This window comes from Melanerpes formicivorus, unplaced genomic scaffold (assembly GCF_026170545.1).
Source record: "Melanerpes formicivorus ecotype bairdi unplaced genomic scaffold, bMelFor1.0.p_v2 SCAF_11, whole genome shotgun sequence".
Classification (NCBI taxonomy): Eukaryota; Metazoa; Chordata; class Aves; order Piciformes; family Picidae; genus Melanerpes; species Melanerpes formicivorus.
The window spans coordinates 21,833,074-22,121,431 of record NW_027142363.1 but is presented as its reverse complement, the minus strand read 5'-3'; positions in this window follow the sequence as shown (position 1 = coordinate 22,121,431).

The window sequence follows — 288,358 nt, the reverse complement described above, 5'->3', positions numbered from 1 at the left end:
AGTTATAAAATAAATCTCTCCTGTGTTTTCACTGTGCATTGTGGTGATAAAAATCCATGAAGCCATACTTCTGATGGGATTGGGAAAAAGCACTTCTAAATTATGTTTCAGCTGTTTAATTTTCTAGTAGCAGTAGGGGGCTGGATCTTTCAAAGAACATTTGGATACATCATCAGATCTAGCTAATGGCAGTTATCCACCAGGGATGTCATTCTGCCCCTGTACTCGGCACTGGTTAGGCCACACCTTGAGTACTGTGTCCAGTTCTGGGCCCCTCAGTTCAAGAAAGATATTGACTTGCTGGAACATGTCCAGAGAAGAGCAACAAAGCTGGTGAGGGGTTTGGAGCACAAGCCCTATGAGGAGAGGCTGAGGGAGCTGGGGTTGCTTAGCCTGGAGAAGAGGAGGCTCAGGGGAGACACCCTGTATTCCCAGGAAATATTATGAGTCTCCTCAAAACCGAAAAGCCATGGTATTGAACCTAAGCAAGACTGTGTCAGATCAATAAGTATGGGCAATAACACCTCTGAGCGAGTCATTCATTTTAATTATCTTTTTAAAGAAATCTTTCTAACTTCTATGGTAATGCTACATACCTTAAAAGATTAAAAATCTGTTTATTGAATTTTTGTGTGCTTAGTTCAGGAAAATATGTGGGCAATTCAGTCTTAAAGCTGTTACCAACTCAGTGGTCAGGAGATATCACGAAGATACATTTGCCTTAAATCTATACCCTGCCTCTCTTGGTTTTTAGTTATTCAAAATCCTCAGTGTGCTGGAGCTGAACCACATTGTTAAGGTACTCAGGAAGCTTGATTAGGAGACAAGAAGAATGGCTACAAGCAAAAGAGCTGAGGCATGACTGTTCAACGGGATACATAACAAGAGGACACAGTCTTAAGCTGTGCCAGGGAAGGTTTAGGCTGGATGTTAGGAAGAAAATCTTCACAGAAAGAGAAATTGGCCATTGGAATGTGCTGCCCAGGGAGGTGGTGGAGTCACCATCACTGGAAGTGTTTAAAAAGAGATGGATGAGGCATTTGGTGCCATGGTTTAGTTGATTAGATGTTATTGGATGATAAGTTGGACTTGATGATCTCCAAGGTGTTTTCCAGCTTGGTTAATTTTGTATTCTGCACATAATGTGGTTTTACTCCAGCAGGCAGCTCAGCCCCTCAGAGCCACTCATTCACTCCATGCTGGTGAGGTGGGTCAGAGAATTGAAAGGGTACAAGTGAGAAAACTTGTGGGTTGAGAGAAAGTCAGCTCAATAGGCAAAATAAAAGCTGCTCACACAAGCAAAATAAAATAAAGATTTCACACACTACTTACCCTTGGCAGGCAAGTAGTAATTTTGGGGAAAGCAGATTTTCATCACACATATTGGTGACTTAGGAAGACAAATGACACAGCAGCATGAGAAACAAAAAAGGCCTTCACGTTGTGTAAGCACTGCTCAGCAACAGATAAAACATCCCTGGGTTACAAACAGTGGGGATTTTTGTCACAGATCCAAAATGTAGCAACATATAAGCTACTATAGAGAAAATTAACTCTGTTCCAGACAAACTCAGTACAATCAAGTATGCAGGCACATGTAAATCTAGAAGGGAAATCTGCAGACTGACAGGCAGATCTATACCCATCTCCCCTCAAAAAACAAGACAGGCTTTGATTTTTGTTTTTATATTTACCAGCAGATATTCGAAACAGAAAAAAAATAATCCCTGGCCAGCAAGAAAATGTCTATCTCATGTAAGATACTTAAGCCACAAAGCCATAAGAAGGCCTATATGCAAAGGATGCTTTAGGTAGTGTTTCCATCCCAGACAGGAAGACATATAAATGTATGTGAATGGACAGATGTAGGAATGAAAAAACAATAAAAATTGGTAGATTCAGATTCGATGTTAGGAAGAAATTCTTCACCATGAGGGCGGTGAGACACTGGAACAGGTTGCCCAGGGAGGTGGTTGAAGTCTCATCCCTGGTGGTTTTAAGCCAGGCTGGATGTGGCTCTGAGCAACCTGATGTAGTGTGAGGTGTCCCTGTCCATGGCAGAGGGGGTTGGAACTATACGATCTTTGAGGTCCCTTCCAACCCTAACAATTCTATGATCCTATATCTCTAAATGTACACTGTAGCTTCACTTAATGACAAGACAAAGACTCAAAACCTAGAGGAGATTGTGGTGAACATTTATAACATTTCAGTGGAACTTTATGAAGGTTTTTTCCCCCCTTTTTAGTGCAAAACCCCCTATTGAATAGACTAAGCCAAGGGAGAATGGCTTAGATTTGCTAACACAAGAAATGTTGCCATGGTAGTCCCTTTTCTTTGTACAGAAACTGCTGTGAAAACTAAAGAGGTAATTGAACTGCAATTTTTGTTCTGTTGACAACTCCCTATTTTTTTATTTCTGTTTTTCTCTTTGGAAACAAAGAAAACTTCTACTGCATAACCTTATTACACAAAGCATAATGATTGTTTTGAGACCACACAGAGCATGTTTCAAGAAATTTTGTACAGAGAGTTGGCTATCTAGGTGGGAAGCTAGCCAGGAAGAAAGACAATTGTAGTCTGCCAGGTGGGAAGCAGGGTAACTGGACAGCCCTGACAGCCATGAGGTCCAGTGAGATGGGCAGGCTGCCCATTTACCCATCATGATGCCAGCTGGCATGCAAAAAGTAGGAGGGAAACCTCTCTGACTGCCTACTGTTCATCCAAAAAGAAGAGGAACCAGCTTTTTGGTACAGAAAGCATTATTTTTGTGGAACCAGAGTCCTCAGCTGGGAATTGCTTTGGAAATTGCTCAACTGGTTCTTTTGATGGCCAGGAGAAGCTTGGTGTAAGGCAGCAGCACCAGGAGGGTTGCTCTGCAAAAGAGTGAGCCATGGCTTCCCTTTTCACAGGCAAGGCAGTGTCCTCACCATCAGAAAGTCATTCCTTGAGGTCTGAGCAGAACCAGTGTGGTGTCAGTAACAGGATCCACTGATGATCCCACACAAGATAAGGTAATCCACATAGTCCAGGTGGGGTCAGAGTCAGCACAAATCTACCTGTGACAAAGGATGCCAGAGGCAGATCTCAGGATCATTCCAGGCAGATAAGGGAGAACAGGGCACAGAGCTGGGCAGAGGCACATCAACAACATAGCTCAGGCCAGAACTTGCTGCTCATTCTAGGACTTACTTGCATCTTCCCAGAATAAATGGACAGAGGATACATAAATAGGGCTCAATGCTTACATTGACTGGTCTTTACATCTTCCAGTTTTGCTGGATGAGAAGAGTATGCTTGAAATTGAATATTTCACTGAATCAAAGCCTGGAAAGTTCCCTTGGCTTCAGCATGCATAACTGGGATTTTGATCTGCAGTGAAATTTGTCTTGCAAAAACAAAATTCTAAACACTTTATTGCAGAGGTGCATCAAGATTCTCTCCCTTCCCTTTGTTTCTTTCTACTTCTCTATTTATATTTTTATTTTATCAAGTAGAAGTTATTTTTACCTTTTTAGTATCTTTAGCCTGTTCTCCATTAAATTTGCCATCTAATTTGTGGAGGTAAAAGGATGATGCAGTTCCTTTCAAAATTACTATTTACACAATACAGTGATGTTTATTGCATTGTGTTATTCATTCATGCCTTGAAGAACTTATGGGCTGATTTTCAGACTTATGGACAGGCCTAAACATTCAGTTAAGTAAGTTCCTGAGGGAGCTTCCACATGCACCTATCTGGCTGATATCTCATGAAATCTCACTGTGCATCTAAATACTGAGAAAAAAATCTGGCTGCTCCAAATATGAGTAATCCTTCAGTAGTTTTCACTCCTAAGTAGTATGATGTGACAGAATTCATTGCCACATCAAAGCCAAGGTGGGATCTAAATGTCAGTCCTGTGGCACTCCTACAGATAGGGAAATTGGATACTGTCCCATTCCTAATTCCTGGAAATCATCTCACTTCAGTGCTTGGTTAATCAGAACTAGCATTGTAACTGGTGTATATGGCAAAGATTTTGCAGCAAGGGGGCTGCTCTGTTGGAAGAGGGTGGGGTCTGATGCTTCCCACTGGCTCCAATGGACACACCACAGTCCATCAGCAAAGCTTGAAAAACATATTTAAGGGCAGAAATTACTGGACATGCAGATGAGGAAGAATAAAAATAGAATAAGAAAAATTAGTGTGACTACCAAGGTCAGAGAAGTAGGAAGAAATACTCTAGGCACTGGAGCTGGTATTCCCTTGCAGCCTATGAAGGGATTCCACAGTGTAGCAGATGGATGTTTCCTGAAGGAACTGCAGCCTGTGGGGAGCCTACACTGGAGCAGATATTTTTTTCCTGAAGGACTTCAGCCTGTGGGAGAGCTCATACTGGAAAAAGGGAAAGCATGAGAGGGAAGGAGCATCGCAGAGAAAATGCTATGTGCTGTCATCTCTGCATGCATCCCTCCCTGTGCTATTCAAGGACAGTGCAGAGGAGTTCAAAAGGAATGACTGAAGATGAGTTTTAAAACATTGTTTTAATGCTTGTCTTTGCTTCTCACTTCTCAAATCTATTTTAATTGGCAGTAAATTAAATGAATGTTTTGACTACAACATTAACTGTTAAGAAATCTCCAATCAGTATCTCAAACCATGAGCTTTTTGTCCTATTTTCTCCCCCTCTCCCACTGAGGAGGGGGAGTGAGTGAGCAGCTGGGTAGACATTTGGTCCTTTGCCAGGGCTAACCCACTGCAAACAGGAAAATCACATTTAGCTAATTTCATCTCTCTAGGAGAAGTAAAAAAGCTCCCTCAGGGACTTGGTGACATTATTTGGATCCTCTTCTTTTTCCAGGTCTGTAAATAGTGCTTCTTCAGAATTTAGTGTTGCAAAATTAAATATATCTTCCTACTTTTTGATAAATTTGTAGTACATTATTTATACTCCTACCTACAACATAACAAAAAAAAAAAAAATCACTTTCTCTGAGTCTGCTGTAAAACCCATTAACACTGGGATTAACTGTGCCAGTGCATCCAAAACACCTAGACTGGACATGAGGAAGAAATTTTTTATGATGAGACCAGTAAGACACTGGGACAGGTTGCTCAGAGAAGCAGTGGATGCCCCATTGCTGGAAGTGTTCAAGGCCAGGTTGGGTGGGGTTGAGTAACCTGATCTAGTGGAAGCTGTCCCTACCCATGGCAGAGAGGTAGAACTAGGCTCCCTTCTGACCCAAACCATTCCAGTGTCCAGTTCTGGGCCCCTCAGTTTAAGAAGGACATTGAAACACTTGAACGTGTCCAGAGAAGGGCAACAAGGCTGGGGAGAGGCCTTGAACACAAGCCCTATGTGGAGAGGCTGAGTGAGCTGGAATTGTTTAGCCTGGAGAAGAGGAGGCTCAGGGGTGACCTGATTGCTCTCTACAACTACCTGAAAGGTGGTTGTAGCCAGGAAGGGGTTGGCCTCTTCTCCCAGGCAACCAGCACCAGAACAAGGGGACACAGTCGCAAGCTGCGCCAGGGGAGGTTTAGACTTGAAGTGAAGAGGAAGTTCTTCACCGAGCGAGTCATTCGGCATTGGAATGGGCTGCCCAGGGAGGTGGTGGAGTCATCAACCCTGGAGGCATTCAAGAGGAGATTGGACATGGCACTTGGTGCCATGGTCTAGTTATGGGGTCTGTGTTGATAGGTTGGACTAGATGATCCTCGAGGTCCTTTCCAACCTAAGTTATACTGTGATACTGTGATACTGTGATACAATTCTACGATATCTAGCTAAACAAAACTGTAGTTTGTGCCTTCTTCAAAAAAAAAAGTATTTTCCTAAAATCAGAGTAAAAGTGATGGTGAAAATATGACTTTAAAAATTATCTTTTCTCCTAAAACCCTACGAAGACATTACATTGTTCTAACAGCTCTAATATTGCAAAACATGTAATCATACTTAAAACACCCGAACCACACAGCTTTCTTGTGCATGTTTCATCAGTAACAGAAATGAACAAGACATTATCTGAGTTTCACCTTGATTAAAGGAAAATAAGCATTATATTGAGTGATGAGAAAGGGAAAAATAGTGGGATTAAACTATTAATTATGATTAGCTAAATATTGTTTGACCTCTGAATCCCATTGCTAATATCCCCTGTCTCAAAGCATTTTTAGAGAAGTGGCTTATCTTGATTTTTAAGATGATTTAATGAAGCATCTCATTTTTTACACTGATTCTTGTTTTTATAACTAGGATCCAGATGAGCTATAAAATCACCAGAAAGCTTCAAGAACACAATAACAATGTTATCATTGTTATTACACTGTATTTGCTTTAATTGAGAAATGATTGCTTTGAGTGGTATCCATCAGGAGACTCTTCAAAAGCATTTTGCCTGCCAAATCAAGGCTGCTGTCCAGCCTCCTGCTGTAAGAGTGCAAACATCTGCTCTCAAAGAAGTCAGTGTCAGCATTTACTTCAAGTTCAGAAAGGCTGGATGAAAGTATGCTGTATGTTTTACAAAACCTAAGAGCAACATTAAAAGCATCTGTCCTGTTAAAAATCAGTAAGCATGTTGCCACAAGTTTCTTCACTCTGTACTTTCAACTCAAATTCTTCAGACCACTGAAAAGATGCTTTGATAGTAGAGACACATGCATTTATTTAAAATAAAACCAAATTAACAAAATAAACCTGAAAACTCCATTAAAATTACAATTCCAGTTCAGATTCATAGATTCATGGAATGGTTTGGGTTGGAAGGGAACTTAAAGATCATCTAGTTTCAAGCCCAACTGCCACGGGCAGGGACACCTTTCACTAGCCCAGGCTGCTCAAGGCCTCATCTAAAATGGCCTTGAACACCTCCAGGGAGGGGACACTCACTGCCTCCCTGGGAAACCTGTTTCTTTGTCTCACTACTCTCACTGTAAAGAATTTCTTCCTAATACCTAGTTTAAATCTACCTTCCTCAAGCTTCAGTCCATTCCCTCTTATCCTATCACTACAAGCCCTTGTAAAAAGTCCCTTTCCGGCTTTCTTGCTTCAGGGCCATAGAAGGCTGCTATAAGTTCTCCCCAATGACTATTTTTCTCAAGGCTGAACAGCCCCAATTTCCACAGCCTGTCCCTGCAGGGGAGGTTCTCCATTCCTCTGATCATTTTGGGGGTCCTTCTCTGAAACCACTTCAGCAGCTCCGTGTCGTTCATGCTGAGCACAGCAGAATTGGAGAGAGTTCCAGAGATCCAGGGATCTCATGAAGGCAGAGTAGAGGGGCTCCTGCTGGCCACACTTCTTTTGCTGGAGCCCAGGACACTGGTGGCCTTCTGGTCTGCAAGCACACATTGTTTGGTCACATTCAGCTTATCATCAGCTGACATCCCCAAGTCCTTCTCTTTCATTTATTATGAAAAGTATATGGGAAGATAGTGTTTGAGAAGATATTTACAAATGTGTAGAAGGGCTTGATTTTGTTGTTCATATATCAGCTGAAAGGAGTTTGTATGTGTCTTAGCTTTGCAAAATCTCCAAGGGCACTGCTGGGATCTATTGATCCAGAGTGTTCAAGATGACAGTGGAAGAGTTCAGGGTTATGCACTGAGCCAGAACAATCCTCGCTATCAATACAGGCTGGGGGATGAGGTGACAGAAAGCAGTCCTGAAGAAAAGGATTTGGGGGTGCTGATGGATGAGTAGCTGGACATGAGCAGGCAGTGTGAGCTTGCAGCCCAGAAGGCCAGTCACATCCTGGGCTACATCAATAGATGTGTTGGCAGCAGATCCAGACAGGTGATTCTGCCACTTTGCTCTGCTCTGGTGAGACCTCACCTGGAGGACTGTGTGCAGGTCTGGAGCCCTCAGTATAGGAAGGACATGGACCTGATGAAGCGGGTCCAGAGGAGGGCCATGAAAATGATCAGGGGGTTGGAACACCTCTGCTACAAGGACAGGCTGAGGGAGCTGGGAATGTTCAGCCAGGAGAAGAGGAGGCTCTGGGGAGACCTAAGAGCAGCCTTCCAGTACCTGAAGGGGGCCTCCAAGAAGGATGGAGAGAGACTGCTGCAACAACATGAGGGGCAATGGCTTCAAATTACAGAAGAGCAGATTTAGATTGGATGTTAGGAACAAGTTCTTTACTATGAGGGTGGTGGAACAATGGAGCAGGTTGCCCAGGGAGGTGACTGGGGCCCCTTCCCTGGAGATATTCAAGGTGAGGCCCAACGAGGCCCTGGGCAACCTGATTTAGTTGAGGATGTCCATGCTGACTGTGGGAGGGGGTTTGGACTAGATGTCCTTTAGAGGTCCCTTCTGGCCTGGACCATTCTATGATTCCATAATTCTATGATCTGTCCTAGTAAATGGGTTTCATGCTGTATTTGATAAGGAAAATGTCTCATGTTTCCAAGACATTGGAATGGGAGATCTTAAAGGTCTTTTCCAACCTAAATGGTGCTGTGACTCCAAAAGGGTCATAAGTAAATCATTATGACTATATCCAAACTTGTATTCTATGCCTTGCCACATCTAAAATATATGTGTGTGTGATCAGATGTCTCTGGAAACTAAAACACAGGAGGCTGGTTTGGGCTAGATTCTCTCTCCTGCATAGCTGGGCCATGTCCAGTGGTCTTTCAGAGCAAAAAAGATTTGGGAGTGCTCCTGGACCTAATGTTTACATACCTGAATTGTAAAATACCACCACTCTCACAGCTGCATGAATAAAGCACCAATGTAATTGTATATGCAGAGAGAGCAATTTCAAAGTGCTTGATAAACCTGTGAAATAAAAAAAGAATTATTAAAAAATCAATTTTTCTAGACATTTGCCACCAGGGAGTATAATTTTCACAATCAAGTACTTTCAGGCTGCCTCCTGGTGCCAATGCCATTTGAAAAGAGAAAGTTGTTACAGCAGTAAGCTTTACTTCATTTTCCCCCGTTCCAAAGCACTGTTGAAGAAACACGGGATCTTTGCATTGATTTCAATGAGTTGTAACGTGCCACCTGTTAGGTAATGATTAGCAATTCCTAAAGTTGTCAGGAAATCAATTTGCATGTAAATCATATTAAGTGTGATGTATGGCTGCCTTATTCAGGTATTTTGTTTAAAAGAAAGAGAAATTTAGAAACATTACTCTTTTTTTGTTGTTCTTCTTTGAAATCCTATAGTCTCCTGATGCTAAAAATAATAATAATTACAAGTCCTTGCAGCTTTAGCTCTGCCAGTGTGTTTTCATCACAGTACTTGCTACTAAAGCAAATTCCCTCTAGTTTTTAGGTATTTAGAGGGAGGTGATTCTCTCCTTCTATTCCACTCTGGTGAGACCCCAACTGGAGTAATGTGTCCACTTCTGGAGCACCTATTACAGGAAGGATCTGGATATGCTGAAACATGTCCAGAGAAGGGCCACGAGGATGAGTAGAAGGCTGGGCCACCTCTCCTATGAGGACAGACTGAGGGAGTGGGGGCTGTTCAGTCTGGAGAAAAGAAGGTTCCAAGGAGACCTAATTGTGGCTTGCCAGTATCTGAAAGGGGGCCTATAAGAAAGCTGGGGAGGGACTTCTTAGGATGTCAAGTATTGATAGGACTAGGGGGAATGGAATAAAACTAGAAATGGGTAGATTCAGACTGGATGTTAGGAAGAAGTTTTTTACCATAAGGGTGGTAGGACACTGGAACAGGTTGCCCAGGGAGGTGGTGGAAGCCTCATCCCTGGATGTTTTTAAGACCAGGCTGGATGTGGCTCTGAGCAATCTGATGTAGTGTGAGGTGTCCCTGCCCAAGGCAGGGGGTTGGAAATAGATGATCCTTAAACAGCAGCAGAATAAACAGAATCAGGGAAATATTGTTGCTAAACACAGTCAAGCACATGGATTGAGATAACTGGACTGGGGAAAGTGCTTCAACATATAAACAAGATGACACTGAAGGGCAATCCAATGAATATTCATAGTATCATAGTATCATTCAGGGTTGGAAGGGACCACAAGGATCATCTAGTTCCAACCCGCCTGCCATGGGCAGGGACACACCACACTAGATCAGGCTGGACAGAGACTCATCCAGCCTGCTCTTAAATACCCCCAGGGACGGGGCCTCCACCACCTCCCTGGACAACCCATTCCAGGGTTTCACCACTCTCATGGGGAAGAACCTCCTCCTCACATCTAGCCTGAATCTCCCCACCTCCAGCTTCATTCCATTCCCCCTAGTCCTATCACTACCTGAGATCTTGAGAAGTCCTTCCCCAGCCTTCCTGTAGGCCCCCTTCAGATACTGGAAGGCCACAATTAGGTCACCTCGGAGCCTTCTCTTCTGCAGACTGAACAGCCCCAACTCCTTCAGTCTGTCCTCATAGGAGAGGTGCTCCAGCCCTCTGATCATCCTTGTGGCCCTTCTCTGGACACACTCCAGCACCTCCACATCCCTCTTGTAATAGGGGCTCCAGAACTGGACACAGTACTCCAGGTGGGGTCTCACCAGGGCTGAGTAGAGGGGGAGGATCACCTCCCTCGACCTGCTAGCCACACTTCTCCTGATGCAGCCCAGGATCTGATTGGCATTGCGGGCTGCAAGTGCACGTTGAGAGCTCATGTTGAGTTTTTTGTCCACCAGCACCCCCAAGTATTCCCCTTATAGAGAAAAAAAATCATAGAATAGATAAGAGTAGAGCTATGACAATTTGATGGCCACATGATGTGAACATAGACTTATTTTTTAAACATTTATGACATTTTGGTTTAGATGAGACATTGTGTGTGACCTCTAAGCAGTCAACTGCTAAGCAGCAATAGTATTAACATTTCATAAAAGCACTCAGAATCCTCTGTCCCAGTGAAGAAATGAAGGTGTGGACATGCATCACTATAATTATTTTGGGGGATTTGTTGATGTTTAGGCCTAAATTCTCAATCAGTTTACTTTATTTTCAATTATTTTAATTTCTAAAGTTTCCTTCCTTTTTTTATTCTTAATTTCTTTTCTGCTTACCTTAATCTTTCTAGTGTGGTCTGATACACAGTCCATTGGACAAGAATGTTTTTCCAATTTATTTATTTGATTCTTAGTCAGAACCTTATATCTGCCAACCTCTTTACTCTTACTTTTATTTAGCCTGACCTAATTTTTTCGAGGTCTCCATTTTAGTGTCCATTTCCTTCAACTGATGATTTTGTTACCCTCTACCTGATCTTCAAAAACACATCCTCCACACAGTTTCCTGTTTCAAAGATACTTGAAAACATTCCTCTCCTCTTTCTGGGCATGCTGTGCTTCTGCTTCTTTCTTGCCTTTCTTCTTTGATTCATCATTCATCTTCAAATGTATAGGTTTAAAATTCTGCCATTTATACAAAGGAATGAGGCAAAGATTAATGTCTGGAGGCTTTTCAGCTAAAGGTTTCATTTCTGGACCCATCACAGAGTTGTGTGAATCAGGGTAAACCATTTCATGTCTCTGTCCATTTTCTTCTTCTCACTGCCAGGAAGAACAGTTTCTGTCTTTCTTATATGACTTTTGAGGCAATAAACAGATGTAGAATGATAATACAGTAGAAAGCCAGAGTAGTAGAGCTAGGTAGAAATTTTAAATGGATCAGAAGCTTGTGACCTATGTGCATTATATGTATGGTCTCAGGAGAGCAAAGCAAGGCATATTTGCTATCTAGTGTGTCACAGACTAGAAGACTGGAAGACCAACTGCTGTATTTCAGAGGATGCAAATAGTGGATGTTCATTCTTCTTCACTAAGATATTAATAATCATAGTATCATAGAATCAACCAGTTTGGAAGAGACCCCAGAGATCATCAAGTCCAACCTCTTATCTAATACCTGATGCCTCTTGACAACTAAACCATGGCTTCAAGTGCCACATCCAAGCCTTTTTTGAACACCTCCAGGGATGCGGACTCCACCACCTCCCTGGGCAGCACATTCCAAAGGCAAATTACTCTTTCTGTGAAGAATTTTCTCCTCACCTCAAGCCTAAACTTCCCCTGGTGCAGATTGAGACTGTGTCCTCTTGTTCTGTTGCTGGTTGGCTGTCTACAACCTCCTTTCAGGTAGTTGTAGACAGCAATAAGGTCTCCCCCGAGCCTCCTCTTCTCCAGGCTAAACACTCCCAGCTCCCTCAGCCTCTTCTCATAGGGCTTGTGCTCTAGACCTCTCACCAGCCTCATTGTCCTTCTCTGGACACATTCAAGTGTCTCAATGTCCTTCTTAAATAGAGGAGCCCAGAACTGAACTCATTCTTCTTCATTCAAGATATTAATAAAACTCGTTTTCAAACTTCTACAGAACTTCAGGACAATCATTAATTATTCCAACCATGTCAGATGTGGAGATGAACCTATAGAAATATTTACTCTAAGATTATCTACAGTTTGTTCTTTCTTTTGTATTCCAGGGGAATAAGAGATTAAAATTCATTAAATAGTTGCCAAGGAAATAGAGGTTTTTACAGATAATCCTCTTACGCAATCCAACACTTGAGTTAAAAATAAAGTGCCATAAGTAAAGTGCATAGAGGTTCTATGAAAATGCAGATTTCCAATTAGGTCCAGTTGTTGTGTGAACAATTTGGTCATTAGAAAAGAGCAAGTGAAAAAAAAAAAGAGAAAAAGTCTTCAGAAGGGTTTTTGTACAGCAAAAAAGTAATGGTAAACACTGGAAACCTGCAAAACAGTTGAAGAGAGAGATAAAATAAAAAAGTAAAAGGGATTTGGTGGTCTTGGACGCCTGAAAGGAAAAAAAAGGTGTTTATCTGTGAGGAATAAAAATGATAAATACCTCTGTTGGTTTCAGGAAGCAGGCTTATAGTTATTTGAGGTCATTTGCCACAGGAAATAGCAGAATACTAGGAGCAAGGAAATAAACTGATTCTGTTATTTTTCTTCAAACAGGCATAACAAAATAGGAACACTGTAGCTTACAGTACAATCAGAGATGATGGGGTCATTTTCACACAACAGTAGAGGCAATGCTCTAGCAGAGCCCCAAAAGTACTCAAACAATAGCATGGGGAAATTTAAACTGAAGTTACACTGTGATTGTAGTTATCCATTGCTTCTGAATCTTTTGAATTCCACTCTATAGATGTAGCTTGGAAGAACACAAAGTGAATTAAGCATCTTAAATGATGTAGAAGTTAATGGTGGACTTCCTAAGGAGAGTGGACAATAGCATTGTCTCCTTGCAAAGACTTCTTCCTAGATGTGTGTGTTTGATATTACTTTAGTGGGACCCAGATCTATTTAATTCATGCTAAAATCTGGTAGCAGAAATGCCTTCCCACAGCTGCCTCAGGAGTACAGTATGCCGAGCAAATTAAAGACTCATTTTTGTACTGTAAATACCTAAGCAATAAATTCTAGTTACTTCAAAGACAGTAAGTTTCAGTAAGCCCAATGAGGAGAGGCTGAGGGAGCTGGGATTGTTTAGCCTGGAGAAGAGGAGGCTCAGGGGTGACCTCATTGCCCTCTACAACTACCTGAGGGGTGGTTGTGGCCAGGAAGGGGTTGGTCTCTTCTCCAGGCAACCAGCACCAGAACAAGAGGACACAGTCTCAAGCTGCGCCACGGGAGGTTTAGACTCGAGGTGAGGAGGAAGTTCTTCACCGAGCGAGTCATTTGTCATTGGAACGGGCTGCCCAGGGAGATGGTGGAGTCACCATCCCTGGAGGTGTTCAAGAGGAGATTGGACGTGGCACTTGGTGCCATGGTCTAGTCATGGGGTCTGTGTTGATAGGTTGGACTCGATGATCCTCAAGGTCCTTTCCAACCTAAGTTATACTGTGATACTGTGATACTGTGAAGTTATCTATGGGACAGCAATGTGCCCTTGTGGTCAAGAAGGCTACTGGTAGCCTGAGGTGCATTAGTAAAAGTGTGTCCAGCAGTTCTAGGGAGGTTCTCTTGCCCCTCTACTTTGCCATGGCGAGACCACACCTGGAATACTGTATCCAGTTTTGGGCTCCCTAATTCAAGAAAGATAGGGATTTGCTGGAGAGAGTCCAACAGAGAGGGTGATTAAGGTACTTGAACATCTCTCCTGTGAAGAAAGATTGAGAGACCTGGGACTATTTAGTCTGGAGAAGAGAAGGGTGAGAGGGGATCTTATTAATGTCTATAAATATATATGAGGAATGATTGTCAAGAGGAAGTGGACAGGCTCTTTTCAGCAGCATCCAGTAGTAGGACAAGGAACCAGCACGAGAACAAGGGGACACAGTCTCAACCTGCGCCAGGGGAGGTTTAGACTCGAGGTGAGGAGGAAATTCTCCACCGAGCGAGTCATTCGTCATTGGAACAGGTTGCCCAGGGAGGTGGTTGAGTCATCGTCCCTGGAGGTGTTCAAGAGGAGATTGGACGTGGCAGTTGGTGCCATGGTCTAGTCATGGGGTCTGTGTTGATAGGTTGGACTCGATGACCCTCGAGGTCCTTTCCAACCTAAGTTATACTGTGATACTGTGATAATTAATATAAGCTACAATGCAGGAAGTTTCACCTCAATGTGAGGAGAAACTTCTTTACAGTGAAGGTGACGGAGCACTGGAACAGGCTGCCCAGAGAGGTTGTGGATTCTCCTTTTCTGGAGACTCGAAGCCAACCTGGACATGTTCCTGTTTGGCCTGCCCTAGGTGATCCTGCTTTGGCAGGGGGGTTGGACCCAATGATCTCTGGAGGTCCCTTCCTACTCCTAACATTCTGTGATTCTGCATGATTCTGTGTTTTGAATTAAATAAATAAATATAAACTCATCTAGATCACAATGGTAGTAGCCGACCCGTATTTCTTCATACAGTTAAAAAGTGCACAGTAAAATGTAAATGAGAAGGTAAATTCAAACTTTCTTACTTAATTTTCATTACCTCTTAAAAGAGAATCTATCAGCCCTATAGAACAATTAAAGATGGTTTTTTTTTTATCCCCTTATGCTTTTATTTCACTGTGTTGGTTAATGGTTATCAGCTCCACTAATTGGAGAAAATGGATAGGATCTCAGAAGTAATTTCACATTGCAGTTCTGTAGTCACAAACTAGTTTCCAAGGCAGAGACAGAATAGTTTTTGACACCTAGGGAAGGTGGTGAAGGAGGTGCAAAAAAAAATACCAAAACTCTTCCAGAGACTAATAATGCAATATTGCAATACCAATGTCCTTGGAACACATCATCATCAAAAAGACAATAAGTAATAAAACAGAGAGAGAAAGAGATCTGATTTAATGTAAAATTAAGGTTCAATAAAAAACAAGCAAAATTTTGGGCTACCTTTATAATTCTTCACTTAGATGAATATATATAATTTCAATATCAGGAACTTGAGGTGTCAATCAAGGGAAAAAATGCAAATATAATAAATTGTAAGTGGGATTATTTACTTCACAAATTGAAATAGATATAAGACATTTCTGGATTAAAGCCTCAGACTGGTGCATCACTAGTTGAGCTTCTTTCTCTCTTGTCATGTATATATAGAGTTGAAAAGCTTGGGGGGATGGGGGGGAAAGATGAGCTGTTTTTGTTAGAACATAGATGTTCATAATGTCCTTTTGGTTAGAACACAGATATTCACAATGTCCTTCCAAAAGATGATATACACACTAAGTCTAGATAATTAAATAAAAAGGGACAGAGCTTTCACATTAGAGATACTGCCAGTAGCAAAGACTTTTAAATCTGTTTTCATTGCTTCTGTATGTTGAGTATGATACTTAAGTTGAAATTTTGGTAAAACTAGAAGAGAATCAGGAAATTTAAGGTAGAATGGAACTTGAATTAATTCTCTATCTTGTTTTAAGAGTGACATGGCTGAAACAGGTAGTCATACTTTATATGTATACCTCCAGAACAGGGCCACAAGGATGATTAGAGGGCTGGAGCACCTCTACTAGGGAAACAGACTGACGGAGTTGGAGCTGTTCAGTCTGGAGAAGAGAAATCTCCGAGGAGACCTAGTTGTGGCCTTCCAGTATCAGAAGGGGGCCTACAAGAAAGCTAGGGAGAGACTTTTTAGGGTGTCAGGTAATGATAGCACTAGGGGGAATGGAAAAAAAAACACCTAGAAATGGGTAGATTCTGGTTGGATGTTAGAAAGAACTTGTTCCCCATGAGGATGGTGAGACAGTGGAACAGGTTGCCCCAGGAGATGGTAGAAGCCTCATACCTGGAGGTTTTTTAAGACCAGTCTGGATGTGGCTCTGAGCAGCCTAATTTAGTGTGAGGTGTCCCTGCCCATGGAAGGTTGGAGCTAGATGATCCTTGATGTCCCTTCCAACCCTAACAATTCTATGATTCTGTGATGAACTCTGCAACATGTGTTTTGAGGAAAAATATTGAGGTAGTGGGAAGAGCGGATATATTTAAAGCTAGAGTGAAACTAATGAAACGGTAAAAGAAAAATGTTGTGTTCTATGCATTAGCAAGGTATAAAGATTACTACACTCCCTTTAATAAAACTGAGGTACTATATATATAAAGTTCTAGTCAAATTAAGGCCCTGTGTATGATCCTTAAACTCACATTTACAAGATGGACTTAACCTTTTAAAACTTCTGGAGAGAGTAGAAGGCCAAACAGCAACCATAAGCCAATATATAGGTTGCCTAAGTCTTTCCTTCTCTAATCCTGTCACTGGACATACACTGGTTTTCATAATAATATAGTTAGACTAAAATGATTACATTTTTGGTCTCTGTTTGTACAAGTGTGACAGAATATTAACCAGAGCCAATCCTAATATATCTCAACATTTACCATATCAAAGGCCTGCATATATTTATACACCAGGGGATCAATTGGAGTCTTAAGGGTCTTTCTGAAAGTTTCCCCTTGAACTACCTTATACTGACAAGATATAGCCAGTTTGATTTAATAGTGAGCACACAGCTACCTGTAGTTTGGCTAAATCTTTTTAAAATTGTTAAAAATAAAAATCAAACTTAAGCTTTGTCAGGTTTAATACTGCATACTTTGTTATTCTTGTTTGCTAAACTTGAGCCTTAAGCAACCTAATCCCTTTGAGGCATATTCAGTGCATGAAGATCTGAATTTATTAATGAACCACTGCTTAGTAGGATGACATCAAGTTGGGTGTCAATCTGTTAGAGGGTAGGAGAGCTCTGCAGAGGGACCTTTACAGGCTGGACAGATGGGCAGAGTCCAATGGCATGAGATTTAACACGACATGCAGTGCTACAGGCTGGGGTTGGAGTGGCTGGAGAGCAGCTAGGGAGAAAGGGACCTGGGCATGCTGGTTGACTGTAGGCTGAACATGAACCAGCAGTGTGCCCAGGTGGTCAAGAAGGCCAATGGTATCTGGGCTTGTATCAGAAATAATGTGCCCAGCAGGAGCAAGGAGGTCATTGTGCTCCTGTACTCAGCACTGGTTAGGCCACACCTTGAGTCCTGTGTCCAGTTCTGGGCTCCTCAATTCAAGAAAGATGTTGAGATGCTGGAACAAGTCCAAAGAAGGGCAACAAGGCTGGTGAGGGGTCTGGAGTACAAGCCTTATGAGGAGAGGCTGAGAGAGCTGGGGGTGTTTATCCTAGTGAAGAGAAGGCTCAGGGGAGACCTTATTGCCAACTACAACTATCTGAAAGGAGGTTGTAGCCAGGTGGGGGTTGGTCTCATCTCCCAGCCGACCAGCAACAGAACAAGAGGACACAGTATCAAGCTGTGCAGGGGGAAGTTTAGGCTTGATCTTAGAAAGAAGTTCTTCACAGGAAGAGAGATTGCCTATTGGAATGGGCTGCCCGGGGAGCTGATGGGGTCAGTGTCCCTGGAGGTGTTTAAGGAAAGATTGGATGAGGCATTTGTGTGCCATGGTCTAGTTGACTAGTTAGAGTTGGGTGACAGGTTGGACTTGGAGGTCTCTTCCAGCCTGGTTGATTCTGTAAAATTCACTGTGACCTGGAATGCAGTCATATAGGAGAAGGAATATTCCTGAATAATGCTTTGACAATAGGAAAGTGAAATGTTGCCAGACTGAAACAGGTAGCCGTTCCAAAAATTCCAGAACTCAGGTTTTTAGGAACAATGGGAGCACTGGGGAGAACTGAGGAATTTAAAGATAGAGTGGTGAAATGATGCAATGATGAAATGAAAAAAAAGAAAAAGTTCACGGAGTCACATACTCAGACAATAGAAATCTTCAAGACAGAAGCAACCTTTACCTAAGGAGTTGAAATTTTCAGCCCAGCAGCTTCTTCACTGCACTTTGAACCCAGCATGGCAGTTTCATGGTCACACCTAGGATGCCAAAGGGTTTTTCTGCTCAATAGTTACATTGCTCACAGTACTGGGGGCAGGGTGGCAGGTCAGCTTTTGCAACTACCAGGTGGAGGTTTTCCTCCCAGGCCCAGACCACTTCCAGTCTTCAGGACAAGACTCACGTATCACTAACAGTGTTATGGGATGGAAAAGGAATGATATGAGATTTCAACTCAACATAAGGTCTGAGTATGATCAAGATGTGTATGCAGGTGATATAAACTGGAAAGTACTTACAAATCCCAGAGCAAAAACTTAACTAAGGATTTATTGGAGTATTATTGAAACTCCCAAAGAGCAGATATTGTATTGAGTAGCTCTCATTGTACAGACTACAGAATTTTTTCACTACAGGTACTATACATTGCTCACAGGTCAGACAAGCTCACCTTACCGAACAGAATCTGCTTAACTTTCAAGAGCAGCTGGGATATTGCTTTCCAACAAAAAGAGAGATTTAGAGTGTGAGGGTTTCCTGTCAAGATGCTGGAAAATGTAACTGATTTAGATTGCCTGAAGCTAGACCAGAGCTGAACAGTCTGCAGGAATCTTTAGGGGAGACATCATGATCTTGATCTTTTTCAGACTGATGTTCAATGTAGCTTAGCTCTGACTATAGTTTTCCCATGTTTCCCACAAGAGTTTGACATTCATCAAGTCACTTAAGAGTGTAAACTAAAGCAGTTCCCAAGCTGTGTTTGGTACAAACAGTTTATGTGTACAAGGAAGCTAAACCTGTGGAGCAGGAGAGGCAGAATTGCATTCCAAGAGAAGAGGTGAAAAAATTAAAAGCAATCCCTGAATTCTGTTTCAACATTGAAAGGATGTATCATGCTACAGCTTGAGTAGGTCTGCAAAAGAGCATAGATCACAGATAAGGAAATGATTTCTCTTTGCTTTTATTGCAATAGCTTCATAAGAGGTAAACAGGGGTTGTTAAGTACAGTGCTTACATATTTAAATCTCCATTAGCAGCAGTAATATTTCTCTGCTGCCCCATCCAAATAATAATTTTTAAAAATTAGCTCTCTTTAGGTAATCATGACCATATTGCAGCATTTTCTGTATAACAAGGTAAATAATGACCTGACTGTAGGAATCCTGTCTACAAATCCTGGGTGCAAATCACCTTGTGATTGTATCATGAACTGAGATGTGCCCCAACAAAGGATAACAATTACTCACTGGACTGCAGCTGGCCTGACAACAATGGCCCGAGGCCACTGTTATTGATACCTTTGGGAATATGCATAAGACAAGATCAGCTCCACCCATCAGGTACCCTGGAAAGGGAGGATGGTGAGACAATGGGTTCACCACCTGGCCCCTGATGTGTATTGGGTGTGTGGGCAGGTAAATGAAAAAGGAGGAGGCAGAGGCCTGCCCTCCCCCACCCCCCCTTCCTCCAGACCCCTGTCCAAACACACAGGAATACACAGGAAGATTTTCTGGTGCACAATACCTGGACACATACCTAAGGACTGAAAAACTGTATAAAAAGACTTGAGGGATACTGGCAAGATAGAAGCAAGAAGGTGACACCACACACTGAAAACATCACGGGGCAACACAACAGATCTTGGACTCTGAAAACCCTCTCTCCACCTCTGACCATTGGTAATATAACCCCTTTCCTGCTTTCTCCCTCTTCTCCCTATATCTATTTCTTCTCTCTCTCTCTATTTTCTCTCTCTCCCCTTCTGATCCATCCACTTTATTTGTGTAATAAATAGTCTAGCTGTTGATATTTTGGCCTTGTTTGTGGCTCTAATTTCTTAACACGGGAATATTCAAAAGAACCGAGTCTCTTTTCCTCTCTGGACCGAGGCACTGGCTCATATACTATGGAATTGGGTGCTCTTACGGCCTCACTCAGACATACTTCTGTGCCATAAGTATTTTGCTGTCTGACTTTAACCAGAACAAAACAAATAAACAAAAGCATTATCTTTGCTGACAAAGAATCAGACTAAAACTGCTAGTTGTTCCACTTTTGATAATGTATTGGTGGTTCAAACAATAATCTACTGACCAGAATGACATGCCTGAGAAAAGACTTTTACATTGCTATCATGCTTACAGTCATTTCTGCTAGCTGGCTAGAAATCTCAGAAGCAGGTCACTCAAACATTTTCTATCTTTAGCCCATATCTTGAGGTAAACTACAGCAATTACTCAGTCACCCAATGACCCCTCCCCAGTAGAGAAGAGGAATCAAGAAATGGGGGGAGGACAGGAAATGAAAACAGACTTAGTGAAATAGTCAAATATACTAATATCCATACAAAGTATACAAAGTCATACTCAGACCAGCAAAAATGCAGCAGTGACAACATCCAAGAAACCAGTCCTCAAGAGCAGGAAAGGGATAAAAACAAACCCAAACAAAAGACATCCCAGAAGATCTTCACAGAATCACAGAATGTTAGAGCTTCAAAGGGACCTCCAGAGATCGAGTCCAACTCCCCTGTCAAAAGCAGGTTCACCTAGGGCAGTCTGCACAGGAATGCATCCAGATGGGTTTTGAAAGTCTCCGCAGAAGGAGACTCCACAGGTTCTCTGGGCAGCCTGTTCCAGTGATCCATCAACCTCACTGTAAAGAAGTTTCTCCTCATATTGAGGTGAAACCTTCTATGTTTAAGTTTGTATCCATTGTTCCTTGGCTTATTACTGCACACCACTGAAAAGACATTGCCCCCCTCCACTGGACACCCACCCCTTAGATATTTATAGACATTGATCAGATCCTCTCTTAGTCTTCTCTAGTCTGAACAGCATCAGGTCTCAATCTCTCTTCACAGGGGCGATGCTCAAGTTCTCTAATAATTTCTCATGGCTCTCTGTTAGGCTCTCTCTAGCAGATCTTCATGGACTTCCAAAACCAGCAAAATAGCAACAGTTATGCAGCTCTTCCCAGTCTGTCTTTCCAACATGAACTCCAACCTGCTTTGTGAACATCATTCATGGAAAAGAAAAAGATGTTTCTTGTGACAGTTCAGCCATTGTCTTATCTTCTTAAATCTTGACCAAGTAGCAGGTTCAAAATTATAGAAGAATTGCATGAGACAGTAATATAAAGTTCTTGTCAGAACATTATCAGAACATGATAATCAGTTCTACAAGGTCAGAAAGAGAGAATACTAAATATCTTGTATTCCCTGTGCTGGAAAGTATGAGACAAGTCAACAGATTGAAAATTTAAAACCCCAAATAGTTTAGGTTTGCAAATATTCTTATTTTCAGGCAAAAATCAAACAAATAACTAAAACAAAACCAGTAATACACTGATCAAAGTCCTGAATTTTTAACCATTGTCTAAGGGTAATTGTAAACCACTCCAATATTGATGCATTATGATGCAAAACATTTCATTGATAATAAAACAACACTGATGAATAAAATTAAGAGGATCCCAAGACAATATCTCATTCTAGTTCTCTTAAAAATCATCTTGTCAAAGAGACCACTGTGCTATCTTAACAATCCTGGCTTATTTATAGTGCTTCTGACAGATCCATACCATACTGGAACACAATATTCTCTGCAAGGAAACAGTCAGGAGATAAGGCATTGTTGCAGCAGCCTGGCTATATGCAGTTACAGTTCAGGGGGAAGACAGGTAGCACTGTCAAAGTTCTGCAAACATTCTGGGAAGCTTGGTTTAGTATCAAAGTCTTAATAAAGTATGACCTTGATTGGAGAGGCAGGCAATTTGTGAGAGACTTTTGATATGAATGATTGCTCAGCAGTACTTTGAAAAGATCCACCCGTGCTGATCACACTGTGCTTAAAAGCTGTAGAGCAAAAAGAAGGTCCTTATATTCGATCAGTAAGATCCTTATACTTCTGTAATAGAGATACTGCACAACATGCTGCTATTTTTTTTACCATTTGGGATTTAGAGGTTATTCTTGGCTATAATCTGCAATTCATATTAATCCTGCAGTTTCTCAAGGAAGCACTGATTTTGTGCTCAGATTTTTATTGGGTTTTAGTGGATAAGCATTAATCACCAATGGAATGCCTATTAGATTTGTTTGGATTCCTAGGGGTGAGTTTGCAAAAGCTGAAAGAAGAATCAGCAATGTGCTATGCTACATCTATCTTTTTCTAATGTAGTAGGGCTTGATTAGCCATTGAGAACAGATTTTTAAACACTTGAGCAAGATCTTCCTTCACTGTCATAAAATTTCGTGTTTGGGTACTCTAAGTGGCAATTGGAGAAATTTATGAGCTTCTCCAATAAAACGTTTACTGGGGTGTCCTTTCATAAAATTTCCTAGAAATCCTATAAAAACATACTTGTCACATGCCACTGTACTCTTTCAATCCAAATTCAAAGTATATATTTCATCCATTACTAGTCTGCTCTGAACTAGCCTTCAACGTTTTAAATATCTGGTTTTGCTTGCTGTGTGTTTTCAGCTGGAAAATGGCTGAAGTTGTAAAAACAAGACAATACAAAAGAATAAAATATATTGTGGTAGTTTAGGCTGGGTGCCTCCTGTTGCTACCACACAAGATATTCCTTTGGTGCCCCGAGTGTCCAGCCCAGTGGGAGTACTGTGTCCAGTTCTGGAGCCCCTATTACAGGAAGGATCTGGAGGTGCTGGAAGGTGTCCAGAGAAGGGCCACGAGGATGATCAGATAGCTGGAGCACCTCTCCTATGAGGACAGACTGAGGGAGTTGGGGCTGTTCAGTCTGGAGAAGAGAAGGCTCCGAGGTGACCTCATTGTGGCCTTCCAGTGTCTGAAGGGGGCCTACAAGAAAGCTGGAGAGGGACCTTTTAGGGTGTCAGGGAGTGATAGGACTAGAGGTAATAGAACAAAACTAGAAGTGGGTAGATCAGACTGGATGTTAGGAAGAAGTTCTTCCCCATGAGGGTGGTGAGACACTGGAACAGGCTGCCCAGAGAGGTGGTAGAATCCTCATCCCTGGAGGTTTTTATGGCCAGGCTGGATGTCCAAACCTGGACAGCCTGGGCACTATGCAAGTGGTTAGCTTAAGGCAGGAGGTCACAGCAGAGAGTCCCATACAGCAGCAGGCTACTGCCTCTGAGCTTCCAACAGAGACTGCAGTGATTATCACATCAGCTGTGTTTGGCCCTGAGGTCATTTATTTGTCCTGTACTATTGACTTTAAATGCTGGCAGGATTTGGGGCTGGACTGAAAACACACAGGGCAGCCACCAAGCTCAGCAGAGACTGCTTTGGGTGGGAAGAGACCTTTCAAGGTCATCCAGTCCAAGCCCCTGCAGTCTCCAGGGACATCCCCAACCAGAGCAGGTTGCTCACAGCCCCAGACAATCTGACCTGCAATGGTGCCAGGCATGGGGCAGCTCCGTGGGCAGCCTGGGCTAGACTCTGCCCATCATCAGTGTCAAACATTTCTCTCTTCTCTCCAGTCTGAATCTCCCTCTTGGAGTTCAAACCATCACCCCTTGTCCTGTCCCAACAAGCCCTGCTCAGAATTCTGTCCCCAGCTTTCTGCTCAGCCTCTTCGAACACTGAAATCCCACCAGAAGGTCTCCCTGGAGCCTTCTCTTCTCCAGGCTGCACAACCCCAACTCTCTCAGCCTGGCCTCGCAGCAGAGGGCTTCCAGCCCTGCCAGCACTACTGTGGCCTCCTCTGGCCCTACTCCAACAACTCCATGTCTCTCACTCCTCTCCATACCCAAGCTTCTAGTCTGGGAGCCACCAGCAGCAGACACCAAGCAGGTGCTGTTTAGCAGCAGGTGAGCAAGATCTTAGAGCTCAGAATCAAAGAGAGACCTCAAAGCAAGCCCTCAAAAGACACAAAAAGCTTTTGCTGAGCCACCTTCTGCTGCTATTGGGTGCTGCCATCATCCCCACCCACAACCCTTTGGGCTGAGGAGCTGGAAATCCCTAAATCCCTTCTGCCAGCTAGTGTCCAGCCAGTGTGGGGCCCCCAGAGAGGCCCCAGGCCCTGGCACATGGCTGCCAGGTCTGCCCCGGGGGGACCTTTACTGTGTGGCTCTGAGCAACCTGATGTGGTGTGAGGTGTCCCTGCTCATGGCAGAAGAGGGTTGGAACTAGATGATCCTTGAGGTCCCTTCTCATCCTTAGAATTCCATGATTCTATAATACTATATCTTCTATACAAACTAACTGCATGGCCAGTTCTCCCCTTTTCTCCCTCTGTCTGCTCCTGGTGCAGGTCTTAATCTCTTGCTTGGTATTGCAGGGGAGGTTTTCAGCCTTCAGCAGCCTGGATAAGTTTTGCTGCAATTTTGGCTTAAGTTGGACAAGAAAAGGAAGCATGGGGGGAGGCACTGAAGCTTGGTTTTTGGTCTGGTTGTTGGGAAGATTTTGGCCTAGTCAGGTTTTGGGGAAAAAAAAAAATCTCAGATGGAGAACTGGTCTGATGCTGAATATAAATTTGTGTATTTTGTATTTTTATATACATCTGTGAATAGTATTAAAATTGCCAATTCTGTGAGAGTGTTTTCATTTTACTCCTTTAGGAGGGGTAAAATAGCTTTCTGTCTGCTCAAACCAAGACAATAACACATTCTCTTGAAGGTCACAGAGCACACTATCCACATGAAGCTTCTGGGAATAGCAGTGAACAATTTACACAGAGAGAAAAGGCACATCAGGAAGATTTGAGATGAAGAGAAGGTGTCATTTCACTGCACTGTAAAAGTCTGTGCACCCATGTCATGAGTTATATGTGCACTTCTGGCCTGAATAAGAAGGATGTAGCAGAAAAGTTACAGAAGAATGTAATGAAGATTATGAAGGGAGTGAAGAAGTTTTATTATATAGAGGTCCCCAATCAATTAAAATTAATATTGTACATGGAAATAGCTCATAAAATAAAAATATGAAAATTTTGCACCCAATTAGAGATGCAGCAGAAAAATAATGAGAATAACAAGAAGGATGTAGCAGAAAAATTACAGAAGAATGTCACGAAACCATGAAGGGAGTAAAGAAGCTTTACTACATAGAGGTCCTATGGTGTGTTGCAAACCACCACAGGTCCCCAGAGAATTAGAATTAATATTATTCATGGAAATAGCACATAAAATAAACATATAAAAATTTTGCACCTAAGTAGTAAACACTTAATAAAACCTGTAGGAATTCTAATTAAAGAAGTTAAAAGGATTTCTTTACAGATCACTACCTGATCTGTAAAGATCTTCTGCAACTTACTGCTGCAAAACAGTTGGGAAGCAAACACAGCAGCAGCAGATTCAAAAAGGTTAAATCATGGTCTAGAGTTCCATAAGTGAAAAATAAAAGGAAAAAAAAAAAAAAACAAACAAAAAAAAAGGCTGATATTTACCCTCTAGTATCTTTAATGCAATAATTGTTGAAGTGGAATGAAATAAAACAGCTGGCAAGATCTGAGTATCTTCCCTATCACCATCACGAACTGATAAAACTGGAATTAATGAATCATTTCAGCTAAGTTTATTCCTACTGTTGGATCACAGAAGCTTTAATAAGTTTGGTTGCTTTATTTATATATATATATATATAATCTTTATAAACACAGCTAAGAGAATAGAATCTAGATTTGTTAGCTTAAGAAGGATGTCTGTTTGTCCAACAGAGAGAACTTTTACAATATCTATATCATACAGTTTAGATTTTAAGATAGGTGGTTTTCACTCTTTTTGTTTTAATCTGGTTCTTTGGCTGAAGGCTTTGGTAAAAAGATTGAATCCTTCTGCAGAATTAATATTCCCACCCCCCATTAATTAATTAATTAACTTTGTGAAGTTGAGACAATGGCAAGGAATTCATCTCAGATATCTTCCACTACTCAGTGTTAATGAAGGTTGAACCCAGGCTCAGTACCAATGTGATTTAAAATTCATTCTGTACTCTCAGGTGTAAAGGAACCAAGAGTTGCTAAGGTTATTTTTAAGGTGTTGTTGTCTTCCATTTGTAGTCTCTAGTGCCCAGCAAAAAGCAAGTCACTTTGTCACAATAATGCAAATGTCATCAGACTGTCTTGCTTTTTCATAGGCTTCAAAAAACCCTTTTGACAACATCACATCTCATATAAATAGCTGTAATAGTCCCTGTGCAAATGAAAACTAGAAATATGCTGAATGTTGCAATCCTCTAAGCTTTAGTTTTCTCTGTAGTTCTCAAACATTAACGCTTCCTGCATCCTCTTCTTGAAATATTAACTATCAGGCACTGATCCTAATTTTTTATCTAATCGGGACACAGAAACTGTGTCTGTGGTGAGTGGTTTACCACAAAGTTCTGTCAGTAGATTTCAACTATTGATTAGTAAAAGAAGTCTTCACTTTCCTGAGTTTGTTAACAATCTATAGGATAAATAACAATATGTCTGCAATTGCCATTAATGGAAGAATGATGAGGACGAACTTCATTTGCAACAGACTTACTGGCTTGCAAATACTTCATAAATAAAAGACAAGCCTGACTCAATGAACAGCTCCTAATGAGTATTTCAAACTTTATTGACACCAAGAAGTGAAGTAATAACTGCTATGAGGTAGTAATGTTGTTTTAGATGTATGGTTTAAAGATGTAACAGCCTCCTTGTGATCCTTGCTCAGCAAACTCTCCTCGCTAAATCAAGACCACTCTGTGAGTTTAGAAGGCATATTGTCTGGTTTTAAAATACAGGCAATCAAAAGCATGAAGTGCAGGTGCCAGCTCTTTTGTATTTGAAGATCCACACAGGCCAAATAAAAATAGATGTGTGATTTCCATATGTATCAAAATATTTGCACTTGTATCAATTGTCAAGATGAATTTTACAGAATACAGAATTAACCAGCTTGGAAAAGTCCTCAGAGTTCATCAGGTCCAACCTATCACCTAACACCAACTAATCAGCTAAACCATGGCACTAAGTGCCTCATCCAGTCCCTTTTTCAACTTTTCCAGGGATGGTGACTCTACCACCTCCCTGGGCATCACATTCCAATGGCCAATCACTCTTTCTGTGAAAAACTTTCACCTCACCTCCAGCCTAAACTTCCCCTGGTGCAGCTTGAGACTGTGTCCTCTTGTTCTGGTGCTGGGTGCCTGGGAGAAGAGACTAACTCCCTCCTAGCTACAACCACCCTTCAGGTAGTTGTAGAGAGCAATAAGGTCTCCCCTGAGCCTCCTCTTCTCCAGGCTAAACAACCCCAGCTCCCTCAGCCTCTCCTCATAAGGCTTGTGCTCCAGACCCCTCACCAACTTTGTAGCCCTTCTCTGGACACATTCCAGCAAGTCAACATCCTTCCTAAACTGAGGACCCCAGAACTGGACACAGTACTCAAGGTGTGTCCTAACCAGTGTTACAAGAGACATAATAACTAATTGGTTTGTAGCCTAATTTCTAGATATTTGATGGTTTGTGTTACTCATGTAGGAAATAATCATATTTAGTCACTAAAGATGCCTGCTTTCCCCAGAAATATTTATATAAGGATTCTTTAGGCAATAAATGCATTAGCTCTCTTACTTACAATAATTTGTGACTTTGTTTAAATTTACCTCTTGAAAAAAAAGAGTCATGACAATTAAAATGAGAATTTTTTTCCATTTTTGATAAGAAACTATTAAATTCATGATGTCCCTTATATAATAACCAGGTAGAACTTTATTGAAGATAAAGAGGCAGTTGCCTCTTTTCTTTTGTTGACATCTATTTTACTATTCAAAGCTTCTTTAGATTGTTTTATCTTTATTATCTTGTGTTACCTGTGTTATCTTGTAAATTTCACATTTGTACAGCCCCCTTTCAGTATGGTAGTTAGTAATTTTTTGTGCACTAACTAAAAACTCTTATCAGTAAGAGTCATTTTAGACACAGTGAAGTTAATGTACCTGGTAAAGTGTAGCTGGCTGGGATTCTGCTTCGTAATTCCACAAGAGTCATAGTCTGCTGAAAGATGTGGTTATAACAATAGCAACAAGATCATATATTTTATTGAACATTTATTTTCTGTATTACAGCTCATGTTCAACAAATTCCTTTGCCCTTGGCCAGACCAGTCAAGACAGCTCTTGTAAAAGGAACAGATCATAAACTTTATCTTTGAAAAATGTGTCTGTTATTGAGACTCAACAGGGTATGAAAATAGGCCTCAGGAGTGATTAAAATCTACATTGGTTCTCATTGGCTTAGGGTATGATACCATTGACCATTGTTTCAGTTTGATTTCTCCATTGACAGCTGAGGAATAGTTTTCAACTATTCTTCCTTCCCCTACTACAGTCTGTAGCACAGGACAGTGTTTATTTGCCTAATCATTCTTATCAGACTGGGGGGGGAAGCCAAGATTATTTATTTGTTTAGTTAGTTAGTTGGTTGTTTATTTTAACTGGGTTGTCAGAGAAGCACTGAATTTTTATGCCAAGGAGGACTTCAACTGTTGGACTAACTAAGGTCACTAAAGGTACATGCAAGAAGGGAGAGATGTAAGGAACAAGACAGAAAAGAGAAATGATTTCCAGGAAAGAAAAATATTATGAAAAGAAGTCAGCTGCTTTGCTACACTTGAATATTTATTCTGCAGATATCTCATAGTGACTATTTAAGACAAGAATAGACTGGTGGTTTAGACAATGGTGTTACAGCAAACTTTCCTCTGAAAACAGGTATATGGGTAGAAAGACAAGCGACAGAACAGATTGTGATGGAGTCTGCATTAGTCCACAGAAGTACAATAGGTTTTATGTTCCAGAGCATGACAAGAGAAGAAGGAAGGACACAGTACTTGGGAAGATACAGTCTCAGAATCAGAATGTGTTAAGATCCCTGAGTACAGCAGGCTGCTGAGTGGACAGAGGAGACATTATGAAAAATTGTGTCCAGAGTAGATTGAAGCCAAAAATCATTTCTTACCATTAATAACTTCTAGGATGAAGTTGAAAAACAGAAGCATTCACTATCATAGAATCATGGAATTGTCAGGGTTGGAAGGAACCTCAGGGATCGTCCAGTTCCAACTCCCCTGCCATGGACAGGAACACCTCACACTACATCAGGTTGCTCACAGCCACATCCAGCCTGGCCTTAAAAACTTCCAGGGATGAGGCTTCTACCACCTCCCTGGGCAACCTGTGCCAGTGTCTCACCATCCTCATGCTGAAGAACTTCTTCCTAACATCCAAACTGAATCCACCTATTTCTATTTTTTTTCCATTCCCCCTAGACCTACCATTCCCTGACACCCTAAAAGGTCCTGTCCAGCTTTCTTGTAGCCCCCTTCAGATACTGGACGGCAACAGTTAGGTCTCCTCAGAGCATTCTCTTCTCCAGACTGAATAGCCCCAACTCCCTCACTCTGTCTCCATAGGAGGGGAGCTCGAGCCCTCTGATCATCCTCGTGGCCCTTCTGTGGACACGTTCCAGCACATCATGATCCTTCCTGTAATAGGGGCTCCAGAACTGGACACAGTGTTCCAGGTGAGGTCTTAGCAGGGCAAGTGTAGAGGGAGAGAATCACCTCCCGCAACCTGCTGGTTATGCATCACATGACTTAGGTCTTAATTATGATCTCAAAATCAGTCTAAATTTGTAACATATCCATTTATTCATGCTCTTGTCTTTATTTCTTTTATGCTGTAAGCCTGAAGAACACAATGAGAAATTTTGTACACTCTGTCATGGGAGATCAGAGTTAAGATTTAAGAGAGCTTATTAATGGCCTCTATTCAATGTTTTCTTCTTCTGAACACAACATCAAATAAGTTGTCAATGATGCAGCATGAATTATACATTGCAAGAAACAAGTTCATGAATAGTTCTAAGTCTTAATTAATTTTTCTTTACTTAGTCACCTGCAAAAAGGATCGTGTCTGTCTTACAAATAAGAAAATCTTACATTTGTTGGGCACTTCATTAATGAATAATTCAGCAAGTCTTAAAACTGAATAACAAAACAATCTGGAGCAGTCAATATTCAAGACAGGTGTTTTATTGTGGCATATCAGGTAATAATAGAACTAGTGGGAATGGAACAAAAACAGAAGTGGGTAGATTCAGATTGGATGTTAGGAAGAAGTTCTTCCCCTGAGGGTGGTGAGACACTGGGACACATTGCCCAGGGGGGTGGTAGGAACCCCATCCCTGGAGGTTTTTAAGGCCAGGCTGAATGTGGCTGTGAGCAACCTGATCTAGTGTGAGATGTCCCTGCCCATGGCAGGGGGGTTGGAACTAGATGATCCTTGAGGTCCCTTCCAACCCTAACAATTCTGTGATTCTATGATTCTGTTACAAGAAACATCTTTTCATTTACAATCATGCTTGCTATCACTCTGTGCTGAGTAGCACTCAGAAGAGTAGTGAGGCTTCGCTATGTATAAACTCTGAAGTTAGTGCAGCTGAGAAAACCAGGATGAAAACTTTTGTTCATGCACTGTACAAACACAAAAGCTTTAGGGGAGTGAAAAAGGATAAAAAATTTCAGAGGCCTCAGTTTTGTTTTAGGTCCTGAAAGAAAGATAGATAAAAAGCTATCTGAAAATCATAGAATCATCATAGAATCAATAAAGTTGGAAAAGACCTCAAAGATCACCAAGTCCAACCTTTCACCCAAGACCTCATGACTACTAGACCATGGACACCAAGTGCCATGTCCAATCCCCCCTTGAACACCTCCATGGAAGGTGTATTTTGTGTTTCACATGTAAATAAATAAATGTTTTTGTTTGATTTGAGAGTATTTGTGGGGGTGGACAAGATGTGTTTGTTGTTAAAAGGACAATGGCATTATTTTCTGCCTCTCCATCCAGACCTTTTATTAACCCCCAAATAGAGAACTGAAGTACCAATAAGAAATCACTGGTGGCAAATTCACTGGTATTTAAAAGGAAAAACTGAAGGCAGAGTAGGGCAGCTCTTTGAGGTCTCAACTGATCTTGCATAGTTTCCTTGTCCTCAGTACAACATACTTGAAATCTTTCAGCAATAAAATAGACATGAAACTTGGTGAGAAAGAAACACATCTTCACAATAAATTGTAACAGTTCCTGAACTAAATAAGATGACAATTCACATGGTTTCAATATCAAAAAGCTCATTTAAGATTATGCTTTTATAAAGGAATTTTAGGTAGATTTGAGTTTATTTGTGAAAGCATGGGTCTGTTGTCTTTCCTGTATCTACTCGCCTCTCCTTGTGCATGGTGTATAATTATTTCTTTGTGGCATCTTAACAGAATTGCAATAGTGATTATTCATCCCAAATATTTCCTTCAACAATAGCTTATAAACATTTAGCTTTTAAAATAATTGGTTTCAGCATTGGAAACTGTTAGGGAATATAAATGTCATGACTCTGTAGAACTAAATGTCCACGATCTCTACAAGAGAATAAGAAATAATTTTATCTGACATTTGTCTTAAAACCCCAACAATTATATCAGTAAGGAATAATTTTCTACTAGCAATGAATAGAAAACAAGATCCGTTTGAACTCCAATAGAATAATCAATACTTTAAAGTTAAGTATCATGCCATTTACTATTATAAAAAAAGTTATGATTTTAAAGCATGTTTTAAAAAATATTTTCTCTGAAATGTATATGTTTGCATAATGTGACATTGCTACACATTCACATATAAAGAATGTTTCATATTTTTAACTTCATTCTCTACAACTACCTGAAGGGAGGCTGGATCAAGGAGGGGGAAGCCTCTTTGGTATCAAGCAACAGGGCCAGAGGAAATGGCTTCAAACTACACCAGGGGAGGTTCAGGCTGGATGCTAGGAGATACTTCTTTACAGAAGGAGTTATTAAACTTTGAAATGGTCTGCCTAGGGCAGTGGTGGAATCACTGGAGGTGTTTAATTAGCAGCATGTGGACCTGGCACTTAGGGACATGGTTTAATATTGACTCTTCAGTGATGGGCTGAGGTCTGGACTGGATGATCTTTGAGATCTCTTCCAACCAGATATATTCTGTGATTAAGGCCCAGTTGTAAATCATAGAAATCATTAAAACTGATAGTGTCATGCTGTCATATATAATGACGGCATGAAATAAGTCATGTGTGCAATGAATGTCTGCAGTCCTGTACTGCCTGTAAAATTGGTACAACTGTCTGTGCAGGAGGAGTTAGCAGAACAAACAAACCTACCCACTGTTAGTGTAGCTGATACAGAATTACTACCAGGAGCAAAAGTAGCAGAGCAAGAAAGGCACAGATCTTGGGGCTAAATCAAGAAAATCCACAGAACATTTTCCTCCATCCCTGGACTCTTATTTTTCATTAACAAGAGCTATTTCCAGTGATGCAATTTTAAGATGAAATTTTGACTCAGGAGCAAGATAGCATATTTCTTCTCCCATTTACTCCATTCATTTTTCTTTAGATGCTTTTTGGTCCTTTCTCATATGCAATGGATATTAAAATGAAGGAATATTTTCTGTTACTTTCACTGGAAATAAAATGAGTACATTAGTGTAGGTAAGCCAGCTATTCTGTCTCACTTAGAATGAAATTAATTTTAATGTGGAAAAAATATAAACTTCATGTATGAGACAGAAAGATTCTTGGATCTGACAGTGTGACATTATGCCTTTCTTATTTTTGTGGATTCCAGTAGTTAAAGTGAGTTTCATCACAGGAATCTATTTTTTCAGAAATGACTTTACATTTCTAAGACATAAAGAAGAATATGACATCTGCTTAGCCAATATACTGAAAACATGAAGGTCAAAAGCCAGGTATTGAACAAAATCACTGCCTGTACAAATTGTTAGAGGTCATGCCCAATACCAGAATTCTCCATGTGATGTTATAGGGCTTCATTAAATCAAAATACAAAATTCTTCAGACTTACCTGACTTTATTTCCCACTCAGGCTGCTTGATCATTATTATTCCTTAAGTATTTTTGACAAACAGTAAAAATCATGTGCTGATACTCATTTCCTTAATGTTCTGCTTCATGACACAGCTATTTTGATGGTATTCTTCTCATGACCACAGAATCATAGAATCATAGAATTGTTGGGGTTGGAAGGGACCTCAAGGATCATCTTGTTCCAATCCCCCCTGCCAGGGCCAGGGCCCCTTTACACTAGATCAGGTTGCTCAGAGCCACATTCAGCCTGGCCTTCAAAACCTCCAGGGATGAGGCTTCTATCATCTCCCTGGGCAACCTGTCCCAGTGTCTCACCACCCTCATGGTGAAGAACTTCTTCCTAGCATCCAATCTGAATCTACTAATGTCTAATTTTGCTCCATTTACCCTAGTCCTATGATATCCTTTATTAGAATAAACCTTTATTAGAATAAACCAAACCAGGTTGGAAGAGACCTTCAAGATCATTGCGTCCAACCCATCAACCAATCCAACCCACCCAAACAGCTAACACATGACACCAAGCACCCCATCAAGTCTCCTTCTGAACACCTTCAATGACGGCGACTCCACCACCTCCCCAGGCAACCCATTCCATAGCACAATCACTCTTTCTGTATAGAACTTCTTCCTAACATCCAACCTGAACCTCCCGTGGCGCAGCCTGAGACTGTGTCCTCTTGTTCTGGTACTGGGTGCCTGGGAGAAGAGACCATCATCAGCCTGTCTACAACCTCCCTTCAGGTAGTTGTAGAGAGTGATAAGGTCACCCCTGAGTCTCCTCTTCTCCAGGCTAAGCAGCCCCAGCTCCCTCAGCCTCTCCTCATAGGGCTTGTGTTCCAAACCCCTCACCAACTTTGTTGCTCTTTGTTGCCCTTTTGCCTTTCCAATATGCACATCTGAGGAAGAAAAATCTACTGTTCTATTTTCAGCTCCTAACTTCTTGAGCAAAACAGTATCTGTGCATGTCATTTAGAGCTCTCTTGGGAGATTTATTTGCTACCACTCTTCATGCACTCAGAACAATCATTATTTGGCAAATGTTGCAACAATACTATGTAGTGCCAAATGACAGGACTTAGTGGAGGTGTAAGTTGTTGGTGAGGTTTATGAAGTATCCAAATGAAGTTGCTCTAAATGTTATGAATGCTGTCACACTTCTATATTCTTCCAGAAGTAATACCTAAAACACAAAGAAATATCAGAAGAACAGTGAACTGCATCCAAAGAACATTGCTTTTATTTACCCCACAATTTGTAGATCAGTTGTCTACATACTTGTGGTAGCTTTAGGCTATGCCTTTACATTTTTTTTTTTTACAGATTTAGAGCAGAAAAGTAGAAAAACAAAAGATAATTCTAAACAATTTCATTGGAAATTATCTCCTATAAGACTGCTTGTACTGAAACATTCTGGGGGCTTCTCTTCTCTGCTTGCTTCACTCAGGAGAGATTAATCCACTTCTGCTGACCTTGGCTGCATTGTTTTGGTTAAGTCTAACATCTACTTTTTCTCTGCTCCTTTCTCCCTTTTGGACAGGGGGTGTGGGGGAGCAGAGGGATAGTTTCCCTGGTCTTTTTCTCTGAGGGGGCTTCATGTTGTTTGTTAATTGTAAATATCTGTCAACATCGTAAATCCTGTATACTTTATGCATATTCATTGCATTCCATTGTAGATTGTACTTTTGCTTGTAAATACAACTTTTATTTGCTTCCAACTGAGTTAGTCTGGCAAAGTTAACATTGGGGGGAAATCTCAACCTACCACAATACCGTACAATAAGGAATATTACCTGTGTCAAGTCTCAGAGTGCAAACAAATCCTTCTATTTTACCTAAGTGGTGCCAAATTAAAAGCAGACAATACAGCAGAAATATTAACCTGTAATATTCCATCATATGCAGAGGAAATCTGGCTAGCCAACTGCAAGCAACACACATTAAAGTAGGACAAGGAAAAATAAGACAGTGTGGAAATTAAATCCAGATTGAGCATTTAAGACTGCAAGATATATGCAAAAGGAAAAGGATCAAGAAGCTTTTGTGCATAGCTTATGGTACAGTATAGCTGTGCATAGCTTCTGCTCCAAGAATAATGATGTCTTACAATGCCTTATTCCTGTTGAGGGGTTTCATAACTGTTAACTCCCTTTTCAACCAAAGAGGCTGTTAAGGAATGTGTGCAGGTAATTAATCCTGACCTGCTACTCCACCAACAAGATAACTATATGAGAAAAGTCAGCATACTACAGACAATGTACTTGTATGTGCACTGACCTGTGGTATCAGCTACCAAGAGATGGCACTGCACATGAAGACATGGAAGTTAGTTTATCAAAGTGGTAACCAAGAAGGAAAAGTGAAGGATGAACTGTGGAGCAAGGCATTAAAGCTGTTGTTCTGACCACACTCCCAAGTGACTTGCTGACACCCTTGGCCAGGGGCTCTTGGGTTCTTTCCCTACAGCTGGGAAAGAAGAACCCAAAGGGCCAGGACTGGACAGAGGCAATGGCAACAACTGGCTTAGCTCTTCAGTCCCTTTGGTATCATAGGGAGTAAAAGCAATAAACACATTCTGAACAGCTAAAACATCCCACAACACTGTATATCTGTGCACACAGCATCCTGAAGACTCCTATATTTCAAAAGGGCCTATCTGAAGTCTAAGGTTGACAAAAAACAATGTAATTGTGCTAGTATGGCCACAACCTGAGTCAAACTTGCTCTGTTGTGAAGAGCAACAGACTACAAAAGCAAAAGTCCACTACACAGAAGCAAGACTGTCAAAGTCGCAACTCAATGAGAGTAAATCTTACAAAGAAGTGCCTCTCAGCAGCGACACATAAGTTGCACCCATCTGATAGGATCAAACACAATACTTCTCTCACACAAGAACACAAATTTCCTCTATAAGTAGCTTTTATAATCTTTTAATTTGTGTGGATAAGTGATTCTATTGCTTAAGTCAAAGTGCAATTGAAAATAAATGAAATTATTATGTGAGAGTTTTCTCCTGAAAGGTCAACAGAAGTTCTTCATAGTTTCAGGACAGGTATTACCATCTGTCATCAGTTTTACTTTGATGTTATGATGGGCAAATGATTTTTATGTAGCTACACAATTCTGCCCTGTTCAGAGCAGTTAAGAAACTACTCATATTACTTATAAGATCTATCTTGAGTATGAAAGGGAAATATGAATCAGTCATAATCATAAAGGGTTTGTCAGGCTCAGCTAGAGTGTTTTTATGGCAGTATTTCATAATCTAAGCTCACAGAAGTGTTATTCATGGCCTCTAACTCTCCAAGATAAAAATATGAAGGTAAATAGGGACAAATGCATCAAACTCTAATCAGACAATTGATTATGAGGGGTAAGGTTTTACAGATATTGTTGGGGGAAAAAACACAACAAAATCATTAACCAGAGCAAAAAGAATACTGCTAAGTAATTCAGTGCATTGGAAGACTAATCAAATAATGATATATGTAAATAACACGAGATCAGAGATTTTCCTGTCCTACAATACCTTAATTGAGCTGCAGTGTAAATCTGAGTCGGTGGAGGAAAGTGACAAGTTCCTACTGTTCACAGCAGAGGATAATCACTGAAAGAGGTGTTAGCAAATTGCACTATTAACACCCTCCTGTAAATATCTCTGCTAATGCAGGTCTCAGTTACTTCTATTCAACAGAAATTTGCCCCCCAATAACTTCCATTATTTTAAAGTATAGGTGTGCCTATTTGGAGCGTAAAACACTGGCACCTGTAGTAACATGGCTCAGTGCAACCTCCCACCTTCCTCTCCTGGGTGAGACAAGAAGAAAGAGGATTCTGCAGGCAGGTAAGATAACAGAAAAACCTTGTGAGTTGAGATAGGGAAAAACAAACAAACAAACCAAAACAAACCGGAACAGAATGAAAACCACAACCAGATGTAATGAAATCATGCAAAATAATACAAAGAAAAATAATGGTATATGTAGCAGGCAGAGGAACAGAAACGAAATCCCAGAACAGGAAACTTTGCAAGATGCTCTGCCCTGTAGTCAACAGTGGTTAGGCCACACCTTGAGTATTGTGTCAAGTTCTGGATCCCTCAGTTCAAGGAAGATGTTGAGATGCTGGAACGTGTCTGGAGAAGAGCAACAAAGCCAGGGAGTGGTTTGGAGCACAAGCCCTATGAGGAGAGGCTGAGGGAGCTGGGATTGTTTAGCCTGGAGAAGAGGAGGCTCAGGGGAGACCTTATTGCTCTCTACAACTACTTGAAGGGTGGTTGTAGCTAGGAGGGGGTTAGTCTCTTCTCCCAGGCACCCAGCACCAGAACAAGAGGACACAGTCTCAAGCTACACCAGGGGTTTAGGCTGGATATTAGGAAGAAATTATTCACAGAGAGAGTGATTGGCCATTGGAAGGGGCTGCCCAGGGAGGTGGTGGCATCACCATCCCTGGTAGTGTTTAAAAAAGGACTGGATGAGGCACTTGGTGCCATGGTTTAGTTGATTAGATGGTGTTTGGTGATAGGTTGGATTTGATTACCTCAAAGGTCTTTTCCAACTTGGTTAATTCTGTATTCTGTATACACTGCTGGATAAACTCCTCTGTCCCTCCTCATTGGACTAGCCTGCTAAACCCAATGCAGGGCTAAACATATCCCAACAAACATATATTTAAATGAGTTGGGTTTTTTTTCATTTAATTATTACCCAGATATAGTTTTCAATTTTATATATCTTATGGATTTTATATATTTTGTATAAAACCACATGTTTTAAAATTAGAACCTGTTTTTCATATCTGAGAATGCTATGCATACTATATCTCAGGAGTCTCAAACCCTTTAAGCAAAAGGAAAATTTAACAAATAAGGATTCTATGTTACAAAAGATGCATTAAAAAAAAATCTCAGTCAGGATAAAGTAATGAGCAAATTCAGGATTTGCTTATTCTCATCCCTAATAAGTGAGAGAAAGATGCCTGCCGAGAATATAAATAAGGCAAATCAAATACCTCAAGATGTATCTGAAGAAAGTTTTGTCTTATCAGATAATTAACTTGGGTTTTGTGATGAGAATTCTAATGCACTCATTTGTAATGCAGATAGCAATAATAAAGATAAAGTGACTCTGTTGGAAAGATGGGTCCCATTCTTTGCTAAAGCCTAATCAGAAATTAAAGTGAGAGAAAAAATAATTAATGAAAAGTCTTATAACTTATAACTTAATAACAGAAGCCTACAACCTTAAAAGTAAACTTTGATAATATCAATAGTGAGGTGCTAAGAAACAAACAGGAAAGGTTAACTATTTGGACTCAAACTTATTTCTCCAAGTCAGAAGCAAAGTAATACATTTAGAATGTGATCTGCACATTTTTGTAAGAGAACCTTCTGCACAAATACATATTCAACCTCATTTATTTTTTCATACAAGATAAATTTATAGAACTACTGTTTCTGTCCAACATCTCTCATTATTTCTCTGAAATCTGTCATGGGTGAATCATCAGACAAAGATGAATTAAAAACAGATGTTAGCCTTCTTTGCTGAGGGGGAAGGGGGAAGGGAAAGGGAAAGGGAAAGGGAAAGGGAAAGGGAAAGGGAAAGGGAAAGGGAAAGGGAAAGGGAAAGGGAAAGGGAAAGGGGAAGGGGAAGGGGAAGGGGAAGGGGAAGGGGAAGGGGAGGGAGAAGGGGAAGGGGAAGGGGAAGGGGAAGGGAAAAGGGAAGGGAAAGGGGAAGGGAAAGGGGGAGAAAGGAAAATTCTCCAAGTAATCAACCAATAAATTGGCAAGGATCTCCCCAGTTCATCATCCTCATTTTTGCATACTCCTCATTGCAGAAGGTATTCTGATTAATGTCTTGCACAGTATCAATATGGTTTCATCAAGACTGCTTTATACTTTTTTCAGGAACAGATGTTGTACACATCAGTTAGCTGTTTAGCTTTCTGCATGTACATTATCAGCAAATGCCTATTGGCTACCCATATGACTATTATGTACTAGAATTATCTGTTAAGGTTTATTCGTTCCCAAGAATAAGATTATAAGATAAATCACTTTCCCTCAAAGCTCACTGTGCTAGTTCTGATCAGAAGTCAGTCCTGCAGTCATCCCATTGACCAAATTCCACAAAAGGGACCTCATTCATCATCTTTTCTTTCCTAAGTGCATCATTTGAGCAGGTGTATACCTTTACAACAAAGAGATCACAGTCTTAGCTTTGACTGGAGTTAAGCCAATAACTCTAATGTGCCTTTCATTTGCATCAGAATGAGATAACTTCAAATGTCTCAGGCATTATTTTACAGATACAGAAAAGTAAAAGTCCATATTGCTGGCTGTCTAGCCAGGAACTGTTTTTCTTTAAATATTGCTCATGCCTGCCTTGATACACCTCTGAATGGCATTCTCTAAGCACATAATTTTTAGGCATAAAAAAATAATTCAAACAAGTACTAATTTGAAGTAAATGATCTTAGAATTAATCCTAAAATGAATATAACCCTAAAATGGCTGTATTGGAAATCACTTGCATTGCTCTTGAAAGTAATTATTATTATGTGGCATAAATTTTCTCCATTTATCTAGTAGATTTGAAATACTACCAAGGATGCTTATTCATCACAGAATCACAGAAATATTCAGGTTGGAAAAGACCCTCAGGATCACCAAGTCCAACCATTAACCCTATTCTACAAGGTTCACCCCTAAACCATGTCCCCAAGCACAACACCCAAATGACCTTTAAACACATCCAGGATTGGTGACTCAACCACCTCCCTGGGCAGCACATTCCAAGGCCTGACCACTCTTTCCATGAAAAAAAATTTCCTAATATCCAATCTAAACCTACCCAGTCACAGCTTGAGGCCATTCCCTCTTGATCTATCACTGTGAGAAGAGGCCAGCACCAGCCTCTCTACAACATCCTTTCAGATAGCTGTAGACAGTGATGAGGTCTTTCCTTAGCCTCCTCTTTTTCAAGCTAAACAGCCCCAGCTCCTTTAGTCATTCTGCATAAAAATTATACCTCAGGCCCTTCCCCAGCTTCATTGGCCTCGTCTGAACTCCAGAGATATTTTGCATATTGCTTCCTGTTTAAACAGGCATGGTTATAAGCAATTTGAACTGCTGGCTATGAAATATTTCTGTCAGCTGAATTCAGTCCCAAATGTTTTCAAGGCGTTTCAGAAATAGCAAAGCACTAGCTAGGGTTCATCCCCATGAGAAATTCCAACAAATATTCGGGGAGGAGCTCTCAAACATACCCACAGCTTTACTATTTATTTTTCTGATATTATTGGCATATTTTAAAAGTCATTTTACATTCACAATTGCATGCTTTCTTTTTCAAATAGCAATGTGAAAAATACTGTTCTTTTCCACGTGTCGGTGAGTGTTTCTTCGGCATTGAATGTAGTATCACGTATTTTATTTAAGGGAGATATGTATAGTGCAGACAGTAGAGATCAATCTTAAATAAAGGAAAGGGCTATTTTGGAGACAAAGTTTATCATACTTAAACTAGTTCTACATTGCAAAAGTAAAAAGGGACTGGATGAGGCACTTAGTGCCATGGTTTAGTTGATTAGATGGTGTTGGATGATGCATTGGACACAATGATCTCAAAGGATTTTTTCAATCTGTTTAATCCTGTATTTCTGTATTTGGACCTTATAATTGTTTCCCCTTTTACATCAAATGGTGATTGATTTACATGCTACCAGTCTCTACTCAATCTGTGAAAAATTTTCCTAGGCACAGCCTAAAACTGCCACAGACAACATATGATGAGGAACGTTGTCCCCTACTTTCGGTGAAGTCAGGAATCACTTCATGCATACACACCTTGTCTTCATACTACTGCAATACAATCTGCTGCTTTGTAAAGATCATCCCTACCTACAGGCAAAATTAAATCATTAGAAGAGATAGATGCAATTGCAGCACCTGATTATGGCCGGCATAAGTCCTTCTTCTATCAGAGGTGGTTTCAACATAAGTGCAGAATTCTTTTGTTGTTTTGAGAGCTGAAAAATTATAAAATTATTTGACTAGAGCAGTGGCAGTCTTACAAGGTTGAAACAAACAATTTCAAACATAACAATGATCATAGAATCATAGAATGGTTTGGGTTGGAAAGAACCTCCAAAGGCCATCTAGTCCAAACCCCCTGCCATCACTGCCCTTCCAAGATGCATTAGCAGAAGCTGGTCAGCAGTATTTTGCAATTAAATGCTTTTATTCACCTTTTCAAGAATGACTTTCTGAGTAGTTGAAATGCCTTGTCCAGTCACAAGCCTGTTCTAAGAATTCAGGGAATAAATCTGCGAAATACTCAGTTCAATGTGGTCTTTAGTGTTGGATTTCATTCATCCTATTTTCTGTAACATCCCTTCAGCACCAGCCATTTCCAAGAACAAAGGAGCTATAGTGAGGGGTACTAGGTGCTGGAATCATGGAATCATAGGATAGATCATGGGTTGAAAGGAAGCTCCGAAGGTCCCAATCTTAGCTTTTGAATAGACAGGACATTATTAAGTTACACAGTTATCATGATTCCCAAACCCTACCAGTGAGGCAGAGAATGTTCTTTGATCAATCTAGTAATGGGAATATAGCCTGAATATTAAGTGTGTATTTGCGCTTTCAGCTGAAGCCTGCATTTCACTGCAAGAAGAAGAGGGTCATCTCATAAGAATGCCATGATTCAAGCATTTACCTCTTTCTTTTCAGTGACATGATACTGGAACATGTTCCTTTCTTAGTACAGCCTGGCCTATTATGAACAAACAGTGTGTAATATCCATGTTCATGAGTTGGTACTGAATGAGGTTAATTAATGGTTCTTCTTACATAGATGTCTGGAATTAAAACAACAGCCTCAAACCCTACAATTAGCAGTGGCAAGTAACCTAGCATTTTTCCAACTTCTCCCCTAATTTTGATCATTATCCACTGTACATTTGATTTCTTGCCATTTTCTTTGACCTCTTCATAGCAGAGATGAAAGCTTCATATTCAAGGTAAGAGAAGCATTATGTAGTCTCCTTACCATCAGGGATATACCACAGTACCTTTTCATTGTCAAAGAGTTTGTAGGCTTCTGTCCTACCAAGACACAGGCTATTAGAAGTCTTTCTATGTTGCAGATGATGTATTTTAATCTAGTAGTCCTGAGAGTCATACCTGTCAAATGAACTGCTATTAAGAGGGAGTGCCTGAGTTGGCATAACATCAGCCTCTGTCCAGCTGTGGCTTCAAAATTATTTAATGAAGAAAGGGAACAATGCATTTTAATCACAAGTCTAAGACTGCACATTCAGCTTAGGAGTGAGACATTTCATAGCTTGTAATTTCTAAATGAACCATCCTTGAAAATGTGAGAAATCAGGAAATTCTTTTGTGTTGTATTTGGTGCAGTTATTGTCTCTATTGGTATAAAATCTTCTGAGATTTGAACTGGAGATCTCTAATTGAAATCTGAACAGCTACCAACTTTGGAAGCTTAAGACTGGCAAAGTGACTGTTGTGCTGGATTCAGTGCCTCACTCTGCACTGGGTTAGGAACTGGCTGGATGGCTGAGCCCAGAAAGTGGTGAGGAATGGTATCACTTCCAGCTGGCAGACAATCATTAGTGGTGTCCCCCAGGGGATCAGTGTTGGGCCCAATGCTGTTCAATATCTTTATTGATGATCTGGATGAGTAAGTTTGCAGATGACATCAAGTTGGGAGCAGGTATCTATTAGAGGGTAGGAGAGCTCTGCAGAGGGACCTTGGCAGCCTAGATAGATGAGTGGAGTCCAACATGATAGCATTTAACAAGTCCAAGTGCTGGGTGCTGCACTTTGGCCACAACAACCCCATGCAGTGCTACAGGCTGGGGTCAGAGTGGCTGGAGAGTGGCCAGGCAGAAAGGGACCTGGGGGGTACTGGTTGACTGTAGGCTGAACATGAGCCAGCAGTATGCCCAGGTGGTCAAGAAGGCCAACGGTATCCTGGCCTGTATCAGAGATAATGTGGCCAGCAGGAGTAGCGAGGTCCTTGTGCCCCTGTACTCAGCACTGGTTAGGCCACACCTTGGGTACTGTGTCCAGTTCTGGGCTCCTCAGTTTAAGAAGGACATTGAGACACTTGAACATGTCCAGAGAAGGGCAACAAGGCTGATCTGGAGCACAAGCCTTATGAGAGAAGACTGAGGGAGACCTTATTGCTCTCTACAACTACCTGAAAGGAGACTGTAGACAGGTGGCGGGATGATATCTTCTCCCAGACAGCCAGTGGTGGACCAAGAGGACACAGTCTCGAGCTGCACCAGGGGATGTTTAGGCTTAAGATGAGGAGAAAGTTCTTCACAGAAAGAGTAATTGGCCCAGAAGGTGTTCAAAAAATAATTGGACACGGCACTTAAAGCCATGGCTTAATTGTCTTGAGGTATTAGGTCTTAGGTAATAGGTTGGACTTGATAATCTCTGAGGTGTTTTCCAACCTGCTTGATTCTATGACTACCAGAGGCATTCTTAAGTTCTTACATACCTTGCCCTAGAACTTAACTATGATTCTATGATTTCAGGGATCTTGTGTGGTGTTTAAACTCCTGATATTCTTTAAATTGTTTCTTTAAAGCAAAAGAGCACCTCAATATTGTTGTAAGTGATGGATGAGGAAGGGAGGAAGTCAAGAGCTGCTGGAGGGAAGAGAAGCAGCAGAACTGATATTTCCACAGCTGCCACTTTAAATATGATAGCACTAACACACAATGTTTCTAGGCAAAAAGGTATCACATTTTTAACATATAAATATGAGAAGTAGTGCTAGAAGGATCCGCAGGTCTTTGCCAATCTGTGAGCTAGTAGGATTTTATATTGCCCTTTTTCTGGATTAATGTGCAAGCAGTGAAGGTAGTGCTTTCAGGCCCCTAATTATCCCCTGCAGGGCATGTGGCAAGGCAAATCAGGATCCTTCTGTCAATATTTGGAACCTGCAAATTATTCAGAGGACATTCATACAGTATACGTAGCTAAAACAGAAGTAAAATTGAGCAATGGATCCATTCAATGGATCCAGGTCATGCAGTCAGACAGCAGAGTTCATTTTCACTCTCTGAAATCCACTACAGTAAAAAACCTAAATGTTACACTAGTTCTTCTCACCTCTGCAGGGAGATGAAATAATACATGGAACTGATATTTGTCCACTGAAGTCCATTTAGGCTTTTTCAGTAGAGGACAAGGAGGGAGAATACCTTCCTGTCAATCATAGAATGAAAGCATTATGCTGTGCTGTACAGAAGTACAGGAGTACAGAAAGTACTCCTAGGTGTTTAGAGCTCACAAAAGATACATCATGAATTGCCATCTGAAGGCTTGCCAGAAATACATACAAATGCACATATAAACTAAATTATACCAGCACAGTTCCTTCTTCTTTAGCTAAGGTCTGCACTCTGCACCAAAAGGTTTTGATTCAGGGAATTGTCATGTGTATTTCAGGCATGCTACGCAGTGGATATCACAGAAAAGATCCTCAGATCCTTCTCACAGTGAAAAAAAAATGGCTTAGTCCCAGCTGTTGTATTCATTCCTAACATGGAGTAACTGTGTGTAAGAATGGAAGGTTATTAAGGCCTGCCTGGAGTTGTTTGTGGTTGTGCTTGAATGAATTGGCTAGGCAGGCTCCTGGCAGTCATGGCAAAGGACTTGACCTTGCGCATACTCAACTTTTCCATCAGGAATCTCAGATTTACTGAGCAGACATAGAAATGTCTGCTTCATTGTAGCTTCATTGGTTCTTGCTGCTTTTTCTTTCTGGCAGGTGTCAGGTATAGCCTTGAGACATGTGGACATAACAGTTTGGGTTATGGTTTAATGGCCATGGTGGTCTTGAACTGATGGTTGGACTTGATAATCTTAGAGGTATTTTCCAACCAAAACAATTCTGTTATTCTGTGAACCTGTTGCCTGCTGCAGAAGTTCAGTAGATAGTCCCTGGAAATCTCTGTGCAGCCTCACCTTCCTGTGTGACTTTGAGTCATTTGGCTTGACCTCATGATGAGCTGGACTCCAGAGCTCCCACATCTTTGCTATGCAGGTTAAATTGTGTACCATATGCAGAATCATTGATGGAGTTCTCAAGTATACACTGTGCCTCTTTAACAGATTGTCACAAATGCAGACACCCAAGAGCTAGCAGTTTATTTCAGGCTACCCATATGCATGAGGAAAGTTATTGACAGAGCATTACTCATGCATTACTGACAGGGGACCTTCATCTTCAAATAGTAATGAAACATGAGTCATTCTGATTCAGATCTATGGAATCAGAGTCATTCATTTGTCTATGAAAAATGTCTATGCATACGTGGGAAAACAGCCATTATAATTAGAACTTTAAAAATTGCAGGTGTAAATTTCATTTGTTATAAACATGGATATTTCCATCTCCAGAATGATTAACTGCCTATCCCCATCCTAAATTAAGCACATAAACACTGTTAGCTTATCAGCCATATGGTACATCTTCACACATAATCTTTCCCAGCTTAAAGACAACCCTGAGTACATTTATTTGGAAGCCAAATAAGCATCCAGGTTTTTGTCACTTTATGTAGGAAGAATAACTAAAGCTAGTGTTCAGTTGATCCTTAGTTCATTGATAATGCATGCATCTCTCATGTTAATTGAAGAAAATTTTGAATTACTGACATATCTCTGTCCTAGGGTTTCTTAAATTAGGTGTGTCCTCCAGTTTGCCATGTGAACTCCTAGAATAACCCTATTCAAGTCAGTGGAATCATAGAATCATAGAGCATTAGAGATTGGAAAGGACCTCCAGAGAGGTCCAGCCCCCTGCCAAAAGCAGAATCACCTAAGGTAGTCTATACAGGAATTCATCCAGGCAGGTTTTGAAAGTCTCCAGAGGAGACTCTACAACCTCTCTGGGCAACCTGCTCTAGTGCTCCATTACCCTCACTGTAAGGAAGTTTCTCCTCATGCTGAGGTGAAATCTTCTATGTTCAAGTTTGTATCCATTGTTCCTTGTCATACTACTGTGCACCACCCAAAAGAGATTGGCCCCCTCCACTTGACACCCACCCCTCAGATATTCATAGGTATTGATGAGATTCCCTCTCAGCCTTCTCTTTTCAAAACTAAACAGCCCCAGATCTCTCAGTCTCTCTTCATAGGGGAGATGTGCATAAAGACATATGAGCAATGGATTTGTGATGGCCAAATGCTTCTAGTTTAAGAGAGGAACTGAAAAGTTTTCTGAAAGATGAGGGTTTGTAATTGAAGGATAGGACAGAGGAGTGTTCATTAGAAACATAAAAATCTAACTCTCTGAAGACATTGAAGATAAGCTTTTTATGATATCCTAAATTTGGTGAGTACATTTATCTTTGTAAGAAAACTTCATAAAGAAGTGTCCCTTCCCTTATCAACCAAGTGGCCCATCTTCTGATCCGCATCTCTCATATTTAGAGACAAGGATGTCATGTGAGACAGGTATATAGCATCAGTTACTCTTCCCTTATCCAGAAAATATAGAGACAGAATGTTTACAAATGCCTGTGGTGATAGGATGAGGGGCAATGGCTTCAAACTAGGGAAGAGCGTAATTAGATTGGATGTTAGGAACAGGTTCTTTACTATGAGGGTGGTGGAACAGTGAAACAGGTTGCCCAGGGAGGAGGTTGGGAACCCAATCCCGGAGACATTCAAGGTGAGGCTTGACAGGGCTCTGGGCAAACTGATCTAGTTGAGGATGCCACTGACTGCAGAGGGAGTTGGACTGGATGACTTTTGGAGGTCCTTTCCAGCCTGGACCATTCTGTGATTCCATAATTCTATGATTCACAGAGTCACAGAATCAACCAGATTGGAAAAGACCTTCAAGATCATGGAATTCACCCTGTCACCCAACATCATCTAATCAACTAAACCATGGCACCAAGTGTCTTATCCAGTCTCTTTTTAAACACTTCCAGGGATGGTGATGCCACCACCTCCCGGGGCAGCCCATTCCACAGGCCAATCGCTCTTTCCGTGAATAATTTTCTTCCTAACATCCCACCTAAACCTCCCCTGGCACAGCTTGAGACTGTGTCCTCTTGTTCTGGTCCTGGTTGCCTGGGAGAAGAGACCAACCCCCACCTGGCTACAACCTCCCTTCAGGTAATTATAGTTGGCAATAAGGTGTCCCTGAGTGTCCTCTTCTCCAGGCTGAAAACCACCAGCTCCCTCAGCCTCTCCTCACAGGGCTTGTGCTCCAAACCCCTCACCAGCTTTGTTGCCCTTTTCTGGACATATGCCAGCATCTCAACATCTCTCTAACTGAGTGGCCCACAACTGGACACAGTACTCAAGGTGTGGCCTGACCAGTACTGAGTCCAGGGGCAGAATGACTTCCCTGTTCCTGTTGGCTGCATTATTCCTGATACAGGCCAGGATGCCATTGGCCTTGGCCACCTGGACATGCTGCTGGCCCATGTTCAGCCTACAGTCAACCAGTATCCCCAGATCCCTTTCTGCCTGGCCACTCTCCAGCCACTTCATGAGCCATTTACTGTTTAGATGAATCTCATGAAAAGAAATCCTGATATTTCAAGGAAAAATAACAAACCATCCAGTTTTGCAATAAAAAGTAAAAAACTTATTTTCCTAGTCATGAACTGCAGAGGAGTTTTGAATCTTTCTTGAAACAAACACACATACCTGAATCTCACTTCTGGAGACTCTTTTCCAGACTCACCAGCTTCTGTGTGCCGTATCAGCATGGCCTCTTGCATTATCCTCCATTTTCTCTGCAGGACATAGCATCCCTTTACACTGCAGCTTCCATCATATGCCTATCTGCATTTCTACCTCATAACTTTATTATAATCATAGAATCATAGAATTGTTAGGGTTGGAAGGGACCTCAAGGATCATCTAGTTCCAATCCCCCTGCCATAGCCAGGGACACCTCACACTACATCAGGTTGCTCAGAGACACATCCAGCCTGGCCTTAAAAACTTCCAGGGATGAGGTTTCCACCACCTCCCTGGGCAACCTGTTCCAGTTTCTCACCACCCTCATGGTGAAGAACTTCTTCCTAACATCCAATCAGAATCTACCCACTTCTAATTTTGCTCCATTCCTTCTAGTTCTAACAACTGACACCCTAACAAGTCCCTCACCAGTTTTCTTGTAACTTCTCTTCAGATACTGGAAGGCCACAGTAAGGTCTCCTCAAAGCCTTCTCCTTTCCAGACTGCACAGTTCCAACTCCTTCAGTCTGTCCTCATAGGAGAGGAGCTCCAGTCCTCTGATCATCCTCATGGCCCTTCTCTGGACATGTTCCAGCACTTCCAGATCCTTCCTGTAATAGGGGCTCCAAGACTGGACACAGTATTCCAGGTGGGGTCTCACCAGAGTGGAGTATATGGGGAGAATCAACTCCCTTAACCCCATTATATGGGGCTGGGGAAGAAAAAAAGAAGAAAAGAAAAAGGGAATACCTCCATATTCTCTAGGAAAAATGAAAAACAAAGAGCATTAAAACTGTGCACCACAGCTCAGAGTTGTGTCATACCTCTCCACACACATTATTAATGATTATGAATGTTATATATCTACTGACCAGACAATTTAATTTTAAGTACAAGATAAAACTCACACCAGAAGATGTTCTTTGTTGACCAACATGCAGCCTCCTGTTTCTCTGTCCATCTGTTTGGTGTAACCTGCTGATCTCTAATCACAGAATCACCAAGGTTAAAAGAGACCTCAAAGACCACCAAGTCCAACCCATCACCACAGACCTCATGACTAAACTATGGCACCAGTTTCTGTCTCTAGAAACAAATTCAGTTTGCTTTGTCCAAGCTGTAACTGGTGTGGTAAAACACACGACAGTTTTGTTGTTCAGAACATGCATCTGTGACTTGGTGTATGCATATAGTAAATCATTTCACCGAAGAGGTGCTATGTTTGCATGGCACTCTAGAATACATTTGCACTGAATATTTTCACAAAACAATGTGTTTGGGTTTTTTTTCTTGTACTGTACAAAGAAATTCTTCAGCTAGTTTTCATCACCCTCCAGTCCTTGAAAAAATTCTGCAAATTCACTCAAGGGAAAAAAAAGGAAGGACATATTATTTTATTTTACTCTGTCTGTCATTTATCAATCAGGACTGGATTATCAGGGCATATTTTGTCTTTTCATACATATTTTTTTTAATGTTTCTACTCTTGTCATGGCTTTCAGAAGAATTACTCCTAATGAATAATAAATGATATTCCCTTGAATTTTACTATCCCTCTTTTCTCCACTAAGCACAGTTAAAAGTGAATGTATCTGTGGACATATCTTGATGCATACATTCAGCAGATCAACACAGCAGCTTTGAAGGGAATCTTGTCATATAACTGCTGTAGCTACAAGACTTTGTGTGGAGATTATTTTGAAGTTTACAGATCTGAAAAAGAAATTCACATTCAGGTCTTCCCAAAATTTCCAAGTGTTGTCTATGACTTTGCAATGGAGATAGTAACAGTAAATTTATACACCAGATAATATTCCCCAATAATATTCAATATCATTCCTACATCTGGGCAAGATTGTTTTGATTTGAGGTCTAGCTCATAGAGTGTTTATTTCTGTTGTTTTTTTAATTTCATATGTACTCTAATAATGTAATTTCCATATGTACTCTAAATATAGAGCTTTGGTGAAACAATAAAACCATTTTTCCCCACTGACAATAACAGAAATTCAGACAACTGGATGCAATATAAAGTGACTACATTCAGATGAACAACATTTCATCAAATGGTAAAATGTGGGCTTGATGCATGGACAAGTCAGTGGATAGAATATTGGCTTGATGGCCACATCCAAAGGGTGGCTGTCAATGGGTCCATGTCCAAGTGGAGCCTGGTGACAAGTGGAGTCCCTCAGGGATCAGTATTAGGATCAGTCTTGTTTAACATCTTTGTTGGCAACATGGACAGTGGCATTGAGTGCGTCCTCAGCAGGTTTGCTGACAGCACCAATATATGTGGTGTAGCTGACAGGCTGGAGGGAAGGGATCATCCAGACAGACCTTGACAAGCTGCAGAGCTGGGCCCATGACAACCTCATGTGGTTCAACAAGACCAAGGGCAAGGTCCTGAATCTGGGTTGGGGTAATCCCAAGCACTGATGTAGACTGGGCAGTGACTGGTTTGAGAGCAGCCCTGAAGAAAAGGACTTGGGGGTGCTGGTGGGTGAGAAACTCAACGTGAGCCACCTATGTGCACTTGCAGCCCAGAAAGCCAAACATATCCTGGGCTGCATGAAGAGAAGGATAGCCAGCAAGTCAAGGGAGGTGATTCTCCCCCTCTACTCAGCTCTGGTGAGACCTGGATTACTGCATCCATTCTGGAGCCTCTATTACACAAAAGATCTGGAGGTGCTGAAACATGTCCAGAGAAGGGCCACGCGGATGACCAGAAGGCTGGAGCTCCTCTCCTAGGGAGACAGACTGAAAGAGTGGGGGCTTTTCAGTCTGGAGATGAGAAGGCTCTGAGGAGACCTTACTGTGCCTTTCTAGTATCTTAAGTGGGCCTACAAAAAAGTTGGGGAGAGACATTTTAGGGTGTTATGTAGTGATAGGACTAGGGGGAATGGAGCAAAATTAGAAGTGGATAGATTCAGATTGGATGTTAGGAAGAAGTTCTTCCCTATGGGGGTGGTGAGACTCTGGAACAGGTTGCCCAGGGAGGTGGTAGAAACCTCGTCCCTGGAGGTTTTTAAGGCCAGACTGGATGGGACTGTGAGCAGGGGGGTTGGAACTAGATGATCCTTGGGGTCCCTTCCAACCCTGACAATTCTCCGATTCTGTGATATTCCTTAAGTCTCTGGGAAAATCCTGCCTTTTATTAGTGGGGCAATTTACTGCTTTTGTATCTATGTTTTCCAAATACTATTTCTCAACATATTTGTAACTATTGTTATATTGTGAAGATAGTGGAACAGAATCATAGCATGATCCTTGAGGTCCCTTCCAACTCTGACAGGTCTATGATTTTTTGATTCTAAATGGCTTGGACTCCTGATGATGCATAGCTGCATTGTGGATCAGGATCCTGAGATCTGACCCATCAGCTTCTGTGGCATGAGAACCCTCTGCAAAAATAAATAAATAATAATTGGCATTAATTCACTTTACTCAAACAGAGAAAACAAAAGCACATAGCAAATCTATGTGTATATTTTTAACCTTTTGCAAGTATATGACAAATGCTGTTGATACGTCACAGACAAAGCAACACATCCAACACCTGCTGCTCTGGGTGCTTCAACTAATTGCTCTGTTAGCAGGCTGCTGCTGACTTCAAAGCCTGCTGATTATGCAGCTAGTGATTGGGAGGCTCAGCAGAAGAAGGAGCATAGTGGGGGAATAAGCAATTAACAAATGCTTTCACTATCACCAAAGAGGGTGAAAGCAGCATCTGAAGATCACAGTATCACAGTATAACTTAGGTTGGAAAGGACCTCGAGGATCATCGAGTCCAACCTATCAACACAGACCCCAGATTATCTTGCATTACAATGATTTTTACATGTCTTCTACTGGTGCTGTTCTTACAATGCTTTTGTGAGTTTGTTTCTTGGGTTGGGTTTTTCCTTTGTTTCTTGTGTTGTTTTTTTTCTTTGTTTCTTGGGTTTGGGGTTGCTTTTTTAGCAGCCAGTGAAAAGTTAACTCTCATTGTCTTTTGTTAAAGTCACAGATAGATGTGTTAAAGTTGGTTTTCAGCTCTCTCCTAACATTCAAGAAATATCTTAAAACTCTGCTCAGTCTTTGCATTTGTGTGTTTTTTTTAACCTGATCAAGTTGTAATAGGGCAACTGGTGAGGCCAGAATAAATTTCTAAGTCAGTTATATGGCCACAAATTGACATGCCTAAAAGTGACGGTTATTTGGGAGGGAAAACAAAACAAAATAAACCCCAACCACCTAATAAAAAGCTTTAAGTACTTTAGAAAAGTCTTAGGCCTGTCTCCTTGCAAGGACAGACAACTCCTGATCTGAAATACTATCATAGATTCCAAAATTTAAAAACCAAAGAACAGACTTAGGGCATTGCCAATCAAATAGTTTTTATGCAAAGGAATTGAAACACTAGATTTTGACTTCTCCATAGCACCTGGTAAATGTGAGGCTATACCAGAGAAGTGTTTCAGGTCTTTTCACTTGATCTTCCCTTGACTGGAAATCTGGGGAAAGTGTGAAAGCAAATATTTAATCATCTCAGATTATTCTCAAGTCACTGCTTTCTAGACTATTATCCTCTTTATGCAGTAACCTGTATTACTGCTGTATGGTACGTGTTTCTTCTTCTCTGCTTAAGGAAACTGAAGCTTGCTTTGCCCTCAGTCCTGTCTTTCTGAAGAACAGCTGCCAAACTTTGACAAACTTCTGAATGCTTAAACAGTTACTTAATTCATACTCCACTGAAGAAGCAGCAAACTATGAACACAGAATCACAGAGTGCTAGGCGTTGGAATGGACCTCCAGAGATCATCAAATCCAGCAATGATAAGAATGATAAGGGATGACAGGATTGAGGTTATGGAAAGAGCCTTTCCTAGCTTTCCCTCATAGAAACTGGGTCACAGCTCTAAAGGCAGTGGTGTCATCTATGCTGTCTTTGTCTCTTGTCCAATTGCTATAAGTTTAGATTCCTGGAAAAATCTCCAAAGGTAGTAGGAGCATTTCAGTGGAAGAGATGGAGACAGTGATAACCATACAATTCAACAACTGAGCTCTTGTCCACATAAGAGATAACGTGTTCAGCAAGTCCTTGTCCAGTTGAAATGTTTCTATGAGGACAGTTCCAGATATGGTCATTTATCAGAAGATATTGGTATGTTAGGAAAGTTTCCTATTCTATTATTTCTATATTATTATTTCTATATCATTTCTATACTTTCAGTAACAAAACTTTGACAATAGGATTTTCCTTTTGTTATGACTGGAGATATCTTCAAAACTGTACTTTATCAAAGATGGAGCAGAATACAAGACCATGTAGTGTCAGCAAGTAGAGAAAAGAAGGTGGGGGGGAAAGGGAGCAGGAGAAAATGGTCAGAAGAAAAATTTCAGAAGAAATCTATATTGCAAATAGTCACTCCTTGAGGAAAATGGACCCCATTATGTTAAACAATTGCAGTTCAAGTATCCATGAAAGAATTATGTTAAAGCAATGAAGGAGTTACATAAATTTTCCATTAGGGAACATTCCATTTGTTTGTCTTCCGTGTCTTAGGATCAAAACTGTCAAATAGGAAATACGGAGATGAATAAACTGGTTTTGAGACAGTAGCACAAAGGATTGTAGGGTATATTTCCAATGCTGTCAGCTCACAAAATGGATGTTAAGAACCATGCTTTTAATTGCCAGTTTTGAAACAATGGAATTATCAATGGTTAATGAAAGTGTCTAAATACTGTGGCTCAGTATAAATTTGCTGCACAAAATCAAAGGCAGAACAATCAGTTATCACCAAATGTTATGGAAGCTATGATATGCAATGTGCTGATATTCTCCCCCCCCCCCCCCCCCAAAAGACTCAAAATGCAAATTCAAGGAATAATTGATTCTTTCTTTCCAATTAGTCTTGACCTTATGATCTAGTGTTAAAGCATGGTTGTGCAGTAAGACTCTTTTCACTAACATGCACTATCTATTCATGGACAGAAAATGTTTAGGAAATGTAGATTTGTGCAAAGGCACTTCATGTAGGATCATCTAAAATCACAGAATGCTTGAGATTGGAAGATATCTCTGGAAATCATCTAACCCCACTTCTCAATGAGGGCAACCTAGAGCCAGTTGGCCACAACCCTTTGTCCAGAGAGCTTTAGAATATCCCCAAAGATTGTCCCTGGAGGTGTTTATCAGCATGTAGACCTGGCGCTAAGTGACATGGTTCAGTGTTGATCCTTCAGTGCTGGATCGAAAATTGGACCAGATGATCTTGGAGGTTTCTTCCAAACAGATGTTTTCTGTGATTGAGATTCCACAGCTTCCCTGGGCAATCTGTGTCAGTATCATAGAATCATAAAATCAAATAATATTGGAAAAGACCTCAAAGATCATCAAGTCCAACCTGTCACCCAAGACCTCATGACTACATTGACTGTTACCCTTACAGTACAAAAGTATTTCCTGATATTCAGAAAGAGACTTGTGTCTTTAATCTTGTACCCATCATTTCTTTTGTGCCTCTTTTAAATATTCAAATACAATACTTTGGTATGGCATCAAAGGAAGAAAAATTGCCCCAAATTACAGTAGCTTGCAAAAGCTCTCTTTAAAACAAGTACTAATTATTCTTTATATACAATGTTTCTGCCATTTTCATAGAATCACTGAATTGTTAAGGTTGGAAGGGACCTCAAGGATCATCCAGTTCCAACCCTTCTGCCATGGGCAGGGACACCTCACACTAGATCAGGTTGCTCAGAGTCCCATCCAGCCTGGCCTTAAAAACCTCCAAGGATGGGGCTTCAAATACCTCCCTGGGCAATCTGTTCCAGTGTATCACCACCCTCATGGGGAAGAACTTCTTCCTAACTTCCAATCTTAATCTACCCATTTCTACTTTTTTCCCATTCTCCCTAGTCCTATCTTTACCTGACACTCTAAAAAGTCCCTCCCCACCTTTCTTGTAGGCCCATCAGCTTTTAAAGTTTTTCAGTTGCAGATTATGGAACTGATAATTAAAATCTGACCATCATCACATAATGTTTGCATCAAATTATATTTTAAAGTCAGATCAAAATACTATGGATTCCAAGCATATTCCAAGCATAATTCTTGATGTTGGATGAGACAAATGGGGTTTCAGTGTGTCTTTAATATAACTCCATTGGTGTCAATAGTTACAGAAAGGATAAATTTAATTCATTTAACCAGATTACCTAAATTAAACAGAAATTAGCCAAAATAACCCAAAAAAATCCCACAAGCCAAACCAACAAAAAAACAAAAAAAAACAAACCATAAAAAACCAAACAAACCCCCCAAACCAATTTACATTAGCAGCTCTGTGCAAAGTAGACACTTGAGGTCAATAAGGCGGGATGTTAGGAATAGGCTGGATGTTAGGAAGAGGTTCATCACAGAAAGAGTGATTGGCCATTGAAATGTGCTGCCCAGGGAGGTGGTGGTGTCACCATCACTGGAGGCATTTAAAAAGAGCCTGGATGAGGCACTTAGTGCCATGGTTTAATTGATTAGATAGTGTTGGATGACAGATTGGACTCGATGATCTCAAAGGTATCTTCCAACCTGGTTCATTCTAATTCTAATTCTAATTCTAATTCTAATTCTAATTCTAATTCTAATTCTAATTCTAATTCTAATTCTAATTCTATAATGCTCCCCAAATAAATGCATACCTGACAAATCTGAACTTTGTTTAAAATAATTTTCTTGGATTTGAGCCACGAGCTGCCCAGAGCAAAAGGACAGAATATATATTTTACTCATTTCCAAGGAGTAAAATATCAAATGCTCCATACTGGACTGAAAGCCTAATTGGAAATTCTATTTACAAATATATACAAAAAACATCCACCATTTCAATGGCTGGCATCCAAGGAGGCCTCTGTCTGTTCTTTTGCCTTCGATCTCAGTTCATGTGTTCCTGAATGCAGTTCCAGAATCAAGCTCCTGAATGTGGTTCCTAGCTGCTACTGAGTTCAGACTGGGATTTCCCCAGTGCCTGCCCACAGCATCAGTGGTGATGGTGAGATGGTTGCCATTGGAGGGACTGGCTTTAATATTTATATATTTATTTTAAATAGTTATATATTTATTTTTAACAGTTATATATTTAATGTTTTATACATATATTTATGTATTTAATGTTATTGTTACTCTTTTATTAAAGCTCTCCTAGTTTTCTTTCCTAATCCATAAATCTCCCTCCATTATTCCCTTTCTCTTCCCCTATGTAAAGGGTGAGGGATTAATAGGGAGCCTCTGCCATTTGTCTAACAGCCAGCCCAGCCCTAACCCTTGACAATTATAGATAACATGAACATGATAGACAGTTAAAATCCTTTCCTCACATAAACAGACACATTTTTTTCTGACAGAGACTGGAGCTGGTAGCTGCATGCGTTACCTGTTGTCCTTGTGGCAGTGCCAGCAGTGCCAGAAGTGCTGTAACAGGAAACAGAGTCTATGTCTCTCTTTCAATTACATTAGACACATCTGATGTCATTTTGGTCCCTCAATAAACCTTCTGCAAGTAGATACATGTTATACACAGCAGACTTGTTCTTTTGTGTTTTATACATTGTGCCCTTCAATCAGATGAAATAATATTTGTTTCTGATTCTTCTCCCTTTTTATTTCTCATCATTTCCCTGTATTTTCCTCTGCCATGCTTGACAACATTTGTGGATACCTTGGACAGAGGTCAAAAGCAAGAAGAAATATTTATAGCTGAAAACACATCAGAATTTCAGCAAATCCCACACAGAGAACTTCCCAAGAAGGTTTGTGACACAGTTTGTCCAGATCTAGAAAATGCAGTGACCTTTTGAGGAGCCATGTTTAACAAATATCCCAAGATGCCTCCAGAAGAACCTCCTGAAATCTTTTGTTATCCTCATCACCTGATTCCTTTGGATGTTCTTGTTTGGTGGGGTCAGAGGAAGCACAAGCTGGAGGGAACCTTTTGAGCCCTACAGAAGGACCAAAGGTGAAGGAGTACAGTTTATGTAGAAAAGCCCTTCCTTGAGGAAGGAATACAAAACTTGCTCTTAATAACTTGCTGTGCCCACACCACAGGATTATGAAAACAATGTCAGGAGTGATGCTGTACCATAATGAGCTGCAAACTTGTTTTTATCTGTAGGGATCTGTTGTACAGAAGTAAGGCCTCCTTCCACCAGGCAGCATATATAATGCTGGTGAGCACTAATAGTCTGATTATCTTATATCCTGGTAATGGGTGGATGTCCAGGGCTCTCATGGAGGTAACTGAGTAGGCAAAATCTTTGATTTTGGATTTGAACATAAAATTCATGAGTCTGAGTTCACAGTTGTAAGAGACTGTAGTTTTCATGCCTCTGTATCTCCCCTAAAGAAATCTGTTTTTCATTGTCTATAATTCCATGTTTTATTTTTCTGGGAGAACTACAAACATTAGTTTATAAGAGGACTCTGCAAAACTCTCAGTCTTCAAGCAAATAGGCTGATTGACAGAGAAATTGTGTCACTTAAGATGATATCAGAAGTGCCTTTACTTGGCTTTGAATGTAACACAAATGTCATGTTCCTTGCAACAATCATATCAAGTTCCTTTCATAAGAAAGTATAGCTAACATAAATCACAGGATGACAGGATGTCAGGGGTTGGAAGAGACCCAAAAAGATCATTGAATCCAACCCCCCTGCTAGAGCAGGACCATACCATCTAGCTCAGGTCCCAACGGAACACATCCAGATGGGCCTTGAAAGTCTCCAGAGAAGGAGACTCCACAACCTCTCTGGGGAGCCTGTTCCAGTGGTCTGTGACTCTTACAGTAAAGAAGTTCCCCTTTGTGTTGAGGTGTAACCTCCTGTGCTGCAGCTTGTATCCACTGCTCCTTGTCCACACTAAACAAGTGGAGCTAATCTGTGCGGCTTGAGTAAGAAACATAACCCATAAAATAGATTTGCTTACTTGGTACACCTGATACGTGTACATAAATATCCTCAGGTTTTCTGCATTGAAAGACCATTCTTTTTTCTACTCTGGTTCATACTGAATCATTTAGAGGAAGTTAGCTGCAAAAGAGACTCAGAACTTGGTCTGCTCAGGAAATTAAGGATCATAGAATTATGGAATAATCTAGGATGGAAGGGATCTAAAAGGTCATCTAGTCCAACCCCCCTTGCAGTCAGCAGGGGCACCCTCAACTAGATCAGGTTTCCCAGAGCCCTGTTGATCCTTACCTTGAATATCTCCAGGAATGGGGCCTCAATCACCTCCCTGGGCAACCTGTTCCAGTGTTTCACTACCCTCATGGTAAGGAACTTTTTCCTAACATTCAAGGTTTTCAGACTCTGAGAGAAAAAAAGAAAAAAGGTATTTATTTTCTGTAAAACACATAGTACATGTCCCATAGCAGCTGGTGATGTCAATAACACCTTTCTGGTTAACCAATCCACAAGGTTTAGGTTGATTTAACTATTTTTAATTAAAAGTCTGCATGTGATTAAAGAGTTTTATAAAGTCTTAATTATTATGCAGAAACCTGCTATGCAGGTTTAATGAAAAGTGACTTAGAGTGTTTCAAATGGGGAAGGACAGGATGGATTTTGCAGGTACTAGAATGTTCAAAGGATGTTTTAATGGACATGGGAGGTAGGTTCAGGGCATCAGGGTATTTCAAAATGAACAACATACAGTAATACAATTGTCAGGGTTGGAAGGGACCTCAAGGAGCATCTAGTTCCAACCCCCCTGCCATGGGCAGGGACACCTCACATTAAAGCATGTTGCTCACAGCCACATCCAGCCTGGCCTTCAAAACCTCCAGGGATGAGGCTTCTACCACCTCCCTGGACAACCTGTTCCAGTGTCTCACCACCCTCATGGTGAAGAATTTCTTCCCAACATCAAATCTGAATCTACCCATTTCTACTTTTCTTTTTCTATTCTCCCTAGTCCTATCACTCCCTGACACCCTAAAATGTCCCTCCCCAGCTTTCTTGTAGGCCCCCTTAAGATACTGGAAGAGCACAATAAGGTCTCTTTAGAGTCCCCTCTTCTCCAGACTGAATAGCCTCAACTCTCTCAATCTGTCTTCATGGGAGATGTGCTCCAGCTCTCTGATTATCCATTCTATATAAAGAACCATCATTGGTTCAGCTTTTTGCAGTCTCCCCAGGCTCTGGATGATCCAAAATGCAGTTCGCTTTATGCTCACAGACTGGTTGCAAAGAAGTGTTAGGTTGAACAAGTTCACAATAAGGATGTAGATGGCATGGCACAACAGTTTATATACATTACTGATATTTCTGCTCTCATCTTGTGAAAGCACAGGAAAACTGCTCTGAATGAAGTATAGGTTCACAATATCCCATCTGGGCTTTTAATGATTTTTTAATGATAGTTTGAATTCTGCTGCACAGTCAAAGGTGATACCTACTACTGAAGACAAATGAGAACACTGGTGAGCCTGCTGCTGGAGAGCCTGCCTTTAGTGGTGACAAATGGTAGAAATGACCTGTGCTGTGCTGTTATGACAAGGCACTGCATCATCCCTGAATTATTTTGTCAACTTTGAAGGGGATGCATGCTGTCTGTCATCCAGAATCAATCTTGTGTGATGCTAAAAAATGAGTCTGCTGACAACAAAATGCAGTGTCTCAAACAAACAAATAAACAAACAAACAAACCCAACAAAACAAAACAATGAGGTAGATAATAAAGATCCAGATCTTGCAACACAAAACTATTTGAAGGTCTGGAAGAGGGAGCCTTCAGGACAGGAATATTTAGCCATTAGAGTAATAGAAAGAGGATGGATTTTGATGGTAGCTAGCAAAGGTGTTTTCTGTGATGCTTTTATAACTTACTTCTCTTCATAAGGTTGAAGTGGTAAATCCTACCCTGTTTCTATATCATTTGAATAGTGAATGAATAAAACAATACAGTCTTTTAGTTCTCTAATTCTAATAAAACGCTTTTGAGGAGTCTCAACAATCCTATCCTCAAATAATTTTTCTGGTGTATTTAGACTTTGGCTGAGCTGGAGTTGATTCTTCTCAGAGCATCTTTCTAGTGCTGTGTTGTGCAGTCCTGTAGCTGGCTGTTCAGTTTAAGAAGGACATCGAAACACTTGAACGTGTCCAGAGAAGGACAACAAGGCTGGGGAGAGGCCTTGAACACAAGCCCTAAGAGGAGAGGCTGAGGGAGCTGGAATTGTTTAGCCTGGAGAAGAGGAGGCTCAGGGGTGACCTAATTGCCCTCTACAACTACCTGAAAGGTGGTTGTAGCCAGGAAGGGGTTAGTCTCTTCTCCCAGGCAACCAGCACCAGAACAAAGGAACACAGTCTCAAGCTGCGCCAGGGGAGGTTCAGACTCGAGGTGAGGAGGAAGTTCTTCACCGAGCGAGTCATTTGTCATTGGAATGTGCTGCCCGGGGAGGTGGTGGAGTCACCATCCCTGGAGGCATTCAAGGGGAGATTGGACATGGCACTTGGTGCCATGGTCTAGTCATGGGGTCTGTGTTGATAGGTTGGACTCGATGATCCTCGAGGTCTCTTCCAACCTTAGTGATACTGTGATAACACACCAGTGTTTTGACTACTGCTGAACATTTCCCTGCCTCAAGAGTATGCTGAGGGGTGGGCAAGATCTTGGGAGGGGACACAGCCAGGCTAGCTGCTTCTACCTTATTTCTTGGTTTTGTTATGTATTTCCTTCTCCCTTGTCCATCCAAAAAGGGGATTGATAGAGCAGCTTTGGGTCAGGCAGGGCCAAACCACCACACACTTCCTGATAGTCTCTCTGCAAAGTCTGTTAAAATCTTGTAATTGAGAGATGCGTACAAATGTCTTAAGCAAGGAATGTAGTAATTAGAGTACAGAATAGAAACATGATTCAAGAGAGATGTTAAGGAAGAGGAGGGAGAAAATTATTGGAGTATTGAATCACTGGGTGATATCCCAAGAAAAAGCAACAAGAAAATAAGTCTTTAAAAAGGCAAAAAATTATACTTATTTGGCCTAAAGATAGAAAAGAGCAGTCAAATTTAACAAGGGAGGAATATATTTCAGAAACATTTTAGTTTATAATATATTATGTATTCAATTATTTTTGCCTTGCATTTTACAGAATACAGAATTAACCAGGTTGGAAAAGACCTTTGAGATCATTGAGTCAAACCTATCACCCAACACCATCTAATCAACTAAACCATGGCACTAAGTGCTTCATCCAGGCTCTTTTTAAACACTTCCAGTGATGGTGACTCTACCACCTCCCTAGGCAACATATTCCAACGGCCAATCTATCTTTCTGTGATGAATTTCTTCCTAACATCCAGCCTAAGCCTCCTCTGGCACAGCTTGAGACTGTGTCCTCTTGTTCTGTTTCAAGTTGCCTGGCAGAAGAGATCAACCTCCTCCTGGCTACAACCTCCCTTCAGGTAGTTGTAGACAGCAATAAGGTCTCCCCTGAGCCTCCTCTTCTCCAGGTTAAAAATGATAAACCTCTCCCTTAATAAGTGATAAACCTCTCTCTAAATATTCTGACACCTAGCTCTCACACCACACCTCTGTGCATGCCAAAGACATTTTTCAATGGCCAATTCCTTGAATGTCTGTCACTTTAAAGGTTGTTGTGCTTCCAAGAACCGTAAAATATCTACCACTAAATGGTAAACACTTCAGTGTAAATAGAGTCATAAATTGTAAAGTTATGGAAAGACATATTTCTTTTCAAGGGTGCTGCCAAGTTTGTTTGGCAAGGAGGGAGGTAGTATGCAGGAAGTAGCTGAGACTGCATGGAAAGTGAGCATCACTCTGAGCCCCCATGGGGCAGAGGTAAGTGGGTGTGCTAGGTTGTGCCCAGCCCAGGAGGGCTGCTCCAGACTCCTAAACACTTAATCTAAAGAGAATCCATCTTGCATCCAGAGAATCCTTTACCAGCTGCATCTGGTTTTGCATATATTTTTATTTACCCTTTTTCCTTATACCTTTGTAACCTTCCTTTTACTCAAATGCCTTTCATATTTTGTGAAACCTACCTTTTTTACTTCCAAGACAATTCAAGGCTGTTTCTTTCATAATTTTACCATTCTTATCTCCTCCTGCCTAAATTTTTTGGTTGGTTGTTTTTTTTCCCTAACAGGAATGAAAAAAGGGAGAGGGAAGATAACTTGAATCTGTTACATTTTGGGCTTTGTAGCTAGCAGGAAAGCTTAAAACACACCAGCAGTTTATTTTCTCTGTCTTACACAGACACAAGATCAGAGCAAAGTGTAGAAACATCTGTTCTGTGTATAATCTTAGGCAGGGAGAAAACAGATTTTAAAAGGGGTTAGGATCTGTTCCTTAATTTTATAAAAATAAAGTGCCAAATTAGAATAAGAAAGTTTGCAAACAATGTGGAATGGCTCAGTAAGTTAGTCTGAGAAATATGAACAGGGTACAATACTAATGAGTATTTACCTGTGTTTGGGTTCATAGAATCATAGAATTGTTAGGGTTGGAAGGGACCTCAAGGAGCATCTAGTTCCAAGTCCCCTGCCATGGGCAGGGACACCTCACACTAGAGAAGGCTGCTCACAGCCACATTCAGCCTGGCCTTAAAAACCTCCAAGGATGAGGCTTCCACCACTTACCTGGGCAACCTGTGCCAGTGTCTCAGCACCCTGAAGGTGAAGAACTTCTTCCTACATCCAATCTGAACCTACCCATTTCTAGTTTATTTCCATTCCTCCCAGTCCTATCACTCCCTGCTACCCTAAAAAGTCCCTATCCAGCTTTCTTGTAGGCCCCCTTCAGATACTGGAAGGCCACAATAAGGTCTCCTTGGAGCCTCTGTAATCATATCCCTCTCTAATCGGTTGACAAATAATTTAACAAAAATCAATCAGTTTTCCTGTAAGGAACTGTAACAATTCTTCTGCAGAGTACCTGATCATCTAAAAGAATAGTCATTAGGGTGGATCAGGCTTATTTTTCAAGCTGGTAATTCAGTACAGGGAGAATATAAGTCACTTGCATTTTAGAAGACATTCTACACTATTATGCTATTAGTAATTTTCTGCTTTAAGTCCTGGGATGTTCTGTCTCATTTTGATCAGGAAATTCCATATGGAGGTAAAATCCAATTGCTAAACCTGACATATTATTGCAAATGTACCAAGTAGTGGCTTCAAGAAAACAACATTTATATTACCCAAGAGGTGCCTCACTGAAAATACTTGATTGCTTCTCATGGAGACAGTTATCCTTCTTTCCTCTTGGTTACTTTGTGGAGCAAAGTAATTCTGTTAATTTGGTTAGAAAGTATGTTTTCCACTCTGATTTAAATAAATTACAGTAATGATAAGGCTACTCTTCTTCCCTCAAATAAAACTGTGGCATGGTTAATAAAGGAGAAACAGCCTGTTTCTTCCACTCTGTGCCCCAGTGAAAAGGTTGGGTCTAATATGAAAATTTCCCTACCTTTGTAAGATGATGAAATAAGTCATAGTCACAGGAAAATGTTGTGAAGGAAAGCAACAAGGGAAATATTATCCATCCTGAAGAATCTAAGTGATCACTCAAGATAACACTGCCAGGATTGCTGGTGCCCAGAGAGAAAGAAAAGCTAACTGCAGCACAACAGGGACTAGAAAATAGAAATAACTCACAGAACCAGAGAGCAAGGGGCCTGTGAAAGTCATTCAAAGGTGAGAAGCAATCACATCAGAACAAACCAGAGTTGACCTCTCTAGAGCAGTCAGCATTTCTGTCACAGAGGATAATAATAAAAAATGTTAAATAGATAAATAACATAGTCCCATCTAACCCTACTACACCAGCCCCACTTGTCATTGCCATAGTGCATGCTCCCTAGTCATAACATATTACTTAGCAGTCTCATAATCATAAGAGCACTGTCCCAGCCTATGGACCTGGCAAAGTCTTGCTGAGGATGCCTAAATCATGTTACCTTCCCCAGACGGTACCTCTGCATCCTAAAGTCATTGAATACCTTATCAAAGAGGCTCAGGTTGCAATTCCGCTTCATTTTCTTCTGTTGATGGAGTTCCAGCTCACTCATCTGTATTTTGCTCAGCCAGGCAGCATAACATTAGAAAATGTAATTTCCTTTTCTCTTTTCCTCATTTTAGAGGGAATTCTTCCAAGAAATGAAACAAAGGGGGGGAACAAAAAAACCCCACCCAATACAAAGACAAAACACAAGAAAAACAAAACCAAAACAACCACAAAAAAAGCAACACCCAAGAAATTAAAAGAAAACAAAGCAACCACAAAAAAACCCACACCAAAAAAAAAGCAAACAACCCACCCTAAAATACCCTTGAAGAGGCACCAATTTTAGTTGCATAGTGTAGGATCTTACTCATTTCCAGGAAAACTATGAAGGGAGTGAGAGTTTGGGTAGTTTAAATCAAGATAATATTTTTGTGTGTGTCAGTGTAGATTCATAAATTCATATTACATTTCCTAAAATGTGCAGCTGTTGAACATAATCTTAGCCACTATTTAACATTTGTCTGTTTCTAAAGACTGTGCTTCTGACAGCCTCTGTATTGAGCTGCAGGGATAATTATGCATTAGACCTCCTTTTCACTAAATAAATGGACTGGTGCAGATGTTTAGGTTCAGCATCCTTGCTTGTTGCCCTTGGAAAGATCTGCTGTCAGGGAAAGAGCCAATTGCCTCCTCCTCTTCCCACAGATCATTAGAAAATCTAAAAGAAAAACAATAACTAAGGTTCCTCCATAAGTGCTTCCTATTTTATGTGAGAGAGAAAAAGACTTTAATTTTATGTGCTAGCTATGCATTGCTTTTAGTTTGTTCGCTTCACCAGACAACTACAAGAAAGTTGGTGAGGGACTTTTTAGGGTGTCAGCTAATTATAGGACTAGGGGGAATGGAAAAAAAATAGAAATGGGTAGATCCAGATTGGGTGTTAGGAAGAAGTTCTTCCCCATGAGGGTGGTGAGACATTGGAACAGGTTGCCCAGGGAGGTGGTGGAAGCCTCATCCCTGGAGGTTTTTAAGGCCAGACTGGATGTGGCTCTGAGCAACCTGATCTAATGTGAGGTATCCCTGCCCATGGCAGGGGAGTTGAACTAGCTCCTGAGGTCCCTTCCAACTCTAATTATTCTATGATTCTGAATGCAGATTATGCAGCTATTTCTACCAAGAAGCTGAAGGCAGTTAAAGCTTCTTTCTCCATCATCTATCTCATAGCTCACACAGAAGAGAGTGAATTTCTGTAAATTAGCAGATGTTTTCTTTCATGTCTGGACGTATTAAAATGAAACCTAGATTTACTGATATTTAACTTGTCTTACAAATTGAATTTTCTTTTTACTCCATAGCAATGCACACTAATTTTCTCCCATCTCTATCGTGGAACCCTCCTAACTTTCCTCTTTGGAGCAACCCTACAATTTTCTAAAAATAATTTCCCTGCAGTTAACAGTTTTTCACTGGCATTTTCACTCTGATCTTGAAGCATCTACATTTTAAAAGGAAGGACTACGTGGTATAAATATGCAATTTACCTCATACTCCCTGTATGATACAACACTCTCTAATTCTTCCACTGCATAGAAATTGATTCCTAACTATTAATTCTGCTTTTCTTCCCAAGTGTTATAGTCTGAAGTTAGGTGGCTTAGCTTAGAGTCCTAACTATAAACAAAGAACAGAAACTCTCTGGACAGCTTTGAGTACAGAGTGAAGAAAATTTGCCATTGGATACAAAAGAAAATAATGATAGATCTGTATAATCCTATTGGTTTTAAAGGCATAGCCTAAAACTACCACAATTTGCCAATGAGGATAAATGTAGCTGCATAAACATTTCCGTCTCTTTTTTGTGGCTTATTTCTGTGATGTATTCTTTTGCACTGCTCCCTTAGCTCTTTCCTGACCTTCTGCCAGTGCAGATTGTGTCTGTGAGGTACTGGGAAAGGGAAAAATGGGGAGAGGGAGAGAGGAGATTGTGAGCAGCCCCCTGGACTGTCTGGAGGGGTCTGAGGACAATTCAAGTGGGTCCTTGTGTTGCTCATTAATTGTCAATGTGTGTGTTTATATTTTGTACATATTCCTTGCATTTTTTATATCTAGATTTTGCTTGCTTTGTAAATACAGCTTCATCCTGCTTCCAAACCAACTGAGCTAGTCTGGTGATTTATTTTGGGGGTGATTCTCCAACTGGGGGGGGAGGGGGGGGAGCTGGGGGTGTTTGTGTCAACCCACTACACTCAGGTAAATCAAAATACTCCATAATTAGGAGGACTGGAATGATTCCCTCTAAGCCTTCTCTCCAGTTCCTGAATCAACATGCCATATATATTAGGGCTTTACCAGATGCTAAACGTGTGTGTGTGTTTGTGTGCAGCTGGTGAGTAGTGATTAATGATGATCATGATGATTACAGTCCTTGGTATTCTGAGGATTCTCACCTCCCTCTCAGATCTAGAATAGATAATAAATGCAGTACACAGCTGCACACTGCAATTTAGATGTCTTCTGCCTGCAGTTCTGTGATCTGATTATCAAAGACAGATGTCTCTAAGTCCTGCAGACTTCTGAGTGAAATGTAGGTGCTCAGAAAATATTTTACACATAGAATCATAGAGTGATCTGGGCCAGAAGGGACTTTCAGTGGTCATCTAGTGTGACTTCCCTGCAGTCAGAAGGGACATCCCCAACTAGATCAAGTTGCCCAAGACCTCATTGAGCTGCACCTTGAATATCTCCAGGGAAGGGGCCTCAACCTCCTCCCTGGGCAACCTGTTCCAGTTTTCCACCACCACCATTTTCATTATATGCTTCTCCCACTCTGCACTTTTACAATATTATTCTTGCTATTATTATTATTGTTATTTTACAATTATGAATTATTCTAGATTATCACTTCATTAGACAAATTGCACAGGGCAGGGTTGAATAGGTCTGCTAAAACTCTCTACAGACAGACAAAAAACCATAAACTGTGTGAAAATATTTCCACCTGAAAATATCAGGTGGAAAAGATAAGTTCACACTGCTTCATGTAACTAAGAGAATGAAACCTATCTCCTATGCCCATTAAAGCATCACCCAGTACAAAAAAAACCAAACCTGAAACATGGATGCAACTTCCTTCTCTACAGAAATTTAATTTCCTGCATAAAATAAATTGTAAAAGCCTTTATTTAGCTCAACTCTTTACCAACTGTCTTATTAAAATAGATCAAGGTAAACAGAAGAGGAGACAAAAATATGTTTTTTTTCTTTTTTGTCAAATTTCCTATTCCTTAAAATTCATCCAGTGGAGCTGAGTTTCAGACATCTGACAGCTTAGTACTTGCCACCCTCTGTGTTAGGCAAAGCAATGGTTACTCAAAGACAGACTGCTCTCCACTAAAATGACTCCTGCAGAAATGGGTTTAAGTAACCATCTACAGTCTCCTCTCTGGGAGTTCAAAGAATTTTACTCTTCCTCTACATGAATAGACCATGCACACACATATTTAGAAGCAAAAAGGCAAAGTAAGGTTTCTAAGTATATTTTAACACTTGGATTATAGGGGTAATGACTTGTTCTCTTTCTTCTGATGCCTGGGTTCTTTTTATAACATCAGCTTAGATCAGCAGTAGCAGATATAAGGGCCTTTGCATGCTGCCTTTGCAATAGATGAGATTTGGAGCCATGTTGTTTGGTATTTTCCACATAAAGTGTGGTTTGTATGTACTTTCTCTATGGCACTGAAGCAGTATACAGGTAATCCTGTCTTCAAGAAAGCTTTGCCACACTCAAGAAGCCTGACAGGCTAGTGCTCTAAAGCCACTAGACTGCTGTGGTGGGTTGAAATTTCCCCTTCCCCCCCCCCCCCCCCAATATTAAATTTGCCAGACCAGCTCAGTTGAAAGCAAATGAAAGCTGTATTTACAAGCAGAACTACAATCTACAATGGAATACAATGAATATGTACAAAATATGCAGGATTTACAATATTTACAGGTATTTGCAATTAACAAACAGTGCAGGAACCCCCTGCTCAAAGACTAGGGGAACCTACTAACTTCTTTCTCCCTGCCTCCCCCTTATCCCCTGTACAAAAGGGAGAAAAGACAGAAGCAGAGAAGTTAATACCAAAACAATGCAGCCGAGGTCAAGCAGAAGTAAGTTAGTATCTCTCCCAGAACAAAGAAGCGAGAAGAGAGGAAAGATTGTTTTGGTACAACTAGTTTGAGTCCCTTATCTCTTCCAATGGGATTGTTTAGAATTATCTTTATTTTCCTTTTTATGCCCAATAGTTATTTATTTACATTTTTACTATTTTCCATTCAAGATCTGTGAAAAGTTTTAAAGGCATAGCCTAAAACTAACACATCTGCAGAATGCCATGACAACTGCTGAAAACAGAGGGTAGATTCTGCTGTCTGCCTTAACTCCCCTGTAATGGTAGAAGGGAAAGCCTTGGTATTTAGAGTTTTACTGATTAAAACTTAACAAATAATGACCTTCTTTACCAGTTTGAAACACCAGCTCCACAACACCAGCACCATCATCTTCTCTAAAAGCTTGATGTGAGAATGAAACCCCATAGATAATATGTCCATTAACTATCTGTACATTATCATCTTGACTCAGCAAAGTCTGTCACTGTTTACTGCAAGATACCTTGCTTATGTTTGTAGGTAAGGGCAGTGTGCTGGTTATTATAACTGATGAATCTGCTCTTTCACCACTAATATGATATGATGAAAGAAAAATCACTACAGGTTACACTTCAATAAGGTGAGGTAACAGAAGGACTTTAATATTGAGAGCATTTTTTGTTTCCTTTCTACATCAGTCACATCCCACTACTTATTTGGAACGAAACTAAACTAACTTTTGAAATTCATATCACAGTATCACAGAATCACCAAGGTTGGAAGAGACCTCAAAGATCACTGAGTCCAACCTGTCACACTACAATGTTACACAGTTCTGTGGATTCCTATCTAAATTAATGTAACATATCAAAATCAATAAAAATGTGGACTTTTATTTCACCTTTCTTCACATTTTATATAGGAAAATATCTTAAAGGAGTTAATCATTTTCCTTGACCTTTTATTTTATATGCAAGACCCAATTTGCCCTATAGGTTACAAGCTTTCAAGGGATCAAAGACCCTTGGATTTAGTACTTGAGAGACCCCTCTTAGGCTCTACAGTTGCCACATGCTGTATCTTCAGGCTTTGAAGGAAATGTTCTCACTTTTCCAACAGACTGAACTGGCTGATTGGATCAATAGAAATGGAGTGTCCTGTAATAGCTTAAATGAAATATAATTTGTTCATTCAATCATAGAGACAAAAGTCACAGAGAAAGAAGGATCATTATTTTTTTTTTTTGGGGGGGGAACATTAAAAGTTAATTAAATTGATGCTTTTATTGTTATATGTGAACATATTCTTTGACCAAAGTGGAAAATAACGAAGGAGCAATATGTAATTGTCAAGAAGGAAGTCATAAGAATAAAAGCCTTCATTTGTAGCAAGCTATGTTGAACAGAATGATTAAATACCCGTGAGCTGTGGGAATGCAGGTGAAAGGAATATGTGAAATACAACTACACAGAGATCAGGTTTCCTTGTAGCTACAATAAACATTGAAGCTTTCCTTGGAGTGATTATAATTTCCAAATACAATCTGCAGCTTTCCTACTTCAAGAGTAGCCCTGCAGAAAAGGACTTGGGGGTACTGGTGAATAAGAAGATGGACACGTGCCAGCAACGTGCACTTGCAGCCCAGAAGGCAAATCACATCCTGGGCTGCATCAAAAGAAGTGTGGCCGGTATGTCAAGAGAGGTGATTCCGTCACTCTACCTACAAGAGCAGGTCCAGTGGAGGGCCACAAAGACAATCAGAGGGCTGTAACAACTCTCCTACAAAGACAGGCTGAGAGAGTTTGGGTTGTTCAGCCTGGAGAAGAGAAGGCTCTGGGGAGACCTTATAGCAGCATTTCAATATCTGAAGGTGGCCTACAAGAAAGCTGGAGAGGGACTATTTACAAGGGCATGCAACAATAAGTCAAGGGACAATGGTTTTAAACTAGAGCATGGTAGATATAGGTTGGACATTAAGAGGAAGTGCTTTATTATGAGGGTAATGAAATAGTGGGACAGGTTACTCAAGAAAGGTGGCAAAGTCAAATTTGATGGGCCCCTGAACAACCTGATATAGTTAAAGATGTCGCCCTGCTTACTGTAGGGGCGTTGGAGAAGATGACCTTCGAGGGTCCCTTCCAAGCCAATGCATTCTATGATTCTATGATGCTTTCTTTTCTCCATAAAAGTCACAATAACCTTAAGAATTTATTCATGCTTTTAGACATTTTATTATTTTAAAATCATATCCCTTCCATTTAGTGCATCTCATGGGAATGTTGAGTGTTACAGTTGTACAACACTGTGAAATAAGATGGCATATTTACTCATCTACAGCAGGAAATTAACTCTACTCTGAACAGATGAAACTTGGAATTGTAGAATATATATCCACAATAAAAAGCAAATATGATGCTAAGCTATCCAAACATCCATGATAAGCAACAAATCCTTCAGAAATGCTCTAGATACTGAAAGAATTCTAGGGTTCATAGTTACCTCAGAATTAGTACCAGAGAAATGGCAAGTGCTACTAAGAAGGTAATAAGGGTTTGAGGGGAGAAAAATAAGATTATTGATAGAATTTTAATCTAATATTTACAGAGAAAATCCAACAAAGTTAAAGATCTTATTCCCTCCACGTTGTCTTCAGCATGATATTTTGTTCAAGGTAATGATCATTTATTAAAGGCATAGACAATGAATATATCTCCTCCTATAAACACATAGGACTGACCTTCCAATCTGCTATATCAATTTTATTCTGTTTTAAATCCACCCCTTTCAGTGGAGCTACATTGATCCACTGGTATTGTATCACAGTATTATATCACTAAGCTTAGTTGTTCTCCTAAATTAGACCATGCTGAATTGTTTGTCCCTCTTCAACACAGACTACATTTTGAATATCCATTTGTTATTCTATCTTGTTTGATCTACTGGTTACATGGGCAGGGACATGGGGAGTAGGAAACTAATCTGCATAGGATACAGGATACAGAATTAACCAGTTTAGAAAAGACCTTTGAGATCATTGAGTCCAACCTCTCACCCAACACCACCTAATCAATTCAACCATGGCACTAAATGCCTCATCCAGTCTCTTTTTAAACACATGGCTACTATTATATTTTATTCATAATGAATCCAGTCTACCTTTACAGAATCACAAAATAGTTGAAGCTGGAAGGGACCTCTGGTCCAGCTCCCCCTGTTAAGGAGCTTCACCAAGAGAAAGTTGTCCAGATAGCATCTGAATATCTCCAAGCATGGAGACTCCGCAACCTCCCTGGATTGCCTGCTTTAGGTCACTGCGAAAGATGTTACAAATATCACAACAAACACTTGGGTAACCTGTACCCTTTGGTAACTGCTTTTCTGATTGAGTTTTGGTGTCAAGAAGACAATAGGTTGAAAAAAAATAATATCCAAGTGACCCATAAGGAGTTTAAATCACCTGAAATTCACCATTTACAACTCATTAGACACCAGCCTCCTCAATTTTCATTTTCCAGTGAGAAAGCACAAATAAAACAGATAGATAAACATCTTATTGAATCAGAATTTTTCCATTTCCATTCTGTTAAAGTGACTCAGATCTGATATTTTATGATTTTTGTTTTCCCAAATGAAAAAGGTTGAGGAGCAGTCAAAACAGTGCATGAGAAGATCTGTTTTTCCAAAACAAAAATCAGTTCTTTGCTTTACTTTTAGAATTCCAAAGGCACAACTAATCAGCTATCATAACTATGAAAGCAAACGAAGAGCATTTCAAAATATCTTTTATAGTTAAATTACTTGTAATTTCATTAACATTCCTCTCTACTTTTCTTTCCCCTTTCTTTTGTTTCTTCTTATGAAGAGTGTAGCATCTGAGCAAAGGCATGGTCCTGGAAATAACAAACTCTTCCCTTGTCTTCAGCTGAAAACAGGCTGAAGGTGAAGAAAATGTTATAATTATGAGAAATAACATAGCTTTAGATTGTATTTTTCATTTAAAAGACCATCTAGTATCTTCAAAAGAAACCTAGGTAAGCCATCAGGCAAATCTTATCAAACCATGTTAACGTCTGTTGTTGGGGCGCTAACTGAAACTGTGTAATGGCTGGTTCTGTCTCCCTAGATTTCTTGACTGGTCTTAACTTTGACATAAATCTGGGTCAAGATTCACACTTACAAGGAGCTGTTGTAAGGCTTCTGAAATATAAATTCTGCTAGTTACAAACTCAGCTTGGCTGTTTATGCATTAAGTTAGTTGACACTGAGCAGTTCTGTTCCATGGTAGTCTAGGTCATCTGGGGCAAATTGACTCCTGGTTAGTGAGGATCTTGAATGTGTGGGAAAGGACAGGACCTTATCCCCCCTGCACATGGCCTGCTAGATCCACCTGTCCTTACAGGATAGGTGCCAAGTTTCAGATTCTCAGACAGCAATCATAGTCATAGAATTCTTAGGGTTGGAAGTGACCTCAAGGATCATCTAGATTCAAAGCCCCTGCCATGGGCAGGGACACCTCACACTAGATCAGGTTGCTCAGAGCCACATCCAGCCTGGCATTAAAAACCTCCAGGGATGGAGCTTCTACCACCTCCCTGGGCAACCTGTTCCAGTGCCTCACCAAATGATCTTTGTTATCATGCTGTCTATGGTAGCAGGTATTAAGAATATCTTTTGTTAGACCAACTTACACAGCTGGGAAAAGCCTTTGAAGTGTGCAATCACTTATGTCTACACCAGTATTTGCACCTATTTACTTTTTTTCCTGACTACTTGACTCAATCTTTTATCTTTATGGTCTTGTTTCCTGAATAATGTGCTATTATCACAAAGAACAGTAATAAGTCTTTTTAGTGCCTGGAACAGGAAAGGACAGGCTGGGGACATCACAGCTTTGGAGCTAGACTGTTGCTGAATTTAGCGTGAGGTGTGAGCCAACAGCAGATGCCTTTCTACAGAGAGATCTTTTTTATTGATAGGAATGGGAGCTCAGTTCACCCTTACTTCTCACTTCTGAGTTTAAAAGTGGCTGAGGAATCCCCCTGTTCATTGGACATGAGTGCCTCAGCTCTGACACTGCCCAGAGTTTTGCCTCCTAGTAGCTTACCAAGTACCTCTGATATCAGGACATGCTGGTGGCTCTAGCTATCAGTTAGCTTCTGCCTTTCACAAAAATAAAAACTTTCTTTTCGGGGTAGGATAATTTTTCTGCTACTCTGGATTAAATGGGTGCTGGTCAGCTTCCTGTTAGGGTGCAGTGGGTGAGGGCTCTCTGACGAGACTGCGGAGTGTCCATGGGAGAGAATAATTCAGGGCCCTTGTGTCTGGTTAGGCTTGGTGTCCCCCAAAAAAGAAGACACAGAGCTGACCTCCAGTGTGTAGATTGTCCAGCTCAGTGTGTGGACACAGGCAATAGCATATTTCTACCCATAAATCCTGCACCCTTACAAATCTGGCTGCAAAGTTATAGTCTTTCTCTTTCTTCCCTCTGCTCCCGTGGGAGAGAGATGCTCTCTTATCTGTTAGTGATCAGGGAGCATCAGAGTCCTCTTTGGCCTCAGTAATTTTTTTTTCCCTGCACAATCTTGGCCTGTTCAGGCCTAATGCCAGGGTGAAAAGTAGGGGAGCAGTTCAGAATCAAAATTCAGTGATATTTCTCAAGCCCAAGAAAGAAAAACTGAATTTTAGAAATACCCCAGAATAATTACTTTACAGTTTGGAAATTTAGGAATGAAACATATTTTATGAAGCATTACAGTTGGTTGGTACTTTAGGTAAATGAACAAAATACTAATTTTAACTTTTAATGAAAAGTAGCAGTGGAATATTTCCTATTGACTGAGTTAAGACCAAAAAAAGTCTGATGTCTGAGCAAAACAGCCCTTTATGAACTAGTATTAACAGACTGTGAATGACCCTCTAAATACCATAGTATATACATGGAATCATAGAATCATAAAATTGTTAGTGTTGGAAGGGACCTCAAGGATCACCTAGTTCCAACCCCCTGCAATGGGCAGGGACACCTCACACTAGATCAGGCTACTCAGAGCCACATCCAGCCTGGCCTTAAAAACCTCCAGGGTTGAGGCTTCTACTGTCTCCCTGGGCAACCTGTTCCAGGGTCTCACTACCCTCATAGTGAAGAATTTCTTCCTCACATCCAGTCTGAAACTACCCACTTATAATTTTGCTCCATGCTCCCTAGTCCTATCATTATCTGACATCCTAAAAAGTCCCTCCCCAGCTTTCTTGTAGGCCCCCTTCAGGTACTGGAAGGCCACATTAAGGTCTCCGCAGAGCCTTCTCATCTCCAGACTGAACAGCCCCAACTCTTTCAGTCTGTCTCCACAGGAGAGGTGCTCCAGCCCTCTGATCATCTTTGTGGCCGTTCTCTGGACACATTACAGCTTGTCCAGATCTTTCTTGTAATAGGGGCTCCAGAACTGGATGCAATACTCCACGAGAAAAGTTTATTCTTTCTGTTGTGGACCACAGTTATGTGAGACGATGCTACTGACTTAATAAAATGCAGGTTTTGGTATCAGCAAATTACAACAGCAACTGATTCTTATTCTGTTCAGAAGTCACCTTATATTTGGCTGTAACAGTAATGAGATATTCAGAGACAACCTCTTTAAATTTCTTCAGGCAGCACTAGCAAATAGAACCTGTTCAAGTGTAGCACAAAACTGAAAGCATATTTGAAGGATACTCTAAGAGGTGATTCAGCTCTAAAGAAAGTAGCTAGAAAATTTCCCCTGATTTCAGCAGAAGCTGCCTGCCTTTATAAGATTCTGTTTGTTGACAAAAATTAAGTCTCATATTTGTTGTTTAGTTTAAAAAAAAAAAGCACATTTAATATTTTTAAGCTTCAACAAGATTAATCTTAAGGCCGAGCTCTTACAGCTCTATAGATCTGCTTTAAAACCCTGTTATCAGTTCGTGGACAGGTGGGAATCAGCAGGGAGCATGTGTTTGGAAGTAAATTTTTGCTTCTTAAGTGAAGAATTTTCAACATGTGGGAATGGCTACAGATCATAACAGCTGTTCAGATATGATAGTGCAGATATATATTTGAAGAGTACTCAATACTCTATATTTATCTGAGAAATGTCTCACCTCCAATTTTAATCACTAGATAAGATTTAGAACTCATGGTCTTGGATTAGGGGATCCATGTCATACACAAAGGGTATTGTGCTCAGAGGTAAGAGGAAGAATAGTTGAAGAATGGATCATTGCAGGAAATGAATTTTGAAATACAAATAACTAGTAAAAAGAATCAAACAATTTGTAAAGGCAAATCTTTTGATGGATGATTTCAATAGAAATAAACTATTTGTAAAGTATTGTAAGAGGAATCACTTCATTGTTTTGATTTACACAGTAGTTTACCTCAGGCTTGATATCAACAGAGCAGGGTAGACAATAAAATACAATAATGGAATAGGAATCGCATGCCAGTAATCATTATTTCTTCATCAATTTTGTACTAAGAAAAAGATGAATGGTGCCATATCCTGAGGAAACATTCAAACACTAGTTAACTTAAAGCTTGTACTTCTTGAGTTCAAATATGTTTCCTAAGAACAGCTGAGTATCTTATGATTTTACACCTTGTTCTTTTTGGGGTAGATTGAGGAAAATGGACATGACATCAGAATGTTCTTTCAACACTTCTAATTATTCACCCGATGACCTTGGCTCAGTTGGTAGTGCATAAGACCCTTAATGGGAAGGTCATGAGTTCAAGCCTGCAGTGGGCAGTAGTGTCCTCCCTACCCTAGTCATGAGGTCTGTGGTGACAGGTTGGACTTGATGATCTTTGAGGTCTCTTCCAACCTTAGTGATACTGAAATACTGAAATACTGAAATACTGAAACAGGAGAGATGCCTGAGCATTGCAGGAAAGCCAGTGTCACTCCAATCTTTGAAATGGGGGAAGAAGGAAGATCCAGGGGACAGCTCACTCTAGAGATGTGGTAGTTTTAAGCTATGCCTTTAAAAAATTTTCACAGATCTTGAACAGAAAGTAGTAGAATGCCAATAAATCACTATTGGGCATAAGAAGGAAAATAAAGATGATTCCAAACAATCCCACTGGAAGTGATAAGGGACTAAAACTGGTTGTACCAAACCAATCTTTCCTCTATTCTCCATTCTTTACTCTGGAGAGATACTAACTCACTTATGGTTGACCTTGGCTGCATTATTTTGGTATTAACTCCTCTGCTCCTTTCTTTTCTCCCTTTTGTACAGGGGTATCAGGGAGAGGTAAGGAGGGAGAAGCTAGTAGCTTCCCCTGGTCTTTGACCAGGGGGGTTCTTGTGCTGTTTATTCATTGTAAACACCTGTAAATATTGTAAATCCTGTATATTTTGTACATATTCATTGCATTCCACTGTGGATTGTAGTTCTGCTTGTAAATACAGCTTTCATTTGTTTCCAGCTGAGCTGGTCTGGCAAATTTAATACTGGGGGAGGGAATTTTCAACCCACCACAAGAGGTCATCTCTAAGCATGTGGAGGAAAAGATTATCAAGACTAATCAGCATGGATTTCCAAAGGGGAAATCATGCTTGAGCAATCTGATGGCCTCCTATGATAGTGTGACCAGCTGGGTAGAGGAGGGGAGAGCAGAGGGTATTGTCTGCCAAGACCTGGCAAGGCTTTTGACACTGTCTCCTGTATCCTATCCTCATAGGTAAGCTTAAGAAGTGTCAGTTAGATGACTGGTAAATGATGTAGATTGAGAACTGGATGTTTGACAGAGCACAGACAGTTGTGATCAATGGTGCAGGGTCTAGTCTGGAACCTGTGGCTAGTGGTGTTCCCCAGTGTGGTGTTCCCCAGGGGTCAGTGCTCAGTCCAGTCTTGTTCAACATATTCGTCAACAACCTCAATGAAGAAACAGAGTGTACTCTCAGCAAGTTTGTGGATGATACAAAACTGGGAGGAGTGGCTCACAGACCAGAAGGCTTCACTGCCATTCAGTGAGACCTGGACAGGCTGGAGAGTTGGGCAGAGGTGATCCTCATGAAGTTCAATGAAGACAAGGGTAGTGTCCTGCATCTGGGGAGGAATAACTCCATACATCAGTATAGGTTAGGAGCTGACCTGCTGGAAAGCAACTTTGCAGAAAAGCTTTGCTGGTGGGCAAGCTCACCATGAGCCAGCATTGTGCCCTCATGTCCAAGAAGGCCAATGGTATGCGGGGGATGCATAAAGGAGAGTGTGATCAGCAGGTCTACTCTGCCCTGCTGAGACAGAACCGGGAGTATTGTGTCCAGTTCTGGGTTCACAAGTTCAAGAGGGACAGGGAACTACTGAAGAGAATCCAACGGAAGGTCACACGTGTCATGAGGGGGCTGGAGCATCTCTGTTATACGGAGGCACTGAGAAACCTGGAAAAAAGCAGACCAGAATATTTAAAGGGAGGTCATGAGGATCAGGCTGCACTTTTTTCAGTGGTGCCCAGTAATAAGACAAGGGGCAATGGGAACAGATTAGAACACAGGAGGTTTCAACTGAACTTCAGGAGGAAGTTCTTTATTTTGCAGTTGACAGAGCACTGGAACAGGCTGCCCAGAGATACTGTAGAGTCTCCTTCTCTGAAGACTTTCAAAACCCACCTGGACATGCTCCTGTGCAACCTGTTCTACATGTACCTACATTAGTAGGGCAGTTAGATTAGATGATCTCCCGAGGTCCCTTCCAACCCCTACCATTCTGTGATTATGTGAGACCATCATGTACATGACACAGTTGCTCCCATTTACTTTTAAAAACTAATGCATAGATTTCATCCTGGATTGGTGTTCTAGAACCACATTTCTAAAGTTGAAATTGTTCCTAGTCCATTGCAAATTTAGTGCAAAAGCCTGTCAGGGTTTTTAGGTTTGAGATATTTGTGATGAATCTTAGAATGCAATTAAATTTCCAGAAATTCTGTGAGGAGAGCTTGCAACATCAGATTAATTCTTTTTCATTCTCAGAGATTAAGAAAAGTGTAGTTTCTCTTTTAGAGGTTATTGACCTCTGTTTGATTCTAATCTGTCATCCATTTCCAGGGCTCTTGAATTCATTTTTATATGACAAGCTAACCTAAAAGAGAGTAACAGTGCATTAAAATGAAGAAATAGAGGTGTTGTGCGAGACTAAAAGCTTGTCTCTCCTGGTGTGACTCAACAAAGATAAAATCACTTGTTGCTTGCCCAGACAATAGCTGATATGTGTTGGGCAGAGCCACTGGAACGGATCTTGGAAGGTGCAAAGATAACATCGATCACTGGACCACAGCTGGCCTCACAACAATGGACCGAGGCCACCTTCGGGAATATGCTTAAAACAAGATAATCTCCACCCATCAAGTACCCTGGAAAGGGAGGATGGTGAGACAATGGATTCACCACCTGTTTTCTGATGTGTAATGAGTGTGAGGGCAGGTAGATGGGGAAGGAGGAGGCGGAGGGCCCCCCCTCCATCCAGACATCTGCCCAAACACACAGAAATGCACAGAAAGATTCCCTGGGGAACGATACCTGGATACTTACCTAAGGATGATTTCCTGGCCCCAGATTTCCTGAGGGACAATACTTGGACACATAGCTAAGGACTAAAAAGCTGTATAAAAGACTTGAGCAACTACTGGCTCAGCAAAAGAAAAATGGAGAACCAAAAACACAGAATAAAAACGGAGATGAAGGAAAATACAGAAGAAGGACCATGCCACTGAGAAGGAAAGCACGAGAGAAGGAAAAGCCCAGGACAATGCTGCTCTGAAGAAAAGAGGCCATGGAGCCTGGAAGAAGCAGACTGAACCTTCTCTCCATGTCCTAAAATCCACCTGCTGCAACTCATGGAGCTGAAGAGGCTGCCCAGTGGACCACCTCTCTTCTACAGCCAATGCCTCAGCACCCTTTTTCTACAGACCCAACATCTCCTGCGGCACCTTTCCTCCACAGACTCAAACTGCCTTGGGGGGGTGAGGGGTGTGGTAATATAATCCCTTTCCTACTTTCTCCTTCTTCTCCCTATTCCTTCTCTTTCTCCCTCTCTATTTTCTCTCTCTCTGTTTCTGATCCATCCACTTTATTTATGTAATAAATAGTCTAGTTGTCGGTATTTTGGCCTTGTTTGTGCCTCTCATTTCACAACACAGGAATATTCGAGAGAACTGAGTCTCTTTCCCTCTCCGGACTGAGTCAGGTGTGCCTGAAAAGTTCAGAGTCATTAAAATATAACACTTCTTCTTTTTCAGGACCACACTGAGGTGATGAAATGAATTAGTTTTAATTAAATCAATGAGAATGGCAGCTCTCTAAATAAGCTAAGCAATGCATGAGCTATGCAAAAGTCTTACTAAAAGGATTTCATGTCCCCAGTGATTTGTGGTTTAGTCTGCGCAGTATTTTTGCCTGGTGCAGTTTTCCCTTGACAGCTCCCCAACACATTTTTGATCCAAAATGAAAAGACACAGAAAGAACAAATCTCTGCTGATTCAGACAGTTTTGTGTTAATCAAGTGATAGTTTTTGCTGTGCTGATAACAAAGTCCTCACCAGTCTCCTTACGTAGACCTCACTACATAGGTCTGAGCATATAGAAAGTGTCACTGAAAACAGTGAGACTATTTATTTAAAGTTCTCATTCCCATTCAAGTGGTGTCTTTGGACTTTATATTAGTCCTATGGCAAAGAAAAGAGTAAAGGGGTGATTGTCCTGGGTTAACACAGCTTGCTTTCACAAACCCCCCATCTCTCCCCACACAGACAGGAAGGAAAAGGATCCAGGAGGCAGATAGTTGAGATAAAGACAATTTACTAATCTATTGCTGGGATGTCAGATTACCTCAAAGAAGACAGAAAATGCCACTGTGTGCAGCAGCAGGGGAACAGACAATATACACAGAACAAAACAGAACAGGGAACTTTAGAATACACTTTAAATTCCATAAACCCTGGCCAACCCCTTCCTGTTATGCAGTGAGCATGATGTTAGCATGGTGTGGAATATACCATCCAGCTTGCACTAAGCCATTACAAGTGGATGAGAAGCTGAACATGAGCAGACAGTGTGTGCTTGCAGCCCAGGAGGCAAATGGCAGGTGATTTTTCCACCCTGCTCTGCTCTGGTGGGCCCTCACCTGGAGTACTTCACCCAGCTCTGGAGCCCTCAATATAGGAAGGGCATGGACCTGATGGAGCAGGTCCAGAGGAGGGTCACAAAAATGATCAGGGGGTTGAAACACCTCTGCTACAAGGACAGGGGTTGTTCAGCCTGGAGAAGAGAAGGCTCTGGGGAGACCTAAGAGCAGCCTTCCAGTACCAGAAGGGGCCTGCAAAAAGGATGGAGAGAGATTGTTTACAAAGGCCTGTGGTGATAGGATGAGGGGCAATAGCTTCAAACTGAAGAAAAGCAGATTTAGATTGGATGTTAGGAACAGATTCTTTACTGTGAGGGTGATCGAACACCAGAACAGGTTGCCTTGGAATGTGGTTGAGTCCCTATCCCTGGTGAGGCTGGATAGGGCTCTAGGTGACCTGATCTAGTTGGGGATGCCCCTGCTGACTGCAAGGGGGGTTGGACTAGATGACCATCCAACCCAGACCATTCTATGATTCTGCATAGGAGGTAGCACAGTCCCCTGTCCCTCATTCCTTCCAGTGCAACCAAGAAAAGCTGCCCAAGGAACACCTTTTAACTCGTTTGTCTTTGGTCAAAATATGGACACACCCAAATTTTTATCCAACTAAAAATAGCTTTGCTTAGACAGGACAATATGTGGGTTTGATACTTCAGTTAAATTTTAAAAAAAAAAAAAAAAAGTGAATATCAAATCTTTCTTCTTTCATTCTCTGTCTTGTTTTGCCTTCAGTTTCTAAACCAGTAATGGGAAAATAATTAAATTTACATCTAAAGAGACTACGCCTGTAATACACTGCTAATAATATTCAAAAGAATAATCCTTAGCCTTAGAAACACAAACCCCAAAGAACAATTTGGTAATAGAAAGTGTGGGTTTTAATGTGGCTTTCTGGAAGACTTGGCTTTTGTTCATTCTATAAATTAAACAACAGGTAACCAGGTTGCAAGAGGATATTTTGTAACAAGATTAACAAGAGACTGAGGCAGCTCTTCAGTTTGCATGGGCTGTCTAGTATATGTGTTGAGGATTAGCAGTCAAGTCCCTCATGCAGCAATAGATAGGGGACCAAAAGACCTTCAGGCTTAAGGAAGCACCACCAAACCATCTTAATTTCACAGGATCACAGGATGTTAGGAGTTGAAAAGGACCTCCAGAGATCACTGGGTCCAACCCCCCTGCCAGAGCAGGACCATATAATCTAGCTCAGGTCACAGAGGAACACATCCAGACAGGGCTTGAAAGTCTCTAGAGAAGAAGACTCCACAACCTCTCTGGGCAGCCTGTTCCAGTGCTCTGTGACCCTCACAGTGAAGAAGTTCTTCCTCATGTTGAGGTGGAACCTCCTGTGCTGTAGTTTGTACCCATTGCCCTTTGTCTTATCCCAGGGCGCAACTGAGCAGAGCCTGTTCCCTTCCTCTTGACACCCAGCCCTCAGATATTTATTAACATTTTTCAAATCCCTTCTCAGTCTTCTCCTCTCCAGACTAAACATCTCCAGGTCTCTCACCAGGCAGTGCTCCAGTCCCTTCAGCATCCTTGCAGCCCCCCCTTGGACTCTCTCCAGCAGATCCCTGTCCCTCTTGAATGGGGGAGCCCAGAACTTGATGCAATATTCCAGGTGAGGTCTCACCAGGGCAGAGTAGAGGGACAGGAGAACCTCCCTTGATCTCCCCAATTCACTGTTCCTCTTTGCAGTCCTGTCTCTAACTGCACTCAGAATTACTGGTAGTATTTACCATGCCTCCAGCTAGAACTGCAGCTGACAGATTGCTGTCAGCACACCACATGCATTATGCACTAAATGAAATGTTTTTTGACTGCTGCCCTATTTTCCTCCCTTAAGTCCACAGTTTTATCCTGTTTGACCCCTTCAAACTCCTCTGGGCTGAACACAAAAGCACAATAGCACACACAGCAGGTAGATGTCACAAAATTCCTGCTTCAGTGCTGCTATAATAGCTATTCATTACTAGCCTTTGTTTCTTAAATTCACAAGCTTAATTTTTTTTTTTTTTTTGAAGTGTCAGCAGCTACAACAGTTCCTTATGGAGAGAAAAAAAAACATTAATTGCTACACACAAAAAATAGAAAAGAAAAAAAAAGGAAAATAAAAAGGACACTACCAACAACAAAACAAAGACAAAAATAAAGACAAAAAGACAAAAACAACAGAGGGGAAAAAAAAAACACCACAAACAAAAATCCCAATCAACCAAACAAGCAAAACCCACAACCCAAAAAACCACAAACAAAACAAACCCAACAAACTCAACCCTCTGACATTTTCAAGTGGTCCAAGCATCACTGCAAATAGTGGAAATAGGTCAGCTGATATTAAACTCCCATAGTTACCCAAAATTGTATATTATACATTGAATCTTAATTTAAAATGAACACAAAGCCATCAGGGAGCCAGTAGCAGAATAATTAACAGTGACACTGCTGATCTCAGTAACAATGCTAATGCTGTAGGGTAGCCCAGGGAATAGATGCATTCTAGTGACCAGCAAGTTCTCCATGGGACAGAAACGTGCCCTAGTGGCCAAGAGAGCCAATGGTATCCTGAGGTGCATCAAGAAAAGTGTGGCAAACGTGTCTAGGGAGGTTCTTCTCCACCTCTACTCTGCCCTGCTGAGACCACACCTGAAATACCATGTCCAGTTTTGGGCTCCCCAGTTCAAGAGAGACAGAGAACTGCTGGAGAGAGTCCAACGGAAAGCCATGAGGATGATTAGGGGACTTGAGCATCTCCCCCGTGAAGAAAGACTGAGAGTCCTGAGGCTGTTTAGTCTGGAGAAGAGAAGGCTGAGAGGGGACCTCATCAGTGTCTATAAATATCTGAGGGGTGGATGTCAAGTGGAGGGGGCCAAGCTCTTTTCAGTGGTGCACAGTAGTAAGACAAGAAACAACAGGTTCAAGCTTGGACATAGAAGATTTCACCTCAAAATGAGGAGAAACTTCTTTATAGTGAGGGAGACAGAGCCCTGGAGCAGGCTGCCCAGAGAGGTTGTGGAGTCTGCTTCTCTGGAGACTTTCAAAACCCACCTGGATGCTTTCCTGCACAGACTACCCTAAGTCATCCTGCTTTTGGCAGGAGAGTTGAACCTAATGATCTCTGGCAGTCTCTTCCATCCTCTAATGTACTGTAATACTGTGATACTGTGATGTGTCTTGGCCAAATGTGTCTTCTCACTCAGCAACACAGAACATTCTGGGGACATCACAATTGCATAGCAACCCATAATGAAATCAGGTGTTCAGATGAAATTTGACTCTGAACTAGGCTATTCTGCAAGCAAGTTTCTCTCCTTAAAGCTTACACATTTAATCATTTTCTCCAGTGCAGTTCTTTTCATAACTGAAATTATTATATTAAACAACATATCTCTTAATTTCCAAAATATGTAGGAAACAGGAGATATTATTCTACACTTAAACTCTCCAGAATAAAATGCTGACTGAAGAAAAGCAGAGTGAATGCAAACATGAAAACAAGGAAGGTTTCTTAAGTAGGCATTGGAAGAATGCCTAATAAGCATATAACATAAATGGGCAAAATATTAATTCTGAGAGTATGCTTAATAAAGTCTTCCCTTTACAGTGTATCTTTAAGGAAGTCTTTCAAACTAAAATTATGCTTTTTATAGTAAATAACAGCTGGTAAAAAAAAATGAAAACAAAACAGGACAAAATGATACAAAACAAAAGAACCCTTTCATTCTTGAATAATGAAGCATAGTGGCCAGCCCTTAGGAAAGACTAGATGAAAATCTTATGAATTGAATTTTCAGCACAGCACAGAAAATTTTTCAAGCCCAAGGCCTTCCAAAACATGCTGTAGCAACTGAGATACAGGAATTTGGTTCGATCCTTGCTTGGAAAATGTGTCAGGTGAGTTTATGGATTAAGTGGAAACAACCACGTTCTGAATAAAGACAACAAAAGTGTTCAGGATATCACAGGATCACAGAATGTTATGGTTTGGAAGGGATCTCTGAAGATCATTGAGTCCAGTTCCCCTGCCAGAGCAGGACCATACAATCTAGCACAGGTTGCATGGGAACACATCAAGACAGGGCTTGAAAATCTCCAGAGAAGGAGACTCCACAACCTCTCTGGGCAGCCTGTTCCAGTGCTCTGTGATCCTCACAGTGAAGAAGTTCTTCCTCATGTTGAGGTGGAACCTCCTGTGCTGTAGTTTATATCCATTGCCCCTTGTCTTATTCCAGGGTGCAACTGAGCAGAGCCTGTCCCCTTCCTCTTGACACCCAGCCCTCAGATATTTATTAACATTTTTCAAATCCCCTCTCAGTCTTCCCTAGACTAAACAGCCCCAGATCTCTCAACCTCTCCTCATAGGGCAGTGCTCCACTCCCTTCAACATCCTTGCAGCCCCCCCTTGGACTCCCTCCAGCAGATCCCTGTCCCTCTTGAACTGGGAAGCCCAGAACTTGATGCAATATTCCATATGAGGTCTCACCAGGGCAGAGTAGAGGGGGATGAGAACCTCCCTTGATCTGCTGGACGCACTCTTAATGCATTTTAGATAAGTGTTATCTATGATAAGATGAGATATGAATTTAAAAAAGGGTCAGAGGATTTAAATTGTCAATAAAGAGCACTCCTCCTGTCTCCTGTGCTTTAGGTGATATGACAGAATTGTGGTATCGGTGACTGCAGACCTAAGAATTTTACAGCACTGGCTGGTCAGTTTGAATGAATAAGAAATAAAATATAGATGTAAAACTTTCAGGCATTCAGGTTTAGGTTTTAGTCAGTTTTGCAATTATTGTACATCAGCTATAAGCAAGCTCTGGAAAAAGTTTGGGTTTGTTTTCCTGGTAGATCGGTAATTATCAGGGAAAAAAAAATTCATTAATTTGTCAGGAATTATCCACATTAAGGTTAACTATGCTTTCACATAATTATAGAATTATTAGGGTTGGAAGGGACCTCAAGGACAATTCAGTTCCAACCTCCCTGCCATGGGCAGGGACACCTCACACTACATCAGGTTGCTCAGAGTCACACCCAGCCTGGCCTTAAAAACCTCCAGGGATGATGCTTCTACCACCTCCCTGGGCAACCTGTTCCAGTGTCTCACCATTCTCAGGGGAAGAACTTCTTCCTAACATCCAATATGAATTTACCCACTTCTTGTTTTGCCCCATTCCCCTTAGTCCTATTACTCACTGACACCCTAAAAGGTCCCTGCCCAGCTTTCTTGTAGGTCCCCTTCAGATACTGGAAGGCCACAATAAGGTCTCCTCGGAGCCTTCTCCAGTCTGAATAGCCCCAACTCCCTCAGTCTGTCCTCACAGGAGAGGAGCTCCAGCCCTCTTATCATCCTTGTGGCCCTTCTTTGGACACATTCCAGCATGTCCATATCTTTCTTGTATTAGGGGCACCAGAACTGGACAGATTACTTCTGCAGCCTGCTTGCCTTTTTCATACCTGGTACCATCAATCTTGTAGACTACATTGAAGCTGGAGGTATGTTTGTGGTCAGGTATTGCTGCTGCAGCATGGGAATTAAAGTATTATTGAGGTAGCAAACTGTAATTTTAGATTTACTGCATAATATTGTGTCATGGTTGCAATTAGTAAATTACAACAGAGTCCCTATGGGAATCACATATTGGAGCCCTGTGATTACTCAGTTTGTTCACTCATGATTAATATTATTACACTAAACATAAAAGGAAATGATTAATGATTTATCCACAAATTGCTTAATACATCTGCTAATTAGGATAGAAGAAAGTAAGTTCATACATGTGCTTGGAAACTAGTTTACATTTATCAGAGAAAGTAAACCAATGCTGATTAGTTTTCTAGTGAAATGGAGCAAAAATAATTGTCCTGCCAGGAATATTAAATACATATTGATTATATGTCACATTATTTCAAATGCATTTGTCAAAATACTTACATATAAGTAAAATAAAAGTATGAATGTATCCTCACTCAGCTCTTGGCCATTGCAGCCTAAGACACTGTCTGGTGGTTCACAGGATTGGAAGGGACCTCTGGAGATCATCGAGTCCAACCCCTGCTCAGTATCAGAGACTTTCCTCAGTTTCAAAGCCTGCTTGTGCTACATGATTCTTAAAGGACAAAAGCCAATTCCAACCAGGGAGCACAAACACCCATTTGGCCAACCACTAGGGCACAGAAAAGAAGAAATAAGACAGAAATAAGCTGACCATGCAAGTGAACGCAAGAAGGAAGATTAATCTTTTATTTACCTCTGTTTCCTAAATATCAAATTGTTAGCAGAGAAGAGGATTATTAAACAGCACAGCTTCTCAAAGTGTCTTCATATTCTCTTTTTTAAGATGGCATTTTAATTTGGAATTTGTATTCAGAATACCCCAGTGATGCTGCTTGTAGATAGGAGGAGGAACAGGTAAAAATCTGTGTGTAACTGGGGATCTATATTCCCAGAATGGATGGATTGTCTTCTGAAATATCAGCATATAAATAGAAACCAAGCAATGCAGATGCATTAAATAGTGCACATGGGGAAAACAAAACAAAACAAAACAAAACAAAACAAAACAAAACAAAACAAAACAAAACACAAACCAACCAATAACAATATAGAATAATGGAATTGTTAGGGTTGGAAGGGACCTCAAGGACCATCTAGTTCCAACCCCCCTGCCATAGGCAGGGACACCTCACACTACATCAGGTTACCCAGGGTCACATCCAGCCTGGCCTTAAAAACTTCCAGGGATGAAGGCTTCTACCACTTCCCAGGACAACCTGTTCCAGTGTCTCACCACCCTCAAAGTGCAGAACTTCTTCCTAACATCCAATCTGAATCTACCCATTTCTATTTTTTTTTTCAATTCCCCCTAGTCCTATCATTACCTGACACCCTAAAAAGTCCCTCCCCAGCTTTCCTGTAGCCTCCTTCAGATACTGGAAAGTCACAATTAGGTCTCCTTGGAGCCTTCTCCAGACTGAACAGCCCCAACTACCTCAGTCTGTCTCCATAGGAGAGGTGTTCCAGCCCTCTGATCATCCTTGTGGCCCTTCTCTGGACCTGTTCCAGTTCCAGTACCTCCAGATCCTTCCTGGAATAGGGGCTCCAGAACTGGATGCAGTACTCTGGTTATATATTAACTGTACATCTTACATTTAAAAAGAAGACAAATATCAGGCTTGTAAAAGAGCACTGAAAAGAGCATACAGAGTTAACTGTATTAATAAAACCCCAAACCAAATAATGTTAGATAATTAGAAGTATATAAAATCTTTTCCCATTTCAAGGTCAAAATAAGCTTGGAAGCTAATTAAAGAAGACAATTTCTTTTTGTGCTGACAGTGTCATCCAGCAAGCATTTTCACTGAAAACTTATCCATGCCTTGGCCAGCCTTTCTTACTGATAACCTGAAATGCCACCTATGATTTAATTACTTGCCTAGACAATTTCAGTGATCTTCCATAAGTAAAACATTTTGCTTGTAGTCTGACAAATGTAGTGGTTTGGCAGCACACAGAATGTGGAATTTGCTTCAAGAAGTCAATTGCCACACTACACAGAATTTGGAAGTAAAATGAAATTATTATTTTTTAAAGCATTATTTAAATTATTATTTACATTGTATAAAAACAGTTAAATTTTTATTAAAAACAAACCAACAAACACTAAATATGTATTTTTATAAAAAGGTATGAAAGGTGATAAACATACACAAAAATAAATCTGCACATAAAACAGACAACAGTCCAGCTACCCCCCTGGACACAAAGAGCCCACACTCCCCTGGACAAAGCCCAAAGGGCTGTGTACAAATGATTATCACAAATTATTATCTCGCTCTCCTCCCAGCCAGTGTTCTTACTGGCAACCCAAACAAGAACCCAGTAGGACAGACAAGGCAAGGTCGGAAGTAGAGAAAGACAGGGGGAAAGGAGCAAGAGAAGCAAAGAGAGACCAAGATGTACTCCAAAATCATATAGAAATTTGCAGATCAATGAAATGGAATAAATTTGTCTTTTCTATTTCGTTCAGCCCCTTGAAGAGTCCATCGCTTTGGACTCAAATCCTCTGAAAAACTTTATTTACAATTAGGACACTGGTCCTTTAACCTGTGACAAGCAAAAACCAGAATCTTCGTGTCATTTAAATGCGGATATTTTGAAGAAATTTATTCTCTCCTCAGTGTTGCTGGTCTTTGTGTAAATAACTTGAATGATAGTATCATAGAATCATAAAACAGTACATGCCAGAAGGGACCTCCAAAGGTCATCCAGTCCAACCTCCCCACAGTCAGCAGCGACATCCCCAACTAGATCAGGTTGCCCAGGGCCATCATCCATATCTGAGTTACAACTACTTAAAAAAAAAACAAAACCCAAAATAATGAAAGCTACTATCATTATAGTACCAAAATCCTGACCATTTAGTCTCTCAAGAGCAATGAAGTGACAATAAGGGCAAAGAAAAATTATTCTGGAGAACCCTAAGCAATAATACCAAAAGTTTTATTTATTAGGAAAGTAAATAGCATCAACTTCTGGGCTCAGAAGTTATAATGTCAAGTTCTGGGGTCCTCAGTTTAAGAAGGATATTGAGACACTTGAACATGTCCAGAGAAGGGCAATGAGGCTGCTGAGAGGCCTTGAGCACAAGCCCTATGAGGAGAGGATGAGGGAGTTGGGGGTGTAACCTGGAGAAGAGGAGGCTCAGGGGAGACCTTATTGCTTTCTATAACTACCAGCATCAGAACAAGAGGACACAGTCTCAAGCTGCAGCAGGGGAAGTTTAGGCTTGTGGTGAGGAGAAAGTCCTTCACAGAAAAATTGGCCATTGGAACGTGCTGCCCAGGGAGGTTGTGGATTCACTGTCCCTGGAGGTGTTCAAAAAAGGATTGGATGTGGAACTTGAAACCATGGTTTAGTTATCATGAGGTGTTAGGTATTAGGTAATAAGTTGGATTTAATGATCTCTGAGGTCTCTTCAAACCTGGTTGATTCTGTGATTCTATGAATAATGTATATACGAAAATTTAATCACTGAAGTCTGGTTAGTCTTATGGATCCTGAAAATACTATGTGTGTAAAAAAAAGAAAGAAGAAGAAGTAAAAAGGAAAAACAATCCTTAATTACTATCAAGTCTCACCTAGTAGCTATAATTTCAGAAAAAGATGTTGGATGAAAAATATTATTTGCCTGGCACTGATAGACTTTATAATAATACTTTTCAATGTATATAGAATCTCTAGCTGTGTACTTCATTAAACCACGTGCCTGTGTGAACAGGAACATAATTTATTTCTGCCAAGGTGTGCTGGTTAAGTGTAGAATTATTTCTATGGAGAATTCAGTTATTTTTAATTCTCCTTGCCTAAGCAGCCATTAATAGGCCTGAATTAAAGGGAGGATGATATGAGGAAAGGGAAGGACTTTGTAGGAACTGTTCATTCTACTCAAGCAATCAAAAGAAAAAGAAAAGAAGAAAACTAAAGCAATATAATTTGAGCAGATGCAGCATTGCAGAAGGCTTGGAGACTCTTACTCCTTACTCATTTGGCCAATTGCACCACCTCAGCATTTTGGTTGTTTTCTGCAGCTACTAGAAAGCAGCATTATGTTTTTAAAGCAATCGGTACTCCAGAATAGTCTGTTATCTGCAAGGCATATGAAGTCCTCAATAGACTATATGGTTATCCTTATAAATATATCTCATTATACCTATACAGTTTAACCTTGCAAGTAAGCCCATACTCTGTTACCTCTGTGTGGTAGTTTTAGGCTGTGCCTTTAAAAATGTTCACAGATCTTGAACAGAAAAGTGGTGAAATGTAAATAAATAACTATTGGGTGTAATAAGAAAAATAATGATAGTTCTAAACTATCCCATTGGAGAGTTATCTACCATAACAATTAGTTTGGCAGGTAATTTCTTCCCACTTCCTCAGGCTGGGAGATACTGGCTTTGTTCTAATATCTCTCTGCTCCTTTCTCTTGTCCCTTTTGCGTACAGAGGGTCAAAGTGGGGCAGGGAGGGAGAAGCTATTAGCAGCTCCTCTGGTCTTAAGCCAGGGGGCTCCTTGTGCTGTTTATTAATTATAAATAGCTGTAAACATTGTATATTTGTACATATTCATTGCATTCCATTGTAGATTATCGGTTTTGTTTGTAAATACAGCTTTCATTTGCTTCCAACTGAGCTGGTCTGACAAATTTAATGTTGGGGGTGGGGGGGAATTTTCAACCCACCACACTCTGGACAAGACATATCCAGAAAACTGTATAAAAAAAACACAACTAAATTATCCAATAGTTTTATAAATAAATACTGGGGTGTTAGCTGCCTAGAATTTTTTCAAGCTCTCTCTGTACTCCAGGCTTGGAGCTGTGATGCTGATCCTGCACCTGTCTGCGGCACTGCAGATGGCTGATGTAGCACAGGCTATCGACTTCAAAGCAAGAAGGAGGAGGAGAACCATATTGCTTGTGTGAGGTGAACACATGTTTCCAAAATGCTGATTATTTGTTCCCTAAAATACAATAAAGGCTTGTGCATTTGCAACTGGGATTCATCTGCATGCATCATTAAAGTCCTAATGCACACCTTTGTCGAAGGAGAGAAACCTGGTCAGAAATTACACACTTTCAGTTGTACACAAAGTGACCTGCAGTGCTGTTCAATAGTACATTCAGCTTGTTTCAGTAAATTGATAGAATTAGATGCAGGAGGAAAAACAGTATGTAGAGCCACTTAAATATTGACTCCGATATAGATTTATTTTTTATGGCAATGAAACTGCACCCTGAATGTCATGGCTTAATCACAGCCAGCTACTAAGCACCACACAGCCACTCATTCACTTCCCTGTGGTGGAATGGAGATGAGAATCAAAAGGTTAAAAGTGGGAACTCAAGGTCTATACAGACAGTTCAATACATAAAGCTAAAGCCACACACATAAGCAAAGCAAACCATGCAATTAATTCACTTCCCCTCAGTAGGAATGGCAAGAAAGAGGGATCCACCATGACTAACAGTTACTTGCGAAAACAAACATCATCACACCAAACCTCCCTCACTTGTTTATTTTCATATTACAAGAAGGATCTGGACGTGCTGGAATGTGTCCAGAGAAGGGCCATGAGGAATATCAGAGGACTGGAGTGCCTCTCCTATGAGGACAGACTGAAAGAGATGGTAAACTTATTGTGGCCTTCCTCTGCCCCTTCATTACCTCCCACTTGTTCACACACCACTACACATCCCCGGGTTTATCAGTCCAGGGATCTTTCTACCACTACATCCCCTTCCAGGGCTGCTGCAGTCTGGATGGGTAGAGATGACCATAGAATCATAGAATTGTTAGGGTTGAAAGGGACCTCACAGATCATCTAGGTCCAACCCCCCTGCCAGGGGCAGGGACACCTCACACTAGATCAGGTTGCTCAGAGCCACATCCAGCCTCGCCTTAAAAACCTCCAGGGATGAGGCTTCTATCCTCTCCCTGGGCAACCTGTTCCAGTGTCTCACCGCCCTCATGGGGAAGAACTTCTTCCTAACATCCAGTCTCAATCTACCCTTCTCTATTTTTTTTCCATTCACCTTAGTCTTTGTTGGGACATAATGTAATCACAAGGTGATTTGTATCCAGACAGGATTCCCACAGCTACATCCTGCAGAACTTCACAGGCAGGGGTTCGTCTCTTCTCCCAGGCAATCTGTGACAGAATGAGAGGACACAGTCTCAAGATGTGCCAGGGGAGGTTTAGGCTGGATGTTGGGAAGAAATTCTTCACAGAAAGAGAGATTGGCCATTGGAATGTGCTGGCCAGCGAGGTGGTGGAGTCACCATCACTGGAAATGTTTAAAAAGAGAATGGATGAGGCACTTAGTGCCATGGTTTAATTGATTAATGGTGTTGGGTGATAGGTTGGACTCAACAATCTCAAAGGTCTTTTCCAACCTGGTTAATTCTGTGATTCTGTGATATGTTCCTAAGTGCAGAATTTCAAGCCAGTTAAGATAACATTATTAGGAGTTTGAAATCATCCCAATGAATCTGAAGAATATATTAATTTTTTATTATTGTTATTTTAGGTTAAACCCTATCTTGAAAAGTTTTGGTTCTTAGGAGATAAAATCTAGGCTATAGACACATATTCACACACACACATATAAAAAAGACAAGCATACTTTACTTTGAAAGGTACTTTTCTAGATTTTTATCTTTAAAGGACTCTGCTAGGTATTTTCTTCCACTATTTTGTGGAACATTCTTCACATCACAATTTAGACAGCTTCTCATACAAATATCTCTCTCCCTACTGTTTGCAGCACAATACAATCTTATTTTTTTTCTTGTGGGTATCAAACAGAAGGTAGGCTAATAAAAGGTACAGGAACAAGCAGAGTTGTGACACCCCATGAGTAAGACACTGAAGTCAGCTTCATTTGTCAAATAGTTGATGTAGCAGCTAAATAAAAACCTCTTAGTGAAACCTGAAACATTCAATTTCTTTATACATGCAAACTAGGTTCAGCTCCTTTGTGTTCATTCCCTCTCTTCAGAATGCTTACAGCTCTCAGTAATGTCTACTGACATAAAGTCTTAGGGTCAGCATCAAATCCCATTAAAATAATCTGAAAGACTCCTTTTGAGTTCAATGGGTTTAAAATCAGACTCTTATTAGACTCACCTTGTAGAGTAATAAATATTCATAGGTGGATGAAAGAACAGAAAATCTCTCCAGTTTTGAGTCCAGCAGGAATATCATTTGCTTGGTGAAGGATAATCCCCTTGCTGACCATGAAAGACTCATGGGCCAGGCTGTAAATTCAACCTTTGAGGATATGCAGGATTTGAACAGGTGAATAATGTAACAAATAAACAGAACCATTTGAGTGCATGCTGCGGTTTCCAATGGAACCTCTGCATGGTACTTAGCTTTCTTATTCTGTCTTCAATATAATTGGAATTCTTGTGAATAATAGCATACATTTAAAAAAATACAACTCACTACTAAAAGGCATATATTGGAACAGCATCAATGATCAAAATAAAGCAGCCAGCCTGTGACAGAACAAGAGAACACAGTCTCAAGCTGCCCCAGGGGAGGTTTTGGCTGGATGTTAGGAAGAAATTCTTCACAGAGAGATTGGCCATTGGAATGTGCTGCCCAGGGAGTTGGTAGAATAGAATAGAATAGAATAGAATAGAATAGAATAGAATAGAATAGAATAGACCAGACCAGACCAGACCAGACCAGGTTGCAAGAGACCTTCGAGATCATTGAGTCCAACCTATCACCCAACACCATCTGATCAATTAAACCATGGCACCAAGCACCCCATCCAGTCTCCTCCTGAACACCTCCAGTGATGGCAACCCCACCACCTCCTCGGGCAGCACATTCCAATGGGCAATCACTCTCTCTATGAAGAATTTCTTCCTAACATGCAGCCTAAACGTCCCCTGGTACAGCTTGAGACTGTGTCCTCTTGTTCTGGTGCTGGTTGCCTGGGAGAAGAGACCAACCCCCACCTGGCTCCAACTACCTGAGGTAGTTATAGTTGGCAATAAGGCCTCCCCTGAGCCTCCTCCTCTCCAGGCTAAGCAACCCCAGCTCCCTCAGTCTCTCCTCACAGGGCTTGCTCTCCAAACCCCTCACCATCACTGGAGGTATCTAAAAAGAGACTGGATGGGTCACTTAATGCCATGCTTTAGTTCATTAGATGGTGTTGGGCGATAGGCTTCACTTGATGGTCTCAGAGGTCTTTTCCAACCTGATGAATTATTAGAATAAACCTTTATTAGAATAAACCAAACCAGGTTGGAAGAGACCTTCAAGATCATCGTGTCCAACCCATCAACCAATCCAACCCACCCAAACAGCTAACCCATGGCACCAAGCACCCCGTCAAGTCTCCTTCTGAACACCTTCAATGACGGCGACTCCACCACCTCCCCGGGCAACCCGTTCCATAGCGCAATCACTCTTTCTGTATAGAACTTCTTCCTAACATCCAACCTGAACCTCCCCTGGCGCAGCTTGAGACTGTGTCCTCTTGTTCTGGTACTGGGTGCCTGGGAGAAGAGACCATCATCAGCCTGTCTACAACCTCCCTTCAGGTAGTTGTAGAGAGTGATAAGGTCACCCCTAAGTCTCCTCTTCTCCAGGCTAAGCAGCCCCAGCTCCCTCAGCCTCTCCTCATAGGGCTTGTGTTCCAAACCCCTCACCAACTTTGTTGCTCTTCTCTGGACTCGTTCCAGCAAGTCAACATCCTTCCTAAACTGAGGGGCCCAGAACTGGACACAGTACTCGAGGTGTGGCCTAACCAGTGCAGTGTACAGGGGCAGAATGACCTCCCTGCTCCTGCTGGCCACACTGTTCTTGATGCAGGCCAGGATGCCATTGGCCCTCTTGGCTGCCTGGGCACACTGCAGGCTCATGTTAAGCCTACCATCAACCAGCACCCCCAGGTCCCTCTCTGCCTGGCTGCTCTCTAGCCACTCTGACCCCAGCCTGTAGCACTGCATGGGGTTGTTGTGGCCAATGTGCAGAACCCGGCATTTGGATGTGTTAAATCTCATGCCGTTGGATTCTGCCCATCTGTCCAGCCTGTCCAGGTCTCTCTGCAGAGCCTCTCTACCCTCCAGCAGATCAACTCTTGCCCCCAGCTTGGTGTCGTCAGCAAATTTACTGATGATGGACTCAATGCCCTCATCCAGATCATCAATAAAGATGTTAAAGAGCACAGGGCCCAGCACTGATCCTTGGGGCACACCACTAGTGACTGGTTGCCAGCTGGATGTGGCACCATTCACCACCACTCTCTGGGCTCGGCCCTCCAGCCAGTTCCTAACCCATCGCAGTGTGCTCCCGTCCAAGCCATGGGCTGACAGCTTGGCCAGCAGTTTGCTATGGGGGACGGTGTCAAAGGCCTTGCTGAGGTCCAGGTAGACTACATCCACAGGCCTCCCCACATCCACCAGGCGGGTCACCTGATCATAGAAGGAGATCAGGTTGGTCAGGCAGGACCTGCCCTTCCTAAATCCATGCTGGCTAGGCCTGATCCCTTGGCCATCCTGTAAGTGTTGTGTTATTGAACTCAGGATGACCTGTTCCATGATCTTGCCTGGCACTGAGGTCAGGCTGACAGGCCTGTAATTCCCTGGCTCATCCAACCGGCCCTTCTTATGGATGGGCACCACGTTGGCCAGCTTCCAGTCCTCTGGGACCTCGCCAGTGAGCCAGGACTGCTGGAAAATGATGGAGAGTGGCTTGGCCAGCTCATCTGCCAGCTCTCTCAGCACCCTAGGATGAATCCCATCTGGTCCCATGGACTTGTGGGGATCCAAGCTGCTAAGGAGAGTTCCAACTACCGCCTCATGGAACATAGGGAAACTGTGCAGCTCCCTGGCTCCTTCTGCCAGCTCTGCAGGCCAGCTGTCAGGAAGACGTTCTGTCCTTCTAGTAAAAATTGAGGCAAAGAAGGTGTTAAGTATCTCTGCCTTTTCCTTATCCTTGGTTACAATGTTCCCCTCCGTATCCACCAAGGAGTGGAGGTTTTCCTTCCCCTTCCTCTTACTATTAATGTATTTATAGAAGGACTTTTTGTTGTCCTTCACAGTAGAGGCCAGTTTAAGTTCCAAGTGTGCTTTTGCCTCCCTAATTCTCTTCCTACAAGACCTAGCAACATCCTTAAACATTCTGTGGGTTGCCTCCCCTCGCTTCCAAAGGTGATACACCCTCTTTTTTTCCCTCAGTTCCATTAAAAGTTCATGAACCATCCAGGCTGGCCGTCTGCCCCGGCGGCTCATCTTCTGGCACATTGGCACAGCCTGTCCCTGAGCCTTCAACAATTCTTCATTGAAGTAGGTCCAGCTCTCCTGGACCCCTTTGTTTTTAAGGACTTTATCCCAAGGAACCCTCTGAATTAGTTCCTTGAGTAACCCAAAGTCTGCCCTCCGGAAGTCCAGAGTGGAGGTCTTCTTGCCGCCCCTCTTGGCTTGACCAAAAACCGAGAATTCAATTATCTCGTGGTCACTGGACCCCAAACACCCTCCAACCACCACATCACCCACCAGCCCTTCCCTGTTGGTGAAGAGGAGGTCAAGCATAGCCTTGCCCCTGGTAGGCTCTCGCAGCACCTGGGATAAGAAGCTGTCCTCCATGCATTCTAAAAACCTTCTAGACTGTCTCCTCTCTGCCGTGTTGAGTTCCCAGCAGATGTCAGGCAGGTTGAAGTCACCCATGAGAACAAGGTCCGGAGATCTTGAGACAGCCCTAAGCTGCCTATAGAATGCTTCGTCAACATCTTCCTCCTGGTTGGGTGGTCTATAACAGACTCCAACCAGGGTGTCTGCCCTGCTGGTCTTCCCTCTAATTCTTATCCACAAGCATTCAACCCGATCATCCCTAATCTCCATCTCAATGGCATCTAGTGTCTTTCTGATGTACAGGGCCACCCCTCCACCCCTTCTTCCTCGCCTGTCTCTCCTGAAGAGCTTGTAACCGTCAATTGCAGCGCTCCAGTCGTGTGAGTCGTCCCACCACGTCTCTGTGATGGCAACTATATCATAATTTTCCTGCTGCATCAAGGCTTCCAGCTCCTCCTGTTTGTTACCCATGCTTCGTGCATTAGTGTACATGCACTTCAGCTGGGCTGCTGGTTTCACCTCCAACTCTAGCTTGTCGCCCCCAGACTCTTGTCTGAGAGGACTCTCTTCAGCCCCTTCCCCCTTCGAAACTAGTTTAAAGCCCTGTCTATGAGACCCGCCAATTCCCTACCCAGGATTTTTTTATCTTTGGGGGACAGTCCGTTCTCATATACAGTGATCTTTCCCCTTCTCTGGGACATGTATGTATTCTGTAAATTGTTTCTACGTAGAATCAGAGGCTCATTTTATAATTTCCTTATAGAAAATATTTTGGTTTTTTTTTTTTTTAAATTAGGCAATATACTGTTTATTTCAGAATATTTTATAATCTGGTTCAGCCTCATGTCATATAATAAAGTTTACTGACAAAAGTGAATTGAATATTCTGGGTTGTACATAATAAGATTCAAAGACTGGTTAGTCTGAGTGGAGACTTGGCTGGAAAACCTGAGCAGTTGTCTTAATACATGGACTTTTCATTATGCAGAGTGCTTGACACAAGGAAAGGCAGAGAATATGAAAGAAGTGGAGAGTAAAACATGATAAGCTGTTAAGAAAACAGGAAATTCTGATGAAAGAAGACTTTTTACCTCTGGTGTAACCATAGGAAAAAGGTACAGAATTTGCAGGGCTTTCACCATAGCATTTAAACAGCACTTCAAAATAGGATGATGCTCTATTTCTAAAGTGCCATCCCAACAGAACAACAGCATGCTATAATGGCATCCTTTATTTATGCAGAAAGAATACATTGCACTATTTTCTTCCATCACTCACGTCACAGTCCCATCTGGAAAGAAAGAATCTATCCAATAGGCTTCATTTAGGTCTGAAATATCCACCTTTGTAGATTAGCATGGTGGACCAAGCCTTTACATATAAGCTTCTGTTGTGATTTAAGCACAGTACATCGCTCTGCCCCACACAACTACTCCCTCACTCCCAACCCAATGGTAGGAGAACCAAACCTGGAGAAGAGGAGGCTCAGGGGAGAACTTATTGCTCTATACAGCTACCTGAAGGGTGGTTGTAGCCAGGTGGGGGTTGGTCTCTTCTCCCAGGCAACCAGCACCAGAACAATAGGACACAGTCTCAAGCTGCACCAGGGGACGTTTAAGCTTGAGGTGAGGAGAAAGTTCTTCCCAGAGACAGTTGTTAGCCATTGGAATGGGCTGCCCGAGGAGGTGGTGGAGTCCCCATCCCTGGAGGTGTTCAAGTTGGGATTTGATGTGGCACTTGGTGCCACCATTTAGTAGTCATGAGGTCTTGGGTGGCAGGTTGGACTTGATGATCTTTGCGGTCTCTTCCAACCTTATTGACTCTATGATTCCATGATTCTATGATTTTATGATTCTATAATAAGGACTGAAGTGGGAATACAGCTTGGTTGATGTAAAAGGGAGTTTAATAGCTGCACTTGCAAATATAGGAAAAATTAAATAATTCACTATTTCCCAGCAACAGGCAGGTGTTTAAAGCCATCTCCAGGAAAGCAGGGCTCCATCACACATAACATTATGGAGTGTGGGTACAACTGCCTTGGTAGAAACACAGAAGCCTGGCAGACACCCAGCAAGGGGCTGAGGCTTGCTCAAAGCAGAAAAAGATCATCTTTCTGCCTTCCACATATTAACTGTCCCCTCCATGCCCAAGTTCTTACCCTGCTTTTGTGTGGTTGGGTGGGCTTGGCTTTCCAACTACTTAGCTATGACTGCAATGCATCCTCAATGTAGGGGATAAATGGAGCCCAGCTACAGAGATACTTTGAGATGGTTCCCCTCAAGGGAAGCAGGCTTGCAGTCAGGTATTCTCCCCTTATGATGGGACACCATCTAAGGATTCTTCTGGGATTGATGAGTCCTCACTCCCTCGTTCATGAGTGTTTATTTTGGGTACTTTTGAGTGGGAGGTTTCCCTTTTATAGTGACTGTGCACACATTTTAGTTCATCTTTCTAAAGAAAATATTCCTTAAAGCTTAAGGTTAATGCTTAGATGGTTATATAGTGGTACGTTCCTGACCAACATCTGAATTTGTGTTGGAAGGAGTGCTGAGTAATTTTGCTTACAATAAATTTACATTTTAAGTAGATATTTCCTGTCTGTTTTGTGGGTACCTCTTCAACACAGGGGTATTTCACGATGAAGTTAATTCTATCAGAGAATTAATATTTGCTTATCCAGGATAGTTTCATGTGGTCAAATGTTTCTTTGCACATGCCATTAAAGGACTAAGAAAACATGCATAGCTAAACTGTGAAAGTTTATATGGGAAAGAAATTTTGGGTTTGATGGAAAGAAAAGCTTTAAGCATACTAAAAAGACATCTCTTTGGCCACCTTTGAAAGCCAACAAAGACATCTTGATGGTTTAGAGGAATGCAGAAATGTAACAAAATATCCAAAATACTCTGTTATTTATTAATGGAATTCGATGCTGACCCTAAGACTTTATGTCAGTAGGCTTCACTGAGAGCTGTAAGCATTCTGAAGAGAATCCTGTGGCGTTCTTTAACTATTCAAGCAGTAGTTCATAGAATCACAGAATCAAATAGGTTGGAAAAGACCTCAGATATCATCAAGTCCAACCTATTACATAATACCCAACACTTCCTGACAACTAAACCATGGCTTCAAGTGCCACATCAAACCCCTTCTTGAACACCTCCAGGGATGGGGACTCCACCACCTCCCTGGGCAGCCCATTCCAATGGCCAATTACTTTTTCTGGGAAGAACTTTCTCCTCACCTCAAGCCTAAACTTCCCCTGGTGCAGCTTGAGACTGTGTCCTCTTGTTCTGATGCTGGTTGCCTGGGAGAAGAGACCAGCCCCCATTTGGCTACAACCACTCTTCAGGTAGTTGTAGAGGGCAATAAGGTCTCCCCTGAGCCTCCTCTTCCCCAGGCTAAGCAACCCCAGCTCCCTCAGCCTCTCCTTATAGGGCTGTGCTCCAGACCCCTCCCCAGATTTGTTGCCCTTCTCTGGACACCTTCCAGCATCTCAACATCTTTCTTGAATTGAGAAGCCCAGAACTGGACACGGTACTCAAGGTGTGGCCTAACCAGCGCTGAGTACAGGGCAGAATGTCTTCCCTGCTCCTGCTGGCCACAGTATTTCTGATACAGGCCAGGATGCCAGCAGTTTCTTTGAAACAAATAATAAATATGTTTTGTCCAGTGATTAAGTGTGTATAAAACCTAAGAATAATGTAAACCTCTGACAAGTGTTAGCTGTGTTTGCTTTCTTTTGTTTTGTTTTAGTTTTCTTCAGAAAATATTCTATAAATCCCAGTGTATTAGGTGACATGCAAAAATTACTGAGAAAGCTCTTTTCCTAACTTGGCCTGAACCATGCTTTCCAATGAGTTTCAAGGTCATCTTTTCTTTTTCTCTGGCATTCACCCAAAGAAACTGAAAAAGAAATTAATTTAAAATTATCTCCTATGCAATGAATTAATAGAATGATAAGGTGACACTGGTAAAGAATTATGTGGTGTGATTTGGTGCTTAATCTTCTGTGGCCATATTGCTACAATGTAAAGCCATGCTGGAACCAGCTCAATGACCTCATTTCTATATCTGACATATTTTCCTCTTGATCTAGAATTGGGTTTATGTTGCTTCTTCACCTGAAGAACAGAAATTTGTTGCTGCCTTTCAAGCTGTCTTTTCAACAAGAGACATAGCTCATCAGGTTGTCTAGGGAGGTTGTGGGTGCCCCCTTCCTGGAGGTGTTCAAGGCCAGGTTGGATGAGGCCTTGAGCAACCTGGTTTAGTGGGAGGTGACCCTGCCTATGACGGGGGGTTGGAACTGGATGATCTTTAAGGTCACTTTCACCCCAAACCACTATATGAATCAAGTCACAGGCAGTGTGGATCTGCAGGCACAACCTGAGTGAACTCTGGTTTCAAAAATGAGATTCAAATTTATGGTATCCCCCTGTTAGTCTAATTACAGCAGATTCATCTCTGTTTGGTCAAAGGTATTCCTCACACACTCACAGGTCATCTATTTCAAAACATTCATTAATAGAAGAGGCATGGTTCTTGCAGAATTAAATAGATAAAATACAAAAATTAAAGCAAATATTCTAATCATTATGTAGGGGAAGAGTGTTTATAAACCTACCTTCATGATTCTCTTTGTCTTTAGATTGTATATGAGCTCAGCACACTATAAAGAAGACAGAGTGAACAGAGCCCATCAGTAATTGCAAATTCTATCAACCTTGTTAAAGAAAATGGAAGGACAAAACTGCATTGCTGCAAAATTCTAAAGCAATCAGGGAACAGAATTGAGCTGTCACAGATGACAACCATAAATCCACCCAAGCTGAAGCAGATGGAGCTACCTCAGTATTGGATCCAGCCTACCAGTTAACAAATAATTATATTTAATATTCACAGATTAGAGGAAATAAACATTGGTTTATATATCTGACAAAAAACTTCAGTAATGATTAATAAGAAAGAGAAGAAATGTTGTCCCTACAATATGGCATGCAGCTTACAATTCAAACCAAAGGGATACTCCAAAAATGAAAAGGAACTGTGGAGATGCCCTTGACATGATAAAAATTCATTTCAATCAGAAAACAATTAGTTAATGTGAAAAAAAGCTACTTTCACATGAGATTACTTTCAGGGATATGATTACTTGTAGTTTAAACTGTTTTGTTCAAATATCGGCCCTTTCCCAACACTTCAAGAGGTACTGGAATATCTCTAATAAACAGCAGGAGGAAAATACACAACAGGAGAAACTACCCACCACATTTCTCAGGTGAGACCTCATCCAGCTCTGGAGACCTCAATACAGGAAGGACATAGACCTCATGGAGCAGATCCAGAGGAGGGCCACAAAAATGATCAGGGGGGTAGAGCACCTCTGCTATAAGGACAGGCTGAGGGAGCTGGGGTTGCTCACCCCAGAGAAAAGAAGGCTCTGGGGAGACCTAATAGCAGCCTTCCAGTACCTGAAGGGGGCCTACAAGAAGGATGGAGAGAGACTGTTTACAGAGGCCTGCGGTGATAGGACAAGGGTCAATGGCTTCAAACTGGAGAAGAGCAGATTTAGATTGGATGTTAGGAACAGTTTCTTTACTATGAGGGTGGTGGAATTTTGGAACAGGTTGCCTTGGGAGGTGGTGGGATCCCCGTGCCTGGAGATATCCAAGGTGAGGCTGGACAGGGCTCTGGGCAACCTGATCTAGTTGAGGATGCCCCTGCTGACTGCAGAGGGGGTCAGACTAGATGATCTTTTAGATCTCTTCCAATCCAGACTATTGCATGATTCTATAACCCTCACGGAGGAAAGGAAGGATCATGACATGAAAATCCATAGAAATTTCTCCAGCTCTTTGTAATGCACTTTAATAACTTTTTGAATAGTAATAAGGTTAAAAAAATAATAACAACAATATTAGCCACTGATGATTTGTGACAGTTTGAGTTGTTATGTACTTTCCCCAGTGAACTCATGAAGAAAATATCTTTACTTCCCTCTAGAGTTCTTATGAGTGTATGGATACCAAATTAGGAGTGAAATAAAGATTAAGAATGTCATCAAGATAAACTCAGAAGCAAAGTGCAGTTGTGGTGCTTCACGAGAAATGAAAGGATATTCCATAACTGAGGCTGAGTACTGTGTTATAGGAATCAATACTTGCTGCCTTAAAGAAAGGTGTCAAATGCATTACAGTTAATTGCACACCAATAAACATGGCAGAAAATTATTGTGTCTCTGCAAGTTAATAAGTTGTCTCCTCAAATATGAGACATTATTAGGTTTCTCAAAGTACATAATTCTCTAAACCAATTTATGCTCACAAAAGCAATCGATACTCATTTAGTCAATTTTAAAATCCACCTGCATTTCTTGCTCCTTTCTGAGGCAATGAGTCACTCAGCTTCACCAGGTTGCGCCTGAAGTAGTGCTTCTTTCTTCATTTAGTGCTGTCCGTTCTCAGCCTTCATTTTAGTTCCAGTTTAATTTGTATCATCCTTTCTTTGCTACCACTCAATGTGTAAATCGGTGTTTTTCTTTCCTCCAAGCATAGAGGACTTGTAAGTTGTTGTTCCAAAAATACAAGGACTGTGGCCAAGGGCATCTTCACGGCCTGGTGGTTTGCAGTTCCTAACAAATTCCCATGTACACTGAGCTGTGAGCTCCTCTCACAAAGCAAAATTCTCTGAGAAGCAGTCTCCCTCTGCATTATTAATTCAATGGGAGCTGTGAGCCAGGAGAAGTTGCTTCTGTGACAGGACAGTTCTGTTAGCTAGAGAGCAGAATCACACCTAGCCACTCTAGGTCACCTTGAAAAGCAAGTAAAACATTGGCAAAAGTCACTTTACTCACCAGAAATCCTCTGAAAGTGGCACCGTGTAATTCCTCCTTATCAGAGTTAAACAATTCTTGGGTTTCATTAATCTCATATTAGTACAAATTTAGGCTGACTTCCGTTCTCTGCTCTTCAGATACTGTTCCCAGCTCAGCATGTTTCTCATTGAGCAGTTTTATTCTGTGGTATTACACTTTGATTTCTATTATTTGAATATGGATTTGAAGGGCTAGAAATAGTAAAAGCTTATTGATCTCACATCTATTTGTATTCAGAGATGTGAATCACACAATAATCTTGATGGAAGAATTAATTTCAGTGGCTCACTTTTCTTTGTGGGTTTGTTGTTTTTTTGGTTTTGGGTGGTATTTTTTTATTTCATTTAAAAAGTAGAAACCCAAGCAGTATGCCCAGAGCACATTTTAACTTAAATATTTTTTTTCTCGGCAAGAAGACACAAGATGCAAGATGACATGATGGGTCCATGTCCAAATGGAGGCCAGTAATGAGTGGAGTCCCTCAGGGATCAGTACTGGGACCAGTCTTGTTCAACATCTCTGTTGGTGACATGGACAGTGGCAGAGTGCACCCTCAGCAGGTTTGCTGACAACACCTAGCTGTGTGGTGCAGCAGACAGGCAGGAGGGAAGGGATCCATCCAGAGGGACCTGGACAGGCTGGAGAGGTGGGCCCATGACAACCTCATGAGGTTCAACAAGACCAAATGCAAGGTCATGCATCTGGGTTGGGGCAATCCCAGGCACTGATATCAGCTGGGCGGTGACTGGCTTGTGAACAGTCCTGAAGGAAAGGACTTGGGGGTGCTGGTGGATGAGAAGCTCATCATGAGCCAGCAGTGTGCACTTGCAGCCCAGAAAGCAAATCACATCCTGGGCTGCATCAAGAGAAGCATTGCCAGCAGATGCTGGAGCAGGTCCAGTGGAGGGCCACAAAAATGATCGGGGGGTTGGAGCACCTCTGCTACAAGGACAGATTGAAGGAACTGGGGGTGTTCAGCCTGGAGAAGGTGCTGGAAAGACCAAATAACAACCTTCCATTAGCTGAAGGGGGCCTACAAGAAGGATGGAGAGAGACTGTTTACAAAGGCCTGCAGTGATAGGATGTGACTGTTTGAGACTGTGCCTTTAAGAAAGGGACAGTGCTGGGACACTCTGGCTCAATATTTTGTAAACAAAGACAGGTCTAAATGAATTTTATTGGTAGATTGGTAGGACACACCTTTAAGTTTTAGTGCAGTTGGAATTTTCCTCAGTTCCTTTCCTTCTCCCTTTCCAGCTTGTCTGCTTCTGGGCACCTAGCCAGAGTTCTGACAAATGCCTGGAGTGATAGGATGAGGGGCAATGGTTTCAAACTAGAGAAGAGTAGATTTAGACTGGATATTAGGAACAAGCTCTTTACCATGCAGGTTGTAGAATACTGGAACAGGTTGCCCAGGGAAGTAGTTGAGGCCCCATCCCTGGAGATATGTAGGGTGAGGCTGGACAGGGCAACCTGATCTAGCTGGGGATGTCCCTGCTGACTGCAGAGGGGATTGGACTAGATGACCTTGGGAGGTCCCTTCCGACCCAGACCATTCTATGGATCTATGATTTTATGTTATCTGCTACAAATTCTTCAGATGGAAAATTAACATATAGTCATTCTCCTGAAGGGATAGCATTCCATATAGTGATACATAGAAAAATAAGCAATGAATAGATACATTTCCAATGTAAGATAGAATGTTGCATACTGGCTTATTCACAAACTCAGTATGTATCAGGCATGACACTTATAGATAGCTTTGTTGCACCTGTTGAAGATATGTTCAACTGCTCTCAGGACACGATTGCTCCTCCACTATCAGTAGAGAGTGTAGTTAGATTGTAGTGATAAAATGGGGAGAAGTTGAATTAATCTGGGCTATTAAGAGCACTAGGAAGGTATGATCAAAGAGTGGGCAGAGTCTGTAAAGGTAAAAGCACATCTCAAATGCTTAGCAGAACCAGCTATGGTCAGTCACTCACTCTCTCCATCTCCCTTTCTCTTTTTCTCTCTTTCTCCCAGTGATAATAGACCAGGAGCTGCTGGGAAGAGGTTTTTCAATACCATGCTGCCATCATGCCATCATGGCAGGGGGGTTGTAACTAGATGATCCTTGAGGTCCCTTCCAACCCTAACAAATCTATGATTGCAGTATAGGAGGCTTGCTGTTTCCATTTTGGGGTGTTGGTCTTTTCCTCTGGGCTAGCTGCAGGCATGGGATGTGAGGGGTCATTTTCTGGCTGGCCTCTGCTGTTGGTTCTGCTTTTGCTGTGATTTACTGTGAAATAGAATAAGGTAATTGTCCATTGTATCATTTCATTAAACTCTCTTTATCACAGCCCAGGGATTTGTGTGTTCTTTTCCCTCCTGATCTTTGGACCTTGCTTGTGAGAGCAGGCTATCTGGATAACTTGAATGATCCCAAGAGTCTTAAATATTTGACTACATTTATTTCCAGCTTCCTGTTAGTTATTTTTAATCAATAACAGAATAGAGGTGTAATTTCTGAGAATAAGAGAGTTCATAGTGTGCCACTGGAGACAGTAGCATGTCTCAGGCAAAGTATAGATTGATTACACCATGTTATCATCTTTAAGTAAAAGCATGGAAAGCTGACATGAGATGCAATCAATAGATAATTAATTTAAGAGCAATAGAGATGCAATCAATATCATGTTACAGAGGATAGGTCTTATCTAACAAATCTCATTTCATTTTTTTATGAGATTACAAGGTTGATTGACAACAGTAACCACTGGTGTAATATAGTTAGATGGTCTAAAGGCTATTTTAAAAGGTTATTTAAAGTTGTACAGACTTAAACAAAATAAATTAAAAAATCAGAACATTATTTCTACAATCCCTGAAAAAGAAATTAAGAACTAACTGGCAGACTGTTAAAAAGTAGTGCTCAGGAGGACTCAGTAAATTGGATATACCTAAGGAGCTTCACTAAATGTTAACATGCTGAACTACTGATGTAAAGGAAGTTTTTAAAATAATTAATTGAGACATAATTTATGGGGAAGGACACAATACTGATCAGCAATGTGTATATGATGCAGCAACAACACAGATCAGTTAAGAATATGTGGTGGGTTGAAATTTCGCCCCCCGCCCCAACATTAACTTTGCCAGGCCAGTCCAGTTGGAGGCAAATGAAAGCTGTATTTACAAGCACAACTACAATCTACAATGGAGTGCAATGAATATGTACAAAATATACAGGATTTACAATATTTACAGGTATTTGCAATTAACAAACAGCACAAGAACTCCCCTGGTCAATGACTACTAGCTTCTCCTTCCCTGCCTCCCCAGACTCCCCTGCACATAAACAGGGGAAAAGGAGCAGAGGGATATTAATACCAAAACAATGCAGCAAAGGCCAAGCAGAAGCAAGTTAGTATCTCTCCAGAGCCAGGAAGTGAGAAGATCTGCTGGAGAGGAGAAGGACCAGGGAGTTCTGGTGGATAACAAGTTATACATGGGACAGCAATGTGCCCTTGTGGCCAAAAAGGCCAATGGGATCCTGGGGTGTATTAAGAAGAGTGTGTCCAGCAGATCAAGACAGGTTCTCCTCCCCCTCTACTTTGCCCTGATGAGACCTCACCTCGAGTACTGTGTTCAGTTTTGGGCTCCCCAGTTTAAGAGGGACAGGGATCTGCTGGAGAGGGTCCAGTAGCGGTCTATAAGGATGATTAGGGGAGTGGAACAATGCCTGATGAGGAGAGGCTGAGGGATCTGGGGCTTTTTGTCTGGAAAAGAGAATGTTTATAAATATCTGAGGGCTGGGTATCAGGATGGAGGGGACAGGCTCTGCTCACTTGCTCCCTGTGATAGGACAAGGAGCAATGGAAGTAAGCTGCAGCACAGGAGGTTCCACCTCAACACAAGGGGGAACTTCTTTACTGTAAGGGTCACAGAGCACTGGAACAGGCTCCCCAGGGGGGTTGTGAAGTCTCCTTCTCCAGAGACTTTCAAGCCCTGTCTCGATGTGTTCCTATGTGACCTGTGTATTAGATTGCATGGTCCTGCTGTTCTGGCTGAGGGACTGGATTTGATGATCTTTTTGGGTCCCTTCCAACCCTGACATCCTGTGATCCTGTGATATCAGAATAGAACAACTTGAAGCAAAAGTCTGGCCACGTAATCCAATCAATCACTTTGACATTTGAGAATAAGAGACAATTCACTACATTTGGTTTAAGAAATCTTTCTACACTGGTCCTTCTCTAAGTAAAACTTGTACACCACAGCATATATTTCCAGAATTATTCTGTTCTTTTACCAGCATGTTGAGGAATTGGGGGAGTTTCAACTCTGACTTGCAAAGTAACAAAGACTTTGCACTTAGCAGTGCGCTAAAAAGAAGGGGCAAACACTGCTGCTGTCATGAAAATTGAACTTTGCTTCTATTCTCTTGGATGTCCCCACTTCTGGAGTGTGATAAAGACACTGGCAAGCGTGTTACAGAAATTTTGCTCAGCCTCTGTGGAGGAGGCAAAAAATGGATCCACTCACTACAGCAATAAATTGACAGCCTTCATGAGCAATGCATTGTTTAGAGAGTAAATCTCATGTGAACTGCAGTTCCTTCCTGAAAAGAATGGGTTGGACTGTAAAGGCTAAGTTCTTGTAGTCACATCATTTTAGCTATTACTTAATATTCCAGTTGCATTTCTTGGAGAGAATGCCCATTAGTGGATGATACATGGTCATATTTCTTTTCATTAATACCTTTGAGCAAAGAGAAAATTAATTTCTTAAAAGTATTCCAAAGCCCATGAAACTTCCATTTTGTGGTTATGGAACAGCTGCAGTGCAAATTCTACCTTTAAATAAGAACAGGCTCGTGAGACTTTACTTAGCTATACCTATAGGAAAAAAATACAGTCTTCTAGAGGAAGAATTACAGAACTCTGTGAAACTGACATTTCTATATGCTGACAGAATGACCAGTTCCTCTTGTTTGTGGGATGCTTATTTCCTGCCTCAACGTTAGAGAGGAAAATCAAATAATCGATAACCCAACATCTAAAGTGCTAGTAATTGTTACCATTACCAAGTGGCATATTTGTCTTATGTCTTCTAATATCAGAAATCCTTTTGAGTTGTTACTCTTTCTGAATACTTCATTATACATATTTGATTTGGCTGCTGCATGCATTAATATTAATTGAATGTCACATCCAGTTACACTAGCAAGTAAACAGAAGCCTTTGTTAAGTGTAATTTAAGCTGAAGTCTATTTTTTTTAAGTGGTGAAACATGCATTTATTTACTGTACCAAGGTTAAGTTAAATTAAATTATTATTATTATTTCCTGTTAATGTTCATGTAACTTAATCTCTCCTTGCCCACATTCTCAATGACAAAACATAATGAAAATTTGGCCAGGTGATAATAGGTGGAGTGACTTCAGTAAGATTTGGTAATGAGGTGGCTGATGAGGTTTCATGCAAGGGATGTTTCATTGAAACTGCATTAACAGATGATTAGCAAGCTTAAATTAAGAGGCAAAGAGAACAAACAATATGATCCGAGCAGGTGGTAAAGAATAAATATTAAGGAAGGAGCTAAAAAAAATGTAATAAAGCTTAATGCTGAAATACTTCCTCACTACTTAGAGAGGAATAATTCAGACCCTTTCTTAAGTACTATAGGGGAGGTAAACATGAATATCAACTAGCTGTAGAAATGGCAACACTTCAGGGGATAAAAGTATTCTAGCTAAAACACTAAAGACCTTAGGTCATAGAAATGAGGTGCAGAGCAAAGTATATTGAGTGCTAAAATTGCACTAGTTTGTGATAATACTAAGAACATGATAAAATCATTGCTGTCTTTGTATTGGTACAGTAAAATCCACCTCAGTGGAAATGAGGACTTGCTGAGGAGCAACTGTGCAAATGGAATTTGCAAGGACAAGACAATGATGTTCTAAACAAGCACAATAGATAGGGAGCAACCTTGATAAGGAAGCAAACTGGCCTGAAGCAGGCCACCCTAAGGTATCACAAAGGATGAAAACAACAAACTGAATAAAGCCAGTACTGAATTTCAGCTAAAGAACATGATGTAAGACCCCAGGAAATAATATGAATATGCAGGACTGTTCCAGGAAATCTGAGGTATATGCATGTGCTTAAGATAAAAAGCTGCTACACAGCGGTATGCAATTTCTGAGACAAGAGACTCCTTACACCCAAGCTTGCACAACTTTACAACCAAGAATTCTTGTCTTCTCCAACTTAAAACTGGAGTCCCAGAGGATTTCCTTATATAGCCAAACTTTATGCTATCAGCATAGAGAATAAAAGGTAGGCTAAGCAAAAGGACTGTTACAGTTTAAAGGGCAAACTTTAGCCTGGTCCCTGGCCTTGCCAGGGGTATCTTTGTTTTTACTGTGTGAGGTAACAGGAAGGAGGGAGGGAGAGGGGGAAGCAGGTGAATGGATCCTCTGGATTCATCCAGGTGGGTCTGAGGAGTTTCTGTGTGGTTTGTAAATTGTAAATATATATATATATTTTACACATCTTGTTTCTTTTGTACATATTCATTGCATTTCATACTTCTAGATTTTAGTTTTCTCATAAATACAGCTTCATTAGTTGGGGGTAATTTCAACCCACCACAAGGATTGAAAACATAAATGAATTTTCTTCAAAAATATGTGATAATTTGGTTTTCCTGTGGTTGTCTCTAAGACAATTGTTTTTACATGAACCTGGAAAGGAGAATGTGAAAACATATAAAAATTACATGGTTTTCGATTACTGTTTGCATATTTATTGTTCCTTTCCCAATTTTTATTCTTGCTTCTCAGTTATCCAGTGAGGTTATCATACTGTACATAGAATCATAAGATTGTCAGCGTTGGAAGTGACCTCAAGGATCATCTAGTTCCAAGCCCCCTTCCATGGGCAAGGACACCTCACACTAGCTCAGGCTGCTCAGAGCCACATCCAGCCTGACCTTTCTGTGCGGTTACAGAGACAAAACTATGGCAGCCATAAGGTATTGATTGTAAATTATGAATACTCAGAGAAGAAATTGCAAGAAGCAGGTAAAGGAATCACAGGGCTAAAAAACTTCTTTGCGTAAGTCATGACTCATGATTATAAATAAATACAATCACTAAAAAAATCTACTTGTGATTAACATAAGGATGGGAAACTAGTTTGTGATCAGCTTTCCTATATGACAATAAAGTAATTTATAACATCAGTTATTTTAAAAGTCACGTGTGGTTCCTGGTTTAGGAGTTGGACTTGATGATCTTCGGAGGTCCCTTCCAACCTCTAACACCCTGCGATCCTATGAATCTCATTATTTCTCTACTATTTCTGATATTATCCTGTCAATAATATTCACAATCCCAATTAATGTCTTCCTTTTAGTATTTATATTTAGTCTTATTATTTTCTGGTGGAAGGGAGCATAGCCAGGACAGATGACCTGAACTAGGCAAAGGGATATTCATTACAATAAGATATTATGCTCAGCATATAAACTGAGGGGATCACCCCTGGCCAGGAAGGGTAGATCACTGCTTGGTCATCAGCCAGTGGATGGTGAGCAACAGCATTCTGTGTCACTTGTCCTTTCTTGGTTCTTATTTATCTCACTATTTTTAAAATATTACTTGCTATAGCAATAATAATAATAATAATAATAATAATAATAATAATAATAATAATAATAATAATAATAATAATAATAGAATATAGCAATAATATAATAATAAATAATAATGTTATAATGATGCTGTTCTTGTTATTATTATTTTGTTGTTACATTTTATTTAACTTTTGTTATTTAATGTATTTTATCTCATTCTACAAGTTTTGCTCCTTTATTCCCAATTCTCCTTCCAGTTTCTTCACAACTTTTCCTACACTTGGTAACCTGAATCTTCATCTGCTGATATGATTTTGCATTTTGCCCTCAGTATGGACTTGCTTGACAATCCTGGCTGATCATGGGTACTCATCTCACTCATCCTGTAAAATGGCAGCCCTTGTTGGTATGCCTGCACTGCCTGTGCCTGATCCACTGTCACTGTCCCCTGCTGGGCAGAGCAGCCCAGCCAGGGCACTAAGGGTCTTACAGGTTTTGTCAGTGTTCAGCTGCACCCAGGATTATAATTTTGTGTGATAGCCTTAATGAGCATAGAAGGTGAAGACCTTATCTGGAGATATTCCAGATTGTTTTTTAACTGCTGTGTGTGAACTTTTCACTGCATAGGGATCACAGAATATTAGGGGCCAGAAAGTACCTTGAAAGATCATCCAGTCCACCCCCCACCTCCCCACCAGAGCAGGATCACCTATACCGGATCACTCTGGAATGCATGCAGACAGGTTTTAAATATCTCCAGAGGGGGAGACTCCACAACCCCACTGGGCAGCCTGTTCCAGTGTTCTGTCACCTTCACAGTGAAAAAAAGCTTCCACCCATTGCCCCTTGTCCTGTCATTGGGCATCACCAAGAAGAGCCTGACGCCACAGGAAGATCCACAAAATAGTGGAGATGAGTGAAGACTGCTGCCACTATCTAATCTTTTCATTTCTTACAAAAGCACTTCAAAGAGCAAACTTAAAAAGTGTCCCCTTGCCCTTCCCCTTGCCCCCTTGTAAAAGAGGTTTCAGAGCAGGTTACAACCACAGGATTTAGATCCTGAAGTGCCTAAACTGTCTATTGCAAAGGAATTTAAAACTGCTGTAGATTTGCAAACTCCTTTTTCCAGAACTTAGTATTTCCAGGGCACACACTCATGCTCCCTCTGTGGGATTTCTCCTGCTGGACAAAGTAATCATAGCAACATGGTTTCAGCAAGAGATATGGAGCCCACCCCTCACCCACTGTTGTGGACGAGGGCCAGGTTTTGCCAGAAAGGAAATCAGCTTGCACACTGCTAGATGAGTGCTGTCACCACTGCCACCAGCAGAAAATAACAACTTAATCTAGTGAGACAGCCAGCACTGGTGGTGTTGGGAGAATGTTAGGTGTGTAATAGGAATGCTAAATCCTTAGAGGCTTAAGCTGAAAAATACCTGTGTTCTGGACCCCCACTGTAATTTTAAGTGGATTTTGGTATTTAGACAGTCAGCTTAGTTCTAAGCCAGAAGTTATTTGCCAAGTCCCTCTTAAAAATATTCTCTTAGGAAACTTCTCCAGATTCTGGGAGATGGAGCTCTGATTTTGTAGTTCTAGAAATCACTGAGTGAAATGAGATTATTGCTGTCAACTGCAGTATTTCCAGAGTGTTGTAAGCACTGTTTCTCTTCCACCTACAATCCCATTTGCCACTCTGTTGTAGTAGTTCTTTAAGGTTCCTCTTTCCTCACCTCTACCAATTGCTCTCACCAAGATGAAAGTTTCTCAAGTGTGTAGGTAGGTGGATATATCTGTTTATAAAATCCTGAAAGCTATTCTTTGCAGCTGACAAATAGTATTTAAGGAATGCCTCACAACTCTTATTCATGTAACTTTCTACCTTGATAGTGTTTACAAAATGTCAATCATTTCAAGATTCTAATAACACATTCAACATTCAGTCCTTTCAGAAAAGCTTTTCAGAGTGAAGGTCATTAAGATTATTGCTCCCCTTTGACCTAAATTATTTGAGTTTAGACACTTGCTGTAGAATTGTAGATTAAACCCTCATTATAGTAGCATATAACTTGCTTTTCTAAACCCCAGTATAATAAAAAGTAAGAAAATAATCAAGCAGTTCAAAGCATTAGTTTAATGAGTAAATTCTCTTTTCATAATAGAAGCCTCATCAAATTGGCTTGTGACACCTAGTTGAAAGGCAGCAATTCCTATGGTAACTGTTAAAATAAGTTTGAGAGATTTTTTCTTTTTTGTTCCCTTGTAAAGATGTGTGTGGTGGGTTGAAATATTCCACACATCCCCCAACATTAACTTTGCCAGACCAGCTCAGGTGGAAGCAAATGAAAGCTGTATTTACAGGCACAACTACAATCTACAATGGAATGCAATGAATATGTACAAAATATACAGGATTTATAACATTTACACACATTTACAATTAATAAACAGCACAAGGACCCCCCTGCTCAAAGATCAGGGGAAGCTTCTAGCTTCTCCTTCCCTGCCTATCTAGACCCCCCTGTACAAAAGGGAGAAGAGAAAGGAGCAGAGAAAGTTGCTTGTTAGACTTAACCAAAGGTCAAGCAGAAGAAAGTGAGTATCTCTCCAGAGCCATGAAGTGAGAAGAAATTGTTTTGGTACAACCTGTTTAAGTTCCTTATCTCTCCAATGGGATTGTTTAGAATTAGTTTGCTTTCCCTTTTTATACCCAATAGTGATTTATTTACATTTTACTACTTTTCTGCTCAAGATCTGTGAAAAATGTTAAAGTCATAGGCTAAAACTACCACAACGTGGTAGAAGCAAATAAATAAACTGCTTCAAAGCAGAGACAGTTTGATGCTGGTAATCTTCAATGAAGATCCTTTTTCTCTCCACCTTTCTCTAACAGGCTTCAAAGGTCTAATTTCTGCAGAATTTTATGGCATTAATTCATACTTTATCAGTTTTGCAAGTGAAGAGGCTGTAACGTAAGAGACATGAAAACAGAATAGCATGTTTTAATCTTAGCGAATCAAATAGCAGAGTACAGACAAGGATGATATAAATTATTTTTAATTTCTTCTCAAACAGCCAAGACCAAGGAAAATTTTACTAGGTATAGATTTTGATATCTTGAGCAGCAGAGCTGCTTGAAAACAGGATATAGTCTCTAATGTCAATTTCCAGAGTAAGTGTTGCTACTGTAACATTTGAAGCATTTGCAAACATTTATTTTGAAGCTCTAAACTTCAGATACTTCTTAGAACACGTTCTGTTGCAATACTCCTTCAGTTCTTCACTTATGTAGTGGTGTGATGGTTTAATCCACCCGCACCTACATAAAGCACAGCTAAACTCAGCCAGAGAAGTGAATGAAAAGCTGTATTTTACAAGCAATAATGAAATTTAATGAATATATATAAAATATACAGTATTTACAATATCATACAAGAATTTACAAGACATAACACCAACATAGATCCTCCCAAGGAGAATCCCCCCTCAGGTTCCCCTCAAACTTCTTCTCCCCCTCCTCCCCTTTCCCCTAGTAGTTAATTAGGTGAAAAAGGAAAAAGAGAGAGAAAAGGAGGGAAATTCATTAGCAAAAAGCAGTTATTAAGAAAGTTAGTTATTCTCATCTCATCAGTTTCAGTCCAAGGTCAGTTGCATGCAGCCTGGCCAAGAAACAAAAGTCAGAACAGACTGTCACTGAAGCTGAAGTGAGTGAGAGCAAGAATGTTAGAGATATTTGCTATGGTATATCTCACATCTGACCAATGAAATTCGTTTAGGATTAATCTTTGTTTTCCTTTTTACACCTAAATGTTCAGCTAGAGAATTCTGTAGCTGTCCTTTTCCTAAAGGCACAGCTTAACCTGTCACAACTTGGCATAGGTAGCTAGTAGGCTTTTGTTGGTTTCTGCAGAGTCTTGCCATGATGTTTTTTTGAAGCAAAGACTGCAGGGAATACACTTACCTGTATGGAAAATATTAATAATGGAGTTACTCCGGGGGTTGAGGGTGCTGCAGTCTGATCTTTGAATTCTCTTGATAGTGAGTTGCAACTCATGCACTAAGTGCCTGCTTACTCACTGGAACCTTTGAAAATAAAGCAAAAGAAATGTCTTTTGTGATTACAAAACCAGTGCTTGAGGTGGTGCATTAATGTGTAAAGCTCTTCCTCTAGCACTTGTCATCAAAGTGCATGATTCAGACTATCTGTGCAGTTGTCCTGTGCAAATTCTGAGATCTGGTTTGATTCTGTTGACTTAGTCTTAAATACATATGATAATTCAGAGAGCCAGATGCAGAGCATTTTGTTCTCCAGTTACCCTCTTACAGAATCAATAAAATAAGTATACAAGTATGTATATTAAGCAGTTCACTAATTTATGGAATTTAATTAAATATTTTGATGGTCATAATCTCTGGGACTGTCATCTTCTGCAAATTAACCTGCATTGCTCTGTTTTCTCATCAAGGCTATAATTAAAGGATTAACATTAGCTGATTCTTCAATTATCCTTAAATAGAGTCCTATATCTAATTTCCAGAACACATATACTGCACCAATATTCCAGATCACTGTAAGTAATACAGTAATAACCTGTTCGCTCTGTCAAGACCATCACCATCTTTTTCCTTTCTAATTTAGAGTTTTAGTAATAGTTATATAATTTTTTTGGTGTTTGAATCAAAACAAACAACAAAAATGAATTAGATAAAACAGTGAATTATTAGGTAACAGCAATTAGGCAGCTCTATGTAGTATGACACCATAAAGTAATTTTATTCATAGAATCATAGGATTGTTTTGGTTGGAAGAGACCGCAAGGATCATCTAGTTCCAACCCCCCTGCCAATGGCAGGGCCTATTGTTTCTATCAAGTGTAACTATCTGCAAGTTTCTCTCATGTATAGAATGACTGGCCTTTTTATAGTATTCTTTTATGAGTTCATACTCCCTGTGGGGGCATAAGTATTGTAGGTTGGATTTGCCCACCCAATAAATCAGAGATTCACCTCCAGATATTCTGGGAGATTTACTCCCAGAATAAATCTTTCATACTAACTCAGGAGTTTGTAAGCAAAATGAAGCTATATTTACCAAAACAAACAAACAAAACAACAATAAAAAACCCTAAATATTAAAGTATAAAATGCAATAACAATACACTGGACATATTTACATATATTCACATCATCTCTTTTGAGATCCCTTCCAGCCCCTAACATTCTGCGATTCTTTGGTCTACTCTAGCCTTCCCTATATACTCATTGATGACCTGGATGAGGGCACAGAGAGCACTGTCAGCAAGTTTGCTGACAACACCAAGCTGGATGGAGTGGCTGACACACCAGAAGGTTGTGCTGCCATTCAGCAAGATTTGGACAGGCTGGAGAGCTGGGCAGGGAGAAATGTGATGGAGTTCAACAAGGGCAAGTGTAGAGTCTTGCACCTGGGAAGGGATGGACCTGCTGGAGAGCAGTGAAGGTGAAAGGGACTTGGGGTTCCTGGTGGATGGAAGGATGGCCATGAGCCAGCAATGTGCTCTTGTGGCCAGGAAGGCCAATGCCATTCTGGGGTGGATTAGAAGGGATGTGACCAGTAGGTAGAGAGAGGTTCTCCTCCCCCTCTACTCTGCACTGGTAAGGCTGCATCTGGAATATTGTGTCCAGTTCTGGGCCCCTCAGTTCAAGGAAGACAGTGAGCTACTTGAAAGAGTCCAGCGCAGAGCCATGAGGATGATTAAGGGAGTGGAACATCTTCTGTACGAGGAGAGACTGAGGGAGCTGAGGGCTCTTTAGCTTAGAGAAGAGGAGACTGGGAAGTGACCTCATCAATGTTTATAAATATGTGTAGGGTGAGTGCTGAGAGGATGGAGCCAGGCTCTTCTTGGTGGTGCACAATGACAGGACAAGGGGCAATGGGTGGAAGTTGAGGCATTTTTTCACTGTGAGGGTGACACAGTACAGGCTGCCCAGGAAGGTTGTGGAGTCTCCCTCTCTGGAGATATTCAGAATTTGCCTCGATGTGTTCCTGTGTGATATGGTATCGGTGATCCTGCTCTGGCAGGGGGGTTGTACTGGATGATCTTTCCAGGTCCCTTCCAGCCCCTGTGATTCTGTGATTGTGTGATTTTCAGTTGTTAAGAGAATGATTGATTTCCACATAAATATATAGAGTAGGATTTCCCAAACTTCCTAACAGTGCACTGATTTCTGTATAAAATAACAGACATGCTTTGTGGCTTTCTGCTATTTTGGTTGGGTGGTTTTAGGGAAGTGGGGGGTGCATTTTTAAAATTTATTTACTGTTTAGTGGGGGGGGTTGTTTGTTTCTTCTTCTTTTCTACTATTTACCTTTTATTCAACACTGATTTTTATATAGTTCTTGTTCTTCAGGGATGAGTATGTAGTTAGCTACCCAGAGGACAGTACTGAATAACAGAAGTCTCCTGGTACCAGAGCAACTTTCTGCAAGATAATCATGGACAAATACATCTTCTGGCACTGGCTATGAAGCTTCTGGCATTTCCTTAGCCTGTTGCAAGCTGGTTGCTACTGCATCCTTCTTTCAACTGCCTCCACTACTTCTATAAATGTTTTATGAATGTATTCCTGTCTAAAGAAGTCAGGTTAGCTTTATGCATTTTAATGAGTACGCTTTGCTAAACTGGCTCCTTTCATCTGAACTAAGGCTTAGGAGTGTTCATATCTCTGCAGGCAAACCTGAGAGCAAAACTATTTCTTTGGAGGGCACAAATGCAAAGGTAAAAGATATGTCGCTAGCCTTGTATTATGCCTCCTCCACATGATCTTCTGTTCTGACATATCCATTGTAAGTCATTTCTCTCAGGCTACCTTTTAGGGTTCTGTTACATTCTGACTCCCCCTGCTTCCAGACATACTTATTTAAATTAAATTCTTTCAACTTTTCCTCCACTCTTCTTTCTTCCTGCTATGTCTCCTGTGCCCTTCAGCTTTGAGTGACTTCCAGTTGCTCACAGGTGTCCCATCTATGATTCACCTTGTTACTGTTCCATTCTGTATCACTAATCATGGAGACACTCAAAGGCCCCAACACTTCCAGCATACCCTGCTATATAACAAAGCTGTGCTTTAATGCCAATATTCTGTGTTCATTGCACCATAGTATGTTTAGGTAGCAGTGAAAACAGTAAATCATACGGAAATAACACTCATAAATCAGTTTCTCAGGCAGATATTAAAAAGGTAGGATGTGAATTAAAAATATATGTCTAAACTTCATCTGTGTATGTGTGTTTTCCGACTGAGATAAGATTAATGCACTTTTCTATTCAGGATAAATTAAATTTACAGATCAGATAAAAATACTTTCAGCCAAACACTGCAGTGGTCTTTCTTGTGCTGTGAGGTAGAATCAATTAATATTAATGTGGATTCTATTGGGACTGCTTGTTACATATGCATAATACAGAACCAACCAGGTTGGAAGAGACCTCCAAGATCATCAAGTCCAACCGATCACCCAACACCATCTAATCGACTAAACCATGGCACTAAGTGCCTCATCCAGTCTCTTTTTAAACACCTTCAGGGACATTTCCTTGGGCAACCCATTCCAATGGCCAGTCCCTATTTCTGTGAAGAACTTCTTCCTAAGATTAAGTCTAAACTTCGCCCTGCACAGCTTCAGACTGTGTCCTCTTGTTCTGTTGCTGGTTGCCTTGTAAAAGAGACCAATCCCCACCTGCCTACAACCTCCTTTCAGGTAGTTGAGGTGGGTAGTTGAGGTGGATGAGTTCAGGCATTTCAGGCAGTTCAGGCAGTTCAGGTGGGCTGGATGATAGGTTGGATGCGATGATCTTGAAGGTCTATTCTATTCTATTCTATTCTATTCTATTCTATTCTATTCTATTCTATTCTATTCTACTTGTAGAGAGCGATAAGTTCTCCCCTGAGCCTCCTCTTCTCCAGGCTAAACAACCCCAGCTTCTTCAGCCTCTCCTCATAGGGCTTGTGCTTAAGACCCCTCCCCAGCTTTGTTGACATTCAAGCATCTCAACATCTTTCTTAAACTGAAGGGCCCATAATAAAACACAGTACTCAAGGTGTGGCCTAACCAGTGCTGAGTACAGGGGCAGAATGTCTTCCCTGCTCTTGCTGGCCACACCATTCCTGATACAGGCCAGCATGCCTGTTGCTGTGGTTTAAGACAGCCACTCTCACAAGCAAACCACACATACACACAGATTGTGAGGGAAAATAATACAAAAATCCATGTGTTGAGATAAGGAAGCTTTAATGAAAATAATACAATGTACAATACTGGGCAAAGGAACAAATAAGCACAGTTAGCAAAGAAAATCAGCAAAAAAAGCCAGCAAGTGGAAATAGGCAGGATCCAAGCCAGTGGCCAGCAAAGCAGAAGAGGCCCACACCTCCCCAAAAAAAGAAACCAGAAGCCAGAAACAGGAAGCCTCTCAAGTCCCATAATATTTTGCTCCTGCCACTACTTTCATACTGAAGCTGGCACATACCTAAAATGTTGATTTCCCCAGCTGTCACAGTGTCTCTTTTACTGCCATTAAACACACAAAGGAATTATGGCAGCAAGTACTCAAATCAGTTTGTGATTTCAGTTTGAAATTTGTCCCTGAGGCTGTGCTGCACAAGAAGGTTCTCTGTCCCTGCAATATGGCCACTTACAGTTTTCATTGTCAGCAGCCCAAACTTACAGACACAATAGTGAAAATTATTGGAATGGTAAAATATGCAAAAATATGATTCAGGATGAGATAAGCAGATGCACTCCTTCAAGTCTGGCACACCATATCCCTGTAACTAGTCTGATCATTTGTATATACACTGAGTCTATTGCTGTCTACAACTACGTGAAGGGAGGTGGTAGCCAGGTGGGGGTCGGTCTCTTCTGCCAGGCAACCTGTGACAGAACAAGAGGACACAGCCTCAAGCTGCACCAGGGGAGGTTTAGGCTGGATGTTAGGAAGAAATTCTTCACAGAAAGAGAGATTGTCCATTGGAATGTGCTGCCCAGGGAGAAGGTGGAGTCACCATCACTGTGTTTAAAAAGAGCCTGGATGAGGCACTTGGTGCCATGGTTTAGTTGATTAGATGGTGTTGGGCGATAGGTTGGACTCAAAGATCTCAAAGGATTTTTCCGACCTGCTTAATTCTGCAATTCTAAAAGCACTTTCATAAAGCCTAAAAATGACAGGAAATGAGAAACAATATCAGTAAGAGCCTGAGGAGCTAATTCTGGAACAGGCTATTCTACTATCTACTCTATTATCTATTCTATTATTCCCACTAATTGAGGATGTATTGACATATATGCATATTTTTTTACATTTACTGGTTTATATTTCCCTTTTTAATAGTAGCTTTACTATTTTTCTTCTATTTGTCAGTAAGTTGCAGGTATTTCTGTTTGGTGGTGATAAGCATACTTTTGAGTAATGCTCACATGTTTTCCTGATTCCATTATACCAGGCTCTCAACAAGAATTATTGTATGGCTACATCTTATATTTCCTGGTTATTCAGAACTGTCAAACTACCTTTTTAATATCTCTTTAGAAATATATTTCATAGAATCACAGAATCAACCAGGTTGGAAAAGACCTCAGAGATCATCAAGTCCAACCTATTACCTAATACCTAACACCTCGTGACAACGAAACCATGGCTTCAAGTGCCACATCCAATCCCTTTTTGAACACCTTCAGGGACAGGGACTCCACCATCTCCCTGGGCAGCACATTCCAATAGCATATTAGTCTTTCTGGGAAGAACTTTCTCCTCACCTTGAGCCCAAACTTCCCCTGGTGCAGCTTGAGACTGTGTCCTCATGTTCTGGTGCTGATTGCCTGTGAGAAAAGACCAACCCCGACCTGTCTATAACCTCCTTTCAGGTAACTGTAGAGAGCAGTAAGGTCTCCCCTGAGCCTCCTCTTCTCCAGGCTACACATCCCCAGCTCCCTCAGCATCTTCTTATATGGCTTGTGCTCCAGGCCTCTCACCAGCCTCGTTGACCTTCTCTGGACACATTCAAGTGTCTCAATGTCCTTCTTTAATTGAGGAGCCCAGAACTGGACACAGTACTCTAGGTGTGACCTAACCAGTGCTGAGTACAGGGCAGAATGACTTCCCTGCTCCTGCTGGCCACACTATTTCTGATTCAGGCCAGGATGCCATTTGCCTTCTTGGCCACCTGGGCACACTGCTGGCTTATGTTCAGCCAGCTCTCAACCAGTAGCCCCAGGTCCCTTTCTGCCTGGCTGTTCTTCGGCCACTCTGAGCCCAGCCTGTAGTGCTGCATGGGGTTGCTGTGTCCAAAGTGCAGCACCCTGCACTTGGACTTGTTAAATGTCATCCTGTTGGACTCTGCCCATCTGTCCAGCCTGTCAAGGTCCCTCTGCAGAGCCCTTCAACCCTCTAACAGATCGACACCTGCTCCCAGCTTGGTGTCATCTGCAAACTTACTGATGATGGACTCAATCCCCTCATCCAAATCATCAACAAAGATGCACCTTACACATGAATTCTGCATCAAAAAGCCTGTGCAAAACACTTGGAACCTCTAGCTGGTGAGAAATGTGCCCCTGAAACAGGTGGTGATGGTACTTAGAGAGGAATATTATCTGAGTTTTCTGTAGATTTCTTTTCTCACTAGTAGCTACAACACAATAAGGCAACAAAATGATAATGCCAGACAGGACATGATTTTCTTGCAACTTATTTACTGTAAGTGACTGCAGTTCTGTGACTCTTCTGGCTACACACAAGTAAACTGCATGCCAGTAGACAACCAGCTCCATATATGTAAGAGGAATTTCACCTCCAGTATGAATAAGAAGAGAACAAACTGTACAGCAGTAGCTACAGCATGTACCTTTGCAGCAGTGTTAATGGTGAACATAATCTTAGTACTCCTGGAGAATTCATAGTAAAATTAAAATATTTTTTAATGGCTAAGTGGACTGCTGTGTCATGGCTTCCATCTTCCATGTAGGATAATGATAACAGAGCACACATTTTCAGTCATTGCCTCTTCAAGGAACATTTCATTCAGGTTGAATCAGTCAAGAGTGTGGGCGATGCATTTCCTGCCTTACTACCCTGGAGCTCTTCCTGGGAGACAATCATGCAAAAGGGATTGAGTATTCATCTAGTTTAATAACTCTTAATCCCCCTGGGGGAACAGAGTATAGGAGGAAAGGGATCAGCTAATTATCATTAATTGTATTAGCTGTGAGAGAGTGATTAACATAATTAAGACAGCCTCATGACTGGGAGCTCTATGGCAGGAAAGTGTTCTTGGATGTAGCAGGTGAAAAACAGAATTAAAAGAAGCACGGGCTTCTTTGGCATGTTTCTAGCTGATCCTGCTTGGGTTTTCACCCAGCGGGTTGAGAGGAGGGTCCTTAGCATCCAGGATCCCACATCTGATTGAGTCGCCAACACTGGATGTGTTTAAAGGTTGTTTGGATGTGGTGCTTGGGGATATGGTTTGGGGGTGAGCTTTGTAGAGTAGGGTTATCAGCTGGACTTGGTGATCCTGAGGGTCTTTTGCAACCTGAATGTTTCTGTGATTTTTGTAGTATGAGCTAGACAACATAGTTAAAAATCCTAAAAGGATTAGGTCCTGTTTATCCTGGAGAAGAGGAGGCTCAAGGGAGACCTTATTGCTGTCTACAGCTGCCTGAAAGGAGGTTGTAGCCATGTGAGGGTTGGTCTCTTCTCCCAGGCAACCTGCGACAGAATGAGAAGACACAGTTTCAAACTGCACCAGGAGGGGTTTAGGCTGGATGTGAGGAAAAAATTTTTCACAGAAAGAGAGATTGTCCATTGGAATGTGCTGCCCAGGGAGGTGGTGGAGTCACCATCACTGTGTTTAAAAAGAGCCTGGATGAGGCACTTAGTGCCATGGTTTAGTTGATTAGATGGTGTTGGATGATAGGTTGGATTTGATGATCTCAAAGGTCTTTTCCAACCCGGTTAATCACTGGAGGTGTTTAGGAAGAGACTGGATGGCATGCTCAGTGCCATGGCTTAGTTGATTACATGGTATTGGATGATAGGTTGGATTCGATGACCTCAAAGGTCTCTTTCAACCTGGTCTGGTCAGGTCTGGTCTGGTCTATTCTATTCTATTCTATTCTATTCTATTCTATTCTATTCTATTCTATTCTATTCTATTCTATTCTATTCCATTCCATTCCATTCCATTCCATTCCATTCCATTCCATTCCATTCTAACATGTGCCAGAAAAAGTGCACAAGATTGTTGCAAACAAGCAAGGACTGTGAGTGAAGCAGGCTTTACAGAGATGGAAGATTGCAGGTTAATGTACTGGAAAGTTTGCAGCATATGAGTAATGTGAAAGAGGTAAGCATACACGAGTTGCTTGGAAACAGAGTCTGCAGGCTAGGAAACAGGTATTGGGTGGAGAGTGAATATAAACAGGGGTTTGACAGGTGGCTTTGCTTGGCATTGCTGCTGCTAGGGAGTGGATTTTATCCTCTTTTTTTTTTTTTCCTTTTCCTCCTCCAGGATTGAATCTGAGCATACATTATGAAAGCCAAATGTATTTCATGGGACAATTTGTGGCAAGATGGGAGGCTACTTGTCCTCCATCCTTTTCCTGGGGTCTTTCATGATAGTAATATCATGCCATTTTAAACTTGGGAGGCCTGTAAAGGTGCATTCATAGAAATACAGAACCAGAGCAGGGTAATAATAGGGCAGTAATCCTCAGCAGTGAATTTCATGGCACTTGGGAAATTAAGAGCCATGTAAGGAGATTCATAAAAATTAGTTAAGAATTTTTCCCATTTTTTGCATTTTTCCTAATGCAGTGAAGGAATTCCTCACTTAAAAATAAGAAGAAGAGGCAAAACTGTGTGAGAAAGACATGCTTCAGTATTTCCCATAGCTAACAGAAGTCTCCTGGGTTGAACTTCTAGGACTATGTGTATGTTTTCCCTTTGTGTGCTGGTCTGAAACGCTTTTAAGTGAGTTTTTATCTTAGCTATAATACAAAGCAGTCTGAGTTGTTTCTCTTTTTCATAAAGGGAGGTAGCCCATGTTGCACGGCATAACTAAGAGTTCAACCTGGTCTTCATTTTTGATTGATTTCTGTAAATGAACAGCTTTGTCACAGAAAAATTACTTTCATTTTGCCTCACCTAATTCTTATGCCATAACCCTGGTTTTCTTCCATGAAAAATAAAAAACAAAAAACAAACAAACAAACAAAAAACCAAACAAACAAACAAACAAAAAAACCACAAAAAAAACCCAAAAGGCTCAGGGTAACAGGATTACAGGTTCACAGGATGCCTGAGGTTGGAAAGGACCTAAAGAGACCATCGAGTCCAGCACCCCTGCCACAGCAGGACCATACAATCTAGCTCAGGTCACAGAGGAACACATCCAGATGGGCCTTGAAAGTCTCCAGAGAAGGAGATTCCACAACCTCTCAGGCAACCCTGTTCCAGTGGTCTGTGAGTCTTACAGTAAAGATGTTTCCCTTCGTGTTGAGGTGGAACCTCCTGTGCTGCAGCTTACATCTGTTGCTCCTTGACCTATCACAGGGAGCAAACAAACAGCCTATCCCCTCCCTCCTGACACCAGCCCTCAGATATTTATAAACATTTATTAAATATCCTCTAAGTCTTCTCCAGACTAAAAAGCCCCAGGTCCCTCAGCCTCTCCTCATCAGGTAGTGCTCCAGTCCCCTAATCATCTTTGTAGCCCTCCACTGGACCCTGCCCCTCTTAAACTGGGGAGCTCAGTATAATTAGGAATATCTCTGCTCCTACTCTGGTAGCTGAAAGGCAATGTAACACAGAGGTGTATTTAAGCTTCTTGCACAGAATGTTGTTTTCTGGGCTGCCAGTATTCCAGAGTTGTGACAAAATCATTCAGCCACTCCCAGAACTTTTGTCCCTCTCTGGCCTTACAAATACCACAGGGGAAAAAAAATTAAGCAGCACAGTTTACAGAGTGAAAAACATCCTTACTATCACAGAAAAATCTATTGATAGTGATCATAATAAATCCAGGCAGGTCTTGAATATTTCCAGAGATGGGGACTCCACAACCTCATCCCCCCACCCAGATCAGCCTGTTCCAGTGCTCTGTCACCCTCACAGTGAAGTAATTATTTCTCCCATTTCCATGGAACTTCCTATGCCTCTGCTTCCACCCATTGCCCCTTGTCCTGTCATTGAGCATCACCAAGAAGAGACGAGAGAGATTTATTCTTTGCTGTTGTTGTATCTGACAAAGACCTTTTCCTTAATAAAATTTTCTTATTCACTATCAATTGGTCATCTCTGTCCTTCAGCTGTGTTACTGTACCAATCTACATCAGCTGTGGTTTGGAAAAACTCATATCATAATATTTTTCCCATTTTAGTTTACAGAACTCCTATTAAATCAAGGGGAAGTTTCTCCTCATTCCACCAATAATAATAATAATAAAATAAATCATAGCTCTGAGCAGTTTTTAAAGTTCACTTATTTGCCTTTCTTTAGTAAAGAACTTAGGCTGAGTAAGCTGGGGTTGTTCAGCCTAGAGAAGAGAAGACTCTGGGGGGACTTTAGAGCTGCCTTCCAACACCTGAAGGGAACACAGAAGGTGGCATGGGGAAGGGACTTTCCATAAGAGTGTCTGGCAATAGGACAGGGAAAATGGGTTGAAGCTGAGAGAGCACAGGTATAGAGCAGTTCTTAGGAAGAAATTCTTCAGTACAATGCTGGTGAGACTGAAATATGTTGCACAGGGAGGTCAAGGGGGTGAAGAGCTGAGTCTAGTTGTGAGGCATCAATGCCCCATGGCTGGGAGGTTGGGGTAGATCATCTCTAAGGTCTCTTCCAACCTAAGTCATTGTATGATTCTGTGATTTGTAATGGGCTGTAAACAGAATTCAAGCTCACCTTTCTCAAATTTGTTACTTCCATCAGTGTATTTATCAGGAGGAAACTATCAACTTTGTTGTCCCTCATGCTACACATGACACTTTTAGATTTTTTTTCCTTCATTGAATAAAAAATAAAGGAAGCTGGAGAGAGAGGTACTGCAAGGAGAGAGGCTAGTCCTGTCATTTACCACCTGAAAAATAAATCAAGATAGAAAACAAAGTCTCATTCTCTGGAGATATTGAAAATCCACCTGGATGCATTCCTGTGTGATCTGGCATAGGTGATCCTGCTCTGGCAGAGGGGGTGGACTGGATGATCTTTCAAGGTCCCTTCTAACCCCTAACATCTGTGAGTCTGTGAAATTGTTGGAAAAAAAATCAACATTTTAAAGACGAGTTACTCCTAAAAGTGTTTAAATGTTCTTCCTGTAATCTTAAACCAACCAAGGCTGTTGATTTTTAGAAACTGGTAACTGTGAAAAGCTATATTTTTATGTTTCTTGTGTCAATAGAGAGAATTGTATTGAGGATTTACATGATGATTTGCTCTTTGATATGAACTTTGAAGTGAACACTTGTGTAATTGTGCCTGACTGATGTGTGTGGGAAGAGAAGGAGGGCTAGTTGGAAAGACAGAGAACGTGAGGTAGCATAACTCTAAGGAAAGAAAATGTCTATTCCCTACATGTTAACATAAATCTGCATTGAGTTGTTGAAATAGGTCTACTGCTGGGACTTCTCAGGATCTCAGGTAGTGATAGGACTAGGGGGAATGGAATGAAGCTGGAGGTGGGGAGATTCAGGCTAGATGTGAGGAGGAGGTTCTTCACCATGAGAGTGGTGAAACCCTGGAATGGGTTGTCCAGGGAGGTGGTTGAGGCCCCGTCCCTGGAGATGTTTAAGACCAGGCTGGCTGAGGCTCTGGCCAGCCTGATCTAGTGTGGGGTGTCCCTGCCCATGGCAGAGGGGTTGGAACTAGATGATCCTTGTGGTCCCTTCCAACCCTGAATGATACTATGATACTTTTTAGTGGCCAGTGAAGCTTTTTGTGTGCTGCTTGCTACCATACTGCAGTGGGAAGTTTAGTCAATTATTTAAGAGGCTTCCATTTCCAGTTGTAAGGATACTCTTCTCAGTCACTGCACAGCATGCTTTCTATCAGTAAGCTCTGGAGTTTCACAGGACACTGTGTTTGGGTCAAGTAGGCAGCACAACAGATCTGTAGTCTTCCACAGGAAATGCCATACAGCCAAAGGGCTGCATACTATCAGAGACAAGGCAAAGAGTCCCCATCTCATACAAAATCTCCTGAGCATTCAGGAACAGACGATTGTCAGATAGAACAGATTACTATTTGCTCGGACAAACCAAGGTATTTCAGTGCAAATTACTCAACCTTAAACTGAGACATAAACAAAAGATATTCTTGTCCAGTGTTATGGCAAGGGAAAACACAGAACACACAAAGAATGGTCTCAGTCATTTGCCCATGTAATTTTTGGTAGATTTTCATTTTCTATTGGAAAAGACAGAGAATGAAAATTTCTTAATTGCTGTCCTCTGACCTTTGCAAAACACTGCTTTCCTGAATTCTCACTTATTCATGAAGCTCTGCTTCTCCTATAGTTTTTTTACAGGAGAAGGGAGGAATTTTTTAGTCTTGGATTGGTATTTAGCTCTATATCCTTCCTCCCTTTGCCAGAAGAAGAATATATATATTTTTACATGGTAGATTACAAAGTAAGTTATATTTTTAACTAATGATTAGATGGCAAAACTAGGAGATGATTCTGTGAGGATAAGTTCTACAATCCAAGTCACTCTGAATGGAGAAGCAGCAGCAACCTCAGGCAAGACATAAAGATTCTCTGTAATTACCTATGTCATGCTACACATCTAAACTGGGTGCAGAACTTGTCTCCCCTTTTTTCTGTCTTGTTGTATCTTTCCTGACTCCAATTAGGAAAGCTTGTCTGGTAAGGAAATGAGGAAGTGTTGCTAATCTTCAGACCAAAGCATTTCAAATTGAAAAATGAGGAAGCAAGGGAGAAGCAGACAGGAAGGCTGCTAAACAGTGTTTTGTCTGAAGTATGTCCTGGTCCTCATTCTGGCACATCCTTGAGAAAGAAGCTTTGCCCTGGAGTGGTCTCTGCAATCCTAGTCCACTCAACTCTCCCTGTTGATAGGTGTCCTGGGGCTGCTGCAGGAATGGAGTTTAGGATGCCAGGAAAGAGTACAGCCATATGCGTTGTTCCAGCTGCATCAGCCACACTCAGGGAGACAGAAGCTTTGTAAGGAAAGCACTGCCCATATCATAGGTACAGTCTCAAAATGCTATTGAAGCTAACAAGGGAGTCAACCAAGTAACTGATCCTACTTTGGCACAGGGGTTGGATTCAGTAATCTCTGGAGGTCCCTTCCAACCTCTAACATTCTGTGATTCTGTGAACTGATGGCCACTGCACAAGGAAGGGTTATTGCTCTCTGCTGTAGCTACACAGACTAGGGAAACTACAAGCTAGAGAAACAGGGAAGAAGGTAAGCCAAAGGCATGCTGAAACCATTGACCATTGGATATCAAGCAATACTTGGATATTCCTAGGGCAAGAGAGCATGTACAGGTCTATACTTTTATTATATCAAAGTTCTGCATGTTTCTTGATGCCAATATAAACAAACTGTTCTCTGTCACAAATCTCTGTAGAAGTGCCTCAACTATTGCAAATTTCAGGGGATGTGGCAAGTAAATGCTCAAAGCCTTGGAAAACCACCACAGGCCCTAACACCAGAACTGCTCTTTAGAAAAGAAGAAGAAAAAAAATTGTCTAAGCAACAGGAACACAGAAAAAGCTGAAGTACCACTGCCTTAAAATACTAAAAGTGCACTGGCCCAGCATTAACACCAGGTCTAAGCACAAAGGATGTATTTTAGTAAATTGTTCCTTGCCTATTTGAACTATAGAGTTGAATTTATTTAAGTGCACTGTTCAAGAATTCCTAATACCAACATGTCCTAAGCATGTAAAGATCCTTGACTGTGTTCAGTTACCATGCACTTTTGCACCAGCTTCATAAAAGGTCGTATACAGATTGTATGAACATGCTATAAGCTTACTAGTCCTGTCACTATGAAGCAATTCATCAGCACCACAAACACTACTGGAAATCTATCTAATAATAAAATACCAGCAAAATCTTCCAAATCTCACTGAAGACTCTGGTCAACCTGCCATAAAACATCTCTGGCACCCAGGGCTCCACGGCACTTTACTTTTCGATCTGAATTTGCAACAATCTCCTGGCAGAAAGTTTAACCACAGAGAAAGAGAGCAAGCTTTGAAATTTCCTCACTGCCATTGGGAAAGCTTATTATAAAATGTAATTGATAGATGTAAGCATATGCTTTACTCTGGTACAATATGCTGTGCATTGCTATTATTCAACACAGTAATAATTTAACTGATGCCACTATAATTACTGTAGCAGATTCCATACCGTATGCTTCCTTCAGAATTTTTAGAACTAGATTCCTCAGTCAGCTATAAATAGTCCAGAAAAGGCTTTTGCTTTATGCATTTGATCATGTGAACAAATTGCAGTCCTTCTACTTGAGATACACAAATAGGCTCCAGGGAGACCTAATTGTGGCCTTCCAGTATCTGAAGGGGGCCTACAAGAAAGCTGGGCAGGGACTTTTTAGGGTGTCAGGGGAATGGAAAAAAACTTAGAAATGAGTAGATTCAGATTGGATGTTAGGAAGAAGTTCTTCCCCATGAGGGTGGTGAGACACTGGAACAGGTTGCCCAGGGAGGTGGTGGAAGCCCCACCTCTGGAGGTTTTTAAGGCCAGGATGGATGTGGCTCTGAGCAACCTGCTCTAGTGTGAGGTGTCCCTGCCCATGGCAGGCAGGTTGGAACTAAATGATCCTTGAGGTCCCTTCCAACATTAATAGCAAGAGGAAGGGAAAGGACAACCTCCACTCCTTGATTGGCATGGAGGGAAATGCTGTATCAAGGGATGAGGAAAAGGCAGAGATACTTAACACCTTCTTTGCCTCAATTTTTACTAGAAGGGTAGAACATCTTCCTGACAGCTGGCCTGCAGAGCTGGCAGAAGGAGCCAGGGAGCTGCACAGTTTCCCTATGTTCCATGAAGAGGTGGTTGGAACTCTCCTTAGCAGCTTGGATCCCCACAAGTCCATGGGACCAGATGGGATTCATCCTAGGGTGCTGAGAGAGCTGGCAGATGAGCTGGCCAAGCCACTCTCCATCATTTTCCAGCAGTCCTGGCTCACTGCGGAGGTCCCAGAGGACTGGAAGCTGGCCAACGTGGTGCCCATCCATAAGAAGGGCTGGTTGGATGAGCCAGGGAATTATAGGCCTGTCAGCCTGACCTCAGTGCCAGGCAAGATCATGGAACAGGTCATCCTGAGTGCAATAACACAGCACTTACAGGATGGCCAAGGGATCAGGCCTAGCCAGCATGGATTTAGGAAGGGCAGGTCCTGCCTGACCAACCTGATCTCCTTCTATGATCAGGTGACCCGCCTGGTGGATGTGGGGAGGCCTGTGGATGTGGTCTACCTGGACCTCAGCAAGGCCTTTGACACCATCCCCCATAGCAAACTGCTGGCCAAGCTGTCAGCCCATGGCTTGGACGGGAGCACACTGCGATGGGTTAGGAACTGGATGGAGGGCCAAGCCCAGAGAGTGGTGGTGAATGGTGCCACATCCAGCTGGCAGCCAGTCACTAGTGGTGTGCCCCAAGGATCAGTGCTGGGCCCTGTGCTCTTTAACATCTTTATTGATGATCTGGATGAGGGCATTGAGTCCATCATCAGTAAATTTGCTGATGACACCAAGCTGGGGGCAGGTGTTGATCTGCTGGAGGGTAGAGAGGCTCTGCAGAGGGACCTCAACAGGCTGGACAGATGGGCAGAGTCCAACAGCATGAGATTTAACACATCCAAATGCCGGGTTCTGCACATTGGCCACAACAACCCCATGCAGAGCTACAGGCTGGGGTCAGAGTGGCTGGAGAGCAGCCAGGCAGAGAGGGACCTGGGAGTACTGGTCGATGGCAGGCTGAACATGAGCCTGCAGTGTGCCCAGGCAGCCAAGAGGGCCAATGGCATCCTGGCCTGCATCAGGAACAGTGTGGCCAGCAGGAGCAGGGAGGTCATTCTGCCCCTGTATACTGCACTGGTTAGGCCACACCTCAAGTACTGTGTCCAGTTCTGGGCCCCTCAGTTTAGGAAGGAGGTTGACTTGCTGGAACGAGTCCAGAGAAGAGCAACAAAGTTGGTGAGGGGTTTGGAACACAAGCCCTATGAGGAAAGACTGAGGGAGCTGGGGTTGCTCAGCCTGGAGAAGAGAAGACTCAGGGGTGACCTTATCACTCTCTACAACTACCTGAAGGGAGATTGTAGACAGGTGGATGATGGTCTCTTCTCCCAGGCAGCCAGTACCAGAACAAGAGGACACAGTCTCAGGCTGCACCAGGGGAGGTTCGGGTTGGATGTTAGGAAGAAGTTCTATACAGAAAGAGTGATTACCCATTGGAATGTGCTGCCCAGGGAGGTGGTGGAGTCGCCGTCATTGGAGGTGTTCAGGAGGAGACTTGATGGGGTACTTGGTGCCATGGGTTAGCTGTTTGGGTGGGTTGGATTGGTTGATGGGTTGGGCGCGATGATCTTGAAGGTCTCTTCCAACCTGGTTTGGTTTATTCTAAATAAATAAATGAAAGTTTATTCTAAACCATAACAATTCTATGATTCTATACATGTCCAAATTTTAACCAATTACAATACCCCTTATCTCACTAGATTATTAGAGCTAGGGAATTATTGTATAGTATCAGTAAAGGAGCTGCCATCCATGCATCTAGTTAGAAATCAACTTTCATGTTGGAATTAATTTTTAGAATGAAAATTAAAACCTGATAGTCTTCAGTGCTGCTGAAATATGGGATTCTGTTACCTGTACTTTAGCCATACATTTTCTCAGAAGAAACTGTCAGATAAATCTCATCTGATAAGGTAAACCTAAGTTTTGTGTTGTTTAAACACATTCTGCTTTTTACTAGATGGACACAACACACAGTATCTTCTTTAACCTGGAACCACCACCCTCTAAACAAAGGATTTCTTCCTAGATAAGTGAAAAAAATCTGAACATGAGCTAGCAGTGTGCCCAGGTGGCATGGGAGGCCAATGGCATCTTGGCTTGTATCAGGAATAATGTGGCCAGCAGGACTAGGGATGCAATTCTGCCCTGTACTTGGCACTGGCGTGGCGTCAACATGAGTACTGTGAGCACTTCTGGGCCCCTCACTTCTGGAAGGATATTGAGGTGCTGGAGGGGGTCCAGAGGAGAGCAATGAGACTGGTGAAGGGACTACAGGGAAAGTCTGATGAGGAACGGCTGAGATTCAGGGGGACACTTTATCACACAACTACCTGAAGGGAAATTGTAGTCAGGTGGGGGCCAGGCTACTCTGCCAGGCAACTTGTGACAAAAAAAGAGGGCATGGCCTGAAGTTGTGGCATGGGAGGCTTAGGTTGGATGTTAGGAAGCACTTTCTCATGGAAAGAGGAATTAGGCACTGGAATGGACTGCCCAGGGAGGTATGGAGTTGCTGTCCCTGGAGGTATTTAAGGAAAGATTGGATGTGGCACTTAGTGACATGGTCTGGTCAGTGTGGTAGTGTCAAGTCATAGGCTGGACTTGATGATCTCAGAGGTCTATTCCAGCCTCAATAATTCTGTGATTCATAAAGAGTGCCACTGTCAAAAGCATAACAGGCACAACTTGCTTAGATAGGTAATTTACCATTGCACACTATTTTTTAGTCAGATGTTCTATAGCAGGTAAGGATTGTTTACTTCAGATTTAATATCCTCCATTAAAAATAAGAAGAAAGGAGTTACAGACTGCAATATTTAATATTAAGAAAAACTGAGATTATTAATATTAAACAATTTCATTTACTTGTAAAGAAACAATGGTAATTTAAGTATAAAGGATGGCTGAAATGGGTAGTTCTCCCTGACTATGCACTAAAGGACAAAATTGGTCTTTTTAAAGATTGTATTTGTAGTCACTGAAACTTGTTAGAATAGCATCTTGTCTCAAAACTATATCAAAGCTTCTGCAATATTACACAAAAGAAAGGCAGATGGAAGTAACATGTTGAAGACTTTTCAAGGTATTAAAAGAAGTCTCAGGTACTGGAATGTTTCTTGCATGAAGTTTTGTTCTTTCACTAATGTAGAGAGGATTTTTCTTCCCATGAATGGTAAATCAAAGAGTGAGAATATGGGTTAAAAGAAGAGCACTAACAGCTCTTTTACAGACTTTAAACCAAATAAAATCAGTGGTGGTGATGTGTAATATTTGTGATATGTCAATAGTTGTGAAGTACTTCAGTAGTTTAAACACTTTTCTATGTCATAAAGCAAGTTGTTACCTAATATTAGGAAAGGGCGCCTATTTATAGTATGTTTTCTACTTCTTTTTCAATAGGCAAATAAAATCTTTCTTTGTATATGCTTCCACCTTTTGGATGTTTGAGTCAAAGAAGAATAGTACTAAACACTGAAACTCTTACCTTCAATTAATAAATTTAGGTCAGCTTTGGATGGTGGAAGGGGAAGAGAAAATGTAAAACATATTTTTCCACATGAAGGGGCTACCAAATCACTTGAATGCATCCTTTTGAGATTTACAGAACATTTACAAATATTGAGCTTTTAGGGTTTTCACATGAAAATTCAATGTTATTTTCAGACAACAATTATTTTGGCAATAAGACATCATTTTTACAGAAACACAAGGTAATATAAAGATGGAAATTTCATAGAGTTTAAATGAAAGGCCAATGGGATCCTGGGGTGCATTAAGAAGAGTGTGTCCAGCGGATCGAGGCAGGTTCTCCTACCCCTCTGCTCTGCTCTGGTGAGACCTCATCTCGAGTACTGTATTCAGTTTTGGGCTCCCCAGTTTAAGAGGGACAGGGATCTGCTGGAGAGGGTCCAGCAGAGCGATACAACGATGATTACGGGACTGGAGCAATGCCTAATGAGGAGAGGCTGAGGGATCTGGGGCTTTTTAGTCCAGAAAAGAGAAGACTTAGAGGGGATTTAATAAATGTTTATAAATATCTGAGGGCTGGGTGTCAAGAGGGAGGGGACAGGCTCTGCTCATTTGCTCCCTGTGAGAGGACAAGGAGCAATGAATGTAAGCGGCAGCACAGGAGATTCCACCTCAACACAAGGGGGAACTTCTTTACTGTAAGAGTCACAGAGCACTGTAACAGGCTCCCCAGAGAGGCTGTGGAGTCTCCTTCTCTGAAGACTTTCGAGCCCTATCTAGATTTGTTCCTCTATGACCTGAGCTAGATTGTATGGTCCTGCTGTGGCAAGGGGGTTGGACTCGATGATCTCTTTGGGTCCCTTCCAACCTCTGACATCCTGTGATCCTGTGAACTAAGTTGCTTATTCAATTCTAGATGGTTTGTTTAAGCAAAGAACTCAAATCAGATTTCTCCGCATTACACTGAACTGTATTTTTGAAATGCTAAGTGGTTTAAAATCTTGCACACATTGCACCCCAAAGGAACAACAACAGTTAATAAGTGACACTGTTGACATATGTCATATCCTGGCTGCTCAAAAAAAAAATACCAGTTGCTTTTTCCATCTACATTTTCCAAGCCTTTCACCTACCTGGACCGACAGCACAACAGACGTTGTTCAGTTCTGATTTCACAAATAAGGTTTCCTTTCACAACCAGCAAACTAGATTAAATCTGTAGTAATCTCATTTATCTCTCAGTGTCCAAATTATTTTTGTTCATTTTAATAAAAAAAGAAGAAGAAAAAGAAAGAAAAACTTTTCTGATAAGCAAAGAATTGTTCAAGCAATGGAGATGCTACCACAATTCATATTTACATGTTTAAACATCACAAAACTGAAAAGGGCAACAGATCTGCTGGAGGATCTGAAGAACAAATTTTATGAGGAACAGCTGAGGGAACTGGGATTGTTCAGTCTGGAGACAAGGAGGCTGAGGGAAGAGCTCATTGCGCTCTAAAACTACCTGAAAGGAGGAGGGGGTCAGTTTCTTCTCTCCAGTATCAGGTGACAAGATGAGAGGTAATGGTCTGAGATTGTGCCAGGGGAGGTTCAGATTGGAAATAAGGAAATATTTCTTTACAGATAGAGGGGTCAAGCACTGGAATAGGTTACCCAGAGAAGAGGTAGAGTCACTGTCCTGGAAAGTAATCAAGCAATATGTGGTCATGACACTTTGGGATGTGGTTTGGTGGGCCCTGGTGGTGTAGTTGATGGTTGGACTCAATGATCTTAGAGGTCTTTTCCAACCAAAACAATTGATTCCATGATTCTATTCTAAAGAACATTCAATTATGTGATTTGGAAAGCAACTTTATCCATAACATGATAGTCTTATTTATTAATGATACCCTTATTTATCCATAATATGATATTCTTATGTATTAATGATGCTCTTTATTTATCCATAACATGATACTCTTATTTATTATTTATTAATGGCATTAAATGGTGGTCTTGTGAAAACATGACATTCTTATTAAAAAATTGCCAGGGAAAATATGAAGCATAAATGAAAAATATTATCGGAATTAATATAATTTCTTTTCTCCGAATACTGGTATATTTATTAAAATCTAAATATTTCCCATGACACTCACACATCCCCACCATCTGCTCCCAGATTCATTACTATTTAGCACCCTCTCCCCTGTTTGATCCATTTGAACATTTTCCAGCATTAACTTCTCCCTAAAGGGGAGACTGGGGTGTAATTGCAACTTAACACTTGGAGTAAGGATTAAGGTCTGATGAAAGGAGTTTGTGATGAACTACTTGTGCTAAAAAGATTCGTAGAATCATATCTAAGGTAGATGAATGAATAGGAAAGTCAGATCTGAAGTTGAAGTTGGTATGGTTTTCAAATTATTAAGCAAGCAGACAAAAAATGTGAAGAAATCCAAGAACATTTTTTTCTGAGGAACTTAAAGAAACATGAAGAAAGGATGAAAAGCTCTGTGTATTGCTCAGTGAAAGGGAAGTGGACAATGGAAATGCATTCACAAGGGATGGGGCATTGACATGCATCAGGAAGCATGAAATACTGAATACTGTGTGAAGTTCATAGAGGACATGGAAATAGCAGCAGTAAGTATTACAGGAATAAAAGCAAACCATCTAAAAAGGCTATGCTTCTGTACCTCCATTCATAGTTTATGAATCTCAGACAAATAATGTACAAAAGCTGATTACTTAATTGTGCTTAATTATGTGAGTATCTATGAGGCAGTGGACTATGACTTACTTGAAAAAGTGTCTTGACAAAAAAAGAACATGGAAAGGAATGAAAAGCAGAGATAAGATTAAAGGTACAGGGGGAAAAAAGCAATTAAAATGGCAAATAGGAAAAGACAGATGATGTTTAAGAAACTGTGGAGCATTTGAAGGTGATGGTTTGAGCAAAGGGAAGTAGGACAGGGTCTTGGATTTGAAAGCAGCAAAAATATTTAGGAGGTTTGAGACAGATGATTCAAATGCAAGAAGAAAGCCTGTAAGAGGTGTAATTAGTATGGGGCAATCTAGGAGAAACTTGAATCTAGTCTGGTGTTTATGGTTCATGCACAGAATCACAGAATGCTAGTGATTGGAAGAGATCATCCAGTCCAACTACCCTGCAAAGCAGGACCACTTAAGCACAGGTCACACAGGAATGTGTCCAGACAGGTTTTGAAGATCTCCAGAGGAGACTCCGCAACCTCTCTGGGCAGCCTGTTCCAGTACTCTATCACCCTCACAGTAAAAATGTTTTTTCTCATGTTGAGATGGAATTTCCTGAAAGTGAGCTTATGTCCATTGCTCCTTCCCCACTGTCCCTTATCCTATTACTGGGTATCACTGGGCTCAATGATCTCCAGAGGTCTCTTCAAAACCTCCATCATTCCATGATTGCTGATCAGGAGGTGTCTGTACTCCACATCACTTCAAACCTTTTCTTCCCATCCCAATTCATCTTTCCTACCCTTTCCCAACTGGTGCAAGAGCAGCAGGGAAAAATACTCTGAAGACTGGAAAAATTTCAGCAGCCTCACGATTAGCACTTTTCTCTGGCAAGAAGATGAAAGGCAACTGAAGTTGAAAAGGTATAGGATGTGTTAGATGCAGAATAGCCAGTGCTAATTGCAACAGAAAGGTCAAGGCAGCATCCTGCAAGTAGAAGTGCATGGATCAGTCTGAGAAAACTGATAGAATATGGTTTTTCAACTCAGAGATCTTCAGAAGTGAGCTGCTGGAAAAACACTGGGGCTGCCAGCAGCCTGGAGAAGCTCCTGCTTACACAGCTGCCTTCCTGCAGCCAAGGTGCCCCTGGGGACAGAGTTAAGAAAGCTGACTCATCTTCTTCTTGCAGTTGGCACGGACAGAAGTTGCATGTTTCCTGACAGCATTGGCAGAGCACTTGGTTGGTCTCCACGGGACTCCCTGGACATCTATGGGAACCTGCAGTGCAGACCTCAGCAGACTCCCTATGTACAACAGAATCAGTACCATATACAGGGTGAGGCACCACACTCATGCCTCTAACAGTCCTATGGAGCCATATATAAGCAATCACACCAACAAAAATCAACACACCAACAAAATCAAAATAACTTGCTTGGCTTGTAGGGTTACTCTGCTATGAAAATACCATCATTTCACCCCTCAAAGTTATCTTTTGTATTTTGTTATGAAGAGCAATAATTTGTCAACAGGTTCCCTAAACCCTTTAAAGGAAGCCTGCATGTAATAATGTATTCTTATCAAATTTGCTCCTTGAAAATAATTTTCTAATCCATTTTCAGTCATACTGACACTGTTTTTATGCACAAAGTAGAAATGCAGTTAAAAAGCAGTCTATGTTTTATTGCTTTGAAGTTAATTATCCTGCCCTGCTAGTTAGACTAAATAACAGTGCCATCTGCTGAAAGGCAGTAGTGACTTGCAGGAAGAGTTTACGATTGTACCTTACTAAATGGAAGCATAAAGATAGAGATCAGAGAGGGAGAAATTGATAAAAGGAAAGAGAAAATAAAAGCAACCTGAAGGGGCAAATTTGCAGAGGTATAGGGAAAGATCTTCAGTAAAAGGAGCATGGAAAAAAAATATTTTAAAGTAATAATAAAACAGTGTACTGAGGCAGATCAAGTTCCCTGGTTTTAAAATCACTGACTTGAGGTTTAAAATAATATGCTAGCTTAGATTCATAGAAATGGCCTGTCCTATCAATGTTCTACATAATTCATCACCCCAATGGCAGTGATCTGCTCATGTCAATAATATTCAGCATCAGTCTTGCAAAAAAAAAAAAAGTATTAAAAATTCATGTTAAAGTCTTTTAATCAATTGAGAATAATAGTAATTAATTCAGTGTAGTTGGCACTTGTATATCTATCTATCTGTCTATCTATCTATCTATCTATCTATCCATCTATCTATCTCTATATCTATATTTTAAAATCTGCTTATACATTCCAAGCAGTTTCTGGGCTTCTCACACAAGATATTTTTATTCTTACAAGATTTTGGGAACTACAGGCAATGAAACAAATATCCAGACATTAGAAAGACAGTTTGGAGTGAAAGAAGGATATGATAGCATAGAATCATATGTTGCTAAAACTTCTTCCTGTTAGCTCAACTCTAATTTTCTGATTTTTTTTGTATAGGAAACTAGGAATTTGTATCCTTTCCATTCTTCACTGGAAGATGGATAAGAAAAGGAAGTGAAAGGAACCTTGCCACAAATTCCTTCTGATTTTTATTGTATTCATAGAATCACAGAATTGTTAGGGTTGGAAGGGACCTCAAGGATCATCTAGTTCCAACTACCCTGCCATGGGCAGGGACCCTTCACACTAGATCAGGTTGCTCACAGCCATATCCAGACTGGCCTTAAAAACCTCTAGGGATGAGGCTTCCACCAACTCCCTGGGCAACCTGTTCCAGTGTCTCACCACCCTCATGGTGAAGAACTTCTTCCTAACATCCAATCTGAATCTACTCATTTCTATTTTTTTCCATTCCCCCAAGTCCTATCATTACCTGACCCCCTAAAAAGTCCCTCCCCAGCTTTCTTATAGGCCCCTTTAAGATACTGGATACTATTATCTGGGGGTGCTTTGGGAAATTTCCCCTAGACTTCGTCCTTGTATGACTACAAGTACGATATGGACTTCTGAGCATGAAAAACCAGATGGCTGTTGTAAGGAATTCAGTCAGCCTTTCTGAATCCCAAGATGTGACATGTTACATTTTATTTCCTTCAAGGAAATACAACTTTAATAAAGACATTAAAATGGAAAGTGCTATGTTTTTAGTGTTATTTAAACATCTAGGTGGTAGCACTTCTTGGAGATCTAAACACACTTTCATTAGTTTAGCAAGAGTGCAAAAATTTATCATGTAGAAGTTGAAGTGGCTTTTTATGTTTACTATTGTGATTTCAATTAACTGTAAACATGTCAACTCACAGATCTTCATTATCTTTAGTACTCTTATGTGGGTTTTCTTTTTACCCAGAAGAATGACAGTCTTTATTTTCCGATTTTTAAAGAAACAAAATATTTGCTATCAAGTCTTAACACACAATAGCAAAATTGTGCTAAAAATGTGGTTTACCAGAGAAAGCCCTTTACCTCTTGGATGCCTTGTTTGTTAAAGTCCTAGTGTTTGATTTTAGGTTCATTCTTCCTCCATTGATTCTGATGGAAAATTTGAAAATCACAGAATCATAGAATGTTAGGGTTTGGAAGTGACCTCAAAACATCATTCAATTCAACCCCCCTGCCAGAGTAATACCACCTATACCAAATCACACAGGAACACCTCCAGGTGGATTTTGAATATCTCCAGAAAGGAGCAGCTTTTTCCAGTGTTCCATCACCCTCACAGTGAAAAAAATGTTTCCTCATGTTTCCGTGAAACTTCCTATGCCTCAACTTCCACCCATTGCCCCTTGTCCTGTCATTGGGCATCACCAAGCAGAGCCTGGCTCCATCCTCTTAGCACTCATGCTTTACATATTCATGAACATGAATGAGGTCACCCCTCAGTCTCCTCTTCTCCAAGCTGAAGAGCCCCAGCTCCCTAAGTCTCTCCTCATAAGGAAGATGTTCCACTACCTTAATAATTTTTGTAGCTCTGTGCTGGACTCTTTCAAGCAGTTCCCTGTCCTTATTGAACTGAGGTGTCCAGAACTGGACCCAGAATTGGATGAAGAAGGTGAAGCCATGTAAAAAGCTTCCCAACATCTTTACTGGTTTAAATCTTGTGTAGGAAAAAAGGAACTAAAAAGAAGCTTGACAATTTCACATGATAAACCAGATAATTCTATGCATGTTTTCCAGATGTTTCAGATCTAAGATTAGGCAACTAGGACTTCCTGAGCAGCAAACACAAGAAGGGATGAAAAAATTGTATCTAGAGCAGTGGATTAGAGCTGTGAGAAAATCAAAAACTGAAAAAATACACCTCCTTGGCTGCTATTTTCATAGATATAAAGTTATTTGTATCCACAGCAATCTAAAGAGTGCAAGACAGTGTTGGTGGGAAGCAACATTATTTTTGCAATTTTTTTGTCCTTGTATTCCACCATATGTTGTATTCCCAGAAGCATGTCTGGTAAAGCTAGAGGAAGGTGAACTCTAATTAAATATATCAACTGTCCCTGACAAACATGGTCACTTCTGATTATGAAAACTCAACACAACAGTTAGAACTAGCTAGAAATTTTATTTGGAACTGCCTCTAATGTAATACTGAAGGAGAAGTTCAATCTCTCTCCTTTCTTTTGCCCTACCACCTCCAAAAATGTGTTTTCCTTAAAGCGCTTGTTTGTGCTTGCTGAATATTAGTTACACAGTGGACTGTGAAAATTTGCTTGAAGCTTCAGCTAGCCATGCCCTCCCCTGCCACCTGCAGTTCAGCAATCCATCTTTTACTATTGAAGATGACCTCCAGTCCCTGCAGGAGAAATCATAGATCTGCATGGAAGTGACAAACTATTCCACAAAAGAAATGCTTTCAAACTTTTGAGCATGCATGCATTTCAAGCTTCACAATTACTTCAGTTCTTTTGTTCTCAATGGTCTTAAACAAGAGTAGAATTTGTAGTTGTGAGAACCTCAGAAGTGAATATTTCTTTGTGGTTGTATATCAGTAGGGAAGGTGACATTTTCTCAGAGAAATTCCAGGTTGAATGCAGGGATGTTGTAGAGGTTAATGGCTAATCTTAAACTCCTGTTGTCATCAGCAGTTTGACTCCACAGTTCATTACTACTGCCTTAGTCTGTCACTGATGCTTTTCTTCTTTCCTCTATGTTTAGGAGTCAATTAAAGAGCCAGACAGAGCACTGGAAGGATGTCAGTGCGAAAGGATTTAGACAGTATGAGTTGTGAGGCTATGTGTTGTGAAGTAGTAGGCAGAATGTTCTTTATCGAGACACCACCTTTTTACTGTGTGTTGATTTTAATCCCTGCTCTTTTTCCAAATAATTAAATAAACAAACAAATGAATAAATAAATAACTTTATTTACTTTTGTTTCCTGGTCTTGTAAGGCAAAAAACTATTACATTGGGAAGTTCAAATTGATGCTGCCCTTTCCCCCTTCATTGTCTGATGAGCCCTGATGAATAAACACTGAAATACTTTGGGGTTTTCTTGCCAAAATAAAATACTGCATTTTGGAGTAGACATGAAAAGTGAAGAAAATGAAGAAGGGCTGGAGTCACAAAACTGCTGTAGGTGTCAGTGTTTATGGTTGAATAACAAAGAGGCTGGGCATCCTATCAGGATGTGAGGAGCACTGTTCATTTGTTTTTTCCAGAGTAAACTTTAACCCACTGATTCTTAATTCCTAAGGACTCACCAAGATATAATCACTAAATTATAAGCTAATTCAGTATTTTTTCTTGATGCTCTTCTAATTTTGCAAATAAAACAGTAAATATATTCCAGAACAGATGTCATACTCAGGTGCACCACTTTCAGCAAGCCACTATTAACATTTAAGTAAATTTATGGGAAGTTAAATAGCCCATGGAGAATGTATGAAAGGACATAGTTTCAGATTATTCAATAATGGCTAATTATTGTGCCTTTCTCTCCACAGCCCACCCCATCAAATAAAGAAAAAACCCCAACCAACCAAAAAAGAAACCACAAGACCCCACAACACAGAAATACTACTCTGTGCTACCATTAAATCACTAACTCAAGAGATGGCAGGGATTTCAGTCCCTCTGCTAATGAATATTCAGAAGAGAAAATAGCATTGAGACTAAGAGAAGTCCACGTGGACTACTGTAATTACAGATCTTAAAGCCCTTATTAAAGACTTCAAACACAAACTGAAAATCCTTCAAGCAGAGAAAGGGAATTTAAATTGGGTCTCTCTAAATATTTTCACTTAGTAAAATGGAGGAACTCCTACAGGTGTTATTTCTTGCATGTTGTTGTGTGACATGCCAAAGTGTACATAGTTTTCCAGTTTAAATTCTGAGGCCACCTCAGGAAGCAGATAATTTCCAGATGGAAAAATACAAACAAACAAATGAACAAGTGGATTTTACAAACTTCAATAACTAAAATAATTTACCAGATGGGAAAAAAAACCCCAAAAAACAGTGAGTTTTACAAACTTCAATAAGCAAAATAATTTACTAGCTTTAGGGTAAGATTCTAGGACCAAAATCATAGCATTATAGAATCATTGGTTGAAAAAGACCCTTAAGGTTGAGTCCAGCTATTAACCTTGCACTGTCAAGTCCACTACTAAACCATGTCCCTAAGCACCATATCTGCACGTTTTTAGAATACATTCATGGATTGTGACTTCACCACTTCCTTGGGCAGCCTGTTCCAATGCTTGACAACCATTTTATGAAATAATTTTTCCAAAAATCCAATCTAAACCTCCCCTGGTACAATTTCAGGCCATTTTATCTCTTCTTTCAGCTGATACTACAGAAAAGAGACCAATCCCCACCTAACTAAATGTAGAGAGCAATGAAATCTTCAGCCTCATCTTCTGTAAAATAAACAATCCCAGGTGTCTCAGCTGTTTCTTGTAAGATTTGTGCTCTAGACAGATTTGTGCTGTGCCCAGGGGGGTGGTGGAGTTGCCATCACTTGAGGTGTTTAGGAGGAGACTTGATGGATTGCTTGGTGCCATGGTTTAGTTGATTAGATGGTGTTGGATGATGAGTTGGACACGATGATCTTGAAGGTCTCTTCCAACCTGGTCTAGTCTATTCTATTCTATTCTATTCTATTCTATTCTATTCTATTCTATTCTATTCTATTCTATTCTATTCTATTCTATACCCTTCACCTTCTTCATTACTCTTCTCTGGACATGCTCCAGCACCTCAATGTCTTTCTTCTAATGAGGGCCCCAAAACTGACCACGGTACTCCAGATGTGGCCTCAGCAGTGACAATTACATGGATCCAGCCTTTCCAGGTCCCTCTGTAGGGTCTTTCTACCCTCAAGCAGATAAAATCTTCTGTCTAGCTTAGTGTTATCTGCAAACTTACAGAGAGTGCACACAATCCCCTTATCCAGATTATTGTAAAGATATTGAAGAGAATTGGTCTCAATACTGAGCCCTGGGGAACTCCATTTGTGACTGGCCACCAACTGGATTTAACTCCATCAGGAGTGCTAGGTATTCCATTCAGTAGAACACTAGGGTATATACTTATGTGCACATGAGTTATACAGTTATTCACACCACATTGTGTCTTGGAGTTTGTAATCTTCAGAATCACTTTGATCTGTAGATTTAAACTGGACATGAGCAGATAGTGTGAGCTTGCATCCCAGAAGGTCAATGGCATCCTAGGCTGCAGCAAAAGAAGTGTGGCCAGCAGTCTGAGTGAGATGATTCTGCCACTTTGCTCTGGCGAGACCTCACCTGGAGTACTGCGTACAGGTCTGGAGCCCTCAATACAGGAAGGACATGGACCTGATGAAGCAGGTTCAGAGGAGGGTCACGAAAATTATCAGGGAATTGGAACACCTCTGCCATGAAGGCAGGCTGAAGGAGCTGGGGTTGCTCAGCCTGGAGAAGAGAGAGCTCTGGAGAGACCCAATAGTGGCCTTCCAGTATTTGAAGGAGGACTACAAAAAGGATGGAGGGAGACTGTTTACAAAGGCCTGCAGTGACAGGACAAGGGTTCAAACTAGAGAAGAGTAGATTTAGATTGGATGTTAGGAACAAATCTTTACCATGAGGGTAGTGAAACACTGGAACAGGTTGCCCAGGGTGGAGGTTAGGGCCCCATCCCTGGAGGTATTCAAAGTGAGGCTCAACATGACTCTGGGCATCCTGATCTAGTTGAGGATGTCCTTGCTTACTGCAAAGGGGGTTGGACTAGATGACCTTTGTAGGTCCCTTCCAACCCAAACCATTCTGTGATTCTGTGATTTCTAGACTGCTTTTAAAGCAGTTCTTTAACTAAGGTTCACAACATGCATGTGAGCTGGGAAAGGCTTTTCCCAGCTGCTATCACAAGGATTGTACTCTTGCCCTGTGTGCAGGAGCTTGACAGCAGTCTCCAGACAGCCTGCTAACAGTGTTGCATAGTGATTTAGTGTTGCCAGGAAAAAGGCAGCTCTACAAACGTCAGAAAAGTTATGCCATGAGGCAAAGTTAAATTGAATATTTCAGTGAAGTGTCTGGGAGGAGTGAGGAGGGAAGTCTGAGATTACACCCCTTCACTGTGCGGCTATATTATGGCACATTTCCATGATCTTAAGCAACAGTGATCCTTATAATAGTTTTCAAAACCAGCCTTTGTCAGTATTTCTTCTCTGGGCCTCATACTGTGATGCAGGTTCAGAACTGGCTTCAAGGGAAAAGTTTCACACATGGATTTGCAAGCTTAATTTCTTCACTCTCTTGATCCACTGTACTATTGCTCCACTCACATACAAACCAGGCTTCTCCTCTTTTATTTTTGAGTCCTGCCAGCTCTGCTAACCTATGCTTGGGTGACTTCCCTCCACTTTCATAGTCCAGCAGCAATTCAACATTTGTCCACCTGGCAATGCACCAAAATATCTGCTCCTGGCAGTCAGACAAGTCATGCTGGTTCAGCACTTCCACTTGCTCATTTGGCACTGCTTTTTTCATCAAGAGAAAAAGATTGCTCTTATGTCCTGTCCTGCAAGCCATGACCTCTGTGTGCCTGTGTTTATCACAGGAGAATGTTTCTCCAAAGAATCAGTTTCCATAGCAATTCCTCAACTATCTGCCATTGAACTAGCAGATCTATTAGTGAAGTAGAATAAATCCTCCCATTCCTCAAAAATATGAAATTAATATTCCCTGTCTCAAACCCTGTAACAAATCATGTAACAAATTCCTGAATGAAGGCTGAGTCTCTGTCTGACATGATGAGGTTGAGGAGCAGAACAGAAAAGCTGAGGAGGCATTTTCAGCTACAAAAGAGATGGATTGAAATGAATGCACGACAAATTCCAATTAATGAAATTATTTTTGTTACATTTGTTAAAGACCATAAGTGTTTTCATTTTGAAAGAATTAACAGTCAGTAAAGTGCAACATATTGGCCCTGATTCCTTTAAAAATAGTTATTGGTGCAGTTTCAGGACTTTATAAGGCATATGCATCTTTTTTTCAGAAGGCATGTTGACATCACAAGCTAATCATTATTATGCTATACCTAAGGTACATTCAGCACCTGCATATTCCAGCATCCACAATATTCCTTTATAAATTTCTTGCACAGCTCCTATCACATATTGGGATACCTGTTCTCTTTGTGAAGCATATCCTCCTGTCTCTGGGTTTGATTTCCTGACATTGGTGAATAACTGACCTGGTATTCTGCATTTCATATTTTCTTCTTAGTTAACATTTTGCTTTCTTTCACTGAGAGGACAGGCTGGGGGAACTGGGATTATTCAGCCTGCAGAAGACTCTGGGAAGGTCTAATAACAGCCTTCCAGTACCTGAAGGAGGCTACAAGAAGAATGGAGAGATAATTTTTACAAAGGCATGGAGTGATAGGATGAGGGGCAATGGCTTCAAACTAGTGAAGAGTAGATGTAGATTGAATGTTAGGAACAAGTTCTTTACTGTGAGAGTAGTGAAACACTGGAACAGGTTGCCTGGGGAGGTGGTTGGGGCTCCATCCCTGGAGATGTTCAAAGTGAGGCTCAACAGGGCTTCAGGCAACCTGATCTAGCTGAGGATGTCCCTGCAGAGTGTATTCGACTAGATGATCTTTGGAGGTTTCTTCCAACCCAGACCGTTCTGTGATTCTATGCATTATGGCATTATAGGTGACAATATGGCATTAGGAGCCATGTTTTCAACTAAATGACAACAAAAATTTGATCTAATCCTGCAATCCAAAACCCAAAGGTTTTTTACCTGAGAAGGCTTGTGTACTATTTGTTTAACAAAACATGTTAGATTGCATAAGAAAGCCTCATTTAGTATTACTTGAAGTATGCTTCAATCTTACTCATTTGTACATTCTATAATTATTTTTATTTCAATTATTAAATCTCTTTACCTCACCAATTCTCCCCCTCAATTCCCAGGGCTGGGAAGGGTGAGAAAGCTGTTAAGTCATGTTTTGCTGCCAGCTAGGTTCAAATTGTGACAGGTAGGGTATTTTGCTTTGTTGTTGTTATTTTGTTGGTTGGTTTTGGTTTTGGTATTAGTTTTCATTTCTCCTGTGAGCCAGCAATATACTTGTTGGACCCCAGACCTAAGATAACTCACCTGAGGAGGAATAATTCAGCACAAGTGTCAGTCTCATCTGGTTTTTGAAAATACATAGCTGATGTACCTTTCTGACCTGCAAAAGACAGAATCATAGAATCACAGAATTGTTAGGATTGGAAGGGACCTCAAGGTTCATCCAGTTCCAACCCCCCTGCCATGGGCAGGGACACCTCACACTACAGCAGGTTGCTCAGAGCCACATCCAGCCTGGCCTTAAAAACGTCCATGCATGAGGCTTTTACCACCTCCCTGGGCAACCTGTTCCAGTGTCTCACCATCCTCATGGTGAAGAACTTCTTCCTAACATCCAATCTGAATCTACCCATTTCTACTTTTTTTTTCCATTCCCCCTAGTCCTATCACTCCCTGACACCCTAAAAAGTCCCTCCCCAACTTTCTCATAGGCCCCCTTAAGATAAATCTTAAATCTATAATCTACATTTAAGAACCTCTCACATTCTTAATCTGATCTCAGTTTGATGCATGCACATTTCCTTACCCACTTCTCCACTTTCACTACTCCCCTCTTTTTGTTGGTCCTTTCACCCTGACATAATTTAACTTTGCCATTAAAAAACAAAACAAAACAGAACACTAAAGGTCTGCATGAGGAAATGGGATTGGAATAAGGATTATCCACTTCACAGCCAAAATAAGGATTTATAATTTTTATGGATTCAACCTCATTTATTAAAATATATAGTCCTAATTAATTCTCTCAAAGAGAATAATGCCTGGGTTTAGCAGAGGTCAGCTGGGAAGAAAATCTACTAGCAGGCAGTGCGAATCAATTGGAAAAACTGCTGCACTGTGGAACCTGGTGGTGTTTGCTGTTGGAATGACAGATAAAACACACAATATAACAACCAATTCAGACTCTACATTCTCGTGTCCCCAAGGAAACCTTTGAATTTTGCATGCAGGTAACAGGCAGAGATTCAAACATAAGGAGTCCCCAAAGGTGACAGCTTGTCAGTGAATCTAGAAGTCTCACTCTATTTTATAACAACTGAGAAAAAAATACCTTTTCCTAGTAGTCCTCTCCTCTCCTCTCCGAACCTCTCCGAACCTCTCCTAACCTCTCCTCTCCAAACCTCTCCAGACCTCTCCTCTCTGAACCTCTCCTCTCCAAACCTCTCCTCTCCGAACCTCGCCTCGCCTCTACTCGCCAAACCTCGTTGAACCTCTCCAAACTGAACATCTCCGAACCGAACCTCCCTTCCCCTCCCCTCCAAAAAAACAGAGCCTAGTTTCAGCTTGTTTCTTTCTTCACTCACACTTGTATTCTACCTGATGGATAGTCTATCATACGTACACAGTGGACAGAAGGTATGCTGCTGTTGCATGGCTACAAGTTTTCAAACTGGATTTTTTCCACTAGTAATTTTGTAGTAGTTTCAGGCTGTGCCTAGAAAATTTTCCACAGATCTTGAACAGAAAGTGGTGGAATTTAAATAAATTGCCATTGGATGTAAAAAGGAAAAGAATGATAAGTTCTAAGCAGTCCCAATGGACAAATAAGAAACATAAAACTTAGATCTGTAAACTAACTTTCTCTCCCCTCAGCTTCCTTGCTCTGGGAGACACTAACTTGTGCTTCTGCTGGGTTTTTCTGACCTTGGCTGTGTTCTTGTTGTGGCTAAGTACCAACAAACAGCTCTCTGATCTTTCTCTTGTCCCTTGTGTGCAGGTAGATGGAGGGAAGGGAGCAGGGAGTGTGGAAGCTATTATTAGCCCCCCCGGTTTTGTCCAGGGGGGTTCTTGCGCTGTTTATAAATTGTAAATACTTGTAAATATATGGTGTTGGATAGTGGGTTGGACATGATGATCTTGAAGGTCTCTTCCAACCTGGTCTATTCTATTTCTATTCTTTCTTTTCTATTCTATTCTATTCTATTCTATTCTATTCTATTCTATTCTATTCTATTCTATTCTATTCTATTCTATTCTAAATATTGTATATTTTGTACATATTGATTGCATTTCATTTTAGATTGCAGTCGTGCTTGTAAATAGAACTTCATTTGCTTCCAACTGGGCTAGGTTGGCAATTTTATGCTGAGGGGAATTTTCAACCCACCACAATTTGGAACCATGTCATGAGACTAAACCAATTAGATGTTAGGAAGTTGGATGTTGGGAAGAAATTCTTCAGAGAAAGAGAGATTGGCCATTGGAATGTGCTGCCCAGGGAGGTGGTGGAGTCACCGTCACTGGAAGTGTTTAAAAAGAGAGTGGATGAGGCACTTAGTGATTAGATGGTGTTGGGTGATAGACTGGACTTGATGATCTCAAAGGTCTTTTCCAACCTGGAAAATTCTATATTCAGTTTGATTTGGATTGTTCTTCAATTTGATCTAATCTGTTGTCATGGATTGAGGTGAACCTTCTGCTCTCGTTCATACCATTCTGCAGTCATGCCAGCTTCAAAATGTGACAGTGCTAACTGGAACAAAATATTATGGGGCTTGAAGTTCAGTTCCTGTTCTGGTTGCTGTTTACAGATTCCAGGTTCTTGGGTGTTGTCTCTTTTCTGCAGGCATGGTGGTGTAATGAGAGGGGGTCAGGTAGCTGCTGGGTCTGGCTTTCTGTTTTATACTGTTTGGGTTTTTCCCCTGTGTATTTCACTGCACTACTTCTGCAAATAGGTTAAGATAAGGTAATCATGCATTGTAGTATTAGACGAATTAGATTATTAGCTAAGATAACAAGTCATTGTGTTCATGATATCTCATGCTATAGTAAACTCTTCTCTTTATCTCAACCCTGACTTTTGTATGTTGCTCTTCCCCCCACTTTTATGTTGGGGAAGCAGGCAGGTTAGCCCTTGTGCTAACCCATTTCACCGGTCAAAACATGTCTAGGTATACAAAATAAAAAAAAAAAATAATAATCACTAAAATAAAACCAAGAATTGTAGGATCTTAGAATCATGGAATGGTAGGGGTTGGAAGGGACCTCTGGAGATCATCTAGTCCAACCACCCTGCTAACACCTATGCCTAGGTATGCCTAGATCAGGTTGTACAGGAATGCATCCAGGTGGGTTTTGAAAAGCTCCAGAGAAGGAGACTCTACAACCTCTCTGGGCAGCTTGTTCCAGTTCTGCATCACCCTCAAAGTTTCTCCTGAAGTTCTCCTAAAACCTCCGGTGTTCTAGTTTGTATGGTTTCCTCCTTGTCACCAGTGAGAAGAATTTAGCTCCAGTCTCATTACCTCCACCCTTGATTATTTATATGCATTTATAAGATCTCTTCTTGGTCTTCTCTTATCCAGGCAAAAGAATCCCAGATCTCTCAAACTCTCACAAAAGAAAACAGCTCAAGTGGATGATTAGGAATTAATGAGGTGCAAAATCCATTCTTTGTTAATTATTTCAGCTTGGCAGAGAAAACAAAAAAGTTGAATACAGATTTGCTACAGATTTGGTATGGATTTGATGTTTTCATTCTGGTCACTGGAGCTGTGATGCAAAACCACATTCAAAATCTGACTACCAGGTCAGATTTTAATGCATAAAGAGTATCTTGCTGGCACTCCCTAATCAGATCTGAGCTAACAGATTGCATTTGTATTCACGAAGGCTCAGATATTGTTTTCTTAATTCTTTCATTTTTTTTCATGATGAAATAACTTTACTTTTTTCCTTTTCTACCAGCTACGTATATGTAAAAAAATATTTAATGCCTGTGAAGAAATTGCTTTCTCTGTGACCTAACAGTAGTAACTTTACTAAGGGTGATTGAAGTGCTGGCTTCTTAAAGCATGCTGTTCTCAGAATTATTCTAGGACTTCACTCTCACCATGTTAGGGAGTGACTCCAGTGCTTTGAACAATGAATACTTGATTATGGGTGAGTGTTAAGGAATATATTAATTTATTAATTATATGGGAAATATTAATAAAATTACTAACAACATTTTATTAATATGAAAAGTGCCCAAATGCATTAAATCGGTTTGCTGTATGGTTGGAATCATAGAATTGTTAAGGTTGGAAGGGACCTCAAGGACCAAGCCCCCCGCTATGGGCAGGGACACCTCACACTAGAGCAGGTTGCTCAGAGCCACATCCAGTCTGGCCTTAAAAACCTCCAGGGATGGGGCTTCTACCACCTCCTTGGGCAACCTGTTCCAGTGTCTCACCATCCTCATGGGTAAGAACTTCCTCCTAACATCCAATCTGAATCTAACCATTTCTAGGTTTTTTTTTTTTCCATTTCCCCTAGTCCTATCACTACCTGACACCCTAAAAAGTCCCTCCCCAGCTTTCTTGTAGGCCCCCTTTAGGACACTGAAAGGCCTTCTCAGAGCCTTCTCTTCTTCAGACTGAACAGCCCCAACCCCTTCAGTCTGTCCTCATAGGAGAGGAGTTCCAGCTCTCTGATCATCCTCGTGGCCCTTCTCTGGATACATTCCAGGACATCCAGATCCTTCCTGTAATAGGGGCGCCAGAACTGGACATAGTACTCCAGGTGGGATATATATTTACAATGGGAATGTACAGTATTTAGGCAACTATAACAATTCTAATAATTTTATGCAAACTGGGAGGAATGTCATAAAGAGAATCAATCCCCAGGAGCAAAATGGAACTTGACCACACGGGGGGACACTCAACAAGAACCATTAAGCTGAAGAGGCAATAAATTAATTACTCACACCTGGTCCCACCCAAGTGAGGAGTGCTGCTGCTGTGTATAGTTGTTGAGGATTTGCGGTTCTCTCATGTGCCAGGCACAGCAGATTGCCAGCAGGAATACCACACAGTGCTAGTATAGTTTCAGCAGGATGGTGGGGTGATTATGATGCTTCTCGTGACAGGCACTTGTTTTGTCCTAGGGAAACTGAGGCACAGCAAAATTCTAGTTGCAAGGCGAATTAGGCTTGGCTTGGCTCCATCTCCTAAGCTCATTGCTTCTCTCATAGCTTGCAGTGTGTGTGCACTCATGGCTATATCCCAGGCTTTGGACTGGGCGACTCAAGGTGATGCAACTCAAGGCAACTTCAAGCTGACAAGTCCAAGCAGGTTCAGGCAAGGCAAGGCTTAATCAAGGCAAAGGCAACTAGAAATCAGTGTGTGTATATACCTTGTCCTAGATTCAGTTAGGCCAATAGGGCAACTGAAGCCAGCATAGTTACCCAATGAGAAGGGGTTCTGCCAGGCTGTGGCCATAAAAGACAGAAACATAGGCCTGATCAGGCAGGACCTGTGGCCAGTACACGTGCCATTACCCCAGAAGGAGAGCTCTTTACCAGACACACATGGTCCTGTCCCCTTTGTTCCTTTTCCCACGTTACCCTGACTTTCTGCAGGAAGGAGGAGGGAGCAGAGGACCATGTCTAGACACATGAGGGTCTGTCTGGGTTTGTGCTGGGGCTGATTTGCCCCTACCATGACAGTGAGTTCAGAAGTACATATAGAAAAAGAAAAACAAAAAGAAAAGTAAAAAAGGAGTACCATGTCTTTTATAGCAGACACACTATGAACAGCCTGCCCCCAGGCAACCAGCACCAGAACAAGAGGACACAGTCTCAAGCTGTGCCAGGGGAAGTTTAGGCTCATGGTGAGGAGAAAGTTCTTCACTGAGAGAGTTGTTAGCCATTGCAATGGGCTGCCCAGGGAGGTGGTGGAGTCACCATCCCTGGAGGTGTTCAAGAAGGGATTGGACGTGGCACTTGGTGCCATGGTTTAGTCATGAGGTCTTGGGTGACAGGTTGGACTTGATGATCTTTGAGGTCTCTTCCAGCCTTGGTGATTCTGTGATTGCATGATTTTCTAAACACTTCTTGTGCAGTTCATGTGAAATATGTAGTTGGATAAATATCTCATCCTGTCATTTTTATAGGAGTAATAATTGCTTCTTCCCATTTGTATGTATCAGCATTTGTGTTGATTCAAGCAAATTTCCATGAGCTTTGATTGACATTTGCCCCAATAAAATAAATCTTCTATTTTTAATATCATTGATGTAACCACTACAGTAGTGTAATGGACATCAAATATGCTTTCTGTTCAGATTACATCTGAGGTAAGCAAGCTATCCATGCTAGAGATTTTAATTGTGTAGCTTTCCATGCTAGAATTCAGCAGAAGGAAGAGAAACAGTATCTTTGAATATTTGCATTAATTTGCTGGGATTATTTTGTTTTTAAAGGTGGAATTTAGAATGAGGCTACAATTAAGTTCTTTCACTGTCTCTTGACATGCCACTTGATTATCCAAACAATATGAAAATCAATAGCATATCTTTTAGAATTTGTTGAAAGGACTCTATAATTATTTCTCCATAACTGTAATTTCCAATGAAGAGTTGCACAGATGCATTCTCCTAATGAATTTCAATATTTATGCCTCTTTTTAGCGCTGTGAATCATAAAGGCCCACTGGCTCTCTCTTTAGGCAAGTTATACACCAAATAATTTTAATGGATCAGGAAGAACCTGGGAGTACTGGTGGACAAGTTATCCATGGGTCAGCAATGTGCCCTTGTGGGCAAGAAGGCCAATGGTGTCCTGGGGTGCATTAAGAGGAGTGTGTCCAGCAGATGGAAGGAGGTTCTCCTCCCATTCTACTCTGCCCTAGTGAGACCTCACCTGGAATATTATATCCAGTTCTGGGCTCCCCAGTTCAAGAGGGACAGGGATCTATTTGAGAGAGACCAATGGATGGCCACAAGGATGATGAAGGTCTTGGAGCACTGCCTTATGAGGAGAGGCTGAGAGACCTGGGGCTGTTAAGTCTGCAGAGGAGAAGACTGAGAGGGGATCTAATCAATGTCTATAAATATCTCAGGGATTTGTGTCAGGAAGAAAGGGACACCCTGTGATAGGACAAGGAGCAATCGATGTAAACTACAGCACAGGAAGTTCCATTTCAACTTGAGGAAGAACTTTTTTACTGTAACGATCACAGTGCACTGGAACAGGCTCCCCAGAGAGGCTGAGGAGTCTCCTTCTCTGGAGATTTTCAAGCCCTGTCTGGATGTCTTCCTGTGACCTGCACTAGATTCTGTGTTCCTGTTCTGGCTGGGGGGGTTGGACCTGAAGATCTCCAGAGGTCCCTTCCAACCCCTAACATTCTGTGATCCTGTGACAACATAGAAAATGAAGGTTTCTGATACCATATACCATTTGTAGATTTTAGAGGGCTTCTGTATAAGCAGAAAGGGCTTCACAGCTGCTGGAATCTATTTCAGCGAAGTACTTGTGCTGAGGAAATCAACTGCTTATCAATAAATTGCCAACGTAATAACATTTGGGAAAAAAAAGAGGATGGAAAGGACAGGTTTAATTCTTGAGTATTGATTTATATTTTTATTATGAGTGCTATATCTTTACAGTTAAAAGGATGGCTTAGGCTACAGGGGTTTGCAAGAGGCTTAAAAGTTAAATAATCGTTAGTCAGAGTTGAATTCACATTGATTCCTTCATCCCTGGTGGAAGAAGCTCTCCACTAGAGATAAGAATGCAAGCTCACAGTAAGACAATTTGGTTAAGGAATTCACAGATATTAATTTCCATAAACCAAAGCTTTATTCCATTTTTTTTTCCTATGCTGTTCTTAGTTCATCTGCCTATTGATAAACTCATTTCAAAGTAATGCATTTCTGAGCATGGGAGTATATTCCAAGTATCTCTTTCCCGAGTTTTCAATATACTCCTCCCTTTGACTGTTAGTTTTCAAATAAAAGCTCTGTGATCATGGATATTGAACAGAAGCAATCCCATTGTTAGCACAGTAGTACTTAGTGGTATTTTCAAAGTTTCTCCTTCCTCCTTGCAGTTACAAGAGACCCATCGGATCTTTATTCAGCTGCAGAGTATTCTGTCGCTGTAGAAGCAAGAGGGTAGTAAATTGCCTGATTTTGGGTGGTTAAGGAATGCTTTGTTCTACCCTGGGATCAAGAGCATCAGTGTATATTTCAGAACAAGAGCTCAGGTATAACTTTGTCCTTTTCTCAAAGGTTTCCCCTTCCCTGTCTTCTGGGATTTTCTAAACACCTTATTATTATAACTTTCCATGCTTCTCCCGTATTTATTCTCCTGCATTGATTGCACTCAAAATACCTGACTGAAGTCATAGAATCATAGAATGATCTGGGTTGGAAGGGACCACTGACATCTCTTGGCCACTTATTCCACTTTCACATCAGAGTGAAACAGACATGAGTTGCCTTGAAGAGAATCACTGGTAATGTTTTTGCCCCCTTATCACCTTTGGTCTAAGATCTATACTCATGCAAATTTTAAGAGCTATCAGATACTGCCACATCTCAGTTTTCAAGGAATGATCATCAAAAACTAAGTAGAAGTGTATCCTCTGTTTTAAAAACAACCCCCCAATTCGCTAACCCAACCAAAATTGATGGCATATTCCTTGTCTTTGCAGAGTCCCTGAGTAATAGACAAATGACAAGGGCCTGTGGTGATAGGATGAGGGGCAACGGCTTCAAACTAGAGAAGAGCAGATTTAGATTGGATGTTAGGAATAGGTTCTTTACTGTGAAGGCGGTAGAACACTGCAACAGGTTTCCCAGGAAAGTGGTTGGGGCCCCATCCCTGGAGATATTCAAAGTGAGGCTCAACAAGGCTCTGGGCAACCTGATCTGGTAAAAGATGCCCCTTCTGACTACAGAGGGGTTGGACTAGATGACTTTCAGAGGCCCCTTCCAATCCAGACCATTCTATGATTCTATGACCTTTTATCAACACTTTTTAAACACTTCTAGTCCCATATTTTGTAGTATCATAGTATCACAGTATCAGTCAGGGTTGGAAGGGACCACAAGGATCATCTAGTTCCATCCCCCTGCCATGGGCAGGGACACCCCACACTAGATCAGGCTGGACAGAGCCTCATCCAGCCTGGTCTTAAACACCTCCAGGAAGGGCGTCCCAACCACCTCCCTGGACAACCCATTCCAGGGCTTCACCACTCTCATGGTGAAGAACCTCCTCCTCACATCCAGCCTGATATTTGTTAATACTAGATATTTTTTAACTAAAGTTAGTGGAATACTACATTAAGAATAATGCCCATACATTTAGCCAGCTTCATAAAGACAGGTGGAATTGTGAGAGAAAGAGGTTACTTAAGGTAAGTAGCAGATTTAAGTAATTTTCATAAAGAAACTGGAAAAAACTTCAGTGGCTTACTTCCAGAGCTTCAACTAAGCTCTTGATTTAGGTATAACAAAACATCACTGATGCAGTATGAATCTTGGATTTAAGTAATCTACTGGGATACCTTTTAATTTGATTGTTAATCCTAATTGCACAAGCCACTGGCTAGAAAGTTGAAATAAATAGGAGAAAAGGACAAATTTTGAGGTGGGGCCAAGAAAGGGGAGGAGCTATAGGGGAATGTTGAATTAAAATTATATTTAGGACATTAATAATTATTTTTGAAGAGAGAAAGAGAAAAATGCTTTCTAAGACTTGAGTGATGTATGTCCAAAACATTGTGAATTAAAGAAAATAAAGGTCATTCCAAATGACTGATCGTGTTTTCAGCTTCTAGGGAATTGATTTCAACACTAATTTGGTATTATCAATGGTCCAGTGAAAGACAATAACATTTCCTCTTAGTACTTGAAAGCAATGAGCCTGATTCTAATTGTTTACAAGTTCTGCAGCAGAAAAATTTCTTTGGTTGTCTCAGATCTAAATGACATCGGTGAAGATACTGTATGACACTTCATGGTGTTTAAAAATATGTAATGTTCCAAAAGGTTGTGTTTGTGTACAACAGTACTGTAAAAATTGCCACATCTGCATCAAATTGATATATCTGACAATGCATAGTAATATTTTCAAGTTTCTCCTTATCATTTGTATTATAGCACATTATTAGAGAACACTTCTTTAAGCACTAGAGAAAGACTGTTAGCTTTGATGAAAAATTACTTAGAATCATTGAATGATTTGGGTTGGAATCATAGAATCACAGAATTGTTAGGGTTGGAAGGGACCTCAAGGATCATCTACATCTAACCCCCCTGCCATGTGCAGGGACACCTGACACTAGATCAGGTTGCTCAGAGCCACATCCAGCCTGGCCTTAAAAACCTCCAGGCATAAGGCTTCCACCACCTCCCTGGGCACCCTGTTCCAGTGTCTCACCACCTTGATGGTGAAGAACTTCTTCCTTACATCCAATCTGATTCTATACATTTTACTTTTATTTCCACTCTCCCTATTCCTATCACTCCCTGACACCCTAAAAAGACCCTTCCCAGCTTTCTTGTAAGCCTCCTTCAGATACTGGAAAGCCACAATTAGGAGTCCTTGGAACCTTCTCTTCTCCAGACGGGATAGCCCCAACTCCCTCAGTCTGTCCTCATAGGAAGGGACCTCCAAAGATCATCTAGTCCAACCCCTGCATTGAGCAGGGACATCTTGAAATCTTGAATCAGACATTACAGAAATATTTAGATTTAGAAAAATAAAATTAAATGTGTCAATCCTATTTTCCATTAAATTGACAAACACACTGACTGCGAAATTAACCACAGAAGCCTCAAGAGTCAGGCAGCTTCAGAGTCTGGTGAAATGGTGGGCAGGCAGTGCTCTAAGAAAATCATGAAATCAATGCTCTCTGACCTTTTCAAGCTGAAGATTTTATTTTTTTAAAAGTGTGGAGTTTTTGATGTCTGGTCCAAGATTTTTCTTTACTGCAGTGTAAGAAAATCCAGCTATTGAAAACAAGCCCATCTGCAGTGTATCTCATATGCTAGATCCCCTTACTTCACTATTAAACATTCTCAGCCAGAAAAAAAAGACACAAGTTGAAGGGAGATTCTGTTTCCAATTTCCTTACAGAATGTAAGGGCCTGGAAGGGACCCTGAAAGATCATACAGTCCAACCCCCCTGACCGAGCAGGATCGCCTATACCAGATCAAACAGGAACACATTCAAGTAGGTCTTGAATATCTCCAAAGAGGGAGGTTCCACGACCACCCAGGGCAGCCTGTTCCAGTGTTCTGTCCTACTCACAGTGAAAAAAATGTTTCTTCATGTTTCCATGGAACTTCCTATGCCTCAACTTCCACCCAGTGCCCCTTGTCTTGTCATTGGGCATCACCAAGCAGAGCCTGGCTCCATCCCCTTTGCACTCACCCTTCACATCTTTATAAACATGAATGAGGTCACCCCTCAGGCTCCTCCTCTTGAAACTGAATAGCCCCAGCTCCCTCAGTCTTTCCTCATAAGAAAGATGTTCCACTCCCTCAATCATTTTTGTGGCTCTGTGCTGGACTTTCGAGCAGTTCCCTGAGGTCCTTCCTGAACTGAGAGGCCCGGAAATGGACACGATACTCCAGATGTGGCCTCACCAGGGCAGAAAAGAGGGGGAGGAGAAGTACCTTGTTTGGCTCCAACACAGACCTTAACTCCCAGGTTAGAATCCATATGGACAGTGCACGCTTGAAAGTCAAGACATAAGTTGATGTGCTTATGTTACTATTTAATGAAGTTATTTGTTTATAGCTGCATTTTTTCCCTATTGCTTTTTTGTTTGTTGGTTTAGGGTGGTTTTTTATTTGTTTGGGGTTTTTTTTTGGTGCGTAAGTGTAACATCTGGCTATTTAAAATTAACTTCCCCATCTTTTGTGTAAATTACTGAATAGCCATTCTGGGATAAATCTGTAATTAAGAATGACCTTTAATATGAAACAGGAAAAGGAGAAAACTACAGTAGTGATGAAAGAAGAATCCCAGATCACCTTGGGTCTAACAGTACTTGCAAGTGAATAGAGGAACAGGCATTTTGGTCACGATTTCAGTGTAATTCACATTCAGCTCATCACCTATTCATCTTAAGAGCACTAAGGACTGAAAATCTCTGGTGACACAATGGAAAATTAGCACTAACCTCAGAGATTGAGTTTTGTGACTCTGAGGAAGATGAGGAAAATCAGATAGATCCAATTCTCTTCCTAAAGGGAGCTATATTCATATAAATAGAGTACATTCACCATGATCTAGGATTCATACCTTGACTCTTACTTTATAACTGCTAAGCATCATCTACTTTAAGGCAAAATGGAAAATTAAGAGCCTTCCCATGTGGATCATGAGAAGGCTCCAAGGAGACCTATTTGTGGCATACCAGTATCTTAAGGAGGACTACAAGAAAGATGGGGAGGGACACTTTAGGGTGTCAGGTAATGATAGAACTAAGGGGGATTGGAAAAAAATGGAAATGGGTAGATTCAGATTGAATGTTAGGAAGAAGTTGTTCCCCATGAGGGTGGTGAGACACTGGAACAGGTTGCCCAGGGAGGTGGTAGAAGCCTCATACCTGGAGGTTTTTAAGGGCAGGCTGGATGTGGCTCTGGGAAACCTGATCTAGTGTGAGGTGTCCCTGCCCCTGGCAGGGGAGTTGGACCTAGATGATGCTTGAGGTCCCTTCCAGCCCTGACGATTCTATGATTCTATAATCCTCTTTACTTCAGTTGTTTCCTTCATGTCCAGCATTTTGTAGTTCAATATTCTGTGGAAATTATTAATTCTTCAGGTGACTAAATAATAAAAAAACCCTGTTGTCATCCACTTCCTCAAGTGACTTTTCATATAGCAGAGTTTAGTTTTCCTCACTAGTCTTTATGAAAGCATAAACTTATGCAACTGCTGCAAAACTAAGATAGTTTCTAATTGGCCATTGGAATGTGCTGCCCAGGGAGGTGGTGGAGTCCCCGTCCCTGAAGATTTTCAAAAAAGGATTCGATGTGGCACTTAAAGCCTTGGTTTAGTTGTCAGGAGGTGTTAGGTATTAGGTAATAGGTTGGACTTGATGATCTCTGAGGTCTTTTCAACCTGGTTGATTCTATGATTTTGTGAAACAAGTGGGCCTGTGTTTTGCATCTACTCTTCCTTTTCTTTCTCTCATTTGATTTCTTCTACACTTATTTAATAAAAATGAAGAATATCATGAACGAGTTTGAGAGCCTGACTTTCCACTTGAAAAACTGAGTTGACACTTAGCCAATGCAAACTGGATCTTTTACAGTTAGAAGAAATCTGTGTGACCCTGGGCAATGTGCTGGTTTTCTTGTTTGTATTCTTATATGTACAGTGATGAAATATACTTTCTTTTATAGAATTAGAAGCTCTTGGAAACAGTACTGAGTAAAAATAACTTGCACCATATGCTTTGCAGCTTGTGCATGTGTCTGAACCACAGGAATACTTGAAGGAGTTTACAGAAAATTTCATGCAGGGAGTGAGAAAAAAAAATAAATATGTGCAGCATGTTAAAAATCATAAAATCATAGAATGGTCCAGGTTGGAATGGACCTCTAAAGGTCATCCAGTCCAACCTCCCTGCAGTCAACAGGGACACTCCCAACTAGATCAGGCTGCCCAGGGCCTCTTTGAGCCTCCCCCTGAATATCTCCAGGGAAGGGGCCCAAACCAGCTCCCTGCTCAACCTGTTCCAGTGTTCCACCACCATAGTGAAGAACTTCTTCCTGATATCCAACATAAATCTGCCCTCTCCTAGTTTGAAGCCATTGCCCCTTGTCACCACAGGGATTTGTAAACAGTCTCTCCCCATCCATCCTGTAGGCCCCCTTCAGGTACTGGAAGACTGCTGTTAGGTCTGCCTGGCACCTCCTCTTCTCCAGGTTGAAAAATTAAGTACAACAATTTATTTCTGTTATTTCCATCTCAGCAAAGGTAGGGAATGAACACTCAAGTGGCAGCAAATATGCAGGGGTTAAGGATAGTTTAGTAACCATGGGAGCACCTGAGAACAGTCAGGTAGGAATTAGGATTTAGAATCATAGAATCATAGAATTGTTAGGGTTGGAAGGGACCTCAAGGATTATCTAATTCCAACCTCCCTGCCTTGGGCAGGGACACTTGATCAGGTTGCTCAGAGCTACATCCAGTCTGGGCCTTCATTTCTCCCTTCAAAAAGGTGGTGAGATCATTAGACCAACTGAAGTGCATCCACTAACACATGCAACATGGCAAACAAACAGGAGGGACTGGAAGCCATTGTATATCAGAAAACTATGATATAGCGGCCACCACAGAAATGTGGTGGGCTATTTCATGTGACTGGAGTGATGCAGTCAATGGCTACAAACTCTTCAGAAGGGTTAGGCAAGGAAGGAGAGGTGGTAGTGGGGCTCTGTATGTCAGGGAGTATTTTGGCTGTCTTGAGTTTAATGGTGGTGATGATAGGGCTGAGTGTTTATGGGTAAGAATCAGAGGGAAGCCAAACAAGACAGATATCCTGGTGGGAGTCAGCTACAGACAAGCCAAACAGGATGAAGAGACTGATAATAAATTACTATAGGCATCTGGGAGAAATTTTATGATTTCTTGACCTTAATTTCTCTGATGTCTGCTGAAAATGTAACACAGCAGAGAGGGAATAGTCTCAGACGTTCCTAGAGTGCAGAGGAAAACTTCCAGACATGGCTGGTGATGGAGCCAACTAGGTAAGGTGCCCTGTTTTACCTGCTGGTGGTGAGCAGAGAATGACTTGTGCACAATGTAACAGCTGGGGACCATGTTGGGCTCAGCAGTCACAAAATTGTGGAGTTCTCAGCTCTTGGAGAAGTAAAGAGGGGTTTCAGTTTCAGCAGAACTGCCCCATGGGATTTCTGAAGGGCAGAATTTGACTTGTTTAGAGACTGCTTGACAGAGTTCCTTGGGAGACAGTCCCGAAGGGCAAAGGAGTGTGGGAAGGCTGGACAGTCTTCATGGAGGAAGTCTTAAAGTTTCAGGAACAGGCTGTGCCTATATGCTGAAAGATGGGTTGGTGGGGAAGAAGATTGGCCTGAGTAGAGACATTTGGTTGCATCTTATGGAAAAAAGTAGAGGTTATGGTCATTGGAAGAAGAGACAGGCCACTCAAGAAGAAAATGAGGTTGTTGGGAAACTCTGCAAAGAGAAAATTAGAAGGGGTTGATAGTCAACTGAACATGAGTCAGCAGTGTGCCCAGGTGGCCAAGAAAGCAAATGGCATCCTGGCTTGTATCAGAAACACTGTGGCCAGAAGGAATAAGGATCATCCCCCTATGTTCAGTAATGGTGAGGTCACACCTTGAGTATTGTGTTCAGTTCTGAGCCCCTCTCTATAAGAAGAAAACTGAGGTGCTGGAGCATATCCAGAGAAGGGCAAGAAGGCTGGTGAAGGGTCTGGAACACATAGCCTACAAGGAGCACCTGAGGGAGAAGGGGTTGTTCAGTCTGGAGCAGAGGAGGCTGTCTGGAGACCTCATTGCTCTCTGCAGCTACCTGAAGGGAGGTCGGAGCAAGGAGGTGGCAGCCTCTTCTCCTTGGTCGCAATTGACAGGACCAGAGGAAATGGTTACAAGCTATGCCAGGGAACATTCAGGCTGGATGTTAGGAAATATTTCTTCACTGAAAGGGTTGTCAAACATTGGAATGGTCTGCCCAGGGCAGTGGTGGGGTCACCATCCCTGGGGATGTTCAAGCAGTGTGTGAACTGCTTAGTTGACATAGTATTGGCCCCTCAGTGCTGGGTCGAGGGTTGGGCTGGATGATCTTGGGGGTCTCTTTCAACCAGATATATTCTGTAGATCTGTGATAGTGTAATAATGTGAACAAAACAAGAGACTTTAGATCTATGATGACCAATGGGAAGGGGGGGAAACCTTAAGCTACTTAAGAAAAATAAAACAAGAAGATATTGACATTAGCAAACCTACCATTGTGACAACCTCAAAATATACACTACTAGAGAAATATTGTAGATATATTACATATTTACTTATATCTATACTAACTTTGTACTTTTTTTTTTCTAGTCCTGTATCAAAAAGAATCCATAAATGGCATCCATCCAGGATTATGCCATATATGACACAATGTGTTGCCAAACTAAACTTCTCCATAGAGTTTCAGAAATTAAGTTGCAGAAACAAACATACATGGAAAAAAAATGTACTGGAGACTTACATTCCTTCTTCTTCTTTGCTGTGGTCATGATTCATATCTCAAATAGCAAATTTTACAAGTCTAGACAGAGAAAGAAGGAGCATCTTGCTTCTGCCATGAAGAATCATCTTTTCAGGGGACAATCTGTCTTTTTTGTCACGGAAAACCTTGGAAAGTTTTTCAAATGAAGTAAGTTAATATGAGTTGGTATGCACACACACAAAACCCTGGACAACAGTTGTTTATTTTCTCAAGTTTTTAAAATTTAAGATGTTGACTTGCTGGAATGTGTCCAGAGAAGGGCAACAAAGCTTGTGAGGGGCTTGGGGCACAAGCCCTATGAGGAGAGGCTGAAGCAGCTGAGGGTGCTTAGCCTGGAGAAAAGGAGGCTCAGGAGAGACCTTATTGCTCTCTACAACTACCTGCAGGGAGGTTGTGGACAGGTGAGGGTTGGTCTCTCCTCCCAGACAACCAGCACCAGAACAAGAGGACACAGTCTCAAGCTGTGCCATGGGAGGTTTAGACTGAATGTTACTAAGAAATTCTTCATAGAGAGACTGATTGGCCATTGGAATGGGCTGCCCAGGGAGGTGGTGGAGTCACCATCACTGGGGGTGTTTAGAGGGAGACTTGATGAGGTGCTTGGTGCCATGTTTAGTCGATTAGATCGTGTTGGATGATAGGTTGGACTCAATGATCTCAAAGATCTCATCCAACCTGGTTAATTCTGTTCTGTTCTATTCTATTCTATTCTATTCTATTCTATTCTATTCTATTCTATTCTATTCTATTCTATTTTTCCCACCCAAGTATAGTTTGAGGTAGGTTTTTTTTACTGTTGTTTCCTCTGCATAACTTGAGAGAGAACATGATAAAAGTGATACTTTTGGAGCACTTAACCATGTAAAAGAATAGCTTGTGAGCACTTTAGGAAAAACAAATATTAAAATATATTTATGGATTGAAGTGTTGCAATAAAAGAGCTGGGGAAAAAATATTTATTTTAATTGCTCACTCAATTTCTCTTTTAGAGTGTAAAATGTATTTTATGCCTATGTGGTTCCTCACTTAGTTTAAATGTTTTCTTCATTCCCCCATGCCCCCACTCCCCCATTCCCCCCAGAAGCTTGTGAATTTGTCGTGTGCAGCTTTCTTGGAGTGGCAGAAAAGATCATAGGATTTGGAAATGAATGAAAGATCTCTTCATCTCCACTTTGAAAATGGTCTCTCAGGGACCGTAGCGGGAAGCATGGGCAAACTGAAAAAGACCCAAGTGGTAGCCTGAACATGGCTGATGAACAGAGAAATGAGGATTTTACTTGTGGGAAAAAAAATTGTCTGAGAGGAGCCAAGTTACAGAAGTCAGAAAAATACTTCCAGTGTGAGCCAGAGACCTTATCTTGGTGTCTCTCCCATAATGACAGCTTTTGTGAGATGTTTGCAAGTCTGCAGTCACATGCTGCCAGACTGTGAGCAGGGCTGTGCATGCTGGCTTCTGGCTTGTGTATTACAGCTCCATATGTGGATGCTTGAGATCTGCAAGCTTCCCAGTCTACCTCTGCATCTGTCTTCTGCATTGCAAGAAAATCTTTATTAGGGACTACTAGAAGTTATTAGATTGAGTAGTATTACGTGTATTTAAAAAATACTTTCTTTCTTGGGAATAGGGACATAGGAATTCATGCATTTCTGACCCATGTAGGGATCTCCCAGTGATATTGTGATGCTTCTATATAGACTGTGCTGGCCAAAGCTATGTGGTGCAGTAATAAGGCTGATTATATCAAACCTGTGTCAAAGAAATGATCAAAATCAAAATCAAAATCTGGCCTCAGAGGTGCACTTTTTCTTCATAAATTAATTTGGCTTTGCTATAATAGAATCATAGAATCACAGAATTGTTCAGAGATGGAAGAGACCTCAAGGATCATCTAGTTCCAACCCCCTGTCTTGGGCAGAGACACCTCACACTAGATCAGGCTCCTCAGAGCCACATCCAGCCTGGCCTTAAAAACTTTACACAAAACCTCTGGTCAAGTTGATTTATAGATACACTTAAGGGTTCTGTAGCCATTCAAGGACACATGATCCTCAGGATCCATGTGATCAGCAAGAAGTTAGCAAATAGCAATGGAAAAGCTGTTCTTCTTAGAAGCTAGAAGCTGATATGTGGTTGACATTTTTTGCTGCATCACCACCTCATTTGATTTGATTCCCTTAATCCCAGTGACCTGACAGATCCTTAGAACGATTGTGAAAAATAGGCCTCTCCCATGAATACTTCATATCTGCAAAAGTCCCAGTTATTGGCATCTCCAGAGTATGCACTGGAACAGGTTGCTCAGGGAGGTGATTGAGGCCCCTTCCCTGGAGATACTCGAGGTGAGGCTCCACAGGGCTCTGGGCAACCTGATCTAGTTGAGGTTCACAGAATGTTAGGGATTGGACGATACATCCAAAGTTCATTGAGTCCAAATTCCCCTGCCAGAGCAGCACCATAGAATCCAGCACAAGTCTCACAGGAACACATCCAGATGGCTCTTGAAAGTCTCCAGACAACGAGACTCCACAACTTCTCTGGGCAGCCTGCTCCAGGGCTCTTGGACCCTAACAGTGAAGAAGTTCCTCCACATGTTGAGGTGGAACCTCCTGTGCTGTAGTTTATATCCATTGCCCCTTGTCCTATCACAGCGTGCAACTGAGCAGAGCCTGTCCTCTGCCTCCTGACCCCCAGCCCTCAGATATTTATTAACATTTAAAGAATCTCCTCTCAGTCTTCTCCAGACTAAACAGCCCCAGATCTCTCATCCTCTCCTCATGGTGCAGTGCTCCAATCCCTCAATCATCATCATAGCCCTCCCTTGGTTCAAAGGTCATCTAGTCTGAGGGGGGTTGGAGTAGATGACCTTTGGAGGTCCCTGCCAACCCAGGCCATTCTATAATTCTATGATGCCTCATATCAGCTCTCATGAAGGGCACTGGAACTGTGAGCTAGGTGTGAAGGCTGTATTTGTGGTATGCTTTACACTATATAACAGATACACTTATAACTTAATTATGTATATAATTTACATTACCTATAATACTTACAACATATTTCTATGTAGTCATAGAATTACAACATGTGCTTCCAAAAAAAAGCACAAAAATGTGAATCTTGAATGCTCTCCAGACTGAACAGCCCCAACTCTCTCAGTCTGTCCTCATAGAAGAGGTGCTCCAGCCTTCTTATCATCCTTGCAGCCCTTCTCTGTACATGTCCCAGCATGTCCAGATCCAGGCTCCAGAACTGGATGCAGTACTCCATGTGGGGTCTCACCAGAGTAGAGAGGAGGAGGTGAATCACCACCCTCAACCTGCTGGCTATGCTTCTCTTGATGCAGCTTCTCTTGACTGATACCATAGTATTTGCTCTGTGTGTGTATACAGAGAGGAAAATGCCTGAGTACTCTTCTTGAGTCACCTGTAATGGACTGAAACCCTTTACTATGTCTCAATCTTCAGATGAAGAAATCTCTGAAAGCAGAGACAAGACAGCTTCCAGTCTCTCTCTGGGAGCATAATTTAGTCTACATAAACTGAGGCAGGGACAAAGTGAGAGTGACATGAGAAGGGACAAGAAAGAGAGACAATGCATCTCCTGGAAAAATATTTATCAACAGGACACTCTCAGATGAGTGATGAGTGAAGACCATTACAGATACTGGACTGCCTGTATTGCCAAGTAGACCTATCACTTTAGCTAGAGCACACTGGTTATTAGTACCACTAGCACTATGCAGACAATTAAAATTATTACAAAAGTGAAAAAAACCCATACAGGTCATAAAAGTAAAATTAAAGGTAAGCAAGTACAACATCAGTTCAGGATAATAGAAATTATTTTGCAGAACCTAAAATCCAAAGTAATGGGTTTGTGAAAGGGCAGATAAATAGAAAGATACTGCCAGAGATATAACAGAATCAACCAGGTTAGAAAAGACTTCAGAGATAATCAAGTCCAACCTATTACTTAATACCTCATGACAACTAAGCCATGGCTTCAAGTGCCGCACCCAATCCTTTTTAGAACACCTCCAGGGATGGTGGCTCCACCACCTCCCTGGGCAGCACATTCCAATGGCCAATCTCTCTTTCTGTGAAGAGCTTTCTCCTCCCCTCAAGCCTAAACTTCCCCTGGTGCAGCTTGAGGCTGTGTCCTCTTGTTCTGTCACTGGTTGCCTGAGGGAAGAGAGCAACCTCCACCTGTCTACAGCCTCCTTTCAGGTAGCTGTAGAGAGCACTAAGGTCTCCCCTGAGCCTTCTCTTCTCCAGGCTAAACAAACTCAGTTCCCTCGGCCGCTCCTCATAGGGCTTATTATTATGAACACTAACCATCTTTCCACTAGAAGAATGGCCCTAAAGAAAACAATTTATTGAGTCAGGTCTTGCCATATTGAATGCACCAGTCCTTGCTGTAAACATTCACCAGTTAAACCTACAAAATGGTTAAAAGACCATTTCCATATAAGGTAGTGTCATATTGTTCAAATATTTAGAATGCTAACAAAGGATTTTGCCATGAAAAAACATCAGAGATGACTTATTCTTCAGAACTGATCCTCTGCTGAAACTAATGGTAAGGCTGCTGTTCCAGTTTCTTTTAAGATGATGAGAGCTTTGCAGTTCATTTCAGAGGCTAAGTGTTCATCTACGCAGTATTTGGGTGACGAAATGTTTTCACCTTGTAACTGCCACAAAGGTAACCAGGTAATTGTCAGCTACACCACTTCCTATTTGGCTAGACAATTGAAACTAGTCCAATAAGGAATGGATTACATCTGATCTTTTTTTGATCTCTTTGAAAAGAACACATGGTGACTCAGTGCTGAGGTACTGTTGAGAACTCCAGACAATTTCTACTCCTAGGCACTATATTGTCCATATGGAGTCCTCCATTAAAAAGGTGCTCTGCTTTTCAACATATTAGCAGACTTGAATTTCTGTCACTCAAAATGGTCATAATAAAGCAGTGACATAAAAGCAAAAGCATTTCCCTCTCGCTTCCTATAATGTGGCTGCCATGAGAGGTTTCAATAAAATAAAAACCATCTTGATTGATTCTTTCTCATTTCTACTTCTAGTTACTTTCAGCTTCCCTGTTGAGAATAATGGGACCTGACATGCACATGTGAGGGGAAGTGTTTCACACCAGTTACCCCATTTAAGAGTAGCCTGGCTTGATCAGACACCCACAGTAGTATCTAGTATTATAAAATGTTCAGATCTATGAAGTAAACAAAGTTCAACCTGACTTTTGAGTGAATTTTGATGTTTATTTCACAACAGAGCTCACAGTTCTTCTTCCTGCTAATTTTTCCACCAAGTTTGACACCAGCTACCCTTGCTGTCCATTTAAGGCTGAGTGCATTGACTCCTGTTGAATATTTGAAGAGTAAAATCTCAAGTTGCTCCTCTGCCTGGTAACCTCTTTGCTTCACCTTCTCTGCCTAATTCTTTTGAAACCATCACCCTGCAACCTCCATCAGCATAGGATTGCATTCATGTCTTTAACTGAGGGTTTTAGCTGTCTTTGGTAGACAGCTTTGTCTTTGTCTGGTCTCAACAAGTCCCTTTCACTCAAAGCAGAAAGGCTGAATGTTTTCCAGAACAGAGGGAAGTATCCCCTGCAAGACTATCCATTAAGTGGTAGCTGTTTATGAAACCCCCCCCCTAAACTTGCACGTCAGGATGCAATCTCCTCTTTTGTACTAGGCAGATTAGGTTATTAGTATCTTTAACTGTTTTCTAAGGACTGAATCCAGAGGAAATGCAGATGTGCATTATCAACCTTGAGTCCTTGTTTCTTGTGTTTGGTACACCCATAGGTCTTAAAAAAATTAAGAAGAAAAATTTTCCCACTGTAGAGAAAACAAATCTCTTCTAAGATACTTCAAAAAAAGATTAAGGGAAATTAAGGCGAACAACTGAGAGAAATTTTGCAGACAAGTTGTTGTCACGAAGCAAATCAATCATTGTCATCTCTCTGCTTACTAGTGCCTGTGTAACAAACTGCTGAAATATTTTGGAGCTAATAATTTGAAGTACACTTGGAAAATGCTCAGACAATGTGCAGGAGAAGACAGATGGAGAAGCATGTCAGTGTTTTCAAAACAAGGATTTTCAGTCCTGTAAACATGGTGTGTATCCCTGACGTGCAACTGGACTGATTTCAAGCACTGAATCCTCCTCTTCACTGATTTTATGAGAGGCTCAGTTTAAAACATTGCTCTCATCTGTACAGTTGAGTATTTTGCAGGCTTAATTAGTTAGATATTTATACACAGAGAGACAGATAGTTTATAAAGATTTCTAATATTTTTATATATTGTAAACACTTAATAATATAATGTTTATATTTACATTAGTATATATATAAGGTTTTCATTTCCTATGGACCTCCAAGACAGTAGCTCTGTCAATGGAGTTTTCTGGAGTCACTGAAGCAAAGTCCTGCAACAATTTGCTTAAGCTGATTTTGCTAAATAAGACTGTAGAAAAATGACCTAAGAGATCTGTGCCAAACCACGGAATGTGGGTCAGGTTTCTCTGAGCTGCTGAGTACCCACTGCCAACAGCTGCCTGCTCCTGTGTTGGAGAAAATACAGAGGCAATTCCACTGATTTAATCATGGTACTCCAGATTCACAGCAGGGCACACTTGGTGTCTGTGGACACAGCACAGAGAGGCAACATCAGACATTCTAGGCTAAAGATCTTTCCAATCTTTTCATATACTGCCAGTCAGTTTCCTGTGCCATCTTGATCAGTGTGCAGATACTTGCTTTTGTACATCCAACCGTGAAAAAAAAATCTCTGTATAAAAAGCTCTACATAAAACCAGAGATTGTATCTAAATGCAGTAAAACACATTACTAAAAACATTTAGGTATGTGGCCTAAGGACAGACTGAGGGAGTTGGGGCTATTCAGTCTGGAGAAGAGAAGGCTCTGAGGAGACCTTAATGTGGCCTTCCAGTATCTGAAGGGGGCTACAAGAAAGCTGGGGAGGGACTTTTTAGGGTGTCGGGGAGTGATAGGACTAGGGAGAATGGAACAAAAATAGAAATGGTCAGAGTCAGATCAGATGTTAGGAAGAAGTTCTTCCCCATGAGGATGGTGAGACACTGGAATAGGTTGCCCAAGGAGGCAGAACCTTGCTGCAAATTAATGCAATGATAGTTGAAAGAATGTTTTTGCTGTTTTGCCTTAATTATTAGGATGCGATATTGCTATTGATACTGACTATGTTACCTGATGTGAGTTGGCTAGTTGACAGCAAGCCTCAGCATATGTAAGCTTTGCTGCAGTCAGCACCTCAGAATCAATATGCCCCTTATCCTGCAGCTCTAAGTGTGGCTGATCTTTCTGCCACCATTTCAAGTTGCATCATGCTTGATTTCATCCGGTTCTGATAATCAGGCAGTTGAAGTTCATCAGCATTTTCACAGCAAACTACTAAAGAAAAAGTAAATGATGATTTATTGAAAAAGTGAAAATACTTCTATTAAAAAAAAAAAAAAAAAAAAAAAAAAAAAAAAGATTCATTTTTTAACTAGCTAGGGGGAAAAAAGGGTAAAATTGGTTAAAATGGCATTATTTCAACTTGTAAAAAAAAAAAAAAAGAAACAAAACCAACAACCCAGCAAACCCGTCTGCACAGGATTTTTGCTTGCAAAAGGAAGACCAGGTTAAGAGGGAGAAAGGGTAAAATTACTCAGAAATCATCAGTGGTTTGCAATGGAGCTAAGAGTAATAAATCAGGACTAACCAAGACTGAGTGACAATGGAAAGCCTGCCATTCACCAATAGGAGTGGAGAAGGGACAAAATTGGTTCAAAAATATTATTCATCCTAACCCCAGCCCTGTGTCCAAATGGCATCCTGGATAAATCACTTTTTCCCAGATCCAAGCATTTCTGAGCTCTGTAATTTCCTTCTCCAGTCAGTAAATGCTGCAGAAATAGGCTTCTTAAACATATGGCTTACTCTCCTCCAGTGCAGATTTTTAGTCCTTTCTTAGCTTTCCAGAGGTCAAGCACTTGGCCCCAGTCCTGACAACCTGATGATGCCAAACCATGCTTCCTGCTGCTGCAGTAGATAGATACCCAGAGGTGAGCTAGCTCCCTGAAAACTACCTTATGTACATTCACACTATGTTGTAGTCACCTCAGATTAGAAATGAGTCACTCAGAGTAGTTAGCACTTTATCATGTTTGTGGTCTGACGATCTTAGCTTGAAACCCTGTAGCTCAATTTCTTACAAGCCAGGTACTACCAAAACAGCCAAGCTTGAACACGCATACAGCAAGTATAATGCTAAGACTTCAAATCATCACCTACCTTAAGCTTTCAGAGTGTAGACATCTGCTAGCAGTACAGGCCTGGACACACACAGAGTCCATGCTCTGATTAAGAGTGGAATTTCACAATATCACAGTACATTAGAGGTGGGAACGGACCACAAGGCATCATTGAGTCCACTTCTGATGCCAAAGCAGAATCACTTAGGGTAGTGCACACAAAAGCATCCAGTCGCCAGAGAAGGACATTCTACAATCCCCTGGGCATCCTGCTCCAGTGCTCTGTCACCCCCACTATAAAGACATTTCTCCTCATGTTGAGATGAAATCTTCTGTGTTCAAGCTTTAACTTGTTGTTTGTTGTCTCATTACTGTGCACCACCAGCAAGAGCTTGGCCCCCTCCACTTCACACCCACCCCTCAGGTATTGATAGACATTAATGAGATCCCCTCTTAGTCTTCTCTTCTCAAGACTAAACAGCCCCAGGTCTCTCACTCTCTCTCTATAGGGGAGATGCCCAGTTGCCCTAATTATCCTTGTGGCTCTCCATCGGATTCCCTCCAGGAATTTGCCCCACATAACAAATTTTCTACACAGAGACTAGTTTGTGAAACACCTAAGCTATTTCTTTCTGTGTCATTTGGAACTAAGATAAGGTTTTGACAGAATTCCACATGTAACTGAAATTCAAGCATGCAAAAGGAAAATTAAGAAGTGGATGAAGGTTATCCATTATTGCTCAAAAGATGCCCAGCAAAGGACAGTGTCTTATGGAGAAAATGTTGAAGCAGTATAGTTGTGGAACTGAAGACTGAATCAACAGGCTGTGTGACTTTGAAGTGACACTGAATTGTGAGTGTTGACAAACTCAAAGTCTGAAGGCAATTAGAAATTTTCATTGAACAGGCTTTGCAATCTATTTAAAAAAATGAGAAAGATAAAAGAAGATGAGGAGAAATCAAATCTTAAAGCTCAGAAGAACAGCAAGGAGAAAGACAATAAAGAAAGGTACAAGGACCAAAAGTGTGCTACAAGGTCTCAAAGGCTAGAAACAACCCTTTCAAAGACTGTAAAATAAAGAATGTGTAGCTACTGTAAAGGCATTAGACATAATGGAAGAAATAGATTGGTTTTAAGTAGAATTTTGACTGAATTATCAAGGGAAAATACTTCTTTTAGTCAGACTAGAGGAAAGTACCATTATTAATTAATTGGAAACTTACTATTATACATTTTTTTTGTTTCAAGAAGACATAGTAGGGGTAGGTATTTTTAGAGGAACATCCAAGGGAGGAATTGAGTACTGAAGTTGATTCCTGCCCTCTCTTCATTAACAAAAAGAGCTGCAAGATAGCCAAGGAATTTTCTGATAACATTGCTCAAATGTGGGAATAGAAAATCTACTGGAAAAGTTCTCTGGAAAGATTGTACCATTCATGAAAGCTGCCTTGCAAAAGAACAATATTATGAATTTAAAATGCTTCAGATTTGGAGAATGCTCCAATTTTGAAAAACCTCTGTGGGTCCCCCAGTACAACATCATGTTTTAGATAAATTACCCTTAAACCACCAAAGTACTTATTTATTAAGTGTGAAATTTAATTTTAAGTCCTGCTGAGAAAGAAATAAAAGCATTTCACAGTTGCTAGATCTTCTAGAGAGAGTCCAACTGAAAGCCACAAGGGTGATTAAGGGACGTGAGCATCTCTCATGTGAAGAGAGATTGAAATCCCTGGAGCTCTTTGGTCTTGAGAAAAGAAGACTGAGAGGAGATCTGATCAATGTCTATCAGTATCTGAGGGGTGGGTGTCAAGTGGATGGGGGCAATCTCTTTTCACTGCTGTATAGTAATGACAAGGTACAATGCATGGAAGCTTGAACATAGAAGATTTCACCCCAATATGAAGAGAAACTTCTTTACAGTGAGGGTGACAATGCACTGGAATGGGCAGCCCAGAAAGGTTGTGAAGTCATCTTCTCTGGAGACTTTCAAAACCCACCTGGATTTATTCCTGTGCAGACTGCCCTAGGTGATCCTCCTTTTGGCAGGAGGGTTGGACTCAATGATCTTTGGAGGTCTTTTCCAATTTCTTTTCCAATCTCCAACATTCTGTGATTCTGCTATTCTGTTTCTAGACTTGGGCTCAAGTCAGAAAGACATAGCATCACATGTGGCATGAGGAGTGTTACATAGTCTGCATGTTAATGTTAGTAATGTCTCTATTAATAAAGCTGTCAAGACGTTTTTGTTCTAACACTTGGCCAAGAAAGACTAGAAGAGCAATCTAGGTTTAAAGCAATTTCCAGCTGGATCTATAATTGAGACACAATTACCTTATGGTGGATATGAGATGGTTAAGACTGTAGCATTAATTCAATGCTGGATCTTACAATTATTTTACTCTAGAGCACAAAAGGAAATTCATTATTTTTTTAACAGCTTCCATACACTCCAATGGTAAACCCACAGTGAAACTGTTTTATAGATTATTGCCTTGGGATAGGATTTCTATAGTTTTTCAGCAAACAGGTCTATTTTTTTTGCAATTGCCTATTCTTTAAGGCCTCATGATTAAAATAAAAATATGAAATCCATCTTGGGAAGGGAAGGAAAGCAAACAGAGAATAAGGAACAATAAATATCTAAAGGGTATATATAACTCAATTATTTTTTTCAAGACATGGAAAGCAATGTTATAAAAAAAATATATGTAGAGTATGGTACATTCTAAAACACAAATTCCAGCCCCTCTTAGAAATCATAAAAATAACAAATGCCTAATAATTTCTGTTATAAATGACCCAATCAATCACAATTTTTGCAAAAGAATATGTTTTGCAATGTAAGGAATAATGCCATCATCAATGGTATCATCAATGACTGAAGGCATCAGCAAGTGTACACATCAAGAGAAGCAGAGCCAGCAGGTCAAGGGAGGGGATTCTCCCCCTCTACTCTGCTCTCATGAGACCGTGCCTGGAGTACTGCACCCAGTTCTGGAGCCCCTATTACAAGACAGATCTGGAGGTGCTGGAACATGTCCAAAGAAGGGCCTTGAGGATGATCAGAGGGCTGGAGTTCCTCTCTTATGAAGAGAGACTGAGAGAGTTGGGGCTTTTCAGTCTGGAGAGGAGAAGGCTCCAAAGAGATCTTACTGTGGCATTCCAGTATCTGAAGGGGGCTACAAGAAAGCTGGGGAAGGACTTTTTAGGGTGTCAGGTAATGATAGAACTAGGGGGAATAGAGAAAAATAGAAATGAGTAGATGCATATTGGATGTTAGGATGAATTTCTTTCCTATGAGGGCTGTGAGATACTGGAACAGGTTGCCCAGGGAGGTGGTAGAAGCCCCATCCCTGAAGGCCAGGCTGGATGTGGCTCTGAGCAACGTGGTCTAGTGTGAGGTGTCCCTGCCCATGGCAGGGGGGTTGGAACTCAATGATCTTTGAGGTTCTTCACAGAAAGATCAATTGGCCATTGGAATGTGCTGCCCAGGGAGGTGGTGGAGTCGCTGTCCCTGGAGGTGTTCAACAAAAGGATTGGATGTGGCACTTGAAGCCATGGTTTCGTTGTCGGGAGGTGTTTGGTATTAGGTAATAGGTTGGACTTGATCTCTGAGGTCTTTTCAACCTGGCTGATTCTATGAATGTTCATTACCATGCTGGTGTCATTTCTGCTTCCTAGTGAAAGTGCTGGCTGGAGCAAAGTATCCTGGAGCTAGTAGTTCAGATAGTAACATGAGAGGCTTCCTGTTTCTGGTGGGGGGGTCTCCTCCATTTTAGAGTTTGGGGTGTTAGTCTCTTCCACTTTGCTGACTGCTGGCTTGAATGCTGCCCTTTTCTGCCTGCTGGCTTGTTTGCATTGTTTTTGCCAACTTGGTTTGTTTGCCCATTCACATGGTATTGTACATCCAGGCCGGATGTGGCTCTGAGCAACCTGATGTAGTGTGAGGTGTCCCTGCCCATGGCAGAAGGGCTGAAATTAGATGATCCCTGAGGTCCCTTCCAACCCTAATAATTCTACGATTCTATGCATCATTTCATTACATTCTTCCTATCTCAGCCCACGGGGATTTTTGCTTCTTATATCTTTTTGAGGTTGCTCCAGACCATGGTACTGAGTCTTATTAGAATGGGCTGTCTAAAACCAGGACAGAAACTTAGATGTGTATAAATTTTGCTGCAGCTTTCAGGTGTTACCTGGGACGGCTGTATTATTTATTTTTCATCCCAGCCCTTTCCCTAGAGTCTTGTCACATTTTGCAACAAGTCTACTTTCCTAGATTAGAGGTAATTATACTCTGTCACAAACCAGTGGTACATGCAGCCTGTATATAGTTAAAGGCTCTGCAATTCAAGATAGATATATTAATGAACCATAAAGTGACAGATTTGGGCACTGAAACTAAAAAATCAAATTGGTTTCCTCTCTAAGTTTAAAAGAGGACAACTGGATGACTTAAAACTTGAGAGTGGATGAAACTATGAATAAAAGGTTGAACACTAGGGGTTTGGAAAGTAAGCTGGTGGCATTACTCATTCAGCAGACAATGTAATTATATATATTTAAGCACAGTGAGAGCCTTCCATCTGTTCCAACTAGGGAATGGAGTATGACCATGGTGCTACAGCTCTGGGAAACTGCTTCATGAATTTGAGCAACAAAAGACAGTGCTGACCAGGAGAGTGAATAACTATTGCAAGGCAGGACTTTAAACAGAATTGACAGATGGAAGACCAATATACAGATAATAAAGGGTATTTACTATTCAGAGAGGAGATGGCAGAAAAGAAGGGGGAAATCAAGACAAATATAAAACATAAAAATAAAATTGAGTTTGTGAGTTAACATCTCTTAGACAAAACACAGTAGTGGAAGATCTACCAGAGTAGTTCTAAGCTTTACTACAACCTCTCTCCTGTTTCCAGTTCACATATGATTAGAATATGATGCTCTTTAGGAAAAGAAATATTAGTATTTCCTGGATATGACATTGAGAAATAAGAGAGTTTACCTTTTTAGTAGGAGTTCATTGAATCACATAATAAACAAATACTTATATTTAATTGAAGTCTAAAAAGCAGTGTTCAGAAGCTGGTGACTGAGAATGTGTGGAATGCAACTCTGTGTGGACTAACCATGTCTAACTGTGTAACCATGTGTACTAACTGAACTTCTTGTTCTTAAAATAATTCAGTATAATAGAAGACCAAATAAATGTAGATTTGTAATTGAACTTGTTGGGAGGTGAGTGGGAAACACAGGACAGGAGTGTAGAGCAGAACTGCAATGGTGATCTAGATTATATGAGAGAGCCTAAGGGGAGGGGGGGGAAAATATATTTGATAATTTTCAGGAAGCCAAAGTCATCTTAAGTTAAAAATCAGGATGGAAAGTACAACAAAAGAATTATCAAAGGTGATTTGATCAGTACATGCAAACACCTTAAGGGCAGGTGTCAAGAAGATGAGGGCAGTCTCTTTTCACTGGTGCCCAGTGATAGGACAAGGGGCAATAAATACAAACTGGAACACAAGTTCTGCCTCAACATGACCAAGATCTTCTTTACTGTGAGGTTGGCAGAACACTGGAACAGTCTTCCCATACATGTTGGGGAGTCTCCTTCTCTAGAGAGTTTCAAAACCCACCTGGATGTGCCCCTGTGTGGCCTGCCCTAGGTGACCCAGCTTTTGTAGGGGGGTTGGACTCAATGATCTCCAGTTGATTCATTCCAACACCTACCATTCTATGATTCTGTGTCATGTCCTTAGCCAAAAAGATGAGAGAACAGGAAAAGAATGCTCTCAGGCATAAGGGTAGGGTTAAATTTAAAGCAGAGCTAAAGGAAGACTAAAAATGGAATGAAAACATGCCTCAGATTCAATAGTTTATCCATTGTTATTGAAGAAAATCACAGGAAAGAAAAATTATTATTGCATTTGGGACAGGAAAGAAAGAATAAGATTATGGAAACAGAAAAGAGGGAGAAAGAAACTCAAAGACTATAATGCTCTTGAGTGAGGGAAGAAACCAGGTAATCTCTATTTCAGAAATCTGAAACAATTGGTGCATGAAATTGCAGACTCAGGAACATCTATACTTTAAAAAGAGAGTGAAGTGATCTTGGCTCTTTCAGGCTCATTATTCTGACATCTCTAATATACAGCTCTATGCAGGGGCAAATGCAACCCTGACCTGAATGAAGGGGTGAGCATCTGTGCATCCACAATGCATGTGATGTTCAGAAATGTTTTCCATGCCATCAAGTGCTAATGCAGTGAGGAAATGAAAGAAACAGAAGGAAACAGAAAGACATATTAGCAGCCTGGATTTACTGTCATTATTTGGGCAACTTTTGTTTTTCTGAAGTGGAAATCACAGAATGTTAGGGGCCAAAAGGGACCCTGAAGAATCATCCAGCCTAACCCCCACACCAGAGCAGGATGACCTATACCAGATCACACAGGAACACATCCAGCCAGGTCTTAAATATATCCAGAGAGAGTGACTCCACAACCTCCCTGAGCAGCCTGTTCCAGTGTCCTGTCACCCTCACAGGGAAAGAAGTTTTCTTCATGTTTCCATGGAACTTCCTATGCCTCAACTTCCACCCATTGCCCCCTGTCTTGTCATTGGGCATCACCCAGAAGAGCCTGACTCCATCCTCATGACACTCACCATTTACATCTTTGTAAACATGAATGAGGTCACCCCTCAGTCTCCTCCTTCCCAAGCTGATGAGCCTCGTCTCCCTCAGTCTCTCCTCATAAGGAAGATATTCCACCCTTTTAAGCATTTTTGTGGCTCTGTGCTGGACTCTTTCAAGCAGTTCCCTGTTCTTGAACTGGGAGGGCCAGAACTGGATGCAATATTATTAGGCTGAAATGCAGTTGTTAGTAAGGTTTCTCAAGACCTGCTCTTCAATTCAGCAGTTCTTGGTTGATATTTGTGTTAATTATCTTGGCACAGGAATCACGAAAGTCCTAGAGAAGATTAATGGTACTATTTTGTGCAGTGTAGACATGCATTTATTAGTGTAATTTCAAGATACCCATGCTTTCAGATACCAGTAAGCAAATATAACTGAACCTGATCCATATTACTAGTAGAGAAAACCGCAATAGAACAATTATTTTTACTGTGGGCATACAAACATACCATAAAGCGGAGCAAGATGGCACTTCAGAATTTGTCTGAACAACTTTGGTGTGGAGTTCACATCATCTTTGCAAACATTAACAACTCAGACTGCCTTGCAATATCTCAAAAGAAGATATCTTTTACTCTCAGCCATTGCTAAATGTAAAGGATCTGAAACTTCTAGTCTGCATATGACATATGTTTTGGGTTTACTTTTTAAGTAGGGACAAGGAAAGTATCTCATAGTATCATAGAAGTGTTAGGGTTGGAAGGGATCTCAAGGATCATCTAGTTCCAAACCTCCTGCCATGGGCAGGGACACCTCACATTACATCAGGTTGCTCACAGCCACATCCAGTCTGGCCTCAAAAATCTCCAGGGATGAGGCTTCTAGAACCTCCCTGGGCAACCTGTTCCAGTGTCTCACCACCCTCATGGAAAAAAACTTCTTCCTAACATCCAGTCTGAATCTACCCACTTCTAATTTTGTTCCATTCCCCTTAGTCCTATCATTGCACAACATCTCAAAAAGTCCCTCACTAGCTTTCTTGTAGGCCCCTTTCAGATACTGGAAGGCCACAATTAGGTCTCCTAAGAACCTTCTCTTCTCCAGACTGAACAGCCCCAACTCCCTCAGTCTGTCCTCATAGGAGAGGAGCTCCAGCCCTCTGATCATCCACATGGCCCTTCTCTGGACACGTTCCAGCACGTCCAGATCCTTCCTGTAATAGGAGCTCCAGAACTTGGTGGGATGAATCCCATGACTGGGATGTAGGCATAAATGGGTATAAACTCTTTAGGAAGGATAGGCAGGGAAGGAGAGGAGGAGGTGTTGCCCTCTATGTCAATAGCCAGTTGGAATCAGTGGAGCTCCAACTGGGGAGGGATGATAAGCTAGTTGAGAGTGTATGGGTCAAAATTAAAGGCAGGACAGGGGAAGGAGATATTACTGTGGGGGTCTCCTACAGGCCACCTGACCAGCAGATCCAAGCAGATGAGGCCCTCCATAGGCAAATAGAAGCAGCTTCCAGGTCACAAGCCCTGGTCCTCATGGGTGATTTCAACCACCCGGACATCTGCTGGAGGGACAACACAGCAAGGCACCAGCAATCCAGGATGTTCCTGGACTGCATAGAAGACAACTTCCTCCTCCAAATGGTGGAGGAACCAACAAGAAATGGTGCTATGCTGGACCTTGTTCTCACCAAAAGAGAAGGGCTGGTAAGCAATGTGAGGCTCATAGACGGCCTTGGCTGCAGTGACCATGAAGCAGTTGAATTTAATCTCCTCAGGGCAATCAGGAGGAAGTATTCCAAGCTCATGACCCTAGACTTTAGGCATGCAGATTTTGATCGCTTCAGGGATCTGCTAGCCAAAGTGTCATGGGACAAAGCCCTGGAGGGAAGAGGGACCCAGGACAGCTGGTCAGTATTCAAGGACCACCTCCTCTGTGTCCAGGAGCTCTGTGTACCAACAAAGAGAAAAGCAGGTAAGAATGCTAGGAGGCCTGCCTGGATGGGCAAGGAGCTACTGGACACACTATTACTTAAAAGGAAACTCTACAGGAAGTGGAGGGAAGGACAGGTAGAACAGGGGGAATACAAGGAAGCTGCCCGAGCAGCAAGAGTCCTGGTCAGGAAAGCCAAAGCAGAGTTTGAGTTGAATCTAGCCAGGGAGATTAAAGGGAATACTAAGAACTTTTACAGGTATATTAATGGGAAGAAGAAGACTAGGGAAGGTGTGGGCCCCCTCAGAAAAGAAAATGGTGACATGGTCACCTGTGATGAGGAAAAGGCTGAGGTACTTAATAACTTCTTTACCTCAGTCTTCACTGCAAGGGCCTCTAGCCACACTCCTGATGTTATGGAAGTCAAAGCCAGGGACAGGGAGGAAGAACTGCCCATTGTAAGTGCAGATCAGGTTCGTGATCATCTGAAGAACCTGAAAGTGTTCAAGTCCATGGGACCCGACGGGTTACACCCACGGGTGCTGAGAGAACTGGCAGATGAGGTTGCTAAACCCCTCTCTATTATATTTCAAAAGTCCTGGCAGTCTGGTGAAGTCCCCACAGACTGGAAAAGGGGAAACATTGCCCCCATCTTCAAAAAGGGCAAGAAGGAGGAACCAGGGAACTACAGGCCAGTCAGTCTCACCTCTGTGCCTGGAAAGATCATGGAACAGATCCTCCTGGAGTCACTACTCGCTCAAAAGAATAGTGAAGAGGTGATTGGGAACACTCAGCATGGCTTTGCCAAGGGCAAATCCTGCCTGACCAACCTGGTGGCCTTCTATGAGCAGGTGACAAAATTAATAGATGAGGGGCAAGCAACTGATGTCGTTTACCTGGACCTGAGCAAAGCCTTCGACACTGTCCCGCACCACATCCTGGTCTCCAAACTGGTGACACATGGGTTTGATTGGTGGACCACTAGATGGATAAGGAACTGGCTTGATGGCCGCACCCAAAGAGTGGCTGTCAATGGCTCCATGTCCCAGTGGAGGCCAGTGACAAGTGGAGTCCCTCAGGGATCAGTCCTGGGACCTATCTTATTCAACATCTTTGTGGGGGACATGGACAGTGGCATTGAGTGCACCCTCAGCAAGTTTGCTGATGACACCAAGCTGTGTGGTGCAGCAGACACGCTGGAGGGAAGGGAGGCCATCCAGAGGGACCTTGACAGGCTGGAGAGGTGGGCACAGGCCAACCTCATGAAGTTCAATAAGAACAAGTGCAGGGTCCTGCATCTGGGTCGAGGCAATCCCAGGCACAAATACAGGCTAGGCAGTGACTGGCTGGAGGATAGCCCTGAGGAGAGAGACTTGGGGGTGCTGGTGGACAAAAAGCTCAACATGAGCTCTCAGTGTGCACTTGCAGCCCGCAAAGCCAATCAGATCCTGGGCTGCATCAGGAGAAGTGTGGCTAGCAGGTCGAGGGAGGTGATCCTCCCCCTCTACTCAGCCCTGGTGAGACCCCACCTGGAGTACTGTGTCCAGTTCTGGAGCCCCTATTACAAGAGGGATGTGGAGGTGCTGGAACGTGTCCAGAGAAGGGCCAGGAGGATGATCAGAGGGCTGGAGCACCTCTCCTATGAGGACAGACTGAAGGAGTTGGGGCTGTACAGTCTGCAGAAGAGAAGGCTCCGAGGTGACCTAATTGTCGCCTTCCAGTATCTGAAGGGGGCCTACAGGAAGGCAGGGGAAGGACTTCTGAGGATCTCAGGTAGTGATAGGACTAGGGGGAATGGAATGAAGCTGGAGGTGGGGAGATTCAGGCTGGATGTGAGGAGGAGGTTCTTCACCATGAGAGTGGTGAAACCCTGGAATGGGTTGTCCAGGGAGGTGGTCGAGGCCCCGTCCCTGGGGGTGTTTAAGAGCAGGCTGGATGAGGCTCTGTCCAGCCTGATCTAGTGTGGGGTGTCCCTGCCCATGGCAGGGGGGTTGGAACTAGATGATCCTTGTGGTCCCTTCCAACCCTGAATGAAACTATGAAACTGGATGCAGTACTCCAGGTGGGGTCTCACCAGAGCAGAGTAGAGGGGGAGAATCACCTCCCTCGACCTGCTGGCTATGCATCTCTTGACGTAGCCCAGGATGTGATTGGCTTTCTGTGCTTCAAGTGCACACTGGTGGCTTATGTTGAGCTTCTCATCCACCAGCACCCCCAAGTCTTCTCTTCAGGACTGCTCTCAAGCCAGCTGCCACCCAGCTTCATGTAGACATTGTCAGTTGGAGTCAACATAGGCACAAAATTTGAGTTTTTCTCTTCTGAATGTTTTATTGTTGACATTCAAGACAGTTTCTTATCTATGTCACAGACAAAACTATCTATGTCACAGAGAGAAACCACAGTTTTTCAGTTTTGATTTTCCTGACAATCTTATTGTGTGAGAGGCATAATCTAAGATTCAGAGGTCTTTTTGTACTTGAAAGAGATAAACATCTTTATGATAGTCTGTTTTAAAAGATCTCCATCTTTAGCTCGTGTGTCCAGTGATGCATGCTAATTATTAAGATTTCAAGTTCCAAAGCTTATATTAGAAAGTATTTCACAGAATCACAGAATCACCAAGGTTGGAAGAGACCTCAAAGATCATCGAGTCCAACCTGTCACCACAGACCTCATGACTAAACCATGGCACCAAGTGCCACATCCAATCCCCTCTTGAACACCTCCAGGGATGGTGACTCCACCACCTCCCTGGGCAGCATATTCTAATGGCTAACAACTCTCTCAATAAAGAACTTTCTCCTCACCTCGAGGCTAAACTTCTCCTGGTGCAGCTTGAGACTGTGTCCCCTTGTTCTGGTGCTGGTTGCCTGGGAGAAGAGGCCAACCCCCTCCTGGCTACAACCACCCTTCAGGTAATTGTAGACAGCAATAAGGTCTTCCCTGGGCCTCCTCTTCTCTGGGCTAAACAATCTCAGCTCCCTCAGCCTCTCGTCATAGGGCTTGTGCTCAGGGCCTCTCAGCAGCCTCATTGCCCTTCTCTGGACACATTCAAGTGTCTCAATGTCCTTCTTAAACTGAGGGACCCAGAACTGGACACAGTATTTCTTGATACATGGAAACCATGCCCCTGCAACCTCCAAAGAAAACTTGTGAAATGTAGAATTTATCTTAACATTGTACTGATGTGATGGAATCTTGAATTTCTTCACAAATCTTGAAAAGAGTTAACACTTTGTATTTTAATAATTTTTTTTCAGAGAAACTCAATCCAAAAAAAACCAAGTTCACGGTGCTACTCAGGCATCCAACACCAGTACATTGTGGATTCCAAGTTCAAGGAGTGAATAGCACAGCTAAGTCACACAAACCCAGGTGTGCTGGAGGCCATGTAGCAGAGCCTGTGGAAGTACATGGCCTTGATATATCCAGTACAGCACCAGTAAACAGGTCAAAATGTGTTAAGAATGCAATATATGATCCAGTTTAGTGAGATCTGGGCATAGAAAACAGATACTATTGGGAAAAGGGATGCAGCTCTCTGAGACAGGGACTAGTAATTCTTGCTGCTCAGAAAATGAAATGGAAATGGGATGCAGGAGCAACAAGGTCACTGCTGCTGTATCCGACATCCGTTCCAAGACCTGACTCTCCATTTTCAGCTCCCATCTAGCTCTGTGATGAGCAGAAGTTGATGTGCTGCCAAAGAGGATGAGATCTTCATTTAAAATCCTAGTGGTTGAATTCCTTCCTCTCTCAGCATCCATCATCACCTTTCCATACTGAAACTTACTATTCTTAGCTTTTCTCTTTCAGAAGCTAACTATTTACTTACGGTTGTTTCATATGAATCAGAAATTGTTAGATATTTGTCATATTTTCACTTGGATGCCAGCAAAATCTTTGGAACATAATTGGGTATACTAACAAGTATATTCTCTCTCACTGTCTGCTTTTTCAGTGTTTACCAAAGCTATTAACATTCACTATTTTGCACATTAATCTCCCACTCACCGTTTCCTTCCCTTAAACCCTTTACTGATCTAGGTTTTGTTTTCCTTAGATACATCATGGTTTTGTTGACAGTGTTCTGAAACTGAAGAATTCATGTTGGATGTTAGGAAGAAATCCTTCACAATGACAGTGGTGAGACACAGGACAGGTTGTCCAGGAAGGTGGTAGAAGCCTCATCCCTGGAGTTTTTAAGGCCAGCCTGGATGTGAGTCTGAGCAACCTCATCTAGTGTGAGGTGTCCCTGCCCATGGCAGGGGGGTTGGAACTAGATGACCCTTGAGGTCCCTTCCAACCCTAACAATTCTATGATTCTATGTAATATATCATCCAACACAGGGATTCCAAATGTGCTTGGCATTTAGTAGACATGGAATTCCAGGATTATTTGTATACCAACACCTGTGAAAATCCTAATTTAGGGTTTTGGGGGAATGACTTGCAATGCCACTGAGAGAATTTGTTTGACATATGGATGTCTCAGTGGGTGCTACTCAGATTGATTATGCTGTATTTCTTTCCCTCTAAATGGCACTAAAAATGCACTTTCCAATTTGACTGGTTGGTTAGTTCACTTGTTTCCTGATATTTCCTCCTGAAAGAATCAGGTCACAGTTATCCAAGTTGAAAATCACATTATTACTTCTAGTACACATCTTTAACCCTTTGCTTTTCCCACATATTCTTTTTCAGTACAAAAAAAAATATAAAAACCCTTCATATAATAGCTTCCATGAGTCTGCTACTGTAATATTCACTGCTTTCTTTGGAAGTAGTGCCACTTGAAATTGCTGGGAGTTTATATTAGTCATTTTGACCACTTCTTTTTCTTGCAATAGCTTCACAAAGGCTCTGGAAATGCCTCACAGGTTGGTAACATCACAGGCGTGGAGAGCTTTGGTGCTCAGACAGGTCCCAGAAGCCATGCCTGAAGCCTCCTCCGCAAAACTAGGAAACTAGGGACACTCACAGTCTTCTGTGCACAGCTGCTCATGGACTAACCAGCCCATTCAAATCCCTCTGGTAACAAAAGGCACTTTGGCAACATCTTAGGTCACAGATAGTGTTTACAATATGATTAGATGCATAAATTGGATAGAATATAAAGCATGCTTTTGTTTTTTGCACACTAAAAAGGCATGTGGCTTGTAAGCCAGTCTTTCCAGATGTTACCTAAAACAGCCAATTTACAAACCCCTGAGAACCGAGGTTTGCAGTACAAATGGTGACAGCTTCTTAACTAAAGCAGAGCACTAGTTCACTGGGTACATACATACTGTCATTTTCAATACTACTCTGCCATCTGTCCACTCAGTGAATTTTAGAAGGATTTTCCTCTATTGGCCTTAAAATCTGTTGGACAAATTAGGTTCTAAAAGGTGAAGTCATAAATTGATGGTACTTTCTCTTTCTCTTACCCTTAATTACAAATTACACTATCTCTACTGCCAGTGTCCAAATAGTGAGAGTGGAAAGATTACCGAAAATTGTCATGTTATCCTGCAGCAAATCATTATTATAGCTGTCACTTAGAAGGAAATGCTGTCATTAGGCTTGCAATATATATTTCATACTCATATCTTGTTTTCTGACAGAGATAAGTTCCTGATAGTTTTCCTTCTGGACCAAAAGAATTCCATATTTCTTCCTGGCCACTGCTGATGTCTTCAAAGGAATTGAGATTACATACCTTCAGGAATTTTGGAGTTTTCCAGGCACAAGTAAACTGAATCTAGGTAGGTGGGTAGGTAGGTAGGTAGGTAGGTAGATAGATAGATAGATAGATAGATAGATAGATAGATAGATAGATAGATAGATAGATAAAGATGATATAGATAGAGATAATAGAGGTGATAGATATAGATATAGATATAGATATAGATATAGATATAGATATAGATATAGATATAGATGATATAGATATAGATATAGATATAGATATAGATATAGATATAGATATAGATATAGATATAGATATAGATATAGATATAGATATAGATGATATGGAGGATATGGACATGCTGGAATGTGTCCAGAGAAGAGCCACAAGGATAATCAGGGGGCTGGAGCTCCTCTGCTATGAGGACAGACTGAGAGAATTGGGGCTGTTCAGTCTGGAGAAAAAAAAGGTTCCAAGGAGACCTGACTGTGGCCTTCCAGTGTCTGAAGGGGGCTACAAGAAAGCTGGGGAGGAACTTTTTAGGGTGTCAGGTAATAATAGAACTAGGGGGGATGGGAAAAAAATAGAAATGGGTAGATTCAGATTGAATGTTAGGAAGAAGTTCTTCCCCATGAGGGTGGTGAGACACTGGAACAGGTTGCCCAGGGAGGTGGTAGAAGCCTCATCCCTGAAGGCCAGGCTGGATGTGGCTCTGAGCAGCCTGGTCTAGTGTGAGGTGTCCCTGCCCAGGAACAGGGTGCCCAGGGAAATGGTGGAAGTCTCATCCCTGGAAGTTTTTAAGGCCATCCTGGATGTGGCTGTGAGCAACCTGATGTAGTGTGAGGTGTTCCTGCCCATGGCAGGGGTGTTGGAACTAGATGATCCTTGAGGTCCCTTCCAACTCTGACAATTCTATGATTCTATGATACAAAGAAAGAGAGAATGAGAGAGAGAGAAACAGATACAGATATAGAGATACAGATAGATATAGATGATATAGATTATTATTGTGCTACTTCAATGTACTGATAAAGAGGCAGGTTTTCCCCTCAGGGTAGGTTTGAAAACATAGTTTTTTACTAGTTGTGACTCAATTTTCTATTTGATCAACAACAGCTAAGAGCATGGCTTCTCATTCCCTACCTATAGATGTGTTAAAATCTTAAATGACAGATGACCTGAAGCACAACAGATTTGATTAGTTATCAGGTCAGAACAGGTCACTCTTGGGAAAGCTTTTTTGGGTTTTTTTGTGTAATTATTAAAAAAAATAAATAGGTGCATGCCTTGTCGTACTCTCCTGAATTAAGAATAATAGAATGAGGTGGAAATATACCCAAAACTGTATACAACCCCCAGGATAATTTTCTAAGATTTATTCTTCTAGTCTTCTAACATTTTGGAGATTCACTGGCTTGTGTAGATGTAAGGGGAATTTTGCAGATCAGATTGGCTGAGCTCCCAGCATGATATGCCACATTTTCTCACTGTTAGGATACACAGCTACAAAGGAATTCTGGCTAAAGGAAGCTTTGCAGTACTATTTACTCATTATAATAACAAAGCAGATTTAAGGGCATTGCTGTTGACAATGATCAGATGTAGGTTCATTTTTTGTTAGTGCATGACAGTCTCTTTGAAAAATCACTCACAGGATGTTAGGGGTTGAAAGGAACCTCTGGAGATCACCGAGTCCAACCCCCCTGCCAGAACATACTCCTTCCAAAGAAGTATGGAGAAATTTCCCCCAGTGCTCTTTTTTAATTGATTAAGTCCTGGTATCGCATTTAATATTTATAAGTGGATACAAGATAACAACAAAAATAAAAAAAAAAAAAAGTTCAGAAGGGAAGAAAGAAGGAAAAGAAAGAAAGAAAAAGAAAAAAGTTCCCATTTCAGTAAAATTTTCTTAGTTATGAGAAACTATATGTGAATGACTGTGGCATGGCTTTTGTATCCTCTAAATCTTCAGCAAAGACCAGAGCTTTGTGGCCATAAAACTATGCCCCAGGATGACCAAGACTGAATCACTAGCAACTAGTGTTACTGTAATCAGTGGTGCAGCAGATATATCCCAGATATATCCAAGATATAGCCCAGATATATCCCAACTATATCTGTGAGGTTAGATCTTTGATAACTGATCAGGGATATGGTCCTTTAAAATTATTGTTGCTTCTGAATTTACAGTGAAGCTGGTTTTTGGGGTTTGAATCTCTTCAAACTCTCAAGCGGTTCTTTTGTCCTGCTTTGCAATAAATGTTTCTATCAACCTAAAGTCAACTTTTGAGCAACAAATGTAACATTACATTTAAAATAGGTTTATAAACATTTCTTGAGATAACAATAAGCTGTCATAGAATCATAGAATTGTTAGGGTTGGAAGGGACCTCAAGGACCATCTAGTTCCAACCCCCCTGCCATGGGCAGGGACACCTCAGGTTGCTCAGAGCCACATCCAGCCTGGCCTTAAAAGCCTCCAGGGATGAGGCTTCCACCACCTCCCTGGGCAACCTGTGCCAGTGTCTCACCACACTAATGCAGAAGAGCTTCTTCCTAACATCCAAGCTGAATCTACCCACTTATTTTCTTTTTCCATTCCCCCTAGTTCTATCACTACCTGACACGCTAAAAAGTCCCTTCCCAGCTTTCTTGTAGCCCCCTTCAGATAGTGGAAGGCCACAATAAGGTCTCCTTGGAGCCTTCTCTTCTCCAGACTGAACAGCCCCAACACTCTCAGTCTGTCCTTATAGGAGAGGAGCTCCAGCCCTCTGATCATCCTCATGGCCCTTCTCTGGACACCTTCCAGCACCTTCAGGTCATTGCTGTAATAGAGGCTCCAGAACTGGACACAGTACTCCAGGTGACATCTCACCAGAGTGGAGTAGAGAGGGAGAATCACCTCCCTGTACCTGCTGGCTATGCTTCTCTTGATGCAGCTCAGGACGTGATTGGCTTTCTGTGCTGCAAATCCACACTGATGGCTCATGTTGATCTTCTCACCCACCAGCACCCCCAAGTCCTTTCCTCCAGGACTGTTCTCAAGCCAGTCACTGCCCAGCCTATATTGGTGCTTGGGATTGCCCCACCACAGATGCAGGACCTTGCATTTGGTCTTGTTTAACCTCATGAGGCTGTCATGGGCCCAGCTCTCCAGCCTGTCAAGATCCCTCTGGATGGCATCCCTTCCCTCCAGTGCATCTGCTGCACCACTGATTACAGTAACACTAGTTGCTAGTGATTCAATCTTGGTCATCCTGGGGCACAGTTTTATGGCCACAAAGCTCTGGTCCTTGCTGTAGATTTAGAGGATACAAAAGACATGCCACAGTCATTCAGACATGTCTTTAGATTGCAGGAGGCAGTTTCTTTCCTCTGATGAACACGAGCATACCAGCTTTTATGTAGTCCGTTGTAATTGGACCGGAAAGTAATGATTCCATACAGACTTTGATTTTCCTAAAGAGTCTATCACTTTTTAGACCATTACCACTATCCATCTCCCTCTCTTCAGCTTCTGCTAGTACTTCACTTGTGCTGAGAAAGTACAAAAGGAGAATTGAAAGAAGGAAGCAGTTTTAAAGGAATATCTAAATGGACCTCACTACATATTTTCTTGTGAAGTGGCACAATTTGCCTCTGAGAAGCTTTAGCTTTTACAATCAGTTGTCTGTGATTTTCTTCTAGTACCAATAGTTGCTTCAGTGAGGGAACACCCTGATTCAACTTTCTGTTTCATATGTTATACTCATTTGAAGCTTCGCTCCAATTACAACATTTTTCCCCTTTCAAATGTGATCTCAGGTAATAATATCTGTAAGCTCTTGGCTCTCTATCAAGTCATTTGACAGTTAAGTTTCTAATACATCCAGGCTGAAAAAGAAGAAATAAAATCCCCCCTGATTTTTAATATGAGAATAGCATTCTCGAATCAAGCCAGATCAAGACAATTAAATCTTTTATGCTAACAGGTTATAACACTATCTTAGGAGAAGTGTGTACTGAGTCTTTACAGTACTTTTCATGCACAGCATGTCTATCTTTGTTTCAGCTCTTTTCTCCCAACTGGGTGAGCCAGTAAACCTTATCTCAGACCTGACATGCCACTCTCAGAAATCAGATGCTTCTCATTCTCAAAAGTATTCGAAAGAAAAATTGTAAACCATCTGGAATCTCCATCTTTGGACATATTCAAAACTTGAGTGGATGCATTGTGATGGAGACTAACCTAAGTGATTCTGCTTGGGCAGTGGGGTGGGACTTGATCTCTTGGTCTCTTCCAACCTCTCATGTACTGTAATACTGTGATACTATTCTGAGCAGAGGTTTGGACAGGATGCTCTACAGAGGTGCCTGCTTGCTTCAGTCATTCTCATGCTGTCTTGCTAAGATAAGCTTTTATAGGTACAATATATGTGTGCATATATATGAATATATGTGTGCATATTTACGAATATATGTGTGCATATTTACATGAATTAAATGCCAGCTACTGAAGAAGACTATACTTACATATCTAATTGAGTTGCATATTTAATTGTCATACTATAATGCTATGAATACCTAAGACTGAAAAGAGGAGGCTGAGGGGAGACCTCACGGCTCTCTACACCTACCTGAAAGGACTTTGTAGAGAGGTTGGTGCCTTTCACAGAAGAGGGAATGGCCTCAAGCTGCAACTGAGTAGGTTTAGACTGGACAAAAAATTTCACAGAATGAGTGGTCAGGCATTGGAATATGCTGCTCAGGGAGGTGGTTGAGTCACCAACCCTGGATGTGTTTAAAGGTTTTTTGGATGTGGTGCTTGGGGATATATTTTAGGGGTGAGCTTCATTGAATAGGGTTATCAGTTGGACTTGGTGATCCTGAGGGTCTTTTCCAACATATGATTCTGTGATTCTGGTGTAAATCTGAACCCCATCCAGCAGATAATTATTAATTGCAAACAATCAGATTTTAATACTTTTGATATATTAATATTCAAATGTTTTTAATAACTTTAAGGCTATTATACATGAAATACAAATAAATACTCCACACTGGTAGTACTTTAATTAACTCAGAAAAAAAACCCAGTTCTTATTTTATACCTCACAAGATATGAACATCTCTATCTACAACCTCAAATTTTATCAAGTTTTCTTTAAAAGGCTGCAAAATAATTTGCTCAGCAAATTATAATTTTCTATCCTCTTAAGGTAAGAGCAACTAAGAGGAAATCATGAGGTGCTGACCAATGCCAGATTTTACTGAAATACATTATTTTAATCAATGACAAAAGAGAGAAATAAAACAATTAAGCCTCTTCCATAATCAGTGCCATTAGGTACATAATATTGCATACTTTTGTTACACTGTGCTTTCCAATATTTAATTAACCATCTGGAGAAAGAATAAAATGTTCAGCCTATTGTGGATTCTGTATTTATTCACATTTTGCTAATGACCTGTAGCTTGCTAATTTATCATGGTAGACCTCAGAGATTTACTGAGGTGAATGAAAGAATACTGAGACTCATGAGGAGTGTTGTACACCTATTCTCCCTAGCCATCAAAATCAAGATCCGTAATGATTTTGCTGAAATTATGAAAGATTAATAGGTTTTGTGCATATTAGTAACTTTCAGATACTGAAGAATATTTTAGTGAGAGAAAAAGGAGTTGGAGCACCTCTGTTATGAGGACAGGCTGAGGGAACTAGAGTTATTTGCCCTTCTAATTTCTCCCTGCATAACCTCATGACAATCTTGTAGTCCTCCTGAGCATCCTGCCCCTTCTTCCAATGATCACAGACTCCTTTCCTACCTAAGCAGCAAACCAACCTCTCTATCCAGGCCTGCCTTCTTCCCTGCCAACTCATCTTTCAGCATGTTTTCTGTGCCTTTAAGAGTTCCCTCTTGAAAACTGTCCAACCTCCCTGGGCTCCTTGGACCTTCAGGACTGCCTCCCCAGAGGACTCTGTCCACCAATCTCTGAAACAGGCCAAAGTCTGCCTGCTGGAAGTGCCAGGTAACAGTTCTGCTGACCCTCCTCTTTATGACTCCAAAATTTGAGAACTCTGTATCTTGCAATTATTGTGCCCAGGATGGCCCCCAGCCACTGCATCACCCACAAGTCCTTCTCTGTTCACAAACAGCAGGTGCAGCAAGGAGCTTTCACTACTTGGCTCTGTCAACAGCTGTGTCACAAAGTCATCCTCTACACTCTGTGACTGTTCCCTCCATGCTGTGTTGTGCTTCCAGCAGACATCAGGGAATTCACTTAAATTTTGTGCAAAACAGATTTCACAAAAGTTTTAAGTGATACTAAGGACTTCTAATTCCCATTAAAATCAGTTTATTAAAATCCCTCAAGACTGGGCTTCTCCTACCCTCCATCAGCTGCTAGCAGAGATCTGGGGTTTAAGTGTGCACCTGACTTGTGCAGGTTTAAAAACCACCCATCTATGTATTTTCCATGCATGTGGAGGTTGCAAAACCAACATTAACAAATACAGTATCTCACAAGTACACAGTGTATGAGCTGAAAAAAAGATCTGACATGTCTGGGCTACAGGAGCAGAACTTTGATCTTAAATTATTCTCAAGCTCTAGCTCTCATTAGTTGTACCTCTTATAGCATGTTGCTATACTAGAGCAATTCCAGGGACTTCTGCCTGTTGTTAGCATGGTATATCAGAGGTTAGAAGGGATCTCAAGAGATCATCCAGTCCAACCCTTCTGCCAAAGCAGGATCATTTAGGTTAGTCTGCACACATATGCATCCAGGTGGGTTTGGAAAGTCTCCAGAGAAGCAGACTCCACACCTGCCCTGGGCAGCCTGTTCCAGCTCTGTCACCCTCACTGCAAAGAAGTTTCTTCTCATGTTGAGGTGAAATGGTCTAGATTCAAGCTTGAACCTGTTGTTTCTTGTCTTATTACTGTACAACACCAAAAAGAGCTTGGCCTCCTCCACTTGACACCCATCCCTCAGATATTTATGAAATTTTCAACACTACCTGATTGTATTACAGAACTCAAATGTACTGGAAGTCTTGTCTTTCAGTTATTCTCACACTAGTTGCTTAATTGGTGATAAGACCTAGACATGAATTCTGCCTCTGGACAAAATAAACATCCCCACTGCCACATCTCCATTACCTTATTAGCATTGCTGTGAATGAGTTTAAACTCATTTTAATGAGCTCTTTAAAATGTTAGGCATTTATTCATGCTTCTGCAGCTTTCAGGTCAACCTACTAATTTGAGGTTACTTGAGATGATTTTAACAAAGTCAGGTGAGACCAGCCCTTTTTGTGACTTTTAGAACCAAAGCACCATTTTTCATGCTTTTGAGACTAATCGCTGCAGAGTGTAATTAAGCTCTGAGAGGATCTCTTTTGCAAATATCTGACCTAATCTCAAACATCTGTATCTGGATAAGCTATAACCAAACACTTTTTCCACAGGTAGAATCACAGAATCATAGAATTGTTAGGGTAGGAAGGGACCTCAAGGATCATCTGGATCATCTAGTTCCAACCCCGCTGCCATGGGCAAGGACACTTCACACTAGATCAGGTTGCTCACAGCCACATCCAGCCTGGCCTTAAAAACCTCCAGGGATGAGGCTCCTACCACCTCCCTGGGCAACCTGTTCCAGTGTCTCACCACCCTCATGGGGAAGAACTTCTTCCTAACATCCAATATGAATCTACCCACTTCTAGTATTTTGTTCCATTTCCCCCAGTCCTATCACTACCTGACACCCTAAAAAGTCCCTCACCAGCTTTGTTGTAGCCCCCTTCAGATACTGGAAAGCCACAATCAGGTCTCCTTGGAGCCTTCTCTTCTCCAGACTGAAATAATTCTGATCTTCCTTTTTCTCATGTCAGTTTTACTTCAAAACCAATCCACTACATTTTTACAGTGCTAATGGTACACTGAAACAGCTATCAGCTGTCATTTCTGGCATTGATTGCAATCAGCTAGAAAAATTTGCATTGACTTCAAGCAAACTAGGTGAATCTTCACATCTGCAGCATGTTAAATTCAAGCAGTGGATGTTTTGTTTGGTTTTCATATTTAAATTGATTTTTGCTACCATCCAGTCCTCACACTGTCTGCACATATATTTTCTTTTTTGATCCTGCTCTGGCAGGGGGGTTGGACTAGATGATCTTTCAAGGCCCTTTCCAACCCCTAACATTCTGTGATTCTGTGAAACAAGAAAACCTATGAGTCTTATATTTTTATGTCTTCATTTGCAGGATTTCCTGGTATAACATTCCCATTAGAGACTAAAAAAACTATTTGAAGAATTAATTTGTTTCAAACCACTAAGTGAAGCTGCATGATAGTAGTCAGTGGTAGTCTATTGTCTGATATCACACTAATGAATTTTGTATCTCCCCTTCCTGGAAAGCTACAGTTGTTCTGGAAATCTAAAGAAGTCAGAAATTTTGAAGTTATGAACACAGATTGGGCTAAAAAATGTGATAAAAGTGAAGGAAGCAAGGAAAAAACATAATTAACATCGTTGTTATGGATGTTAGGAAGAGATTCTTCACATAAAGAGTGGCCATTGGAATGTGCTGCCCAGGGAGGTGGTGGAGTCACCATCAGTGGAAGTGTTCAAAATTTTAAAGACTGGATGAGACACTTAGTGCCATGGTTTAGTTGATTAGATGGTGTTGGGTGATAGGCTGGACTTGGTGATCTCAGAGGTCTTTTACAATCTGGTAAATTTTGTATTCTGTATTCTTTAGTGAGGCAGTTTAGAATGTGGATAGGACAGTTTCCAGCAATGGTTGTTTCTCCCATGCTGACAATCAATGCAAAATGGGACACAAGGCACAAAGCAGGGAATTCAAGACAAATTCCCTTCAATGCTCATTTAGTGCCATTTAGTCTTTTATTGATAGGAATGATAGAATGGGATTAACAGAGCCACTGAAATGGAAGATGAAATGCAAATTACATTGCAGTCAACCATGAGTTTTTTATATCAAGGAGCAATTACACACTGTATGCTTAAGAACCAATAATCTAAGCCAATTAAGACCCTGTAAACTTGTGCTGTGTTATTAGACATAGTAAGCAGATGATAAAATCAGCTCCTATGCAAACCACCCACATTCAGAGGTGCTCATTTTCAGACTTTTATTTACTGTCATTATGCATGCTGGTAAATTAAATCTAGCTCTAAGCATTATTTACTTTCAGCTTATTAAGTGGTCACTGTGAAGTTTTTCATTAGTTGTAAAAGCTTTTATTTGTACTGAATGCTAGCTTGCTTTGACATAACTCCTTTACATTTCCAATAGATTTTCATTAGTTATAAAAGCTTTTATTCATACTAAATGGTAGCTTGTTTTGACATTAACTCCTTTGCACTTCTAACAGGAAGAGGAGAAACAAATGTTGTTTTTTTAAAGCTGGATTTCCACTGAGTTGATTTACAAAGGTCAGATTCTGCTTCCATAGTGTATGTTACGTCTTCCTTTCAGATAAGTTGGTCATTAAAGCATTTTTTCCTCATATTTTCTTGGTTCAGAAATTTTCACCTGTTCAGTAAAACAGATAAGCACATAGTTAATACTATGTATATATTGTATATATAGGTGTGTATGTATGTATATATTGTATGTATATGTATGTATTCTCACCCCTCTCTACTCTGCCCTGGTGAGACCTCATCTTGAGTACTTTGTTCAGTTTTGGGCTCCCCAGTTTAAGAGGGACAGGGATCTGCTGGAGAGGGTCCAGCAGAGGGCTACAAGGATGATTAGGGGACTGGAACACTGCCTGATGAGGAGAGGCTGAGAGCTTGGAGCTTTTTAGTCTGGAAAAGAGGAGACTTACAGGGGATTTAATAAATATTTGTAAATATCTGAGGGCTGGGTGTCAGGAGGGAGGGGACAGGCTCCGCTCACTTGCTCCCTGTGAGAGGACAAGGAACAATGGATGCAAGCTGCAATACATGAGGTTCCACCTCAACACAAGGGGGAACTTCATTACTGTAAGGGTTATAGACGACTGGAACAGGCTCCCCAGAGAGCCCGTCTGAATGTGTTCCTCTCTGACCTGAGCTAGACTGTATGGTCCTGCTCTGGCAGGGGACTTGGACTCAATGATCTCTTTGGGTCCCTTCCAACCCCTGACATCCTGTGATCTAATGCCACCAGTTTACAGAGTTTAACTCGTAATTATAGCTAATTAATAGTCTAACCTATTTCCCTAATAAAAACAAGTGAAAAATATGTTTAGATATTTTGTTATACGACATCATATAAGAATGCCTGATTAGTTCAGCTGCATCCTATATTAATTATTCCTTACACAGGAGTTGGATTGAAACCCTAAACCAAATAAACTTGATTGTGGTCTGCTGTAACTCCATTGACTTCATTAGAATTAAAATGGAGTTCAATGGCAGTCATTATATGCACATAGGATATTAAAAGCAGAGAAAAAAGAATATGACTACAGTAGCTACATAAATGGGGGAAAAAAAGAATATGAAATCCTGAAGATCTAATATCGACTTCATAACATTTCAAGGGTGCATGCATGAGCGTGTCTGTGAATTTCTCTGCGTGACTGTGTGCATAATTCCAGAGGTTATTGACATTTTCTAGATCACAGGTGCCCAGTGAAATTTCTGGGTAGCCTGCCAAGCACTTCAGTTTATCAGCAGAGAGCTGCAAATAAATGCACTTACACCCTCTATTTCCTTTGTCACAGAGGCTTATAAAATCATATTGGGCAGGTGACAAATTCGAAAAGGAAATTTATTCTAACCAAAGTTGTTGAGCAGGTGATAAACTAGGAATTAAGTTCATTCTAATCAAAATTATTAACACTTCAACAGGCATAAGTAAACTACAGGTTCAGGATGTCAGATGGAATTAATGCCATACAGACAACTCAGGAATTCTTGAATTGTACAAATGAGGATCCAAAGTGTGCAATAACTCACTTTTAAGATGAAAGCTTTCAAACTGGAGGAGTTTCCTTGGGTTGCATTCAGTCCCAAGGAGAGAGCCCCCACTGCAGACCCTCTGCTCCAAGGAGAATTGGTTGAATCAGCTCCCAACTGGGGCTTCTTTTATACCCATAGTTGAATCTGGTCTGTGGTCATATATGGTCTAGAAGTTTCTCAACACTGAAGTGCTATTTTGGCTGAGGTGCTTGCTTTTCAGGTGAAGTGTATATATGATAACAATCACTGCAGAGAGCTGTGAAACAATGGTAAAGATGTTTCAAGAGATTTCTGTAAGTTTCAAAAGGTTTCTTTAGGTTTTAGTCTTTGCTGAGGCATGTGTACCTAACACATGCTCCTACCAAAATACTGCTCTCTTACACCTCTCCCTACAAACTTCTATAGCAACTTCTTCAGTTCTTCTGCATATGTCATGTTGGTGGCTGAATTTGCAGAATATGACATGTAGAGTAGCTAACAAAAGGGAAGGCTGGCTGATGATTTCAGACCTACCTGAGTTTTGACTGAAGAACATGCTCCATAAAGGAAAAATCATGTGAGCTGAAGGCCATTCATAGCTCAAGACTAGTCTGGATTTCCAAAAGGATAATTAGGGTATGAAACTCCGATAGAAATATACACTTAACACTCCTGATCCTGTTTATTCTATATAATGCTTTTATTGTTCACACAATTTGTTAAAGACACACAAATATAAAATACAAGAAAGAAGTCCTTTTGCCTTTTTAGGTCACAGTAACACAATATCACAGTACATTAGAGGTTGGAAGGGACCTCCAGAGATCATCCAGTCCAATTCCTCCCTGCCAAAGCAGGATCATTTAGGGTAGTGTGCACAGGAATGGATCCAGGTGGGTTGGAAAGTCCCCAGAAAAGGAGACTCCATAACTTCCCTAGGCAGCCCTTTCCACTGCTCTGTCACCCTCACTGTAAAGAAGTTTCTTCTCCTGTTGAGGTGAAATCTTCTATGTTCAAGCTTGAACCTGTTGTTTCTTCTCTTATTAGCGTGCACCACCAAAAACAGCTTGGCCCCCTCCACTTGTCACCCACCCCTTAGATATTTATACACATTGATGAGATCCCCTCTCAATCTTCTCAAAAGAAGGTCTGGGGAAGTCAGACTATAGATTGCACTCTGTGTATCTTTCATCCCTAATACTGTTCTAACACCTACAGCAATGTAAGGCAGACTTGAAAGAGATAAAGGGTAAAAGTATATCAGATGCTGCACATAGCAAGATAAAAGAGGGTGATCCTATTAATGTCACTCTGCAAAAGCACCTTAATTGTGAAACTACATCTCTTTAAGAAAGCTGAGACTCTGTACAGTCCTCCAGAACTCAACTCACTGCATGTGTTAGTCCCATTGTTCACTAGTTGGCCTTTTTCTCTGTGTATCTTGTACCTCCATAACATTTTTGATTTTGAGGGAAAGTAAAGAAAATATAAAAGTTTCCTAAAGTCTACAGGTTGCTTTAGCTGGACTTTTAAATTCACATTTTACAAAAATCAGCAAAGAAAGGCGGGACTCTCTATTTGGTTTTTCTGCTACTTTATGTTGGTTTTCTGCAACAGCAGGTGAGCTGGGAATCATAGAATTGTTAGAGTTGGAAGTGACCTCAATGATCATCTGGTTCTAACACCCCTGCCATGGGCAGGGACACCTCACACTAGAGCAGGTTGCTCAGAGACACATCCAGTCTGGCCTTAAAAACCTCCAGGGATGAGGCTTCCACTACCTCACTGGGCAACCTGTTCCAGTGTCTCACCACCTTCCTGGGGAAGACCTTCTTCCTAACATCCAATCTGAATCTACCCATTTCTATTTTTGTTCCATTCCCCCTAGTCCTATGACTACCTGACATCCTAAAAAGTCCCTCCCCAGCTTTCTTGTAGCCCCCTTTCAGATACTGGAAGGCCACAATAAGGTCTCCTTGGAACCTTTTCTTCTCCAGATTGAACTGCCCCAACTCCTTCAGTCTTTCCTCACAGGAGATGTTCTCCAGCCCTCTGATCATTCTTGTGGCCCTTATCTGGCCCTTCTCTGGACACGCTCCAGCAGCTCCAGGGAAGCTATACATCTCATTTTTAATTCTTATAGGCAGGAAACTAGGATTAATAAGTTTTTTTTAATTTGATTTATGTGGATAGTGGGTAGCAAAAATGGGAGAAGTACTCCTTTTGTTAAATTATGCTGTGATTCACTTCTAATACTTTTAAACCTACTAATCTCTATGCTACCCAGGAAATCTGTCTTGCTCCACTTCTCAAAGTAATTTGGATGAAAAGTCATAAAACTGACTTACAGTGAGGGGACAAAGTGTGGTTTTCTACTAAAACTTTTGGTTAAAGTCAAAGAAAAATATCCCTTCAATTAGCATCAAATTATTTCATGAGTTGTTAATTCTGGAAATATTGAAGCAACAACTTCCATAATCCTGAACAGGATGAAGGTACTTAGAGGAGTACTGGTTTGAATGATTTTTTAAGCTGCTCAAGGATTCTAAATTCTGAAGTTACTAAGAAAAACAACTGGAAAGATTTTTTTTTTTTATCTCTATTTGTTTCTTATTTTTGACTCAATGATTTTTTTTAAAAAGGCTTAAAGAATATTGTGGTGTGTAGACCTTGGCTGGTCAGAGCCAAAAAAATGCTCTCTCAATTGTCCTCCTCAGGAGGGCACAGGGAGAAAATAAGATGAACATTGCATTGGTTGAGATACAAGAAGTTTAATGAAGAAAGATACACATGGAAGCAAATCAAACAAAAAAGATTTCTTCTCTGCTTTCCAACAACAAGTCATGTCCAACCTATTAATTTTATTTTCACTGCTGTCTCTCTCAGATCATCAGGCAGAATGAGGAAGTCTGAATGGATGATGGTGTTGGGTGATAGGTGGGTCAAAGTGGCTGGAGAGCAGCCAGACAGAAAGGGACATAAGGGTAATGACTGACAGCTGGCTGAACGTGAGCCAGCAGGGTACCCAGGTGGCCAAGAAGGCCAATGGCATCCTGGCCTGCATCAAAAATAGTGTGGCCAGGAAGAGCAGGGAAGTCTACAACTACCTGAAGGGCGGTTGTAGACAGGCAGAGGTTGGTCTCTTCTCCCAAGCAGCCAGTACCAGAACAAGAGGACACAGTCTCAGGTGGCACCAGGGGAGGATCAGGCTGGAGATCAGGAGGAAGCTTTACACAGAGAGAGTGATTGCCCATTGGAATGGGCTGCCCAGGGAGGTGATAGAGTCACTGTCGCTGAAGGTGTTCAGGAGGAGACTTGACAGGGTGCTTGGTTGCATGGGTTAGTTGGTTGGGTGGTGTTGGATGATAGGTTGGACGCGATGATCTTGAAGGTCTCTTCCAACATGGTCTATTCTATTCTATTCTATTCTATTCTATTCTATTCTACTCTATTCTATTCTATTCATTCTGCCCCTGGATTCAGCACCGGTTAGGCCACACCTCGAGGACTGTGTCCAGTTCTGAGCTCCTCAGTTTAAGACAGATGTTGAGTTGCTGGAACGTGTCCAGAGAATCGCAACAAAACTGGGGAGGGGTCTGGAGCACAGCCCTATGAGGAGAGGCTGAGGGAGCTAGGGGTGTTCAGCCTGGAGAAGAGGAGGCTCAGGGGAGACTTTATTGCCATCTACAACTACGTGAAAGGATGTTGTAGCCAGGTGGAGGTTGGTCTCTTTTCCTAGGCAACCAGCAACAGAACAAGAGGACACAGTCTCAAGCAGCACCAGGGGAGGTTTAGGTTGGATATTAGGAAGAAATTCTTCACAGAAAGAGAGATTGGCCATTGGAATGTGCTGCCCAGGGAGGTGGTGGAGTCACCAGCACTGGAGGTGTTTAGGAAGAGACTGGATGGGTTGCTTGGTGTCATGGTTTGGTGTTGGATGATAGGTTGGACTAGATGATCTCGAAGGTCTCTTCCAACCTGCTTAATTCTGTATTCTTTAGTGACCTCTATGCTATGTAGGTCTGTCTTGTAGACACCTCTGATACAAAGCTGACTAGGAAATGGATGGTTGGGTATTAATGAAGGGTGTTGACAGAGTGAAACTAATAATGTCAGAGTAAGAATTAAATCTTGCAGTCCAGAATCAGTGATGTGTGATCCAGAGATGAAAGAAAAACTGCAGATTTGAAAATTAGCCTACAGAGCCTCAGTGTTTCTTGTGGTGAGGCAATACACCACAGATAGATCTGACCCTGTCAAAACTCCCATGTTTCTGTTTAGATAAAAAATCTAAATGCTAGTTTTAGTCATTATTCTTCTGACTGGAGCAGTACTGTGAGTTAAAGGATATATGGATTCTTAACTGTTAAAACATGAGAGGTGATTCTTCCCCTTTATGCTGTTCTTGTGAGACCCCACTGTGAATACTGCATCCAGTTCTGGCATCCCCATCATAAAAAGGACACAGAGCTGTTGGAGTGAGTCCAGAGAAGGGCTACAAAGATGATCCAAGGGTTGGAGCACCTCTGCTATGAGGATAGGCTGAGGAAGTTGGGGTTGTTCAGCCTTGAGAAGACTCTGGGGGGACTTTAGAGCTGTTTTCCAATACCTGAAGGGCTCCTGCAGGAAGGCTGCAGAGAGACTTTTCATAATTGCCCAGTGACAGGACAAGGGGGAATGGTTTGAAGCTGAGCAAGAGTAGGTTTGGACTGGAGCTTAGGAAGTTCTTTCAAACAAGGATGGTGGGACTCTGGAATAGGTTGCCCAGGAAGGTTGTGAATGCCTCTTTTCTGGGTATGTTCCAGGCCAGGCTGGATGAGGCTTTGAGTAGCTGATTCTAGTTGTGAGGTGTCCCTGCCCATGGCAGGGAGGTTGGAGTAGATTATCTCTAAGGTCCCTTCCAAGGTAAGCCATTCTCTGATTTGTATGCATTAGATCTTTCTCACCCAAAACACAGGTGTAGGATGCTCTTTCCTCTTCATGGAAATTTCCTATTCTCTGAAGGGTCATTTTAATCTCAGAAATGTCATGGATCAAAACTTTCATCTCAGATACCTTGCACCAGACAGGGACTCCAGGTATGAGTGGGAATTGATAGCTGACCAAAGGGCAGATTATATCATACGATTCCTTTCATAACCATGTCAATGTTGTAAAACTTTCCATCTAAAAGCTTCTGCATTGGTGCTCCCTGGCATGCACAAAGGTACCCATTAATTGCCATAGCAATAGATCAGATCCCTGATCAAGATTTTCATTTTCAGCGCAGGGTGGGTTGTTTGGATTGAGGGGATTTTGTGCAACCATGACAAGAACATGGGTTTATAAAACTGAAAATTACTTTTAGAATAAGAGAAAAACAATGTGAAGTATATTTAAATAATTCTGTAAACTTGGTAAACACTTGTATTTTTCTTTTTCTAAGTCACATTTTCTCAGAATAATAGGAGGTGCTGTAAACTAAAAGGATTATTTCACAGTCAGTAAACCTGTATGCAAATCTTAGAGGATTAGTGAAGATCAAAGTTTCTCTTCCTCAGAATATTCAGGCATAATAAAATCTTCTTTTTACATTTTGGACAGAGCTAAGAAACTTGAGATGTAGGAACCATCAAATTAAAAGGAGTCATCAACAGAGATAACAATAAAGGTAACAGATCAACTATTTTTTGACTGATTTATCAAGACTTTGAAAGTACATAGACCATAGAATCAATCAGGTTAGAAAAGGCCTCAGAGATCATCAAGTCCAACCTATTACCTAATACCTCATGACAACTAAAATATGGCCTCAGGTGCCACATCCAATCCCTTTTTGAACACCTCCAGGGATGGTGACTCCACCGTCTCCCTGGGCAGCACATTCCAGTGGCCAATCTCTCTTTCTGTGAAGAACTTTCTCCTCACCTCCAGCCTAAATTTTCCCTGGTGCAGATTGAGACTGTGTCCTCTTGTTCTGTTGCTGGTTGCGTGGGAGAAGAGACCAACCACCACATGGCTACAGCCTCCCTTAAGGTAGCTGTAGATGGCAATAAGGTCTCCCCTGAGCCTCCTCTTCTTCAGGCTAAACAATCCCAGCTCCCTCAGCCTCTCCTCACAGGGCTTGTGCTCGAGACCTCTCACCAGCGTTGTTGCCTTCTCTGGACACATTGCCCTTCTCTGGACAGTAGTAATACCCATTTTCTTAAATGGTTTGATTAATTTTGCTAGATGAAACTATCATGCACAGACTCTTTTGCTAAAGTGTTTCCTACAAAATTGTGTGAGGAAGCTAAAGACTACTCATTTGTGAAAATGTAAGAGTAATAACTTATTACCTAGGAAATTGCTGACAAGGTCAAAACACTCCTCTGTTTTGATGTGCAGACAAAGCGATACTGATCCCAAGTGAGGGAGCCAGAAACCACAGAACAATTTCATAGTTTATTTCCATCAAGATAATTAATCCCACACATCAGGTTTCCTCATAGTTTATGCTGGGAGTTTAAGCACAGCAGGGTCATAACTTTCTACATGCATCTAAAAGTGAGCACAAGGACCTCATGGGATTCCAGGGCTTAGCTCTACTCCCTGTTCAGAATCATCATATCCCTTTCTGTTCTTTACTGAGTAATGTTGTCCTTTTGCCCTCTTCTTCCAAACAGCTGCAGAGTCCTTCACAAGGGTCTGGTCATGACACAACCAACCTCCTAAAGCAGCTGATAACCAAAAGTTCCAATCCAGGGTCAATATTTTTTGAAGAACAGCCAGCCTTGTTGCCCATATTACACCAGTTCTGTGTTAGCCAGGTGGAGGGTGACAGAGGTATGTGGTCAGAATGGATTTGGTCTACCTGAACTGCAGCTGAGAGGATGGTGCTTGTCAATGCCATGGGAAATTCAGCATGTAAAGAAGCAGCCTTGAGAGCTAAATAAGGGGGAAGAGGAAGCTGAGGTGAGGCTGGAGCTAAAGCAGAGGGCTGAAGCAGCAGACTGGCTCTGAAGAAACTGAAGAAAGTCTCAGAAAACAGCAGATTCACAAATCAGGACTTGTTCCACTGTAGGTCAAAAAAAGAAGGAACAAGTATGGGGAGTTGTTATCTATGAGCAGGAGTACTACATCCTTGTCCATGTTCTCATTTGGATAACCTCACTTTCAAGTATGTTTTCCTGTTCCCTATAGAGGTCTGTGCCAAGCTCTTATGTAATGTCTCAGTGTGACTTCTGGTTCTTTCAGTGAACAGAGTGTGAACTTGGACAAAGATTTGTTATTCTAATTTATATACTGCAGAAACAGCTGAATAAGGTAGTGGTAGGACTAGGGGGAGTGGAGGAAAACTTAAAGTGGGTGGATTGACATTGGATGTTAGGAAGAAGTTCTTCACCACGAGGGTGGTGAGACACTGGCACAGGTTGCCCAGGGAGGTGGTAGAAGCTTCCCATCCCTGGAAGTTTTATGGCCAGGCTGGATGTGGCTCTGAGTAACCTGATCTAGTGTGAGGTGTCGCTGCCCATGGCAGGGGGGTTGGAACTGGATGCTCCTTGAGGTGCCTTCTGGCCCTGACAATTCTATGATTCTATTACTTCTTCTGTTAAGGATACTCAAAGACTTTGTAATGCTGGGTATTCAGCAATGCTGTAATCCAGGACTTCTGAGAGGACTTCTAAGATTCTCTGCACTTCTGGAATTCCATTGTGAAAATAACAGGGTTCATGCCTTATCATTCATCATTCAGTGCCACCCCAACAATGGGGATTACTACAATCAATAACCTTTTCAGACTGCCCATGTTATGTGTTAGCGAATTTTCACCAGCTCCCTGACATGTATTTTAAACTTTTTAGTATTCTGCTTAATATTCAAAACAGCTTCTTAAAAAAAATAATTTTCTTCTTCCTTCTGTGTTTAAAAGACAAAGAGGGCTTTGTTATACTTACTTGTGGAAGTAAGCATGGTAAGCTAACAGATAAATAATTATTTTTTTCAGATTATTTTTTTGTTAGAGCAAATTTTATGTATAGTCTACTACAACAATTTTCAGTTCAGAGAGAATATAGATTTGACTTCTGTTCCGAAAAGTAATATTCTCCTTACTCTGTAAATACTCCAGTAAGCCTGCAGATTTTATTTCTCTGCTTGTGTGATGGTTTTGAACAAGCCTCTTTGATCCAGCAGGATTAGTAATTTTAGCTCATATAAATGGCAAATTGCACACCATTTCCACACTCCTTTATGTGATGTAAAGGTCTAGCACCAGCACTTAAAGAGTTCAACGGACTAAAAAGCTTTAAGAGCAACTGGTTTTCATGAGAAGTTGCTGAACTGATGAAGAAAATTTACACTTGTCTTTTCTTTTTTCCCTTGAATTATTTCAGATGGTGCTTCTGTAAGGCTTTTGGTTCCCAAAAGCATACTCCACATAGTGGACTTCAGATTCTTTTAAACCTTGCCTATGCATTTTTAAATAGTTGTAATATTTACACTGTCTTAATGCACTGGATTTGGCTGGAATAGAAGTACACTTCTTCATTCTACATGGTGCAATGTTCTGGATTTGTGACTAGACAGTCCTTTTTCTTCTTTTATCCACTAGAGGTGGAATATATCATAACATTAGTTCTGCATTCACTGCAGGTTTAATCTGTTTTGGGTGATTCCTTCCAGAGTGAGTCAAAAGATGGCATTAATAGATCAAGATGGCAGTATAACAAAATTAAGCAGGAGGAACATAGTGTCTAGACCCCAGCGTTGAAGGTGAATTTAAGTTTAGCTGATGTGTGGGGAGGAACAATCAGAATTTAGAAACAATCTGTTATTCATATTATTTCACTTTTTTAAACTAGTCTGAGCAGATGTAACTGTGTTGTCATTCATTGCATTCTCAGAGGATGTCTTTCTTCCCTGTTGCTGCCTTGGAGCTGAAAGAAAAATACCTGCTGTTGGTATTAGAAGCTTTGCCTCTGCCTGTAGCAACAGCAATAGTGTTCCACAGATGCAAGGTTATTACAGGAGACATACACCTCAAAAGAAGATGCTTGCTTTAAACAATATTTCCAGAGATCAGTATTCAAATTGCATTTTTCAAGGCTCTCTCTTCCCTGCTCTGTTCCCCTTTCTCCCTACAGGTCTACCTACAGGTTATAGTAATCTCTTTTCTATCTTCTAGGCTTTTACAGGGTCACTGCTCAATCCAGACCAAAGGCAAACTGCAGCTAATCTAGCATGTTAAAGCTGTTGTGTCACAAGACAGTTTTAGCACTCACTTTTCTACTCTTGAGTTAGAATGGACTGGACTGGACTGGACTGGACTGGACTAGACTAGACTAGACTAGACCAGGTTGGAAGAGACCTTCATGATCATCACGTCCAACCCATCATCCAACACCCCATCAAGTCTCCTCCTAAACACCTCCAATGATGGTGATTCCACCACCTCCCTGGGCAGCACATTCCAATGGGCAATCACTCTCTGTGTAGAATTTCTTCCTAACATCCAGTCTGAACTCCCCTGGTGCAGCTTGAGACTGTGTCCTCTTGTTGTGTTGCTGGTTGCCTGGGAGAAGAGACCAACCCCCCACCTGTCTACAACCTCCCTTCAGGTAGTTGTAGAGAGCAATAAGGTCTGCCCTCTGCCTCCTCTTCTCCGGTTTAAGCAGCCCCAGCTCCCTCCTCATATGACTTGTGCTCCACACCTCTCACCAGCCTTGTTGCCCTACATTCTGGCTCAGCACTGAGAAGGAACAGATCATAGAAGACTCTTATTTCTGTCAGATTTGTTTTCAGTAGCACTGAACAGCTCAGAGTATGAACTGACCCCCCAAAAATATATTTTGCATAGCAGTGATTACATTCCAAAGAAGACATCTTACTTATGAAATACTCAGGACTACTCCATATTTTTGTTGGTGTTTTATTTAAGTGAGAATGCCAGACATGATCAGATGTTATGGGTGGTTAATTGCAAATGGGAGACATTAAGAGAAGAGAAAGCCACAAAATATATATTAGCATTCCAGAAATGTTCAGTTCCAAGGTAAATATTGATATATACCATGAAAAAAAGTAAAGTATCATAGGAAAAATATTATTTTCATGTATTGAGAAAAGAATATTTTAACTGTTGTTTTTAATCCAGAATGCTGTTTATATGTTTATTGTTTATTAATTGTATATATCTGTAAATATTGTAAATCCTATATATTTTGTAGATATTCATTGCATTCCATTGTAGATTGTAGTTTTGCCTGTCAATACAGCTTCCATTTGCTTCCAACTGAGCTGGTCTGGCAAAGTTAATGTTGGGATTAATGATGGAAATTTCAACCCACCACAACATGACTGGTCATCTCCTGAGGAGAAGATACAAGACAAGTTACTTGTATTTCAAACCATAACAAGGCTCTTCTAACAAGAGCCTTCTTCAGGTTGCAGATTATGTATATAGAAACCTACTAAAACATCTGGGAAATCCTAAGCCTGGCTATGTGCTCCAGACACATCCTCATTTCACAGCAGGATAAAACTCAGGATTTCAGTAACACACCCACTCACATCAAATGGTTAGATTCAGATTGGATGTTAGGAAGAAGTTCTTCCCCATGAGGGTGGTGAGACACTGGAACAGGTTGCCCAGAGAGATGGTGGAAACCCCATCCCAGGATGTTTTTAAGGCTAAGCTGGATGTGTCTCTGATCAACCTGATCCAGCGTGAGGTATCTCTGCCCATGCCAGGGGTGTTGGAACTAGATGATGCTTGAGGTCCCTTCCAACCCTAACAATTCTATGTTTCTATGATTATAAATCTAAGTGCAGTGTGAAATCAAACACAAAAGCTTATTTCCTCAAACCTTTATAATTAATGCTCAATTCTGTGACTTTTAAATTCAAACCCTCTCAATTGTTAAGAGATTTAATGATGCCTCATAATTTACAGCATGTTATACTCTTAATCTTCACTGATTATTTTACTGGGAAAAGCACATCTTTAATTTATATGATTTATCACCATCATTTGTTAAAACAAGCATTCACAATCGATTTTTCTTCTGTGTCATGTAAAACTACTATGGGGTACTAAAACTACTGAACAATATGGACATTTAAAAGATACCCTGCATATAAAATACCTTTCTATATGGATGACCAAAAAGGTTTATTAATCATGTCTAAGATGAGTGTCTTCAAAGGTTTCATGAATATTTATGGTGAGAGAGATAGCAACAGTAGTACTCACATACACAGATTTTATTTTTTATGTATTAAAACCAAAAGTCCACCAGAAACAATGTTCAATACGATGGACCTTATCTTGCATCCCAGAAGTTGGAAGTAGAAGAGATTATCTAATCTAAAAGCTTCAGTTTAGAGAAGAGATTCTTAAAGCTAGTGCACTCTTCCTTCCAACGAATCATAGAATCATAGAATTGTTAGGGTTGGAAGGGATCTCAAGGATCATCTAGTTCCAACACCCCTGCCATGGGCAGGGACACCTCACACTACATCAGGTTGCTCACAGCCACATCCAACCTGGCCTTAAAAACTTCCAGGGATGAGACTTCCACCACTTCCCTGGGCAACCTGTTCCACTGTCTCACCACCCTCATGGTGAAGAACTTCTTCCTAACATCCAATCTCAACCTACCCATTTCTAGTTTTGTTCCATTCCCCCAAGTCCCATCACTCCCTGACACCCTAAAAAGTCCCTCCCCAGCTTTCTTGCAGCCCCTTTCAGGTACTGGAAGGCCACAATTAGCTTAGAGCCTTCTCTTCTCCAGACTGAATAGCCCTAGCTCCCTCAGTCCATCCTCATAGGAGAGGTGCTCCAGCACTCTGATCATCCTCCTGGCTTTATTAATCATGTCTAAGATGAGTGTTTTCAAAGGTTTTGTGAATACTTATGATGAGAGAGCTAGCAATAGTCATACCCACAGACACAGATTTTTTTTTTTTAATGTATTAAAAAACAAACATCCGCAAGAAACAATGTGCAATGTGATGGACTTGATCTTGCATCCCAGAAGCAGCAAGTAGAAGAGCTTATCTAATCTAAAATATTCCTTTTTTTTAGAAGTCCTTAAAGCTAGTGTCCTCTTTCCTCCAAAATGTTATAATCATTGGTCCTTACCAGGCTTGCAAAGTGAGAGAAAGTAGACAACTCTCCTGAGTTTAGAAGAAAGACACAAAAGAAAAAAAATCAAAACAAACAAACAAACCAGCCAAAAAGAACACCAAACAGATCAGAAGCACACAGAGAAGCAGGAGCTTCAAACTGTGTGTGGAAGCGTGGTGTCAAAGACCAGAGGTCAGCATGGCAGCAAAGAAAAGTACTGGAGTCTGAGTTAAACGTGGCACAAAGGACAGTTAGCAGCTAACATACAGCAAGAGATGGTCCCAAGAGAGAGCATTGCTGCTTGAATGTACACTAGGAAAGGTTCAATAGCCACAGTTGAAAAGCAAATTTGTCAAATTGACAGAAAAGGGACAGGGACTAACAAGGGAATACAGCAAGAGCATGGGAACAGTTTCAACAGTTACCATACAAAGGCTCAGTGTAGTCAGTCTTTGGAAGAAGGTTGTGCTGGGGACACAAAATATTCAGTGTTGTCATGTGGCAGTGGATACTTTAAAAAATAGAAGTATTGTGTGGCAGTGGGTATTTTAAAAAATAGAGGTATGGAAAGCCATGGCAGAAGCACAGGTCATGACTTGTTTTGCAACACACTGGTTTTGTCAAGGGTATGAGGATATGGCCATATAAAAGCAATAAGCAAGAAAAGACAAGTGGGATGTTAATAGCTAGAGAGAATAGGACAGATGAAGAAGAGATTGTCTGCTCTTTTGGTAGAGTAAAAAGCACTAGCCAGCCCAGGGCAGACCTTGTTAAATCTGGGATGCAAGCAGTGAAGAGAAGGGAGGTGAAGGCAAATTCTGCTCTTTAAGGGCAAAAGTGGCATCACCAAAATTCTATCAAAGGAAACAACAGAAACACACATAGTAAGAAAAAGCAGAGGAATGTCAACAAGAACGAATGTCAACAGGAATGAAAGGAGGCTCATGGCTTCCTTTGGAAAGTGGCAATGAAAACGCACATGTTCTTCTGTCCCTCCACAGCCCATGAACCTTGATCATTGCTGAAAATCTCGCAGTAGAAGACATACAGACAGGTGAGGAGAACAAAAGGTAAAGAAAACTGCTGCTGCCACTTTGGAAGAGCAGTAATGTCACTTAAAAAAGCAGTAGTGCCTGACTTAGAAAATGAACACTGTCATTGTTGGAGGTGGGGAGAGCAGAACTTCTCTTCTGAAAACTAACTGCACTGATGTAACCTGTAACTTTCCCAGTGCTCCACATTTAAGAATTCAAATGCAACTACTGAGGAGAGAGCTTGCTGCTACTGACATGAAATATTCTGCACTTGCTGCTGTTTTTTGAAGAACAAAGCTGCACTGAACAAGGAGGGGTAGTGGTTACTGAGAATCATCTATAATATATGTGCTGTGCCTCACTGTCCCAACATTTCAGTGTACAAATTTTCTCCCTCTCACTTTCTTTGCTAAATCAGGGGTGATATTCTCAATGGTCAACATAGGATAATTCCATTTTATCCTGTCCTTTGTCATTCTTAGTCCACCCCTCAGCATCCCATACCCACGTATTTCATATACATCTCTGGAATCCATTGTCTCCTTCCAAAGGCAAACCATTGAGAAAGGACTGCAGCTGCAAGAGTTCTCTGACCATGTACTTTCACTCTTCACTTCCACAGGAAAATCTGGGAAAGACAAAAAATTCTCGTTTAACATCTCTTCATTATCAGAGAGAGGACAACCAGCGTCTGTAGCTGGTTGCTATTCCTTGGGCATTTAAAATAATTTCAGGGCTGAAGGTCTCAGTGGAGCAGCAGGAATGCCTTGTTTAGAAGGACATGAGAAATTATGAGCAGAGCAAGACTTCAGATCCTGGTAAGAACAACTTGGAAAACTGAATTAAGTAGTCCCAGTAGTGAGCTCTACTACTACTACTAATACCTGCAGGGTAAATTTATCAAACAGCTATGAGGCCATTCAAGGAGAGAAACTCCTAAAATATTTGTCTGAAATTGGTGTGGGATGCCAAGCTGAAACAACTCTTTGTGCAGCATCATTCTGCTTTCAACTGGACATATGCATGGCTTAAAAACAAAACCAACAACAACAACAACAACAAAGTCTAACATAACAATATAGAGTCCCAGTAAAATGATGAATCTTTTTAAAAGCTTTCTGGTTCTGGAACCTGAAGTGATATAAGCAACATCTGCCAGTAATTCTGACTAAGCTGAAGAGCTTGGAGACTGTGCTGGAGTATCTGCAAACACTTCTGGCCTTTTAAACTCTCTTGACATGAGGACAAAGCCACAGGCTGTTTTTAGAATTATTTCCCCTCCCTAGAACAGGGCTGGAGTGGTGCTTAGCCAACTGCAAAACCTCTTAAAGCAGGAGTACTCTAGATGGCACTCCCATGAACAAGTTCTCCTTGACTTCACCAAGAATGATGTTTCACACATGCCAATGGAGCATGTCAAGAGTGCTGCTGAGAGCTCCAAGTGGAACTGCAAGGTTTCATATAAAAATCACCTATGGTGAGCCATAAACCACTAATGCATTTTCAATGTGACCAGACCAGATTTTCAAAAAGGCTGATCCTATTTAAGTCCTGAGAGAAGGTACTTAGAACTGTTCATCACCTGACAACTGCTTCTCTGCTGATTACAGCATTTAGAGAAAGTGCAGCATTATAGCTCCCTAAAACTTCCTAAATAAACTTTGCCTTTTGACAAATTTTCCCCTTTACCTTGCTACTGGAGATGCTTTTTTCACAAAGGCATTTTAAAGAACTTCTGAATCTTGCTTTCCATCTCTCCTTGCTTTTGCATCCATTTATCAGTTTCTCTTCTTACCATTGTATATACAGAGCAAAACCAGAAGAAATCACCTATGAAACTATATTTAATAGCCAAGATTTTAAAGAATGAGCAAACATTGTCAAACACTTCAGAGGTTTGGTATTTAGGTCTTCCAATTTTTTTTTTTTTCATTAATTGAACTATTGGAATATTCAATGTGAAGTATTCCAATGCAACTCACACACTGAGTATTTGTCTCTGCATTCAAGAACATGGTTGTTGAGATGAAGAAGGCCTTTTCTCTATCTTATCCCCCAAACAAATGAAGTAATACAACCTAAAATGTGTATATTTCATACACATGTACATTGAGAGTAAATTATAATTACTTCTTTTTTAATCATAACACTAACAAATAATGCTCACAATATAATGGGGGAAAAAATCTTTTATGTCCTTTTGCCCTGGGCAGCTTGTGGCTCAAACCTAGGACATCGTTCTGAAAACTTCACTCCTTCCTAAGCTATGTTTTGAAGAGATAAAATGTGACATTGGTATCATAGTATCACAGTAGCACAGTACATTAGAGGTTGGAAGGGACCTCCAGAGATCATCGAGTCCAATCCCACTGCCAAAAGCAGGATCACTTAGGGTAGTCCTCACACAAATGCATCCAGGTGGGTTTGGAAAGTCTCCAGTGAAGGAGACTTCACAACCTCTCTGGGTAGCCTGCTCCAGTGCTCTGTCACCCTCAATGTAAAGAAGTTTCTTCTCATGTTGAGTTGAAATCTTCTATGTTGAATCTTGAACCTGTTGTTCCTTGTCTTATTACTGTGCACCACCGAAAAGAGCTTGGCCCCCTCCACTTGACACGCACTTCTCAGGTATTTATGCACATTGATGAGATCCCCTCTCAGTCTTCTCAAGAATAATATGTAATATGTAAAATCTTACTGAGAAAAACTGAAATGTAATATTGGGCAGGTTTTTTTTAATGTTCATATATTTCCAGAGAAACAAATCAGTATAATGTTAGAGGTACTTACTCAGCCTTTATCAACAAATTGCATATATTTTATAACAAAGAAGTAGATTACACAAAAGTAGCTTTTTTAGTCTGTTCTGTTGCTCCTTTTCTAAACCAGTGTGAAATTACTATTCCTTAATTTTAAGAAGATATTTGAGGGCACTTGTATAAATGACTCCAGAAGGCTAAGGAATTTATTTTTCCAGAACTCTTGCATTCAATCTTGTTATTCAGATTGAAAATACAATTTGCAGACACCTGGCTCACAGGAAGAAACAACTCTGAAATTAAATTCAGTATTAAACATGGCAAGGAGCCCTAGAACCAGGAGGTTGGTCTCTTCCTTCATTTCTGTGGGAAATTTCTGCATGTATATTGAGGGTGGTCTGCTCCAAACAGCTGTGTGAATCTGAAGTTTTTACTTTATATTTCCCTTTTTCATTAGTCAGCCAGTCCTGGCAAAATAGATGGTATTCTTTGAATATGGTGGAGGGCTGCAGTTCAACTGACACGTTTTTACAACTGAAATCAGAAGAGTGCTTGAGTATTTAAGACATACTATGAAATGCTATTTGTTAGGCTTCCAAGGCTGAATCAAAGGCCTCACACAAAAAGCCCAACCTGTTCCTATATCTTCATAGCCTGGAGTTTTTCCTCCTGTGCTGCCTTCTCCTTTGGGAGTCAATATAAATTACTCTGCTCATCTTGACATCAAACCGATTTTTAAATATCTTCTGGCAGCCTATCTGACCCTTACTTATTCTCATCTGGGAGGCTGCTACACATTGGACTGGGCTGATGTAATTTCTAAGTATTCTGTCAACTACTTTTTCTCTTGGTAATTTCAGAATAAGCATCATCATCCTCCCAATACATTGTATTAATTGAAAGCAGAACTGTGAGATGGTTGCAATATAAACACAGCAAACTAAATATATTTTTGTGAGAGGAAAGGCATGTGGAGTAACAGAGTCTTTAGAAATTCTAGGTGTTCTGCTTCATTTTAATCATTTTTAGAGTGACTTTCTTTTATGCAAACTGGGATCCAGGGGGAAAAAATTATTTCCTCTATAATTTAGTTCTAAATAGATAACATCATAACTTATTATTATTGTTGTTACAGTTAGCAAAAGAAAAAAAGACTTACATGGAGCTCTCAGGACCCATAAAATCCTGGAAAATAAGTTAATTAAGCTTGACAAAAAATGAGGTCTCTGCTTTGATTCAGATGTATTTTATCAGTTTCATAGAAATATGAAACACTCAGGGGTGACCTTATTGCTCTCTACAACTACCTGAAGGGAGGTTGTAGACAGGCGGATGTTGGTCTCTTCTCCCCGGCAGCCAGTACCAGAACAAGAGGACACAGTCTCAGGCTGCACCAGGGGAGGTTTAGGCTGGATGTTAGGAACAAGTTCTATACAGAGAGAGTGATTGCCCATTGGAATGGGCTGCCCAGGGAGGTGTTGGAATCACCATCATTGGAGGTGTTCAGGAGGAGACTTGATGGGGTGCTTGGTGCCATGGTTTAGTTGTTTAGGTGGGTTGGATTGGTTGATGGGTTGGACATGATGATCTTGAAGGTCTCTTCCAACCTGGTCTATTCTATTCTATTCTATTCTATTCTGTTCTATTCTATTCTATTCTATTCTATTCTATTCTATTCTATTCTATTCTATATTTAAGGTCAGACTCAACAATGTTTTGAGTAACCTGATCTAGTGGAGAATATCCCTGCTCACTGCAGAGGGGTTGGACTAGATCAACTTTGTAGGTCCCTTCCAACCCAAACCATTCTAGGATTCTATTATTCTATGCGTTCATGTTCCAGTTGTTGCTAAATGTCCAGCTCATCTCCAGTTGGATAAACAGTTCAGGTGCTTATATTCCAATTTCCTCCACAATAAACAGAAAACACCAGCTGCATGGTAAGCAAAAGCAAGTGGAAGTGATCAATGTTATAATGCTTACTGCAGAAAGATATCAATTAGTTTATATATGTTCTGCAACAGTTCATCCTGAAGTATACAGGAATACAATATCTCATAACAAAGGCAAGAAAATTTGTTACTTCAGCACTGACTGGAAACATTTAAAAAACATTAAACACCAAGTGTGACAAATTGTCATATTCATCTGACTTTTATTCTATTATTGTTTCATGGCCATTACTTTACAGACTGGTTTTAAAATGCACATTTAAGGGATTGATCCCCCCTCCCCCTTTTTAAAGCAGCTAACTGTGATCTGTTACCAGCTTCCTACACTGCTGTAGTTTCCTGCTGATGCTTGCCCAATAAAAGAAAACATTTGGTAAATCCTCTGTCTCACACCTACATACGCTGGATCTTAGGAGGAAACTATAGCTTCCTTCTTTAATCTCTGGTTACAGGAAGAAAAGTAGGCACAGTTAGGTGTGGTGGGTTGAAATTTCCCACCCAGACCAGCTCAGTTGGAAGCAAATAAAATCTGCATTTACAGGCAAAACTACAATCTACAATGGAATGCAATGAATATATACAAAATATACAGGATTTACAATATTCACAGGTATTTACAATTAATAAACAGCACAAGAACCCCCCTGGTCTTTGATGAGAGCAGCTACTAGCTTCTCCTTCCCTGTCTCCCCACTGACCCCCTTGTACAAAAGAAGGGAGAAAGAAGCAGAGAAGTTAATACCAAAACAGTGCAGCCAAGGTCAAGCAGAAGCGAGTTAATATGTCTTCCCAGAGCAAAGGAGCAAGAAGAGAAGAAGAAACTGTTTAGGTATAACCAGTATAAGTTCCTTATGTTTGCAATGGTATTGTTTAGAATAATCTTTATTTTCCTTTTTACACCCAATAGTGATTTATTTACATTTTACTACTTTTCTGCTCAAGATCTGTGAAAAATTTTAAAGGCATAGCCTAAAACTACCACATTGGGCTTAGTCTACCTCCCCCTTACCTAGAGAGTCGCATTCCTTTCTCTCCATTGCCATCCTCTTCCCACAAAAGAGCATCATGGAAATTATTTTCTTAAACAACCATTTTAAGCTCTAGAAACATTGCTCTAGGCAAGGCTGATCCTTGCCTCTGTTGCTACTGTAACTAGAATAAGAAAATACAAACCGTAGCCTTGGCTATCTCATATGTTTGGATACCATTCAGAACTTCCATCCCTGCTCATAGCTCTCTCTGTTTCAGAAAGAAGTCAATAACTCCTTTGACTTATTTGGCTGGGTTGTAAGAACTAATCAATAAACTGTCTGTCTTGCAGTTTCTTATGTTTTTGCTGTAAGAGGCAAAAGAGGAAAGACATGGAGAGCTACTCAAGGTCCCTTTGGGCTGGTGCTGGGTCCAGTGCTGGACACAACATATATGCATCAACATTTGGCTACCATGTTAACCACACTAATTTGTCATTGCTGAAAAGCAAAGATAGATGGGGTTTTTGGGTTTCAAGATAGCATTATTTAGCAGCAAAGAAAAATACATCTATACACATGTAGACACATAAAACCAGTTGTAGATACCCTGGAAATCCCTGCTACTGCTCACTGTCTTACATCTTCTTTTGCTTTCAGAAACTAACTGTCAGTAACAACAGGAAAAGAAACTCAATTCTAAACCCCACATCCTTAAATACAGACATTCAGCAAATAATATTTTAAGAGAGAACTTGTTATTTCAGCAGGAGCAGGGAGGTCATTCTGCCCCTGTACTCAGCACTGGTTAGGCCATACCTTGAGTACTGTGTCCAGTTCTGGGCCCCTCAGTTCAGGAAAGATGTTGAGTTGCTGGAATGTGTCCAGAGAAGGGCAACCAAGCTGGTGAGAGGTTTGGAATACAAGCCATTAGAGGAGAGGTTGAGAGAGCTGGGGTTGCTTAGCCTGGAGAAGAGGAGGCTCAGGGCAGACCTTATTGCTGTCTACAGTTACCTGAAGGGAGGTTGTAGCCAGATGGGGGTTGGTCTCTTCTCCCAGGCAACCAGCAACTCAACAAGAGGACACAGTCTCAAGCTGTGCCTGGGGTGGTTTAGGCTAAATGTTAGGAAGAAATTCTTCACAGAAAGATTAATTGGCATTGGAATATGCTGCCCAGGGAGGTGGTGGAGTCACCATCACTGAAGGTGTTTAGGAAAAGACTGGATAGGGTGCTTGGTGCCATGGTTAATTGATTAGACTCGATCTTGAAGGTCTCTTCCAACCTGGTTAATTCTAACTCTAATTCTAATCACCCTCAGCATTAGTGTGAGAGCACAGTCTGCTTTTCCCTCCCTTCTTTGCTCATCCCAATGGTTATATAATGAGAAATCCTGAAACAAAATTCAGTAACTGCTAATCAAATACTTAATAGCCAACAAGTATTTACCTCATGAATGTACAGCTGGACTCTTACTTTTGAGATTAAAAACATATTTTTGTGTCTAATAAAGACAGTGGATAAAATAAACACATCTTAATTTCCTGTTTCTCCAAATATCTCTGATTCAGTCAGCACTGCAGTGAAGTTCAGTACTTTACCATAGTAACAGTAAATGCTGCTTTTTTGATGACACCCACTCCACAGCCTTAGAGAAAGAGAAAAAATAACAACTAAAACAAAACACACACACACACACACAAATGGTAAAAGCCCCCAAGTATTGTAAAAATGCTCAAGACAGTGCAGCTGAGAAATTTCATATATGAAAATATTTCCTACTCTTCTCTCTGTCATAAGAGGGGGGGGAATATATATATATATATATATGCACATTCTTCCTGGGAGAAAATGTTTCTAAACTGTTGTCTTTCCTTTACAAAACTAAAACTAAACAACATTTATGCAAAACTGACTGAGTTTGTCAGGTTTTGAACCCATCAATGGGAATGAAAATAAAACTGAGTAACTGACTTACTGCCCTATAGTGTGGAATAGTGTGGCCAGCAGGAGCAGGGAAGTCATTCTACCCTGTACTCAGCACTGGTTAGGCCATGCCATGAGTACTGTGTCCAGTTCTAGGCCCCTCAGTTTAAGAAAGATTTTGAGTTGCTCAAATGTGTCCAGAGAAGGGCAACAAGGCTGGTGAGGGTACAAGCCATATGAGGAGAGGCTGAGGGAGCTGGGGTTCTTTAGTCTGGAGAAGAGAAGGCTCAGGGGAAACCTTATTGCCTTCTACAACTACCTGAAGGGAAGTTGTAGCCAGGTGGGGGCTGATCTCTTCTCCCAGGCAACCAGTACCAGAACAAGAGGACACAGTCTCAAGCAGTGCCAGGGGAGGTTTAGGCTGGATGTTAGGAAGAAATTCTTCACAGAAAGATTAATTGGCATTGGAATGTGCTGCCCAGGGAGGTGGTGGAGTCACCACCATCACCGGAAGTGTTTATAAAACACTGGATGAGGCACTTAGTTCCATGGTTTACTTGATTAGATGGTGTTGGGTGTTAGGTTGGACTTGATGATCTTGAAGGTCTTTTCCAACTTTTTCCAACCTTCCAACCTGGTTAATTCTGTATTCTGTAATTCTGTACTCTGCAAAATTTAAAAAATCAACATGAAAACAACAATTTTGTATTTGCTATACCAGGCATTTCTGACATCTTCTAATCTTATTTACATCGGCTATTATCAGCCCTCTGTAAATACAAAAAAAACAAATAAATGTTGAAGAATCCTCAGAAAGATATCAATATCCTATTGACACTTGAACTACTGATTATTTAAAAAGAAAGAAGTTAATTCATAACTGGGCCCTTTCAGAGAAAAGTCCTCCTACATGTAATATACATGCAGATATGAAGTCTGACTTTTGACTGTCCCATAGAAAGAAATTTTAACAAAGGGAGTCACAGGCAAGCGTGTATTGCCTGTCCTAACAATGCTACAGTAACTAGGTTTAGATGTTAGAAGAATGAAATCATTAATTCCAACAACAGTACTGCCAGGGTCCAGCATTTGACACTCCTCCTTTTCAGCAACCTACCTTTCCTATCTTTCAATCTATTTTTAAGTTTTCCCCTCCAGGCATTACTCCATGTGTTGATTGCAAGCCCAGAATGTGCAAACATTCTCTTCATGCATGCCCAGCTCTTGCTTGTGAACCTTCCCTTCATGCCGCACATGCTAGTTGCTCCAACCAGGTTTGGCAAGAGGGAGAGGCAGAGGGAGAGGCAGAGGGAGAGGCAGAGGGAGAGGCAGAGGGAGAGGGAGAGCAAGAGGGAAAGTAGACAGACATAGTAACTGCCCCATATTGTTGGACTGGATGATATGCAGGTATCCCTAAGGAGAAAGTGCTTTTGACAGCTAAGAGAAAGCTCTTGAGATTAATGCTCAAGATGTACTTATAGAAGGTACAGTGACACTGCATAACCTCTCAGATATTCAGTCCATTTAACAATGCTTCCCGTTTCCATTTTATATCAGGTGAAACAATGAGTATTGAACAAAATGCTAATCTCTACCATGAGTTTTTTATTAATCTCTGTGTTCAGAGCAGAGCATATATTAAATGAAAGAGTGAGAAGAATGAAATGCAATGTAAAGCCATTGGGGTTTGGCAGTTTTTGTTCATTTAGCTATTTTTCTCTTCTGAGTGTAGATCAAGATGCTGCTGGACATAAAGAAAATTAGTTTTTCTATTTGTCTTCCCAATTATCTCATTTTAGTAGACCCTCTACATCTCCTAAATGCATGTAAATTCCCATCAAACAGTACAACTCTGTAGCTGTTTTCATAAAGAGGTCAGGTAGAATAAAACCAAGGAAGATACAGAAGGTCTGGTGAAAAACAGGGCTGAGAGATCACTGTGAATCTGATTCTGATGGAAGATAAAAGGATAAGTCCCCATGTACCATAATACTTACTTTTGCCTGTTCTCCAACAGTCTGGGTTTCAGTCTGTGAGCTTTTTGTAGCAATAACTGCCCAAGTTTTCAGTAAATTTAACTCCTTGTAGCAAGGATGTGGCCAATAAACATATCAACTGGTTTGCAGGACCAGAGTGTCTGCTGGTATGACTCAGCACTGTTTTGATGGAGCTAAACTATGCCTCCAGCATTTTGTCATTAGAAAAGTTTGAACTCTGTGCACAAATTTAAATATGTATACCAAGGACAAGTGTTTTAGCTTAGCAAAAGAATACCAAATAACATCACTGATGGTCCCACACATAATGAACAGATTTGAACTAGAAGTCTAACTCTGTGATTTAAGTCCTTAAAGGACAAGTTCTAGGCACACTCTAGAATCTCTCTCCTTATCCACAGCATGATTTCAGTAAGATGGAAGTCCAGGTATGCAGCCCAGAAAGCAAATCACATCCTGGGCTGCATCAAGAGAAGCACAGCCAGCAGGTCGAGGGAGGTGATTCTCCCCCTCTACTCCGCTCTGGTGAGATCCCCCCTGGATTACTGTGTTCAGTTCTGGAACCCCTATTACAGGAAGGATCCAGAGGTGCTGGAACATGGCCAGAGAAGGGCGACAAGGCCATCAGTGGGCTGGAGCACCTCTCCTATGAGGAAAGACTGAGGGAGTTGGGGCTACTCATTCTGGGGAAGAGAAGGCTCTGAGGGAGACCTAATTGTGGCCTTCCAGTATCTGAAGCAGAGCTACAAGAAAGCTGGGGAGGGACTTTTTGAGATGTTGGATAGTGATAGGACTAGGGGGAATGGAACAAAACTAGAAATGGGTAGATTTGGACTGGATGTTAGGAAGAAATTCTTCACGATGAGGATGGTGAGACAGTGGAACAGGTTGCCGAGGGAGGTGGTAGAAGCTTCATCCCTGGATGTTTTTAATGCCAGGCTGGATATGGCTCTGAGCAACCTGATCTAGTGTGAGGTGTCCCTGCCCATGGCAGGGGAGTTGGAACTAGATGATCCTTGAGGTCCCTTCCAATCATAACAATTCTGTGATTCTATGATTCTGTATGGCACAGAGGTTAACCAGCTCCCTAGCCTGGATAACAGGATGAGATCAGGAGGCTCTGTAGAGTAAATCTTGACAACGGTTTAGCTTTATCACATTAAGTGAACTTGTTCTCTCATGTAGTTCAAAGAAACATGCAGACTTACTGCAAGTTGAATGTATTAGATGAGCCACGGGATCATAATGAGAAATTAGTGTACAATCTGCTAAGTTTTGCTTGCTATAACCATCTCAAACTAATTGCCAATTAAAGTTAGAAAACCAAAGAACACCAGGTGTCTTCAGCCAGTTATTCATAACCTGTACAAGGCTGCATAGTCAGGAGAAAACTGCAAAAACAAAGAAATAAAAACACATCTGGAAAACAAAAAGTGTAGCAAAATGCTATAGCGAAAGATACTATGCAATAAAACATACCCACAGACTCAATCATCAGATTATGAAACAAGCTTTTTAAACTTTCTTTTCTTTCTCTTCATAGAATCATGGAATATTAGGGGTTGGAAGGGACATCCAGAGATCATTGAGTCCAATCCCACTGCCAAATGCAGGATCACTTAGGGTAGTCCACACACAAATGCATCCAGGTGGGTTTGTAAAGTCTACAGAGAAAGAGACTCCACAACCTCTCTGGGCAGCCTGTTCCAGGGCTCTGTCACCCTCACTGTAAAGAATTTTCTCCTCATGTTGAGGTCAAACCTTCTATGTTCAAGTTTGTGCCTGTTGTTTCTTGTCTTATTACTGTCCACCAGCAAAAAATGGATTGCCCCCCTCCACCTGACACCCACCCCTCAGATATTTATAGACATTTATGAGTTCCCCTCTCAATCTTCTCAATGCTAAACAGCCCCATGTCTCTCAGTCTCTCTTCATAGGGGAGGTGCTCAAGTCTCCTAATCATTCTCATGGCTCTCCGCTGGACTGTCTTCAGCAGGTCTCTGTCTCACTTGAACTGGGGAGCCCAGTATTCCAGCTGTGGTCTCACTAGGGCAGAGTAGAGAAGTAGAAGAACCTTCCTAGACCTGCTGGCCACACTTTTCTTGATGCACCGCGGGATCCCATTGACTCTCTTGGCCACCAGGGGTACATTGCTCTCCCGAGGAGAACTTACTGTCCACTAGGACTCAATGTCTTTCTCCATGGAGCTGCTTTCCAGCAAGGCAGAAAAGTGAGCTTAAACAGGAAAATAAAGCTGTTTTCTCCACTTGCTGATATATATACACCAGCACAAACAAACAAGACAGATGGCATGCACAAGCACCTGAACTAATTAGTTAGTAGTAAAATTTCTGACAGCGGCATGTATGTCATTGTAACACCTGAGTGAATTTTCAGACTTAACATACACACGTGCACATACAAGGGCAGAAAAAACCAAATTAGCTTCTTCTTTTTTTCTTTAAGAGGATTTCTTATCTGTGAATATGTCCTCTCTGCATTTGCCTACTTGTGGGTTTGATTCAGATAATACATTACAGTTCTTTACATTTATAACAGCAGAGCATTGCTGGCATAAGGAGAGTAAACAGGGCAAAACTGAAAAAGACAGAGGGCTTTCCTATGTAATAATTTCTTTGCCCAGTAGGAAATGTTTGCTCCATATAAGCCACTGTACATTTTAAAATCTACAGCACAGATCTCTCCAAACATTTTGATGCAAATTCCCATTTCTCTTCTTCAGTTTCTGGTTAATATTGCAGAAGAATTTACATGAAGGCTGTCCAAAAGCTTTCCTTTTTATTCTTTTTTGACTTATTTCACAGCAGTTTCGTAGTCCAGGTGAAATAAAGGCTCATTCTTCATTGTTCTTCAAAGTCACTATAAATAATAAGAGTCATAAATACAATCATATATATAACTCAAGTCTGTAAGCAGAGTAACTGCAATGTCTCGCTGAAGGATATGTCAACAAACATATTTCTTAGGTTCAATGCCTATTCAAAGGGTAAATGCTGAAAAATATCCCATATTTGGCAGTTTAGATAACAATTCAATTTTCAGAATCTCCCTCTGGCACTTGTGGAGTCCATTTTGAGTCTCTCCAGTTAAATCTTACTCATTTTTATATCACTGCCCAAATGATCAAAGCCAGAGGAAAATCTTTTAGTCCTACAGAGGATAAGGAAGCTCATATTTTATCTCACTCTGCATGATAGCACTCCATACTCAGACTGATCTAATTTGCTCAGATACAGCACGAAGGCAAATACCTCAGAATCAGAGCTAAGAAGCTGCTGACATCACTGGGAAAAAGGAAAGTTAAATATGAATATGGGGCGGGGGGGGAAGTATGTGTGTATGGATTAATTTATTCATATTCTCTCTGACATTTCATAAGAACATGCCACTAATAGGAAACATTTCAGCAAAGAAAATATACCTCTTTTTAAAAGGGCTAGAACAAAGTGAAGAGAGGTTTAGTAATCAGAATCACAGAATCACCAAGGATGGAAGAGACCTCAAAGATCATCAAGTCCAACCTGTCACCACAAACCTCACAACTAAACCACGGCACTTAGATCTTATTCTCACATTAAGGGAAATTTCTGGAAGTGGAAACAGAGTTCAGATGTCATTTGGAAATATGTTTTCCAAAATATTCCATGATCATTTACCAGAAAAACATGTATGATATCAGATGGTATTAATTTGAATAGGAACACACCTGTGCTTATGAATAGTATTATATTTATCACTCCCTCTCCCAGCACATCCACACAGAGGTGTTTTTTTGCTAGGAAAGCTGTCTCTCTGCTCCCCCACCCCCTGTCCAAATGGGAAAAAGGAGCAGAGAAAAAAGTATCTGTTAGACTGTGGTGGGTGGAAGGGCAAGGCCAAGAAGCCTCCTCCCTTCCCCCTTTGTAAAGTAAAAGGGAAAAAAAATGAAGGGAAAGGAAAAAAAACTCGCAAGCTGAATTAGCAAAGCAGTGGAGCTATATTTACAAAGCGATGTAGGGTTTGCAGGGGGAATATTTACAAATTTACAATATCTACAATATATACAAAGATATACAACAGAGTAACACAGAAATGAGAGTGAACCCCTCTCGGCAGAGAGGGGGGTTCCCCACCTCCTCTTTCCCCTCTTTCCCCCCTTTCCCCAGATTAGGTTAGAAGAGAGAGAGAGCGAAAGAAAGAAGTTAAAAGCAGTTTTGTGTTAATTGGAAGGGAGTTAGTATACAGGCCTGTTATCTGGTTTTCAAGGCCGAGGCCTTGGCAGAAAGCCCAGCACAGGCAAAGCTGCTGCACGAAGCAAAGACGGAAGCAAGACTGAAGATAAGGTGCTGGAGAAACTCAGTATAGTCCCAGCTCATAAAGTGCTTCCTCCCACTCGTCCAATGAAATTAGTTTAGACTATTCCTTCCGTTTACCAACTTCCGTCCACCATATTCTCTTTCTTAAGGGGGCAACGTCAACCGGCCACAGTCCACCCCTTCTAAACAATTTCATTGGCTGTTCATACTGTCCATCTAATCCAAAACAATATTTACAGTTCGTGAGTAAAGTTCATAGTCCATTCCGGCTATGCTCAGATGTAGATGATTCAAAAGTCCAAGAAAATCAGAAAATGAGAAAAATGGAAAACAGTTCATTTCTTCACCGATGAAGCGAAGAAAAGGGAAACAGGGAAATCTTAGGGTCTCTTAGTTGACTCAGGGCTCTCAGGGATCTCAGGGTTCGTGCACCGTAGATTCCTTGTTGATTCTTCCTCTGGACGCGATGTAGCTATACAACAGTTTGAAATTAACCTCTTTCAGCTAAAGTTAAATTTCTTTGTGGAATACACTGAATTTCACCATTCTCTTGCATTACCCAATAAGTGTGACCCGGACCTTCAGCTGAAACCACCCCTCGGACAGGCTTAGCCTCTCCTGAGGGCGAAAATACCCAAACAGTTTTACCTAACAGATTCTTTTCTCTAACAACAGGAACTCTATCACCTTCTACTTTCCGTAGCAAATCTGAATGTGCAGGTCCAGCTCGGTTCACTGAACCTCTACTATTTACCAGCCAGGTTGCTTGTGCTAAATGTTTTTCCCAGTTTTTCAAAGATCCACCTCCCATGGCTTTGAGAGTGGTCTTCAACAAACCGTTGTAGCGTTCAATCTTCCCTGAAGCTGGTGCATAGTAGGGAATGTGGAATATCCACTCAATACCGTGATCTTTTGCCCAGTTCTTTACAAGGTTGTTCTTGAAATGAGTTCCGTTGTCTGACTCAATCCTCTCCGGAGTTCCGTGTCTCCACAGGATCTGTCTCTCCAGACCGAGAATGGTGTTGCGTGCAGTTGCATGTGGAACTGGATAAGTTTCCAACCATCCAGTGTTTGCCTCTACCATAGTAAGCACGTATTGCTTACCAGAACGAGAACGTGGTAGAGTGATGTAGTCAATCTGCCAAGCTTCACCATACTTGTACTTGGACCATCTGTCACCATACCACAAGGGCTTAAGTCGTTTTGCCTGCTTAATAGCAGCACAAATGTCACAGTCATGGATGACTTGCGTGATAGCATCCATGGAAATGTCTATGGATCTGTCACGAGCCCATTGGTATGTTGCATCTCTGCCTTGATGTCCTGACGAATCGTGAGCCCACCGAGCTAAGAATATCTCACCTCGGTGTTTCCAGTCGAGATCAAGATTAGAGTCCATATCTACTTGAGAAACTCTTGCAGCTAGATCTGCCTGATGGTTGTGTTGTTGTTCCTCAGTAGCTTTGCTCTTAGGAATGTGAGCATCGATGTGTCTCACTTTCACTGGAATTCTCTCGATTCGATCAGCAATGTCCTGCCACAGGTCGGCTGCCCAAATGGGTTTTCCTTTTCTCTGCCAACCACTCTTCTTCCAGTTCTTTAGCCAACCCCATAGAGCATTGGCTACCATCCATGAGTCGGTGTAGAGATAAAGCTTTGGCCATCTCTCACGTTCAGCCACGTCGAGAGCTAGCTGGACAGCTTTTACCTCTGCGAACTGACTGGATTCTCCTTCTCCATCTTTCGCCTCTGCAACTCGGCGTGTTGGACTCCACACTGCAGACTTCCACCTTCGCTTGTTTCCAACAAGACGACAGGAACCGTCTGTGAACAAAGCATATTTCTTTTCATCATCAGAAAGGTCATTGTAAGGAGGAGCTTCCTCAGCACGAGTTATCTTCTCCTCTGGAGGTTTGGCACAGTTGATACCTTCAGGCCAACTTGAGATCACCTCCACTAGACCAGGTCTTTCAAGATTTCCCATTCGAGCTCTCTGTGTTATCAGAGCCATCCACTTAGACCAGGTTGAGTCTGTGGCATGATGTGGTGTGGATCCTTTGCCTTTAAACATCCAATTCAAAACTGGTAATCTGGGAGCTAAGAGAAGTTGTGATTCAGTTCCAATCACTTCAGAAGATGCTTTTACTCCTTCATAGGCAGCTAAAATTTCTTTCTCTGTTGGAGTATAATTAGCCTCTGAACCTCTGTAACCTCGACTCCAGAAACCAAGAGGTCGTCCACGTGTCTCACCTGGAGCTTTTTGCCACAAGCACCAGGTTGGACCATTGTCACTTGCAGCCGTGTACAAAATGTTCTTAATGTCTGGACCATCTCGGACAGGTCCCAGACCCATTGCTTGAATTACCTCTTGCTTTATCTGGTCAAAGGCTGCTTGTTGTTCAGGTCCCCAGTGGAAATGGTTTCTCTTTCGAGTTACATCATACAGAGGTTTCACAATCTGACTGTATCCAGGAATGTGCAGTCTCCAAAATCCCACTATCCCTAAGAAACGTAGGGTCTCTTGCTTGTTTGTGGGACTTGCCATGGTAGAGACTCTATTTACCACATCCACTGGAATGTGTCGGCGTCCATCCTGCCACCGCACTCCCAGAAATTGAATCTCTGTGGTAGGTCCTTTCACTTTGTCTCGCTTGATGGCAAAACCTGCATTCAGAAGAATGTCAATGATTTTGTTACCTTTCTCGAAGACTTCCTCAGCAGTTTTACCCCAGACGATGATATCATCGATGAACTGGATGCTCCAGCATCTGTCATGCAGTGATCCACGATGCTCTGGAGAAAGGCGGTGCTCCAGAACACATCCAGTTCATCCAGTGGCAACGTCAACCGGCCACATAGACTTAACCAAAACAATGCAGCCAAGGTCAAGCAGAAGCAGATTAATATCCCTTAAGAGCAAACAAAGAAAGCAGAGATGAGAAAATGGAAGATTTTAAAGGCATAGCCTAAAACTACCACAGTCACCAGGTTGGATCTGAAGGAGTTTCCATTGCTAAATCTAAATTGACTGTTGCTAATCCTGTCCTTCATGTGTTTGGAAATTAATTCTATTAAAACCTGCTCTATGATTTTCCCAGAAACTTAGGTGAAGCCAGCTGTCCTTGATTTCACCCAAAGTCTCAGAGAAATGCTTGCATACACTTCTTTGCTGGTCTTTGTTTCCACCTCTGATATTCTCCCCATTTCCTCTTGAATCCAGAAGCCACTGCCAAAATTTCTGGTGCTCATCCACAATGAGATGATTTGCTCCTAATCTTCAAAGAAGTCAAAGAAACAACTTTTCTAATTACCTGTCCCCTTGGTCAACCTCACCTTCCAGAATAGTCCAGTCTACTGTCTCACAACTCAGAACCTAAGTCTGCTATTCACCTGACCAGTTTTCCTCTGAGTTCTGAACTCACAGCATCACAGAATCAATTCCACTATTTTCTGGTTGGTACAGCCCATCCTGCCATCTATGACCATATTTGTCATTCTTCCACATTTGTAAAGCAGTAGGCAGAGAATTACCCCCTGTAGCATTTTTGTTAGTAAATTGTTACCAACATATTATATATGTACTATATATGTGCTCAACAGAGCTCTGGGCAACCTGATCTAGTTGAGGATGCCTCTGCTTACTATGGAGGGAGTTGGACTAGATGACCTTTGGAGGTCGCTTTCAACTCAGACCATTCTATGATTTTATATCACATAGTCATAGGAATAGATTACATTAATCTTATATACTAGTATGTATAATACATACTATATTCTATTCATATAAAAGCAATCATCTTGACATTATGTTTTTGTACAAGAGATGAGAAACAAATACCAAAGCTTCAGCAGATAGAGCTGATAAACCAAAATAACATATTCAGAGATTATCTTTTCTTGCTTCTAGATATTCACCAGTAGAAGCTTGAATAAATGTACCTGCATGGGATTAGTGGGAATATTTAGAATGATCAGATGTCACACATTATTATTGCTGCTGTAACTTGTTTACTTGCTTTCTTCCAATGTCTTGCATTAGATGAAAAGAAAGGAAAAGCTAAGGAGATTTGCTTAATCTTCTTTTTTTTTTTAAAGATAGCCTGATGCTTTCAAATAAGAAAATTAATGTTTGCTTTTCATAAGCTTTACAATGGAAAAAGAACTATTAATATTTTAAAAATAGTGGGTTTTAAATTCCTGGTTATTTCCTGTCTAGATACTATTGATGTTAACACTTGACATTACATTAATTCCCATGCTAATCAGATATTACAGCCCTACATGCAAGCAACATAATCCCACAAAGAGGGAACTGGCAAAAATCCCAGAAACTTCTTCACAGAGTCCAGAAATTATGTCTGAAAAAATAGAAGCTAGTTCAGCTTCCTGAATTCTCAGTTACAGAGTTCTGTGCATAGTAAATCTTATCAAGGGGTAGTAAAAAAACATACACTCTGTGCACAACCAAACCTAAAGGAGATTTCTATGTACAGCTGTTCCAGTAACATGGCTAAAAAGTGGCTTCACTGCTTTTGGCCATGACTCTGCCAGAAGCAGGACCCTAAAGTATAAGTTTGAAGATTTAGGAGAGACCTAGGGAAAGTGCTTAAATGGGAGCAGAATGCAGAGGTAATTTCAAAGCCCTCTATTAATCTGTTTTCAGGTGCCCAAATGTAGTAACTAATGAGACATGAACTGTCCCACTTTGTTTGCCATGAGTCATTTTTACCATCTCTCTCTACCTGAGACATGGTCTTCTGTTGTCAGTGCACTTGTTCATTCCGCATTCCACAGTAAGTCTTTATGTGGATCTATAAAGCTTTGCAAAACTTTAAGGAATACAGACTTATTCAAAACATTACATCCAGAAGAATCACCAGCTGTCCTCAGTGTCCTCCATGAGAACAAGAGGTAACAATTGTGAAACCTCTCCCAACTGCTTATAGAGTGCTTCATCAGTCTCGTCATCCTGATTGGTTGGTCTGCAACAAACTGTTGCCTTTGCATCAAAGTGTGGCTCTACCCATCTATCTGACATTCCAACTACCTGACATTACTTAACTTTACCAATTTCTCTCCCAACTCTGCCATCTCCTGAGTAGATCATTCATAATGGTCACACCACACACAGGTACTGTCTCTGTTGCCCTCTGGTATGAGTATGAGGTTCAGGTACCCTCTGCAGCCAGAAACCTGCACAGCCGCATGTTTGTGTGGCAGCTCCATCTGGGTCCTCACATTCCTTCTGGCAACTGCTTTCAGCCAAGTGGTAACTATGGCTAGGTCCTCTTCCTTGAGGGTGATGATAACTAGTTGAGTTCAACTCTGAAGCCAGGAGGGGGAAACAGTTACCACCAACTGTACTTAACTGCCATCAGCCTGCCCATGTGTCCTTTGTCACAAACTGCAATGCCCCGGATCATATACACTTGCTGCTTGTCTGCTCAGTGATGCTCTCCCAAAGGACTTCTTTTACGAGGGAGGTTGTGGTCTTGGGGAGTGGCTGTTGGTATGTTGATGCCCTGGTTAGATCTGCCCCAGGTGGTGCTGATTCTGCCCATGCCACCTCTTCAGCTTATGCCCAGCACAGGTGAGATGCTCTCCTGGCTTCAAAAAGCCTCCAGAAGTGCTCCTTGATAGCCCTTTATTGCCGGAGTTCCCTTCTCTAGTGCAGACTTACCTGCACTGGAATTGGTATCCTCATCAACTTCTTTACTGTAGGCATCTCTTTGAAGAGGAAGCAAGCACAAGCTACATATTATGCTAACAGAACTTCAGGAAAAAGTGCAAGATGCACAAAGATTCAAAGTATAGAGTATTGAGAATAGGAAAGGATATACTCTTCTGTACTCTTAGCACCTCTTATTAGAAGTGAAAGGGAAAATCAAATACTACAAAAATATTTAAAGCAAAAACTCTAAGCTCTACCATAAAGGTTATAACAAACCCACAGGCAGACCTTGAAAGAGAAGACCTGCTTTGATTTCATATCTGCAACAGGAAGAACAATGGCCATTGGTAGTATTTTCATCCTGTTCTTCTGGCAAAATCTATATTTCTGGAGATAAAAGAATTGATAGTTTTAGTTACAAAATACAAAATACAGAATTAACCAAGTTGGAAAAGACCTTTGAGATCATCAAGTCCAATTTATCACCCAACACCATCTAATCAAGTAAACCATGGAACTAAGTGCCTCATCCAGTCTCTTTTTAAATGCCTCCAGTGATGGTGACTCCACCACCGCCCTGGGCAGCACATTCCAATGGCCAATCTCTTTCTGTGAAGAATTTCTTCCTAACATCCAGCCTAAATCTCCCCTGGCACAGCTTGAGACTGTGTCCTCTTGTTCTGGTGCTGGTTGCCTGGGAGAAGAGACCAACCCCCACCTGGCTACAACCTCCTTTCAGGTAGTTGTAGAGAGCAATAAGGTCTCCCCTGAGCTTCCTCTTCTTCAGGCTAAACAACCCCAGCTCCTTCAGCCTCTCCTCATAGGGCTTGTGCTCCAAACCCCTCCCCAGGTTTGTTGTCCTTCTTTGGACATGCTCAAGTATCTCAATGTCCTTCTTAAACTGAGGAGCCCAGAACTGGACACAGTACTCAAGGCATGGCCTAACCAGTGCTGAGTACAGGGGCAGAATGACTTCCCTGATTCTGCTGGCCACACTATTCCTGATACAGGTCACGATGCCATTGGCCCTGGGCACACTTCTGGCTCATGTTCAGCTGCTGTCAACCAGTACCCCCATGTCCCTTTCTACCTGACCACTCTCCAGCCACTCTGTTACCAGCCTGCAGCATTGCATGGGGTTGTTGTGTATCTCTTCTTCTCTTTTTCTTCACCTTGCTAAAATTACTCTCTATGCTGTAAGATAGAGAGTGAGAGAGAAGATAAAAAGGAAACCACATAAGTTCACATGGAGTGGGAATGCACAGGCTCATATGGATTGGGACTGCCAGGCGGATACTTCCTTAATGGATTGGAAATTGTGTGAAAGTATCTTTTCACAGCAAGAGGCCAAACTATTTGGAAGAGGAACTAATAGCAAGTTGCCAGCAGAGCTACAGAGCAACAACACAGCCCTATAAAGAGTCACTGACCTCTAGTGCCTCAGAAACTTGGCAATGGTATCTATTAATCTCTACAACTTCGGTGAGTGAGGCTTTTTAAGTTGTGCAAATAAGCAGGTTCTTCTTTTGTGTGGGGGATAAGAACAAAGCTTAATTCTGAGCACACCAGGAGAATTTTCGATTAGTCCTAGCTTGTAGATCCTGCAGAAGTGACAAAGTGTGCCATCTGCTTCACAGGCAGATTGTTATCCAAATCAGATTACAGCAATGAAGACCACAGAATTACTGACAACAGAACAACAGTGAGGGGAAAAAAATGTTTTGCTGAACAAATTTTTATGGCTCTTCAAGAATCTTATGTTCCTGGTCATATCAGCCGCATATTAATCAACAGATCAAAAATGTATAAAGTAGTAACTGACTCTGAGGAGACCTTACTGTGGCCTTCCAGTATCTGAAGGGGGGCTACAAGAAGCTGGGGAGGGACTTTTTAGGGTAGCAGGTAATCCTTGAACCATCCTAAATCACTTGTTACAGCAAGTGCTGCTAAAGTCAGCCTTTGTTTTACCTCTTTTTGTTAATAAATCAATATGCATCAAACATACTCATCTGTGATGGATATGAAGGCCCAACAGCACTCCACCCAGATGCAAAAACTCTCCCAGAGAAAGTAAGACAAGGAACACCATTGCACTGAGGCAGGAAAAATACTAACAGTATCAAGAAAATACTCAGAGACTAGACTCTCAATGTGGCTGCTACAATCAAGTTTATTGCTGTGTGTCCTTGTGCCATTCTGTCTTCCTCACCAGTAAACTGCATTCCCTACTCTCTTGTTACATGGAGCTATCCACAAGAAACCACCCATTCTTCTCTGGTAGTTTAAGGCTCTGCCTAGAAAATTTTCCACAGATCTTGAACAGAAAGTGATAGGATGTAAATAAATTGCTATTAGATGCAAAAGGAAAATAATTACAAAGTCTAAATAACCCCATTGGTCTGATATCTAGCATAGAGTTAGTTGTGTATACTAACTCTTTCTTCTTTTTGGCTTCTTCACTCTAGCTGGTGCTTCTGTTAGCTTGCTGACCTTGGCTGTGTCCCTGTGTTGTGGCTAAGTACTCACAGCCTACTCTCTGCTCTTCCTTCTCTCTCTCTCTCTTTTACCTTGTATAGGGCGGGGGGAGAGGGCAGGGAGAAGGAAGCTGTTGGTGCCCCCCTAGTTTTGTCCAGGGGGTTCTTGTGTTGTTTATTAGTTTTAAGTGCATGTAAATATTGTACATTTTGTACATATTCATTGCATTTTATATTTTAGATTGGAGTTGTGCTTGTGAATATAGCTTAATTTGCTTTCAACTGATCTGGTTTGGCAATTTTATGTTGGGGGGTAGTTTCAACTCACCACACTCTCTCTTTAAGCACATCTAGCTGTATCCACCACCAACAGTGGCTCAATATCTCTTAGCATGCAACCTTGCAACATTCATCAGTACCCTGCACCCAGACCCTGGGAACACCTATGCCTTGCACATCTTCCATCTGCATTCATTCATGCTATATTTCTGCAGCCCATTACTTTTCTCTCTGAATCTTCCTTTGGCATCCAGCTCAGCCAATGTATACTGATTTCTGAATAATTGCGGGCCAGAGAGACTATGCCCTTCCAAATCCTGTATTCTCCCCAGGTCAAATAACTTGTCTATAGCTGAATATTCAGAGTTTACTCAGCAGCTCACTGCAGATTATATCACCGTGGGAGGAGGGACATGTAAAATACTTAATTAAATATGTTACTTGTGTTTAAGTCTGTCATTGCAATGCGATTCAATTTTTTACAAATACCTTCAACACCTCATACCTTATACAGAAAACTAACTTCACTAAACCTGATTTAAAGAGGCAAGATGCTTCAGCAAGTTGTTTACATTTGTTGAATGTTAATTCTCTTTCAGAATGTCATTTCTATATGAAGCTGAAACCTAGTTTCACTATTCTCTTGGCTAACCGATTAAAACGTGGTGATTTTAAAGTTAGGAATTAATAATTAAAGCCACAACTGCTATCAATCTCATTATACTTCTGAGAAGCAGTGTTTTAGATAACTTAAGTTTTGCAGATTCTCCTTTTCTTTTTCTTTTTAAGTGCTTAAAATCAGAGTTTGATGATTTTGAGTGTAACTACCTTCCACACAGCCATTTTGTTCAGATGTTCCCCTATTTCTTCCAGGAGGTGAAAAGCTTATATAGCTGGGCTGTAAAGCTGAACAATCTGTTGATAAAGGTGCAGATCATTAGGTGTTCTTCAGATAGCCAGCAACATGCATTGAATTTTATTAATATGTTAATTTTGAAGGTACCTCCCTTTGCTGGGAGAATGAAGCCAGTCTACCAATATGCTAAATATGATTCCTGGAGTCTAACTTCTTTCACACAGATGTCAGCACAGTAGCCTGATTTTCTGGTCAAAATAAAATCTTCCTTTCATAATGGAAAAAAATTTGTTGGATTTAGGAATCACAACATTGAACACTAGGCTTTGTAGCAACAAGTCCAGCATGCCAATCGACTGTTGGAGGAAAAACAAATAGCCATTGAATTTAATAATGACACCATCTGGAGTTCAGACATTCACTATAAAATTAAATTAAGATATATAGCAAAAAAGTGAATGGTATTGAAGACTAATGAAAAAGAGCAGATCAAACACAGGCAAGAGACTGACATAGTAAAGTTAATCAAAGCAAAATCACAGAATCACAGAATGTGAAGGGGCTAGAATGGGCCTTGAGAGATCATACAGTCCAACCTCCCTACCAGGGCAGGATCACCTATACCAGATCACACAGGAACTCATTCAAGTGGGTCTTCAATACCTCCAGAGAGGGAGACTCCACAAGCCCCCAGGGCAGCATGTTCCAGTGTTCCATCACCCTTACAGAGAAATAATTCTTCCTCTTGTTTCCTTGAAACTTTCTATGCCTCAACTTCCACCCATTGCCCTTTGTTCTGTCATTGGACAGCAAGTTACATCAAGTAAGACATCTAGTTCCTTTTTGTTATATTTCTGAACACCTTTTTCCTTTGTGGTTGTTTGTTTGTTTGTTTGTTTGGGGTTTTGGTTGTTTTGGTGGTGGTTTATTGTTGGGTTGTTTTTTTTGGGGGGGGCAGTTGGTTGTGTTTTTTTCTTGCAATCCAGATAACTACTTATTGTCAAGAGACTGGTTTCAGAAGCATTTACTTTTCAGTGTCCATCCAGTTTCTTTTCACATTATCACAACACTTCCTCCAGCTGAGGAAGCACAAACTCCGTGCCCCTTCCAAAGCAGGGTTTGTTTAAAGCAACAGTTGGGTGCAAATTGGTTTAGAAGTCTGGACTTCTGCATATATCTTCTTTACTTATTATGTAATCAGGTTAACTGATTGAGTTTCTGTTCAATATCAGATTTTCTTCTCTTTTCTTACAAATTCTCTCTTTGACACAGGAATTCAGCTTTCCTGAACCATCTAAGTGCTTTTCTAAAAGGACATGTTAGCTCATTTATAGACTACACACAAAGATCATAGTACATCTTTTGAAACATTGTTACTTGTACAGCAGCATAAAGCCTGACAAATTCACTTTATTGAGCTATGCCAGCATTGTATTTAAGTGTGATTCAGGCAGGGTTGCATCCCCAGAGTTTTACTCCACTTCTTGGATTCAATAGAATGAAAGACCTTATTGATTTGGAAACTTGTGCATCCTCAATACCTTCATTGCTTCCAGGGAGAGCCACAAGCCTGTAAGAGCTGTAGGACAGCTATAAAAGTCATATATAATCATATAAGGAAGCATGCTCACCTGGCTTGAAAGCTGATTTCAAATGTCAGTTTTAAGTGTGTGTTTTGTTGTGTTTTGGGTTGGGGTTTTTTGTTGGTTTGTGTTTGTTTGGGGTTGGGGTTTGGTTTTTTGGTTGGTTGTTTTGGGGTTGGGTTTTTATTGTTAATTGTGTTTGTATGTTTTTTTTTGTTGTTTGGGGTTTTGGGTTTTTTTTTTTGAGGGTGGTGAGACACTGAAACAGGTTTCCTAGGGAGGTGGTGGAAGCCCCGTCCCTGGAATTTTTTATGGCCAAGCTGGATGGGGCTTGGAGAAACCTGATCTAGTGTGAGGTGTCCCTGCCCATGGCAGGGGGATTGGAACTGGATGATCCTTGGGGTCCCTTCCAACTCTGACAATTCTGTGATTCTATTACTTTCAGAAGTTGCCATTTCTTAGCACAGCATATATATGTGTAGGTCTTTTTAAATCAAGTCAGAGAAGGAGTAGAGACCTCATTGCTGTCTACAGATACCTGAAAGGATGTTCTGGAGAGGCTGGTGCTGGTCTCTTCTCACAGGTAATTAGTGACAGAAGAAGAGGGAATGGCCTGAAGCTGTGACTGGGCAGGTTTACACTGGACATTAGGGGGAAAAAAATCATGGAAAGAGTGGTCAGGCATTGGAATGGGCTGCCCAGGGAAGTGCCTTGGATGTGTTTAAAGGTGTCTTGGATGTAGTGCTTGGGGATATGGTTTAGGGGTGAACCTTGTAGAGTAAGGTCATTGGTTGGACTTGGTGATCACAAGGGTCCTTTCCAACCTGAATGTTTCTGTGATTCTGTGAAGATAAAGCAATGTGAAGCCTAAAACTTGACAACCAGACAATAAAATCCACAGCACCCCAGTAGGAACATATGTGTTATTTGAAGAAAAAGATGATGATGCATATTAAGTAAAAATAATTCAAAATTAACACTACAATTGTAGTTAATAAACTGCAGCATATGAATAAGATGAATGTGCATGGGTATTTTGGACTGACTAGAGAAATTAAAATAGCTGTATTAACAAGGTATAGGTTAGAAATGGCTGACAAAATGCAAACTAGGTAAAAAGACTTGGACATAAATCATATGTTTAGACTGCGATTTTTGAGGGATAGAATTAGAATAGAATAGAATAGAATAGAATAGAATAGAATAGAATAGAATAGAATAGAATAGAATAGAATAGAATAGAATAGAATAGAATAGACCAGGTTGGAAGAGACCTTCAAGATCATTGTGTCCAACCCATAATCCAACACCATCTAATCAACTAAACCATGGCACCAAGCATGCTATCAAGTCTCCTCCTAAACACCTCCAATGATGGCAACTTCACCACCTTCCTGGGCAGCACATTCCAATGGGCAATCACTCTCTCTATGAAGAATTTCTTCCTAACATCCAGTCTAAACCTCCCCTGGAGCAGCTTGAGACTGTGTCCTCATGTTCTGCTGCTGGTTGCCTGGAGAAAAGACCAGCCCTCACCTGTCTATAACCTCCCTTCAAGTAGTTGTAGAGAGCTATAAGGTCTGCCCTGAGCCTCCTCTTCTCCAGGCTAAACAACTCTAGCTCCCTCAGCCTCTCTTCATAGGGCTTGTGTTCCAAACCCCCCACCAACTTTGATGCTCTGCAGATTGTGATGGGAGGAGTTTGGAATATTTTAAGTCTGAATTTATTCTGTAGAAGGATAAAAAATACTTACATTTATGAAAACAGAGCAATAAGACAAGAGCTTCAGTCTGTTACTCATGTTTTGTACTTTCATGAGAAAAAAAAAAAGGGACAAAAAAGAAAGAAAGAAAAACAAACCTAACAAATTGACTTCTAATGTCAAGGGAGTTTTAGCACCTGCTTCTCAATTTCAGCTGAAATCAGGCCATGTCCTTCCTGTTACAACCTTAAAGCAATTTAAGATAGGTGCACCTAACAAATTTGAAAGCGTTATAACCTAGTCTTGTCTGCCATTCAACACCATTCTGCTCTTTTCCTCTACCTTCACAGCAAATAAAACTTGATGTCACCAATTAACCTCAAGACAAATCCTCAAAGGAAGCACAGCTTTTCTAATATCTCAGTGTTACTCCTACATATTTCAATGTATAGTGATATATGAAAATGAGTTAGAATTACTCAGGAATGAGGTACAGATTTGAGGGGTAATTAAAATGGCCTGCAGCAAATATTTGAATTTAAGTAGCAAAAAGTGTGGAGTAGGCAACAAAGGCATTGCTGTGCTATCTACTTTCTTGGGTCACACAGGTGAGATTGGCTGAGGAGGAGTGGCAGCAAGCAGGTTGACTTTTGAACTTCAGTAGTGAAACACAAAAGCACAAGACCCTGCCCTGCACGCAAGGAGGCTTGCACACAGACATCCTGCAACTAATGTTTCTTACCATCACCAAGAAATATCTCAAACACTTTCAAGTGAGTGAAGATGGCTCTGGACATTGCCTTGAGCAATAGTAGTAAGGAAAAATAATCAAATACTTGACACTTTGAAAAGTAAAAAACAAACCAACCAAACCACCCTGTATTTTACTATTAATAAGTGCCCATAGACTTCTTTGGAGGCTCCTAAAGCATTATTGTGCCAGCCGAAGCTATGGGAGGGATGGGGATTTTTATACCTAACTTCTTCAGGAAGCTTTATTGTGTACTTCAGGCAACTAAGCTGAGCATTGCTCAGTTGGAGGGCTTATTGTCCATCCTTTAAGTAGATGAACTGCTTTTGGCAAGCTTTTTGGGAAGTACAAACTCAGGGTCAAGAAGTCTCTTTTTTCCTCAAATCCAGGACATTCATTTCTGATTCATACATTTTATATACAGCAGCGTAGCTTTTGACCTTATTTCTTATAAGACTTACAACTCCAGATTCTTTAACTGGGCTCCTTCAAATTGAAATTGCTGGCAGTAAGATTGAGAGGAAACTATGTTATATATGTCCTGGCTTGTATTAGAAATGTTGTGACCAGCAGGAGTAGGGAGGTGATTGTCCCCTTGTACTCAGATCTGGTGAGGCCACACTTCAAGTATTGTGTCCAGTTTTGGGCACCTCAATACAGGAAAGATGTGGAGGTGCTGGAGCAAGTGCAGAGGATGGCAAGGAAGTTGGGGAAGGGCCTGAAGAATAAATCTTGTGAAGAGCAACTGAAGGAGCTGGAGATAGTTAGTATGGAAAAGAGGAGGCTGAGGGGAGACCTCATTGCTGTCTACAACTACCTGAAAGGACACTGTGGAGGGGCTAGTGCTGGTCTCTTCTCACAAGTAATTAGTGACAGACAAGAGGGAATGGCCTCAAGCTGTGACTGGGTAAGCTTAGACTGGACATTAGGAATAATTTTTTCCCTACAAGAGTGGTCAGGCATTGGAATGTGCTGCCCAGGGAGTTGGTGGAGTCACCAACCCTGGATGTGTTTAACGGTGGTTTGGATGTGATGCTTGGGGATATGGTATAGAGGTGACCCTTGCAGAGTAGAGTTATTGGTTGGACTTGGCGATACTGAGAGTTGTTTCCAACCTGAATGCTTCTGTGATTCTGTGATATTCCTTCCTTCACAGCAAGAAAGCAAAATACGAAACTGTACTTACACCCAAGTTTGCTGGTTCTGTTACTGACCCTGAAGATTCCAATTAGAGGTATTATTCCACCTACTGTTTGCTTCTTTTGTTAGTTCAGAAGCAAGCCAGCCATGCTTAGCTGTGGGATCATTAAACATAGTCCCTCATATTTTTCTTCTATTTTATGCAAAAGTGTGAGTGGCTTAACTTTATCACAGTATATTGTTGTACAGGAAATAAAGATCTTCTCTCTCCAGGTTTTATCTGAACACCTCCATTAGGGTATGATTCTGAGAGCCCAGCAAGCAGTCCTCTAATGAGAAGGGAACTAAAGTAATGTTAAAGAGAATTTAATATAACTCCAAGAGAAGTTATTAAAGTGCCTAGAAGATAATAGTTTCATGGAAATGTTTAAAAACATTTTAAATACTGCAAAATTGTGCTGGTTTTGCACCAGGCAGACTTGGGGATTTACCCCAGAGGAGTAAATAGAAACACTTGCACAGAATTTGGAAGTTAAATGAAAATAATATTATCACAAGTAGACTAAATAAGAAAGGTAATAAATATATGCAAATATAGAGATAGATATTGTGGCAGTTTTAGGCTGATGCCTAGGAAATTTTCCACAGATTGAGTAGAAAGTGGTAGAATGTAAATAAATTACCATTGGATGTAAAAGGGAAAATAATGATAAGGTCTAAATGATCCCATTGGTCTGATAACTAACATAAAGTTAGTTGTAGAAACTAACCTTTTCTCAGCTCTTCATGCTAGTTGATAGTAGATGGTGGCTTTTGCTTGGCTGGTGCTGACCTTGGCTGTATTCTTGTGGTTAAGTACTAACAAGCTGCTCTCTGCTCTTCTCTCTCTCTTTTCCCTTGTGCAGGGTAGGGGGAAGGGAGCAGGGAAGTGGAAGCTGCTGGTACCCCTCTGGTTTTGTCGGGGGGGGGGGACTGTTCTTGTGTTATTTATAAATTGTAAATACATGTAAATAATGTATATTTTGTACATATTCATTGCATTCCATATTTCTAGATTTTAGTTTTGCTTGTAAATACAGCTTCATTTGCTTCCAACTGAGCTGGTCTGGTAATTTAATTTGGGGGTCATTTCACAGAATCACAGAATCACATTTCAACCCACAACAACATATATAACCCAAAAATTGCCCAGTCCCCTCCCCAGACCTTACCCAAGAACCTGCAACCAACAATTTTCCCCTCGTGCCTGGCTTTCCCCCACAAATAAGATGTCAGAAGAAATATTTAAATTCTTAGCAACCAAGCAGGACTTGCAATTCCATCACAGTAGAATCATAATCATAGAACCATATAACCATAGAATCATAGAATGGTCCAGGCTGGAAGGGACCACCAAAGATCATCCAGTCTGACCTCCCTGCAGTCAGCAGGGACATTCCCAATTAGATTAGGTTGCCCAGGTCCTTGTCAAGCCTCACCTTGAATCTCTCCAGGGAAGGGGCCTTAACCACTGCCCTGGGCAATTTGTTCCAGTGTTCCACTACCCTCATAGTGAAGAACTTCATCCTGATATCCAAACTAATATAGTACAGTAATATAGTAGATTTTCAGATGAACTCTTAACTAGAAGTTAGAGAAGTTAGAATAGATGCAACATCCAAATGAATTTTACTAATTCAGAAGTTCATAACTGGCACATCCATTTTATTAGGGTACCACAGCACCAAGATGAAATAAACATATAGGTAAATCTACATTCACATATCACTACTCTCAGTTTTGATATATATGTATTTTTATATTTCATTCACTGTACATCAGTAGGATACTGAAGAAATATGTTTGATCTGATGCCTAGCATTAAATTGGATTGAACACTCACTATCCACATTTATTGCAGCAGATAACATCATCAGCTACCCAATTAGTTTAGTACTATTTGGCATGATGTGATTTAAAAAGACTTTCTATGCAGGCAAAGTACATAATAATTCCCCAGCAAACTGTTCTCTTTGGTGCAATACTCAAAGGTATGAGGATAAAGAAAGAGGCCAGCATGAAGTTGCAGCAAGTGCCAAGTGCTTTTTGACCTGTTAATAAGAAGTGCTTTAACTTGATATTTGCTTTACCATGTAGGAAATAGATTACATTGCTTTTGTATGATGCTGCTTGATAAGGCTTAACATCAGTTATTTAAATAAGAGGCTTTATGAAACAGAATACCTGAGAGGGGAAAAAAACCTAGAAAACAATATCCCCCACACAGAAGAATTCTGGTCTGAAAAAGATTGAGTCAGACCTAGCAGTATTCTTAAGCTACCATATAAGTAATCAAATGCCTAGCAAGGAAGATAAATGGAAAAATAATTGAATATCCTGGGATTTCTGTTAGTACAGATCAATATAGCACTGTGGACATAAAATAAGCCTTTGGCATTTCACCATGAAAGCAGAGATTTCTTAGATGCCTGCTGCATAAGAAAGAAATTCTGTTCAGCACCAGAAAAATTTTTTGCTTGAAGAAGACTATATGTTAAAAGATATGAACCAAATATAATTAAGAAGGTATCTGTGTAAATGACCAAAGCCCAGCATGTGAAAATTAAATTCAGTAATATCTGGATAGCCTGTAGTTTTGAACTCTTAAGATACCTTCCAGTGTATGAAGGGGGACTACAAGAAAGCTGGGGAGGGATTTTTCAGGGTGTCAGGTAATGATAGCACTAGGGGGAATGGAACAAAAATAAAGATGGGTAGATTCAGGAAGAAGTTCTTCACCATGAGAGTGGTGAGACACTGGAACAGGTTGCCCAGGTACGTGGTAGAAGCCCCAACCCTGGAGGTTTTTAAGGCCAGACTAGATGTGGCTCTGAGCAACCTGATGTAGGGTGAGGTGTCCCTGCCCACGGCAGGTGGTTTGGACCTAGATGATCCTTGAGATCCCTTCCAACCCTAACAATTCTGTGATTCTATGATTCTATGTAGGGTGGGATTCTCCTACAACATATCCAAAACTTTATCTCAGCTGTAAGAAAGTAGATGAAGCCCAAAAGTTAGTCACTAACAGATATAATACTGTGGTGTCTTTAAAATATATTTCTAAAATCCGTGATTGACTCTTTCTTTCAGCCTGCAAAAGTTCCACCAGGAATTTGAGTGGTGAAGAATAAATCTTTATAAGTTATTCCCTATAGTTGTGTTATATTTGTTATACCAACTGTCACCAGCAAGTACAGACGAAGCTAAGGGCTTGGGACAAAAACCAGTATCTGGTGATAAGTATCACACAGCTTTCCCTCCTGGGTGATGACCTAATTAGTTCCTTAATCCCTTCTTAACAGTAATTTTGCTGGGAGGTGTAAATATGTATACATTACAGATAGTCACTGAATCACAGGGCTGACATGGGATGTGCTCTAGTCAGTGCTTCAAGAAATATGCAGCTAGCAACAGGCTGGAAGTTAGTATGTTTTGCACCGGCACAGTAGGAATATTTTGTATTTCTGCCCCATAGTACTGATAATTAGTGTCTTCAGCAGACAGCTAGGACCTTTTGTTTGGTTCCTGCATTTAGTAGAGAGGGCAGTTCACATCATCAGTTCTGTTGCATGCCACACTGGTTATTTATAAAGAAGCACATACTGAGAAGGATCAAGGAAAATCTGAGTACACTTCAGTTGTCTGATAAAGAATGACTGAAGGAGCTGGGGCTGTTCAGTTTGGAAAAGAGGAGGGTGAGGGGAGACCTCATTGCTCTCTACAACTACCTGAAAGGATGTTGTGGAGAGGCTGGTACTGGTCTCTTCTCACAGGTAATTAGTGATAGAACAAGAGGAAATGGCCTCTAAGCTATGACTGGGTAGGTTTAGGCTGGACATTAGGAAAAGAAAATGTCATAGAAAGACTGGTCAGTCATTGGAATGTGCTGTTCAGGGAGGTGGTTTGGTCACCAACCCTGGATGTGTTTAAAGGTCATTTAGATGAGCTGTCTGGGGATATGGTTTAGGGGTGAACCTACACGTGGCTGCATAAACACTCAAACCTGCTCTGTGAGAACAAGTTTACATCCCCAAATGGCACCGTGCCATGCCATCCAAGTGGCATTTCTTTCAACCCAAAGTCACTGTACCGCAATCGGTGTGTAATATAGATAACAAGATCAAATACTTTTCTTTTCTGCAAATGTTTTGCAAATGCAGCTGGTTACAAGAAGTAAATCAAATAATATTTCACCAAAGTCTCTTTTCTATTAGTCAAATGGCAAAATTCCTCAGGAGAAATCCTAGTTAAAAATTTAGTTACCCATTGTATTTTCCACCAGAGGAGAACTGGAAAGTAAAAGTAAAGTACTAGAAAGATTCAACTTCACATTAGGGAAATTTCAAATGGCACTAAATTACCAGGAATTAAAAAAGGCAATGAAAACTGACAATCAGAGAAGTAAATGTTACTGAAACTAAGACTTAATTCTTTTTTGAGTTATACCCTCTTTGGCTAAGTGTGAACTACCTTAATCAGAGAATCACAGGATCTTAGGGGTTGGAAGGGACCTCCAGAGACCATCCAGAGTCAACCTCCCCTGCCAAAGCAGGGCAGGCTGCAAGGGACACATCTAGGTAGGTTTTGAAAGTCTCCAGAGAAGGGAACTCCACAAGCTTTCTGGACAGCCTTTTCCAGTGCTCTGTGACCCTCACTGTAAAGTGTCTCCTTTTGTTGAGGTGGAACCTCCTGTGTTCTATCTTGTATGTGCTGTTCCTTGTCCTGTCATTGAGCACCACCAAAAAGAGCCTGGCACCTTCATCTTGACACCCACCCTTCCGATATTTATAGATTTTGATAAGATCCCCTCTTAGCCTTCCCTTCTCCAGACTAAACAGCCCCAAGTCTCTCAGTCTCTCTTCATCAGAGAGATGTTCCAGTCCTGCAATCATCCTCCATTGGGCTCTCCAGCAGATCCCTGTCTGTCATGAACTGGGGAGCCCAAATATTTTCCACTGATGTTACTCTATTGCTTTACTTTACCACAGATATGGTATTTTACCATTGTACAGATATTGCTGATTTATGCATACTACAGAAAATAATTTTAAATACAAATACTTTGGACTTTAAAATGTTGAAAGGTTCTGGATTCAAGGAGACCTAGGAATGACACTGGACAAAAATTAGGTGTTAGTTTGAATGCACTACTACTTTGGGGTTACTTATGTAAACATTTGATGCCAGAAACCACCGAAATAACCATAGTATCACATTATATTAGAGGTTGGAAGGGACCTCAAGAGATCATCCAGTCCAACCCCTCTGCCAAAGCAGGATCACTTAGGGTAGTCTGCACAGGAATGCATCCAGGTGGGTTTGGAAAGTCTCCACAGGAGACTCTACAACCTCTCTGGGCAGCCTGTTCCAGTGCTCTGTCACCTTTACTGTATAGAAGTTTCCCCTCATGTTGAGGTGAAATCTTCTATATTCAAACTTGAACCTGCTGTTCCTTGTCTTATTACTGTGCACCACGGAAAAGAGATTGGCCCCTTCCACTAGACACCCACCCCTCAGATATTTACACACATTGATGAGAGCCCCCCTCAGTCTTCTCACAACTAAATAGCCCCAGGGCTCTTCAGTCTCTCTTCATAGGGGAGATGCTCATGTGCCCTGATCATCCTTGTGGCTCTCTTCTCCTTTTAAATGATTCTGTTAGATGAATTCTCAACTTGATGGTTATGAACGGGCATGACAGTGACAGTGCCTTTGACCTTCCCTTTACTATAAATATAAGGGAGATAGCAGCTATGTCTACACATACATGACAGAGGTTCAGTGTAGAAAGGACAAGAGTGATACAGAAAAAAGTGAACATCATTTCTCAGAGAAGTCTGTCTGGAATATCAGCAAAATCCCTTTGTCTAAACCAAGAAAGAAAATGCAAAGAGCAGAAGCAACTGAATGAGCTGGGTTTGGCAGGAATAGAGTTAATTTTCTTCATAGCAGCTTGTTATGAGGCTCTGTGTTGGTCTCATAAATGCAGGTGTCCTCAGAGGTTAGTGCTCATTAGCATGTATTAGCTCTAGAAGTACCACAGTTATCCAAGGAGTGGGAAAGGAGCTACCAAAGGAAGCATAAAGGCACTACAGCTGCTTCAAAATTCAGTATATTGCAGCATAATAAATCAATGGAAGTTAAAACTAAACCAATCTACTGAGGGGAATGAGATTGGTTTAGGATTTCTAAAGACCAATTTCAACATATTTTTCACAGAAGGATATTCCTGGGTTGAGGATCTTTGTTGAAGTGCAAGTGAATTTTTCACTTTCTTGACTTTTTAATTTCTTGACTTCATCACTGTGAGTAGCTGTTCATATTCATAATGTTTGCAATACACATTTAGAAGTATGAGCAACTACAAAAAAAGTTCTTTATTTGTTGGAAAGGATCAGGAGTCTTTCCATTCCTGCTCAGGTTTCCACATAGCTAAGTAATGTTCTTGTCTTCAGGACAGTTATCTCTTTTCATGTAAAACAGATGATGAAGCAACATTTCTACAGAGAGTAAGGAAGAAAATAAATAAAGGCCTGACACTGCTCCAGGTAAAACCAGTTTGATTTAAATCCCACAAGGGCAGTGTCATTAAAGCTGAGGAATTCCAATAGAATAGAATAGAATAGAATAGAATAGAATAGAATAGAATAGAATAGAATAGAATAGAATAGAATAGAATAGAATAGAATAGAATAGAATAGACCAGGTTGGAAGAGACCTTCAAGATCATCGTGTCCAATCCATAATCCAACAGCATCCAATCAACTAAACCATGGCACCAAGCATGCTATCAAGTCTCCTCCTAAACATCTCCAGTGATGGTAACTCCACCGCCTCCCTGGGCAGCCCATTCCAATGGCAAATCACTCTGTCTATGAAGAATTTCTTCCTAACATCCAGTCTAAACTTCCCCTGGCGCAGCTTGAGTGCAGTACTCCCAGACAGAATGGTCCAGCCGTAACAGCTGTGGGGCTGCAGCCAGGCAGGTGGACTCTTCTTACTGCCCCACTTCTTCTCTTGTCTACCCTCTGGGCAGTAGCATGCCAGGGTCTGCCTGCCACCTGGTAGGAGCTGCCACCCACAGCAGCAGCCATAGCCTCCTGGCTCATTCACAAGGAGCTGACAACAGGCTGAAAGAGAGTATGTCCTGGTCTTGGGTTAGCTTCTTGGTCTCCTGCTGAACCAAACTGTTGAAGGAAAAATGAAAAAATGGGTTCAATTAGGAAAGGTAAATTAAATCATCTTTAAATACTGTGTCCTGTTATTTGTAGAAATGCTCCAAACCATAGAAGATAAAAACAGTTGGTGCAGGAACTCACTTTAAATCTACAGGATTATTTGTTCATAGTCAGTTTTTTAATCACATTATATATATACACATTAGGGAAAGAAGCCTTTGCCTGCCTAAAGTCAGCCTGAATCAGGCTGACCTATCTAGTCAAACATTCTTTTTCTGCCTAAGCAGGCAAGGATGATTACCATTCTTGCTGTTATTTACCCAGCATTTATTAAGGTTATACATCTATGTCAAAGGTTATCTCAACTTATTTCTTCTGCTGACTCCTTTTATTGAGGACTATGTCTGATGACATTAAGTGCAAAGCCATGCAGTGGAAGGAACCTAAGCAATCGAAGAGTATTAACTTCCAACATGACATAAAGCAGTTTTGATTCCAGAGTGCTAATTATTCTTGCTACAGATAAAATTAAAACTACTTCAAGTAACTATGTCATTTTCTAGCTGTACCAAGCAGTATGAAAAGATCATTCTTTCACAAAAGATAACAAATAAAAGTGAACATCAGCTCAGTGTGGCAGGCAAACAGCACTGTCAATGGGAATCTATTTAACCAATTTCCTTTGAAAGTCCCCTTTCGTCAACTCCTCCTTCACAGTGCTAAGACATGTGTGTGCTAGTTTGATTTTCTGTACATCCTCCATTTCTTTTTGCCTCAAGTTCATTGCTCATAAAGTAGTCTGAATGTGAAAAAAATCTGCCTTTTGTAGATGCACAGACAGCCCTGGAAGATTTTAAGGCCAGGCTGGATGGGGCTGTGAGCAACCTGATCTAGTGTGAGGTGTTCCTGCCCATGGTAGGGTGGTTGGAACTAGATGGTCCTTGAGGTTCCTTCCAACCCTTACAATTCAATGATTACATAAATCCTATGCTATTCATGTATCAAATAGCCTTACATCTTGTTGTGGGTTTAAGGCTGGATGCCCTTAAGAACCACAGAGTTGAGGACTTCCAGGAGGACCAGAAAGGTCCAGGGATGAATTGGAATGTGTAATCTATGTTATTTCATTCCCTTAAGCCCTGCATCTCTATGAAACAGACATTTTCTGTTTATTCTGCCCTCTTCTTCCCTCTCTTCTCCTGAGGACACAGTTGGGCTGCTATCTCTTGCAATGCAGGGGAGGTTTGTAGCCTTGGCAAAGCTTCCAGTCCAGGCTTAATGTTGGGGGAGCAGAGAGAATGGTGGGGGCATCTAGGCCTGGGGTTTTGAGGCCTGGTTTGGGGGAGGATTTTGGGAAGGCAATGGCCTTGTGAGGTTATTAGAGAAGCCCAGGCTGGAGAGTTGGGCTGAATAAGGATTGTTGGGTATTTTTTATATGCTTTTGTACTGTTGTGTGCAGTTATGAACAGCACTTCCATTTAAATTTCCAATTCTTACCATTCCTGTATGGAACATTTTCTTTCCTCCTTTCAGAAGGGGTGGAGAGCATCTGTCTCCCTCTAAACCCAAAACACTTCTTGTGGGATCAAGGTTTGTCTCTGGGAGGCTGGACAACACTCTGCTGCTCCAGTGAGTGTGTAATTAACAAAGTTTTAATGACAATTCTTCAGTAATGACATTCTTCAAGTAATGCTTCTTGAGGAAGGAAATACCCTGTAGAAATGGAACAGTCATATCTTAGTTTCTCAGTTAACAGGGCAAAACAAAACATTGTCCTTAAAATATGACAGAATTCAGCTTCAGCCACATGAGATGTAACAGTTCTCCTGGTTGAAAAACAGAATTGCACCTGCTAAATTTTACAAAAATACTTTGTCAAACAACCCAAATGCAGAAAATGTCCATTTGAATTAAAGCTTATAGCAAACAAAAAAAAAACCTCTAAATGTCTAATACTTATTAATTGCTTTCATTGTTATTATATAGTACTAATTTAATTAGAAATTAATATAAACAGAACGCATGATACACAATATTCTTCTGTAAGCAAGAATTTGCTGAGTATGCCTTGGTGGGTGCTAATTTTCAGAAACTATTCATCTGTGACTCTAACAAAAAAAAAAGATACTGCATCCTGAATGAATTGTTGACATGAAATGTTTTGTTGAGTATTTTCCACTGTTGGAAGCTTTCAGCATCCAAACCAAGACAGTGAATGGGAACACCATTAACTATAGAACTCAGAGTACCGTCCAACCTGATTTTGAACATTTAATTCCAAAATCATAGAATCATAGAATCATAGAATCACAGAATCATAGAATCACAGAATCATACAATGGTCTAGGTTGGAAGGAACCTCCAAAGGTCATCTAGTCCAGCCCCCTCTGCAGTAAGCAAAATGTTCCTCAGTTGTAAAAGTTTTGGGAAAAGCTAACATCTTCAGTTTTGATGCAATTGGAATATAGTTCCTTGTTCTAAGTGACCATAGACTATAAAACTATCCTTTGCAGCTACAATGACAAAGCTGCACTTCATGACAATGTATAAACACAGGGAATCATAAAGATCACTCTTTAATTTGCTGGAACAACTCGTTTCAGCTACAGTATAACCTGGAAAGGTTTCATAGTTTCATAGTTTCATAGTTTCATTCAGGGTTGGAAGGGACCACAAGGATCATCTAGTTCCAACCCCCCTGCCATGGGCAGGGACACCCCACACTAGATCAGGCTGGACAGAGCCTCATCCAGCCTGCTCTTAAACACCCCCAGGGACGGGGCCCCGACCACCTCCCTGGACAACCCATTCCAGGGTTTCACCACTCTCATGGTGAAGAACCTCCTCCTCACATCCAGCCTGAATCTCCCCACCTCCAGCTTCATTGCATTCCCCCTAGTCCTATCACTACCTGAGATCCTGAGAAGTCCTTCCCCAGCCTTCCTGTAGGCCCCCTTCAGATACTGGAAGGCCACAATTAGGTCACCTCGGAGCCTTCTCTTCTGCAGACTGTACAGCCCCAACTCCTTCAGTCTGTCCTCATAGGAGAGGTGCTCCAGCCCTCTGATCATCCTCGTGGCCCTTCTCTGGACACGGTCCAGCACCTCCACATCCCTCTTGTAATAGGGGCTCCAGAACTGGACACAGTACTCCAGGTGGGGTCTCACCAGGGCTGAGTAGAGGGGGAGGATCACCTCCCTCGACCTGCTAGCCACACTTCTCCTGATGCAGCCCAGGATCTGATTGGCTTTGCGGGCTGCAAGTGCACACTGAGAGCTCCTGTTGAGCTTTTTGTCCACCAGCACCCCCAAGTCTCTCTCCTCAGGGCTATCCTCCAGCCAGTCACTGCCCAGCCTGTATTTGTGCCTGGGATTGCCTCGACCTTTGAGGTCCTTTCCAACCTGACATTCTACAATTCTGTAATTTTCAAAAAATAAAGAGTATTATAAAAACTAAATACTACATAAACTCTAACATGTGACTTTTTCTTTCAGTTTGAATGTACAGGCTCAAATCTCACAACTCGGAGTTTCAGGTGTCTCCTAAGGGAAGTGGTTGATTGCCTTTTGAAAAGTTCAGTTTTGAAAATTTGTGACTACAGTTTTAATCTTATGGCAAGTGACAAGAGAAAAACCAAAACACCACAACAGAACTGGTCATCTGATTCAGTGAGTCTAGGCAGTATCCATAATGATAGTATATCATACCATACACAAACCAAACAATCACTGTCTGACGGGAAGCATTTAATAGCCTTCAAGAACTAAGTATACAATATTGGGTGGAATAATAAATCTGTGACAAAATCCAGTACCACAATATATAGTCCTCATTAAATAAAAAACAAACAGGGAAATAAACAGAAATCCACAACTCTCCCCCCCAAAAAAAAATCAAGCAAAAAAACCCCAACTAATCATCCCCCTCATCCTGCCTCCACCCCCACCCCCCCAACATAGAAAAAAAAGGAGAAAGAAAAGAGGGAAAACAAACAAACAAACAAACACAAAGGAAAATGTCAATTTTATGGTGTATAATATGCCACTAAATGAGTTATTAAGGGTTAGGGCTGAGCCAGCCTCTAAAGGAGTGACAGGCATTCTCTAAAGCCCCATACCTGGACGTTTTTAAGGCCAGGCTGAGTCAGCAGCTGAAGTCAACAAGTGGCTTAGAGGCTGGTGCAGGCAAAAGAATTTTGGGTTTTTCGATCTTGAAAAACTTTCTGCTGCACCAGGCCAGCTGGCAACAGATGGAGCACATCTGTCCCAAAGGAGGGGTAAGATCAGAGTGTACGAGAATGGTCTATCCCTCAAAGGGAAAAAGATTCTGGGGAGGGAATTGGCAGGTCTCATAGATAGGGCTTTAAACCAGTTTCGAAGGGGGAAGGGGTTGAAACCAGTCCCCCCAGGCTGGGGTCTGGGGGTGATAAGCCAGAGCCAGAGGTGAAACCAGCAGCCCGGATGAAGTACATGTACACTAATGCACGAAGCATGGGCAACAAACAAGAGGAGCTGGAAGCCTTGCTGCAGTAGGAAAGTTATGATGTAGTTGCCATCACAGAGACGTGGTGGGACGACTCACATGACTGGAGCACTGCAATTGATGGCTACAGGCTCTTCAGGAGAGACAGGCAAGGAAGAAGGGGTGGACAGGTGGCCCTGTACATCAGGGAGGCACTGGATGCCATTGAGACGGAGATTAGGGACGATCGGGTTGAGTGCCTGTGGGTAAGAATTAGAGGGAAGGCCAACAGGGCTGACATCCTGGTTGGAGTCTGTTATAGACCACCCAACCAGGAGGAGGATGTTGATGAGTCGTTCTATAGGCAGCTTAAGGCTGTCTCAAGATCGCCTGACCTTGTTCTCATGGGTGACTTCAACTTGCCTGATATCTGCTGGGATCTTAACATAGCAGAGAAGTGGCAATCTAGGAGTTTCTTAGAATGCATGGAGGACAGCTTCTTATCCCAGGTGCTGCGAGAGCCTACCAGGGGCAAGGCTATGCTTGACCTCCTCTTCACCAATAGGGAAGGGTTGGTGGGTGATGTGGTGGTTGGAGGGTGCTTAGGGTCCAGTGACCACGAGATAATTGAATTCTCATTACTTGGTCAAGCTAAGAGGGGGTAGCAAGAAGACCTCCACTCTGGATTTCCAGAGGGCGGACTTCAGGCTACTCAAGGAACTAATTCAGAGGGTTCCTTGGGATAAAGCCCTTAAAAACAAAGGGGTCCAGGAGAGCTGGTCCTACTTCAAGGAAGAACTGTTGAAGGCTCAGGGACAGGCTGTGCCAATGTGCCGGAAGATGAGCCGCCGGGGCAGGCGGCCAGCCTGGATGGTTAATGAACTTTTAATGGAACTAAGGGAAAAAAAGAGGGTGTATCACCTTTGGAAGAGAGGGGAGGCAACCCGTGAAAAATTTAAGGATGTTGCTAGGTCTTGCAGGAAGAAAATTAGGGAGGCAAAAGCGCACTTGGAGCTTAGTCTGGCCTCTGCTGTGAAGGACAAAAAAAAGTCCTTCTATGAATACATTAATAGCAAGAGGAAGGGCAGAGACAACCTCCACTCCTTGGTGGACACAGAGGGGAACGTTGTGATAAGGGAAGAGGAAAAGGCAGAGATACTTAACACCTTCTTTGCCTCAATTTTTACTAGCAGGACAGAATGTCTTCCAGACAGCTGGCCTCCAGAGCTGGCAGAAGGAGCCAGGGAGCAGCATAGTTTTCCACTGTTCCAAAATGGGGCAGTCGGTGATCTGCTCAGCCGCCTGGATCCCCACAAGTCCATGGGACCAGATGGGATCCATCCTAGGGTGCTGAGGGAGCTGTCAGAGGAGCTGGCTAAGCCACTCTCCATCATTTTTCAGCAGTTCTGGCTCACTGGAGATGTCCCAGAGGACTGGAAGCTGGCCAACGTGGTGCCCATCCATAAGAAGGGCCGGTTGGATGAGCCAGGGAATTATAGGCCTGTTAGCCTGACCTCAGTGCCAGGCAAGATCATGGAACAGGTCATCCTGAGTGCAATCACACAGCACTTAGAGGATGGCCAAGGGATAAGGCTCAGCCAACATGGATTTAGGAAGGGCAGGTCCTGCCTGACCAACCTGATCTCCTTCTACGAGCAGGTGACCCGCCTGGTGGATGTGGGGAGGACTGTGGATGTAGTTTACCTGGACTTCAGCAAGGCCTTTGACACCGTCCCCCATAGCAAACTCCTGGCCAAGCTGTCAGCCCATGGCTTGGACAGCAGCACTCTGAGCTGGGTTAGGAACAGGCTGGATGGCCAAACCCAGAGAGTGGTGGTGAATGGTGTCACATCCAGCTGGTGGCCAGTCAGTAGTGGAGTCCCCCAGGGATCAGTGCTGGGCCCCATCCTCATTAACATCTTTATTGATGATCTGGATGAGGGCATTGAGTCTATCATCAGTAAATTTGCTGATGACACCAAGCTGGGGACAGGAGTTGATCTGCTAGAGGGTAGAGAGGCTTTGCAGAGAGGCCTCGACAGGCTGGACAGATGGGCAGAGTCCAACGGCATGAGATTTAACACATCCAAGTGCCGGGTTCTGCACATTGGCCACATTCTATTCTAATTCTGAGCAACATGATGGAAGAAGAGAGGAGAGGAGAGGAGAGGAGAGGAGAGGAGAGGAGAGGAGAGGAGAGGAGAGGAGAGGAGAGGAGAGGAGAGGAGAGGAGAGGAGAGGAGAGGAGAGGAGAGGAGAGGAGAGGAGAGGAGAGGAGAGGAGAGGAGAGGAGAGGAGAGGAGAGGAGAGGAGAGGAGAGGAGAGGAGAGGAGAGGAGAGGAGAGGAGAGGAGAGGAGAGGAGAGGAGAGGAGAGGAGAGGAGAGGAGAGGAGAGGAGAGGAGAGGAGAGGAGAGGAGAGGAGAGGAGAGGAGAGGAGAGGAGAGGAGAGGAGAGGAGAGGAGAGGAGAGGAGAGGAGAGGAGAGGAGAGGAGAGGAGAGGAGAGGAGAGGAGAGGAGAGGAGAGGAGAGGAGAGGAGAGGAGAGGAGAGGAGAGGAGAGGAGAGGAGAGGAGAGGAGAGGAGAGGAGAGGAGAAAACAAGACAAGACAAGACCAGGTTGGAAAAAAACGTCGAGATCATTGAGTCCAACCTATCATCCAACACCATCTAATCAACTAAACCATGGCACCAAGCACTCCATCCAGTCTCTTCCTAAACATCTCCAGTGATGGCAACTCCACCACCTCCCCAGGCAGCCCATTCCAATGGCAAATAACTGTCTATGAAGAATTTCTTTATAACTTCCAGTCTAAACCTCCCCTCGTGCAGCTTGGGACTGTATCCTCTTGTTCTGGTAATGTGAGGTGTCCTTGCCCATAGCAGGGGGGATGGAACTAGATGATCCTTGAGGTCCCTTCCAACCCTAACAATTCTATGATTCTACCTTCCTAAAGAGAAGAGAAAGGGAATAAGGGAGAGAGAGATTTATGAAATGGGAAATAAAGCTACTTTAATGAAAATAACAACAACAAAGTGAAATATATATAAATGTATACAAAATCAACATGATGGCAACTAGTCAGCATCACCACTGATGATGTTGTGGCAGGACTTAACAGCAGACAGGAACCTGCAACTGGGGCAAAAGAAATTTGGATTTGTCCAGCAGCAGATCACAGGGAAGAGAAGTGCAGTTTCTCTTAGTCACTTCTGTTCCCATGATAGCAACTGTGAGCTTTGACTTTGACTCCTCAGGGGCAAAATAAAAACCACACCAACAAAAAAATAAGCACAGAAACAACAACAACAAACCCCCAACAAACAAAAAAACCCAGACAAACAACAAACCTACACACACACACAAATAAAAGCAACAACAAAAGAGAGGGAGATATATTTCTAATAGCTTAAAAGTAGGAAACTGTGTCTGGGGGGTAAGAAACTTCAAAGTGTGTAATTTATGTCACAGACCCAGTTCTCATTTGGCAAATTAAAGAGAGCAGAGAGCGTGTTACATTTACATGCAATTCTTCTCAGAGGCAACATTCCCAGATTTGCCCTTGCCATGAGCAAGCACTGGTGGCATTCCTATCAAGGTTGAACTCCCTGATTTTACCCATCTATCTTTTTTCCCATGAAAGGAAGCTTTAAAATATATTTGCACTAATATAACTACTGCATGATTTCTATGTCTGCAGTTGCTTTTTTTATATATATATATATAAATTACCAGTCCTCCTGGGTAATCTTTCTACATGATATTGCAGTCAAATCCAATGCTGCATCTCTAATATCACTGCCTCTGTCACAGCTGTTCTCGGTTCTACCGTGCCCCTTCCGTTATTGCTCAGCCTTAGAACTGCTTCAACACCAGAATGAATTTATCATTGAATCACCAGATAAAAGCACTGCTATTCTTTCCATTATTTGAACAACTATTGAACTGCACAAATGTCATCGACTGTGCTACAGCCAATAAATCACAAGCTCGAAAACATTAAGTGCTGCTAAATACACTGTGCTATATTTGAAAGTACTGTTTCAGTGGTTCTACCTCAGTAAGCCAGCTAACACCTTTTTACTGTTGTCTTACCCTTCCTAACAAGGCTTGTCTAGTCTTAAATTTCTAGCACACTGACAACTTCCTCAGTCCTTCCAAGACCTTTCATTTGGGGTTTATTTCTAGAAAATCTTCAGACCTGAGTTTGTCTAAATGAGAATCACTGTTTATTTAATTTTGTTATCCATTGACTCTTTTAAAACCTCCACTTTCCAACTTCTGAAGTGTATACAACAATACTATGATAGTCAATCAGGGAGATAAATCCACAGCTTTCTGCTGAAAGGTGACCTTTTCCACATCAGTCCAAATTATCCACTGTCCTCCATCAGATCCCTGCTTCAGGATGACTAAAACCTTTAAGAAAAGCAGCAGAATATGACAGAATCCCTTGAAAGGATTACTCTTGACCTTAATCTAAATCGGAGAGTCTTTATTTATTTTTAGTGCCACTCTTTACCCTTTTCTACCTTCCCTGTCTTTTTCATTCAGCAAATTCAGTGTCTTTAGGAGGGAAAAACTGTTTGCATGTTACCACCTGGATAGGAGTTTTACAGGAGGTGTTTTAGTTTAGCTGTATCAGTGAGCACGATATGCCACTTGGCAAGGTCTAAATTTAGATCTTCTCTAAGGGAAATTCTTACTAAAGCATGCATGAATAAGAGGCTTAATACAAAAACAGAGCTGTCCTTTTTTACACTTGACAAGTGTCAGGGCTAGTCTGGAGACTAAATGAGTGACTAGATGCTCTCCATTCCCAAAGGGGAAGAGAAAGGGAAGAGGGGAGAGAGACTTATGGACTGGAAAACTGAAACAGCTTTAATGAAAAATAGTTATAATAAAATGAAAAATATACAAGTATGTACAGACCAAATAATGGACACACACACCCCTGATAGCAATCACATCCTGCTTCCACTGATGTTGTCGACAGGCACCGAGGAAGCCCCAGGCTGGACTCAGCAGCAGATGGGAACTGGATGTAGGAATGAACAAACTGGGATTGGAGGAATAAGAATGGACTGAGTCTTCCTCAGACACTGGCCATTGAAGCAGAGGGCTTAATGCTTGTGACCCCTCAGCTTTATACTGAATGTGACTTATAGGGTATGGAGAAGGGCCACAAGGATGATCAGAGGGCTGGAGCACCTCTCCTATGGGGACAGAGTGAGGGAGTTGGGGCTCTTCAGTCTGCAGAAGAGAAGGCTCCGAGGTGACCTAATTGTGGCCTTCCAGGATCTGAAGGGGGCCTACAGGAAGGCTGGGGAAGGACTTCTCAGGATCTCAGGTAGTGATAGGACTAGGGGGAATGCAATGAAGCTGGAGGTGGGGAGATTCAGGCTAGATGTGAGGAGGAGGTTCTTCACCATGAGAGTGGTGAAACCCTGGAATGTGTTGTCCAGGGAGGTGGTCGAGGCCCCGTCCCTGGGGGTGTTTAAGAGCAGGCTGGATGAGGCTCTGGGCAGCCTGATCTAGTGTAGGGTGTCCCTGCCCATGGCAGGGGGGGTGGAACTAGATGATCCTTGTGGTCCCTTCCAACCCTGAATGAAACTATGAAACTATGAAACTATGAATACCTCTCTGGTCAGTTTAGGGTTACCTATCCTGTTCACTCCTCCCTGCAGGTGTGGCCTTTTACTTTGTACACCCCAAAGTGGTACATAAGATTTGGCAGTGACCTTGGTCTCCATGAGAACAAGTATAAGCAAAAGCCTTTCTGCATACCAATTCTTACTAGTTACTACAAACATTGTGAATAAATATATATATAACACATTTTTTAAAAATAATTTAAAAATTAGGAGAAACTTGTATAGATGTTAATTCTTATTTCTGTCTTCTGAATTGGGGCATGATGTAGCAGTCATTAATGTTACCCACACACAAACATTTATTTACACAGACCTGTGAATGTGTGGATAGAAGTGGTGGTGGTGGTATAAGAAGCACAGACAACATGGGCAGCTAAGATAGCCAGAGCCCTCACACATCCTGTTGTTTGAACATCCAGCTTCACTCAATCTTCATTTTGTCTCTCCTTTCTGCGGGCAGCCAGTCCATCACCCAGCTAGGGAGTGGGAGAAACAAGTTCAGTTCTCCTTTCTTTCTTCAAGAAAGTCCTCTGCTTTGGAGCAATAGAAAAAAGAAGTGCATTTCTCAGTGTGGGAAGTTTACAGAATCTAAGGAAGAGAGAGACCTCCACTGTTCTGCTTCAGATTCCCTTCCAGCCACCAAAGTGGCAGCAGAACAAGCGTAATACCTCCTGCAGCTGGAGTAAGAACCCTTCATCAGTAGGTTCCCCTTGATCAGATGGCCTGCAGTAGAGTCAATTAATTAATAGTGTAAACATATTTGATAATTATTTAATTCATAATTTATATGTATTTGAGATGGAGTGGTAACTCATTAGGTAACTATTATTTCAAGATCACTAAAATTCATTTAGGGAGGAAATTTGTAAAGTACATTGCCAAATGGACTTAATACCTTTAAGTCTTTTTGGGTTGTACCAGTAATAAAGGAAAAGAATCCAGGTTTTCTGGTCTTCATGAGAGATGATTTTACATCCCTCATGAGGTGTGTTTCCATGCACAAGCTTACCTTAAGGAGAAGAAATTAGGGGAAATATTTTAATAATGTTATTAATTTTGGAGTCATCATTTTTGTAGATCATATGACCTCAGACACTTTGGATGCAAGGAAATACAAAATAGCTACAAGGTCAGAGCTACAAATGTTGTATGATGATACTTTATAACATTAAACTTTACAAGGTACTGGAGTTAATAAATGGTCGACAAAGTATTGTTGGTCCTCCCAAAATTAGAATTAAGGATATCAAAGCTTAATGACTATCCCACAAATATCCCAGCTAAAACAAAACAAAACAAAACAAAACAAAACAAAACAAAACAAAACAAAACAAAACAAACAACCTAACCAAACAAAACCCCCACAAACACACAAACTTTCAAGCAATATTCCATATTCTTTCATTTTGGAGGACACCAAGTTGATATGCTGGAGGGAAAATATATCATTCAGAGGGACCTTGAAAGTTTTGAGGAGTGGGCTGGTCTGAACCTCATGAAATCAAAAGGGCCAAATGCAAGGTCTTGTGCCTAGATCACAGCAATTCCCAGCATCAATGCTGACTAGATGATGAACTGATTAAGAAAAGCCCTGCAAAGAAAGACTAGAGGATGAAAAAATGGATATGAGAAGCACTGTGTGCTTGAAGCCCCAAATCCCATTTGTATCTGCACTGCATAAAAAGAAGAGAGGCCAGCAGGTTAGGGAGAGTGATACAGCAATACTTATAAGCTGGAAAAGTGCTATTTTAGATTGGATACAAGGAAGAAATTTTTGCATTTGAGGTGGTGAGACACTGGAATAGGTTGCACTGGTAGGTGGCAGATGCCTCATGTCTAGAAACATTCAAGGTTAGGTTGGACTGAACTCTGAGCAACCTGATCTAGTAGAAGGCATCTCTGCCCATGGCAGGGCAGTTGGACAAGAAATACTTTAAAGGTCCCTTCTAACCCAAATCTTCCTATGATCCTATGATCTCCATGTCCCATTTATTTTTATCCTTGTCTTCTGTTAAATATGCCCTGGGTAATGCAAGTGCCACAACCAAGTTTCTAATCTTGGATGCATCATTGGTAAAACAGACATTTCTTTTTCTGAATAGTTATCTTTGTACTGAAGAATGAACATGCTCACATTTGAAGCATTGTGGTCAGTAACAGCTACAGAAGTTTTTATAATAAACTTATTGATCTGTGAAAGTCTTGAGTAATTTTCTGAAAGCAAAAAGAAATTAAAGGTCTTTCTTCTCTATGTGCTGCCATTATTCATATTTAATGGATTTACTTTGCTCAGAACTATGCCTGACCAAGGAAGTTCATGAGCTGACTACTGCAATAGAGCTCACTACTGCAATGGAGCTCTGACTGCACTCTTATGAAGCCTTCATCACAATTTCAAGGACATATTGCATTTGCTATGGAAATTTGTGTCAAAGGTTTGGAGACTCCCATGTGTGTTCCAAACATGGTACAAAAAAAGATGAGTTGGTCTTCTGCAGCTTAAGAGTTTGACATTGGAGTAAAGTACATCCAAAACATTCAAAATTATTTCTTCTACTTCATGAAAAAAAAACCCAACCACCAAACTTTGGGTATATAACAGGAGACTCATTCAAAAAATGCTACTGCTTTCTCTTTCCCTCACCCCCTCCCAAACCATAATACCTATATCTGTCTAAATCCTTAGGGAAAGAGGTAATGAAATTGGGACATTTTTATCACAGTATCACCAAGGTTGGAAGAGTGGACTGTGCCTTCATCCTGGCTAAAGCCAGGCTAGGATCCAATTGGATTAGCCCACATGAGACTCCTTGAAGAAAAGGAAATTAGAGAGCTGTGCAATCATGTAAGCTGATGTCATATTTAAAACTTAATTTTTAAATAGGAACTTCTGTTATGAATCCCAGTTTCCTCCCAAACAAGGGGAAAGACCATGAAAAACAGAAAAAGAATAAAAAATACTTGGGTTTTGGTTGTTTGTTTTCTAGATAAGTATCTTTCATTGATTTCACTCAAGTGTTGCATATTTATTGCAACTTTCTATATGATCTAAGCCTCACAAGTAAAACAGAGTAACTGTTCCTTGTTCATGACCTTTCTTTGACAAAATCAAAATTGACTACGTTTCAGAATTAATATGAATCCCCCCTCTAGCTGTCACATACACACTAACTCTTAGAAAGCACGTTCCACACAAGACTGGAAATGTGATTAAGGAAATAGAGAATATTCTGCTTTATTCATATATTTATTTTCTGCCATTTCTAGAGGGTTCCATGAAGCATGCCAAATACTCTGTGAACAAAACAAAACAAAACAAGCAAACAAAAAAGCAGCTCTTACTTTTCAAAATTTACATCCTTTATATCACAGAATCACAGAAACATTCAGGTTGGAAAAGACCATCAGGATCACCAAGCCCGACCAATAACCCTGCTCTACAAGGTTCAGCCATAACCCAGATCCCCAAGCACCACATCCAAACCACCGTTAAACACATCCAGGGTTGGTGACTCCACCACCTCCCTGGGCAGCACATTCCAATGCCTGACCACTCTTGCAGGGAAAAAATGTTTCCTAATGTCCAGTCTAAACCTACCCACAGAGTAAGGCCATTCCTTCTTGTTCTGTCATAATTACCTGTGCCAAGACCAGCATCAGCCTCTCCACAATCTCCTTCCAGGTAGTTGTAGTGAGCAATGAGGTCTCCCCTTAACCTCATCTTTTCCAAACTGAACAGCCCCAGCTCCTTCGGTTTCCACCTGTTCTTGTTAGACCCTATAACATTTTTGCTGCAATTGTCTGTGTTACAGAAAACTGCTTTGAATTAGGGTTTTGCAGACATGATAAGTTCTGCTAGCTGTACTCAGTTTCATTGCACTGGTATATTTTACTTCATCTTTGTGCCATGGTCTTGTTTATCTTTGCTATGATTTTCTTAGAAATACTCAGAGACCAAACCAACTGGAAACTATCTGCTACAGATAAACACATCTGCTGAATGCGGAGTGAAAACAACAGCCAAGCTTCCTGCCTTAAGAAGTGGGGAAAAGAGGGTCTAGAGCTCTTCACCCTCCCGGCTCCTAGTTTAAGTCTCTGTCAAATCAGACTACTCCTTTTCTTTTCCTACCTCCCCCATGGAGCCCAAATTACTTTTCTACTCCAAGATTCAGTAGCATGTCACCACTGTGGGGCACATTTCTTCTTGACTCTTGGGATAGTTCATTCAAAATAGCTTTTGGCTGCTTTTAAAATGGGGAGAGTGGGTCATTTAGGACACAGCCTCAAGCTGCAGCAGGGGAGGTTTAGGCTGGATGTTACAAAGAAGTTCTTCATAGAAGGAGTGATTAGCCATTGGAATGGGCTGCCCAGGGAGGTGGTGGAGTCACCATCACTGGAGGTGTTAAGGAAGAGACTGGATGGGGTGATTCATGCCGTGGTTTAATTGATTAGATGGTGTTAGGTGATAGGTTGGACTCAGTGATCTCAGAGGTCTTTTCCAACCTAGTTAATTCTATTCTATTCTATTCTATTCTATTCTATTCTATTCTATTCTATTCTATTTATGGGTTTGGGCCACATATAATTGTTCTTGGTTAACGCATTGCTCTCAGACCTTTAAGTACCCATCTACTACTTCAGAAGCTCTGACAGGAGCACCATGGTAATGAATAGAGGATAGTGTGTTCAGTAATAGCTTGTACAGTGCAGTAATTTAAATTATAGTTAGTTGTCTGCTATCTGGGAAAAGGATAACTGTAAATTTAACTCTCATGGAACAAATTACAACTTTTTCCATGGTGCTGTTTCTAATACAAAACAGCAGCAGCCCACAATCACAGCAGGTAGGGACAAACAATTGTAAGCTTTTTTCCTTCTGTTTAGTCTTTTGGGGATAAAGGACCCAAGGATCAAGAGTGAGATCATTTCAAGCATATGCTGTCTCAGGGTTTCCTAACACCAAAGGTAAACTAGCTTTGCAGCTGCTCTGCTGAGGGGAAACAGCAATCTAGTTACAATGTGAAAAGGACCTATCCATAAGGTTTATAATATAAGAGCACAGTCCTGGTTTATTAGTCATAGTAAAAAATGTATTTCTAGAAGAGTTACATTGTCATAGAATCATAGAGTCAACAAGGTTGGAAAAGACCTCACGGATCATCAAGTCCAACCTGTCACCACAGACCTCATGCCTACTAGACCATGGCACCAAGTGCCATGTCCAATCCCCTCTTCAACACCTCCAGGGACAGAGATTCCACCATCTCCCTGGGCAGCACATTACAATGGCTAATAACTCTCTCAGTGAAGAACTTTCTCCTCACCTCCAGCCTAAACCTCTCCTGGTGCAGCTTGAGACTGTGTCCTCTTGTTCTGGCTCTGGTTGCCTGGGAGAAGAGACCAACCCCCTCCTGGCTACAACCACCCTTCAGGTAGTTGTGGACAGCAATAAGGTCTCCCCTCTTCTCCAGGCTAAGTCTTCCATTCCTTCTCTGATTTTTTCCAAAGGCTTATTCCAATGGGATTATGACAAGTGACCCTTTTTAAAGGCTTGTTCCAAAACCCAGCTATTATATATTTTCATAGTTTCATAGTTTCATTCAGGGTTGGAAGGGACCACAAGGATCATCTAGTTCCAACCCCCCTGCCATGGGCAGGGACACCCCACACTAGATCAGGCTGGACAGAGCCTCATCCAGCCTGCTCTTAAACACCCCCAGGGACGGGGCCTCGACCACCTCCCTGGACAACCCATTCCAGGGTCTCACCACTCTTATGGTGAAGAACCTCCTCCTCACATCAAGAAGCTTGACTACCCTACGTTCTCTCTCCCACAAATGGACCTTGAGCTTTCAGGGGAGCACAGCTACCGTATACCCTTGACCGATGAACGGTACCTACGTCTCTATCGGGGAAGCTCGTCCTCTTCGACCGAGCGCGCAGCTTCGGGAGAAACGCACATGGAGCGGTGAGGGAGGAAGAGGACACCCGCCTAGCCAGCCAGATCAGCCGAATCAACCCTGGCGATCAATGGGGTGACAGATGTCGCAGCCAGATTGCCCTCACATCCACATTTTTCCTTACTTTGAGACCTTGCATCAGAAAAATACATTCTATGAAATACTTCGAGTACAAAAATGTATTGAGCATGCAACTGGTTAAAAATACAAAGCATGTAGAAGGAAGGTTCTAGTTATTTCTGCAATGTCAGGTCTGAAAACATATAATTACAGTCTTGAAATTACATTACAGGCTGAATTACAGATCCACAGGAGGGACTAAAGTACTAAATCTATCTTCTCACTGTCTCATAAGGATTAATGTGCAAAAGAAACCTGAAAGTGTATTTTACAGGTGTGTTTTGGATAATTTCTAACAAAATGCATGGCCCACATGGGCAATATATCATTAAGCTGTAGTATTTTATACATCAAAGACCTTTTTCCCAAGAGCCAGCCTGAAATTAAAACATAACTAGAGTATTTCATCCTTAGCATGCATTCTTTATGAAACCTGCCACACTGATTTAGAATTTACAAGATCTGATTAAGTGACCACTGATGTCAACAGAGGAAATTAATTGCCGGCAAGCACAGTATTTAGTACAGGTTGAGGCCAAAATATTTGCATCAGATAGCACTGGTTTATGTGTTACTTTATTTAAGAATGCTCCACATCTGTGGAAAAGCAGATTTTTTGGAAGAGTGAGTCTCTTCTGGCACCTCTTTAGCTGAATTGCTAAGAAAATTAAATGACAATCCATAAATAGAAGCTGGCGTGCTGTAACAGAATGATGATTCTTCCATTTGGAATTCTGGACAAAGAAGACAACATCAATTCAATCTACACTGCACTGCATTATGGCATATTTGCATCCATTATTTCAACTAAGCTAGATTAGAATATCACAGGATCACAGGATGTTAGGGGTTGGAAGGAACCTCAGGAGATCATCAAGTTCAACCTCCCTCACAGAACAGGACCACAGAATCTAGTGCAGGTCACAAAGGAATGCATCCAGATGGGTCTTGAAAGTCTCCAGAGAAGGAGACTCCACAACCTCGCTGGATAGCTTGTTCCAGTGCTCTGTGACCCTCACAGCAAAGAAATTCCTCCTCGTGTTGATTAGTGTGATGTCAGCTTACTATTGATGTCTCATGAACAAGATGGTTTATGTTGTTTGTTGCTATATTGTTGTTGCCTGCAATCTATATCACAAATACAGGTGATCAGCCTTATTTTATTAATTTATAATTGGTTCCACTTCCTACTTTTAGTGGTAACTATATTTTATATAATTGTATTTTATACACTTCTTTTATAGACTTATATTTTATTTACTAATCTACATTCTTTGAGAACCATTCTCCCTGACCAGACACAGGGGAAAGATGAGGTTTCCTTAGCAACACGTGTTAACACAACATTTGAAAACACCCCCTTCTGAAATACTCAAGTCTTCCTTCAGTGTATATTTACTCCTAAGGTATGGACAATATTGCTGCAAGGGAGGCACAGAGAAACCATAGGCACTACTCAAATGAAGCCACAGTGACAATTCCCCAATACAGATGTGTTTGTGTGAGTGTTTGATGGTAAATTCAATAGCCAAGGGTTTGTCTGAGAGCTTTTTACAGTGTGATTTTTCTATTCATCTAAGTAAAAAGCAAGGGAGTGTAGCAGTGAAAGACTGCAGACTTGTTTTTCCACAAATATTGGCTCATAGTATTGGGTGGAACTGCCTGCTCAACAGTGAACTGATTTTCTTTGAATCCTAATTCGGGACAAGACATCTGCTTCTTTGGTGCCCAATGACAGGCCAAGGGGCAATGGGTGGAAGTTGAGGCATAGGAAGTTTCACATAAATATGAGGAATTTTTTTTCCCCTGTGAGGGTGACAGAGCACTGGCACAGGCTGCCCAAGGGGGTTGTGGAGTCTCCCTCGCTGGAGATATTCAAAACTCACCTGGATGTGTTCCTGTGTAATCTGGTGTAGGTGAACCTGCTCTGGCAGGGGGCTGGACTGGAGGATCTTTTGAGATCCCTTCCAGCCCGTGAAATTCCGTGATTCTTTCTTTAAAACTGGAAGTTTTTGTATGTTAACACCCAAAACATGGAAAGCAGATAAGAAGACAGAATTTGCTAAAAAAAAAGTCTACTCTTAATATTCCTTATGTTTACAGTCAGTATGGCTTCCAGAAGGTGTTTTGTAAGAGGAAGAATGTTATTTTGAGAAGTGCAGCCAGCAGGTCAAGGGAGGTGATTCTTCTCCTCTAGTCCACTCTGGTGAGACCCGACCTGCAGTACTGCATCCAGTTCTGGAACACCTATTACAAGAAGGATCTGGAGGTGCTGGAACATGTCCAGAGAAGGGCCACAAGGATGATCAGAGGGCTGGAGCTCCTCTCCTATGAATACAGATTGAGAGAGTTGAAGTTGTCTAGTCTGGAGAAGAGAAGGTTCAAATGAGACCTTATTGTAGTCCTTCAGTATCTGAAAGGGGCCTACAAGAAAGCTGGGGAGGGACTTTTTAGGGTGTCATGTAGTGATAGGACTAGGGGGAATGGAGCAAAACTAGAAATGGGTAGATTCAGATTGGTTGTTAGGTAGAAGTTCTTCCCCGTGAGGGTGGTGAGACACTGGAACAGGTTACCCAGGGAGGTGGTGGAAGCCTCATCCCTGGAGGTTTTTAAGGCCAGGCTGGATGTGGCTCTGAGCAACCTGATCTAGTGTGAGGTGTCCCTGCCCATGACAGGGGGGTTGGAACTAGATGATGCTTGGAGCTAGATGATGCTTGAGGTCCTTCCCAACCCTAACAATTCTATGATTCTACCTATTAAACATCAAGGAAAAGTATACTAACTGGTTTCTGGAGGTTTTATTCTAAAACACACATCCTGGGGAATGCTTTACCTTGCAAGAGAGCTTGGTGAAATGCTGCAACTCCACTAACTGCCTCAAATGAGTGTTGAGATTTAGTGACTCACTTTTGTGTGCATGTTCATCTCAGGACAGAATTGTAGCTGCCATTTGCACAATATTTTAATGATACCACCTGGAAATGATAAAATTCCTCCAATGTTTGTCTCCTTCACCTTATTTTCACAGTAGCTAATTTCACCATCTTAATTATGTGTAACACTAGTAATTTCAGCATCAGCTCTGACTCTTCCTCTTTGTCTTTTTATATGCAAATAAGCTCTTCAGTTGGCATCATTTTTCTAAGTTTTCAATAGTTTTCTTAATAGAATAAAATAATTGAAAAATGCTTCAATTTCTGCACAATATTGAATGCGGTGATCAACATTATGAACTATTTTACAGTGTTTTAACTGAGGAAGCACTCACCACACTATGGATACACAAAATATGGGTGCTGTTAATGCATGGAAAGATAAATTTATTGATAGTATCTTCCACAGAATAAGTTTCATTTGCTTTTAATTTTTCTCCCCAGGATTCACAGAATTCATGGTGCCTGATTACACCTGACTGGTGTTAGTATACAGCTGATAAGCTTAAGTACCATTAGTATATAAATATTTATAAAGCTATGAATAGAATAAACCTTTATTTAGAATAAACCAAACCAGGTTGGAAGAGACCTTCAAGATCATTGCGTCCAACCCATCAACCAATCCAATCCATCCAAACAGCTAACCCATGGCATCAAGTACCCCATCAAGTCTCCTTCTGAACACCTTCAATGACAGCAACTCCACCACCTCCTTGGGCAGCCCATTCCAATGGGCAATCACTCTTTCTGTATAGAACTTCTTCCTAACATCCAACCTGAACCTCCCCTGGTGCAGCCTGAGACTGTGTCCTCTTGTTCTGGTACTGGCTGCCTGGGAGAAGAAACCATCATCCACCTGTCTACAACCTCCCTTCAGGTAGTTATAGAGAGTGATAAGGTCACCCCTGAGTCTCCTCTTCTCCAAGCTAAGCAACCCCAGCTCCCTCAGCCTCTCCTCTTAGGGCTTGTGTTCCAAACTCCTCACCAACTTCGTTGCTCTTCTCTGGACTCGTTCCAGCAAGTCAACATCCTTCCTAAACTGAGGGACCCAGAACTGGACACAGTACTCGAGGTGTGGCCTAACCAGTGCAGTGTATAGTTACAGAAACACACAACAAGGCATTACAAGAATTTGGCATCAATATCCTGGCAAACCGATAAGCATTATTCCAGCTCTCATCAGTGGGAAATGAAAGTGAGCAACTCAATTCCAAGTAATAAGTACAAAACCTTCTGTAATCAGTTTCCAGTCACAAATCAGGAGAGATGCTACCAGTATTATCTGTGTGAATTTTACTCCTAATAGACAAGACTCTAGGAGGGACCCCTTTGCCCACTGTAATAATTTCATTGTTTTGCTGCTTACTCATACACTTGATTCAGCAGCCCTGAGCTCACTGTAAATCTGTCTCATTGGAATAAAAGCAGGGAAAGTCATAGGATCATAGGATCATAGGATGTTAGGGGTTGGAAGGCACCTTTGAAGATCATCAAGTCCAACCTCCCTGCCAGAGCAGGACCATAGAAATCTAGCACAGATCGCACAGGAACATACCCAGATGGGTCCTGAAAGCCTCCAGAGGAGGAGACTCCACAACCTCTCTGGGCAGCCTGTTCCAGTGTCCTGGGACCCTCACAGTGAAGAAGTTCCTCCTCATGTTGAGGTGGAACCTCCTGTGCTGTAGTTTATATCCATTACCCCTTGTCCTATCACAGGGTGCAACTGAGTAGAGCCTGTGCCCTCCCTCTTAACACTCAGCCCTTAGATATTTATAAACATTTATTAAATCCCCTCTCAGTCTTCTCCAGCCTAAAAAGCCCCAGGTCACTCAGCCTCTCCTCACAGGGCATATGCTCCGGTCCCTTCATTATCCTGGCATTTTCTGCTGGATCCAGGAAGAAAATTTACTCTTGGAGAACTTTTGTGTTGTTGTTCTTAAAACTTGTTATTTTGATCTGAAAACCACAGATTTTCCTGCCAAGCAAAAATATACTTATGAAAAGGTTCCATTGTAATAGCCACCATTGTACTTTATTTTATGGAGTATTGATGGGTTTGTTCTTTTTGCACAGAGGCAAAGCAAACCATGAATTGCAGTTGTGTATTTGGGAAGATTTATAGAAAATGAAGTTATTTTAAAATCCCCTCCTTTCACCACCACCTCCCCTTTCCCACCATAACTGCCCCTTTTCCACCCCATTTTCCCCCTTTTTCCCCTCAAATCCCAGAGCACCTGGGCTCTCTTGGAGTCTCCTCCCACCCCAGGTGTGGCCACTTTGCCCTCCCCTCCCACTCCCCTTTGTAATCCCCTCCAGGAAAGGCAGAAGCCCCAAGCTGAGCCCATCTGGGCTGAGGGATCCGCCTCTCATCACTGGTGAGTCCTCATGGTGCACACTGGGTGATGGTGGTGGTGACAACAAAGGCCGGGGGGCCTGGTGGCCCCCCGGTTAGGTAGGAAAAGCACTGATGGCCTCTCATCTGCATTGAATTTTGGTGCTGATAAAGGTGAGATTGAAAGCAAAGTCAAATATCTACTGCCAGACCAGGTAGAATATACTACTTTTCCTTTCCACATTTTGCTTCATTTAAGTATATTATAAATCTGTTATTTCTCTATGGTCATGTGTGGTGTTTTTCAATGATGTTATTTTTCCATTTCACTGACCTTAAGTCCCATATCGCCACCTGTTGGCATTTTAATCACATGGATAGGAGGGTTTGGTGAGAGGGAAAAGGTATACGCACTGATGAAGGGCAAGAAGACCTGCAGCAGCCCTTTTCAAAGCTGCATAATCAAGTGTCCCTCCCTGAGACCAGGAATAGCCTAGGAACACTCAGAATCTAGGGTGTTGATGCACAGCATGGATTCCTTAGTTCCCACCACAGCACAATAGACCCCACCTTGAGTACTGTGTTCAGTTTTGGGCCCCTCTCTACAAGAAGGATGTTGAGGTGGCTGAAGTGTGTCCAGAGAAGGGCAATGAGGCTGGTGAGTGGATTTGAACACAAGTTCTATGATGAATGTCTGAGGGAGCTGGGGTTGTTACCTTGAGTGTTACCTTAATTCAATTAATCACTCCCTAATATTGACAATAAGATGTGCAGAAGATATCTATTTCTTGCCCAGTTCAGGACCACACTTATCATAGAATTGTTAGGGTTGGAAGGGACCTCAATGATCATCTAGTTCCAACCCCACTGCCATGGGCAGTATCTTATATCTAATACCCACATAGATGTACAACAGTACCTGGCAATTTGCACTTGAAATCTTGGGACTGGTGGCTCTCTATTTTACCTTCGCTTCTGCTAAAAGTTGAGATTTCAACTTTTGGTTAAAAGTTCTGTTTGCTGTCATTTTTTTGCTGAATCTGGGGTTTTGCTTCAGCTCAAATTTAATAATTGTCCATTGGACAGCAGTGTGCCCTTGTGGCCAAGAGAACCAATGGTATCCTGCAGGTCTAGGAAGGTTCTTCTCCCCCTCTACTCTGCCCTAGTGAGACCATGCATGGAATAGTGTGTCCAGTCTTCGGCTCCCCAGGTCAAGATAGACAGAGACCTGCTGGAAAGAGTCCAATGGAGAGCCATAGGATTATTAGGGAACTTGAGCACCTCCCCTATGAAGAGAGACAGAGATCTGGGGCTGGTTAGTCCTGAGAAGACTGAGAGGGGATCTCGCCAATGTCTATTAAATATCTGAGGGGGGGGTGGGAGGGGACAGGACATGGACACAATCTCTTTTCACTGGTGCACACTAATAACACAAGGAACAGCAGTTTCAAGCTTGAACATAGAAGGTTTGACCTCAACATGAGGAGAAACTTCTTTACAGTGAGGGTGACTGAGCACTGGAACAGGCTGCCCAGGGAGCTTGTGAAGTCTCCTTCTGTGGAGACTTTCAAAACCCACCTGGATGCATTCCTGTGCAGACTGCCCTAGGTAATCCTCCTTTGTCAGGGGGTTGGAATCAATGATCTCTTGAGGTCCCTTCCAACCTCTAACATTCTGTGATTCTAAGATTCTGTGATGGGACCTGTGCCAGCTCTCCCTTTTCCTGTCCTCAGCTGCACAACAAGGATGAAATAGGTGGAATAGCAGGAAGAACCTAAATAGAAGAACAGTTTTTCTCAGAAGCTGATATAGACTGAGGATCAGGAGTTAAAGGAGGAAGTGTGTGTGTGTGTGTATGCCTGCAGGGCTGGGAAGGGTAAGGCTAAAAAATTAATCCTACACTTCAGTGTTCCCCACCATGTTCTCAGTGCTGCATTGATACAAACCTTCACTCACTTGACCCATTCCTCCAAACTGTAAAGAAATGACCAAATTCCTTTCACAAGATCACCAATATTTATTTTTTTTCCTGTTTTAGCATCATTTGTAGAGGCAGACAGGAGGGTGACTGCTCATCTGACAGTTATAGTCTCTTTAAAGATGCCTGCAAGCTAAGCACATTGCTTTACATTTCCAAAGGGTCTCATGTCATTGTAATGATGCATGGCACTGTTAAATCCTTCACATTTAATACAGAACTGAAGGCAAATCTGGGTTGTGTTCCTGGGGTGACTATGAAGGCTGAAATACTGAAGTTTACTGAAAGCAATGAATCAAAGTGACTACAATCTGGCTGAGCAGAAGAAGAGACATATGAATAAAAGCAGCATGCCAGATTTTCTGCTTTGTATTGCTCTATAGGCATTTAACAGTACTTCAAAATGGGACACAGGCATTTCTCTTCAGTATTTGGATAATCTGGCCTGTTGAATCTAGTCTGTTTGAAAGCAGATACTAAAAATTTCTCACCATTTGCCCAGTTAGAGACATTGTTATCCAGCTGCATACTAGCACAATCAGCTAACCATAGGTCTATTTGGTGTACATGTCTTAGAATGCCTACAGAGTGAAAAAATTACCATTTTTTGTGACAAAATTACTCATTTAACCATATTATATTGCCTGCTTTAGGATGGGGTATATTTTGGTTTAGATATACTTGGGTTTGTCCTTACAACCCAGAAGCCTGTCATATACTGACCTGCATCAAAAGATGCATTGCCAGCAGATCCAGAGAGGTGATTCTGCCATTCTGCTCAGGTGAGACCTCACCTGGAGTACTGCTTCCAGGCCTGGAGCCCTCAATACAGGAAAGACATGGACCTGATGGAAAGGGTCCAGAGGAGAGCCGTAATAATGATCAGGGGGTTGGAGCACCTCTGCTATGAGGACAGGCTGAGAGAGCTGGGGTTGTTCAGCCTGGAGAAGAGGAGGCTCTGGGGAGACCTAATAACAGCCTTCCAGTACCTGAAAGAGGCTTACCTGAAGAATGGGGAGAGACTGCTTACAAAGGCCTGCAGTGACAGGACAAGGGGCACTGGCTTCAAACTGGAGAAGGGCAGATTTAGATTGGATATGAAGAAGTAGTTCTTCACTATGAGAGTGGTGGAACACTGGAACAGGTTGCCCAGGGAGGTGATTGAGGCCCCTTCCCCAGAGACACTCAAGGTGAGGTTTGACAAGGCTCTGGACAGCCTGGTCTAGTTGGGGATGTCCCTGCTGGCTGTGGGGGCATTGGACTGGATGACCTTTGGAGGTCCCTTTAGCCTGGGCTATACTATGAGTAAGTACTCAAGGTTGGGAAGTCACAATAAGGTTGTACATAAATGGAATACAAATGCACTCTCAATGAATGGAACATATTGGGTGTTATGCTCCCCAAGCACAGGGTACACATTATACTGCTTCAGAGTAAAAGGAAATACAATTTTCCAAGAAAGATGAAGTGAGCATCAGTGCAAGTTAAATAGTATATGTTGTGAGCCTCCACAGAGGAAAAAGTAGGTTCAAAAAACTTAGCCAGAGGTTAATTGATAATCAGTTGAATCATTAATTTGTTATTAATGATTACTAATGAGAAACATTAGAATAATCAATGTTCCAGCCCAGTGCTTTGCCAGATGTCATGTTAATTGCATCTGAAGACAGCAGTAGCTTAGGAAAATATGGAAACAATTAGCATGATTGAGTCAAAGCCACCTCATGCCTCTCTGGAGTATTATTCTAGCAGTACTAGAGAATAGTATAAAATTATCTGGGTTTGCAGAGTGGGAGGAGAGAATTCCTAACAGCCTTTGATAGAACCCTGATTTGTCTCACAAAAGGTAAAAATTACAGTAAATCTGACATGAGTAAATATATTTGCTTGGAGAGATTACAATCAGAGCCTAATAAGCAAGGAACTGCAAAATAACATAGACTGAATGAAATGGCAAGGAAATCTGTTTGTAACAACAGGAAAAGTGATTAGGTATGTGGTGGTTTATTATGTGTGAATAGGAAACTAGTATTTGGTTTGATAGTGAATTTTCTGTACATAACATGCTATTATTTGCAACAGTGAATGTATTTCTTTCCCAGAGATTCACTGCTGCATGATTTGTGCTGTTTCTCAATCACAGCATTACCCAGTGTAAGAAATCAACTGAGTCTTGAGATGAGTCATCTGCCAAATATATTAAAAAGCTATTGTCTCCTAATGAATCAACAGGCTTTGAGGTAATTAAGCCCTTCATTGTTTAGTTTAATGCAGGCTATTTCAGAATGTAATAAAACATATTTTGGAAGTGAGACTTATCAGGTCCCATTGTAACTGCATTTAGCTTCTTTCAGTCACCAGTAAGGCACAACTCTCAGCCTAATGAGTTTTCTAAGAGCACATGCTTGGTTTCTTCAGAGAGTAAGAGCTAGTAAGATTTGTTCTGCATGCCAGTAATTGGTAATTGTGAGATGTCCCTGCCCATGGCAGGGGAGTTGGAACCTTGAGGTCCCTTCCAACCCTAACAATTCTGATTCTGTAATTCTAATTCTATGACTGGGGCTGTGGTGTGAACTGGTACATAACAAAAGCCCGTACTCAAAAGAGCTTTTGTTCTACATATAGAAACTTATAAGCACTCTATTTATGAGTGAGATTTCACTTCAGTGTCAAGTGATGACAGAGACAAGGCCTGTCCAGCAAACACACTGGTTGAGATACATACACCAGACTGCATAACTCTCATGTTCACTTCCTTGGGTCATCAACATGTATAGAATGACAGCTTGGATGGTTAAGATTCTTCATGCTGGGAAACATAAATACTATTAATGTTTAATCTACAGTTTGCAATGAATTTACAGTAGACAAGACAGCATCAAAGAGTACTACTTCAAGACCAGAGAGTGATGAATTTTACAATAATCTTTTGCTGTGAGAAAAAAAAATAGTTCCTCAGTCTTGCATCAAGGTACTAGAAAGTGCAAACCTCAGCTAAATTGTCTGTACTAGAGCTTCAAGGATTCATTTAGGTATCTTCAGTTCTGTCTATGAGCATTACAAAAGCATGAAAAGGCCTTGACACAAATTCGAGGTGCTATATATTTTGGAGGTTTTTTGGAAGAATAAAAAAGAGCCTGAATAATGTAAAGAGGGCCCTGGGGAGTTGTATAATCAAGGTTTGGTTTATTATTTCTTTGAGTAAAATTATTTTATTTTTTCCAATAATTCTAAATATTTTTACTTTGTTTTACCTGTATAGGTAGTTTTGCATGTACAATTCTGAGATGTTTATACTGAATGTTGTATTTCCTGTCAATATTATGGTCTTATCAAAAAGCAAACATGAAAATGAAAAACCAGACATTAACATAGAGCCCTGGGTCAGCCTCTAGACAAATGACAGATTCTCTCTGTTAAGCCCTCTCCCATCACAAATGATGGGCTGCACGTGATGATCTCGAAGGTCTTTTCCAACCTGGTTAATTCTGTTCTATTTTAAGGGAAAGAGAAAAGGAATAAGGTAGAAAGACTTATGGATTGAGGGGAAAAAACTAAACCTACCAAACAAAAAGTCAACCAAAAACTAAAGGCACATCAGCTTTACTGAAAGCAATAATAATAAAATGTAATATATACAAAATCAATATCCAACCCAGTCTCTCTGACTGTCACCATAGATGCTGTGGCAGGCACTGGAGAAGTACCAGATTTTCCTCAACCTTGAAAAGCCTTTTTCTTTCTCCAAATCAATTTATTCCTTAGGTATTAGATATGTGTCCTTTTCCAAAGCTGATTTAATTTGAACCTTTGACTTTCCATTATTCCTTTTTATGTCTGTCCCACTCTGTTCTTACACTATCCTTGATTCTTTTCAGAACATTTATTCCACTAGAGCTCTGGCACTGAAGTCATACTTGTTCCACAGGGTACAAGTCATTCAGGGGCAATGAGTCCTTTATTCCTGCATTTTTTTTGCTAGCCTTTTACACACACACACAAACACCAAAAATCAAGCCATGAAAAAATCCCAAAACAAACCTGTAGATATTAATACAAGTCAAAATTACTGTTACTTAAGACCACAATTTGCTTTTGATGCCGTAATCAATACACTGTTTCTCAAGCTCTTGACACAGGGCAACAACATTTTAAACACTTGGAATTTTAACCCAGCTCTGCTAACAATTAAATTAAACACTCCTTAAACAGTACAGTATTTCCTTGAATGTATCATAATAATAATAAATAAATGCATCAAAATATAATAATGATTCAGGTCAAAAGAGATGCAGTCAGTTTTAGACATGAATGATGTGGCCATTTAGGCTGAGTGCCTCCAAAAAAAGAAATAGTGTCCAGCTGCTATGGGTTGAAATTTCCACCCCACTGCCCCCCCACCCACATCCCGCATTAACTTTTCCAGACCAGGTCAGGAGGAAGCAAATGAAAGCAACAGAATAAGAGGACACAGTCTCAAGCTGTGCCAGGGAATGTTTAGGCTGGAGGTGAGGAGAAAGTTCTTCACAGACAGAGTAACTGGCTACTGGAATGTGCCACCCAGGGAGGTGGTGGAGGTCCCCATCCCTGGAGGTGTTCAGGAAAGGATTGGATGTGGCACTTGAAGCCATAGTTTAGTTGTCATGAGGTGTTAGGTATTAGGTAATAGGTTGGACTTGATGATCTCTGAGGCCTCTTCCAACCTGGCTGATTCTGTAATTCCATGATTCTACATTTCTAGCCCATTAGAACTTCTCCTGCATTTTGTTTACTCTATTCTTCCCAAATCTGAGCCAACACTGAGATTCAACAGTTTTTCCATTTTAAGTTACCCACTCCTGTTGCTAATAAATGTTTTATTCAGAGAAAAACATACACCATGAGTTAAGTTAAACCTACTGCTGCAGGATGCAAACAAGGCAGCTTGTTTATCTTTAGTACTGTGTAAGCACAACTGCTAAAGACCTTTCCAATTTGCATAGCATCCGCATTCTACTTTATACTTCCATTTGGAATACAGTACTTCAGGCAACCAGTACAGTCTGCAGCGCTTACATTATTGTGATTCCAAAGGCACATTTCAGAGCTGTTCTTGTTATTGTCTTCATTTGACCCTATATTGATCAGAAAAGTAAAGGATTTTGTGGCATGAACAAGAACTATCACACCGGAATGAAAGCATTTGCAAAGAATAAGATTTTTTTTTGTATTGTCCTATTTAATTGCATTTCCACAGACGGAAGGGGGAAAAAAAGGAAATACAATTTCAGTAGATGTAATTTTGGCATCTGCATCATTGCAGTCCTTTAGAAAGCTCTGTGAAGACTAAAGAAGGAAAACCAAAAATTGATAAAATCCGTATGCTCGTCCTCAAGCACATAGCATTTTAATCCTAAGCCTGCCCTCACCCTGTCAGCATTTCCAGACTATTATTGATGAAAAGAAACACAATTCAGAAGCTGCAGGGGAAAAAATGTTTATAGCAGAGCTTATGTATACTCTTATGGCATGATTGTCTTTTAGATGTGCTTTTTCTCCTGGCCTTTAAAATGCCAGACTGTCTATGCATTCAGGGTTTTGGCAGGTGGAAGTATTTACATGTCAGATGAAAGGGGAAAAAAACATTGTCTTGGAATATTCAGAAGTAATAGTAAAGAGGGAAAAAAAAAAAAAGTCAAGATGCCAAATCTTGTAAATTTGCAAAAGTAGACAGGGAGAAGAGATCAAAATTCCATAATTCTGCCAAAGTTTCTCTGTTAACTGCTGAGTGGTTCACGGCATGGAGGTGGTTTATGCAATCCAAGAACTGTCCTTGTCCCTTCAAGATAGCAGTTGCAAATATTGTAATAAAAAAGTTGCCTAAATGTTGGCTTTTGAATATCACTATAGAACTTCCTGTACAACAGGACTGTTTTCAGAGGGTAAAGAGGAGATGACAGAAAGTTACAGCTGTAGCCTGTATCAAATAATGGTAATTTTATTGTGATTTCTTTTTCCTACGTTTCAGCCTGCATGGCGCAGAAATTACAGGGCATCACTAGTCATCCTGGAAATCATCATTTATGAGAAAAAGGATCATACTTTGCAAAACTCTATTGTTTATTACTTCTATTTATTTTGGAGAGTAAAAGCAATGTTTATTGAGTATTGCCAGCAGGGCAAGGGAGGTGATTCTCCCCCTCTATTCTGCTCTGGTGAGACCCCACCTGGAGTACTGTGTCCAGTTCTGGAGCCCCTATTATGGGGAGGATCTGGTTGTGCAAGTATTTGTCCAGAGAAGAGCTATGAGGATGATTAGAGTCTCTCATATGAGGACAGACTGAGGGAGTTGGGGCTGTTCAGTCTGGAGAAGAGAAGGCTCTGAGGAGGTCTAATTGTGGTCTTCCAGTATCTGGAGGGGGCCTACAAGAAAGCTGGGGAGGGACTTTTTAGGGTGTCAGGTAATGATAGGACTGGGGGGAATGGAGCAAACCCGGAAATGTTTAGATTCAGATTGGATGTTAGGAAGAAGTTCTTCCCTATCAGTGTGGTGAGACACTGGCTGCTCAGGGAGGTGGTGGAAGCCTCATCCTTGGAGGTTTTTAAGGCCAGGCTGGATGTGGCTCTGAGCAACCTGATGTATTGTGAGGTGTCCTTGCCCATGGCAGGGGGGTTGGAACTAGATGATCCTTGAGGTCCCTTCCAACCCTAACAATTCTATGATGTATTCACTGTTGTATGCATCAGATCCCCTGTTAGAGCAGGTGCAGCATCCTTTGTAGTTACAGCATGCCCCTTTAAAAAAAAAAAAAAAGTCTCACCTGTGATCAGCATTAGAAATTTTCAGGTCTATATTTTCTAAAATAACTATCATTTAAGGATAATTCTTACTGCTGTAAAAGAAAAAAAAAAATCTCAAAACCCATGTGTTTTCTACCTGTTTTCCATATTCATACAGCCCATAAATGCTGTGCAAAAAGCTGAAGAATTTTCTCTCCCAGGAAACTTTTGCTGTAGTCCTGTGTAGTCTCTGTGTACCCAGCTGCAACCCATTCACTAGTAAGGTTTCAGTGAAGATGGCTGAGAGAAATCACAAAATTATTCATCAAAGCTGGTGTTTCTCTGCTTTACTCTTCTTGCATTGCAGATCACAGAATCATAGAATTGTCAGGGCTGGAAAGGACCTCAGGGATCATCTAGTTCCAACCCCCCTGTCATGGAGAGGGACACCTCGCACTACATCAGGTTGCTCAGAGCCACATCCAGCCTGGCCTTAAAAACCTCCAGGAATGGGGCTTCTACCACCTCCCTGGGCAACCTGTTCCAGCGTCTCACCACCCTCATGGTGAAGAACAACTTCATTTAATCTAAATCTAACATCTAACCTAAATCTCCCCTCCTCTAGCTTGGATCCACTCCCCCTAGTCCTATCACTACCCAACATCCTAAAAAGTCCCTCACCAGTTTTCTTATAGGCCTCGTTCAGATCTTGGAAGACCACAATAAAGTCTCCTTGTGGCCTTCTGCTGCTGTTCCTGACTCAACAGACTCCATAGCTGCAAACACAAATGCAACACCACCCTGCTGTCTGAGTGCACCCACTCAAAGGAAACAACCTCCCCAACCAGCCACACTTCAACTCAATGGCATTTCCAGAAAAACATGGACAAATGTGTTTGTCATGGCAGGACAGTGCCCTCCCTTCTTTCATGAAGATTTCTCCTGGAAAACAACAACATTTTCCCTGTTAATAATTTCCTGTTTTTTCCATACACCAATGCATTAAAACTGTTACTCATTTGGTAAATTACAACTTCTGTAAAATGCCCTGATTTAGTCAGTCATACCTATTATTTTAAAAAAAATTAATGATTATTAAGCTTTATTCATTGAACATTCACTTTCTAATTTGCAGTCATCCTATGCCTTGTCCCCCACTGAGCAAAACACAGAAAATAAAAAATAACTCACCTCTCTACCTACTCATTTCTTAGCTGGCAGTAAAACTTGCTAAGAAAAGAGAGACTGAAATAATAAATGCTTATTGAACCATAGAATCATTTTGTTTGATGTAGTGGGTTGGAAAAGACCTTTCAGACCATCAAGTCCAACCGTTATCTAACGCCACCACATCTGACAATAACCTTAGCATCACATCTCTTTGTGGGGGGCTATGTACCTTAGCACCACATCCCTTTGTCTTCAACACCTCCAGTCAGAGGCTTGAACTAAGAGTCCCCAAAGTCTGGAAAACCCCATGGACAAAATTTGTCACCTCTTGTTTCTCCTTTCCACCAAGAAACCTCTGGTGTGGCAGTGCTTGCTGGGCATTGCTGCAGTATCACGTGAACTTTGAAGAAAAGAGATACAGTTAGAAAAGCTGAGTAACTTTTAAAATATTTTAATAGCTTCTTCTCTTTGAAATTGCAAATTATGTGATTTCATTTAGCTTCCTTCAAGCAAATGGTTCATGGTATGTGGAAGTAGCATGCAAGACCAGACAAATCAAACTATTTACTTACTCAAAACTCATGCTGATGCCTTTCAGAACATAAGCAAAGGCTCCAAACAGCTGCCTGGCTGCCTTAAACCCTTTTCACCTTTCTCTGAAGCAGGCCCTCACACCATAAGTGATTTACCAAAGGCTGCAAAACTAACGAGTTAGTTTGTATGGGAACAAAAGAATCCTCATCTCCTTTCCTTTGTTTTAGCAGTTAGATACTTTGCCTGAACTTTCTGACTCGACAAAAGGTAAATTTGAATGTAACAAATTGCAGCTGTCAAGCAGACTTTGGGACTTGTCCATATGACCATCGACCTACATAATTATTTCATTATTATCGATTTGTTATATACTTCTCTGGAATAAGTATACATTAGCTATTAAAATATTACTCTATCGCTTGGGATTTTCCCCTAAAAGCATCTCAGAGTGTGGATACAGGATAGTAGCCTCAGTGATGCAGAACTCTCTCCTCCCTTAAATGGACTCTTACAGATGTTGAAGAGCAGTAAGCTTCCTCTCAATTTCCCATTAGCACCTCTTCAGGAGTTAAAGTGGTGAGATTAACTATCCCTCCTGAGCACTTGTAGTAATACATGACTGTGACTTTCTGACGCCATGTGCCATGAGAGGGACACAGTTTGAGCTCAGCAGAACCATATCCCAGTACGTCTTAACAGAGCTCTAGACCTTCAATAGGTACTGAAAGCACAGTGGGAGAAAGATTGAGAGCAGTGCTGACAGCCAGCAAGGCTGTTGTTTGAACTTCACCCTTTGGAAGTCGCTTTTTTTTCCCAAACTAAGCAAGCTCTTTCTTCAGGAATTTTTCTGTCCTTTTTCTTAAATCCTGATTGATTTTGTTCTCTCATCCTCATCCCCCCCAGTCCAAAACCATTCCAGATAAGATTAACACTGCAAGAGAAGTGGACCACAGATGGAATAATATAGACATTAATCTACCTGAAAACATCAGAGCATAGGAAAATATCTTTGATGATACTTGTGGGGGTTTTGTGTCTGTTCCTCACCCTCTAACCTATTTCTAAAATGTATGATTTTTAAACTCTCTGCTGCTTCTATGTTGCACTGAGTGCTGCAGAAATACTCTAACTCTCTCCAGCACTGTTACCTGAGCCCTCACACATCTTCTCAAGCTTCCACATACTTTGGTAGGAAACTAAGTAGTGTATCTGAGAAGATTAAGCTTCACCTACCTACTGGGCCTCAACAACTATGGGACCAGAATCCTTGAGCATACTGTGGAGTCAGTTTTCCACAGTTTCATTAATATCCTAAAGAATAAACTGCTGCATATGGGCCTCATGGTTACAACAAATCAAAGGAGTATGTGTATGAAATGTAAGATCATTGTGATTTTCAAGATTCATCTGCCTGGGACATTCAATCATAAATTATTGCATCTGTAAAAAGAGAATTACTAAGAAGATAACTTTAACATGGTTGTCATAAATAAGAAATCTTAACAATGAAGTGGAAATCAAGAGTGGTCAGGCATTGGAAGAGCTGCCCAGGGAGGTGGTTGAGTCACCAACCCTGGATGTGTTTAAAGGTGATTTGGATGTGGTGCTTGGGGATATAGTTTAAGGGTGAACTTTATAGAGTAGGGTTATTGGTTGAACTTGGTGATCCTGGGGGTCTTTTCCAACCTGAATGTTTCTGTCCTAGTTGGACACTAGTAGCTCAGAGGAAGAACTGACCAGCTTTTGAGTGAATATTGCTCTGTCAAGCAAGACTCCTCCCTCTGCCCTGTAAAGGAGGGCAGGAATTATTGTTAAGGTTAAGGTCAGGGTTAGATGCAAAAGATTCCTTCCTAGGTAGCTTTTCCTGTTACAAGCATGTCCTTTAGCATCTCCCATGCCAAAGCCACCTCAGCTGGCTGACTGGCAAGGAGAGATGCTTGTAGAAGGTCTTAGGAGACATATTTCTCCTTAGCCTTGTGACGTAAGCCTTTGAAAGCATTCTCAGACACACAATTCATTTGTTTGCACTTTTTATAATTGGAACTCATCCTGTATCTCTCATATTGAGAAGCTTCTTACAGTACAAAGGGAAAGGGAGACAACATGAGGTCTGAGTGCCTAAGAGTGCTGACATGAAAACAATCCCATAAAAATGTTCATCTTCCCTTACCCACAGGATTGTGTGAGAGCTATCCTCATTAAATTCTGAAACAGCTCTGGATATTCAAAATGACCTATTTGTCTTTTTTTTTTAAAAAAAAAAAAGTTCATTCTTTCTTATTTCTGCTAATTGAGATGTGAATGCTGTACAGGGGCAGAATCCACTGTAATCATTTCAAGAGGGGCATGAAGCAGTTGTCACCTTACGATGACACTTCCTCACTGTGAACCTGTACTTGGGCTTTCAAATCCTTATGTTTGAGAGGAAAGGCATTGCATGCCATTCTCTCTTCCCCACATGCTGAAAACCTGCCCTGCTAATGTCTGTCAACACTACTTTTTTTGATTTTATATCCAACCCAGAGTTTTACTGATTATGTTCTAGACAACATACAACTGTGGAAAACTATGATATTATATATGGCCACATGGTGGGTTGAAAATTCCCCCTTCCCCCCATTAAATTTGCCAGACCACCTCAGTTGGAAGCAAATGAAAGCTGTATTTAAAGGCTAAGCTACAATCTACAATGGAATACAGTCAATATATACAAAATATATAGGATTTACAATATTTACAGGTATTTACAATTAATAAACAGCATGAGGGAAGGGAAGGGGAGGAGAGGGGAGGGGAGGAGAGGGAGAGACCTTCAAGATCATAGAGTCCAACCTATCATCCAACACCATCTAATCAACTAAACCATGGCACCAAGCACCCCATCAAGTCTCCTCCTAAACACCCCCAATACAGCAATATATACAAAACCAGAATCGGCAAAAGAGTAAGCCCCACCACATCGCAAAACAGCTCCCAGCCAGCAAAAAGCTCCCTGTCGTGCAGCAAAAGTGAAAGAAGGAATTCCCCAGCAGTTCCTGCCCCTTAAATAGAGGGCAGGCAGGAAGAGATGGGAACAACATGATCTGGTGCCACCCCCTGGGTTGGGTTTTCTGTCTGCTGGGATTGAATTTCACCTTAGAGACCAGCAGTTAACTCTTAACATACAACAAATCTAAATGTATACTAATCAAAATACAGCATTTAGCAGCCACAGCAAAGCAGAGAGCTAGCATGAAGTGAAAAAGGGACAGGTAGCCAGAAGAGCACTGGCGTGAACACCAATCAACAGCCACTAGCAAGAGCAGACAGACTTGCTAGCATCAGGTGCACTAGTTAATGGCTAAGTGGTTTTATTAGCAAACCATTGTTTAGTAGCACTGTCATGCACTGCATCAAACACAGTGCCATATTTTGAAGAAAATATATAATTCAAACTGACTGTCAAAGGGAATGGGGTAGGTCTCTGCTACACCAAATGTTCTTTTGTAACACTGACATGTAAAGCAGAAGAGATTAAATGTTTTAGACTTTACTATTATTATTTCCATCTGTCAAGGAGTAATATTTTCTCCTGAGCTACTGGAAAGTACTGCTGAAATTAAAGTCTTGCAGAGGATTGTTAGTCACTCAAGTTAAATGCTTTTTTTTTTCCTCCAGGAAAGTACTTGCAGCTTGCTTGATGATAAATCACATCCAAGTTATTTCCTGTAACAAAAAGGTAATACAGTTTGGAAAAAAAAATGACTAGATAGTGATTTGAGAGGATATAATTCAAAGAGACAACACTTTAGAGTATGCAAGCTATTCTGTATATTTTGTACTTGTCTGTATACCTTCCTTAGGAGCACTGGAACTTCATGTTCCAATTCCAGTGGAACAAAACTGGGCTTTTCCTTCCCTTTTGTCATAAAACGATAAGGAGAGAGTGATCCAACTTAATTCTTCCCGCTTTCCACATTGCATGTGTGTCAGGCTTTTCATCATGTACCAGCTCATAGTGTAAATCAGTTATTAGCACTCCAGTCTTGGCTGCTGCAGGGTGAACAGCATTTTGAATGCATTTTTTTAAAGCTGAAAACTCATTTTAACTGTTCTTTTCTGAGAGGAAAAGAAAAGGAATAATTATGACTTAATGAAAAAGCTGTAAAACACCCCTATTTAATGACTCAAGAGAGAGACTGACTCTGAATACATTTATTGACTCAATAGAATCATAGAATCACAGAATCAACCAGGTTGGAAAAGACCTCAGAGATCATCAAGTCCAACCTATTACTTAATACCTAACACCTCATGACAGCTAAACCATGGCTTCAAGTGCCAAGTCTAATCCTTTTTTGAACACCTCCAGGGATGGGGATTCCACCACCTCCCTGGGCAGCATATTCCAATGGCCAATATCTCTCTGTGAAGAACTTTCTCTTCACCTCAAGCCTAAACTTCCCCTGGCACAGCTTGAGACTGTGTTCTCTTGTTCTGATGCTGGTTGCCTGGGAGAAGAGATCAATCCCCACCTGTCTACAGCTTCCTTTCAGGTAGTTGTGGAGAGCAGTGAGGTCTCCACTGAGCCTTCTCTTCTCCAGGCTAAACCCAAATTCACTCAGCTTCTCTTCATAGGGCTTGTGCTCAAGACATCTCACCAGCCTTGTTGCCCTTCTCTGGATGCATTCAAGTGCCTCAATGTCCTTCTTAAAGTTTTATCAGTATTTCCTGCTTTTCTTTGACTTTTTTTTTTTTTCATTCAAAACCTGAATCAAGTGTCTGTGGAATGCCTGCAGAGAAGCCTCTTCAATAGCTAAACAGCAAAGATGGGTGACTTTTTAAACAGCTTGCACTGTTGTCATGTGGAGAACTGGAAACCAACATTTCCACCGTGCCATTTGGGCCACGCCATGAAAAGCAGATTCATTAACTGGACACGTTTTAAAAGGAATACCCTGCCCTGTTTGTGATGATAATTAGTTTTGAATGCAGCCTATTTTTTTGTTTGTTGAAAAGAAGAAAAAAAAATAATGGTGGAGACAAAATGTGGTTTTTTAGATACCTAAACTCTGTGCTTTACACTCTTCTCCCAGGCAACCAGCACCAGAACAAGAGGACACAGTCTCAAGCTGCACCAGGGGAGGTTTAGACTGGGTGTTAGGAAGAAATTCTTCATAGAGAGAGTGATTGCCCATTGGAATGGGCTGCCCAGAGAGGTGGTGGAGTCGCCATCACTGGAGGTGTGTAGGAAGAGACTGGATGGGGTGCTTGGTGCCATGGTTGAGTTGATTAGATGGTGTTGGGTGATGGGTTGGACACAGTATCACAGTATAACTAAGGTTGGAAGAGACCTCGAGGATCATAAAGTCCAACCTATCAACACAGACCTCATGACTAAACCATAGCACCAAGTGCCACATCCAATCTCCTCTTGAACACCTCCAGGGACCGTGACTCCACCTCCCTGGGCAGCCCATTCCAATGACGAATGACTCTCTCAGTGAAGAACTTTCTCCTCACCTTGAGTCTAAACCTCCCCTGGTGCAGCTTGAGACTGTGTCCCCTTGTTCTGGTGCTGGTTGCCTGGGAGAAGAGACCAACCCCTTCCTGGCTACAACCACCCCTCAGGTAGTTGTAGAGGGCAATGAGGTCTCCCCTAAGCCTCCTCTTCTCCAGGCTAAACAACCCCAGCTCCCTCAGCCTCTCCTCATAGGGCTTGTGTTCAAGGCCTCTCCCCAGCCTTGTTGCCCTTCTCTGGACACATTCAAGTGTCTCAATGTCCTTCTTAAACTGAGGGTCCCAGAACTGGACACAGTACTCAAGGTGTGGCCTAACCAATGCAGAGTTCAGGGGCACAGTGACTTCCCTGCTCCTGCTGGCCACACTATTCTTAATGCAGGCCAGGGTGCCATTTGCCTTCTTGGCCACCTGGGCACACTGCTGGCTCATGTTTAGGCAGCTGTCGGTCAGTACCCCCAGGTCCCTCTCTGTTTGGGAGCTCTCCAGCCACTCTGACCCCAGCCTGTAGCTCTGCATGGGGTTGCCATGGCCAAAGTGCAGCACCCGGCACTTGGACTTGTTGAATGCCATCCCATTGGATTCTGCCCATCTGTCCAGCCGGACGAGGTCCCTCTGCAGAGCCTTTCTACCCTCTAACTGACTAACACGATGATCTTAAAGTTCTCCTCCAACCTGGTTAATTCTAATCTAATCTAATCTATTCTATTCTTTTCTATTCTATTCTATGCTATTCTGTGTTATGCTATGATATGCTATTCTGTGCTATGCTATTCTATGCTATGCTATTCTATTCTATGCTATGCTATTCTTCTACATGAAGTCATATGGATGTCAATGGCAAGACAGAAGACCTTTCACACCATTCTCAAGTGAAGGTTTATGCTTTTTGAGCATGGTGTTTCCCAGACATCAGCAGGAAAAACTCCTGTTAGCACTAATAAAAAATTTCAAATTTAAGGAGCGACTAAAAATGATTATAAACTTCCTCAATTACAAAGGACCAATGAGGACTCTGCATTATTAGATTTCTTCTCATTGACTTGGAAATTAGTTGTTTGTTTGTTTGTTTTCTTGAATAAGAATGAGAGGAAGATAAGAAAGTGAGGAAAAATATGGGCTCCCTTTAAAGTTTCTGACTGTGAGGCAACTCTGATTCACAGACTTTGCTGACACAAATGAAAGCTGGGATGGAAATAAATCTCAGCTTGTAAGATTTTTCCCTGACCTATGTCTTGAGTATATGTCTCTTCCATGAGAATCACAGAATCACCAAGGTTGGAAGAGACCTCAAAGATCATCAAGTCCAGCCCATCACCACAGACCTCATGACTAAACCATAGCACCAAGTGCCACATCCAATCTCTTCTTGAACACCTCCAGGGACCGTGACTCCACCTCCCTGGGCAGCACATTCCAACCGCTAACAACTCTCTCAGTGAAGAACTTTCTCTGCACCTTGAGCCTAAAGTTCCCCTGGTGCAGCTTGAGTCTGTGTCCTCAAGCTTAAAGACTATCTATGCTCTAAGAAAATATTGTGTGCATTGCGTTGCTTGTAGTTTGATAGATGCCAGTGAGACAAGTCAGGCCAAATTTTTCCTGTATCTGTTGTTTAGCTTTCATGCCAGTACCTATGCTGCTCTGCTCAGCCAAGTGTCACTGACAGTCAAGAAATTAATGTCTTCATAAAACTGATGTCTTTCATAAGACAAGCATACACATGTCTCTCTGCCTGCTCTGTTCTTAAGTCTACAAAGACTTTGATAATAGATATTTGTGAAGGAAGTTGTCAATACCAAATAATTTTCTATCTTCTCCAAGAACCTTGTCACTATGATGCATTAAATTAGTACAATATCAAAACAACACCAAGAGGATTAATTTAAATGTAAATGCATATATATAAAATCTTTAATGTTACTGTAGAAAGGAAATGTTATAAATACATTTAAAAATCTCATTTGGACCAGGAAACTACAAGAATTACTAAGTGTCCTTTAAACAGCCTTGTCCTTTCAGTGTAAACAACAGGCAAGGTGGCTTCTGGTTATAAATTAGAGCTGATCCTTAGAAATTTAAAATCTACTTGACTGCTGGGAATAGAAATCAGCTGAAAACCTCTAGGATCTGTAACAGCACAGAAATGAAACAGCAGAAGTTTTAACCAAGAGCAAAGAACACAGGAAGCCCAGTTCCCTCAGCTTCCCATTGACCATGTGCCCAAGGTTCCAGCCAACCTCCATTCACAGTCCTTCCAGGATGGAGTGCCTACAACTGGATGTCGTAAACAAAGTACAGCTTCACTGCTGTTATCACAGTACATTATTGGTTGGAAGGGACCTCCAGAGATCACCAGGTCCAACCCCGCCTGCCAAAGCAGGATCACTCAAGGTAGCCCACACACAAATGCATCCAGTTAGGTTTTGAAAGTCTCCAGAGAAGGAGACTCCACAACCTCTCTGGGCAGCCTGCTCCAGGGCTCCGTCACCCTCACTGTAAAGAGGTTTCTCCTCATGTTGAGGTGAAATCTTCTGTGTTCAAGCTTGAACCCGTTGTTCCTTGGCTTATTACTGTGCACCACCAAAAAGAGCTTGGCCCCCTCCACTTGACACTCACCCCTCAGATATTTATAGACATTGATGAGATCTCAAGTTTTCCCTTCTCGAGAATAAACAGCCCCAGGGATCTCAGTCTCTCCTAATAAGGGAGCTGCTCAAGTTCTCTAATCATCCTCATGACCCTCCACTGGAGCCTTTACAGCAGATCCTTGTCTCTCCCAAACTGGGGAGTGAAAAAAAAAGACATAATTTCTTCTAGGTCTGCTAGCTGTGATGCTTGTAGATCAGTCAGAATGTAGCTTTTGTTACTTAATCTTTTGGCTCATATTCACAGAAACATTGAATTGTTATGGTTGGAAGGGACCTCAAGGATGGTATAGTTGCAACTACCTTGCCATGGGCAGGGACACCTCACACTACATCAGGTTGCCCAGAGCCACATCCAACCTGGCATTCTAGCCTGTATCAGGAACAGTGTGGCCAGGAGGAGCAGGGAGACCATTCTGCCCCTGTACTCAGCACTGGTTGGGCCACACCTTGAGTACTGTGCTCAGTTCTGGGCCCCTCAGTTTAGGAAAGAAGGACAACAAAGCTGGTGAGGGGTTTGGAGCACAAGCCTTGTGAGAAGAGGCTGAGGGAGCTGGGGTTGCTTAGCCTGGAGAAGAGGAGGCTTATTGCTCTCTACAACTACCTGAAGGGAGGTTGTAGCCAGGTGGGGGCTGCTCTCTTCTCCCAGGCAACCAGTAGCAGAACAAGAGGACACAGTCTCAAGCTGCACCAGGGGAGGTTTAGGCTGGATGTTAGGAAGAAGTTCTTCATACAAAGAGTGATTGGCCATTGGAATGGGTTGCCTAGCGAGGTGGTGGTGTCACCATCACTGGAGGTGTTTAGGAAGAGACTGGATGGGGTGCTTGGTGCCATGGTTTAGTTGATTAGATAGTGTTGGATGATAGGTTGGACTCGATGATCTCAAAGGTCTTTTCCAATCTGGTCTATTCTAGTCTAGTCTAGTCTAGTCTATTCTAAACTTGTGGCTTCTCTCATAGCTTGCAGTGTGTAGGCTCATGGCTTTATCCCAGGCTCCAGACTAGGCACTTGAGGCGATGCAACTCAAAGCAACTTCAAGCCGGACAGGTCCAAGCAGGTTCAGGCAAGGCAAGGCTTGAGCAAGGCAAAGGCAACTAGAAATCAATGTGTGTATGTGTCTTGCCCAAGATTCGATTGGGCCAATCGAGCAATTGATGCCAGCACATAGTTATCCAAAGAGAAGGGGTTCTGCCAGGCTGTGGCCATAAAAGGCAGAAACATAGACCTGGTCAGGCAGGAGCGGTACACGTGCCCTTACCCCAGATACAGGGTTGTTTACCAGACATGCATGGTCCTGTCCCCTTTGTTCCTTTTCCCGTGTTACCCTGACTTCTGCAGGGGGGAGGAGGGAGAGTGAGACCATGTCTAGACACTTTCAAGCCTTGTGGGACAGTAAAAGACATTGTTACAAGAAAGAAAATAAAAAAAGAAGAAAAAAAAAGTTTGAAAACCAGGGAGAATCCAAATCAACAGGGAAAAACATTACTAAGCACAGTTGCAACTGTAAGGCCAAAGCTCACTTTTATGTTTTATTGAATATATTCTGGTTTGTGCTGAAGTCACTCACTCGTCCATTGTGTGAACTACACATTGTATTTGAAATAACAAACCCATTAATCATAGATGAAAAGTTAGCAGCAGATTTAAAATACCTACCAGATATGATGATGAACTCAGGGTGTCCTCTGACAGGCTTATACTGTTCTAAGACATTTTTCAAATGTCATGAAGACCAAATACAATAGGTTCAGGACTGGTTCATGATTAAAAACCAATATTTAAAGCTCATTCTTTTTTCCTTATGACATGTAACCCATTCTTTTTTCAACCTCAATCTTTAATAGACTTTGAAAGTTTTAGACCTATGGCCAACTCTTGCTAAGTAATTAATCTGAATAAGATGTGGCATCTAAAACTAGAGATAAAGAGTAAATAATTTGTAAAGTAAAAAATATGATCAAAGTTATAGAAAAAGCCTGGCAATCATAATGGTCATTCCCAGACTTGTGTTTTGTCAATGTCCAAACCTGGAGCAATGATGTGCCCTTATCTTAACCGTATCATAGAGGTATTCATTCAATACTTAGCTCTTCTGTGCTGACAAGGATTAAGAGCTCTGTACACTTCCATTTTTAAGTATAGTTTCATAGTTTCATAGTTTCATAGTTTCATTCAGGGTTGGAAGGGACCACAAGGATCATCTAGTTCCAACCCATGTCAGCAGACTTCAGTCTGTCTCTGCTGGCAGTAGGCTATTAAACAGGATTTTGAGGACCCAGTAGTTAAAGACAATTATTCATCTTGGTCTTCTAGGCATCTAGCTGAAAGGAAATCACAGAATCACAGAATTAACCAGGTTGGAAAAGACCTTTGAGATCATCGAGTCCAACCTATTACCCAACACCATCTAATCAACTAAACCGTGGCATTAAGTGCCTCATCCAGCCTTATTTTAAACACTTCCAGGACAGTGAAAGAAAGTAAAACCAAACGCCACGAAAATGTTACGGCACATATTCAGAAAACATGGATCCATGCAATACATTTCTTTTCTTCACTGTTTGCATCAGGTCCAATGGTTTTGCAATTCCTGTCTCCTAAACTCATTGTTTCCACACTGTTATCCTGGCTCCATGCTTCTGTCCCGACAAAGAGCTGGAAACTGATGTTTCTCTGTCATAAATATCCTCCACTATTTCAGTAATGACTTCAAAAAGAAGGTGTGGAAATGGTGAGGAAATGGAAATTACCTGCACAGAGCAACAGTCACCTCTCCCATTCTAAAAGAAAACTTTAGATTTCACTTCCATTTTCCTTTGATAGAGTGTCATCATTTTCTTTCATACCGCTGTAATTCCTCCACGCTTGCTTGTTTAATCTTTTCTTTTTCCTATTTCAAACTTCTCCCAGCTATTTTGTTTGTGGGGTTTTTTTCCAATCTCTATGTTTCTTCCAGAGATGAAGTAGTACAAGACATTTCTGACTTTGCTTTAGAATCAGTTTTGCTGACTTTTCACTTTGAAACATGGTTAAGCCTTGATCTGAATTCTTAACTTCTTTCTGTATCAACAACATATTAAATTGTTCTGATGCTTTAGCTCTGTCTTTTCTCCTTTGAGTATCAAACTTGCAATGAAGTGTTTGTTTGGCTTGCTGAACTTTGTCAAAATTTACTGTCTGTTTTGTATATATATTGCAGCAGTAGTACAAGAATGTATAGGACACATTGCTATGCATCAAGAATAGTGTGGCAAGCAGGAGCAGGGAGATCATTCTGCCCCTATACTCAGCATTGCTTAGGCCACATCTTGAGTACTGTGTCCAGTTCTGGGCCCATCAGTTTAAGAAGGATATTGAGACACTTGTACATGTCCAGAGAAGGGCAACGAGGCTGGGGAAATGCCTTACAAGGCAAGCCCTACGAGGAAAGGCTGAGGGAGCTGGGGTTGTTTAGCCTGGAAAACAGAAGGCTCAGGGTAGACCTTATTGCCATCTACAACTACCCGAAGGGAGGTTGTAGCCAGGTGGGGGCTGGTCTCTTCTCCCAGGCAACCAGTACCAGAACAAGAGGACACAGTCTCGAGCTGCACC